General features: G+C 43.3%; 4 protein-coding genes and 1 long non-coding RNA gene across 9 annotated transcripts; 2 read left to right on the forward strand and 3 right to left on the reverse strand.

The window, feature by feature from the left end:
* Nucleotides 1-825: 825 nt before the first annotated feature.
* On the reverse strand, nt 826-136,455 carry PEX14 (peroxisomal biogenesis factor 14). The gene is made up of 9 exons (XM_004425570.3): nt 136,393-136,455; nt 120,287-120,334; nt 85,013-85,097; nt 28,891-29,019; nt 13,060-13,145; nt 9,300-9,402; nt 8,043-8,140; nt 4,134-4,225; nt 826-2,147 (listed from the first exon to the last, which is right to left on the reverse strand). The coding sequence occupies exons 1-9, from the start codon at nt 136,426-136,428 to the stop codon at nt 1,676-1,678; spliced, it is 1,149 nt and encodes a 382-aa protein (XP_004425627.2). The 5' UTR covers nt 136,429-136,455; the 3' UTR covers nt 826-1,675.
* Nucleotides 136,456-138,613: 2,158 nt separating this feature from the next.
* DFFA (DNA fragmentation factor subunit alpha) lies at nt 138,614-149,131 on the forward strand. The gene is made up of 6 exons (XM_087446834.1): nt 138,614-138,774; nt 140,530-140,688; nt 142,245-142,387; nt 145,852-146,041; nt 146,264-146,415; nt 147,207-149,131. Exons 1-6 carry the CDS (start codon nt 138,639-138,641, stop codon nt 147,396-147,398), a joined length of 972 nt encoding a protein of 323 aa, XP_087302960.1. The 5' UTR covers nt 138,614-138,638; the 3' UTR covers nt 147,399-149,131.
* Nucleotides 149,132-154,773: 5,642 nt separating this feature from the next.
* Nucleotides 154,774-171,511, reverse strand: CENPS (centromere protein S). Of its 4 annotated transcripts, none has more exons than XM_087446837.1 (5): nt 171,383-171,511; nt 168,786-168,909; nt 168,072-168,105; nt 163,824-163,890; nt 154,893-155,310 (listed from the first exon to the last, which is right to left on the reverse strand). In XM_087446837.1, the coding sequence occupies exons 1-5, from the start codon at nt 171,431-171,433 to the stop codon at nt 155,092-155,094; spliced, it is 495 nt and encodes a 164-aa protein (XP_087302963.1). In that variant the 5' UTR covers nt 171,434-171,511; the 3' UTR covers nt 154,893-155,091. The 4 variants fall into 4 exon arrangements, with proteins under 4 accessions (XP_004425626.2, XP_087302963.1, XP_087302961.1 ...); XM_087446835.1 differs by lacking the exon at nt 154,893-155,310 and adding an exon at nt 161,611-162,150 and having other exon boundaries at nt 171,383-171,510; XM_087446836.1 differs by lacking the exons at nt 154,893-155,310; nt 171,383-171,511 and adding exons at nt 161,611-162,150; nt 169,933-169,979.
* On the forward strand, nt 171,062-177,958 carry LOC147914151 (uncharacterized). The gene is made up of 3 exons (XR_015555868.1): nt 171,062-171,388; nt 172,332-172,474; nt 176,712-177,958. It is a non-coding gene; the product is annotated as an uncharacterized LOC147914151 (long non-coding RNA).
* A 2,241-nt stretch (nt 177,959-180,199) lies between these two features.
* PGD (phosphogluconate dehydrogenase) lies at nt 180,200-194,951 on the reverse strand. Of its 2 annotated transcripts, none has more exons than XM_004425565.3 (13): nt 194,819-194,951; nt 194,123-194,198; nt 193,226-193,405; nt 191,048-191,113; nt 190,241-190,359; nt 188,459-188,528; nt 186,422-186,556; nt 184,234-184,423; nt 181,968-182,098; nt 181,622-181,755; nt 181,115-181,214; nt 180,842-180,964; nt 180,200-180,744 (listed from the first exon to the last, which is right to left on the reverse strand). In XM_004425565.3, exons 1-13 carry the CDS (start codon nt 194,824-194,826, stop codon nt 180,625-180,627), a joined length of 1,452 nt encoding a protein of 483 aa, XP_004425622.1. In that variant the 5' UTR covers nt 194,827-194,951; the 3' UTR covers nt 180,200-180,624. The 2 variants fall into 2 exon arrangements, with proteins under 2 accessions (XP_004425622.1, XP_087302959.1); XM_087446833.1 differs by lacking the exon at nt 194,819-194,951 and adding an exon at nt 194,405-194,487.
* Between the last annotated feature and the right edge of the window lie 14,906 nt (nt 194,952-209,857).

A 209,857-nucleotide genomic window follows, 5' to 3' on the forward strand; every position in this document is an offset into this window, starting at 1 on the left:
GGACGGGTTTGACGTTGCGGGGCGGAGCGCTGGGCCCAGAGCTCTCAAAAGGGGCCCAAGCAGGAGGTGAAATGTCTTCTGAGACAAAACAGCCCCAGTGCCAAGCCTCTCGGCCTTCGGCTTCCTCCTTCCCCAGGGCCAGCCGGCGGGAGGCGGGCGGAGGCGCGGGGCAGGAAGCCAGCCTGAGGGGTACCTACCTACTGGCTGCAGAGCTGCACCTCCACGGCGGCCGGCCGCTGCTCCCTGCGCTTCGTTTCCAAAGCCTTGTATCTACACAAGGCGCCCGGACAGACGTGACCATGCCATCTGTCCCCACCCCAGGCCACAGCACTGGGGGCTTGATGGAGCCGAGTGCTCCTTGGCAGGAGTGTCGCGCTGTTTTTCTGGGTTTAGCTAAATGCTGTGTGAAGGTTAAAGGGAGACAGGGAGGGTGAGCGGGAGAGGAGACGGGGGAGGAAGCGAGAGCGAGACATACTCTCCTGGGAGCACACTCATCCATTTAAGGAAGGAGAGCTCATCACACTCCACACCAGGTCTATATACAGTAACGTGAGGTCTTCTCCTCCGGGATCAGAATGTCGCCCCTTCGGCACTGAGGATAAAACCCTCCAGCTCTGGGTGAGCAGCTCACGAAACCTGCCTCAGGGAAGGGACTGAACCAGGGAGCCAGGAGCTGCCACCCACCAGGCCCACCTGCAGGGCTGCCCAGGCGTCCCCCCAACGTCCCCTCCCGGCCCTCCCCAGGGCTCACATGGCACAGCCTTAGCCAAGACCCACCTCCCGGGCATGGGGTGCCGTGAGCAAACAGGGGGCCACAGGCAGGAATTAAATAGTGGCAACTTGTATTTATTACAATTATATACAGTCATATCTTATGTTCTGAAACGTATACCTGATCACACAAATGAACATGTGTTTCTGGGTAGGAAGGACAGAAGGGAAGGCCCCGATGCCTGGCTCCTACGTGGGAGCGAGAACCATGTCTCGCCACAGGGGTAGCCGAGCCACGACGCAGCGAGGACGGTCGCAAGTGCAGTGTGATTTCATGTGGGAGGACGACAGGGCACTGTGGGGCGGGGCTGGGACAGGCACACAAGGGCGCCATCAGTCGGGCAGGACCTGGCTCTGGGGCCTTGGGAGGCCCTCGCTGAGAGAGGAGCACAGGGCGGTGGCTTTTGGAAACACAAGACGGCCCCCTTGGCCCCTGGTGAGAGTGAGTGAAGGAGCCGTGGGGCAGGGGAGGGAGGTGGGACAGCAGACACCAGATCAACGCAGCTCTTCCTCCACTGAGGGTCAGGAGTCAGGTAATAAAACCACCTCTTGTCATGCATGGTGTTAGGTTAGCTAAGACGCTCAGCAGAAACACCCTGGACAAGACATCTGTCCAGGGGACAGGGCTGAGGGGGGCTTGAGCCCAGAGAAGTCAGCGCCCTCAGCCTGACATGAGAACAAAGTCAAGACCCATCTGTCTGGGGCTGAGCTGAGGAAGTGGCAGGCCGGGCTGGTGTTCAGGCAAGAGGAGGCAAGTGGACAGAAATGCGACCCCACGCACAGGGCCCAGGCCCCAGAGAAGCTGTGACAGCTCTGCTCCCTACCCAGCTCAAGGCCTCCCTCCCAGAGCCAGAGGAGGAGCCAGGGCCTGGCCACGTCCCAGAGGCTGGACTCCCCATAGGGCCTAGTCCCGCTCGCTCTCATTGCTGGCGCCCTCAGGCCGCCGCAGCTTCTCCACCTGCTCGTTGATCTGCCCGTCCCCACCCCGGCGGTCCTCCCTCTGCACCCCTAGGCAGTCCTCCCTCTGCACCCCCAGGCAGTCCTCTTCGTCCACGTGGCTCACGTCCTCATCTTCCTCGTCCTCCTCGTCCTCCCTCTTCTCCTCCTCGCCCTGCACCTCCATCCTCACCTGGCCCTTGACGTCCACCACCCCCTCGCCCTCCTCCTGGGGGCCCAGCAGGTGGTACGTGGCCGTGGAGCCCTCGGGGCTGTGGCCCTCCTTCACGGGTGAGGATGACGTGGACTCATTGCTGACGGGCGAGATGTCACTGCTGCTGTGGTGGTTCACAGCAGCCGGGCTAGAGGGTGATGGTGACTTGACTGGGATCTGCCAGGAAGGAATCTTTGGGGCCGATGGGGACGGCGGGAACTGTCTCCTGGCAGACAAGGAAGAAGATGGCAGAGTTGGTGACAGCATTCCTGGGGCTCCCATCCTTGGCAGAGCCACACCCTCCCCTGATCCCAAGCACTCAGCAACAGTGAGCAGCTCCCCCGGGGCCACGGAGGAGGGGACAAAACTGAGCTTTGCCACCCATTCCTACTCCCCTCCCTCCCCTGCCTCTCAGGAACTAGGCCTCTTAGCTGGCAGGAGGTTGGAGCCGCTGAGACAGAAGCCAGAGGTGCACTGTGCTGCCCAGAGTGCCCCGCCCCACTCAGAGGGCCTCCCAGGCCCTCCCTGCCCTAGGCCAGGCCCTCCCTCCTTGGCAGGTGCTGGACAGCCAGCCCTGAGAGGGCCTGCCTTGCCCTAGAGCCCACTCCCTCCTGGTCCTTAGCACCGGCCCAGCCTCGAGTCCCTGGAGAGGGAATGGGTGAGGGCAGGGACCCAGAAGGGGAACTGGGACTGAGCCAGAGGGCTGGGGACCCAAGACACCTGAGCCTCAACTCTCACTTGTCTATGGCCTGGGCCAAAGGTGAGGGGGGCCAGGCACTGGCCTTGGGGTCAGAAACATCACAACCAGAAGGGTAACACTGGTACACGTTGCTGGAAAACCTCTGAGCCGAACACTTGAGGAGCTAGCTCTCCACTCCTGTTTCTGCCATGGGCCCTGGGCCAGCAGCCAGCCCAGACCAAAGTCATTCCAAGAGGGACCTGGGAGGTCAGGTCTACTTGGCAATAGCTTGGAAATCAAGCTCTAGGGAAGGCAGGTCCACCTTTGCCTGAGCCACGAGGACAAAGGCCTGCTCCCTCCCGGGCTGTCCCCGCACCGTCCCACCAGCACTGGTCCTGGGACAGCTCTTCCCCCTCAGATCCCACTGCATGGACTGCACACAGCAAAGGCGTCACGGATGCCAACAAGAAATTCAGTTTGCAGTTTTCTTGACTCCAACTCTGTCACCCCGGCCTCAAAGGCCCTTGTCTCCTAAGTTCAGAAACACAAAGGATTTCTCCTACTGACAACTCTCTGGCTGTCCCCCAGCTCGGTCACACTTCTCTTAAGACCACATTCTTTTCTTCAGAGAGGACCTGGAAGTAGGTGGCCTGGAGAACTGGGTCCTCTAGTTGGGGCCACAAGACCCCTTCAGCCCCCTATCCTCGACCCCAAGTGAAGGGCCACTCTGTGCCTTCGTACCGCCTCACCCAGCCCCCACTAAAGCCCCGCCTGCAGAGAAACCAGAGCCCGAGCAAGGCGTCGTGGGGCGCCCTGCAGGTGAGGTGACCCATCGCCCTGGTGTCCCAGGACTGAGCTCTTCCTGGGACACAGGACTTTCAGTTTTAAAATCAGGAGGATCCCGGGCAAGCCAGGACAAGCTGGTCACCCTCCATTCATCAGGGCTGCACTGCTGCCAGCGGCCTCCTCTGCCGGGCTCACAGAAGGTGCTGTCATGGCAGAGGGACAGCAGTGGGAGACCAAAGAAGCTGGGGGTTGGGGGACAGGCACTGCTTCTGCCTCCACCTTGAATTGTAGAACCCTTCCAACAAGTCCCTCTGTGGGGACCTTCTCTGGGAATAAGCTGTGACTGAGAGGTCCAGCGGGGCTCAGGACGGAGGAGATGGCCCTGTCGGGAGCTCTGTTTGAGGATGGGGACATTCTCCTCGGCTCAAGGTCCTATGATTTGGCTCCAGCTGTCCTTGACCAAGGCTTGACAGGGCCAAGGAACTATTTGTACTTCAAAATTCTTGTGGGCACTGCAGACTGTCCTCCTGGAGCGGGGAGAGAGGGAGGGGGCCTACTGGGGAGAGAAAGTAGAAGCTCAAAAGACTCCAAATCAATGCCTGATATCACCAGCTCAATCAGGACTGGACAGACAGGGGCCCCTCAGAGAGACGCACCCCCTCCCACAACGCAGACGGGCCTCAGGGCTCCCAGGCTCCAGTTCCCGGCTGGGAGCAGAACAGAAGCCTGAGCCTTCTCTCCTCCTACCGATTCAAGAGAAGCCCTTTCAAGGAGTTGATTTCCGACTTGAGTTCATTGATATTCTGGGACTCCAGCATCCAGTTGGTAGATGTGGTGGCCTGAAAGTCAAAACACAGGGGAACAAGCATTCAAGTGGTGCCTGCCTCCGCCCCGCGGGCTCAGACAGCCAGGGCGGCAGGAGGGGCTGCGGTCAGGACGCTGGGTACAAGCGGCAGCACCTGGGAGCATTCTGCGTCCTGTGTGCAGCCTGGCGACCCCTTGGGACAGTTCTGCCACTGCCCATTCAGGGGTCTGCCTGCCTGGGTCTCTCTGCTTAAATGATGATACCCTAAAAACAAACATTCTCACAACGCTGACTGTTCGGATATCTGACAATATTAAGGAGTCATGAGGTGTAATAATGGTATTCTGGTGACGTAAAATAAAACAACAACAATAATAAAAGAGCCCTTATCCTTTAGAGATACAAACTGAAGTGTCTGCAGTATGAAACGATATGCTGCCTGGGATGTGCTTCAAAATAACCTGGGGGTAGGGGTGCGGGCAGACAGGAGGCAGTGGTCCCGGTGCGCTGCAGCTGTGTGACGGGAGCATGTGGCCCACTGTGCACCCCCTCCACTTCCGTGTGGTTTGAAATGTTCCATTAAAACAAAACAAGTAAGGGCCGGCCCAGTGGCTTAGCGGTTAAGTGCGTGCACTCCGCTACTGGCAGTCCGGGTTCAGATCCCGGGCGCGCACCGACGCACCGCTTCTCCGGCCATGCTGAAGCCATGTCCCACATACAGCAACTAGAAGGATGTGCAACTATGACATGCAACTATCTACTGGGGCTTTGGGGAAGAAAAAAAAGAAGGAGGAGGATTGGCAATAGATGATAGCTCAGAGCCGGTCTTCCTCAGCAAAAAGAGGAGGATTAGCATGGATGTTAGCTCAGGGCTGATCTCCCTCACAAAAAAAAAAAAAAAAACAAATAAGTAAATTCCATCTCTTCATCAACTCCTCCCTCCACCTAAGGCCCTCTCCCTGCAGAGACAATCATGCCACACACAGAAGTGAACCCTGGGGCTGAGACAGGTAGCCAACTCGACCGACAGGTACCGGAGCCTGGGAGCTGCCTTGGAGGATCAGGCAGACATCTGAGCACCCGCCTAGCCCATTTCCCAGCTTGAATCTCAAGCAGGCCCACAAGACAGGCTTCACCCAGTGTGTACTTTCCCATGCAGCTCTGCTTGGAGACCTGTGGCTCCCAGCTCTGGAAGGTCAGGTCCCGGCCATGCCCCACTGTCTGCAACGCCACGACCTACAGGCCCCGCCACCCGTCCACAGCCATTCTTCTGGGATGACTCTGAAGGCTTAGCACAGAGATGGAAGCTGTCCTAGGACTTCAATTCCTTCCCTGAGGAGGGCCCACGGAGGACACGGCCACAGTACCCCCAAACACCATCCTTCCATGCACACCTTTCCCCTTTGAATTTGACAGTTTTCCAAATAAACTTCAGAGAACCACATCTTTCTTTGGCAACTCTTGTTGAGACAGATGGAGCCGAAGTCCCCCAGAGGGTAGTTGCCAGTGGTCGAGTGGCCTGTGAAGTGTTTATGGGCCAATTTCAGGTGTGATGGCCTCAGGTGTGTGGGCCTGCATCATTCAGGCTGGAGGCCACCTCGAGGTGGCTTCAAGTGCAGATTAATCATGCAAGGCCCCCACTTCCCCGACACCACTACCCCAGCCTGACACAGAAAACCTGAGCCGTAAGTAAACCCGATCCATAAGTTCAGGAGAATGTGGGGAGCCCCAGGCTGGCACAGGGGAGGGGCCCTGCTGCCGGCCTCTGACATGGGATGGGGGCTGCTTGGGGCCCCACCCAGGCGAGACCTCAGCCGGGCACATCTTTGCAGGGAGAAGGTCCTCAGAGGGGGCTGCAGGTCTCAGGAAGGAAAACCTAGGCAGTCTTGGAGCGAGTGCCCACAAATACCCGGCGCCCTCACACACATCCCCTCGGGGTCCCCACTCCAGACCACCAGACAGCGCAGATCCAGGAGCCACTGTTCTGGCTTCTCTGAGACCTTGAAAGCTATAGCAGCCCATTAACAAGGGAGCAATTTCCACTCACCGGCCTACAAAGGACTCAAATTTCCAAACGCATATAGTGCCAGATGCCAGGATTTAGAAATAAAATCTGACATCTGGGGCTTTTTAGCCAGTCTCTTTAAAAAACAGTTGTAGAAAACTCCCAGCCTTCAGTTTTATGTAGGTTTTTTAATTACTTAACGCTCTTCTTTTTAATTTTTTACAGTGCTGCAGTAGGAGTTTGGAAGCCAGATACAAAAACTTACATTACAGCTGAGAAAACACAGCTCTGAGTCTTTGGTTTATGGGGTAACTGAAGTCTTCACACACGTGAGTTTAGATACCAAACCAGCGAGCCCCACTTCAGTGTAGGACAGAATGAGAGAGGTGGGGACTGGTGGGGAGGCATCAGAAAAAAAGCACAAGAAACTCAGAGGTGGCTCTCAACCGCCAAGCGCGATTCTGAGACCCCTCTCCTCAAAACGCAACATGTGGTCTTAATCTTAATGCTTAAGGTCTGAAAACAGTTTTCTAATTTCCGGAATGGCTTCTGGCCATTGGCAGGCCACCACTCCAAAAGATAATAGAGGGGAGTTGGCAGGGCTGTAACCCTGCCTTCCCAGCTGTTTTATGGCCGCCGGGCGGCGGGGAGTGTGCAAGGCCGTGGCTGGAGGTGGCCACTGACAACCACAGCCAACTGAGGAAGTGCAGGCAGCACCTCTGTGTGTGGGGTAACCGAGGAGGGGATTCTCAAGGACTTTCTTCATAGGAGGCACCCCAGATTCCATGGAAATGGAAAGATTCCGATTTTGCTGGGTTCTGCAAATGCAAAAGATTTGAGGGCTGGCTCACATCTCATTGTGCCCTGGGGTAGGGCTTCCCCTGGGAGAGCCACTCAGAGTGAGATCCTTCACAGCACGGGCTACATGGAAGCTGCCACAAAACAGAGCGAGAGAAGGGGATGGAGCGGAGAAGACAGTGGACGTCCTGGAGCCACAGGACCACTGTCTCCTTGGACCACCATCCAAGACAGTGCCTCAAGAATGACCCTGTCACACACCCACAGAACCCAGACCACAGCCCGAAATCCTGGGAGCGACCAGAGCCAGCCACTGTTCTAAGCAAGTAAACAGACGCTGAAGGAGGAACCATTATAGCTCCATTTTACAGACAAGGAAACTAACACTTAGAGAGATTAAGTAACATGCCTGTGGTGACACAGCTAGTGTGTGGCAGAGGAGGATTTTGACCCAGGCAGTCTGATCCCAGGGTCTGATATTGCCAAGAATGCTTCAGACATGGGAAGTGACGCATGGAAATTGCCCCAGTCAATCCCAGTCAGTTCTACACTCCTTTAGGGGTTACATGATCCCTGAGTCCCAGGTTTAGAGAACCTACCATTGCAGCAGAGCCCAGCCCAGTGCCTTGGCACACCTCCCACCCTGTTCCCTGGGATGGTTCTTGGCAATGCTGTGACCTGTCACCTTGCCTGTGACCTGTCACCTAACGTGCAGGTGGAGACCATTCTGTGTCTACACTGAATGCCTCCAGAGCTGGGGTGTGTGCTGTCACAGGAGGGCCACAGGCAGAGAGCTGCTTTTCCTCCCTCCTGCTGGGAGGTGACACAGAGACAAAAAGGACAGCCTCTATCACTGAATGCCATGCCACTCGCACGGTGACTGCCTCCTCTCTCTACAAGGAAAGTGTGGGCCCTGACTGTGCATCAGTGTGAGAAAAGGCAAAGTCAGACCCCACAGAATGCAGCAAACTGGACACAAAGGACGAAAGCAGAGAGCCGTGCAGGGCAGACCCGGACCTGGAGGGACCAGAGGGTTGAGGACAAGTACCTTGGCTGTGGCCAGTTCATGGGCGAGCTCCTGGACCTTCTGCTGTTGCTGAATCAGCAGCTCCTGGACCGAGGCTAAAGTCATCTGTAACTGAGTCACTGGGAAGAAAGAGTAGTCACATCTCGGTTAAATGATACACACAGATGCTTCCTTCTCTCGTCCACACACCTTAAGCTGCTGCATCTAATTTATCTGTAGACAACCCCCACCCCCACAATCCACGTAATTGATCTGCACTCTGGGTAATCCACCTGCACGGCATCTAACCTCTAGTATTTCTACTTTATCTTCCTTTTGTGTCGTTGTCCGTGGTCAACAGTATATCCGTCCAAAACCTCTCCCCTCTAATTATATCTGCTTATGATTTGCTTGGCTCTTCCAACTTCTGTAACGTCTACATCCCTCATCTCACGGGCCTCACTGTGTCTTTGTGGGACTCGTAGAAAGTCTCCCATCCTGGGAGAGACACATCTCGGGTCTCCACAATACCCAGGAGTGGTTAAAAACTGCAAATCTCGTTTCCCCACTGCTCCTTCCTGCCCTCCCCACCCAACCCAAGGTGGCTGGAGCTCCCCAGTGTCATGTGACCTTGCCCGGGCCTTGGGGCCACCACTACCGGAGGGTTTCTGAGGGCTTCGCAAATGCGCCCCAGAGGGACAGACTCCTGCCTGGGACAGCCAGCTCTCTTGCTTGCCTGAGTTTTTAGATTCAGAGCCTCCATCTAGTAAACAAGTTTATAAAGGAGAAAAGCCACCTCTAGTGCGACAGGTCCCAGCTAATCTGGGCCATCGTTGGGGCGCTGGGTAATGAACGCAAGCCCCATGGAGTCGATGACAGAGGAGGTGGCCGGGGTCCCGGGAGCCACAGTAATTACAGCCTCTCTTGACCCTGTGTTGCATTCTTAGAGAGAAGGGGGGAAATCGCTGAAAACCCCCCTGAAAACCTCATAGAAGCAGAAATTAAAAATGAACTTTACAGCCCTTAGAAAGGCTGTCATTTTATTCCCCTTATTAATATTCTGAGGTTGGGAGCCTTTCCGTAAAAACATAATTAATTGAGGCCGCGCCGACAGTAAACAAGCAATTTCAAATTAAACCGAAATGACGGCGGCTTCATTTGCAAATGTGAACAGATTCTCAGAGCAGATAAATGAAGTCACCACATAAAGTGGAGACGGGGTGGAGAGGGGAGGGGGCAGAGAAGGGGCTGCTCGGAGAAGGCTTTGAGGGGTGACTTGATGGAGTCATTAATCTTTACCTGTCTGTGCCACGCTGCCACTCAGCTCCGAGAGACTCGCCTCCATCCTCTCCAGTTGCTTCCTGTCCTCTCGGCCGCCCATGATGAGGGGGAGCAGGTATTTCTACAAGAAGCAGGGTGGGTGTGAGGAATGGGTAGGTACTTGGGGTTATTCTCCAACAATCTCTCAAACTCTGCCGACCAACTTTCTGTCACCCCTGGGTTTTGGAAACCCTACGCAAACAGCCTAAATGAGCAAGATATTCAAAAGTTATGGGACTTCGATTACAACCACTTGAAAATTCTGTCTGAATAAGGGGACAAGGACCAGGGAGTGGGGACGCAAAAAGTCAATATGATCTATTGTGGTGCAGAACTCTTTGGTTCTGTTTTTTTAGTTTTCTTAATGGTGCTATATATAATATTTCTGTAACAAAAAATATTTAAAATTCTATTTTAAAAGTTGTAAGATAAAAATGTAGAAGCTTATATAAGAAAGTGATACCACTGGTGGTCTCCAAGGAGGAATGGGAGGAAAGCTTTGTACTGTACACTTTTTTGAACCTTTAACATTTTGAACCATGTGAATGAATTATCCATTCAGAAGTAAATGAATAAAATTAAATTAAAAAAATTATTCGAGAAATTAGATGAAAATCCACAACAGATTTCTGGGACCTTTGGTTCTTTTACTAGGGGATAATATATGGACATTCTGAGGCTGTCGAAAGAAGTCACTTCAGTCTTTTTCTAAAGTAAGCCTTGAATCCTCAGAACAAGCTTCCTTTGGGTAACAGCCAAATACAATCAAATTCCCCCAGAACTGAGGCACAGGGGCAGAAGGGAGAGGAAGGGGCAGAACTAGAAGAAACTGAGCATAGGGAAAAAGGAAGCTGATGCTGCAGGGCAACCAAACAAGGGGGCCCAGAATGCGAGGAACCCAGACTAGGGTAATCTGAGGGTCTTGGAACATTCAGGAAGAAGGCAGGCGAGGCATGGCTGGTAACTGGTTGCCTGCTTTACGGTATAAAGGGGTGGAAGGTGGGCAGCAGGGTGTCCACGGGGAGAGCGGGATGAAAGAACGCATGCTCTGAACTCCAAAAGCTCAGGACTTTGCACCCTCCCATTTCAGGAGCATGAGACCAGTTGCCAACCTCAGTGGGATGGCACTGGAGGCAGCACAGGCCTGGCAGGTGTGATAACCAGCAGGTGTGACCAAAGGAGAACTTTGGTTCCTACTCCATTTGGGGCCCAGAGAGGAAAAAAGACAGCAACATCTCCATTAAGCTTCCTTATTGGGGAAGGAAGAGGAGGTCTCTCACAGGGGTTTGTGGGAGAGCTCATTTCAAGAGCCACTCTAAGTGAGGATCATTACTTAGCATACGTATAGGAGCATTCTCTATTTTGCAAAGTGCTTTCCAACCACCATGTGAGTTATTACCCACAGCTGAGCCGAAACTCATCAAATGTAGCCGTACTTCCAGGGTGAAAATTTCCTAAGTATAAAAGTCGAAATAAAAATAGTAACAAAATAACGAAGTAACGAAATAAAAATTTCATTTGAGATCAGAAATGCCAAGAAGCACACACACTACCCCAGCCTAAATCTTTACCTATTTATAAAACAAGAGGACAGCTTCTTACCTCTTTTTTTTTTAATTTAAAGAAACTATTAGCAGATAGTTTAGAGATTCTCTTGTCACCATTGTGACTGATCTTCCAACGTCTCTCTTCTTTTTTAAAGCAGAGAGTGACGATCAGAGGTTCGTGGAAACAACTGATGATATCTCTGCTTTGCTCCAAGGGCAGCTACGCTCTCCATTTCTTTTTCTTTTTTTTTGTGAGGAAGATCAGCCCTGAGCTAACATCCATGCTAATCTTCCTCTTTTTGCTGAGGAAGACCGGTTCTGAGCTAACATCTATTGCCACTACTCCTCCTTTTTTTTCCCCCCAAAGCCCCAGTAGATAGTTGTATGTCATAGTTGCACATCCTTCTAGTGGCTGTATGTGGGACGCCACCTCAGCATGGCTGGATAAGCGGTGCGTCAGTGCGCGCCCGGGATCTGAACCTGGGCCTCCAGTAGCGGAGCGCACGCACTTAACCGCTAAGCCACGGGGCCGGCTCGCTCTCCGTTTCTATCAGATCACAGCCCATTGGAGGCTGGCCGTGTGACGATTAGGTACTGCTTAGGAGAGCTGGGACATTAATTTGAGAATTTTGACTTAGCATTTTATTCTTCTTGGTGATTGTATGCAGTTAAGTACTGGAAATAAGCTTTCAGCACACAAGGTAAGGGAATGCATCAGGTCAGAGGGAGAAGTCCCAGGACCCAGAACATGTTGCTTCTAGATTTCTAACATGGAAATTTCCAGCTCTAAGAATAGATGTTAAACTGAAAAAATATTCTGCTACAACTCTGTCATTAGCTTTTGCACTAAGTCAAAAACTAAGAATCCCAGAGTGCAATGTTTAAACATGTTTCACGTACTAAAAGTTACAACAGTGAGTCTGGGTATTCATTCAGCTTCTTTTAAAAAAACCTCCAAATAAGGGGCGGAGCTACAGGCGGCAGCAGAAGGAAGGAGGCTTCTCTCCAGGACCAGAGAGTAAGCCCTCTGGCCACTGTTTCATCTTGCCTCTGGGGACCTACCCGGGCTATGCATCTTCTAGAAAAGACTCATTTGCTTTAGATCAAAGATAGTGTCTGGTGGTTAGTTATCTCGAATCAAGGAAGTAAATGTTCACCTTGTGGTTGCAGTTCTGTTGTAAGCAATGAACTCTGGGATCCTGACAGCTGACTATAAATTCTGGGAAAAATCCTAGATTTATATGGATGCCAACAAAATATACAGGAGACAAAAAGTAGATCCCATAAACATGATTATCCTGGATTCTCAAAGCTAATTTTAAATACTGAGGGAGAACAATAGCATAGACAGTGTTTCCTGTGTGCCAGGCATAGAGCACTTTCCAAAGGAGCAGTGCCTCCTTTCAGCTTCACGACAGCCTCGCGAGGTAGGTACTACAGTCTCCATTTTACAGATGAGACCACTCAGCCTGTGATCACACAGATACTAAGTGGCAGAGCCAGGATGGACTCCAGGCAGCTGGACTCCAGCACTCATGCTCAACCAGCATGTCATTCTGTCTCAAAAATTTACGGTCTGGGGCCGGCCCCGTGGCCGAGTGGTTAAAGCTCTGCATGCTCCGCTTCAGCAGGCTGGGTTTGTGGGTTTGGATCCCAGGTGCAGACCTACTCCACTCATCAGCCATGCTGTGGAGGCATCCCATATATAAAATAGAGGAAGACTGACATGGCATGGATGTTAGCTCAGGGCTAATTTTCCTCAAGCAAAAAAAAAAAAAAAGAGGAAGACTGGCAACAGATGTTAGCTCAGGGTGGACCTTCATCACCCAAAAAAAAAAAAATTTACGGTCTGCTTAGTATGTGCCAGGCACTGTTCTAAGTACTGACATGGCTTGTCCATTGATGGGTCCACAGTCACCCTGTGCAGCAGGGACTTTGAAGAGAGATGCCAAGTCCAGTAGATGAGGCAGGGTCGGAACCTGCCAAGTGCACCCATCTGGGTGGGGGCAGGACCTGGATCTGAGCCAGATGTCCCCCTCTAGAGAGTGCATTCCTCAGTACACCCTGCCCCCCACACACAGCCCCACCCTGCCATCACACTCTGGGCTGAGTGCCTCTACCCAGATAAACCTCAGGATGGGGGAGAACGGGGCTGAAAGGCAAGGGGCAGCCTCGGGGAAGACCAGACTTACCTTGTAGAGTTGGTGAAAGCCGAATGCAATTCCTGCCATGATGATAGCCAAGGCACCGTAATCTCTCCATCGGGAGCCCACAGGGCCTGTGGTTGGGAGAAAAGAAACATCAGGAGAAGAGGACACGTACTCAGTCTCCTCATCTCAAAGGATCAGCAACTGTGAAACAGACCCACAGGAGACAGTGTATAACTGTTAGGAACAGTGGCTTGGCTGCGACCCCCTCCTCTCTCCAGCTCTTGAAGCTGTCTGCCTCAACTGTGGCCGGCTGTGTGGCGGTGTCTGGTGTGAGCTGAGTCCTGGAGTGGGGACTCAGGTGGCAGAGGTGATCTGAAGACCCAGGGCATGGTCTCCACCCTCAGGCAACAACGATCCAGTGAGGCTGACCTAAACACACTTACACGTGCATAAATACACATACACAGGCCCTATTAAAGACAGGGATAAGCTAAGAGCCACTTCAGAACCGGGAGACAGGTGGCAGGGATGACATGACACTGCATCATCTGTCTATTCAAAACTTCACGAAGCACCGACTGTGTGCCCGACAGTGTTGTAGGCCCGGGGTGGGGGTGGGGGGCGCAGTGGTGACGGGATCCTCCTGCCCTATTCTGCTCTGACATTGAGGCTGGTGGAGAGGAGATAGCCTACGAATGACTTAACAGGGTAACTCCAGAGATTGACCAAGAATGCCAAACAGGGGGATGTGAGAGTGGGGGAGGGCAGGAGAGGGCAGCCAGGGGTTGGCAGGGCCTTGGAGGAGGCAGATGCCGAGACCTGTGGGGTCCCAGGGACAGAACACTCCAGGCAGAGGATGAGCAGTGCAAAGGCCAGGGTTGACCTGTGCTCAAAGGAGAGAAGGCGGCCCGTGTGGCCAGGAGAGCACCCGGCCTTACCAAGAGGGGAGACCAGGAAACAGAGAGGGAAAGGCAGGGCCAGGTGGAGAGCGTGCCCAAGGGACCTGAGCATCATTTCACAAGGAGTGGGTCACTGAAGGCTCCGCATAAGGGAGTAGCACAGTCAGCTCTATATTTTGGGAGAAAAATATCAGGTAGCCTCGAGGGCACACTACAGGTGGGAGGTTGCACAGGCAAGAAAGTGGGGAGGAGGGATTGCACAGGGCCACAAAAGGTAAGGGGGACTGGGACTAGGATGGAAACGTCTCTGGAGAACGACATGCCGCTGTTGCGGGGGAACCGGAAACGGGCAGCCAGTCTTCATGCAGGAGCAGCCTCCCGGCCCGGTGCTCTGTAGAACAGCATGTACGAAAGTCCCCCCAACTCCTGAATGAAATTCTACTTCCACAAGAGGAGCGGCGAGTTTTCTACTTCATAATCTTTCCCATGTACTGTTTACAGAGCGCCTTCATGTCCATAATCTTATCTGACGCCCCAGCGACTCTGAGGCACACAGGAAACCATCATCTCCACTTTGAATGTCCATCTGGAGCGGCCATGTCGGGCCACCCAGCGTGGCACTCTGCCACCTCTCAAGGGATCTGCCACTGGGGAGGCATGGGCCACTGTTTCCAGAACTGTTGGCGGTGTGGGACACCGGTCGGTCTGTGGAATCAGACTACAGTGCCCGTGGAAAGTGATCCTGAGGCACGCTGCCGTGACAAGGAACAGGGATCTGGAAGTGAATCTGGGAGACAAGGTGAAGACAGAAGAGCAACAGCATTCCCGAAACTCTTGCAAGGAGCACCCCAACGCAGCTGAGCAAAGCTGAAGTACTGTCAGCCTTCACCTCTCTCCAGGCCTGCAAGCTCTCGAGGAGCCTGTCACGTGCTGGCCTTTCACGACCAAAGGAGAACAGGAGAGGGACAGTTCTTAAAGCTCAGTGGCAGGATGTGGGCATGCGGAGAGGAGGAGCTGCTGGCACACAGCCTGACCAAGGGGATCCAAGGGGCAAAAACCTCCAAGGGGCCGAGGGAGACGCTCCTTCCTCTGAGCCTCTGAATGGGGCTCTCAGGAGGCAGAGGTGACAGTGATGTTGGAGCCTGGGAGAGTCTCCCCTTGGCCACCTTCTTCTCCCTCTCCACCAGCCCCGCCTGTGGATGCCACAAGTTTCCCAACACAGCCCAGCCCCAGAGTCTCCTGCACACGGCCTCTCCCACGGCCCCCAAGTCCCTTTTCTGGATTACAGTTTTTGACTAAGTAATACACACATGTGGTCGAAACATCACATAGTGTACAGCAGTCTACTGCAAACAGGCTCCCTCCACCACCAACAGCCACTGCTAATAGTTTCCTGTGTATCTTGCCAGAGAATTTTCATGCACATATAAGGCAACACAGATATGTATTCTTTTCCTTCTCTTTTCCCTCTATTTCTCAGTCTTCTTTTTCCTATAGCTGCATAATATTCCATTTAACCAATTCCCTATTGATGGACATTTAGAGTATTTCCAATCTTTTACTATTTCACACAATATTCCCATCAGTGACCGTGTACAGATATCATTTCACATACATGTACAACCGTAAACGTGAATTCCTGGGAGGCTGGGTCAGAGGTACATACATTTGCCATTTTCAGAGATACTGCCAAATGCCCTCCCTGGGGGTTGACCCAGTTCATTCCCACCAGCCATGTCCACGACCACCTGTTTGCTCACAGCCACTCCAACATAATGGGTTAATCACATGCGTATATTTCTGCCAATACTAGAGCGGAAAAATAGTACTTCACTCTAGTGCTAATTTGCGTTTATCTTATTACAAGTGAGTACTGAGAGTCTTCTCATCTGTATTTCCTTTTCAGTGTGCTGTGTATGTTTCCTACTTTTCTCCTCAATTTATCGATTTTCTTATCAATTTATAGAAACTTTTATATAGCAGGGAAATTAATTAGCCCTTTGTCTATGATAGAAGTTGCAAAAATCTTTCTCAGTTTATTTTTCTTTTGACTCTGCTTATGGTGTTTTGTGGCATATGGGTTTTTTTTATGTTTATATAAATTTATCAATCTCTTCTTTTACGGGCTCTGGGTTACAGCAAGCCAGGACTTCCTCACTCCCTCCCAAGGTTGTGCTGTGACACCCAGGGTTCACGTCTAAGAAACTGTCTCCGTCTCTGTCAGGGAGCTCTGCTGCTTTGACCCCATCCAATACAACTCTACACAGATAAGCAATCACAACTCACCAAATGGAGCCGGGAGGGCCTGAGGCCCAGGCATGCCTCTCTTCTCTCTCATTCCTAGCCTCCTCTGCTCTGAGTGCCGTGATGCAAAATCCAACATTTAGTGCAAGTTCATTTTCAGGAGGAAGAAGTGAAGCTAGAGTAACCTTGCCACTCTTCTAGACAGTCACTGTTAAGGAGGGCTTTAATCCACACCCAGAACATCCATCTGTTCTGCCAAAATCCTGAGAGCTTCTTCAAAATGGACACACGTCCAGAATATTATATTCACCACTAATTTCTCAAAAACCCACTAAATATCTTACAAGAAAACAGTCGCAACCAGCTAAATACTGGACCAGAACCCAAACTTGCTGCATCCTTCTTTTCTGCAAACATACCGTGCCTTGAGAAGCACAGCCTCTTGTTCTGGGGACTGGAGGTGCCAAGGCTAAACAGATGCCGGCAGTTCAGGGGTCCAAGAACCAGGACCCCTCCTACAGATGTTCCCACCATCCCAGAGCTCTGACCTCCTCAAGCACCAAGAAACACCTGTGGCTCCCTGCCGGCCTCACCCTTCACCCCCACTGCTCCTCGTTCCTGCATGCTTGCGTTAAGAACATTTTATCGCCCCCTGGTTTTCATTATTAATGAAAAGGGACCAGAATGATCTTTCCTAAAGTTCAGAGAGTCTATAAAGACAAGAAGCTGAAATGCCACTTTACTCGTTTTGGAGATGTGTGATACAATTCTGTCTTGTGGCAAAATGAAAAAAGAGAAAAACGAAGATAGAGATAACTCTCATCCACTGCACGGCTTTGAAAGGGTAACAGACCAGGGCTACGGAGAAAGCACTTGGCATGATCCCAAACTGGCTCAAACCCCCAGCCACAACCACCTGGAGTCCTTCCCCTGTCCACCCTGGGGCCAATTTTTCCCAAGCCCAACGCAGACCCCCACGAGGGGACTGAGAGAAGAGCACCTGGGAGCTACGGCCTCTCTTGTCACCATGCTCCCCGAATGTCCAGAATTATACAGTCAAGGGCAGAAACTGGGGCCAGTCACTCTTCTGCTCTAGCTTGAACGAAAGGGAAACAGAATGAACACACTTTTTAAAAGCTTCAGAGCCTCCAGTCTGGAAGCGGATGCCTGCCTGCAGACGAGGCAGACAAGAGGCAAGCAGGCAAGAAGCCTGAGATCTGAGACCTTGGTTCCACATCACCAACCAGATGGTTCCCAAAGACATTCTTCTCTTCTTGTCAGGCACAGACCGCTTGACTGAAGGTGGTGGAGCTTTGCTAGATTGAAAGAACCCAGGAACACATATGCTTTTACTGTCACTCATTCAAATCCTCCACAGCACTTTCCCAACAGGCATGGCTAGCTAACTAGCTGAATGGCACAGTACTTTAACAACATACCACATCACTCGCGTCTCATGAAGGGTGAGGAGACAGTCAACTGTGGTAGCAATTCTCATTCTGTACAACTGAGCATTTGTGGGACTCCCTTTATGCCTTAGGCTGCAACAAGGTCAGAGGATAAATTGTTGTAGGGAGAAGACTGTAGAGCTCTTGGAAACTCAATGCCTTTCTTAACCTTCCAAGGACTCCATCAACTAGCTTGAGCTCCGATAGTCTCCAAAGAAGCGTGTCTGCCCAAAGGCTCATGTTTCAGGTGAGTCTACCGTGTAGGAGGCTATGCCAGGGCAGGAGAGCTGCACCCCCACGGCTCCTTAACCATTCACTGAACACCAACTAAACCAACAGTACTCAATTCCTTTAGTTACATCTCCATCAACCAAGAACTTCTCACCTAGCAGGCGAGAAGAAGCATCAACAAGTAGGAATACATGCATGGAGCTGGGAATCATGCATACAACACAGCAATGTTGAGCTTGAAACCACCAAGTCAGGGACTCACTGACATCACAGAAATCCCACAATCCAGTAAAGATTCATCAATAATAAAGAGCTGAAAGCTGTCACGAAATCATGTTGCTGAGACAATTTGCATCCACTGATGCGCTAGCTGACAAAAGGGAGAAACTATCCAGTCCTTGGGGAGGCTGGCAGCCTGAGCACAGGGCAAGGCAGTGGCAGAAACCGGGCAAGCCTAGCTGTAGTCCCCTCCACATTCATCAAGGCTGGAGCCACGACTTCACACAGCAGTATAGCTAGCTTCTCAAATCACCCCATCAGCTTTGCTTGCAAGTGACCCTGAAAATTAAACGGGAAGACAGGTTCATCCACAGTGAGGTCCTGGAGTCAAGCCAGTCCGCCAGACCAGTGCTTGTTACAGCACAGAGTTGCTGGGCTAAGTGCACGGAGAGATTGGCGACCAGCGAAGAGTACTACAGGTTGAGCTGTGGAGGCTGGCCACAGCACGGGGGGCACGCTGAAGCACACGGCTGTGGACCGCCGGCCATGGTCAGAAAGATAAACCAACCTGGAGCGCAGCAGCTAGAAACAGAACGGCTCTGCTCTGAACAGAAGCACCTGAGCAGCATGTAAGGCAAAGGCCCCACAGCAGCCCAGGGGCAGCCACATCTGAAAATCCAAGGCCTGTCTTCACATGAACATCCTGTGAAAGACGATCTTTTCCACGTCTCATGAGCTGCAATGCTATCAGCAGTGTCATCTTTAGGGAGGAAGGACACTGAGAGGCATATCCATGCCCTCACTCATAGATTAAAAAATATGAGCTCTAATTAAACTGAAAGAATTCAGAAGAGTCCAGAAATAGACCTATGCTTATATGGTCAACCGATTTTTAACAAACAGGCCAAGGCAATTCTATGGGGAAAGGATACTATTTGCAACAATTGTGCTGGGACAATGGGATAGCCACAGGGGAAAAAAATGAACTTTGACCCTCACCTTACACCATACACAAAAAGTAACCCAAAATGGATCACACACCTAAATAAAAAAGTAAAAACTATAAAGCTTTCATAAGAAAACGGAAAACACAAAAGAAAATCTTTGCAAAGGGGTAGGCAAAGATATCTTAAGATGCAAAAAGCATGAACCGTAAAAGGAAAAAAAATTGATAAAATGGACATCATCAAAATTTTAAGCTTCTGCTTTTGAAAAGGCATTGTCAAGGAAACGAAAAGGCAAGTCAGAGGCTGGGAGAAAATATCTGCAAAACATACATCTGATTAAGGACTTGTAACCAGAATATATAAAGAGCTTTTATAACCCAACAATAAAAAGACAAACAAGGTGATTTTAAAAAAAAAGATTGGAAAAGGTACTTCACAAAAGATATACGAATGGCCAATAAGCACATGAAAATATAACCACAAATTAAAAGTACAATGAGATTCTATTACATACACATTATAATGGCTAAACTTAAAAACTGAGAATACCAAGTGTTAACAAGGATGTGGAATAACTGAAATTCTCAGACATTGCTGATGGGAATGTAAAATGTGCAACCATTTTGGAAAATAGTTTTACAATTTCTTATAAAGTTAAACATGCACCTAATGTGTGACTAAGGCATTCCACTCCTAGGTATTGGAGAAAGGAAAGGAAAGGAAAGCATATGTGCACACAAAGACTCATACATGAACGTTCACAGCAGCATTATTCATAACAGTCACAAACTGGAAACAACCCAAACAACTATCAATGGTCAATGGATAAACAAATTGTGGTACATCCATACAAGGGAGTAAGAGGAGTTACACAGTCCGGTTGGCCAAGTCCCATCTCAGGTTCCTTTACTCAGCTGTGAGCTCAGAATAGTTTCTATATTTTTAAAAGACTGTGAGGAGAATGGGAGTGGAGGGTTGGGGGAAGATGTGACAGAAATATATGTAGCTCACCAAGTCTAAAATATTTACGACCTGGTTTTATTCACATCTCTATTCACAAAAGTAATATATATAAAATATATTTTAAAAAATATATTTATTTCAACATGGATCAATCTCAAAAGCATTATGTTAAGGTAAAGAAACCAGACACAAAAGACTACATGCTGTATGATTCCATTTACATGAAACTTTCTAAAAGGCAGAACTTTAGAGTAGACAGAGCAAACAGAGAGTCAATTGCTGGTTGGCAGGAACCAGAAGTGGAGTAGAGAACTGACGTAAGGGGCACAAAGAAACTTTTTGGGGTGATGGAAATTTTCTATATTGTGATTATAGTCTTGGTTACATGAGTTAAATGAGTTACAATTTGTACAACTCATCAAATTGTACACTTAAAATTGATTAATCTTGTGTATAAATTCAACTTCACTGCCACAGGACCTAGCAATTCCACTCCTAGATATCTACCCAACAGGAATGAAAATGTACATCCACGCAAGACTTGCACACAAATGTTCTCAGCAGCATGATTCATGTTAGCCAAACTAGAGACGACCCAAACGTCCATCAACTGGTGAAGTGACAGGCAAAATGTGGTACAGCCACACAATGGAATACTATTCAGCAATAACAAGGAAGGAAGTACTGCTACATACTACAACATGGAAGAACCTCAAAAATATTACGCTAAGTGAAAGACGGCAGACACAGGGATCACATATTGTATGATTCTATTTAACTGAAATGCCCAGAAAAGGTAAATTTATAGTGATGGAAAGTAGATTATTGGTTGCGTGGGGCTAAAGGTGATATTAAGAGTAAACAGGCACAAAGGATTTTATTTGGGGGACAAAAGTGCTCTAAAACTGATTTATGAGTGCATCACTCAGTAAAGTTACTAAAAAATCATTGAATTGTACACTTGAAATGGGTGAGTTTTACAATATGTAAAATATAGTTCAATATCCTTGTTTAAAAAATAATTTTTTAAAAAAAAGAGTCTAGAAACAGATCCATGCATATATAAACAATTGGTTTTTGATAAAAGGGCAAGTAACTCAGTGGCAATACAATAATCTTTCAAATATATGGTGCTGGCATGACTGGATATCCATACAGGGAAAATGAACCTTGACCTTCACATGCACCATACATAAAAGTTAACTGAGAATAAACCACAGATCTCAACATAAAAGCTAACACTATAAAACTTCTAGAAGAAAACATGGGAGAAAATCTTTCCAACTCTGGGGTAAGCAAAGGCTTCATAGGACACAAAAACCATGAATTGTAAAAGAAAAAAAAAAAGGTAAATGGATGTCATCAAATTCAAAATCTTTTGCTTTTCAAAAGGCAATGTAAGTAGAAGGAAAAAGCTAGCCACAGACTGGGAGGAAATACTAACAATAAATATATCTGACAAAGAACTCGAATCTAGAATACATAAAGAACTCTTCCAACTCAATAAGAAGACGACAATTAAAAATGGGCAAAAGATTGGAACAGACACTTCAAAAAAGAAGATATGCAAATGGACAATAAGCACGTAAAAAGATGCTCAACATTATTAGTCATCACAGAAATGTAAACTCAAACCACTATGAGATACCACTAGACACACATTAAAATTGCTAAAATTAAAAAGACTGAGAACACTGTTAGTGAGGATATGTAGCAACTAGAACTCTCATACATTCCTACTGGGAATGTAAAATGATACAACCACTCTGGAAACAGTTTGGTAGTTTCTTATCAAGTTAAACACATACTTAACATATAACCCAGCAATTCCACTCCTCAGCATTTAAGAGAATAAAGACAAGAGAAATAAAACAAAGTCTTGTACACGAATGTGTTCACAAGAGCTTTTTTCGTAACAGCTCAGAACTGGAAACAGCCCAAAGCCCATCAATCAGTGAATGGATAAACAAACCGTGGTGCCTCCATACCATGGAATACCACTCAGTCATAAAAAGGAAGGAACTTCTGATATGCAAAACTTGGATGAATCTCAAAAACATTATGCTGAGCGAAAGAAACCAGACAGGAGAGAGTACATACTGTATGATTCCATTTTTATAAAACTCTAGGAAAGATAAGTCTAACTGGAAGCAACAGAAAGCAGACCAGTGGTTGCCCCAGAGATAGGGTGGGGTGGGACTGGCTGGGAATGGGGCATAGGGAACCTTTTGGGGTATTGGAAATGTTCTACAATGTGGTGATGGCTACATAGGAGTGTGTACACTTGTCAAAACTCAAATCGTACAACTAAAATGGGTGCATTTTATTTTATGTAAATTATACTTCAATAAAGCTGTTTTTTAAAAGTCTACTCAGAATTTAAAAAAAGAAAAAAAAGAGAGCTAAAGGAAGTCAGCAGTGATTGAGAACAACACTCAGCAGGGTGGGCTCTAAGTTCTCTCTCTGCTCTGTTAGCAGCTAAGACCAAGGGAAGAAGCAAGACCTGAGAATTCTAATTCAACTTTTTAAAAATGTACCCTGTAATATTTGATACATACAAAGAATATAACATTTATATAAGTTATGAAGCATAATAATAAAATTAGCAATCCGAAACCCACCTACTTGACCAGCTAAAACTTTCCAAACACCTCTCAAGCTAGCCACTTATTCCTCACCACTCAGAGGTAACCATTATCCTCAATTTTGTGTTTATTCTAACTCAAACTTTCTATGGGATATGAAAAGCTAGGAACACGCCCCACCAGACAGAACAGGAACTGCATTTCTCAGTGCCCCTTGCAGAGAGGTATGGTCGTGTGGTTGAGCCCCAGCCAATGGGGAGAAAGTGGAAGTGATGAGGGCAGTTTCCAGGAAGTGTCCTTGGAAGGTGGCTTGTCCTTTTCCTTCCTTTTCCCCATTCTTACCAGATGGACAGCAGATGGGACAGTAGGAGCTGGAGCAGCCACACTGGAGCACAAGATGATGTCAGGGATGCAGAGCAAGGAGAGGAGCTGGGTCCCTGAAGACCACAGAGCCACCACGGCAGCCTGAACTGCCTACGTTTACACAACAGAGAGAGATTCTTCTATTTGTTTAAGCTACTCTTATTTTGAGTTTTCTGTTATTTGTTACAGAATCTTATAAAACTAACACAACCTGCACTGTCAGCCCAGCCATAATTCTAGCCACCACCAACACCAAAGGCTCTTTCAATGGCCTAAGAAACTTAAGGAAAGGATTTCTTTACTCAGTGCTTTCCTGTAACACAAGCCTTCTCAATATCCACGAATGGTATTTATTTGCCCGCACACGGCACCATGCCAGATGTAACACAAAGCAAACAAAACGGACAGGGTACTGGCCCTTGAAAAGCTGCTATTCTAAACCAAACGGACAAAAGAAGAAAAAACACAATTTCCTCAATTAGAGAAACGTTTTCTTCATATACAAACCAGTAACGTGTATGTAGCAAAAAGTGACATTTGTGTGCTAAACTGGCAGAGAGAAATGGAAGAGAGACTTTCCATTTCACTTCCTGGTGGGAAGGCAGAGGTTGTCCCCACGTGCCTGTCATTTACAGTCACTGCTATACGCACTCAGAGCATCCCCGGCCAAGGCCTTTGCTGTCCCTCTCCACAGTGGTGCTCTCCTTTCTGCCTCAGGTCCGGCCACAGCTTCCTGCCCCTCAAAGCCCAGCTCAAGTCCTGCCTCCTCCACAAGGCCTCACAAAGACTAGCACCCTGGGAGTTTCCTTGTTCATAAATTCTGAAAGCTCTCACCATTCACACCGGACAAGGTGGCATGGTTAGTCTTTGTTGTACTTCCCCAAGCACCAGGCTTCCCTCTAGGTTAAACGGTGGCCTCCTGAAGCAGGCCTGTCCTCGACTTCCGCAGCCTGCACAGCTGAGCACACAGAAGCCCTTACTGATTGGCTCCCCTGGCAGCTCCCCCACATTGACGGTATCACACGACAGCCTTTCAATTCTCAAGCACATTTCCACCACCACTTATTCATTCAACAAGCATTTCTGGAACACCAGCTAAGTCAGAGCCTTGGCTCACAGATTTAAAAAAAAAAAAAAAGCCTTTAGCTCAAGGAACTCCTGGTCTAATAGGGAAGACACAAATAAACATTTAAGGGTACTGTGGTGAGGAGCAGGGGACTGAGCGAGCCCCAGGGAACCTCCATCCTAGTCACAACGCAGGCCCTGGGAAGAGCCCCTGGAGGAGCCGACAGCTGACTCCAACCCGGAAGACCAGCAACAAGCTGGCCAGCCAGAGAAGAGCGGGAGGGCCTTATGGGCAGAGCATCCGGACCACTACCTCACCCACACCCTCCTAGGCTGTCTTCCCTGATTCCCCGTGCAGGATCTGTTCAAATGATATGAATAATTTTAATATTAGTCTAAGAATAATATGGTCAAATAGGTAATACAACCCCCAAAATAATTAGACAATGCAATTCAAAGTAAAAAACCCATGTGCTTTTGACTGTCCTCCACCAGGGTGATGACCTGGCGGCTGCCTCCCTCTCAGGTCGTCTCTTCTGACACTCCCATCCCACGCTCCAGCCGTTTTGAACATCACATGGTTTCACGTCCACGTGCCTTTGCCTTAGCCTGGATGACCAGACCACCTGTCTGGTCACTGAACCAATCATTCCCCAGATCCAGTTCAACAACTCCTTTTGCCTCATTGGTGCCACCGTCCTCACCTGGGCCCACCTCACAGGCACTGCTGTGTTGGCTTAACTGCATTTCCTACTAGAAAGGAAAAACTGGGGACAGCGACAAGGCCTTATGAATCTTTTCATCCCAGGGGTCCAGCACAGTGCCTGGCACACAGCAGGCATTCAGTAATAAGTGCTTGCTTAATTAGTGAATGAAGACAATCAAGGGTAAGTCTATGTTACTAACCAGGGCTATAAAAGGAACAAGCTGAGAAAGAACATGCTCTCAGGATTTCTAATCAAACGTCAAAGCCTTGCACCAACCTCAGACATTTGCATTCTATTTTAAGAAGAGGCAACTGAAGCTATAGGTCAGCCTTTAAAGGCCTAAATTATTTATCAAAGACAGTGGGGGAAAAATATTTAAGCCTAAGAAAAAATTATTATCCTACAAAATTCACACTGGCCCTGCCTATATCTCAAAACTACCTTGCTTCTTGTCTCCCGGGGAGGAGAGAAGAAAAATCAGCTTGGAACGAATCGATCAATCAAGCATTTCCCAGGTCTTTATGTTCAGGACTGTGCTACGCACTGCACATACACATATACTGGTTCCTGATTCAAAGTCAAACAAAAAGAAGCCAAAAGGAGAAACAGAGGATGTCAAATTTCCTCTCGAACCCCAGCCTGACTTTTCTGAGTTCTATCCGACTTTCGTTTAAGCCCTGACAACACTGGTTTATTCCCACATCAGGTGACACCAAGATTCCCCTGGTGTCAACCTTCTACCACTTTCACAAAGCCTTCCTGACTTCTCCAGCCCACATTAATTTTTTCTCTTTTCTGTATTCTTGAGGAATTTCTTGTCTGTATAATTAATTTTGGCATTAAATCACAGTGTCTTATATTATTATTCTTTTCCTAAGAGTTTATCTTATCTCTCTCAGAGAACTTGTAAGATTCTTAAAGATCATGTTTTGAATCCCTCACAATACTGTACTGAGCATACAGTAGGTGCTTAACAAACACTGATGAACTGAACTGGTACCAGAATGGTACCATGTTCTCCATGTTCTTTTTGCTGACACTGGCATTTACTAACATCTCAAGGTCAACCATGTTCACCAAAGAGCAGAGGCATCCAAAGAGGCACCAAGCAGGACATCTGCCACCAAGCAGGAGGGATGGCAAGTCCAGAGGTGATGAGCCAGGAGCACTGGGCTCCCTGGGGTCATCTCGGAGAAGCTACCTTTCCCTAAGATGTGAGTATCTGGGGCTGAGCTCAGAGAATCCCATTTTCTAGGCTTTGGCTCAGAGATGGAATGTCCTTAAAAAGCCAAGCTATGGAAGAGAAGGGCTGCCCAAGCTCCAGATGTAAAATCGGCAGGAACACACATGAATGGAGGCCATAAATCCCTCCCAGGACACAGACAATGCCTCGGTGATAAGCATGCAGATTGCACACCTAGTTCAGAAACTCCCCTGAGTTTGCTTGTAATTAAGGGGGTTAGAAAGGTAAAAAAAATATATACACCCAATTAATCATTTAAATATTTAAAGTCAGATTTTTCCCTCACTCCAGGATTAGTATATTTCATAACGCCAGCAGCAGACAGCCCTGGTTTTTACTGGGGTTCATTTTAGAGCATGTTTAAACTAGTCAGATTGAGTGATGCTTCCAGCAACTAATCGCATGTCAAATAAAAGATATTTTATGTAATAAATTACCGCTACAAGTAATTCAAATGTCATTTATCAGTTTTATTATCAGTCAGGCAAAGTCTTGTTTCTCTATATTAATCAAAATCAAGCTTTTTTTTTTTTTTTTGGAGCAGTTTTGACACCTCTTGGCAAAAGTACAGAAGTGAAGAGGCAGAGTCACCCCCGGGCTGAAAGGAGCAGTGTAATGGTACAAGAATGAAGCTCAAGGGTGACAACTAAAAACTTCAGGTATTTAAAATTACCATTACCGTTGTTTTTTATATTAGCATCAAAGCCGGAAGGAGTCTGTCTCTAAGAAGACATATTTTATTTTTAGGGCTGGGAGACTCTTAAAAATACTCCTACCTAAATACCTAACCATGTAATGCTTTTTCTCAGAGCAATCTGGACAGGAGAATGATTTAAATGACTGAACTGCCCCCCTCCCCATCCCATTCTTTTGCCTCTTTCAGAAAGACTAACAGTTTTAACCCTTTGTGCATACTGAAAGTAGGCAAAGGCATGACGTTTTAGACCAACTCTATGACTAACCAGAACAATTTTTTGTTCTGAGCAAGAAGTTTCCAAGCAGCTGAGAGACCTGTTTGGTATTAAGCCATGGAGAAAACAGCTGGAATAGAACAGATGTGCATCTTAGAAAATTCTGCACCCCAGCTGCCACTGCCCGTTCTCACCAAATCCCATTAAACAGTTGGGCCCAGGGACACAACTAAAGAAAAAGTGTGGAGACTTAGCCATTGGTTAAAAAGAAACACAGAGATTCTGTTTAGTGACCCAAAGCAAACACAATGGATCAGAAAGAATGCCGGCCCGGAAGGAGAAATGAGTCCCAGGCTGACAAGTAGCTGCTACTGACTCAGTAGCCCCAACAGAAGGCTCACCACTGAGCGCTGTTCCTCTGTCTCAGAGGTCACACAATGCCAGTGGTTTGTTAGACAAGGCGACCATGGAGGAGATGAACTTGAGTGCGTGCTACCTGGCCTAATCCATTCAGCCTTACCCAGAAAGCAAAAGATAGGAGACATCTAAATGTGATCTGTGACACATGAAGCGCATTCTAACCCACTGCCCAGCCCCTGTGCTGTCTATACGATGATGATCACACTTCCCCAGCTGGGGCTGAGCCAGTGAGGACGGAGAAGCGAGGGACAGAGGTAGCTCCAGACCACGTGGTGGAGGTCAGAACAAGTCTGGCATTTTAAATTATGCGTTTTAAAATCTGGTATCTAACACTGTTTTCAATCATGTTTTGAAAAAATAAAACTCCTGAGATAGACAAATAAAATGAAGACAATTATAGAAAAGGCATTTTGAAAGACAAATAGATCCAAGGCTGAGTTACGTAAAGACACAAAACTGAACTATTTTTCCACTGCTTTGGAGTCAATTTTAACCTTTTTAGACTTTTTATAAGTGACTTTTTTTTTTTTTTAATTTTATTTATTTTTTCCCCCAAAGCCCCAGTAGATAGTTGTATGTCATAGTTGCACATCCTTCTAGTTGCTGTATGCGGGATGCGGCCTCAGCATGGCCGGAGAAGCGGTATGTTGGTGCGCGCCCGGGATCCGAACCCGGGCCGCCAACAGCGGAGCGCGCGCACTTAACCGCTAAGCCACCGGGCCGGCCCTATAAGTGACTTAAAGAAGGGGTTTTGGCTGTATTTTGGAGGTGTACATTTATTACTAGTCTGAAGAACCTTTATTCCTAAAATAGCTTTCATTTAAAAACAACAAAAACCTCTGATGGGTCAGGTTCTCAGGTAATAATTAAAAGCTATATTCAAAAAGGACCTTTACATTTAATCTGAAATTCTCTAACAGACTGCCACTACATAAATACACATGGTACAGCTAGGACAAGGAAGGAAGAAAAGGGGGAGAAAATCTACTAATATTAACTTTAAAAAATAAAATTAGGAGACAAGTTATTTCAGTGAGCAAATGAGAATGCACTCATGAATCAGATGTTCATGTTCTTATTAGTGAAACAGTAACGTGCAAAACTGATAAAAGAAAATGGAAACGGGCCGGCCAGGTGGCACAAGTGATTAAGTGTGCACACTCCGCTGCAGCGGCCCGGGGTTCTCTGGTTTGGATCCCGGGCACGCACCGAACAAGCTTGGCAAGCCATGCTGTGGCGGCCTCCCATATAAAGTGGAGGAAGATGGGTACGGATGTTAGCCCAGGGCCAGTCTTCCTCAGCAAAAAAAAAAAAAAAAAAAGAAAGAAAGAAAGAAAATGGAAACAGAATCGATCAATAACAGATTCTTGTTTGTAACCAAAATACGTGAAACAACACAATAAACTCATTTATTCTGGTCTCCTATCTCTTAAACCTTTGTCACATACTTAAAAGTTTGTCTAGAAGAGGATTTGGGTGTGTCACATTCTTTTGGAAAAACCTAAGAGCCGTCTACTATTCCCAGTTTCTCTCGGCTTGCTGAGTCTGGGAGAGGTGAAGCACTGTTCCTTGGCCAGAGTCCTGAATCCCAATCAAGGTTAAAGCAGGAGTTTGAGCGGGTAACTTACTGTATGACTGAGAAATGAGGTGAGGGGGCTGGACAGGAACCACCTGTGTGGCTGGGCCCAAGGACGAAGGCTCATCGGCAGCCGTGCCGGACTGCTGGAAAGCCAAATCAATCTCTTCATCCGTCAGCCCTGGGGGAGAAGAGGACATAAGTGCAGGTGAGTACCTTTGCCACTGTCCATGGCTGCAACACAATCTTCATTGAGAAAAGACCCTGAGAGCCACAGAATGCCTAGCGCCCTGGTAAGTTGCCTCCCCGATTTCGGATTCTCCGGAACCTCTCTCAGTTGCAATTTAACCTTAAGCGACAGAATATTAGCCTCAACACTGCTTCCAAATGTGGCTCATTCAATTTCCTTAATTTATCCTTGAGTTTATTGCTGCTTTTGAAGTCGCTCTGTACTGCAATTCTCCATTCTTCCCCCGAAAACAGATACCATCAACTGCAAATGTGGCTCATTTTAATCTGTAATGGTGTTAAAAAAAGAGAGGAAAAAACTAACAATAATGCATGAAAACAGACAGGGAAACAAAAAACTAATTATTGGGTGAGACGACTAATTAGTCTAGATCGTTTCCAAAGACGGGAATAATTTGCTTTATTTTATGACAAATGCAGAAATAAAAAGAAAAATCAGGACTGACTGTGATTAGTATGAATGGGATATAGAATGTAAAGAAGAAAATAAAACAAGAAAACAGATCAAAACAAGGCCAGGCCCAAACTTTCAGATGATTATTACTCGAGCCTATCATAGGCTGCCTATATCGCCTTTGGCTACTTTTTCTTTTTCGCTTTTTTTTAATCCTCCCGACACTCTAAACCACGCTGCACTTGGGACATCAGAAAATAGCAGGGCGCCATCTGCAGTGGCTATACCCTGTGGAGAGGATTTGCCCATGGAGGAGTAAAAGGCAAGTGAAAAACCCATGAAGACCACATTTCCAGTGAGCACACAGCTGGAATATTTTTACCGGGTCTGAGGCAGACTGGGTACATTGGCTTTGTGGGAAGAGGACGAGGGCACCAACCAACCCAAAGAATAGGAACGAAGTGTAACACACAGGTGTGAGAAAAACCTTCCCATAGGGCCAGCTCAGGAAGAAGTAACTCTGTATACAGAAGTGCTCTAGCTGCTGAGAATGGGAAAAACAGGTGGGAGGTCACTGCCAGTCTGCAAAAGACCACTCCGGCCAGCCCACGCTGTTCCGGAAATCCCAATATCCAGTCCGGCCGCAGCACAGAGCTTTTAAACTAGAGCCGAGAGCTTTTTCACATCTGGTAGGCAGCTCTCCATTAGAGGCCCACAGCATGGTATATTTGCCCCTGGGGGTAGATGAAGTACAAGGAGGTTCTGAGGATCAGCATCTTCCAAAGCATGGTGCCTCACGCTCTGCGCCAAGGGGCTAATAGATGGAGCACATTAATGCTCTAAAGCACAGGCTGCCTTGTACCATATTGGCGTGTGAGTTGGCTGCAGCCATCCCTCAAACTTTTCATGCCCTGCCGCAAGCGATCAACGGAGAATGCCTGAACTATTCTAAATGGCCCTGAAGCCTTTTTCTCCTCTCTGCGCCGAGCAGTTGAGGTCTGTCCCCATTTAAAATTGCACTCTTCCCCTCGTCCCCCTCTGCACACAGTGGAGCTAGCCACTGGGAGGCAAGGCCACAGCTCCGTGAAACCTGGGTGCTGCAGGGTTGGCCCTGAGTGCACCATGCTCTCAATAGATTGACAAGGTAGATGAAAAGACTGCCAGGGTGCAAAGAGGATCATTTACAGGTGCTGAGCACCTTCAAATACAAAAGCTAAATCTGAGTATATGGGGCTATACAGGGACATTCCTCCTCCCAAATTCCCCAGCGTGCTGCAGAGGGGTTGCTTTACCCATCATTTCACCTCCCAAGAACAGGAGCAGGACAGAAAGACAAGCCAGGCAAAAACGGAGAACATGTTTCCCCTGAGCATATGCCTCTCGGGCTCCAGCCTGTTAGTGACTGCCAGTCACTCCTTCTAAATAGGAAGGGGAACCCCTTTCAGAGTTCTAATAAGAAAGACACTGTTTTAACCAGTTCATAATCAGCCATTAGAGAAGAAAGTGGCGCATGCGACGTCAGCACAGGCTGACGGTCACTGGTACCCTATGGAATTTTATAAACCTGGTAGTTCGTGTGCCTTGTCAGCCGCTGGCTGCAAATGAGGATGATTTTCCCAAAAGGAGCATTCAGTTGCATTCTCATTTTCCCTTTTGGCTCTTTCAAATATAAACAAGTACGATAATGTTTAACGCTGGGGAAATATACAGTAAGTTACAGGCTGTGCTGTGGCCTTCAGGGCTGGAGCTGGTTAAAGGGACAGGACTCCCTGCCCATTGTTCTGCCCTCTGGCCCTGAGCTTTTAGGAAGACGCTTTTCCTAATAAAACACGTTCCTTGCATTATTGCAGCCAAGCCCACTACTGAGGCTACGGTTTAAAGGGCATCAGCACTTCCTTCCAAGCTCTTGTTTTTCAGAGACCTTATCATCTGATGCTCTGAATTTCCATTGGCTGGAATTCTGATATCCCTAGTTCTCCAGAGTCAGGATTTTGATTTAGTCACAGAAAATTAATCATTTTTCTTCTTTTAAAAAAATAAGCATTTTTAATGCTCTTACTGAATAATATAATTTCAGAGCTGGACCATTATCCTAACCATTGCCTTCATTTAACAGAAAAAAAAACTGAGGCCCAAGGAAGGTGAAAAATATGCCTCAAATCATATTAGTTAGGGCATGGTACTGCCGCATGACTACCAAGGCTCTCCATCTCCAGCATGGTGACTTCCCACTAAAGCACAGAGTTACAAAACATCAAATGGCAGATTCCAAAACTGTCTTAAGTTTTTAATCTTCTTCAAGACATTTAGATAAAGACTAACTTGTCTTTCCCCACCCCCACCCCAGCACGCCATCCATAGGTAAGAGCCAATGAATGGTGTTTTGGGCTATACCAAAACAACACAGGAACTTAACACCTGGATCTCATCTGCAATGACACCTGGACAACTTCTAAACAACACTAGAGTGACAAGGGTAGAGTGACCGCATCTCGCTCTAATATTCTAACCTAAACGACTCCAAAGGCCTCTGATAGACTGGTGTTTATGCTTCACTTTGTGTCCACTTCCTCTGGAGTGTCCCCAGCTTAGGGAGGACCAACCTGGTTCAGGACTGTACTGGACTCGGGTGACTTATCTGGGGCTCACGGAGACGGGGGAAGGGGGCATCACCCTCTCAGAACACAACAGTTATCTCCCCAGCCATCGGTTCCTGGTGTGGGATGACACTGCCTTTAGGAATGAGGTTCTGTCACAGAACCCACACATAAGACATCCAGATTCCCACTCACCTGCACCGAGAGAAACAGTGGAGAGCTGAGATTGAGACCTTGCAGAATCCAAAAGGTTAAAAGAAATAATAAAGGAAACTGCCAATTGTAAGTGAATTATATTTGGCTCTGAAAGCTAAGGCACAGGCTATATTATAAAAGGCATCTCTTTGCGTTGTTTACCATCACCCTGACTAATGCAGACCTTTTTTTTTGTTTGTTTTAAATAATCTCATGCAAATTAGACACACACACTTCCTTCCAGTTGATTGCTATCTGGAAGGAATAATCTAACCGCAGAGGGACTGAGCAAGGGCTGAGTAGAGCAGAGATGGGAGCAAAGGGTGTCCCCGTCCTGTGACAGGCAAACCGCCTCACCTCCTATGTCTGCGTCAAGTCTTCCTTTAGCTGCTGCCTTTGGAAGAATTAGCCAATTTTAATAAAGCCTAAAATTTTCTTTTCATCGAGGTATCAATTTGCATTATCTGATGTCACTAGCCCTTTGCATTTCTGAAAGATGCTCTTTCAGTAACTTCACCTCCGCCACTTGCCGATTCCAAGAGCTACCAGCCCCTCCCCAAGTCTGTGACACTGACAATCAAAATACATATTGATAGAGAGCAAAACTAAGAAAGTCCTGCTCAGTTATTCCATCTACTTGCTAGCTTTAGCCAAGAGGAGGACAAAGGGACGAGGGGACCCGTCCAAGGCAAGCGGGAGCAGCAGGATGCCTGTTCTGAGAGGCAGAGGGTGTCGTTTCACCTCTAAGACCACAGCTGCCTGACCTGCAAAACTGAGCTTTCAATGCAAACGGAACTGTGCAAAAGAACCGAGCGCCCAAACCAGGGCTGACTTGTTCTCTCAGTTCTCTGGAATCAACTCCCAAAACCAGTTCCCTCTACAAAGAGACATCTGCTGCCCCTGTGTAGAAGCCAGGTCAAAAATTTCTTTTCCAACACTTTCTCCAGGGTAGGATTCTTTTAAAAGAACAGAACAAGTGAGCTACATTCTACTGATTAATATAAAAGCCCCAGGTTCCTAGGGCAGCAACTGAAGTGAATGGCCTCGGGGCTGCCACACGGGCTTATTTTATCCCTTAGAAGATAAACAAATTTGTTTTCTTTTTCTTAAGGTTTCTGTTAAAATGCAAACAAAACCAAACCGGTTGACTTTGTGAGCTGCAGCCCGCTGGCTGTGAGTGCAATGCCGGAGGGTCCTTTCCCACGACTCAGACAGAACCAGCACCAGGAATGGCTGACTTTTTCTGTGGGACTGGCTCTGCAAGGACTTCTCAGAACAAGTAACCTTGGGGCCGGCCCCGTGGCTTAGCAGTTAAGTGCACGTGCTCCGCTACTGGGGGCCCGGGTTCGGATCCGGGCGCACACCGACACACCACTTATCAGGCCATGCTGAGGCGGCGTCCCACATACAGCAACTAGAAGGATGTGCAACTATGTCATACAACTATCTACTGGAGCTTTGGGGAGAAAAAGGGAAAAAAAGGAGGAGGATTGGCAATAGATGTTAGCTCAGGGTCGGTCTTCCTCAGCAAAAAGAGGATTGGCATGGATGTTAGCTCAGGGCTGATCTTCCTCACAAAAAAAAAAGAACAAGTAAGCTCAACGCTGTCCCCAGTGACCACTGGGCACTGCCACGGAGCCTGGCCCTATGTAAGTGAAGCAGCAAGACAGATGACAGCAGACAGCAGTGTTCTCTGCATCTTTCAGGTCAAAGAACAACCAGGACAGCAGGGTGAGGAATAGTTTGGAGACAAGCAAGGTAATGAATGCCCGACAACACCTTCCAGCCTGGCCCGAGTTTTATAATAAAAATGTTGAGTCCCACTGGGATTAGGGAACACGGGTCAGAGGGCCAGCGGCAGAGGGCGGCAGTTATGGGCTGGCCACTGGGGCCACCTTCCTGCCCCATCACAGTCCCTCTATTCACAGGACTCAAGTGATTCATCTTGGACTCACGGAGACTGAGCGGGGGTCACCTCTTTCAGAACACAACTAGTTATCTACCCATGCACACTCTGGGAGGAGACGAGGCAGAGAAGACAGCTGGCTAAAAATACTCCCCAAATTAAAAGAAAAATCAACTCTCTCAGAAAAGGTTAGGGGAGGGGAAAGGAAAAAAGTATTTTTATTTTATTTTATTAACATTTTGTTGGAACAGTAGAGTACAATAAGGACTCTCAGAGCCTCTAAAAGTCGTTGGATGACCTGTAGACCCCTATTTCCCAGTGCCTTGTATAAAATTGAATTTTTTAAACATAAATTACACGTAATGACGACACTGTAAAAACTAACAGTAATGGAAAGCTGTGCTGTATTTCATTAGCCTGTATTATTCCGTGCCACCTGATCCAGCCGGGCCTTGTTTATGAGTTAGTGTGTTAGCAGATGCCGATGGAAGCATTTGCTTCGACCTTGCTCTTCTCATTGGGGCATGAAATTACGACGGCAGCACCTTGATATTACAGCCATAAATACAGTAAACTGCAAATTTAAGCCAACGGCTCCTATTGTCTCTGAACATAAAGCTGATCGGTATTTATTTAAAAGGAGAACAAAAAAAATATTATATATCACCTTGTTTATGGGGCCTCCCCCACCCACTTTCTTATCCCCTCCCCCAGCCCCCCAACCTGTCTAATTCACTTGGTTAAAATATTAAGCAAATAAGATGAATGCTTTCTTCTTCACTGATTAACTATTCCCAAGCAGCAGAAACAGTTTTTGAGAAAACTAGTTCCAAATGTCATTAGCCTGAATGAAAAGAGTTTTCATAAAAATTGATCTGATGGTGGGGCTGGTTCCCACCATCCTGATATTGATATGTAAATTCAAGAACAAGACATGCGACTTTCCCCTCTCCTTAAATGAGGAAAGTTCGAACAACAGGAGAAAAAGTTGCTGATGATGCCCTGAAATTGAATGTCCTCTCAGTATCCTTCTAAAAATCGTTAGGTAAAAATGCTATTTCAAAAAGAAGCAAAACACTGCCTCCTGCCACCTAAGGAAAGAAAGAAAGATATCTAACCAAGAATATAATTCTCATCTCAACACAGGGAGCCAGAGACCTCTCATTAAAACTTGCACCAATCCCCTTCTTATCCCAGTGAACCATAAAGACAATATATTCTTTAAATACATTAAATGTGCAAGAAAAATAAACACAAAGACAAAAGGACACTGGGTATCACCCAGCCACGTCTCCAAGTATAAATCACTGAGTAAAAAGCCAATGCAAAATGCACTGCCCTGCTAGCTTAGAGACTGAGGAACCCAGCAGGCTTGTTTCACTCTAAGTCTAAAAGAGAAGGCAGGTCAGGTCTGCTTCCTAATGTCAGTGGAAGAGGATCTCTCTGCCTCTCAGAGAGGCAGAAGAGAGATGTAAAAGCTCAACCAAGTACAAGTTTGGAGGTTTCAAAGGGTTAGTGGTGAAAGCAGCAGAACACCAGGAGGCAAGCTCGGCAGTTACTACCCATGAAGCAGGCAGAAGGACCATATTAGCAGTGAACTAAATGCAAGTTTGGGGAGTGGTTCAATTTCAAATCAGACAGGCTGGGGCCACGGGATCCAATGCCCAGTAGTATTGGTGACACAGCCAAATCAACCAAGATCAAAAGTTTTCATGCATTTACTTCTGATACGTTATTCCACAAGGCAGACATACTCCTTTGGAGCCCTAAATTATTTCAGCCACACCAGTCATTGAGCTTAGCTCCTTCCGCATAAGGAGGAAACTTCCCTATAAAATTTATTGAGCTTCTCTGGGGAGTAGTATAACTGGTGAACAAGACAGAAGTGAGCTGCCCCTCTGTGTAACACAAATTGAGATCTCTCATAAGAAAGACTGGGAGGGTTTCCAATCAGCATCCACGACGTCTATTTTTAGAGCTATCGTCTAAAGGTTTTTTCTCTTTTAATCCCTCTCTGCTTAACTAAAAACAAAAACAAAGAGGAGCTGATTTTGATATTTGATCATCAATTCCAAAGGATTAACAGCACAACAAATACTGTTGCCGGCTGTCACGGACTGCACTGTCTAACCCTGCAGGTCCCTGGCAATAGGCGCCTTCCCACAGTGCACTGAACAAGTCCTAGGGAAGGAACCGTGTCTTTCAAGACCATGGGATATGATACTCAGGAATCACTGCTACTTGAGTGCTAAAGGCCAGGTAAGCCAAAGGTATGTGCCTATGTGGAAAAGCCAATAAACACTTTTAACTGTACGTGAATCTTGCTCCCGTTTTAAAAGAGGCAGTGAAGTTTGTTCAAAAAAAAAAAAACAACTCCTTTGACAACCACACAAAGAAATTCAGATCTGGAAGAAAAGTTGGAGCTCATCTTGTCTATTGCCTGTTCTTTTTTTCTTTTCTTTTCCTTCTGTTTTACAGATCAAAAGAAAAGGACATAGAGGGAGTAGTGACTTACCCACAGCCCATGGCGAGCGCCAGAGGCAAACCAGATTCCCAACCTGGTGCTCTCTTTATTGTACTGGGGGGTCGAGCATGAGCAGTCTGACATACCTGCTCCCCTCTGCTCTCTGACACAGTCGGCACATTTTAAATAAGCAACCTCTTAGAATCCATTGCCTTAAAAAAATAATAAAAAAAAGAATATATAGAGCATGGGGGAAAACGAGGTGAAGGGTACACGTTTCTTCTATGTTAAAAAATATATACATGTATACACACATACAAACACATCTAGTTGTTTGTGAGACGTGCATAAAGATAGACAAGAAATAGGTAACAGTGGTTACAGACGGAAGGGAACTGGTAGCTGGGGACAGAGACTGAAGGCAGACTTTTCACTGCATATCCTTATGAATTGTGTTCCATGTGAATATATTTCTGATGCAAAAGGATAAATTAAATTTATTTTTAAGAACAAAGAAAATATTTGGAGGGGAAAAAAAAAACCTTAAACCTACACAAAATCACTTAGAATGGTTATCCCCATTTTCTGGAAGAGAAAAACTAAGACAGAAAAAGGTAGAGACATGCCCAGGAGCCTGGATTAGGATGACATCATGACATCCACAATTTCTAATTTCTTGCTTAACCCACTGTGGCTGTAACCACAGCAGTCAAGTTCAAGGTGGCTTTTTTTTTTTTTTAATATGTTTTTAAAAGGCAGGCATCTGTTCTATTTTGACACATCCTGGCTGCCCAAATGTTTCTTTCAGCTCTAAATATTTGCTTCACCAATGGAAATGTTTCCATCACTGCAACAAAACAAACATTTGCTTCGGGATGGTAGGGACAGCCATACGCTGCTTCATATGTTACTTGAAACAGCCTGATTTTGGAAACAACTCTACTGTCAGACACAAACCAAGGTGGAGATTTCTGTTCCTTAAAGAAAACCCTGTCACGAGGTAGTGCACTAAGGCACACTCTTCAGTCACTCAGCTGAATGCTTTGAATGTTCAATGTTTGTTTGGGGTTTTCTTTTACATCTTGGATCTTAAATATACAATCAGAAGGTTTATTATTTGGCATTCAACTTACTTCCTAAAGTTTTAAATTACCACGTAGCTATCAGATTTTTTTAGTCCTCATCTTAATCTGATAGTCACACATTAAAACACCTTATATCCTAATACATCAATACATAAATTATTTTGTCACCGCTGATTTGTGTTGCTCAAATGAATCTGGTATTGCTTGCTATAGTCAACATTACTACTGTAGAGATAAATATTTAGTGCTCACTAAATCCATAAATATTTGAGTGCTTATTCTGCTAGGCAATGTGAGAAAGCCAAGACCTCATCTTCCCTACCTGCTAAATGGTAGCATCCCTAAGACCTCTTCCCTCATAAATTTTTTTTTTTAATAATTTTATTTATTTATTTATTTTTCCCCCAAAGCCCCAGTAGATAGCTGTATGTCGTAGTCGCACATCCTTCTAGTTGCTGTATGTGGGACGCGGCCTCAGCACGGCCGGAGAAGCGGTGCGTCAGTGCACGCCCGGGATCCGAACCCAGGCCGCCAGCAGCAGAGTGTGCGCACTTAACCGCTACGCCACGGGGCCGGCCTCCCTCATAAATTTCTTATGTTGGATGAGTATTTTGTCTATCTTCTAACTATAATACACATAATATTATATAATATATAGACACATGATCTATAATATAATATATAGATATGTTATCTGGTCATAAAAATAGCACGTCAACTGTAGAAAACATGGAAAATAAAGAAAAGCATAGAGAAAATTAAAAAATCATTCATATTTCCACTCTCCACCCAGAAATAACAGCTAAAGTTTATTAAACCCAAGCGTGAAAGAACGTTTTAGGAGCTTTTTACATTTTTAACTCTTTGAACCCCAACACTAACCCTGTGCAGGGCTGCCGAGGTGCACGACTCCGGGGCTCCACGTCACTGCACTTGTGGTACCTCGTGGGCCTGTGTGGTGTATGACCCACGCAGCCACAGGTGGCAGCGGGGCTCCACAAAGCTGGTACTTGATTCTCTCAATTTACAAACGAGGAAGCCGAGGCGCATGGACAGTAAGCAGCCTGTCTAAGGTGCCCCGCGCCTGTGGGTGGGGAGCAGGGCACGAATAGTCAGTCAGGCTTCAGAGCCCAGGCGTTTCCTCACGACTCCACACAACACGAGGGGAATATTCCAAATCCTTGTTCAAGTTGAAAGGGAACGCTGACATCCCTCCCCGACTTCTCGCATATCATTCAGATGTGTTGGTCAAGTTATTGAGACTAAACTTTTTCAAATTAAAATGACTTTTTTGCATGAGAAGGATGTTGTGGAAGTGCAAACTGAGAAACTTCTGGAAGATAATTTGGCACTCTATCTCAAGAGTATTTAAAAATGCTCATACTCTTTGACTCAACAATTTTATTTCTAAGAAATAATAAAATAATGTAGTATAAGACTAATGTACAAAGATGCTTTATCACATTTGCTGTTTTTTAATAACAGCAAAAAATTTAAACAACATAAATGCACAAAGAGAAATGATTAGGCAAATTATGACATATTTCAATGATGTAATATTATTCAAATGTTCACATTCATATGAACAATTTCTGATGACATGGGAAAATGCTTTTGATACATTAAGACAAAAATCAGATGTTATATTCATAGCGTGATCTCAATTACATTTTATTTTATTTTTTTTAAAGATTTTATTTATTTATTTTTCCCCCCAAAGCCCCAGTAGATAGTTGTATGTCATAGCTGCACATCCTTCTAGTTGCTGTATGTGGGGCGTGGCCTCAGCATGGCCGGAGAAGTGGTGCGTCAGTGCGCGCCCGGGATCCGAACCCAGGCCGCCAGCAGCGGAGCGTGCGCACCTAACCGCTAAGCCACGGGGCCGGCCCTCAATTACATTTTAAAAAAGAACTAAAGGAAGCAGTAGAGTTGCATCACTTTTAACTTAATCTGAATTCAACTTATACATGTTCAGAAGGAAAGAAAGAAGGGCAATTACACTATAAACAGTGGGGAAGGGCCTACCATTTCACTCAAAGAGTGTTGCGTCTTCCACTGAGCATGAGACAGGAGGCCTGAATTTGCTGTCTGTTCATCATACTCATACACCCTTGCAGTCTGAGCACCCTGCCACAGGGTACTTTTTCCCCCATCCATCTTGGCACCCTTATGCAAAGCCAACCCTGTCACCTGGTGTTAAACCAAAGACCTGTTTCAATGTGAAGGACAATGTAGCTAAACTGGACTTCTTGAGAGGCAAAATACAAGTCTCCTGCATAAAAATCTCTAAGGGATTTTTAACAATTATTTTAAAAATTAATATTTAATAGATATATTCCCATAATACAGTCTGTATTCTAAAGATACCAGAGAGTATATAGTAAAAAGTTAAGTTTCCTTTCCACTCCTGCCACCTGGCCACCCACTTATATCTTCCAGAAGCAACCACTGCCACTAGTTTTTTACATACCTTCTAGAGATAGTCTATCAATATCAAAGAGCTTTTATATATTCATATAATAATATACATTTTATATATTATCTATGTGTATGTATGTATATATATTTTTTATACAAGTAATAGCATGGTATAAACACTATTTAACACCTTGCTATTTTTAATTAATATATCTCAGAGAGCATTCCATATTCGTATCTATAGAGTTCTCTCATCCTATTTAATGGCTGTAAGATACTCCATTATATGATGTACCATGATTTATTTAACTTGTCCCCTATTGAATATTTACTGTTACAAACAAAGCCCCAATACGAGTCCTTGTGTGCCACTTGTCCCTGTAAGTAGGCTCAGATATGTGCAGTTTTAGTTTTGATAAATACTGAAACTGCCCTCCTTAGAGGTTGTTTCCACTTACATTCCTACCAGTGTCCGTGTGTCTGTTTCCCACAACCTTGCCTACATGATGCTATCAAGCTTTTTATCTCTGTCATTCTGAAAGGTAAAATAACGGTCTCACTGTAGTTTTAAGTAAATTTTTCTTGGTGTTCAATATACATACCGAAAAGCACACAAATTTTAAGTGTACAGCTTAATGAACTTTCACACAGTGAAAACATCCATGTAACTACCACCCAGATCAAAAAATAGAATGCAGCCTCCAGCACCCCTCACGTTTCCTCCCAGTCACCACTTAACTTTTCATACCACAGATTAAGTTTGCTTATTTTTGAACTTTATATAAATGGAATAATACAGAAAGCATTCTTTTATAAAGGGCTTCTTTCGCTCAAGATTATGCTTGTGCGATTCATCCACACCTGTTGCACGTAGCCATGGTTCATTCACTCTAACTGCTGTATAGTAGTCTTATATAGGATAAGAACGAACCACAATTTATCTATTTGTTGCCAGTTTTGGACACTATGAATAGCGCTGCTAGCAACATTCTTACACGTATATTTTAGAGGAGAACTGCTGCATCATATGGGGTATGCATGTTACCAGCTTTAACAGGTACTGTCAACGGTTTCCAAAGTGGTTACAGCACGTTATTGGCGGCAGTGCCTACACTCACAGCAGTAGGGTAGGAGAGTTCTCGTTCCACATCTAACACCAAAGCTCTCGGTTCTTCCAGCTTCAGCCATTCTGGTGGGTGTGAAGTGACATCTCATTCTGAGTTTAATTTGCATTTCTCTGATGACTAATGAGGTTGAACATCTTTTCGTATATGTACTATCTTTATGGGTACAGTGTCATATATTTATATATATATATAAAAATATGGTAAGTTTGTTAACTGTGTTGTTAGAATCTTGATTGTTTTGTCTGCATGTATTACCAATTACAGAGAAAGATGTTTTATTTATTTTTTTTTTTGTGAGGAAGATCAGCCCTGAGCTAACATCCATGCTAATCCTCCTCTTTTTGCTGAGGAAGACGGGCTCTGCGATAACACCTATTGCCAATCCTCCTCCTATTTTTTCCCCCAAAGCCCCAGTAGATAGCTGTATGTCATAGTTGCACATCCTTCTAGTTGCTGTATGTGGGACACGGCCTCAGCGTGGCCAGAGAAGCGGTGCGTTGGTGTGCGCCCGGGATCCGAACCCGGGCCACCAGTAGCGGAGCGCACGCACTTAACCGCTAAGCCATGGGGCCGGCCTGAGAAAGATGTTTTAAAACTTTCCATTATGATAGCAGATTTGTCTGTTCTCCTTTCACTTCTGTCCATTTTTGCTTTATGTATACTGAAGCTATGTTATTAGGTATACATACTTAGAAATGTTAAATCTTCCTGGTGATTGACCATTCTGAAATTTCTTTATTTCTCACTCCATTTTTAAGTCCACCTTGTCTGATATTAGTACCAGGTTTCTTTTGGTTAATGGTTGCGTGGTATCTTTTCCCATCATTTTAATCTTGTGCATTTTTTCATTAAAAGTGTGTTTAGGGGTGAGCCCCGTGGCATAGTGGTTAAGTTCAGCACACTCAGATCCTGGGCATGGACCTACACCACTCGTCAGCCATGCTGTGGCAGCGACCTACATATAAAATAGAGGAAGACTGGCAAAGATGTTAGCTCAGGGCGAATCTTCCTCCTCAAGCAAAAAGAGGATTGTTAACAGATGTTAGCCCAGGGCGAATCTTTCCCAACAACAACAGCAACAAAAAAAGTGTTTGATATAAGCACCACTGAATGGGGTTTAGTCTTTCTTTTTAATCTAATCTTGACAAACTTTGCTTTTAATGGAGTAGTCTATTTATATTTAATGTAAATTCTGAAATTTTGGGGTTTCTATCTTTAATCTCACAATTTGTTTTCCTTTGATGTGTTAAATGCCTGCTTTTTCTCTTCCTGCCAACTTTTTGATTCAGTTTTTCCCCCTATTAGCTTATAGTCAAGGTGGTTTTGGTGGTACTAGCTTCCCTTCTGGCATTATGAAACAGCTTGGAGGAGGTACTTTGCTATTTCACTTCAAACTTTCACCCTCTAATTGGAGCACCCATCAGTGGAACCTGTCTGCAACAATAATTACTGTGGTGTTTGCCTAATGGGAGGATCCTCAATTTTCAAGAATGAAAGGGGTCCTTAGACTAAAACGTTTGAGAACCACTGCCCTAGATATCACAATCCATCCCTGACTTACTACAGTTTCATATAAATGAGAAACTTTACTACTCTGCCAACAATCCCAGCACTTAGAACACATCCTTCCACCTTTTGCAATGTCATACATTTCAATCAGACATGTATTTTAAATCCCACAAGAAAGACATTATTATTTCATACAGCCAATACTCATTTCTATATGCCCTTTCCTTTGCTCTTCATTCCTTCCTGCATTTCTGTGTTTTCATGTAGGATCATTTTCCCTCTGCCTGAAAACTCAATTAGTGTTTCTTTCAGTGCAGGTGTGCTGGCAATGAATTCTTTCAGTTTTGTTTATCTGGAAATGTCTGTATTTTCTTTTGCTTTTAAAAAGTGTTCTATTGTTAAATAATTTCAGACTTACAGAAAAGGTGCAAGAATAGTAGAAAGAATTCTCATGTATCTTTCACCCAGATTCTTCAAATGTTATCACCCTTGCTTTATTATTCTCTATCAAATTATCTATATAATTGTTTTCCCTGCACTGTTTGAGACTCAATTACATGATACCCCTTTCTCCCTAAATAGTTCAGGACTCATTTCCTGATTTGGGGAGGGGAGAGTTCATGTTCATACATAACCACAGTATAATTATCAAAATCAAGAAGTTAACATTGTTAAACTTTTATCTGTAGCTCAGACCTCTCCTCTGAATTCAATTCACATTAACCCATCTGCCTACCTGATACCTCTACTTAGACGTCTAATAGAGATCTCAAACTTACTATGTCTAACACTGAGCTCTTATCTCGCCCCACCAAACCGTTCCATTCCTAGTTAACGCCAACTCCATCCTTCTAGTCACAAAGCCAAAAACCTTGGAGTCATCCTTAATTTCTGCTTCTCTTTCAGACTCCAGATCCAACAAATCAGGATATTCTGTTGGATTTACTCTCAAATAATACCCGGGGATCTGAGAGGACTAGTCTCCCAGCTCCCACCCTTGCTCCCCATCTGTCTATTCTTCCCACAGCAGCCAGGGTGATCCTGTCAAAGATTAAGTCAGACTATACCACTCCTCTGCTTAAAACTCTCTGATGGTTTCCCATTTTACTACAAGTGAAACCAGAGTCCTCACATGGATCAATACTGCTCTGTACAACCTCACTTCCTGTCAACGCTGTGGCCTCACCTCTCACTACAATCCACCTTGCCTACACACGGGTCTCCTTTCTGTTCCTAGAATTTGCCAGACATGCTCCCTCTTCAGGCTTTTGTATAGGTGGTTCCCTCTTCCCAGAACTCTTTCTCCAAGAAATCTGCATGGCTTGGTTCCTCATTTTCTTGAAGTTTTTGCTCAAATGTCACCCTAGTGGGGCCTTTCCAGACCATTCCACTTAAAACTGCAACCTTCCAAGAACTCTCTCTCATTCTTTTTCTACTTACATTGTGTTTCTATTTTATTCTACTTACTGCTATCTCCCCTCAACCCCACCATTAGAATGTAAGCTTCATGAAGGCAAGGATTTGGAGTTATTTCATTCAGTACCTAGAAGTGAATGAATATTCCCAGTACCTAGAACAGTGCTTAGGTTGGTTCTATTGGCACTTGGTAGGTGTTCAACAAAACTGCGTAGAAAGAATAAACAAACAGAAACCCAATACGCAAAACAGATAAAAGTAATGCTGCTCAGGTTTTGGGAGCGTCAGTTGGAGCATGGAGAAAACCCAGAGTCTCCCTTCTTGACCTCTCTTTGCCCCTGAAACTTCCCTTCAGAACCTCTAAGGGGCCCCAGGAACAAGTGTACAAACTATTCCCATATATTCACCCTGGACTAAAGCAAACTAGCTTGCTCCTCATCCCTCACACCCTCCAGTCTTCTGCACCTGATGCTCCACCCACCACGGGAACTTTCTCCCAGTCCTACTCAGAGCTTGTCAGTGTTCTGGGTTCTTTCTTCCAACACCAGAACTGTCTCTGATCACCCCAGCCAGGAGCACTTTTCTAGCGTGACTACTATCTATATAATATTCCTCTGGTTGTCAAACATAGATTGCTTTGTACCCTTTCTGTCGTCTTGCATGTCTTTTTAAGGATTCTAATATCGTTGAACTTTTACTGTCTTATTCACTGCTGTATCCGCAAAGCCTAAAACACTGATCAACTTGTAGTGGGCGTTCACTGAACATTTGTCCAACGTGTGAATAAGTGTGAATAAAGCACACTGGTGTTTAATGGACTGCAGTTTTTAATAACTGTAAGACATATTTGTAACACTGGTGACAATCCCTTTCTTCTTTCTTTAAAAAAAGTTATTTATCAGAAAACTCACTACCACGCTCACTATTAACATCTAACATTATTTTTTGAAGCTCCATCCCATGCAATAAGGCAAGATATAAACTTAAAATGTCTAAGAATTGGAAAGAAGGTCACAAAATAATCAATTGTAGACAATATGATTATATACTTAGAAAAGTCAATTTATTATAAGTTTAATGAGATAGCTAGGTATATGATATATATATTTAAAAATTCAGTAGCACCTCTATGCAGCAGCCATAAGTATTTAAAAAATAAAATGAAAACAAATTCCTTTCACAGTAGCCACAAGAAATACAAAATTACTATGAATAATACTGAAGTATATTAGATCTATATAAAGAAAACCTTGCAAAGAGAAATAAAAGGATATTGAAACAAATGGAAAAGCCTTTTGAAATTAATTTGAAAGGTTTGACACAATTCCAATAAAAATCCCAATTATTTTAAATTTTCTCAAAAGTGTCAAAAACTTATCTTGCATAAGCACACATGAATGCACAAGTAAGGATAATAAGGAACATTTGGTAGTTCATTCTGTCTCCTCTACTAGTTATTTAGATATACTTCTTTGTATTCTTTTTAACTGGTTCCTCTAGGGATTACAATATGTATCCTTAGCTTATCAGTCTATTAGGAATTAATATTACACCATTCACACAGTAAGAATCTTAATATGACACATATTATTACATGTGCCATACTGTATTAATACCTTTTATTAAGAATGGATAATTTCATTAAAACTCCCTTCTGCCCTTTGCGCTATTGTCCTAATGTCCATCACATATTCATACGTGTGTGTGTGTGTTATAAACCAACAATGATATCTTGTTATTATTGCTTTAGACAACTGACTTGCACAGAATTTAAGAATAAAAATAGTATTTTATATTTACCCACATACTTAACATTCCCCATGCTCTTTATTCCTTCTGAGGATCCAAATTTCCATCTGATATTATTTTCTCTTCAGTATGTATGAAGATCTTCCATTGCTATTTATTACAATGTATGTCTGCTGGAGACAATTTCTCTCAGCTTTTATCTAAAAATATCTTTATTTCTTCTTCATGTTTGATGGATATTTTCACTGTGTACAGAATCCTATGTTGACAGTTTTTTCTTTCAGCATTTTGAAGATGTCATTCCATTGTCTAGTGGGCTACATGGCTTCTGACTATAAGTCAGCCGTCATTCTGATCACTGTTCCTTTTTCTTTATCTTTAGTATCCAGCAATTTCACCATGATATACCTAGATGTAATTTTCTTTGCATTTATGCTGCTTAGGGTTGGTCATGCTTCCTGGGTTGCTATATGTGTGTGTTTTAAACAAAATTGGAAATGTTTCAGCTAACATTTCTTTGAATATTTTTTTCTGTCTCATTCTTCTCAACTTTTGGGACTGCAATTATCCCTATGTTACTTGATTTGGGGTCACAGGTCATTGAGGCTCTGGTCCTGTTTTCTCCCAACAGTGTACTTTAGTTTTGATGATTTTTTTTTTTTTTTGAGGAAGATCAGCCCTGAGTTAACATCCGTGCTAATCCTCCTCTTTTTGCTGAGGAAGACCGGCTCTGAGCTAACATCTACTGCCAATCCTCCTCCTTTTTTCCCCCAAAGCCCCAGTAGATAGTTGTATATCATAGTTGCACATCCTTCTAGTTGCTGTATGTGGGACGCAGCCTCAGCATGGCCAGAGAAGCGGTGCGTCGGTGCGTGCCTGGATCCGAACCCAGGCCGCCAGTAGCGGAGCACGTGCACTTAACCGCTAAGCCACAGGGCTGGCCCTCCACTTTGTTCTTTTTTACAACTTCCATATCTCAAATAACTCCCCACCTCTTCACTCTTTCATCCACTTTTTCTTAATATACACTTTTCATATACATTCTTTTAACATAATTTTTCATAGTTATTTTAAAGTTCTTCTTTGTCTGTGAGTGTATTTCTATTGATTGAGTTTTAACTTCAGTAAGCATCACAGGTTCCTATTTCTTCCTCTTCTCATGTCTAGTAAGTTTTTATTTTATACTGGACATTGTGGATGGTTGGCTGTAGAGGCCCTGAATTCTGTTTTCTCCTGAAGAATTGAGTTTTGTTCTAGTAGGCAGTTAAATTATTGGCAGATCACCTCAATCTGGGCCACGCCTTTTATGCTTTACTTAGTTCGTTTTTTAATTTTTATTTTATTTTATTTTTTTGTGAGTAAGATCAGCCCTGAGCTAACATCTGATGCCAATCTTCCCTTTTTTTTTTTTTGCTGAGGAAGATTGGCCCTGAGCTAACATCCGTGCCCAGCTTCCTGTACTTTATATGGGACACCGCCACAGCATGGTTTGATAAGCGGTGCATCGGTGCACGCCCGGGATCCAAACCTGCGAACCCCGAGCCGCCGAAGCGGAGCATGGCACTTAACCACTTGCGCCACCGGGCCGGCCCCTACTTATTTCTTTTTTGTGCTTAGTATTAGGGAAAATATCATAGTCCCAGGATGTAGTGTTTGCTCCTAAGGGGTGGTCCCTCTGGGGTTTCAAAGGAAAGCCCAAGGTGTTTGCCAAGACCCTTCTAACTTGATAAAGACTCAAACTCTGAATGCTGCCTTTCCTACAATAGGTAGCTGCTGAAATCTCTGCCAGAATCTGTGGCACCTGCCTTGTGCATGCAAAGTCAGGGTGTTAGCCTAGAATCTGAGGGGTGTTTACATGCCGAGTTTGGGATTACCCCTTCCAAGGTTCTGATGGCAACTTTCTGCATGCGTTCTATTTGCTAGCACCTGATGAACTGGGGAATGCCTCAAGGAAAAAGCCCACAATGGTTTCTTCTCTCAAGAATCAAATCCACTCCAACTTCTGCTTGCTTCTGGTAGCTCTCCTGTGCCCTCAATGTTTTCAAAATACTTCATCCAGAATTTAAATTTTTTATTGGTGGGAATGTTATTCTGATACAAGCTACTCAGTCATTACTGAAAGCCAGAACTCAAATTCAGAATGTTTTTGAAAGAGAAGAATGATGAAGTGAGCCCTGTTCTTTTACATATTAAAATTGATGATAAAGATACAGCAATTAAAACAACTGTGGCACCTGTGTAAGAGTGCATAGATCAATGAAAAAAATAGATATCCCTGAAAGATAACTTATTATATACTAAATTTAATATATAATTTAATATATAATATACACTAAATTTAGCATAACAAATAAATGGGGAAAAATTATTTATTTATTTGAAGGACAGCTTTGGAAAAAGTGATGTTTGAAAGGAGCTTCATATCACTTCATTAATTTCAGGATTAACAGCTAAATATAAAAACATAAACCACAAAAACTAAAACATAATGTGGGTGAATATTTAACTTATTACTGATTTCGTGTTTGTGGACAAACTATTGAACCTCCCTCTCTAGTTCCTTTCTCAAATGTAAGAAGATAATAAAAAATACCTACCTCATAGGGTTTTTGTGATTCAATAAAATAAGGGCACTTAGCTCATTGCCTGACACATAATCAGCCTTCGATAAATGCTAGCTGTTGCTGTTATTGTTACTGTAATTATTGTTTAATAATTATGGGGAAGGAATCTCATAAAAATAAGAGAGGAAATATCAGAAGATTGATAGATTTGATTACGTGAAAATAATCACTTTTATATATTAAAAACATAAAAGGCAAGGAACCATGGGGAAAATGTTTGCAAACATGACAAAGAACTACTATTCTTTTTTTTTTTTTAATTTTTTTTTCCCCTTTTCTCCCCAAAGCCCCACTAGATAGTTGTACATCATAGTTGCACATCCCTCTAGCTGCTGTGTGGGACGCTGCCTCCGCATGGCGGGACAAGCGGTGCGTCGGTGCACGCCCAGGATCTGAACCCAGGCCGCCAGCAGCGGAGCGTGCGCACTTAACCGCTAAGCCACGGGGCCGGCCCTACATAACTTTTTATAAATGTACCATGGGTACTGAAAAATTTAATATTCCCCTATTATATGTGTACAAAATTCTATGTATTTATATATCAATTTTATTAAATTCTATTATCCAATTATTCCATATTCTTATTTTTTCCCCTGTTGATTTATTAAATTCTTAGGTGTGTTAATATCTTCAACTATGTGGTTTTAAATTCTTCTTGTATTTGCCTTATATACTTCGATAGAATATTTTTTTGTTCATTTTACTTTTTAATTTTTTTATTTTTTCAGGTATACGTTATTATTTATCGGTTTCTGTATAGACTGCATCATGCTCACCACCAATAGTCTAATTTTTACCTGTCACCATATATGTGCCCCTTTACCCCTTTCAGCCACTCCCCAATCCCCTTCCCCTCTGGTAACCACTAATCCATTCTCTTTATCCTTGTGTTTGTTTACCTTCCACATATGAGTGAAATCATGCAGTGTTTGTCTTTCTCTGTCTGGCTTATTTCGCTTACCATAATACCCTCAAGGTCCACCAATATTGTTGAAAATGGGACAATTTGGGTTTTTTTTAATGGCTGAATAGTATTCTATTTTATATATATACCATATCTTCTTTATCCATTCATCATTTGATGGGCACTTGGGTTGCTTCCACATCTTGGCTACTGTGAATAACGCTGCAATGAACATAGGGGTGCATAAGTCTCTTTGAATTGTTGATTTCATATTCTTTGGACAAATATACAGTAGTGGGATAGCTGGATCATATGGTATTTCTATTTTTAATTTTTTGAGAAATCTCCATACTGTTTTCCAGAGTGGCTGCACCAGTTTGCATTCCCACCAGCAGTGTATGAGGGATTCCTTTTCTCTACATCCTCTCCAACATTTGTTATTTTTTGTCTTTGTAATTATAGCCATTCTAACAGGTGTAAGGTGATATCTCATTGTAGTTTTCATTTGCATTTCCCTAATGATTAGTGATGCTGAACATCTTTTCACGTGCCTGTTGGCCATCTGTATATCTTGTTTGGAAAAATGTCCGTTCACATCCTCTGCCCATTTTTCGATTGGGTTGTTTCTCTGTTGTTGAGTTGTATGAGTTCTTTATATATTTTAGAGAATAATCCCTTATTGGATACATGATTTGCAAATATTTTCTCCCAGTTGGTACGTTGTCTTTTTGTTTTGCTCACGGTTCCTTCACCTTGCAAAAGCTCTTTGGTTTGATGTAGTCCCATTTGTTTTTCTTTTGTTTCCCATGCCTGAGTAGACATGGTATTTGAAAAGATGCTGCTAAGACTAATGTCAAAGAGTGTACTGCCTATATTTTCTTCTAGGAGTTTTATGGTTTCAGGTATTACATTCATTCAAGTCTTTAATCCATTTTGAGTTAATTTTTGTGTATGGTGTAAGATAATGGTCTACCTTCATTCTTTTGCATGTGGCCGTCCAGTTTTCCCAACACCATTTATTGAAGAGACTTTCCTTTCTCCATTATATGTTCTTGGCTCCACTGTCGAAGATTAGCTATCCATAGATGTGTGGTTTTATTTGGGAGCTTTCAATTCTGTTCCATTGATCTGTGTGTCTGTTTTTGTGCCAGTACCATGCTGATTAGATTACTATAGCTTTGTAGCATACTTTGAAGTCAGGGATTGTGATGCCTCCAGCTTTGTTCTTTTTCCTCAGGATTGCTTTGGCTATTCGGGGTCTTTTGTTGTTCCATATAAATTTTAGGATTCTTTGTTCCATTTCCGTGAAAACTGTCATTGGGAACTTGACTGGGATTGTACTGAATCTGCAAACTGCTTTAGGTAGTATGGACATTTAAACTATGCTTATTCTTCCAATCCTTGTGCGTGGAATATCTTTCTATTTCTTTATGTCATCTTCTATTTCTTTCAATAATGTCTTATAGTTTTCAGTGTACAGGTCTTTTACCCACTTGGTTAAATTTATTCCTAGATATTTTATTCTCTTTGTTGCGATTGTAAACGGGATTCTATTCTTGACTTCTCTTTCTGCTAGTTTATTAGTGTATAGAAATGTAACTGATTTTTGTAAGTTGCTTTTGTACCCTGCAACTTTGCTGTGGTTGTTGATTATTTCTAATAGTTTTCTGGTGGATTCTTTAGGGTTTTCTATATATAAGATCATGTCGGGCCGGCCCGGTGGCTTAGCAGTGAAGTGCGTGCGCTCCGCTGCTGGCGGCCCGGGTTTGGATCCCAGGTGCACACCGATGCACCACTTCTCCGGCCACGCTGAGGCCGCATCCCACATACAGCAACTAGAAGGATGTGCAACTATGACATACAATTATCTACTGGGGCTTTGGGGAAAAAAATAAATAGATAAAAAAAATCTTAAAAAAAAAAAAAAGATCATGTCGGCAGCAAACAGGAGAGTTTCTTTCCAATTTGGATACTTTTTCCTTTTTTTTTTTTTTTTTTGGTGAGGAAGATTAGCCCTGAGATAACATTTGTTGCCAATTCTCCTCTTTTTGCTGAGGAACATAGGCGCTGGGCTAACATCCATGCCCATCTTCCTCCATTTTATATGTGGCATGCCTGCCACAGCATGGCTTGATGAGCAGTGCATATGTCCGCGCCCGGGATCTGAGCCTGCGAACCCTGGGTCGCTGAAGCAGAGCACACAAACTTAACCACTACGGTACCAGGCCAGATCCCCAATTTGGATACCTTTTCTTTCTTCTTCTTGCCTAATTGCTCTGACCAAAACCACCAGTACTATATTGAATAGGAGTGGCAGGAGTGGGCACCCTTATCTTGTTCCTGTTCTAAGAGGGATGGCTTTCAGTTTTTCACCATTGAGTATGATGTTGGCTGTGGGTTTGTCACATATGGCCTTTATCCTGTTGATGTACTTTTCTTCTATACCCATTTTATTGAGGGTTTTTATCATAAATGGATGTTGGATCTTTTCAAATGCTTTCTCTACATCTATTGAGATGATCATGTGATTTTTTTCCTCATTTCGTTAATGTGGTGTATCACACCGATTGATTTGCAGATGCTGAACCATTCCTGCGTCCCTGGTATTAATCCCACTTGATCATGGTGTATGATCCTTTTAATGTACTGCTGTATTCGGTTTGCCAATATTTTGTTGAAGAAGTTTGCATCTATGTTCATCGGCGATACTGGCCTATAATTTTCCTTCTTTGTGTTGTCGTCTGGTTATGGGATCACATCAGGGTGATGGTGCCCTCACAGAATGAATCAGGAAGCGTTCTGTCTTCTTCACTTTTTTGGAATAGTTTGCAAAGGATAGGTATTAAATCTTCTTTGAATGTTGGTAGAATTATCCAGAGAAGCTATCTGGTCCCGGACTTTTGTTTTTGGAGAAGTTCTTGATTACTGTTTCAATCTCTTTACTTGTGATTGGTCTTTTCAAATTCTCTATTTCTTCTTGATTCAGTTTTGGGAGGTTGTATGAGTCTAACAATTTATCCATTTCTTCTAGGTTATCCAATTTGTTGGCATATAGTTTTTCATAGTATTCTCTTATAATCCTTTGTATTTCTGTGGTATTTGTTGTAATTTCTCCTCTTTCATTTCTAATTTCATTTATTTGAGGCTTCTCTCTTTTTTTCTTAGTGGGTCTGGTTACAGGTTTGTCAATTTTATCTTCTCAAAGAACCAGCTCTTAGTTTCACTGATCCTTTCTACTGTTTTTTTGGTCTCTATTTCATTTATTTCTGCTCTCATTTTTATTATTTCCCTCCTTCTGCTGACTTTGGGCTTTGTTTGTTCTCCTTTTTCTAGTTCTGTTAGGTGTAGTTTAAGATTAGTTATATGAGATTGTTCTTTGTTGAGGTGGGACTGTATTGCTATCACTTTTGCTGCATCCCATAAGAACTGGTACGATGTATTTTGATTTTCATTTGTCTCCAGGTATTTTTTGATTTCTCCTTTGATTTATTCATTGATCCAATGATTGTTCAGTAGCATGTTGTATAGTCACATATTTGTGACTTTCTCCACTTTTTTCTCGTAGTTTATTTCTAGTTTCATAGCACCGTGGTTGGAAAAGATGCTTGATATGACTTCAATCTTCTTAAATTCATTTAGGCTTGCCTTGTTTCCCAACATATGGTCTATCTTTGAGAATGTTCCATGTGCACTTGAGAAGAATGTGTATTCTGTGGTTTTTGAATGGTCTATATATATACGGAATGTTCTAAATAGAAAAGTCCATCTGTTCTAGTTTTTCACTTAAGTCCACTATTTCCTTGTTGACTTTCTGTCTGGATGACCTATCTACTGATGTGAGCAGGGTGTTGAGGTCCCCTACTATTATTGTGTTGCTGTTAATTTCTCCCTTTAGGTCTGTTAATAGTTGCTTTATATACTTTGGTGCTTCTGTGTTAGGTGCATATATATTCATAAGTGTTATGTCCTCTTGGTGGAATGTCCCTTTTATCATTATATACTGCTCCTCTTTGTCTCTCACTGCCTTTTTTACCTTGAAGTCTGCTTTGTCTGATGTAAGTATGGCAACACCTGCTTTCTTTTGCTTGCCATGTGCTTGGAGTATTGTCTTCCATCCCTTCACTCTGAGCCTGTGTTTGTCTTTAGAGCTGAGATGTGTTGCCTGGAGGTAGCATATTGTTGGGTCTTGTTTTTTAATCCCTCCAGCCATGCTGTGTCTTTTGATTGGAGAATTCAATCCATTTTACATTTAGAGTGATTATTGATACACAAGGGCTTAATACTGCCATTTTATCTCTTGTTTTCCAGTTGTTCTATATTTCCCTTGTTTCTCTTCCCTTGTATTTCTGACTGCCATTTCAGCTTGGTGGTTATCTGTGATGGTTTCCTCAGTTTTCTCTTTATGATTTGTGTCTCTCCTGTGATTTTTTGTTTAGTGGTTACCAACAGGTTTGTATAAAAGATCTTTTTTTTTTTTTTTTTAAAGATTTTATTTATTTTATTTTCCCCCCCAAAGCCCCAGTGGATAGTTGTGTGTCGTAGCTGCACATCCTTCTAGTTGCTGTATGTGGGACTAGGCCTCAGGATGAACGGAGAAGTGGTGCCTCGATGCGCACCCGGGATCCGAACCCGGGCCACCAGCATTGCAGCGCGCGCACTTAACCACCAAGCCACGGGGCCGGCCCATGTATAAAAGATCTTGTAGATGAGATAGTCCATTTTCTGATAGCCTCTTATCTCCATTAGCCTAAGCAGGTTCCATCCCTTTCTTCTTCCTCATCTAAGTTATCATTGTCACAAATTATTCTGTTTTGTGTTGTGAGCTTGTGATTAAAATGAAGTGTTTATAGTTATTTTTGACGCTTTCCTTCCCTTTGTCTTTTATGTTATAATTAAGTATTTGCTAACCTCTTCTGATGCAGAGCTGCAATTTTCTGATTTTGTCTATTTATCTCCTCGCTCAAGGCTTTCTAAACCTCTGCCTTTTTGTTTTAGGTATGAGGGCATCTTTTTTTTTTTTTTTTGTGAGGAAGATCAGCCCTGAGCTAACATCCATACCAATCTTCCTCTTTTTTTGCTGAGCAAGACTGGCCCTGAGCTACTACCCGTGCCGATCTTCCTCCACTTTTTGTGGGACGCCGCCACAGCATGGCCTGACAAATGGTGCGTCGGTGCGCACCCGGGATCCGAACCCGGGCCGCCAGCAGTGGAGCATGCGCACTTAACCGCTACGCCACAGGGCTGGCCCCCGTGAAGATATTCTGTTGTGTTTTTCTAGAAGCTTTATAGATTTACCTTTCTCGTTTATGTATGTTGTGAGGTAAAGGTCAAAGTTGATTTTTTTCACATGAGTATCTGATTACTCCAGTACCATTTTTTGGAGCAGTGGCACATTCCGTTAATTTATTTATTTATCAACATATAATTATAGAGAGCCTACTCAGTCAGACATTGTGCCAGAGTCAGAGACAAATCAGTGAACAAAAAAGATATCATTCTTGCCCTCAGGCAATCTAGTGAGCAGTTTAAGAAGCTGGGTCTCTCAGTCCTTAATTTCAGAAAATTCTTGATCTTAGGAAACAGCTGCATAAAATCTCTTTAACTTGTGTTCAGTATCTAGCCACCCAATTGCACTAAATTGAAAACTCCATGTTCTGCTTCAATTTTTCCAAATATCCTATAGATTGATGGTGGTTGAGGGAAGTAGCATGAAGAAAACTCACTCCTTTTGATATTTTTCTGATTATGAAAGCAACATTTAAAACTGTTAAAAACAACTGTTTTAATAGAGAAAAGCTGAAAGGAGCCAGACGAGAAAAATCACCTACATGCCCACCCTCCAGAAGCAATTAGTGCTAACATATTTTTTTCTTTTTTTTGAGGAGGAAGATTGGCCCTGAGCTAACATCTGTTGCCTATCTTCCTCTTTTTGCTTAAGGAAGATTGTCACTGAGCTAACATCTGTGCCAGTCTTCTACTATTTTGTATATGGGACGCCACCAGAGCATGGCTTGATGAGCAGTGTGTAGGTCCGCGCCTGGGATCAGAACCTGCGAACCCCGGGCTGCCGAAGTGGAGCTCTTGAACTTAACCACTATGCCACCAGGCTGGCCCCAGTGCTAATATCTTGAACATAAAATGGAATCACATCTTAGCTGGAGATTCTAAAATTATGTACACAGTGAAAATTTTGTAGAGTCAAAATTACTCTTAAAATTCCCTTTTAAGGAACACTTCCAGCTAGACATGGCAGCTTGAACACATAGCTCTGATTGTAATTTTAACTCACCCTACATTTTTTTTTTTTTTGCAAGGAAGATCAGCCCTGAGCTAACATCCATGCCAATCCTCCTCTTTTTGCTGAGGAAGACTGGCCCTAGGCTAACATCTGTGCCCATCTTCCTCCATTTTATATGGGACCCCGCCACAGCACAGCTTGACAAGCGGTGCGTTGGTGCACGCCCAGGATCCGAACTCGGGCCGCCAGCAGCAGAGTGCACACACTTAACTACTACGCCACAGGGCCAGCTAAAACTCACCCTACATTAACATATTAAAAAGGATTCATGTCCAGAGACCTTCCAATCAGTTTTTTGGGGCCTCTCTTTTAAATAATAGACAACCAAGGATCACTAGACCATTTGAGGGCAACCTCGAAAATGAAAATCAGAGCCCTGAAAACATAATAAAAAAGAACTCCAAGGAAACAGAAGTTACCCAAGGAACAAGAGAAAATAATAATATTCTCAGAGACAGGAGAGATGTTGCATTCAAGAAACAAGAACAGAATGTTAGAAAAAAGGAACACTCAGAGAAAAAGAAACCACTATTTATTGTAAATTAAAGATCTGAGCAGAAAAAATTTTCAAGAGAAATATTGGAAGATAAAATTATTAGAAGATAGGGGTCAGCCCAGCGGCATAGCGGTTAAGTTCACACGCTCTGCTTCAGCAGCCTGGAGTTCACCGGTTCAGATCTTGGGCGCGGACCTACACACCGCTCATCAAGCCATGCTGAGGTGGCGTCCCATACAGAAGAGCCACCATAGTTGTAGAGACAACTCTACAACTAGGCTACACAACCATGTACGGGGGCCTTGGGGAAAAAAAGGAAAAAAAAATTATTAGAAGATAAAATATTGAAACGAACAGCTCATGAAGCAGGGCGAAAAAGACAAAAAGATGGAAAAAAAGAAAGAAAAAGTTTTTTAAAATATCTGAGGGTCAATCTAGGATGTCTAACATCCAACTAACAGGAGTTCTAAGAAAACAGAACACAGAACACAAAAGAGAGGACATTATTAAAGAAATAATACAAGAACATTACACAAAATGGAAGAATATGAGTTTTCTAATGAAGGGACCCACCAAGTGCCCAACTCAGCGAATGAAAACAAAGACTCCCTGATGCACATTATTGTGAAATTTCAAAACATGTAGAATAAAGATGAGAAGTAAAGCTTTCAGAGGGAAATAAACAGTTCACATAGAAAGGATCAGGAATCTGAAGGGCATTAGACGTCTCAGCAGCAACACTGGAAGGTTAGAAGACAACAGACTGTGCCCTCAAAATTCTGATAAACATTATTTCCAATCTAGAATTCTCAATGCAGCCAACCTAAAAATGAAATATGAAGGTAGACTTAAGAACATTGTCAGAGATGCTGGATCTAAAAATGTTTATCCCTCATGCACACCTTCTTAGGAAGCTTCTGAAGGATCTGCTCCACCAAACCAAAGAAGCAATCCAAGAAAGAACAACACAAAGAAGCCAGAACAGAAAACTGATCACAGGAAAGAGATAAAGGGACTACCCAGAATAATGGTGAGAGAATGACAGATATATAGCAGGTCTAGGGAGCAAAAAGTTCAGACGGCAGCAGGAGGGCAAATGGCACCAAGAAAAAAAGTAACCTAATGTTTTTGATGGTATTGAGGGGAATTTAACAGCTCTAGTAGAGAGTTTGAGGAATAATTAGTGGTAAGTACATAGAACACTAAGCAATCTGCCTCACCCCTCAAATAGTAACAACTTTTAATGAATATTTCCTTAACATGATTGTGTGTGTGTTTGTGTGTGTGTGTGTGTGAGAGAGAGAGAGAGAGAGAGAGCGAGAGACAGAGCGAGAGACAGAGGGAGAGGGGGAGAGAGAGAGAGATGGGGGGGTACTTGTATATATGTGGGTTATTGTCACTCTCCAAAGCCAGCATAATGTTTAACAGGGAGACATAAAAGCATTTTATTTAGAGCCAAGAACAGGACAAGGATCACATTTATTTGTCGCTTTTCTGGAGGTATTAGCTGAGGTCCTTGTATAAGAAAAGAAGTAAAAGATATAAACACTGGAAAAGAAGAAGTAAGAAATATGAAAGGGTATTATGTAGAAATTAAATTACATTAAAAGTATCATACTGGATTTTGTCTTTATTTATAAACCATAAAAAAAAGAACAGGTAAAAATATTATTTCCTGACAGTACCTGGAAAACTGATAAACCCGGAAAATTAATACAAATTAACTGAAAAAAGGAAAAAAAATACAAACCTATTATAAGCAATATAAACATTTAGCTAGGTGTCTACATATCAAAAATAGTATATAAAAATAACCTTTAAATTTAAAAATTAGATGGAAAATATAATGAAAGAACAGATACTGTTCAAAGTAGCAACAAAAGACAAAATATCAAGACATAAATTTAAATATAAATGAGGAAGATTTATATAAAGATACTGAGCGATACTAAAGAAACATGAGTAACTGAAAAGGATTACTTTATTCCCATATAGGAAATGCCACTATTACAAAGATGCCATCTGTCCAAAATTAATCTATAAACTTAATGTGGTTCTAATTTTTAAAACACCAACAGTCTTTATTTTCCTTTTCTAACCGGGCAAGCTAATTTTGAAAACTATATGGAAAGCAATAAACAAGAACAGTCAAGAAAATTCTGAATAACTGAAAAAACGATGAGGAAAGATTAACTCTAACAGAGAATAAAACATATAATAAGACAGTGTGACACTAGTACACAAAGAGGCAGACCAAACAGAGTAGATTCAAAGGAATCAAATGGAAACTGTATAATAATAAAATGCACTAACTGAAATTAAGAACTCAACAGATAGTTTAACAGCAAACTGGATGTAGCAGAAGAGATGATTAGAAAACCAGAAGATAGGTCAGTACAGAGGAAGAAGAGAAAAAGGATACACAGCACAGAATAGCACATAAAAGATAGATGGAGCACGGAAAAATGTTCTAACAATTATAATTGGAGTCCAGGAAAGAGAAGCGAACAAGAGCAAGACAGAAGCAATATTTAAAAATATAATAGTCAATAATTTTATAAAACTAACAAAAGGCAAATCAAGCCACATATTTAAAGTCTCTATAAAACTCAAGCAGGATAACTATAAAGAAAATCAGCTTAGGAAAACCATAGTAAAACTGCTTTAAAAAAAAAATTGAGGGGGCCAGCCCAGTGGCGTAGGGATTAAGTTCAAGCACTCGCTTCGGTGGCCCAGGGTTCGCAGGTTTGGATCCTGGGTGCAGACCTACGCACCGATTATCAAGCCATACTGCAGGAGGCATCCCACATATAAAGCAGAGGAAGATGGGCACGGATGTTAGCCCAGGGCCAATCTTCCTCAGCAAAAAGAGGAGAGTTGGCAACAGATGTTAGCTCAGGGCTCATCTTCCTCACCAGGAAAAAAAAAATCATTAAAAGCTGATGAAAAATAGGATATTTACATAGTCTCAAAGTATCGCCTTAAAAGATACTTATTAAAGGAAAAATATAACTTTATAGTGGAGAAACCTGAGAGATATCACCTCAATCAACAGACCAAAGTGAAATTACCAACAGTGGAACAAATCAATGTCATATGCTTCCTGATACGATGCACTGAGAAAGACACAATACCACTTGTGTGGTTCTCCTACCAAAAGTGCATGAACTAAATCTAGTCATGAGGAAACTTCAAAGAAATCCAAATTGAGGAACAGGGTACAAAACTGGCCTATATCCTACAAAAATGTCAAGGTCGTAAAAGATAAAGATTGAGGAACACTGTTCCAAGTTAAAAGAGTCTAAAGGGATACGATAATCATAAGCAACTCATGATCATGGATTGGATTGTGGACTAGAAAAATATTTTTTTGCTATAAAGGACATTATTAGGACAACTGACTAAATTTGAACAACGTCTACAGATTAAATAATTGGATTTTATCAAGTTATTTTCCTGATTTTGATAGAAGTTATTTTCCTGATTTGATATGTGTGTGTGTGTGTGTGTGTGTGTGGGAAGAGAGAGAGAGGAAGGGAGGGGAGACAGAAGTGGGGAGAAAGAGAGACTATATGATGAAGTAGATGTTAACATTCCAGGAATCCGAGGGAAAGGTATATGGGAATTCTTTGTACTATTCTTGCAATTTATTTTAAATGTTAAGTATTGAAAGAATCATTTCAAAATTAAAAAGCTTTTTAAAAAGTAAGAGAAATGAAGTAATTTTCAGAGAGACAAAATCAGAGGATTCATCACCAGCAGACCTGGACTAAATGAAATACTAAAGAAGCTCTTCAGAGAGAAGGAAAATGATCCTAGACGGAAGCAGAGAGATGCAGGAGGTATAAGGAGCAAAGGAAAGAACAAATATAAATGAATACTGACTGTATAAGACAATAATAATGTCTTGTAGGGCCTGAAGTCTAAATAGTATTAAACTGCAAAAAATCCTCCCATAACACAAAAGGCAGGAAGAGAAATGGAACTGAAGTGTTCTAAGGTGCTAGTGTTGTTGGGAAGTGGTAAAGAACCTCATTTATATAAGACTACAGTAAGTCAAAGATGCGTAATCTCTAGGGCAGTAGTTCTCAAACATTTTGGATTCTAGACCCCTTTACAGTGTCAGAAAGCATTAAAAATCCTGAACAACTTTTGTTAGTGAGGATCATCTATATTGATACTTATATTAGAAATCAAAACTGAGAAATTTTAAATACTATTTAAAATAACAATAATAAACTTATTACATGTTAATATGAATTAAAATTTTTATAAAAAATAACTCATTTCCAAAACAAAAAATAATTAGTGAGAAGAATAGCACAATTTAACTTTTCTGCAAATCTCTAAAATGTCTGGCTTAATAGAAGACAATTAGATTCTCATATCTGCTTCTGCATTCAATCTGTTGTGATATGTTGGTTTGGTTAAAGCGAATGAAGATAATACAACCTAGCACAAATATACAGTGGAAAAAGAGAGGAGTCTTTTAATGGCTTTCTCAGATAATTGTGGAATATTCTTCTGTGATACTACACCAAAACTTGACAAATGGTAGTTTCTTAAGGACTAGTTGCAATGTTATCTGAAACCACATCAATAAACTTTCATATCCTGTTCCATTAAAATTCATTGGCCTATCTTATACTTTGAATGGATATCTTACTCCTGTGTAATTTTGAAAAATCATGCATTGATCATTTAGGAAATATCGTTTCACTAAGGTATGCAGAGCTTCCAGATGTTGACATACTTCTCACACAATATCAGAAAAGCACGCTCGTTAATATCACCATGATCTCATTGGAATTCCTTAAGTATCGGGAAACTGCCTAGCTTACGGTGGTGAATATACATTTTCCAAAATTCTAATTTCATTTGAAAGCTCAAATTTTATTACTGACAACAAATACTGTCAGTTATGTTTTCCTTGAAATGAAAGGCTCACTTTGTTTTTGAGAAAATGTCTTCTAAATACTAAAGTCTGACTTATCACAGTTTCTCTGTCATTCATTCAAGTTAAAATGATATCGAAGAAAAAAGCAGCTCACTCAGCTCCTAACTCAAAGAATCGCATAAGCACTTCTCGGGACACCACTGGACTTCAGTACGCAGCAGAAGTACTTCACGCATAGCTCCTATTTTGTCACGCAGAATATTACAAAGATGCATACTCACGTGGTGAGATTTAATAAAATTAATCATTTTTATTCTTTCATCAAGGAAAATCTTAAGTGAAATGGGCTTTTTTTTAAACTGCAAGTGCTCAGCAGTAAAATATAAAGCAAGAGCCCAGCAGTTTTAGCTACCATTGCCTGTGCACTATCACTGCAAATGTCAACACAGTGACAAAGGCAAAAAATGTCCGACTACCAGCTGTGAAAATTGTTTTGATCTCACAGACTCCCTGAAAGGGTTTTGGGGAGCCCCCCAGGACCCAGAGACCACATTTTGAGAACTGCTGATCTAATCTAAGGACAAAAAGAATTGCAAAGAAACCTTAAACTTTACTGAGTAAGAGAAATGTTGATAATAACGTTAACTTGTAATTTAAAAACCATTTAATTTATATTATGGGACATAAATGATAAACTATCGAACTTATTAAGAACCCAGTTTTTCACTGTAAGAAATGAGATATAAATGTAAAATAAGAGATGTAATGAAAATCCTGTAATGTTAAATTTGAATTGTGTATATATGTATACACACGTATCATATGAATAAATGTAAACAAAATTATATGTGTTTGTAGTTCTATACACTAAAGAAAACAAGGAAGCAATGACAGCCCAGGAGCAATACACGTAACTAGTGACACTATCCTGGTTTCAAAGTATCATTCCCACTAAAAGAAACCTTGAGAAAATGTATGACCCAGGCTTGGGGCACAGGCAGTACAAGGTGCACCTGAGACATTTGTGACAAAAAGCAAGGGACCCAGGAGCCAACCTGAATAGGCACCCACTCACCAAACTTGCAACAATGTGAGCATTAAAAAGACATATGATAATAATGGATTATAACACTATAAATTAAAGAGTAGATAGTGATACTAAAAAGAAAGTGAGAGCGAGAGAGAGAGACAGTAGAGGGAAGATGAGAAAGCTCTTCTTTACAGAAAAATACTAAATAATAAATGTATAAGAAATAATAAAATTAGAAAATCACGGGCCAGCCCCATGGCTTCGCAGTTAAGTGCATGAGCTCTGCTGCTGGCGGCCCAGGTTCGGATCCCGGGCGCGCACCAACGCACCGCTTCTCCGCCCATGCTGAGGCCGCGTCCCACATACAGCAACTAGAAGGATGTGCAACTATGACATACAACTATCTACTGGGGCTTTGGGGAAAAAAAAAGGAGGAGGATTGGCAATAGATGTTAGCTCAGAGCCGGTCTTCCTCAGCAAAAAGAGGAGGATTAGCATGGATGTTAGCTCAGGGCTGATCTTCCTCACCAAAAAAAAATCACAATCTTAAAAATCCAAAAGAAATAGTTGATTCAAGCAAGGATCTCCAACAGATACTAAAATCACTGAATGAGAGGTTGTTGAGTTACAAGATAACATGATCTCAAAGAAGTACTTCTCAGATTACTTATTAATTACAAGGGAAAATGTACCTTTACAATGGAGAGATCTGGTAGCCACCTCATTAACTAACTGATCAACTTAGCGTCACCAATAGGAAGAATCTGACATTTCTCGCCTTCTGATGTGATGGAATAAAAAGCACACAATATTGCTTATCAAGTGTTCTTGCCAACAATGTTTAATCTCAATCTTATCCAGAGGAAACAATGAGACAAATCCAGAATGTGTGATCTTCTATAAAAGTGACCTGACCTCTTCAAAAAAGTCAATGACAAGTAATACAAGAAAAGGCAAGAGGACAGTTCTTGATAAAGAGAAACAGCAGCAAAAAATGCCCTGCATGAGCCCTGATTACAGGCTACACAAGAAATCTGGTGACAATCAGGAAAATTTAAATAGGGAATATATATTAGATGCTTTTATGGAATGAGTGTTAATTTTCTTAGGTATGATAACATGGTGTGGTTACTCGGGAGATTGTTCTATATGCTGAAGTAATTAGGGTTGAAGTGTCATGACATCTGCAACTTACTTTTAAATGGTCAGAGAAAAAGTGTGTGTGTGTAGAAAGAGAATGAGATAAAGCAAATGTGGCAAAATGTTAACTCAGAAATTGTATTGGATAAAAGCTATCTGAGTGTTCACTGCACCATTTAATTTTTCTGTAAATTTGAAATTGTTCAAAATAAAAAGATGGAGGAAAAAAATCAGATTAAAAAGAGTATAAGCAGACAGGATTTGACCCTATAAGAAGTGAAAAGCCACCCAAAGTTTCTGCACAGGGCAGAGAAAGCTAAAAGCAGAGTTGGAATCTTTTCACCTGACGGCAATGCACAGAGGGGCCCAGATGCGGAGAGACTGGAATCATGAGTGCCCCACGCTGCAGCACTCAGCCTTGAGTTAATAAAATGGCCCCATGTTCCATCCATTACCATAATCTGCCTCTGGGTGAGGGGAATCGCAGCCTGATGACACAGAAGTGGCCGTTAGCACACCTGTCCGTGAGGCAGGAGAGGTCTCTACTTCTGCAGAACAAATAGCCACTTTTGATGTCCCACAGTGTTCATGTTTTATGTAATCTTTCAGCCAAAAACCTGCCCTTTTCTACTCAGATTTTACACTCTAAGAAGGGCTGTAGTAGTGCTGGCAAGTTGTAGCAGCTCTGATTATTAACCACTAGTCCCTCCGCATCCCTCTCCGAGGCAGTGGTTTTGTTTCTCACAGGGCACAATTCTGGGGTCTAGTCACTGACCTATTGGCCAAGTGACTGTGGAAGTCACGTCCACTGTCTTTCAGCTGTTCTGCCTGAAAAAACAGAAATAATGTTGATCTTCTCCTCTAATACAAGGCTGTTATGAACAAGTCAAACAATTTTGGCCAAAGAATCAATATTGGCCAAAGTAAGTGAAAAACGGAGTCCCTTGGAGAGCAAGAGCTTTGACAAGTCCAGGGGTCATTATGATTATTTCTTTCATACTCCTACGCTCTTCACGTCTATATTAATGCTTTGAAGAGAAGGAGGCAGTGAGATCATACCCATTTTACCTCCTTGAGCACTCGTATTTAATTAATCCTGCTCTGGAAGGCCCAGCCAAAACAATAATAAAGTCACATAATACTGGAAAGGGAAAATATTATTTTCACATGATATGCTACTGAGAAAACCTAAGAGAACCAATAAGAACAATTAGGACTATTAAAAAGAATGCAATATAATTTTAAAACACAGAAATCAATAGCTTTCCTAAATACTAGCAAAGATCAATTAGAAAATAAAGATCCTATACCAACAACAATAAGTAAAATATACTTAGAATTAAAGGAAATGTGTATGAACTATGCAAGAACTGTGTAAAATTTCATCAACGAGGAACATATTTTACTTGAAAGATACACCACATTCATGGATGGAAAGGGTGCCTATTGCAAAGATGCCAATTCTTTCCAAAGTAATTTCTATGTTGAATGTAATTATAATCAAAATTCCAAAAAGATTTTCTTTTGATTGGCCATGGGTAGGGGTGAGGTGGGATCAAGAAGAGGAGATGTGATAAAGCGATTCTAAAATGAGTTTAGAAGTAATATAAGGGCTTGAAAAGCCTGGAATATTCTAAAAAAGAACAACAATGAAAGTGTACAACTTACAGCACCAGACAAAACGTGTAACAAATCTATACTAACAAAGACATTGCAGTATTAGAACAACCAATAAGTATATCAAAGAACAAGAACAGAACGTCCTTGCTCACACGTCAGTGTATTTAAGAATTTCGTATATGATAATGGGGAAATGGGTGGGGGAAGAAATAAAGTGTCCAATAAATGGCGGAACAATCAGATTGGTCACTAGGAAAAAACAAAGTTATATCCCCTGTTGCTCTACTAACAACAAAACAAATTCCATAGAAGAAAACTAAAACCATAAAAGAAAAGAAGGAAGCAAATATTTCTATGCTCTTGAGGTCAGGGGGTTTCTATGCTTAACCAAAAGAATAAACTGTGAGAGATGACAGACTTGACAACATGGAGTTTAAACTTGTGCTCAAGAGCACTGATCCACTGGCGTTGAGACTGGAAGCTGGCATAGCCTTTTTAAAGGTCAGGTTAGTAATGCACATTAAAATGAAAACAAGCCCATTTTCCTAACCCAGGGTTCCAACTCTAAGGTTTTTATCCTATAAAAGTAATCACAAAAAGTAAGAAAAAACTATTTCTCAAGGATATTAAAAAAGAATTGTTATAATGGTGAAAAATGAAAATAATCTGGATGTCCATCAAGAGGATTGGTTAAAATAAATTACAGTATATACTCTCAGCAGAATACCAAGCAGTAATTAAAACTGATGATAGAGATCTGTATTTATGGATATGAACCTATGTCCAAGATGCAGCATCAAGTAGGGAAAAAAAAAAAAAGATGTGAGGAAAGGCAAAATTCAGGGCAATTTTCTAAATGACTTTAAGCTAGGACCCAACAGTTCCAACAGAAGCTGAAAGGCAGAGAGCTCTAACCTCAGCTTCCAGATTTGTGCCCCACTCTGGCCCAAGTCACAGATTCTTCCAGGTGCCTCAGTCTCTCAGTCTACAAAATGGGGATTAAAAACACCAGTGCCACTGTCAGCCCCTCCGCTCTCCCCAGGGTGCTCTGAGGATTAATTAGCTGGTATTTGTGAAGTGTGTTGCTGTACTGAGTTATTACCGAAAATTTTCCATCAGGCTCATCAGCTCTTTAAATTTCTTAGGCAAAACTAAAGAAGTTTTGATGAAATGCCCCAAAGACAAGCAAGCCTGATAATGATGAAGCAGGAGAAGAAGTACCCAGGAACCTTCTCCTTTCACCCCCCACATCAGGCGGTGAGCGAAGCCCAGGTTTCATCAGCACTCCCCGACATCCCCAGGATGAGGTCAGCACACACCGACTACCTCTGGCCCTCCAAGGGGACGATTATCAAACTGTAACCAGCGTCCCCAGGGCGCCTTATTAGTATAATAGAAACCCTTCATGCTCTCATAGAGACCAACAGAGACCATGAGCCTAAAAGGAACACACGTGTACCAGCACCCCCAGCCCAAGTCGCTAAAGAGCTCATGCCCTAATGAGGGGTACAGGGACAGATGTGCATGGCTCCCCTTTGCCACGTGTCAGCCTATCCTGTGGAATTCTGATTGCAGCTGCCAAGCTCTGGGAATATCTAGGGAGAAATGGAGCAACTTCCAGAGGGGCAGAGCACTAACAACATCACAAACTCCAGCCAGGGGTACAGAAAGACAAAAGTTACGCCACTAAAGGGACAGACGGGACACAGTGCTAATCCCCGTCATTCACAAAAATCCTAACACTGCATCACGACATAGAAGCAACCCTGCCAACAGCAGTGAACGCTGGCAGAGGATGCCTGTATGGAGAAGGTTGACCCTAAGCTGTCCCTTTTGCCCAGTGCTCTGTGGAATGTCTACCCTGGTTCATGAGTGCCAGCCCAATAAGTTGGAATGCTTTGTCCTGGAGAGTCTGTGCCACGCACATTCTTCAAATTTATTCTGTCTTCCTCCTTCCCCTAATTCCTATGCCTCTCTTTCTCAGTCTTTCTCATCCTGTCTCTCAAATCTATGCCTGTGTGTCCCCGAGGGCCAGAATGAAGCAAGTTCTACTGTTATGATGCAACGCCTGGCCACAGGTGAGGCCTGGACTCTTCTGAAAACCTAATGAACGGGCGACAGCAGCTTGTGTGCTTCTCGACAGCACACAGGTGCTGATAAATATCGACCTCCAGGGTATTCTCGGAAAACACAGACACCATGGCCCCTCACCCCCACGGGTGCGCGCGCGCACACACACACACGCTCACACCTTCCTGGCTCTCCTCTTACACCTCAAAAACAAAGTATTTAACTATCTCTTCCCTGAGGATTAGAGCTCTAATTTCAAACACACAACTCCTTGGCTTGTCTCTCACACATGCAGAACATTCTGATAGGTTAAATGCTGCCATTTAATTACTGTAATGAGAGGTGCTTTTTTGGGGTTTCCTTAAACCTTGATTTCTCCCTCTCTTGTTTTACACTGAAAGTCATTTTTAACATGTTTTTCTCCATAATTTTCCCCATCCTTCCCCTCACTATGTACATAGGGAAGGAGGAAGGAGAAAGGCTCTTTAGGTCAATGTCTTAAAGAGTTACCAGATGTGAATGGATAACAATACCAAACTACCAAATCGTGCATTAAAAATTTATTTTTAATTTAATATTTTAAAATTTTAATTTTAAAAAAAACCAGAAGGAAGAGGAGAAAGCCGCCAAAGTGGACTACTACAGTGACCATCTTGGACAGAAATGGTCCAATGAGAGACAAGGCGGGGGTGGTGTGAGCTGTTGTGGGGGAGGGTCAGTCCTGCAGGTGGTTTTAATGAGGGGAGAGGAGAGTTCCAGAAATATCCAGCATATGCTTTACAGCAGCCCCAAATCAAGCTGCTTTCCATGGAAAGGCTGAACAAAAGCCAATTGAACAAGATGCCTACAGAGAAGAAACCTGCTTTCAGATATACTTTTAAAAAAAAAGCATACAACCTATATGCTTTTCAAAATTGCAGATCGTAATTCCCTGCCAAAACACTTCCGTCCCAGGTACGGGACCTGGAAGGAGCTGCACGGGCCGTGTGGGCTGCCGGCATCAGGGGAAGACCTACTGCAGCGGCAATGCGAAGAGCCCTAAGGTAGACCTGGACCAGCACAAGAGGAGGAGCCTGAAGAAATGCAATGCTCTCCATCCCTCTTACAGGTGACCTGGAAATTAGCATCATGAAGGTCACCCGTCACCCACTGCGCTGTGCTCTGGGATCTCCCAGGAAGTCATTCAGTATACTCACCAGGTCTTTTTCACCTTCACTCTTGTTGGAGCTTCTGACATTAGGCTTTCTGCCTTAGCTCCACACATTTGTTTTACCCCTCTGACCCATCAATTTGTAAGAGTTAAGGTACTGAGAAGGCCATTTGCTACTAGAAAACCAAGGCACATGCGAGGTCAGGTCACTGTAACCATCGTGTCATACAATGTGCAGAGAGGCCCTGAAACCCCTGGAGGCCACATCAGTCAAGCCGACTGACTGTCACAAGAAGAGCAGTGGAAATACATACAAACATGACATAAATGGGGACATTCTCAGGGAAGAGCAAATAAGGAACAGATAACAGAGGGAGAGAGGAGGTTTCTGGAAGATGAGTTTTCAGTGGCAGGTGGGAGTAGCAGCCCACTATGATCATGGTCTGATTCAGTAGACCCCTCTTCTTGGCAGGAGAGGCAGGCTTCACCAGGAAGCAGTCACAGGCTTCTCACTAAGAAGCCATTTCCAGATAAAATAACACTTGCTTCACAAATGCCATCTTCTCTTTCTTCAGAGAGCCTCAAATTTCAGTGAAACCACTTAACAATGTCTGTGTGACGAGAGCAAGCCTAACAGTCACCCTGTGGAAGCAACTTTGGAAAGCCAGGACCTACACTGCACATCCTGATGTCTGACAGCAACACAGCCTGACCGTGGTACGTCCGACTGCATAACCACTAGCCATGTTCAGGGGTCTACAGAGCTTCCCTTCCAGGCCTTCTCTTTCCCTCATGTTGTCTCTGACTCCTGGTCCAGCACTCTTTCCACTCTTTTATGCCTTCTCCTCCATGCCAGCTCCCTAAGACAAAAACCCAGACAGTAAGCCCAGACTCCTCCCTCTTCTTCACTCCTTGCATCCATTCAGCCACCAATTCCTGCAGATTCCACTTCCTCACTCTCCCTAATCCATCCTCTCCAACCCCACAACTGCCCTTGGTCATCCATCAATTCTCACCGGAATTACTGCAGTGAACTCCTAATTGCCCACTATACCTTCAGAGTTTTCTGAAACACAAATATGATACATTACTATTCTACATACAACTCTTCAATGGCTTCCCCATTGTCCACATAATAAAATCCAAACCCTTGAGTTAACATACATAAAGTCTAACCTCTGCCTCTCTCTCCAACTTACCAGCCTGTTTCCTGAATCTCCGGACTACTTCTTGCCTTGGAGACTATGTTCCCATCCCATCCCTTCATGGATTAAAGTCACCACTGCTCCCCAAACCGGAAAGACAACCAATCCTCTTGGGGGACTCCTATAAGGGTAACCTCCTCTACGAAGACACTTTTGTGTGTGTGTGTGTGAGGAAGATCAGCCCTGAGCTAACATCCATGCTAATCCTTCTCTTTTTTTTTTTTTGCTGAGGAAGACCGGCTCTGAGCTAACATCTATTGCCAATCCTCCTCCTTTTTTTTCCCCCAAAGCCCCAACAGATAGTTGTATGTCATAGCTGCACATCCTTCCAGTCGCTGCATGTGGGACGCAGCCTCAGCATGGCCGGAGAAGCGGTGCATCGGTGCGCACCCGGGATCCGAACCCGGGCCGCCAGCAGCGGAGTGCGCGCACTCAACCGCCAAGCCACGGGGCCGGCCCGCAGACACCTTTTTTAACCCTTCCCTGCTAGTCCTCCTCACCCACCACAAAACTGATCACTCCCTCCCCTGAGCCTCTATACATATACCCATCAGAGCACCTATAACATTTTATCACTCATATTACACTTGTTTGTATATTGTGGAATCCCACTAGATCACTAATATTAAATCTTTTTTGTATCTTCAGGGCTTAGCACAAATGTTGGGACATGAAGGAAATGTACAGGCATACCTTGGAGATATTGCAGGTTTGGTTCCAGACCACTGCAATAAAGCAATTCACATAAATTTTTTGGTTTCCCAGTGGATATAAAAGTTATGTTTACACTATGCTGTAGTCTATTAAGTGTGCGATAGCATTATGTCTAAAAAATGTACATATCTTAATTAAAAATATTTTACTGCTAAAAAATGCCAACTATCATCTGAGCCTTCAACAAGTCATACTCTTTTTCCTGGTGGAGGATCTTGTAAAAAAAAAAAAATGCAATATCTGCAAAGCACAATAAAGCAAAGCTCAATAAAATGAGGTATGCCTGTATATTTATTAAATGATTAGCGAACGAATGGATGGATGGGTGATTTTTCCACTGTATCATACTGCTTCTGTGTATACAATTGTCTGGGAATTAGAAATTTATATAAACACATATATAGATATATAGATAACAGACATATGAAAAGGAGAGACAAACTCAGAGCAAATGACTCTCAAAAGCAGATAATTTTAAAACTTTGTTTCATTTTAATACACATTATAACTTCCTGATCGTGTTTTTGTTAGACTAACATTCAAATTAGTTTGCATCCCTGATCCCACACTGGTTGGAAAGGGAGCAGAACTACAGAGAACCAAAGAAAAACTAGTTTAAGATTAAACTTTTGTGATGAATATTCACAAGCGAACAGCTGAGAACTAACTGTACCCGTGTACTCTTGGTTCACCATGAAATCCTTTTAAACAAATACCTACCATTTCCTCAAAACAAACAGAGTAATTATGGGAAGGCCTTGTTAGCGTTCAGCAGGATACACGATATACATCAACTGCCCTAGAACCACCTCGAAATAATCTCAAAGCCAAATCAGTGCCGCTGAAGCAAGGCTTCCTAATGCACCCGACTCCAGTGTTCTGTGTAATGACATCCAAGCTGATGGAGGTGAGCTCTGCTCCATGGAGGTTCGACTCCTGAGAGTGGATCTTAAAGGTGAGGCATAGCAGCTCAGGAGAAAGTCGATTTAATTTGTTTAACATCATAAAAAGGGACATTTCCTCATGGACAGCAAGGACATGAATATCATGTGTGTATGGCAGAATTATAAACGCATTTTTGGCGAAATTCAATAAAGCTGATTCTACTGCATAAGGTCAGCAATTTACTATAAAAAATGATATGATTGCAATTTTTAATATAACCCATGTATTTGCTGCAAGATGCTCTAGAAGATTGTGTAATGTAACCATTCGACCTCTCCACCGTAGCAGAGATCACCTTATTTACCCTTCATTGTCCTGATAAAAGCCTCAGTACAGAACAACAAAGTCAACAGCATTTACTAACAGAGCCATTCTCTTCAAGTCCAAGCCTCCCTCTTCTCAAACATAAGAATGGACTCTCTGGGTTAGAGCCCTCATGGTAGGCAGCAAGAAAATCTCCAGAACTAAATAAAACTGAAATTAAATTCATCTTCTATTCCTGATAATAGAAATATATATGAAAAGGCATGGATGAAATAAATAACCTCTATGGTCATTCTAGATTTCATTTCTAATGATGTGATTCTTCAAGGAGTCCTAGTCCACATGAGCAGACAATGCATTGAAGTTCAGCAACTCAGTGATGACAGAGACCTATTCCTCAAATTCAATGGGCTTCCATAAGTCTCCATGCACATATGCTCATTTTCTGAGGAAATAACTTGGGTTACTATGAAGATTAAATGAGCAAATGTACGTGAGAATGCTTTTAAACTATAAAGCAAAATACATGAGCCAGTGGTTATTATACAGTCTGCATCATATCATCTCAGGTTTGTTTATAAATCAGAGTAACTGTACTACTAGTAGTTTCTACCATCTCACCACCAAATTCTCTGAGGGCATGGACTATTTGTGCCCCACCACACTTAGCATAGTGTTCAGCAGACAGCAGACTAGGCATGCTTGAATAGAGCTGTACTTGGTCACTGATGATAAATAAAACTCTAGATTAGGGGATATGAAACTCCAACAGAACTTTTATTTTCACTGGCATCTCCAGATGGAAGCTGGTAAGATGCACTTTTTTTTCACTCACGACTACACTCCCACCATGGGTTCCTGGATCAAATCAAGCTCCTTTGCTGCCTCGGTGTCTTTGAGCTGGCTGTCCCTCTGCCAAAGCTCTTGTTCTTCATATTCTGGTTTCAGCAATCCTCCAAATGCAACACCCTGCTGTCACCCTGCCCTCCCAATGTTCTCCATCACAGCACCTTTCTTAATTGTGACAATTTTGCACACTTCACATTTCCAGGGGAATCTGTCTCCACCCCAGAACGCTGCTTTATCTACCATTATATTCTCAGTCCTAAGGCCAGCACAATGCCTTGTAAAAAAAATATGCACTCAATAAATACTTGTTGGATGAACGAATGAATGAATGAACAGTAAAAAAAATTTTTTTTTTTTAATTTATTTTTTCCCCCCAAAGCCCCAGTAGATTGTTGTATGTCACAGCTGCACATCCTTCTAGTTGCTGTATGTGGGACGCAGCCTCAGCATGGCCGGAGAAGCGGTGCGTCAGTGCGCGCCCGGGATCTGAACCCGGGCCGCCAGCGGCAGAGTGCACGCACTTAACCACTGAGCCACGGGGCCGGCCCAAGTAAAAATCTTTGAAAATCAGGTATTAAGGTCTTCCAAACAACAGCACTATTTTCTGTTATTTCTATTTTAGTAGTCTCCTCTTTTCAGGACTGCTTAAAGGAGAGCCTTTGATTGGAAAAAAAGCTAAGTAAATATCAGAAATGGACTCCAAAGAGGTCATCATGAAGCTCCGTATTTACTCTCTTTCAATTACATCCTGTACAAATTAGCTCCGTTTGTAAGTTAAACCGATTTTTCTAACTGCCTCTTCTTCAAACTCAACCTGTGTTCTTTTGGCAAAGACCCCAAATTTTGCAATTAGAATAATTTAATTGACAATTCTGTTTGTGACTCACAAAGCAGGAGAGGGTATGGCTTTGTTCTTTAGCTTCATAGGTTTACCACTGTCAGTGGTGAAATATTTTTCTTGTTGGTTAAAGAGTACAGATCCAGCTTGAAGCCAAAAACAGTGGAAGAGAGTCCCATTCCTATGCACTTGAGGTTTCGCTGAAAAGATGACATTTATGTGGTTGTGATATTTAATTTATCACAGAGGGTCATGATTTTTTGCCCCTGAAATGCCATAAGGTATACTTCAACTTTATGAATGAAAGCCTTTGCAATCATTTAACAAACTGAAAATCTACACAAAATTTAAAGACTACCATATTACTAAAGACAATCTACTCAACAATCTAATTACAGAAAGACTACTTTAAAGGGCTTTAAAACCAAAAAGAATAATTAACAGTAAGAGACTATAGCACTCCCAAGTCTTCTGTCTGATGAAAGGGGTAAGATCTGAGAAGACTAGCTCCTATCAGAATGTTTTAGAAACCAAACGCAGGTCTGTTTAAAGTTGGAAGGAAAAAATTAGAGTTGTGCAATTCTCAGCACAATTTAAATATAAGCCTACATGCCCACCATTCTATTTACTGAGCACCTTTAGTGAGTTACCTCTACTTTCCTCAAAACTGGAAAGACAATAAAGCTGCTGACTAACCTAGCAAGCCTACAACGAAAAGTGAATTTAAAACAAAAGCACACTAACTTATGCTTCACAAATACAGATACTCTAATACACACATACACACACACACACACACAGAGGAGCTGATAAATTTATTTATATGAGGCATAGGCTCAAAAATGTTAATATAACAATGGATTGGTAAATGAATGAATATCCAAAGTTACTTTAAAATCTTTCTAATTATAATCCAATCAACATAAAATATTTTTCAGTAGCGATTGCCTTATGTTGTACCTTACATTAAGTTTCAGAAGTCCCTACTTCTAACATCTTCTCACAGTTCCAATAAACCCACATATCATGCAGTCCCTTTGGTAAAAACTCCCTTGCCGACCCTTAGCAGATAAATCTCACTAGAAGAACTCCTATCCCTAAGTGAGGCCAGACAGTAGTGACAAGTATTCTTAAAATCATCTCAGAAAGCCAGTGGTGATACAGAACACATCAATATTTATCTCTTGGACAAACTGGAGATACATCACTACAGCTTTTGTTAACAATTAAAGGCCCAGCTCTTCTCAAAAACAACAAAAATACTTGACTAAAAAAAATCCTTCCCTTATATATACACACAATTTGTTCTGTGTTGAATGAAATTCTTCAGATTTATAAATAAACCACTGCCACCTGCTTACAGACTGAAAACATGAACTCTCTTTTGGTCGACTTTTTTTTTTTATCAGCATGCTTTGGAGCAAAATGGAACACTCTCTTCATTTTGTGGGCTGTTTATCTAAATGGCTTCAAAAATCCCAAGTTAAGCCTTCAATAAGAAAGAGGCTTGTGATGTAAATGCGCTTGTGCCCTGTTTTGGGACAAATATGTTGTATTTGTGAATCTTTTTTCTTCTATGGATTCCTCTGATAGCACTTAGCATCTATTCCCACCTCTTTCTAGTGTGCCTTCCCATATGAGAGAGGCTGGAAGGCCAAAAGATACACTTCCCAGACTCCCTGGCAGCAAGAGTTCTGGATGGGAATTAGATGCACTCACAGCTGATTTGGAAAGTGGAAATGAGGCACAAGACCTGTAGCCGCTGCTTTTGACTGTTGCAAACATCAGCAGATTGGCAAGCAAGATACTGGAAACACTGAGGTTTCCCACTGCGGTGGCCAATCTCTAGCCTCCAGCTTCACGGGGGTCAAGAGGCAATTCTGACAAAGGTAAAAGCCAAGTTCATACTCCAATGTCCTGTCACTATTTTCAAGGATGTCAGGACATACTGCAAGTGGTGGCAGTAGCAACTTCCTAATCTCTGGATCATAGCTACAAAGGCGTGCTCGTGAACTCAAAAGTTCCAGTGGTAGCCTCCTGAGACCCCACTTTCCTGACTGGAACAGAGGGAGCAGCTCCCCTGGCAAGTTAGTCCTTCAATGTTCTGGAAGTCATTCCTGGAGGCCTGGCCTTGAGTCCACTCCTCTGGCCCTTTCAATAAGTGAGTCAGTTTCCAACTACCTGTATTAAATCTCTCTGCTCAAAATTCTTAGAGGTTCCTGTTTCATGAATTTTTACGACACCAACAAGTTTATCAACATAACATTACAGCAAACTGACTACAGCCATTAAGAATATACCTTCTAAGGGGTTGGCCCCATGGCGTAGTGGTTAAGTTCGGCACATTCCGCTTTGGTGGCCCAGGTTCATGGGTTCAGATCCTGGGTGTGGACCCACACTACTCATCAGCCATGCTGTGGTGGCGATCCACATATAAAGAAGAGGTTGTTAGCTCAGGGCTAATCTTCCTCAAGCAAAAAAAAAAAACAAGGAAGATTAGCAACAGATGTTAGCTCAGGGCTAATCTTCCTCAGCAAAAAAAAGAATATCCCTTCTAACAGGATATATACTGTTGATCATTGTCCTCCTCAATTAAGCCTTTATGTTAGTGCCAGGCACTCTGCTAAGCACTTTTCACATTATTTTCATTTAATTCTTAAAAGAACCTTTTGTACTACATATTATCATTAACCCCATCTTACAGATAAAGAAACTATGGCACAGTGAGGTTAAGTATTTTATCCAGGGCCACACAGCTAGAAAGTGGTGAAGCTGGGATTTGAACCCAGGCAGTCTATGCACTATTACCTCCCAAGCTGAAGTATTCCAAACATGACCTATTATGTAGTCACTCTTTTTTTTTTTTTTTTGGTGAGGAAGATCAGCCCTGAGCTAACATCCGTGCTAATCCTCCTCTTTTTTTTTTTTTTTTTGCTGAGGAAGACTGGATCTGAGCTAACGTCTATTGCCAATCCTCCTCCTTTTTTTTTTTTCCCCCCAAAGCCCCAGTAGATAGTTGCATGTCATAGTTGCACGTGCTTCTAGTTGCTGTATGTGGGACGCGGCCTCAGCACGGCCGGAGAAGCGGTGCATCAGTGCGCGCCCGGGATCCGAACCCGGGCCGCCAGCAGTGGAGCGCGCGCACTTAACTGCTAAGCCACGGGGCCGGCCCTGTAGTCACTCTTAAGAACACTTCCAAAGCCGTGTGGTTTTATTATCGGAAACAAATTACAAGTATAACACCTGTATCTTCCTATTTTCCAGGCTCAAAACCCTGGTATACTCATACATGACTGGGGAGAACATAAAATGGTGCAAACACTTTCGAAAACAGTTTGAAGTTTCTTAAAGACCTAAACATACACCTACCATATGATCCAGACATTCCACCCAAAAGGAATTATATGTTCCTACAAAGATTTATACACAAATATTCATAGTAGCTTTATTTTTAGTAGCTAAAAACTGGAGACAACTCAAATGTCCACCAACAGGTGAATGGATAAACAAATTGCATTATATTCCAACAATGGAATACTATTCAGCAATGAAAAGGAATGAACCACTAATACATGTAACAACATGGATGAATCTCAAAATAATTATGCTGAGTGAAAAAGGCCAGACCAAAAAAAGGGTACACCCAGTACGATTCCATTTGTATAAAATTCTAGAAAATGCAAACGAAAGTGAAAGAAAGCAGAGCAGGGCTTTTCTAGGAACCAGGGTATGTAGTGGAGGAGGCTGGAGGAAGGAATTACAAAGGGCACAAGGAAACATTTGGGGGTGATCAGTGTGTTCATTATCTTGATTGCAGTGATGGTTTCACAGCTTTCACATACGTATATCAAACATGTTTAAACTGTACAAATTAAATACGTATAGGTTACTGTGTGTCAATAATTCAATCAAGCTGCATAACGTAACAAAATAACCCTGACAGTCATCTTCAGTCCTGTCTCCTTCACCTCACACATCAAATCTACTACTGAGCATGGCTTACTCTTTTTTCTACAATGTCTGTGGTTCTGACCTTCCTTTCCAGAAAGTATGTGGTATAGTTTAAAGCACTCTAGTCAGAAGATTTGGTTCTAGTCCTGTCGCTGGCTCCTCCCTCACTCACTGCCCATCTCACCAACCTCAATCCCCTTTTTTTTTTTGCAGGCCCCATAGACCAATCCAGCTAACTGCACACACGTCTGCAGGAGCCTGCCTTCACTAACAATGCCCTTCTCACTCTTCTCTGACCATCTACACCCAGTGCCTCCCTCAATATTGACCTAAGTAACTTTGGAAAAGTGTTTTCACTGGATACTATAAAGCTAAAGACAAAAAGACCTGCATATAAACACTGTACTCGAGTTGGTAAAGGCGCATAGGTTAGCAATTCTGAAACTACCTTACACTTCTACTAGAGTTGAACAAATACATCAACTGTAGACTTAAGAAAAACTGAGCTCCTTTTGAAACTTTTCCCAGGAAGTGTCTTCTAATTCCAGCCATCCATCATTTAGTCCCTCATTCATTAGACTCTGACTGAGGATGGCTATGCCAGGTGCTCAGGGTGCTGGCAAGAATGAGGCATGGTCACTGCCCTGAGGAGCTCACAGTCTAGTGAGCTTTATATGTCGTCCCCCTATGTGTATCCATAGGGGATTGGGTCCAGAACCCCCCTCGGACACCAAAATCCATGGATGCTCAAGTCCCTTAGTCAACCCTCCGTATCCGCGGGTGCAGGACCCACAGTTGCAGAGGGCCAATTGTACTCCAGTCTCTCCCCACTCCGATTTTGCTGACTTCTGAGATATTGCTATATTTCATGGGTATACATGGATACACTCGATAAGCACTCAGAATCTATTCCTACTTCCTTCTAATGAGCCTCTTGTATTGTAAAAGACAGTTACTTCATTTTTCTTTCATGAAGTGCCTAATGTAATAATACCCTGCACACAATAGGTACTGAATAAAGGCTCACCACCTAACCAACGGCCTAGGACCCCTAAAACGTCCAATAACAACAAAAGAAAACTAAGCTATATACTTCATTTGAAAACAGATCATAACCTTCAAGTTTCTGAAGCTTTCCATTTATTTGAATGTTTATTTTGAATCAAAAATTAAATTTATGAACTCAGATCCATTAAAAAACAGGCTAAAAAATGATTCTTTTAGAAAGAATGCATTTTTCATGTAACCAATGACCCAGAATGTCCACTCAGAATCCAAATCTGTGCTGTGTTAATAATAATTGGTTACACTGTCTTTTTTTCTCTTATTAATTTCTTTCTACCTACAGTCATGCCTTTATTGGAAAACAGTTTTATATTCTTTTTGGAGGGACACAATCTCCTGAAACTTTAAGAAAAATATACCCTATCCTATTTAACATGCAAAATGCTTTCACTTTAGCATAGTGCCAAACTCACACGTGTCTACCAATGTTTACACAAGAATTTTCACTGCGGCATTGTTTGAAACAGCAAAAGACAGGAATCAACCTAAATGTCCACAAATTTGGGACTGGTTAAAAAAAGTTATGATATATGCATATAATGGAATACTACGCAGCCACTGAAAAGAATGAAGCAAATCTGTACGTACCGATGTGGAATGACTGCCAAGATGTAATGTCAAGTGTAAAGGTAAAGTGCAAAATATGCTAGCACTGTATTTAAAAAGTGCTTGTGTTCCTGTGGGGGGAGTAATAAATATTAATATGCTTTTATATGGATAGATTATCTTTGGAATGATACATAAGAAACTGTGAATAGCTGCATGTGGAGGGGACAGGAACCAGAGATGGGACGAAGACATTTTTCACTGTACATCCTTCTTTATTGTTTAATTTCTGAAGTCGTGTACATCTGAAGTCGTGTACATATCTTACCTTTTCAAAATCTAAAAATAAAAAACAACTTTAAAAATAATACTATCATATTATCACATCAAATACAAGGTCACTTCACTTTTCTTTGTAGTGTTGTTACAGGCACACAAGTTTAAGAAAAGAGGAAGCATTCTTCATTTTCAGGGAAAATCTCAAAGCAACTGGGTAAATCCACCAGAAATTTTTTTTCTTCCCCCTCAGCTCCTCTGTGCCACTGTCCCCGCATTGCAGGGTGAAGCGTAGGAACCTACTTGCTCCCACAAGAAGGCTGAGTCAAGTATCATCAGCTCCCCCTCTGAATGGGGAAGCCATGGCGTCCCTATTTCCAAGGCATTCAGCTAGTCTAGCTGCTGTAGCTCTCATGCTGGATGCTGAGAAAAATCTGTGGAGTTCAAGACAAGTTTGGATAACAAGGGGAGCAGGAAAATTGATGGGGGGAGCACCAGTCAGTGTGATGAATAGGCTAGTCCAGAACAGCAGGTGACAGATATGCAGATGCAAGACTGGCAGGGAAGGAAGATAGTCCGTTCACAACAGATGGATGGAGATGCTCAATCATCCTCAGGAACAAGCACACGGCTGCCACACACAGCCCTGTCTGTGCTCTGGCACCAGCACCTCCTCACTCACCTGCAGGGCATGGCCTCCCTCCTCCAGGGGCTCTATGCACTGCACCACAGCAGGGCAGAGCCAGGGGGAATAAGAGCAGGCAGTGTTTGAGGAAGATGCCACTCGACTGCAAGCTGAACCCCTGGGAGCTGATTGCTAGTGGACTTCTTCCTCTAGTTTCCAAAAGCATACCCACTTTGTCTCTCTTGATAGCTCTCACTCCTGAGTAAGGCTTGTACTGCTAGGGTGACCTGTTCGCCCAGGCCTGAGGGGCTGCGCAGGACATAGGAGCTTCAACGTTAAAAACCAGGACAGTCCTGGGCAGACCGGAACCGATGGTTACCTTACTCACCAGCCACTGTCCTCTCCTTTTCCTCTCCCTCTCCAACTGCCAGTGAGAGAGAACCTAGACCAACCTATTCAGTTCAAGCTCATGATGGAGTAGAACTCCTCGTGGAGGGTACTTGTTTCCTCGTCATCTAAGACGAGAGAGAGCCAAGAACAATCATCCAACCCATGTCTTTTCTCAGACCGAGAACGTCGTCTTAAAATGTCCATGATATACAGGGCTCAATTACTCCAGCAGATACAGGACTGAATCTAAACTGGTGCCACAATCCATGCCTCGTTAACAAAGAATCAGACAGGCCAGACAGCCCCTCACAGAGCCAATACTAAGGCTTCCAGCTCAGCCGCAGAAGTTTCTGAGGATGAGGAAATGGGCCACAATCAAGCATGGGCTGGTAGCTGGCAAGATCTTCATCCCCCTTGCCCCGCTCTGCCCCCACATTACCTGCTGGACCCACGCTCTAGGAAAAACAGTGTTATAAAAAGACTTCTGGCTTCACTAAGACACATTAAAGAATTAATTATAAAGTAAAGTTGAAGGAGAAAATTAATTTTAGAAACACATGAGGTTACAATTTTTTTTCCTGGAGATGGGGGAGGAAACACAGTTATTTTCGTTATCATCCTGGGGGCACAAGCTGGGAGCTGTCCAGTCGATAACCTGGCCATCAGAACAAGGTTTGTAATTAAAAGGTCAGTGACCTGGAAAGCCAGGGCCCCACTCCCAGAGCTTCTCAGTAATGACGGAGCTATTAAATTAAGACTGTTATGAAATCAATGCTAAAAAAGCTTTCATGGTAACGAGATTCCATTCAAGGACATGCAAACTACCTCATGAAATGGACGTAAATGATAAAAAAGAAAAGTAATAAAAGAGAGTCAAATTGAAATCTGTGTAGGAATTTCCTCCCCCTTAAAATACTCCAGCGAGAGAAGCCCTTCACCTCTACCCCACTGCCAAGGTTGAGACCATCAGGTTTCTTCCTCAAGTTCATTTGCAGCAAGGAGGCAGTTTTGCTACTGGAGGTTCCGCTTCCAGGAACAGAAGAAAGATAAGATCTTGTTTCACCTTTTAGAATGAGAAAGTATGGTGGTGTGTTTTATCTGTTTAGTTTTCCTTCCCCTCTGGACTATTTATTAGATGAGGGAGAATACAGCCCTTTACTTATACACCTGAGGAAGGCACAATAAGCAAAAGTCTCAGCCAACACCACCCAGGCCCCATTACGCAGGATTATACAGAAAAGCATATGGTGTTCATCTTTTTTTCTAGAGCCTACTTTGCAACAAATATATTAGAGTAAGCTAAGAGACAACTCTATCTTCCCCCCACCTCATCTACCCCTTTTACCTCCTACAAACAGGCATCACTTTTACCCACCTTATACTCAACCTGCCGAACATGTTTGGAAGCAGACTGCCTCCTACATTTTGTGGTTGAATAGGGTGTCAAATCAGCATAAGCCTATTGACAACAATGTCCAAGCCTCTAACTTTCTAGACTGATTCTACGCTGTTTTTAAGTTACTCTAGTCTCCTGGACTGCAGCCTGCTTAAAGCCTCAGATATGATGCCTGTCCAGCAAGAACTGCTTCTATATGTAGGCCAGTTCCATGAGGCCTTAAACCCCACACACAGTCCAATTACCTTCATGTGTGGCTGACTCTGCTGTTGGTGTGTCATCTGCAGATTCAAGAGGTTGGAAGGAAAACAAAAACATTTATTCTAATACTATGAAGGTGGGCCGGCCCGTGGCTTAGCGGTTAAGTGCGCGCGCTCTGCTGCTGGCAGCCCGGGTTCGGATCCCGGGCGCGCACCAACGCACCGCTTCTCCGGCCATGCTGAGGCCGCATCCCACATACAGCAACTAGAAGGATGTGCAACTATGACATACAACTATCTACTGGGGCTTTGGGGGAAAATAAATAAATAAAATTATTAATACTACGAAGGTGAACAGCTGCTTTTCTTTCATCCAAAAAAATCCCAATAAAAGAAAGAAATGTTGTAAATTACACAAATTGGCAGTACAAACTTCAAAGAAAATGATAAATGATTCTAATAACTTCATGTTTCTCATTAATGACTCCATATTCAGACTTTAAAGCATCCAAAAGAGATCTCAAAAAACAAAAACAAAGAAACACAAACACAAAAGACCTTTGCAAACCAATGCTCTTCCATCCCTATCCCATTCACTCCCCAGTCGCCCTCCCCTGGTGTCCCCAGCCCCCCAAAATCAGAAAGCACAACATTTAACCTGTCAGTAACACAGACAGGATGCAGCCCCTGCTCTGGGCTGTGGTTTCACAATAAAACAAACTCAGCTGATGGGCCTAAAGTAACCCTCATTTTCCACTGAACTGACATGCACTACACGGACCTCAATTTCTATATTAAATATTAAATAATATTAAAAGAAAAACAAAATTGGATTTGCCTTTTCAGGAAAGAGATGTTTATTAAAAAAAAAGAAAGTCAAGATTATAATTCAAGGCAGTGCTCCACTGCAATTCCCTGAAGTGACATTTGCTAGGAAAAGCCAAGACTACAGTAGCTGTGAGCTCACCCAAAGCCAGCGCTCCAAACCCGCCACTGCAATGAGTCCTGCAGGGAGACACCAACATAAGGATGCCAGAACCTTGGTCCCTCCCCACCTCCAAAGACCAGCAAGCCACTCTTTCCTTCCCAACTACTGTTAGGAACAGGGTAGATGCGTGTTCCTTTGCAAAAGCCCCTCCTCCCCCATCCCATCAGAGATGGTGCCAAGCTACGCTGATCGTGTATGCCTGACCCAAGAAACAGCCAGAAATTTAAAAAGTGAAGTTTAAATCCACACAGGGGTTGCTCTTCCCTAGACGCCAATCAAACCTTGGAATTCTCTGCCCAGAAAAGGTCCTGCCAGAACTTACCCTATTGGGATTCAACTCGGAAATAGATAATTACTGACTGAAGGAGCGTTTTAGAGGATAATGGAGATGGGTGATTAAGTCCAGTGATTCCGGGTTTAAGTACGGGGTAAACTCCTGTGGTTCTCTTTAGAGGAGGAAAGGTAGGACGCCTCTCAAGGTTCCTGCTGCCTCAAATTCTAAAAACTGTAACCCACATTAGGGGTCAAGAAGGAATTATGCCCACTCTATACCAACACATACTCATCTCCTTCAGGTCGCAGCTCACATGTCACCCTCTCAGACAGACATGCTTTAATCACCTTGTTTAAAAGTGCAATTTATCCCCACCCCAACACTGGCATTCCTCAACCCCCCGTGCCTGGTTTTATTTTCCTCCATGGCACTTGCCATTCGACATACTACATATTTTATTGTTTCATTTGCTAACCGTTTTTCATTTGTTAACTCTAAATTCTAACCTTCCTCCGTTAGAATTCAAGCTTTGAGAAGGCAGGGATTTTGTCTGTTTTGTTCTCTGCTAAATCTCCAGTCCCTAGAACAGGGCGTGGCATAGGGTAAACACTCTTAGATGAATTAATTAATCATATTTTTTTTAAAAGGAGCAACAAATAATAATTGCACAAAACAGTTTCCTCTCTACAATAATTATTACCCAACTAACTCAAAAGAAGTATTATTTGGTCTAGAGTTTCTCTCTCTCTTTTTTTCTCTCCCTCTCCCAGTTAGGGATTTATTAAAATTAAACAGATTAGACGGAGCTCCTGATACTAAAACTGCTCAGCAAAGCCTGCGGTGGGGAAGTGCCGAGCAAACACCAGAGACATTTGTCTCTAAATTGCTCTAAATACCTTCTGCAAATGAAATTCTAACCCAGCTGCGTTTGAGAGAAAATGAGGAATAACTGGTCATTGTCAGTGGAAGAGAAGATCAGGCAGTTATAATATTGCACAATATACTGGGGCGAAGGATCTCTCGGCAACCATAGATTTTGTCTCAGGTTACCCCGGGTAATCAGCACAGCTTTTAGGCTCAGCTTTCCCTGGCTTCAATGCTTTGATGCGAGAGCTGAAATCCCCAAGCTTTTATGATTAATTACTCCCCATAGGTACACATATTTCAAGGAAAAACTCTTTTGTGGCATGATGGTTGCAAAGTGGAGAGGCTGGCCAACGCACTCCAAATTTTAATAATCTCCTACTGATGAGGGGGCAAGCACGATGCCGCCAGCAAGCACACAGTGCCCCTCATCAACTCAGTCACAGGGACCAGCCTTGAGGCTGCCTCTGAACAGCTGCCCGTGAATGAAATCCATGAGCTTATTCTGCTCAAACCCTGCAAGTGCAAACCTGGGACATGGTCCTACAGAATCACTTCGGTGGCATAGCATTGAGGAGACCTAGGAAATACCACCAAACCACTCCATCTTCTATTCTAGCCACAAATGACTTAAAACTCAAAACCCTGAATTTTTGAGGCTGACATTCTAATTCCTAAAGGAAAAAGAGTTTTATTTGGGGGGAAAGAAAACTCACTTTCCTCCCTCATGGTGTAAAACGGCCGTTAAACAACTTCCTAGCTTTCTAGAAAATTAAATGTTCAAAGAATAAAAAGTCTGATTTCTTTTTCTGTTTGTTTTGGGATTTTTTTCTATTTTACGAAAATGAAAAAATATCCTAAATTTCAACAAAGCCAGAATAGATTCTATCTGCTATGGACAACACTGAATTTGTCAAGATCCATTTAATCCCTGCTTATAGAAATACCATAAAACCAGTAATTTACCACTTCAATCTGTAAATCAGACTGACCCCAAGCTTGACCTTAACCTGACCTTGTTTAGTCATCTCATTTCCCTTGTCCTTCATTTCTTTCTTCCTCATTCTTTACTGAAGCAGCTGACCTCCTAACCTAAAGCCAGCCATTCTGCAGCCAGGGTCATTCTCAGAAGAATGGACCAGAAAGCAGAAGTCCTCCACAGTCTCATCCAGTGGGCCTCTTCTGCTGCTGAACACTGCCTGAGCGAGGATGTCCTGGGCTGAGCTGTCGATCTTACATCTGGTGCTCAATTATCCAAATCCTATCATCTCTCTGCTCCACTGTAAGGAAAGAAGCCTGCATTTCCACGGGGGGGCTCCCCTCACTCCCACCCCTACACTAGTGGAACAGCTATAGAAGATCCTATTATTAGCACTGTGGCTTCTGTTCGCCCCATCCCCAGTCCCTTTCTGCAGGCCACTCAGCATGACCCTGGGGAACTTGTACCTTTCTTCTTAAGGAATGCTCTCCTGGTCGCAAGAGGGCTTTGGCGGACTCGAGAATTCTGTAGAAACTTCACTGCTGTGGCAATCTGGGAGGGGAGATAAAACAGAGAAGAAAAGTAAACTTCAATAGTCTGAATTTCAAGATTAAAAATCCTAGAAGTTTATCCCAGGTCCATAGAAATAAGCACAGTATTGTGGTCAAATTTATAACCAGTTATTTCTCACATTTAATTTTATTTATTTATTTTTTCCCCCTAAGCCCCAGTAGATAGTTGTATGTCATAGCTGCACATCCTTCTAGTTGCCATATGTGGGACGCAGCCTCAGCATGGCCGGAGAAGCGGTGCGTTGGTGCACGCCCGGGATCCAAACCCGGGCCGCCAGCAGCGGAGCGCATGCACTTAACCGCTAAGCCACGGGGCCAGCCCAGTTATTTCTCACATTTAAAATCTACCTAAATAAAAGACTATGTCAGTTCCCTGCTTTCATTGGCTTCCTATATCTTATTCTATGAAATTAATCCCCTCAGCCTAGCTTTCAAGACCTCCAATAATCCTTTCCTGTTCTCTCTGTGCAAGCCAATTCTTCATACTCCTCAGCAGGTAGCCCTCTCCTGGCCATCCTCATTCCATGTCACTACACTTGCGCCCATGCTATGCCCTTTTTCTAGAAGGCCTCCCTTCCCTGCCTCTACCTGTCTAAACATTATGCACACGCACGCACACATCAGCACAGCCCTTTTATAGCTTGTTTTAACTCCTCGAAGCCTTCCCTAAATAAGCAAGCCATCTCCAATCTCCCTATTCTCTTAAATTCTTCAATGCTTGTAGTGTGTACCATATAATTGAAGCCATAATTATACTGTCTTCTAATGTTCAGGCTGCCTCTCCAACTACACTGCAAGCACCTGAAGGGAAGAGACCACGCTGCTTCTACAGAGCCTGGCAAAGTGCTGAGCATACACCAGCTGGGAAGGATTATATAAAAGACAACACACAGCCATTCACACTGGGCCCTCTTATGCAATGGAGCTGAATTCTGAAGAGCCTTCAAAGGACAAAATTTGGGGTTTTGTGGCTAAAACTGACAGATTGACAGATTATCTACCCACCTCTCATAATGATATTATCTAATGAAATCTTCATATCTACGAATAAGTCAAGTAGGGGAAGGAAGGAAAACTGTTGAAGGTATTAACCTTCACATAACTCAGCACACACGAAGGTGTGTCTGTACACCACTTGTCTCCTCTCTATCCCAGATACCTCTCTATCCAACAGGTGGGAAATGCCAACCTGCCCCAGATAGGAAAGGTGCCATTTTAAATGACTGGCATTATTCATCTCATCAAAACCAAAAGAATAATATAGTCTTATGTTATAAGTAAAGTCAACAGGCCCTGCAGTTCACTCAGAAGTTGTTGAAAGAAAAAATTTCTAAGGGGCCAAATATAAGAAAGTTTCCTAAGAGCCTTCAAGCTAAGGGTCACAGTGATACAGAGATTCAAACAGCAAGTACTGTGACTATAAATGAAATACAAGTTACAAATACTCTCTTCATGTTTTATATGAATTCAATCTTAAGACCAGACAGACTTCTCTGGTAACAAAAGATATGAGGATAAATCAGAAAGAAAAATAAAAAGCCGGGGCAATTCTCGTAATTACTTTCCCCATAACCTCTCTATGGGAGGCTTGCCTAAGACATTTTCCCTAAAGGATGAACTCAGGTATCCGACTTTCAGATTTGGGCCTGTCAGCGATAAGACACACGAGTGTTTCTTGAGACTGGTTATAATCTGTCCAACACTGCAAACATATTGACCACCACCATGAACTGCAGTGATAACCAACCAGTTCTGGACTAGAGAAAAATCGATACTGGAGATTCTAGAACCCCAAAACTATGTACCCATCCCCTTAGCCCCTCAACCAGATCTCCTCAAGTTGCACCAAAATCAAGAAAAATCTGACAAACATCCACAAAACAGATCATTTTAATGAAGAGATGGGAGAGGGGAATGAAAGAAGAAAAAAAAAGAAAAGGGAAGGAGCAGAAGGATGGAAAGGCAGCAAAGAAGCAGGCAATCAGATAAGAGGAGGAACAAGAGGAGGATGCAGCAGAAGTGGAGGCGGAAGGAAACAAAAAGGGAGAAGTGGGAAGGGGAAGTGGCGAAGAAGGAAGGAGAAACCAAAGGAAGAGAGGCCCAGCCCTGGAAAGAGAATGGACAGGTCCGCAATTGCTGGCCCCACAGGGTCAATGCCAATCTGCACAGCTCAGATGGCACGGGGATAATTGTTCTTCACCTGGAGAAAAACTACACCTTCCACACACAAGACAACTGCGGCCTTCGTGTCATGCTGCTGCCGTACGTGTACCAGGGGTCCGAGGAAATGTGGATGAGCAGGTCTTAAGCAGTAGATGCTAATAGCACAGCTCCTTTCATTTACCCATAGAAGCATAAACCTTTCCTTCATCCTTCCAAAATTTTCCATGACAGAGAAAGAAAACAGAATCCCACCACTAAAACACACAGGTTTCACCTTGCTTTTTTAATATAGTCCTTGGTATATGCATTTCTGGTCAGAGAGCAAAGTTCTGATGGGTTTAATGGTGCACTCAATGCAGTGCTTGGCGCATTCCATCAATTTTTTTTAAAAATTGCATCTCTTATTTCTTTAAATACATTAATCAGCCTAGTGTAGGCAAAACGGATCCATCGGACAATGCAATAAACATGAATTATCATCTATCCAACACGCATAATGGCTTAAAAATACATAATAGCAGGTGTAGTTTAAATGATTAGTTATTACACCTGCGGTGGGTCTGATTCAATTGGGAAAAATCATCTTTAATAGGTTAAAAGGTTTAGATCACCATGCTTTCCTTAAAGTGGCTGTAGAGAGGGAATGATGGAGTGCTCTGTCATTAGTAATTCATTTAAGAAAAACGTGGGGGATATAGCAAAGAACAGCATAAACGAGCGAATCCAATTTAAACATCAGGTAAAGTAGAAAACACCTTTTAAAAAAGCAAGATAAATGAATTTGGAAAGGAGATGAAATTGACATATTTATTTTAACGGGAATTTGACAAAGTCCCGGCACACTTCAAACTTGGAAAAATATGAACAATTTCTTTTAAAGTTTCCATTCACTAATTTCAAGCCATATAAAATAATACTGCCAAACACCTACATAAAGTATATCTGGGCCTTGTTTATGTTCCTCTTGATCTTTGTCTGAAAATGCAGGCGACAGGCAAATCACATATTTAACAGCATCGATATCACTACGCCAGATGCAAAAACACAAAGCATCCAAACTAATAGCCTCAACATAACATGCTGAATAAGAAAGATACCAAGATAAGCAGCTACATGCAAGTGTGAACATATGAAAACCTCTCTTCTCCTTTCACTAATTATTTCTTCAGCTACTCTTTATCCTTCTCCTCCCTCTGCAAAAGGAACTGGCACTACCATGGGAAGAAAAAGGGCCTGTCCAATCCAAAATTTTATAAGCCCTACGATTCATACATGGATGGTAAAAGACTTCCCGAAAACCTTTACCCATAATGCAAAGATTTTAACACACTAAATAACTGACAGTGCACTTGGTTTGCATCTTTCATTCACTTATTGTTGAACACTTTTCATTAACTTCATGAAGCAATTCAACTTCTTCCTCTGCAGAGGTCCCGCACACAAAACACGCTTTTGTTGGACGAAATGATGGGGTGCCCGCAGCCTGTCCTGTATTATCGTTTGATTTTCTAATTAGGAGATGAATGTGACTATTCATGGGTTATATTTGTGCCCAACTAAATTACATAAATTCAGGCCAAATCTTCCGCCTCAATGTCAAAGATGTAAAACGGAGACAGCAACTTTATTGCACATGTTGTGGGAGCGCAGCAAGCCAGGGAAAATTCTCGTGCAAAGCACCTGATGCCGTTGTTGAAGCCACTTGCTGTCGAGTCCGTGATAAATATGGAATTGGCTTTCCTTTCCCTTCCTCTTGCACTGAGCGAATTGTTAATGAGTGTGCCTTGAATTACTAGTAGTTGGTTTCATAAAAATAAAGATGACGAACTCAGAAGAAAACAGAAGCAAAGTTTCTCACCACTCCTACTCCTGTGACCCTATCTTCTGCCTCCCTCCCCCCAAAAGCAAAATAAAACCCTGCCACCATCAACTCCACAATTTTAGGGAAATGTGATAATTTTCACTGTTTATCACTTAAAGCTAGAGGTAAAACTGAGGTGCAAAGAAAAGGAGTAAATTCTTGCCTTTGCAACCGTTACGCTGGAGTGACTGCCAGCAACCCAGGAAAAAGGGGGGACTTCTGGTTAAAAACACCTTTGGACCCAAGATGATTGGCCAATTGAGAGAGATTTGTATTTGAGAGACCAGGATTTGTAACTGTATAAATCAATGGAATACAGTATACTCAGGGGCTATCTGCGATGAACTATGTGCTGTTAAATGCATTGTGTAGGATAAGTAATCCCTGGTGAGAAGAATCGAGGTTCCTGACAGTCCTCTCTGAAGAGATGCTTCCTATGTGTTTTCCACCCTCCTACAAAAGACCTGCATGCTGTCATCTTCAGAATACACATTTTACTTTCTGCACGAGGGGGACAGGAGAATAGAGCATGCCTAATAACGAACTTGGGGTCTGAGGGAGCCTTAGCACTTTGCACTGACATGTAAACCTGATGCATTGTCTCCAGTGACATTTATTTGGAATGCCACCAATTCCAGCAGCCCTGTGTGCTACATACACATCTATCTCCTAAAATGTGACTAGTCACTAGCCATTTTAAAATATTAAAAATATTCGAAAATTAATGAAACTAACAACCAAAGCCACGTCCTTTTTAACCCAGAGAGATCATAACTAGAGGGCAAAAGAAAATGACTGACACGCGGGCCTGAAACCCCATTCCAATGCTGCACCGCTACAGATGCGCTGCTCCGAAGATTCAACTGCCTGTGAAAGGTTCCTACGCTCGTACTCTCAAGTAGATAGATACCCAGAATCCTGTTAACAAGCGTTAGACCAAAGCCAACTCGAGGTTTAACAAGGACTGACTTTAAAAGCCGGGCATTGCCAAGAATGAGAACCCTCTTCAAACAGAAATGCTGCCTTTTAGTAAGAAATCAGTACTCTGTCAGGAGTTCCCTGACAAATATGGTCATCGGTGGCACAAGGAAATAGTTGCAAAGCAGCTGTTAATCAGAGAAACACATCGTAGAACGCTGATGCTAGCACTCGTGAAAAAATGCAATGGGCTAATTATGAAGCTATATATCTCACTAAAGAGGCCGTGTTCCTTGAGATTCCAGGCAAAGCACTCTCAGATCCAGGGTCCTAGGACAACATAATTCTGGTTTTCTGCATCCAGAGTCTTCTCTAATCTGCGGTTCGCAATCCCAGGCTCTCCGTTCTTTCTCAATTCTACATGCTCTCTTTCTAGCTAGGGAACAGGCTGAGGAGGGTAACCACCCTGGAAGCAGGGGCAACCATGAGCCACATTCCAAGATGTTGCACGAATACAGCCAAAAGGTGTCATATCCTAAACCAGAGTAAAAGAAATTCTATGAGCATGTAAAAGAAGAGAAATGTCGGAATCATCATTCTAAGTGTGGCAATAGAGCAAATGTGTGTGAGCTTCCATCCAGGGGAGCTGCCCCAGCCGCCAAAATGAAGAGACAGACTAAAAAGCAGCAGCAGTAACCAAAAAATAGAGACTATTCGTGTCTGAAATCTCAAAGAGGGAAAGGGAGACTGGCAGAAAGCTGCTTTCCGAGTGTGAAATCAACTCAGGAAAGCCGAGGGTCTAGCAGGCGGGTAAGAGGGGAAAGTTAATATGCAGAGGAAGGCTCGGTCAGCCAAAATTCAATACGATCCTCTGCAAGGACAGGGACGAGTAAGGTTCCCCGAAAACAGACTAGTGGGAGTAGGGGGGAGGGGCGCCACTGAACGCTAGGAGCAAAACCACTGGAATGGCAAGGGGGGAATAACCTTGAGGTGGACACGGCGTTCAGGCAGCCAAAGCGCAGAGCCAAAGTGCCCCCTAGCCGGAGCTGGCAGACGCGCAGGCCAGAGGCGGCCGCTCCGCTAACTTGCACAGCCCAAATGAAGTGTTTTCACTCAGGGAAAATGAAATGTTTTGCAAGATGAAACAGAATGAAAATTGAGGTTTTAAGTAATTACTAGTTGGCATTTACATATCACAGGCTGGTTCAACACCTATTCATTTTCCTCTTTTATTTTCAATTTTTTAAAATTGCTCATTAAAAATGTACAGATGACAGTGACAGGAATTCTTTTTTTTTTTTAATCTTTCTCCTTCTCTGAGGGTTACAAAACCAAGAGGTACTTTTAGCCCGTTTATCCACAATTAACACACACACACAAAGGTATGTTTCATTTACATCAAGGGGGAAAAGGAGAGGAGAAAGTCAACAAAAGCCAGGAAGTTCAAAAATAAAGACAGTGAGTTGTACTTGAGCCAGCCTCCTGCACCTGGGTAAGGAGTGTGCTAGCAAGTGCCTGGCACTCAAGGAGTTAAAGGAAGGAGCCTCTCTTTCAACTTGGAATTTCCTGGTTTTTGTCATTGTGTCCTTCCCATTGTTGATTTGGGTTACAACCCTATACTAATTAAGCTTGCGGGCCCTAATTTCCTTTGTTTTACTTTCCTCTGTCCTTTTGTTTTTTACATTAAAGAAATAAAATATCTCTGGTAGAAGTGCACAAGAGTTGACATGATAGAACATAAGATTTCTAAGGTCTCTTGTGTAAATCTGTATTTAGGGAATTCCAAAGCATGCATTATTGACCCTAGTCTCTCTTAAACCACATTGATATATGTAGTAAAAAGCCTTTATGAAAAGCGGCAATGTCATATACACAAAAACTACCATTCAAAGTGAAATATCTCAGCATTTAAATTTTTCTTCTGGGCCCTAGTTAAAAATATTGCATGAACTGCTTGTCAGAATGTCATTGCTTTGTTATTTTATTAAACTAGTTCTTCTAGAAATGTATGTGGAAATAAAAAGCATCTTAAGCCAACATGCACTATTTAATATCAAGTGACAGAGATTTTAGGGATGCAAGGGTGACTCTGGAAGAGTACTCTAGGTGCCAATCTCCAGCCCAAAGGGATCTGGTGCAGTTGAGGAGCAAAGCTTGAACAGAAGAGCTACTGACACGGAGATCAACTGTCACTACGCCATAGAAAGAGCTGTAGTGCACACACTTGCTGAAGAGGAAATTAAAACCCTTGCTTCTGGGTTGAGAAGATCAAAGTTCCTCTTTAGGAAAGGTTGAGAAGGAAAAGGATTTTCTCCTTCAGGGAGAAAGAAAAGCAAATTTAAATGCCTTGTCCCCATGCATCCCCACCTGAATTTAGATGGCAGCCCCTCTAATTTTTGATGCAACCAACAAAGCAGTTACCCAAAGAGGGGAGAAAAAAAGGATGACATTTGCCTTTTCCTTGGCTTTGAAATCCAACTGGCAGCAAATTGTTTGAAGTCCTGTTTAGAGAAGAAACTGTAATAGCCTCCATACTGAAAAGAGGAGGAAAATGCCATTATACACGGATCACGGTAGCAGTGACCTCAGCAGAGAAGGCAAACGAGCTGGCTGCAAGTCGGAGGTTCAGCTGGCGTGCCAGGAACAGAAATAAAAGGTTTATGTGCCAGAGACATGTGGCAAGAGTTGGGTGCTCAGTCCCAGGAGATACCAAGAAAAGGCAAGGAGTTCAATTTCTTAACACGATGTCTTTCAACAGCTCCTTGACTGCTCCTTCTTCTAGTTTCCCTTGCTTTTATATTTTCTATATTCCTCTAATTTCCCTGCACTGTTAAGGAGGAAGCAGAGAGCAGCCAGGCTCCGTGTTGTAAAATTAATGAAGGTGTCAAGCTGTTGAGGTGAATCACTCCAAAGGAATGTAATGACTCAGTGTCCAAGATGCTCCCTAAGAGAACTGTGAGCTCACTCAGTGACGGTGACTGGTGACTCCAACACTAAAAATATGTACCATACAGTCCCCAAGACCTTCCTAACGCTACCATCGCCTCTACTTTCTAGCCCCTTTCTCTCCATCACAGGTTGAATTTTATGCTTTCTGAAGGTTACTTCTCCTAAACTCCGGTACGTTCAGATGCTCAGCAGATGAAACACTGCTTCAGTGCCCACTTCTTTTGAAGTTGGGGCCAGATGGAGACTGGGAAAACGCTCTCTACTCATGCACTATTGAGATGTGAGATGATTAGGAAGGGGATGAAGAAAGGTTATGTCATGGATAGTGACACCTTCAAGCATTAAGTCATCACTGGGGGTGACCACCAGGTGGTGCAGGGCAAGGTCCCTTCAGGATGGCTTAGCACCTTCTGCTCTGAGGGCAATGAGATGGGCTCCTGGATTCCAAGGAAGATAAGCTCTGGACCCAGAAATTCTGTCTACCATCACCCAACATACAGCACCAAACTAAAATCTTTGTGGCTTATCGGTTAAGTGATCGCACTCCGATGCTGGTGGCCCGGGTTCGGATCCCGGGCGCGCACCGACGCACCACTTCTCCAGCCATGCTGAGGCCACATCCCACATACAGCAACTAGAAGGCTGTGCAACTATGACATACAACTATCTACTGGGGCTTTGGGGGAAAAAATAAATAAAAATTAATTAAAACAAAAAAACTAAAATCTTTGAGAAGTCACTAACACTCCTACCAAACATCCTACAAAAAAACTGGAGAAAGACTAAACATTAAAAAATAGATTTGAATATAAAAAAAAGTAGTCACAGCCTAGAAACAGTTCAAATCCAAAAGACAGCAAGAAAAGAATTTAAAACGACAAACGTGTCATTATTTACAACAGCCAAGATATGGAAACAACCTAAGTGTCCATCGATGGGTGAATGAATAAATAAACTGTGGGGTGTGTATGTGTGTGTGTATATATATATATACATATATGTATATATATATACACACACAATGGAATATTATTCAGCCATATAAAACAAGGAAATCTTGCCATTTGCGACAACATGGATGGACCTCAAGGGCCTTATGCTAAGTGAAGTAAGTCAGACAAAGACAAATACCATATGATCTCTCTTATATGTAGAATCGTAAAAAAAAAAAAAGCTCATAGATACAGAGAACAGATTGATGGTTGCCAGAGGCAGGGGGGTGAGGGGTGGGAGAAATGGATGAGAGGGGTATAAATTTATTTTAAAAAAAAGAATCTGTGTTACAGATGCATGATATAACTTCATTGAAGGGAGTGGGGGAAAAATTTACCTAAGTAAGTTAGGAAATGAGTAGAGACTATACGACTAAGGACTCAAGGAACTATACATAAGCTCTGCACTCTAGTTAATCAAGTTGTTTCCCATGGGAGTAATAGGTTAACAATTCTGATGCCACTATACATGTATACTGGGATTGAGCAAATAGATAATAGATCATAGTAAAAAAGAAGAGATAAAATTTTTTTAAAAAGATAGAAATAAGTATACCTCAAGCCCTTCCCTTGTGCCATGCCCAAGACAACAGAGGAAACAAGGTCTAGCTCTTTCCATACAGTCACATTCTACTATACTTTTTTGCTTTTATACTTATCTTCCCTCTCTGCATGCAGTATTCCCTCAATTTACTGAATTCATTTGTATTCCTTCAAAAAAAAAAAAGGAAAGGAAAGAAAAAAAAGGGGGGGGTGGATTTTCAGGTAGGCCTACCTGGACTCCTTTCCAGCTAACCTGCAATTGCTTTGGCCTCTAGGCTAGATATTGCTTAAGTGGATAGTATGTTATTTAAAATATTTTGCATACAAAAAAAAAAATAAAATGACAAACGTGGGTAGCCTTTAAATCACCTTTAGATCCACTGGAAAGCACAAGAAAGTAAACAATTAAGATCTGCTACTAACAGAAGACCACCAAGTCCTAGTTCCTGTCATTATTTTAGATTCTTCTATGGCCTAAGGGAAAAAAATAAATGTATGAGTTCTAAAAGTATGATTCATAATAGAGTAAGCTAGCAGACTCAAAAATCTTCAAATTTACAGTAAGATGATAAGGAGTAGAAACTGTTTCTATTCAAATGGTCAAATGAAATCAGCTCCTCTCAAGAAAAATCACCCTCCTCAGCGAGCACACAAGCCCCAGAGAGTAGACAGGAATAGGCTATCCACAAGACAGGAAGATCAGTGGAACCAACTATGGCAATAAGTGGGGTGTCAAATGTACCTCAGAAATAAGCTGGTGGCCAGGTTCCATTTTCTAAGAAAGGGGTATCTAACATAGGCCACACCTCTGGAGTCGACTTTAGAAGTAACTTATTCACACCAAGAATATGGCATACAGGAGCAGGACAAGCTATGCCTCTGACACAGACCATGAAAGGGTCATCTTTTTCCTTTTTTTTTTTTTACACATCTTTCAAAAGCACTGAAATAAGGGCTATGGAACTGATTCTCATACCTACTGTCAGATCTGTACCCAGAGTACCAAGGTGTAAATTTAGAAAAGAAACTGAATGAAGAGATATCACTCCAATCACCTTCTCTGATAAACCCCAATGTAGAAATTTTTAGCTCAGCAAGGAAATCCATAGCACACAGAAGAAGCAAATGGTAATCATTATGGCTTTGAACCATCCAGTGACCTTTCACTAAACATCATAAACATTCCTATTATTAACAACTACAGCTACCAATAAACAAACACACTTTTAAAAATAAATGATTCGACAAAGGCCTATTGGACGGCCATCTTGGCAATGAAGCTCTCATTACAGGTCTCCTATCTCTAAGGGGAAGTTAAACAGGAGGGTCTTTATGCCCTGCATCTGACGTTCTTACCAATCTTGGTCATCTAAAATGGGCACATAGGGCCGGCCCTGTGGCTTAGCGGTTAAGTGCGTGCGCTCCGCTGCTGGCAGCCCAGGTTCGGATCCCGGGCACGCACCGACGCACCGCTTCTCTGGCCATGCTGAGGCTGCGTCCCACATACAGCAACTAGAAGGATGTGCAACTATGACATACAACTATCTACTGGGGCTTTGGGGGAAAAAAATAAATAAATAAAATTTAAAAAATAAAATAAAATGGGCACATAATTTACTTACAATTAACACAAAATTTAAACAATTTTCACCATTAAGCAAATCAGTTCCATTGAGCACCCTCCTCTAAATCAATGGTAACTCATCTCTAACTCCTTCCAGCTCTGCCTAGGAAACAGGAAGAAGTTCACTTTTTGTTATCTGAAGAATTATGAATTACCATCTTGCTTTGCAACCTTCTTGATTCTCCACACCCTACTCATAGGGTGCAATACTTTGAAAGTACTTTGAAATTACAAAAATCCCTACATTTCCTCAATTTGGCAAAAGCTTCCTGAGACATCAATCATCGTTTTCTGCTCATTGTCCTTTCTCTCTCTCTTCTTGCCTGTTTAAACACATGGACACAGAGTTATTAACTTTTACAGGAAAACCAAATAAAATAATGTCGAAGCAAAAATGCGGTGATGTCAGGCTACAGCTAGCACCATTCATCTGTGGGAATCTGATTAGCGCTCGAGTGGCAGAGCTACCTGGAAAAGTGCTCACAATCAAATAAAAAAATGATACCAAAACATTAACCTGATGGCTAAAAACTCCACATTTAAACAGTTAAAGTAATAAAGGAGCTTTTATTGAGTATTTTTTATATTTCATTATGCCCCAAATTGACGAGGACTCCCGGATACATTTTCTAGACTTTTGGTTCCTCCAATCAAATGCTCTCTTGGACTTTTTTTTTTTTTTTTTAAACTAAAAGGAAACAGCATTTCTTGTAAATTTGAATGAAAGGATTAAAGCTTCTCCTACAATATCGATATCAACCTTGAGTGCAAACACAGCCAAACGCTGCAACAAACAGAAGCCTTTTTTGGTTTATGTACTTTAATTCTGAACCTGCCCATAGCCATCAGAGAATTTTTCTCCATTATTTTACCTTACACGAAGCGTCTATTTCCTCATTCACACACGTTTTGCTCAAAGTTCGTAGGGAACAGAACCTGCCCGAGTGGCAGGGCAGAAAGTGGTGTGGGTCTCAAGAAACCTGCGCACTGAGTCCAACCCTGCCACTAATGTGTCCTGAAACCCAACCTCTCACATCCCTGCTCTGTGCCTCAGATTCCCTCATTTCTGTCAAATAAGGGCTTAAACAGACGAACTTCTGGACTCTCCAGCCATGCCATTTTATAATTTCTAAGTTGATTCTGTGAGGCAGTCTGTGGTACCTACGCAAGGGATATGGGCTTGGGTCAAGGAAAGACAAGGACAAGACCCAATTGTTCCGGAGCTCAGCTCTCTAGTCTCATCTAATTCAAAAAAAGGAGAAAACCAACAAAGAGAAGGAAGAAGAGAGGGAAAGGGAGAAGAAATCACTGCTGCCAAAAAAGAAATGACAAATTCCATATATTTTACACATAGCAAAGCTCTACTCGCACTATTTACTATTTATTTTATATACAAGCTTAGTTATCTGGTATCTACATCACAGAAGATTAAAAACTGCAAATGAGAAAGGAAAAACAAGCCAGCTAGTAGAGAGATACTTACAGAATAAAGACCAGATAGAAAAAAAGGCCTAGCAACAAATGTCAACAGAGAAACATCTATGAAAAGCAAACAAAAATTCAAAAAGTTTATGAGTTTGGGGTCATTTAGCATAGGTGGAGTCATTTAGAGTAGAGGCAAATATATAACATATCTATATTTCAAGTTTTTGAAAACAGAGCTACACTTACAACACAATATAAACATTTACATCTAAAATGACGATACTGAGTCTTCAGGATTAAATTATATTCCAGATACTCTGCCTAATAAAGCAAGAAAGTATATAACCTATTTTACGTAATTACCAGCCAAAAGTTTTAAAGTATTCTGTTTTGTTTTCATATGGCTCTCAATTGCCATCTAAATATGGCTAAAATGACTCATTCCAGGAGGGTGACAGAGATGGTGGTTTTCCTGAACTGAAGAACAGTTTTTATTCAAGTAGATTAAGAAGCAGGAAGCCAAAGATTAAATAATGAATAGTTACTAAGCATTCATTGAGTCTACACAGTAAACCAGGCACTTAAAAAACCAAGCAGAATGAGCAAAGATGCTGCTTTTGCTGTTAGAATCTCAGACAAGGAAAGAAGCCAAAAGAGATCCTGGCTATCCAGTCCCAAACATGGTCTAGGACTCCCCTCTTCAACAACCTTGATAAATGATTCAGTAAGCCTCCACTTGAATGCTTATAATGAACAGAGAACTCACTCCCTAAGAGATTGTTAAGTCATTTTCAGGACTCTTACTTTAAACTGAGTTGAAATCTACTTTCCTGAACCTTCTATCCATTGGCCCTCATTCTCTGTAGGAGAATAATACTAACTGATCCACTTTTTGAAACAATGTGGGTGAGGAATTAGGATAGGCTTCTGTCACTTGGCTCTCTTTTCTATAAAAGCATTTCCCCTACTCTGCTTATTAACTAAATGTGAACACCGGTTTCACTGTATAACAGTCTCATGAATTCTGCTCTTAAGCTTGGTAAGAGCAGCCTTGCCCTTTCTGGGAGAGCCAAGGCTACACCTGTAATGTCAGAATGCATTAGCAATAATAAAGGCCACAGTAATGCAAGAGACGACTTCATATACACGTCATTCCAGAATGGCTAAATTCAATCAAATATGGCAACGCTTCCTACAAGGCTATGATCACTGGGCCGGCGCGTGTGACGTGCGCCCACTTACTGGAAGCTGCTGGAAACAGAAAGTGAGCGCTCTGCTTTGAGACTGTAATGGACAGGGTTTTTACCAATCCATAAGTGGTTTGGCATCCTTCTTGCCCAGGAATTACCTAGAAATTCATTTAACATCTCAAGACTACAAATGAAACTTCAGAAGGCTAGAAGTACACGAAGAGAAGGGGGAAAAGGATGGCATTCTCTCACCCTCATCTTAAAGAAACATGATTCTTATGGGGAGAAAAGTAAACTCCCAGAAGGTGGTGATCAGGAATCAAAGCCCAAGATGACCTGGTTTTAACTGTAACTCAGTCACCCACACCTTCAGTAACTTTCAGAGAGTTACTTACCTTTCCTGTTTCTGCCTCCTCATCTGTAAAATGGAACTAATACTGCTTAGAGACTCACCAAAGTCTTATAAGGAATCATTAGCATTTATATAATTCTTTTGATCTTCAAAGTAGGATTATTGGACTATAAAGCAGAGTAGATGTAGTTTGAAAAAACTTTTAAAAACTTAAAATAAAGCATGCAAGCAAATTCAGAGAAGCAAAACAGGCTGACATCATCTCCCAACAGTCAGATCCCCCTACCTCCACAGGCACCCACCTTCTGCCCTAATCTCTATTTGCATGTGGAGACAAAGGTATATAAGAACGTTTTATTAGGAAAAATGGGAGGAGGTGGAAAGAAGAGAGACAGGAGAAAGAGAAGGTTAGATGAAAGGCATTGAAGGAAACGCAAAAGGGAGGAGAGGTACGAGAGAAAAATAAGGGGAAAGAAGGGAATAGAAAACAGTAAGAAATAAAGAAAGAAAAGGCAAATCCTATCCCCTAGAAGCACAGCAAAAACAGGAAGAGAGGAAGAAAAAGAGAACTGGAACAGAACACTTCATTAAGGGAACAAATAAAAAGTATGTCCTGTTTTCAAAGAAAAAAGAAGGTTAAAAGTAAAAGAAAAGTTAAAAATTAAAAAAAAAAAAAAAGAGGACAAAGAGCAGAAGATAGAAAAAGAGAGCATAAAGCTTTCAAGAGTATGTCTGGAAACCAGAAAGCTGGAAGAGAAATCATTAGCAAGTCCACAGTGCGTCTACAGTGATACTGCGTGGATCAATTCATTTAACGCTGCCCTGTACATTTACAGAAAAGTACCTCTGATATAATAAAGGCTCATAAACACGCAGAAATTGGGTTAGACCCGTTTCGAATTCCTGCCAAACAATGGTTCAGAAAAATGAAGCTCTATTTTAATTAGCTGGATTCGCGAGTGATTTGATAACAGCAGATGCTGTCTGGATGCTTTCAGCTTGATGGGCTCCACATACATGAACTTAGAGTGGTTTTGATGCAATTAGGTGTTTCTGCTCCAACATGCCAGGCCCAAGGACCTGAGCCTATGTGTAGCCCCTACATGTTGCTATATTTATCCACACGTAAATATTTCAAATCACGAAGATGAGAAAAGTGACCACACAAGATAAGCAGAAAAGTAGTTTTTAAAAGTCACTGGTAGGTAGAAGAGAATACTCTCACAATGAATTTTTCTTTCCACTGGAGAAAGAAAAGTTGGGTAGCTGAGAAAAAGCCACACAGGGCAGCATCTGTACAGAAACATTTAATGCCAAAGCTGAAACACAACAGACTGCATACTTCCAATTTTGCAATTCTAGTCCAGCGTTACAGCAAAGGATTAGCGCGCCTAATGCACAGCCCGACCTGGGACTAAGTGGCCTTCAAAATGTTCTTTGTAATCAGGCATCCTATTATAACCCAAATCACTATTCCCTGAGACAGGCAGTGGTGTTCAGGACCGCAACCCTGCAAGCCCAAGTATTTCCACCAGGTGCTTTCAAGCTGAGCACCTTACTGCCCCCTCTCTCCCTTTTAAGCACTCTCTTCCAAAGAGCATTCTGTTTGCTTTTCCCAAAGCACTCACTGCCCTCTCTGCTAGGACCACTTAGAGCAACATCACCCACATGCACAGAGCTGCGAAAGGAGCTGCATAAAGCAAGAGCAGCTTCCAGCATCGGGATTCACCTAATAGGAGGACCTGATCTGTTAATTATCTGTCAGTTTGTCACGGCTGGGCTGAGAAGGGGAGGATTATGAAAAGGGGGTGTTGGGAGGGAGCTCTCTCTTAGGTGGTGTGCTGCTCTTCCTGAAATTCTGAATTAGGCTTTCAAAATCATTCACCCCCTGTTGGATGACACATAGTACAGAGGGTGGACAAGAGAGACGCAAGAGTTTTGACCCACTCATTCGGACAGAAGAGGGGAGCCACTACCACTACAAGCACACAGGGAGAAACACACACCCCCTCACTCACTCTCCGAGAGGACAAAACGGACATAATGACCTTCACACCATCTCCCCTTCGCCGGTGCTAACAAGCTGAGCACTGTAAATCAAGGATGAAATCCCTGTGCCAGGAAAGCAAAGGAGAAGCATTTCTTCTGTAAAGAGCCCAAAGATGCCGCCTGCTTCTGAATCAGCATTTCGGGGCAAGGGTTTAGAAGGCAGAAAGCTCAATGCCGGCAACTGAAGGAAAAATATGTATTTATTATATATAGTAGGCCCTCTCCAAAAGTTATTTATTTCACAAAACCACTCTGCTAAATAGAGGTTTCAATCTAATTGGAATTGCAATCTGCATATTGTAAATGCACCAAATGACAGTCCACTTGGTAGACTTTTGCTCTCCTCCACAGTTTATGGGTTCACTAGTAGATTTCCCAATATACATACATACAAGAATGTAAGAAAAGAGTACAGAGGATTATCCTTTAAATATATATATTTATATATAATATTATATATATTTTTTCAGCCCCTTGCAATCCCCAAAGGAGGGGCAGAGGTCCAGGCTGTGAAATGGGATAATGCCTGCAATACCCTCAAGGAGACAAAGCCAATAAGTAGAAAGGAGGCTCATGGCAGCATGCGGTATGCATTCAGCCATGTGTTCAGCAGTGTGTCAGTCACACAGGACGTTGGCGAGCCCCCATCCACCACTAGTCTCTTTTTATCTTCTTGAGGGAGGTGAGCAGGGGACCCCTACTCATCTTAACTCTCCCCCCTCCTATCCACATCCCAAATTAGCCAGGGTTAATTAACAGAGATGCAAATAGGAACTGAAATAAAGGTTTTTAACAAGAAGTAAAAAGAGACCTTATAAATCAAATAGAAAAATAAAAAAGAAGAGGGAGAGAGAGAAAGCACCTAAAGCAAAAGGTCAACCTACAAATAACTGAGGAAACGAGAAAAAAAAAGGGACAGGTCAGGACTTCCCATAAAGGTCTGAAATTTTCTGTTTGTACCTCTGGGTTCACATCTAAAAGTGATTTAGGACAGAGGAGAAACACTGTTCTGGGGAAGAGAAGTAGGGACAAGGATCCTAGAGTCCCACATATGCCCAGGATCTTATCTCCCTAGACTGCATTCAAATTAACTTTCTGCTCCCTGTTCCCTTCACTCATTTCAAAAAATAAAAAAAATTATTTAATTTTCCAAACACTGTATCCTTAGGGTCCAAAGATATCCCTTGCTTCCTTAAAAACTAAGCATCTTCTAGTGTTACAACTCCTTTCTGCCCTCCATACTCTGACAATACCAGCCTCTCTATTACACGGTGTAACCTTCATCAAAAAAAAAAAAAAAAAAATCAGAGCTTCAGCTTCCCATTTAAAACAACAAAAAAAAGATAGAATAAATAAGAATTTGAAGGGGAATTCTGCCAAAACCTGAACCTCCCAAATCTGGTTCAGCCACATTCTTGCCCACAGCCTGTACTTCTTGGTGCCTCCCTACGTTTTTCAAAATGCAGCTGCACAGACCTCTTAAAATTCAGATTTCTAGCACCTATAATTATAGGGCGCTCGAGCCAGGCTCCTTTAATTAATGAACCTGACTCCTCTCTCTTCAAAGGAAATCTGCATAAGGGATATATCACAAGGGTGAACTGACCCCCCATCAGTGCTATCTGCTCACTCGGTCTGATGGCAACTAGCACTCTGCACCTCGAACAGGAGAAGCTGCCCCCTGCCCCCCACTTCCCCGCCTCCACTACATATCCCAATCTGGCACAAGCCTATTATGTAGTTAAGGCCATAAAACATTCCTTGGAACTTATGGCAAGAGAAGGAAGCTTTCCTGGGTGTGACCAGCAAAATCCAAAGAGAATTTGATTCTCCCTGGTTCCAGTGCTCCCCTGATTTCATTTTCTTCCCTCTGCAGGGATGAAGCAGGGAATGCAGGCAGGAGAGACAGCCACCGTTCAAGGCTGGACAAACAACAGAGGGAGTGAGCCTGGGCTCTGAAAACTCTGGAAAAGAAATGAAGACAACAGACCTGGGATTGACATTCATCCCAAAGCTGAAACAAAACTGGTAAGAAAGGCCAGGCCTCTTTAAAGCAAAACAGGTGGAGAAGGGGTCATGACAGGAAGACACGGTTCACAAGGTCTGGAGAAGAATTTGAGTACATCTCAAGGACAATCAACTGACCCAAGATCTGTTCCCAGGTGGTCCTCACTCATTCTCGATTCTACTCCTTTCTAAACCAATAACTGATCATCAGTTTTTTAAAAACTAGTTTTCCTTCTGGCTGTTCTCAGCAGCACAGACTAATACTGTTTGTATCTGTTGCACATACCAACACAGCCTATAGCCGCTCTCCTGATAGTCGTTATAAGATGGCCTGTAACCCATGTTCACCGGGAAGCAGGCTGCCTTTGGCTGCAACAAAGACTGGAAATGGTTGCAAACAAAGCCATAGATACCAGAACAGACAGGCCTGGGTCAAATCAAGGCAATCCCAGGTAAAGTTTCAGGTAGGAGATTTGAGATCCAATAAAGGACTCCAATGGATTCGGCAATAATGAAAACAGGTTTTTTTCAGTCACTACCATCTGATAACTCTTTCTCAAGAGTCCCTCAGGCCCACAGCAAACCCAGTGGGGCAACATTTGCATTACTGACCAAATAAACACACCTCTTCTACAGGTAGCGAAAAAGTTCACACTGCAGTTTTCCCAGTTTCTCATTTGTGATTCAGGCTATAAAACCAGGCTGGTGAATTACCAGAGAACAGCACTGGGGTTAATAAATGAAAACTTGAGGCAGACTGTCCTGGCTTCTTAGTTCTTCCCAGGGCACTTTTATAGTGCAGATGTCAAAAACTGAATTCAATCAGTTTGTACTCTGCCAGAAAAGGCAGCTTTAACACTCCAGTGAGTTTCTACTGTCGTGAATACAATTTTGGAAGAAAGTGGAAACACAGTAATATCAGTCTATCCAATGATTAAACTCTCAAATCAAAGCGCAGCATGATTACTGACCACTGAATCCAACTCCACGGCACCTGTCTTGTTTCCTGGCATGGTGACCTGCCATGTTTATGCCCAACACCCAGAGGCTAACAGTACATCCTCTCTGTTCTCCCATTAGATCTGTCTCCAAATCCATAAGTATACTGCAACCTGGATCCACTGACCACGGTGCTGCAGTGCAGTTCCAGGCTGGGAGCATGACTGACTGATTATAAGGAACAACCGCTTCCGGATTTCCAAATCACAAGCAGCCAGTGCCGGGTGAAGGATTTTTTAATTTGGTTTGGTTTTCCAACCAAGACACTCTCAAAGTTCATTGTTCTTTGAAGTGGAAGCATTTAATTTTCTAACAAACAATTAGAAGCACAGGACTAGACAGAACACAGAATTGAGGACGAAGGTCAGGATATGCAAAAATAAGGGGCTGGGAGGTAGCTGAGATCAAGAATGTCCAGGGATTCTTGGCACGGGAGCTCACATCAGCCAGCCAGGCACTCTCTTCTCAGAGTGTCTCAAGGGGAAATCACCCATCGATCCTAGGACACACGTTCTAGGACCAATCCCTTACCTCAGAACAGCCTCTGCCTCAAATTCCTGCTTGTGCTTTAATGTTTAAATTATTAAATGCATTAATGTATTTACATTATTCAAGTCTTATGTGCATTTTTCTAAGATAATTTATGTATAAGAGTTTGAATGTCCATGACTGTTAATGTCTACAACCCTTCCTGTTCATTATTGATTCTGGAAGAAAAAAAAAAGTCAGAGTTTTAATGCCTTATTTTTAATGTATTAAGAGTCTGAATAAGTGCATTCTCTTTTTTCTTTTGTAATTTCATAATTTAAGTAGTGCATTTATTAAACTGACACAGTATGAATTGCGGTGAAGTCTGGCACGGCTCCACGCTGCCGGGGCAGCCAGCTGGAGGAGCGCGCTCACTCCTCTGTGTGCCACCAGGCGGTTGCTCGGTGTTCAGCACCGTTCCCACTTCCACGAGGCCAGGACACGCAGCAGAGGAGCTACAAGGCGCTGGGCAAATTTAGGATGGGCAAGGAGATTTCTCTTCCTCCTTTTTAAAGTTCCTGCCCAAGTTCTCTCTCCCAGTTAAATGCGTTTCCAGAATGCTGTTGAGCTGCCCCTTTCTTTAAGGTGGAACTTTTCTGCTCAGCGGAAGTCCACACTGATGTGCTCCAGGTGATAGCCAAACAGCTCACCATCAGTACACAATTTTCAAGAACAATCAAAACACTAGAGCTTGGCACAGCAAAAACAAGCAAACAAAACAAGTACTTTTAAAAGGGGATCTCAAAATGCAGACAAACATCTCAAACAGGCAACACCTCCAACTTGGGCAAAAAAACTTCTTTCTTTTGAAATTCAGTTACTCCAGCATAAAAGCCCTCTTTCAACTATAGCCAATAGAGCGACAGTGACACCCAATGGCCTATTAGTTCAATCCCAACTGAGCATTCCCCGTGGCCTTCCCCAGAGATGGGTCTCAGGCCCAGAGTTCCTGTGTGAATATGGAAGCTCAAAGGAAAATCAGATATCAGCTACTCATCAAGACGCTGAATCGCTAATGGATAAATTTCCTGCTGCTACACAGAACACATACAAAGACTGTATGTAGCACGTGTGTGTGAAGTGCACAGTAGAGCACACATCAGTATAGTCTCTCTGGCGGGTGACATGAGCAAGTGTGCACGTGTGCACATACACACACACAAAGATGCACAATACGTGGACTCAGCAACACTGTACAAATCAACCTGGAGTGGGAGAAAGGACGCCAGAAGTTGTTCACCGCTGTTTTAGAATCTGACTTTGCCATTTCTAATGTCATATATACACACACACACTTATAATATTATACATTATATGTGTTTTTAATGTATTTCCTCCCTTTTTTGTATTTTTTCCTTCTTTTCTTTCTTCTTTTCTTTTTTGGCTACTCATTACCATCCTTTAACTGTTACAATTTATATCAGCATATAATGTTAAATAATTACAGGGAGCAGAGCTCACTCTAGTGAGGATATAAACGCGCTGTGGGAATCTACAGATTTAAACAAATAACACTCACAGCAGGGGGTGAGCAGATGAATTAGCATTAATATCCTGCCTGGGAGATCCCAGTGCACTGGTACTGCTTAAATACAGATCTTTTCTGTAACAGTCAATATGACAGCTCCCGGCAATAAGGCCCCCTTCCCTCTCCCAGTCAATATAGCAGCCAGTGAAAATAGAAACGTCCCTATAGCAATCAATATAGCAGCCAGCTAAAATAAACCCTTCCCTTTTAAGGGCTATATAATAGTCAGCTAAATGGAAGAATTGGCACCCCTGCTGGATAGCTCAGCAGAGAAGCCAAGGAATGAACAGGCCATGAGCACTAAATGATCCTTCTGCTCCTCAAATAGGCCCTGCCTGTGAAGGAGGAAGACATCCATAGGTAGGCAATCCAGCGGGAGCCTGCGAGGGACACTTGGAAGGCAGCTCCAGGTCCCAAGGAATAAATGCCCAGGTCATAAGCAGGCCACAGGGCACCCCTCACTGAGGTTTAATTAAAATGGCCAGAAACTCCAGAATCCTTCTTCAAACTGTCAGCTGGAACCGGGGTACATCTGTCTCCAGTGGGAAGTGAGACTATCTTGATTCGAACTCCCCTCGCCCCGACCCTGCTCCCACCCTAGCCCCAGAAGGGAAGAGTATTAAGTTAACAGCCTGTGGTTTTCTGTTTTCCAGGAGCAGGGGTAGCGGTTGTATCAGAATCCAACATCCAGCCAAGTGGGTGAAAAACAGCATTCTATGTTGAATGCTGCCCAGCAGATATACAGAACTCATTTTTAAAACTCACAGCCATCAATCTATTAACTATTGTAACAATATCATATTTTCCCCCACTCACAACATGGAAAATATTCTCCTTCCTTGGAGACATAGAGGCACAAAGTTTTATCATAACAGAATTCAGAGGATGGCTCACTCTGAAGGCCAAACTAGACCAAAGGCCTTTAAAAAAGAAGAAAAAGATAAACAACAAGGACCATCTGATTAAGAGAAGTTCCTATGCATTTGAAGTTATTGTTCTTTTTCATTATAACTAGCTACTTCTAAAATTAGTTCAGTTGGATTTATGAATTTGACAATTGTGGAATATAACCCCTGACACCAGTGCCGGTTTGCAACCAACACTCCTGAAGTTAATGCTGGGATTCTGTTATGCTCCAAAGCAGAGGAACATCAGAGACCGGCCCCACCTTCATTAAAATTCCACAATCTGTCTGCCATCCTTTGGGTAAATCCACAGAGGGTCCCTGCTTCCCTGGCCAGGTGTTTAACACCCAACGATGTTCATGTCATCAATCAGGTGACTCAGTCAAGCGCCACAGTGTCAGAAACTGCAGGAGAAAAGATCCTGCAAGTCTTGGTTTGAGAGTTCAAGTCCTTAAAAATTTAGATCTGGACACTCCACCTAAGCCATAAGACTGAGCAGGTGCTCTTTACTTCAGGAATTCCAGTTAAATAACATCTTAGGAGAAAAAAAAGATGAACATGATCATGGCAATCAACATTTTCATGAGGGATACCAGCACTCATTAGTCCTAGAGTCCAACCTAGGAAATCCTAGTGCTCTTAGTCATACTGTCATCATGGTAGCCACTCAAGGAAGGAAATGGACATACGGGGGAGACCAGGGATGCACCCACAATTTTGTAAAAAGGTGTATCACTAAAAGTGAGTAACTGTTATGATTTGACATGGCACTTAGCTTCTAGAGCTGAAGCCAATGAGTACTTACTTTATAAACCTTGACGTGCATGGACGTTTCCATTTCTAAACCACACACAAAAACAGGAGGGTGTAGACACTCACTCAGATGGCAGTAAAGCTGGAGAGAATGCACCATGATGTTAGCAAAAACTACCTCAACTACAGATGCCATGACAGTCATCAAAGGTGGCGGGGGCGGAGGGGAGGAGGAGGCAGGAAGGAAGGGAAAGAGAGAGAAAGAGAAAATAATTATGAAAGGGAAGGAGAAAGAGACATGAAAGAAAAGATTCGAGATAAGAGAAGAGGTAACAAAAAAAAGAAAGACGAAAAACCTCACTTTGGCATTTATAGTTTAAAGCTTTCAGGGCATTTTATGAAATGACAGTTGCAATAAAACAAATAGAATGGTGAGTCATCTGGTTTCCAACTTCTGAGTCAAAAGGGGCTGTTTCTAGACAAACTGCAAAGCAGCTCTGCTGCCTGTACTCTGAACGATGCTATCACAGCTACAGAACAGGATGTGGAGAGAGACTGGGAGTGGGAGTGAGCACTGTCTTTGCTGGTCCCAGTGTCACTGCGAATACTGTCAAGATTTAAACCATAATAATGGAAAGGCTGTAAAGGTCTCAGCTATAATGTTTCCTCGGATGTTCCCTTTCATAAAATGCCTGCTTTATGTTGCCTACGTGGCAACGATACACTAAACAGCCACATATGTGTGCACCAGTGGAAATGCTGCACCCTAAGTTCCCAGCAGGCAGCAACTGTGGGCTCCAGCCCCTTGACTCCTCATCACCCTCTACATAAGTGAGCATATACATACATATAAATACACATACATACACACATTCCACAAAAACATACTGTGCCTATTTCCTGCTGGAAGCTGAGCAATAAGGATATGTGTCCATCCCAAAGAAGGTTTAGCAGATGCCTAGATGCCAAATACCCAGGAAACAAACAAAAATGTATTCTGCTTGGAAATATGGTCATACAACATAGGGACTCGTTTCCTACTTCAGCACCTAACAGCCTTACCCAAGAGCTTGGCAGCCTAACAGTGAGATGCAACTTTTCTCCCTCCTACGCCAGAGCAAAGTAGATAAGCTGGAATATAAATCAGATAATCGCTCAAAAAGGGGGCTAAATTGGGCACCCACAAAGACTTGCCTTTACTTGCCCTCAGCAGACAAAACTGTACAGAAAACCACTAGTTTCAAGAGAATCTTTTATCTGTAGCCTGCTACCTAACCATTCTAGGCACCAATGAACCACAAAGAAAAACAGAAACAAAATCTCTCTACGTTAATACTCTATAGAAGTGACAAAGAGGCAGGAACTAAGAAAAGACAACGTGGACGTGAGAACTACACGAAGGGATAAAATGAGGTTGAAACCTGTAAATCAGGGAGACCATTCGATGCAATTAGGGAAGCCAAGGTACAAAATTAGGAAAGGACCAACTAGTCAAGCCCAACTCGGTGGCAGATACAGAATGATAACTCCAGTTTGCTAGGTGGGCAGCCAGTGCCAACCACAAACCATCACTGGGCTGCCTCCCCTGTTGATCTATAATTGGAGAGTCTGTGATAGAGCTACCAATTATCTTTAGGGCCCCTGTATTTAGTTCACAGACAAAGGGAAGCAGGAGAGACCAGTTAGTAATGAGTAAGTAATGGCCACTAAAATACATTGTATTTTACAGAGCTGCTTCGGCAGGAAAAGCCATTCGGAAAATAAAAAGTGAAAGAATAAAATAAGCTAGAGAAACTCAATTTTCTTCTCCCTTCCTCCCAAAGCCACACTTAGGATAAAATGAGGTTTGTGCAGGTTAATCCTTGTGAGGTAAGAAAAAAAAGATTAAATACATTAAAAAAATCAATTGTACATTAAACCAAATCCAGGAACTGCAAAAACAAACACCACAGCGTTCCTCCAGCCAGTATTAGCTCTGCCAGTCTGGTCAGTAGGGGATACCCCACCTGATGGAGCCCGCTGAGGTAATGGAAGAGAAGCAGAAAGGAAGGGGAGAAAAATGGAGCTGGGGGAGGCAGTGGGGGATTACAGATCTGGATTTCACCAGAATAAAGTTATTTCTAGACATTACAAAGGAAGAAATAAAATGTCTTATAAATGGGGCTCTGGAGACCAGGCTGGATTCTTCAAAAATCCCATAGAAATAACAATAATGATAATGATAATCATTTGATAAACAGAAGTTATAAACCACTTCACTGTCAAATGATTTGCCACTATTTCTAGTTACTTCGTCTGTTCATTAGCAGATGCTATTAACCGCCATTTTTCAGATAGACAACAGAGAGAGAGGCTGGAGAGGTGAGGTTAAGAGGCACGCCTTTGTCTTTGAGGAAAGCCACTCTCAGAGCCAGAATGGAAACTCCTACCCTTCCCCAGTGCTCTGGGATCCTCAGATGAAAGCCCGCAAGAATGCAAAGCCCCAAAAGCGGCATCGGTCACCAGCTCCTCCCACAGTGGAGTCAGGACTGAGAATTCTTAGCTAATCCTAAATAAACCTCACAGGGCTGAACTGTCACCGCCAATTTGCTTCTCTGTGTGTACTGCAACCATCCGGTTGTGCCTGAAACCAACCTTTCTCCTTTTCATCACTTGCTTCAGCCTCACAACTGGACGAAGATCTGAAAGCAGGGCCATGGTGAAATATGTGCTTCTGGGAGCGGGGGAGCTAGTTACTCCCTTCGACAAGGCACAAGTCGGCCATATGTCAGTCTTGGGCCTCAAAGTCTAAAAAAAAATTGGCAAATCCAAAGTTTCCCCTTTAATGTTCTTATGAAATGAGTCATTTTGAATTGTAGAGAAACCTCTGTGAGCCCGGCTTTGTGGGGAGTGGGGAGGAGTTGAGGGAAGTGCTGATAGGAAGAACAGGTAATCAACCATGTGACAGTGGTGTTTCCAACAGAATAAAGACACGTGCCCACAGCGGAAAGTTTCAAAACATCTAAACATTATTAGAGTGGGTTATCAGGGGCAACAAGTAAGACCTGACAAAAAGATTTTCCTCTCTTAAAGACATCTCTATTCTCTTATCTTCAAAGCAAGTAAACTCTGCTGCCTTAACTCTGACAGTGAGGGATTTGCAGACGGTGACAGGGATGCAGATAAAGGATTTCCCTGAGTGGGCAGAGAAAGCAGAAATGGAAGATGCTGGATACTATAGTTTCTTATGTGGATTCAGGTGACCTGCAAGGCACCACTTTAAGAGCTGGAGTCAAAAGCAAATTGCTCAATTGTGGAACCTTCCCTCTGCCAGCAGGGGATGGAATAACAAGCAGTTGCTGCCCCCTAGAAGCTACCAGGGACATAGCACCTTGCTCTACAGACATAAGATGAAAAGATCCTATTATCTCGCCTCGATCTCGTAACCTGTCATTAGTGAGGTACATGGGAGCAGCCGCCTCCTCCAAGCACGAGGAGGCCCACATCACCTGTGATAAATTAATAGGTGCCTTTTCAACAGCTAAGATGCATACAAAAGGCTCCAACCAGGGAGAGCGCACGAAGGCAACAGCTTCAGAGGAAGCACAGAATCACCAGGCAGCACCTGAACGTAAGCCAAAGCCCCCATCCCGCACTGTACGCTCTGGCGAGGTCAGCACACTGCCCCTGCCTGCTCTCCCAGCCTGCTCAACTCGGACAGAGAGAAGAGCTCAGCAGTAGCAACTCTGGGGTTTAAATCCCAGTCCTGCCACTTACCAGCTGTAGGAACCTGACTGCCCTGGGCTTGTTTCCTCTGAGAAAGAAGAGTTTCTTTCTCAGTTAACTGTGAAAAAGAGTAATTCCCACTGGTTTGTTAGAATGAAACACGATAACAAAATAAAGAAACCAGCAAGCATATCATTCAGCAGAAGCCCTCCTGGCCTATGTGATCAGAGCTAGTAATTGGTGAGTTAATTGAAAAATCAGTTAAAGCAGGGAATCATTAAAAATGGAGCCTCCCCTACATACCTTAAACATTTTACATTAACTTAAAACCTATAAATGTACAGTCATTTGCTAATCTTTTGATGTAGAGCCAATGCCTTTTCTTTGAGTGTGGGCCACAGGCTGAAGTTCCCAGACGTCTTTCTTACATAAACCCCACCCATAACAGACTTTTCACAATTTCTAAAGCAAAGCCAGAACCTAAAGACATTCATAAAGCAAATCTAAGTACCAAATACTTCTAAATTTTTATGATCTTGCCCTAGTTTAACTGTCGTTTCACTCACACCTAAAAAGACAGCAATCTTTTTAGCAATTCCCAGTTACGAAAGCATTCAGCTTAGTTTTCACAGAACCCTCTTTTCACATTTGTTTATAAAACACTATATTTGTAGATCCCTCTGTTCACATTTATATTTCACCTATTTACAGCATATTTAATGTGCTCGCTTCGGCAGCACATATACAGCATATTGAATAAAACTGCCTAATCCACTAACCAATACAATTGGCACACAAAGGTGCGGGGTGAGCTGACTACCTCTTGGTCTGCAGATGGGTGTGGGCCTGACTGGCTGAAGGGCTGCCTGTTCAGGGCACCCTGGGCCTCGGCAACTAGATTCCATGGCGCCACAACAGTGAGTTGGTCATTTCAAGGAATGTGTCTAATGCAAGCTCTTGATACTTTTAAAAAAGAGGTATTTATTGATGCTGCCACTTTATTTCACAAGAGATTTGAAATGACTCTCAAAAGTACACACAAGACAAAAGGACAGGGATAAAGGAAAGTATAAGGGGGAAAAAAGATGTTTAACAAATGTTTACTTTTTCTCCTTCTCCACCAAAATCCATTTTCAGTGAGCTGTGCAAAAACTAAACCATTTATACAAATAATTAACTTGCGAGCCTGATTCTGTTAGCAGCTCGTCCTCACCAGGCTGGAAAAAGCAGCCCTGCCCCTAAAGACCCTCTTGTGGCCCCAATGGGCCACAGAGGCTACAGAAAGAGAAAGGCCTCTTGACGGACACTGCTGGGTGAAGGGAGTGATCGCTGACCCAGAGTGCCACCCCACAGACTCAGTACGCAGAAACAGGACAGCTGTGCCACCAGGATCACTGCTAAGGCGAGAGGTCACAGAGGTGGCAGCATGTCTTCTTCTTGACAGGGGCAATTTATGCAATCCACTGGGGGCTATGAGTTAGCTCCTCTCTGACTCTGAGTGTCAGGGAGTGCCCCCGGGTAGATTTACCTCAAGAATCACTCAGTGTCGGCCCCATCTCTAGACTGTTCAGACAAACTCATAATGGCAGAGAGAAGATTTGTGGAGCAACAAGCATAAATCTTGGTTATAACTACAAACCATAAAAGAAAGGAGAGCTGGGAGGGAAGAGGGAAGGGCGGCGAATGCGTCCTTCTCCAAAGCACCACTTTATCTTCCTGCGGCTTCTCACGGCACAGAAGTGGGATTAACTACGAGATCATATTTTTCAAACCCAAATTGGTCTGCATGGTTTGACAAAGGGCTAAAATATTTTAAATTGAAATCATCCTGGAAAACGTAGAGCACACAGCTGTCCTAAGCACCATGACAATCAGCGGTTCTCTAACTGGGGGCTCAAGGGGATCTACTGAGTTTGCCACATGAATACCCATCCTTTGGGTCACACTTAAAAGGACACTTTGAATGAAATTCTATCAAATAAGATAATGATTGCTTTTAAACAAAAGAAAAACCTTTTCAGAACGTCCCTCTGCCTAAATAAGAGCTTTGTACATCCCATCTTCAGTAATGGTTAAGGTAGGGCACCTGCAGGAACTCTGAGACTGTACCTCCAGGAGAAAAGAGAGGAAACAGAACCTCTTCTTCTGAAAGAATGATGCTGGTGACAAGATTAAAGACTAAATTTCCCCAATCACTGTGTGGCCCTGAAAAAAGGCACATGAGTGCTCAGTTCCTCAGTTCCCACATCTCCAAAATAAGGACACTGTTCAGATATCCAAAAGCCAGGGCCTCTGATCACAGGAACTATAGCAAATATCAAGTATTACCATGAAAGCCAGGAACCCAAAGTATAAACAAAGCTGAATAACTATTTCAAATTCCATTTCTTTAATTATTACTCCTAAGAGTTTCAATTCATCTAATAATTATTTGTAAAAGGATACCTGAAAACTGAAAGAAACAACCTCTTCATTTACCTGAAAGAGGAAAGAACTTAAAGGGCACCGCCCAGTCTATTCAATAACCCTTCTCAGTCTGTAATAGGAAGGACGGAATAGGAAGAGGCAGTAATTTCAAAATCAGTAAGTGGCCTAGAGATTACAGAGAAGCCACCCAGAGACAGAATGAGGCTCTTCTCAAGTTCATCCATTTTAGCATTTACTTGTACCCAGTTTTCCTGCCCCAGTCAGCAGGACAGGAGGGAACCTCAAGTACCCTCCCAACAAGAGGTTGTCAGCGTTAAAAGAGCAACGTTTTCTTCACTAAAGGTTCTCCACGGTTGAGGGAGGGGAGTGGAGAAGGAAGAAAGCCAACATGTTTTTCTATCTGAAAGGTGCCCAGGCCTCAGGCCCAGGATCTGGAGTCTGGTCACATGACAACGTCATCAGCAGAAAGATGAACCACGAGCCCCACCTCCCAGTTGTTTACACTTAACTTTGGTCCCAATTTTCTCAGAAGAGCGGTGTCCCCCACCATGAGTTGCTAGTAACAGTTTACGTATCAAAATCTGCAGATGATTCACTTTTTAAAAATAAATAAATAGTGCAGATTTAGGACCATCCCTATAATGTCATCCCCAGTCACCTGCATCCAGACAGACATCCGAGTGGGAATCAGGGGTGGAAATGACAGATTGCTTCAGCAAACCTAACTCTGCTACAGCCCACAGAAATCAACCACTACAGATTTCTAAAATAATAATGCTTAATATTTTAGACTTGCCATATTTATTCATTATTTCCTGGAAAAATGACAATTTCCTGAAATCTCTAAATGGCTAATTTCATTACCCTTGTGCTTGTAAAACATTTTCATAAACACAATATTAAAATCAATTTTATTCCCCCAGCAAGTGCTTTAAATTTTATAAAATATATGTGTGTTATATGTTCTACATATGTATACATACATACATACATATGTACATGAGTATATACAAAGAAATGCATTGAGCATGTGAATGTCATCCTTCAGAAGTATCTCTATGGGGAAAAAACAGGAGAACCACCTATCCACAGTGAGCCTGCCAACTAGTACACTAAAGTACTCTAACCACAAAAGACACAAATATGGAGGGACACAGTGCCAGGAATGCGTGTGAAAGGACTTGAGGAGACAGGCAACTAGTCACAGCTACTCTTAAAGAGAAGTTCACAGACCAGCTCCCTGAATTCACCAAGATATTAATGGCCTTTTGATTACCAGCCTCTGGTTAATTGACTTAAAAACCAAAGAGAAAATCTTAGGTGTCCCAAGTGTAAGGTGGGTGAGCTCCACCAGAAGGACTGAGATCAAATACATGATGTAGAACCCCCGGGGCAAGGTTCCATCTTAGCCTCAGGGAGAAATCTGAGGATAAAGGATACTTCTGTACTTGGAGGGCAAAACTGCTGAGACACAGCCTGGATCTGCAAGTGTAGAGCATCCTTATTTTTAAGAATTCAGCATGCTAAAAACTATTAATCCTAGGGAAGGTGATAAAGTAGAAATTACCATCATCATTTAATTTTTTTTTATTTTATTTATTTTTTCCCCCCAAAGCCCCAGTAGATAGTTGTATGTCATGGCTGCACATCCTTCTAGTTGCTGTATGTGGGACGCGGCCTCGGCATGGCCAGAGAAGCGGTGCGTCGGTGTGCGCCCGGGATCCGAACCCGGGCCGCCAGCAGCGGAGCGCGCGCACTTAACCGCTAAGCCACGGGGCCGGCCCACCATCATCATTTATAAAAATACATTTATTGTAGTTTGGGATTATTTTGGTGGAGGGATGCAAGCAAAGGAGAGAAACAAAAAAACAGACAAAAAACTATACCTACAAATTAGAGGAAGAGAGAATGGGAGAAGACTCACCCATTAGAAAGAACTTAGTGTCAAAGCAAAAAGCTGCAATTCCAGTTTAGTCCAAACCCACAAGCATTGTATAAAGTGGCTGAGCAACAGTATTGCTGAATATTGAGGAATTTGTTGTGTCGAAACAAGTGAGCAGACATGTAAACAAAACCTTATTTACTGCCTACTTCATATAACCTAAAATCATATGACTAAAAAGACTCTCAGAAGATTACTTAACCCCAGTTTCTGTATCCAAGCAAGACAAGAACCAAGTTGCTCCATACAGACAATTGTCCACTCATTCTATTTTTTTTTTTTTTTTGTGAGGAAGATCAGCCCTGAGCTAACATCGGTGCTAATCCTCCTCTTTTTGCTGAGGAAGACCGGCTCTGAGCTAACATCTATTGCCAATCCTCCTCCTTTTTTTACCCCCAAAGCCCCAGTAGATACTTGTATGTCATAGTTGCACATCCTTCTAGTTGCTATATGTGGGACACGGCCTCAGCATGGCCAGAGAAGCAGTGCATCAGTGCGCGCTCAGGATCCAAACCCAGGCCACCAGTAGCGGAGCGTGCGCACTTAACCGCTAAGCCACCGGGCCGGCCCTGTCCACTCATTCTTAAAGACCTATCGACTGGGAGGGACTTGATCCTGCTGGAGTGGTGCAGGTACCCGACCCAGAGCCTCTGTGTGAGCCCGAGCAGGTGCACACACAGGTGAAGAGAAAACACGGGTCTGCCAGAAGTTTACAGAAGGTTTCGAACCTTCTAGGAGTCTAGGAGAAGCTGGAGGTCAGGACTGGAGGGCTGTCAAAACTGCTTGCCCCAAGGGGTGAAGGGGCACATTTATGGGTGACTGACAAATAATAATGTACAACTGGAATCTCACAATGTTATGAACCATTACATCAATTTAAAAAAAAAAAACTGCCCTACGAGGCAAAGCTCAGTGAAGAAAGTATAGGAAGAAAAAGCAATCAACCATTATAACTTTGGCAAAAAGTTTTGTCATTAACAATCAGAGAATTTCAACTGGGGGTTTACAGAATTTATCAAGAACGATCTGTTCACCAATCTGCAGTCCTGAGGACATTACGACATTACAAAGCAACTATCCCACTAATACGGTCAGCATTGCTGGGTTGTTTTTTTGGGAAGAAAAAGGACTGGAGCCAAGAGAAGGTAACGCACAGCATCACTACTGGGGTGGAATCAAGACAGGGAAGGGCTAGAAACACAAATGTGTCATTTAAAGACTACAAGACTGTACTTCTCACTACAAAATCACAAGCCAGTTTTTAAGGTCCAGAGAGGACACAAATAAAAATCAGGCCCTCCTTCCCTTGCAAATAAAACAAAATAATAATGCAGACACCCAAATACATCCACCTCTCAATGTCGCTTGCACTGTACTGACTACTCAATACAGCCTCTTCTGTCGTAACTCACTTTTTTAATAAAGGGAAAAATTATTCCAAAGGGATCTAGTTCTGAAGACAAAGAATAAGATTATTTGTGGTCCTTTTAGTGTAGAGAACAGGCAGCTTCCATTAAGAAATTTTGTGGAAAATACGCACTCAGTTAAAAACAAAAACAACTTAGCAGGGTGTTCCCCCAACAGTGGAATACCCACTCCTTAAGACCTTGCTTCAAGTTTCACAAAAACCATCCCTCAGTACCCCCTCCTCCACTCTCCGCAGAGCTCTTCCTTCTCTGAATAATGAGGGCTCTCATACTCCAGCCAGGCAATTCTGCACCAAATTATATATGATTTTGTACTATTTGCTAAAATTACATACAGTCTTGTGCTGTTTGCTAATTGTCTCATGTGTACAAACACATTTTCTTCCCCAAATAAAATATATAAATTACTTGAGAAGAAGGCTTAGTTTTATTCTTCAATTGTCTGTTCCTCCTGAGCATCCAGGAGATGCTAATATGCATGGCCTGAGAAACTTCCCACTGTGGAAGGGTGACTCAGGCTGAGTGCAGTGGGGTTTTCTGTGGGTGGGGGCTGCCACGCCATTGCTTCTCCAGCACCCTGTGACTCTCATCCAGCCTGGTGCCAGTTCACAGCAGCTTGTCCTGTACCTTTGACCTGCCACACGAGCCCTCACTAGCCCTTGGTGGGCTCCTCTGCCTGGCACCCTCCCACTACCACTCCCAAGAGGCAGAAGTAGCTCACACAAGACCATACAACTCGGCTGGTGCCCTCATTTAATCAGGCTGCTGCAAATGGTTGGCCAAAAGCAATAAGGGCTTGACTGAGAGACTATGGGAGTTTAATATGAAAAAATTAATAAAAAAAAAAAAAAAGAGAGGAAGGAGAAAGGGTCTACCTTTTAATAGGGCCCTAATTACCCAACTCATAGGATCAGCCCAAATGAGATGGGAGTTTATTTCGAGTTTTTTTTTTTTAATTATTGGTTTTTTTATATATATATAAATTGCTGCTATGTGTTTTCTTTCCTCTGAGCAATTATGCAGCAAGTACGTAAAGGGGCGAAAAAATATTAATTAAATATAAGGTAATTGTAGAGTTGGCCTGGAGAGAATGAGTCTGAACTCTGGACAATCGCAGGCTACCAGGGTTTGAAGACTGCTCAGGGCCTCCCAGAAAAGAAAGAAATAAAAATACAACCAACCAACAAGCAGATGCAGAGTACAGCAGGAAAAGAGCAGTGTACAGAAACATTAGCAGAGCAAAGAAGCTGCAGGGCCCAGAAATTAGCGAGGCTGCCAACTGCTTAGGGCTCACTACTGAGGGTTTATTCAATCATGCCCCAAAAGATGGACTGGCCACTCTTCCAGTGATCAAGTTAAATCAGGAGACAAAAATTTACAAAAAGACTGAGGAAGTAAAAGATTGAAGAGGACTACAGTTATAGTGTTCAATTTGGACTTTAGTCCAAAACCAACCACAACTTCAGCTTGAGGGGCACCTAGACAGGCCCCACGGGAAACATTCAAGCTCCCTATCTAAGGAACTGGCAGAGCAAAGCCTCCTCTGGCTTTCACACCACCATCACCTCAAGGAAGAACCCAGGCAATACCAAAAAAGTGAAATGAAGCCACTGTGGAGAGTGGTGGGAAATGAGCCATACTTGGGAACCACAGGTGACATGAATGACAACAGTGTTCCCCTGAAACAGTCCTGGCAGGGCTTGTATCACCCTGGTCTTTCCACAGCTCAGCCAAATCCAACCCACCTTATGCCTTGGAAAGCCTTAGTACAGGCTAGAACCCAGACTTGCTCATACCAGCTAAGGAGCTCACATCACCTCCTCCCACTACTGCCAGAAGGAGAGGAAAGAAAAAGAGGTAAAACTACAGGCCCTGCCGAAATAAAAGCTTGGCGAACATCCCTATGCTTGCTATCACTACTCAAAGAAAGAAAAAGCTCTGAAAAGTTAAACCTAAAGTTGGCCCCTCCACAAAACTTATCTGGTTTGTACACAACAGGTCTTACTACCCAGCCAACAAGATTTGCAGCAGGGCCTGAAATGCAAAATAGCATGAAAATGGGGCGGACAGGCAGGCAGGGACTTGGGCTCAGACCACCAAAGCAAAAGCACTTTGTAAAGAAAATTTCCTTCAGTACTTAGTAGGCCTCTTCCCTATCAATAGTACAGGCAGATACTGTTGGTAACGAGTATCCCAAACCTAATTACTGACCAGACAAAAACAGAACTCCCTCTCTTACCTGTTCTTCAAAGGCCACCTGATGTGCTCTCACCCTGAGGAGCAGAATGGCTACTTCAGACAATCAGGCAGCAACTTGGTCAGGCCCAGCAACCTCACTCCAACTCAACCTCCAAAGGTATCAGCATCTCACTAATTACTACTGATCAGCAACAAACAAAGTGGCGCATCAGGGCCGGCCCCGTGGCTTAGCGGTTAAGTGCGTGCGCTCTGCTGCCGGCAGCCCGGGTTCGGATCCCGGGTGCGCACCGAGGCACCACTCCTCCAGCCATGCTGAGGCCGCGTCCCACATACAGCAACTAGAAGGATGTGCAGCTATGACAGACAACTATGTACTGGGGCTTTGGGGGAAAAATAAATAAATAAAATCTTTAAAAAAAAAAAAAAAAAACAAAGTGGCGCATCACCACCTGGGGTAGATGCTTTTAGTTCCAGAAACGACCAGGCTTTACTAAGGAGAGATCTAATACCTGCACATCAGAAAAGAAGTCAGAGGTCAGAGGTCACTGACGGGGTTAGTCTCCACATAGCACTTACCTTTAAAGGGACACTACTGATGCAAAACCATAGGATCAGAAGGTTTCTTTAAACTCACACCGTATTTTAATTATTAGAAAAGGATACTATATATCTTGGGTACTTACCAGCGGCTCTCGAGGCACCACATTTTCACTTCCTGGAGTAGAGCTTGGCTGCAAAGAAAAATAGAAACAAAAATAAGATCACAGTGCCACCCAATGGACATCAAAAAACCAAAGACATTCTATTCTCAAGCAACACACACAAACACCTATTTCTCATATTTCCCACCGGTTTTTCATACTGTAGAGTGTTCTGTGGTGGACTACCTATAAGAAATAGTCCGAAGAGTCTAAATTTGCCAGCGAACATGAAGAGACTGTTTCTGGGTTCACTGTCACAGCAACTCGAGGAGGCTGGGTTTGGCTTAAGACGGCCCAAGTACAGCAGCTGAGCAGCAGGGGCTGAGGACCATCACAAAACCCATGGAAGCAGCAAAGTCCAGAAGAAAGGCTTTAAGTGGGAGCAAAACTTCCCTTTTGCCATCTCCCCACTGTGTTGATAGGAAGAGCAAAGCCAAAGTGGAGAACCAGATCCAGCCACAGGGGGGCCCCAGCTGCCCACACTCAGGATTTTCTCTGGGCATCCATTTGGAGTCAGGAAGCCAGTAAACTATCCACTGGTTCCTATTCATCACCTGTCACTGAGGACACCAATCCCCAGTAGTAAAGAAAGCAAGACTTAAGTCCTTTTGTAAATAACTTAGGCAGCATGTAGCTGTAGCCTGTTTCCTTTTCTGGATATCTCCTCACCCTCACATTTGCCTTCAACCCTTGGCTGAGCAGGCCAAAATTCAGAGAAAGGGAGAGATGGAGACAGAGACAGACAGACTTGGAAGAAATTTACAAATCTCTAAAAGAATAAAACAAGCAGTATGAGACAGCTATGATTAGTTTACTGTTACTCATGTTCAAGCCAATTTCCAATTATCTACAGATAATATCCAGACAAGTACAGCTAATCTGTGGGTTTCAGGTGCCAGCCTCCAGCCTCCATATTCCTCCCAGCTAATTCAGACAGCAAGTGCCAGGTTTCCTAGGAAAAAGGACAGAAGGTGGGAGAGGAAAGAGTCCAGTCCACAGAGGGTCCTCAAAGATTTCCTCACGCCCAGTTGCCACCACACAGCTAGCACACAGCACAGTAGCAAGGACTCTGCTGGAAGAAGGACTCTATCTCCTCATCCCACGTCCTGTCTCAAGAGCCCCTTCTTGGCCCAGGACAAGGTCAGCCAGCATGAAGCTAACTAGAAAGTGTCAGGGAATCTGAGCATGCTTTCCCTCCCTCCTTGCTTCCTACCTCCTAAGGCTCCAGGCATCCATAAGCTCATGCATTTAGATCTCTAGCCCAGACCCGAGTTCTACATCCAACTGCCTTTCTGTCTCTTGGACTTAACAAATCCTACAGCAGATTCACAATCCTCTCCCTCTGCCACACATGTCCTCTTCCCGAGTTCCCCGTCTGAGTGAATGGTATAACCTTCCACCAAAATATGCAAACTAGAATCCAAAAAGCCATCTTGACTGTTCCTTCTGCCTCACTTGCCAGAGCTAACACATTATCAAGTCCTGCCGATATTCCTCCCTAAATATCCATGGAACCAGTCCATCCACTTCTCTCCATTTCTATTGCCATCACTTATGTCCAAGTTCCAAACTCTCTTGTCTGGACCACCGCAATAGCCTTCTAATCAGTTCACCCACACCAATACTGGCTCTCTTCCAATTCATTTTCCACACTGTAAACAGACTATCATTTCAAAATGATAATCTGATCTCATCCTCCATCCACCCACCCACCCCAGTAAACAACAACAACTCTAATACAGAAGAAACTTCTCAGTGTGGCCTACAAGGCCTTGCATCTACTCTGAATACAGCTCAGGTCTGTGTGGCACCACACTCCCCAGCTCCGCCCACAACAGACACACTGACCTTTGCATATGCTATTCCTCCCCTTCTCTCTGACACTTTAAGTCATCCTTCAGGTCTCAGCTAAGTCACTTCCTCGGGGGAAGCACTGCTTCTCTGACACCCATGACAGGATCAAATTATCATACACTATTATACACTAACACCATATATCTCTCCTTGAAGGACTGAGCAGAACTGCAGTTTTACATGTGTCATTATCTGATTGATGCCTATGTCCCTCACCAGATTATAAACTCCACAAGGGCAGAAACTGTCTGTGTTTGCTTATCACTGTATCCCTAGGGCCTAGGACAGTATCAAGCACAGATGAATGAATGGGCAACAAAGAACAGAACAATGGTTCTAATGTAAGTGAATGGATCATTATCTTCCTGAGATAATGGTATTCCTTCACTCTATTTGGTGAACACCAACACTAATTGCTAACATTTATTTAGCTCTTTCTTCATTTCGTTCTCACAATAAATGTGTGAATTTACAGCTGATGAGGAAACCGTCCATGATGACCCAGATAGTAACTCGTACTAAAGGAGTCTGAACCCTTCTACTTCATCAAAATAACCAGGTTTGTTTAGACCACATTTTATTAAGCAACAGTCTTAACACTACCCCATAAACAATAATGTAGGTTATGAGGCCAGACCAAACAAACTAATGAAAACAGATTTAATATCTAGGAAGCCCCATTCTGACTTAACCCAAAATTTCTTCCTGAGATGCAACGAATCACTATGAATCATTATCACCAAGGAACTTCTCTTAAAATTAGTTCAACTCTTGAATAGCTAACATTTGCCTCAGGGAAACTTGAAACAGCATACAACACCAAGTAAGTCTCCTTCATCATACACCCTTCTGTCCCTTTTTAATTTGTGAGCCATGTTAAGTGTATTCTGCTTAAAAAAATTTTTTTTAATTCTTAAAAATTTTAAAAAGGAAGGTTCCCTTTCATCCCAACACTCAGTCCCCTCTTCCTTGGGGGATCCACCACTGATGCTGGCTCCTCATACATCCCTCATATACAGGGAGATTCAAAGCCTACAACAAGCACATATGTGTGTGCATATCCCCACCAAGGAATCTAAATACCAACACTCTCCAAAGTCCTCAAGTCTTGGCTTCCAGAGCCTCTAAGCTCTCAGCCAGACCTCTAAGCTCAATCTCGGGGCTGCTAAGAGAGGAGCCAGCCTTTCCCCACACCGCATTCTCACTCGCAGTGCTGTCTGAGGTCAGTCAGACCTTGTAAATGAACGCACTGAGGACTTCTTGCCAATCTGGGAATTGCCCGTATAATACTAATTATATGCTAGATGATTCTCCAGTTCATGTTGAAATATCTGCAGTCCAAAATGGACCACCCCCATTTCCTATCTCAGTGTCCTCTAGAAGACTGTGTGATGACCAAAACAGCCTTCATCCTCCAACTACTCTCCATGTTGATTTCCTTGATAATACCATCTGAAATTCTTCACTGGATGACTAGTTTATTATCTATCTCCACTAGATTTTAAGCTCTTTGAAGGTAGGCACTTGACCATCTTATTGAAGGCTGATCTTCAGCACTCAGAATATCACTGGTAACAAATAAATATTTGCTTAATTAAAATTTTAATTTAAAAAATTAAAACAAAGGAACCACCTTGTATATGTAAGCCCAAATGAAGCAAGCAGAGAACCATGGCAGTGTCTTTCACTGGAACATTTCACCTACAACCTAACACAAACCTGGCCTACTCTCAGTGCAACGTTGAGGCCTGATGGTTCTCAATCTCAGGGCAGAATCACCCCCACAGGGCATCTGAAAATATGTGGAGGTGTTTCTGGCTGTCACAATGATCAGGGAGTCTCACTGGCATTTAGAGGGCAGGGGCCTGGGAGACCAAAATGTCCCGCAATGCACGCAATGAAGAATTGTTCCACCCAACATACCAACAGGACCCCTCAGAGAATCCTCACCATTCTGCTTCCTTATGCTGAGGAGGACAGACTCTCATCCTTAACATGCAGCTCTAAATGCTGCTTCAAAGAAAGGCAAAGGTCTGAGCAGCCGATTGCCTGTCAGAAGCTGAATCCCCAAGCTCAGGCAGGTCCATTAGTCTCACCAGTACAGCTTTTATGAAAGCCCAACACTTCTCAACACCTGCCTCAACAGTGATCCCCTTTAAGTGGTCAAGTCTGTTTTCCAGCTTGAGACAAATCCCTACAAATTAAATTCCAACTTGATCCTGGAAATCTTGACAGGGTAGTCTACGATTTTAAAAATAATCATAATAGTAAGGTTTAGAAATCAAAGGTATAAGAAGTAGGCTGTAAGGCAATCCACAGTTAGGATCCTTGGGGGCCAGAATGCACAGAGCAGGAAAGGAAGAAGAGCAAAAGCATAAGACTGCTTTAAAAGACAGAAAAACAAAAAAGGACCACACTGGCAGAGAAACGCTTTCAGTCTGATAGAGACAAGGGTACTCTCACCTGCTTGCCCAGGCATTGACCTTCCCCAGCCAGAAGGCATGCCCACGTGCTGACCCTGCTGCCCAGCAAAGATCAACTGCACACACAGCTCAGGTTTGAGCAACTGGCAGAACAGCCAGGTCTAGAGTACTCACCCTACATCTGCCAGGTGACTGTGTAACTCTGGATATGTCCTAAGCCAGTCTGACGCACAGTTCTTTGCTGGGAAGAGTAAGATCTAACTCAACAAATATTTTTTGAGAGGCACTGGTACAGTGACAAGTGTACAAACTTTGGCATTAATAACTGAGTGACTGTGGGTATACAGTCAACCTCTCTGAACCCCAGTTTCCTCATCTATGGGAATAATGGGAATAACACCACCACCTCACATTCAGGATAAGATGAGATAATAGAAGTTATATCACGTCACTCCTCTGCCCAAAATCAACCAATAGACTTCTGTTTTGTCTATGATGGCGTAATAGGGACCAGATTTACCCTCCCGCTGTAAACAGCTACAAAACTCAACAAAATAAATGACAACACTGTTTGTAGACACTGGACAGCAGGCAGTACAGACACATGATTCCTAACGAACATACCAAATGATATGAGCCCTAAGATCACCCTGGCTTTCTGCTGAAGGCATATTTCAGACCAAAGAGAGGAATGGGGGCTCCCAACAGAGAAGGGCAATCTCACTGAGCTCAGGAAACAGAGATTGGAGTTCAGGGTGGCTAAGGCAGCTGAAAGTTGCAGGAGGAGTTCCAGAGAGGAGGCAACTATGCAGAAAGAGAGCTCCAGAAATCTGCATAGAGGTTCCCTTAAGTCTCTACTGAATATTAAAATTTGTGCACGCATAGAGTGAAACTCCATGAGGTTGAAAAAAAAGAGTGACGAAGAAGCTGAGAGGTAAAGAGTTCCCAGAACCCTCACAGGTCTCAACGAGTCCCAAGCAGCAGAGTGGAGTGTCCTCACTGCACATTCAAGGCATTCAATAGAGACCTGGAAGGGCCACATCTTGGTAGGGGGGTCATATTATCCCTAGGGTAAAGGCCACCCTAGATCCACCCTAACAAAGCTTAAAAACAGGACTTGAAAGAATCAAAAAGAACCAAAAGTAACTTAACTCCCCACCAGACAAAGCTCAACACTCTTTAAAGTAACATGACAAAATTCAGACCCTCAACAATGTAAAATTCACAGCATCCAGCATCTGATCAAAAATCTCAACATATGTCAAGAAGCAGGAAAGTGTGACCTACAATAATAGGAAATATTAGAAGAAATAATTAGCAGACAAAACATTAAGACAGGTGTTATAACTTTATTCAAGAATTTAACTCAATTTAAAAAAATACAAATATGGAATCATTATGTTGTACATCTGAATCTAATATGTCTTTTATGTCAATCAGACCTCAATTTTGGGAAAAAAGGGAATTTAAGGGGCCGGCCCCGTGGTAGAGTGGTTAAGTGCTCATGCTCTGCTGCTGGCAGCCCGGGTTCAGATCCCAGGTGCACACCGATGCACCGCTTGTCAGGCCATGCTGTGGCAGCGTCCCATGTAAAGTGGAGGAAGATGGGCACAGATGTTAGCCCAGGGCCAGTCTTCCTCAGCAAAAAAGAGGAGGACTGGCATGGATGTTAGCTCAGGGCTAATCTTCCTCACAAAAAAATAAATAAATTACAAAAAAAATTACAAATAAATAAATAAAGGAATTTAAAGGAAAACATGATCATAGTAAGGAGAGAAATGTAAGGTATAAAAAGAAAGTAGAACTTCTAGAGATGAAAAATCTATCTGAAATAAAAGTTTCACTGAATGGGAATGAGGGCAGTTTAGGCACTGCAGAAGAAAAGGTAAGTGCACATGAAGACATAGCAACAGAAACTCACCAAAATGAAGGAGGGGGGAAAAAAAAGACCAAAAAAAGAAAAAAAAATATTTAAAGAAATAATGGTTACCAGAGGAGAAGGGGGGAGGGAGGAGGGTGAAAGGGATAATTCGGTACATGTGTGTGGTGATGGGTTGTATTTAGTATTTTGGTGGTGAACATGATGTAATCTATGCAGAAATAGAAGTACAATGATGTATACCTGAAATTTTTACAATGTTATAAACCAATGTTACTGCAATAAACAAAAAATTAAAAAAAAAAAAAGAAAGAATGGCTGAAAAATTTCCAAGTTTGATGAAAACTACAAACTCACAGATCCAAGAAGCTCAACAAACCCCAAGGAAAGCAAACATAGACACATACTAAGGCACATCATAATCGAATTGCTAAAAACCCATGAAAAAGGGAAAATCTTATAAGTAGCAAGAAAAAAAAGAAACATTACCTACAGATATTAATCAAGATTAAGAATGACTTCAGACTTCTGATCAGAAACTAGGCAAGTCAAAAAATACAATGAACAGTATTTTTTAAATTCCCACAGGAAAAAATACTATCAACCTAGACTTCTATATCCAGTGAAAATGTTTTTCAAAAATGAATACAAACTAAAACGTTTTTCAGAAAAAAAAAAAGCTGCAAGAATCTGTCAACAGTATACTTATACCACAAGAAACGTTAAAAGAAATTCTTTAAGTAGAAGGAAAACAATACTGGATGGAAACTTGGTCTACACAAAAGAATGTCAGAAATGGTAAATATGTTGGTAAATACAAAAGATATTTTAAATAAATACATACTTTTATTTTAAAAAGATAATTTAAAATGTATGGTGGGGTTTATGACATACGTATAAGTAAAATCTATCACACTAAAAGTATAATGGATGAGAGGTGGAAATAGAAGTATACTGTTGTTAGGTTCTTAAATAACATGTGAATTGGTAAAATACCATTTGAAAGTAGACTGTGATAAAGTAACATATTGTAAACCTTAGAGCAATCACCAATAAACAAAAAACAAAAGTAGAGGTACAGCTAAACCAAAAGCAGAGATGAAATGAAATCCCAAAAAAATTCAATCCAAAAGACGATAAGAAAACAGGAAAAAAAAGAACAGATTTAAAAAACTGCAAAATGGTAGACTTAAAGTCAACCGTATTTATATTTACCTCAAGTGGAAATGAAACACCCAATGAAAAGGCAGAGATTGTCATACTGGGAGGGGACAAAGCAAGACACTGCTGTATGCTGTCTACGAGAAACACTCTTTAAATGTTTATTTATTTATTTTTTCCCCCAAAGCCCCAGGAGATAGTTGTGTGTCATAGCTGCACATCCTTCTAGCTGCTGTATGTGGGACGCGGCCTCAGCATGGCCGGACAAGCGGTGCACCCGTGCACGCCCGGGATCCGAACCCGGGCCGCCAGCAGCAGAGCGCACGCACCTAACCACTAAGCCACGGGGCCGGCCCCGAGAAACACACTTTAAACAAAAGACACACGTAGGTAAAAAGCAAAAGGATGGAAAATGATACACCATGCAAACACTAATCATAAGAAAGCTGTAGTGGCAATATTAATCTCAGATAACTTCAAAGTAACAGATATTACCAATGATAAACAGGGACATTTCAAAAATAAAGGAGTCAATCAAGAAGACATAATAATCCTCAATAAGTATGCACACAATGAGAGTTTCAAAATACACGAAGTAAATCAGACAGAATTAAAAAGAAAAAGAGACAAATCCACAGTTACAGGTGGAGACTTCAATAATTCTCTCTCCTTAAGCAAAAAGTCAGTAAGGATATAGAAGACCTAAATAACACTATCAACCAACATAGCCTAACTGACGTCTGTAGAACACTCCGCCCAACAACAGAAGAATACACATTATTTTCAAGTTCATAAGGAAAAATCACCAAGACAGACCATAAAACAAATCTCGATTTTAAACCATACAGAGTATGCTCTCTGACCACAACAGGATTAAACTAGAAGTCAATAACAGAAAAAAACCTGGAAAAATCCCAAACGTTTGGAAATTAAACAACAGACTTCTAAATAATCTATGAGTCAAAGAAGAAATCACAGGGGAAAATAGAAAATATTCTGAACTGAATGAAAATACAACATATCTAAATTTATGGAATACGACTAAAGCAGCACTTAAGGAAATTTACCGTTTTAAGTACTAACTTTAGAAAAAAAGTGAGGGCCGGCCCCGTGACTTAGTGGTTAAGTGTGCACGCTCCACTACGATCCCAGGCCCGCACCAATGCTTCGCTTCTCCGGCCATGCTGAGGCCGCGTCCCACATACAGCAACTAGAAGGATGTGCGACTATGACATACAACTATCTACTGGGGCTTTGGGAAAAAAAGGAGGAGGATTGGCAATAGATGTTAGCTCAGAGCCGGTCTTCCTCAGCAAAAAGAGGAGGATTAGCATGGATGTTAACTCAGGGCTGATGTTCCTCACAAAAAAAAAAAAGTGAGAAAAATAAGAGCAAATGAAATCCAAACTAAATAGAAGGAAAGAAATAAAATTAACAATTACAAACAATAAAGAAAAATCAATGAAATAAAAGCTGGGTTTTTGAAGAGTATTAAGATCAATAAACCTCTAGCTATACCAATCAATGAAAAAAGAAAGAAGACACTAATTTGCAATATTAGGAATGAAAAAGGAGAAATAACTGCGCATTCTATAGACATTTAAAAGATAGCAAGGGAACACTATGAAAAACTTTATTTTTTTTATTTATTTTTTTTTGTGAGGAAGATCAGCCTTGAGCTAACATCTGTGCTAATTCTCCTCTTTTTTTTTTGCTGAGGAAGACCAGCTCTGAGCTAACATCTATTGCCAATCCTCCTCCTTTTTTTTTCCTTTTTCCCCCCAAAGCCCCAGTAGATAGCTGTATGTCACAGTTGCACATCCTTCTAGTTGCTGTATGTGGGACGCGGCCTCAGCATGGCCAGAGAAGCGGTGCGTCGGTGTGCACCCGGGATCCGAACCTGGGCTGCCAGTAGCGGAGCTCGTGCATTTAACCACTAAGCCATGGGGCCGGCCCTGAAAAACTTTAAAACAATGAACTTAACAACTGAAATGACAAATTCCTTGAGACACAACATACCAAAACTGACCCTAGAAAAAACAGAAAAGTTTAATAGCCCTATCTATTTTAAAAACATATAATTAAATAATTTAAAACATAATTTCAAAATACTTGACTAAAAAAGAAATTAAGTGTATAATTAAAATTAAAAAAGAAAACACTAGACCCTGGTAGCTTCACTGGTGAATTTTATGAAACATTTAAGGAAAAAAAAAAAGCCCATCTTACACAAACTATTTCAGAAAATAGAAAAAAAGGTAAAAATTCCCAACTCATTCTACGAGGCCAGTATTACCTTGATACTGAAACTAGACAAAGATTTCACACACACACATACACAGACGAGAACTATAAATCAATATCCCTCATAAACATAAATGTAAAAATCCTTAACGAAATATTGACAAACCAAATCGAGCAACATATAAAAAGGATAACACATCATGACCAAGTAAAATTTACCCAACAAATACAAGATTGGTTTAACATTTGAAGAATCAATCAACATAAATCACCATATTAACAGAATAAAGGAAGAAAACAATAAGATCAACTCAACAGATAGTAAAAAGAGCACCTGACAACATTCAAAACACATGAGCGTTAAGCCCTGTGGCTTAGCGGTTAAGCGCACGCGCTCCGCTACTGGCGGCCTGGGTTTGGATCCCTGGCACGCACCATCACACGGCTTCTCCGGCCATGCTGAGGCCGTGTCCCACATACAGCAACTAGAAGGATGTGCAACTATGACATACAACTATCTACTGGGGCTTTGGGGAGAAAAAGGGAAAAAAAGGAGGAGGATTGGCAACAGATGTTAGCTCAGAGCCGGACTTCCTCAGCAAAAAAAGAGGAGGATTGGATGTTGGCTCAGGGCTGATCTTCCTCACAAAAAAAAAAAAAAAAAAGAAGACCTAAATGCAGATATATACCATGTTAATGAATTAGAAGATCAATATTATTAAGATGGCAATTCTCCCTCAAATTTGTCTATAGATTCCATACAATCCCAATAAAAATCCCAGCAAGCTTTTTTGTAAGAATTGATAAACTGATTCTGAAATTTATATAGAGATGCAATGGACCAAAGCTAAAACAATTTTGAAAAAGAATAAAGTCAGAAGATTTTACACTTTCTATTTCAAGATTCACTATAAAGCTACAGCAATCAAGACAGTATTTCATTTGCATTAGGATAGACATCTAGATAAATGGAACAGAATAGAGTCCAGAAACTGACCTATGTATATATAATTTTTTTATTTTTCACAGAGGTGGCAAGATAATTCAATGGAGAAAGGGTAATCTGTTCAACAAATGATGCTGGAACTGATATCCATATGGGAAGAAAATGAACCTCAGCCTTTACCAGTAAGCACAAGAAAAGATGCTTATATTAGGTCATCACAGAAATGCAAATTAAAACCACGATGAAATAACACTACACACTCACTAGAATGGCTAAAATTTAAAAGACAGACAATATCAAGTGTTGGTATGGACGTGGGACAACGGGAATGCTCATACACTGCTGGTGGGAATGAAAAATAGTACAACTTTGCAAAACACTTAGGTAATTTATTATAAAGCTAAACATATACTTTCCACATAGCCCTGCAATTCCACTCACAGGTATTTACCAAGAAAAATGAAAACATATGTCTTCACAAACATTTAAACATAAATATTTATAGGAGCCCCAAACTAGAACCAATAATGTGGGGAACAGACTCTAAGGTGACTCCCACGATCCCTACACCTCCTGGTATTCATGCCCTTGTGTTGTTCCCTTTAGTGTGGGCAGGACTTGTGATGTGCTTCTGGCCAAGAGAGTACGGCAAAAGTGACAGGATGCATGTAATTACATGTATGTGGTTACAATACTAAAAGACTCTCTCCCTTGCTAGCTTTGAGGAAGAGTGTGCCCATATTGGGAAGATCCATGTGGCAAGAAACTGCGGGTAGCCTCTGGCTGACAGCCGGTAACAGGCAGAGGTCCTGAGTCTACAGTCCACAAAGAACTAAATGCTGCCAACAACCACATGAGCTAGGAAGCAGATCCTTCACCAATGGAGACTCAGATGAGATCACAGCCCCAGCAGACACCTTGATTGCTGCCTGTGAGACTCAGCTAAACTGTGTCCTGACTCCTGACCCACAGAAACTGTGAGACAATAAATGCATGCTGTTTTAAGCTGCTAAATTTGTGGAGATGCTGTTATGCAGTAATATAACCCAAATGTCCACAACTGGTGAAGAGATCAACAAATTGTGGTATATATATACAATGGACTACTACACACGAATAAGAAGTAATGAATTACTGATCCACACACCAATATAAATTTCACAAACATTATTCTACGCAAAAGAAATGAGACACAAAAGAAATACATACATTATAAATTCATTCATATGTAATTCTAGGAAAGAAAAATATAATCTACAGTGATAGAAAGCAGTTCAGATCTCCTGAGGCCAAAGGCTAGGATTTACTGGGAAGCAGCAAAAGCGAACATTTAGGAATAATGGAATTGTTTTGATCTTTGATTGTGGTGGTGGTTACACAGGTAAATACATTGCCACAACTCATTCAACTGACCACAACACACCTATTGGAATTCCACAGTAAAGTTTTTGGCCACAAGGACTTTGTCACTCAATAAGCTATTAAATTAATCTACAGATTGTAAATCAGAATAGGGACAGCCTTTGGGAGGTTGGATAAGGATGGGAGGGACATGAGGGGGACTTCTGAGGTCCTGGTAATATTTGATTTCTTGATCTGAATACTGGTTACACAAGTGTGTTCACTCTGAAAATTCACCAAGCTGGACACATAACTTGTATACTTTCTGGGTATATGTTAAACTTCAGTAAAAAGTTAAAAAAAATTCTTAAAGACTAGGGAATCATTCTAGATTAAAACATACTAAAGAGACAAATCAATGCAATCCTTGTTTCTTGACTGGATTCTGATTTTTTTTTTTAATTTGGAAAATCTGAACGTGGACTGTATTATTAAATAATAATATTTTATCTATACTCAATTTCTTGTGTGATACTGGTATTATAGTTACATAGGAGAATAACTTTACTCTTATGAGAGACAAGGTGAGTACTCTAGGGTGAAATAGCATGATGTGCGTAACTTACTAACAAATCTTTCAAAAAAAAAGAATATACAGAGACTGAGATAAAGCAAATTCAGCAGATGTGAACAGTGTATCTTGGTAAAGTTTTTATGGGAGTTTTATAGGAGTTCCCTGTATTATTCTTTCAACTTTTCTGTAGGTTGGAAATTCTACATAGGGGCAAAATTCTACAGGGGCAAAATATCTTGTTCGAACTACTGTTATTCCAGAGTTCAGGAGACTTCCAAAACTACAAGCAGACACTTGGAGAAGGAAACTGACACTCACTGAGCACTTACTGTGCACCAGATGCTCTTCACATCTGTGATTTCATCAACCCTCAGAACAACCCTCTAGGGTAATTATTATTACACCCAATTTACAGAGAAGAAAACTGAGGCTCAGAGAGGTGAAGTGACAAGCCCGATAGTGAATAAGTGCTGAAGTTCAAACCAAAGTCTCTCAGGTTACAAGCCCTGCTCTTCCACTCCATAACGTCTTCACTGTGCTCTTCTCCCTCCCCTGCTTCTGTGTTTTCTCAACCAAAAATTTACTATACCCAGTGAAGCTCAACAGATTTGAAATCTATGTTCTGCAATAATATTCAATATTCAATAACCATTAAACAATCAGATTGAACCATGCCTCTGCTCTTCGCTGAAGACAGCAAAGCTGGTGGGAAAGTACAGAAATAGGGATAGCATTTCCCCTTCCTACGGGCCATAACATGTACAGACGAGAAGGAACTTTGATAAGAGATTAGCCATGCAAAATAGACTAATGCGGCAAAAACACAACAAGGATATGAAGCAATAAGTGTAATTCCAACAGACTGTCTTGAAGATAGACTAAAAACACTATACCATTATTAAAAAGTATGTTACTGAAAACTAAAAGTCACAAAGGACAGCTAGGATAAACACCAGCATTCAGGGTGTTCCTTTAAACTTCAAGGAAATCACTTCAGAACAAACAAAAGAATAACTTTAGAGCCAGCCCTGATGGCCTAGCAGTTAAAGTTCGGCGGGCTCCGCTTCCAGGGCCCGGGTTCAGTTCCCAGGCACAGAACCACACCACTCGTCTGTCAGTAGCCATGCTGTGGCAGTGGCTCACACAGAAGAACCAGAAGAACTTACACTATACACAACTACGTACTGGAGCTTTAGGCGGGGGAGGAAGATTGGCAACAGATGTTAGCTTGGGGTGAATCTTTCCCTGCAAAAAAGGAATAACTTTAGGGGTCTTAGTGGTCAACATATGAAAAATCATACCCCAAAAGACATTATAATAGTGCTTGAGGAAAGGTTTAGATCATTTGTGAGTGAAAATCCAGAGTTTACTGAATGGAATAATAGATAACACACTATGTCAGGCACTGTTCTAAAATAAGTTAACTCATTTAATCCTCAGAGCAACCCTATGAGACAGGCACTAGTATTAGTCCTACTTTACAGATGGAGGAGCTAAGAAGAGAGAAGTTAAGTAACTTGTACAAGATCACATGGCTAGTAACTAGTGAGGCTAGGATTCTAAGCCAGTGGGGATGGCTTCAGAGCCCATACTTTTAACCACTGCTCTACTTGCCTCTCAAGGGAAGAAAGGATTGGTTATTCATCCTTAATCTTTCAAAATGAGAGACTGATGCCACAAAGCCAACTAACAAACTTTCTATAAGAGACAGAATACTGGCCCAGCCCCACAGATCTAATGCAGCTCTTCTCACATAAAAACCAGCTTTGGAGGAATTATCCAAACAGCTCTTTCAACTCCACTCTGCTTTGACTAGAGAAATGGGAAACCAGGCTGATCAAGACTTGAAAATGAAACAACAAGCAAAATGCTCAAGAAAGTTGGTTCACTTAAAGAGTGTGCGTTTGCAGTGACAGAATTTGGCAAGAAGTTTTTCCCCAGGCTGCCAGCATATTCTGATGAAATCCCATCTCTACCAGCTTTGGAAAGGAGGGCAAAGGAGAAGCAGAACCAAAAACCAAACAAGTGCTGGCCAAGCCCCCTTAAAGGACCTTAGATCCTTTCCACATGTACAGAGAAGGCAATTTCCAGAACCAGAGGAATCCCTGGGCACCACAATGGCTCCAAGTGGCAAGATTTTTAGTAACCTTCACAGCACTGGCAAATTAGACGTCCTAGAAAAATGAGAGACTGAAGGCCCCCTTTAATCCTGGCCTGTGGGCATTCTTAACATGAAACAGTTCAGAGAAGCCCCGATTCTGAGAAGTCTCAGCATTTCAGCAAGCTAAGTGGGGTTAGGCAAGAAAGGAGGGCCCCTCCTCCCAGGACACACCCCACACTCCAGAATTTCTGACAATGAGAAGGCCAAAATTAGCCCTAGTTATTTCCCATGTTTTACAATCCAGGCATCTTCTCTCTGAATCATTCGCTCTCCTAATGGAAGCTGGTCTGAGGAACACATAACTCCTCTAAGAGCAATTCCTGTAATAGGCTTATCATGAAGAATACAAGAGTAAGAAACCCTAAGTGGTGTTCTGCCCAGGAAGGAAGCAAAATACCAGTGGGCTGCTGAAAAGTCCACAGGCGTTTGAAACAAGTGAGAGATGAGTGATGAGGTCCAGGTTGAACCCATTTTCTTCTTCCTCTGTCTAATCCTAACTAAATTTAACCGTACATGGCTGACTAGTGGAGTCACACACACTTGGGTTCAATTCCAGGCTCAATCAGGCACATGATTTGGGGCGTATTACAGACCCTTACCATGCACTTCTGCGAAATGGCGGTTAACAGCTTGTACTTCATAAAGGTTGTAATGAGCATTAAATGAGATAATAAACGTAATTTGTCCTCAGCACGATAGCACACACTCAGTAAATGTAAGGTACCGCTTACCCCCATCCTCCTCACCCCACCCCACCCCACCTTGGACTACAAACCCCTTCAGAGGCCTTATCATCCACTGCCTCCCGACAGCAGACGTACAGGCAGGAGCACTGGTCCTCATGGTCCCCTTACTGGAGTGTGATTTGGCTGAACCTGGCTGAAATGCTAGAGTGGCGCCCTTGGCCGAGAAAACCAAACTCTGGGAAGCAAGGACGGATCCTCAACCAAAAGCTTGGTGGCGTCTGTTGTTTACAGTGAGTCCCCTTCCTACCAACGCACTGAGAGAGGGTCTGAGTACATTTCTAAGCATCCAACTTGGCAGGCAGGGGAAGCGCAAAGATGACTTAAAGCCAAAGAGGCTGAGGCTGTGGGGTAGTGGGAACCCTGAAAGAGTGAGGCCCCTCCCGGGAGAGAACAGCCGAGAACGATCGAGCTTCTCACCCCTCTGCTCAAGCAGGGGCCCTCGCAGCTCAGAGCTGGGGGCTTCTTAAGGGTCCCGCCACCGACCGGGCCAAGCTCAAGTGAGACCCGAGGGCCTGGCAGGCGGGAAGCGGGGGCCGCGGGCGCCCCCGAACCCCAGCTCAGGAATGTGGTCAAAGAGGGGTCACCGGGGGAGGGGCCGGCGGCGAGGACCTGGGGAGGGGCGGGGCCCGTGCAGGGGCAAGAGGTCGGAGCACCAGGCTTCCGAGGCTCAGGGTCCCCACCCGGCTCCCAGCCGCACGCCGAGCGCCCCCTCCAGCCGGGGTCCCTGCCACCACGGCGGGGCAGTCCCACTCCCCTTACCTGGCTCGGCTGCTCTGCCTGCTCCGAGGACGCCATCTTTCTGAGGCCTGACTAATCTATCGCCGCTGGGCGAGGCTTCTCCCAAGCGCCCTCGCTCTCGCTCTCCCACCCAGACCAAAGTAGCCGGCACTGAGCCTGTCGATGGTGGGCCCTTGCGGGAGGAGTGGGGAACTGCTGTGTCCGGGTCACCTCGCACCATTTCCACTAGGTCTCTGCTTTCCAGGAAGATCCGAAGTCTGTCCTTTTTGCATTCTTACGTGTATATTATTCTTATTAAATTCAATCTCTGCCCATCCCCACAGTGCCCTAGGCAGATGTAGGGACTCGCTAAGTAATAAATGAATGAAGGTGAAGAAACTTGGAAATTAATTAATTAGTTAATTAATGTTTCTGTTCAGTACCATTTGTTGAGTGCCTACTATTTGCCAGGCACTTTAGTAGGCGCTAGAAATAAAAAGATCCAAGACTCACCCTCTGCTCCCAAGTCCAGGCCAACACACACACACACACACACACACACACACACAATTACAGCTTTTTGGAGATAGGAGTCTGATAACCGTGTGCAGGTCTATTAGGAGAACACGGAAGAGGGGGCTTTTTGGAGAGGAGGGGCTTCTACAAACCGTTATTACTTTATAGAGATCAAGTTGTCTGATTTTAAACTAAATGTGAAATTACACGAAAGGGTTGTATACATTAGAACTACCAGTCAGTTCATATTGTAGTTGTGTTTTGATCCATCATGGAGTATTCAAAAGGGTTGCCTCAATTAACAATTCCTCCTACCAAACACTGTTTTAAATGCCTACCTCTTTTCTTATGAGAATATCTGATTTCCTTTCGTCAACAAAATATAAAAGAGACTGACCCTTAATGAATATGGGCTAACAATTATTTCTTTTTTTTTTTAAGATTTTATTTACTTTATTTTTTGCCCCCAAAGCCCCAGTAGATAGTTGTATGTCATAGCTGCACACCCTTCATAGTTGCTGTATGTGGGACTCGGCCTCAGGATGGACAGAGAAGTGGTGCCTTGATGCGCACCCGGGATCCGAACCCGGGCCGCCAGCATCGCAGCGCACGCACTTAACCACCAAGCCACAGGGCCGGCCCTATTTCTTGTTTCTATAAAATGCCCCCCTTTACAGCGAGGGACCTTTTTGATAATTTTATTATTATTTTAATCTTAAATATTAGTTTTTCAGGGGGGGAAAAAACACAGATTTTTCCGTACGTGGTAGTATTAGAACAAGGACAAAAATATTGTCATGCAGCATCTGGGCAATCTCAAACTGTGATGTGGTTCGCATTTCCCCTCTCCTCTCTGATTTGAGACCATAATGTTTAATCTATTTAAGCATTTCGTTCCAAGGTCCCAACCCAATTTGCACAGCTGAAGCAGGGAATCGAACGGATGGAAAAGTGCGAATATCTTATGCTTCTCTGTTATGTTTTCAAGCAAAACTGAAAACTACACTCATCAATTTTTAAAATTGACTTCCTGGGCCAGCCCGGTGGCTTAGCGGTTAAGCGCGTGCGCTCCGCTACTGGCCGCCTGGGTTCGGATCCCGGGTGCACACTGATGCACCCCTTCTCCGGCCATGCTGAGGCCGCGTCCCACATACAGCAACTAGAAGGATGTGCAACTATGACATACAACTATCTACTGGGGTTTTGGGGGAAAAAAGGAGGAGGATTGGCAATGGATGTTAGCTCAGGGCTGATCTTCCTCACAAAAAAAAAAAGAATTGACTTCCTTCTGATCAGCCTGAAGGTTGGGACATCTTACAGATCTTTTCACGTTGGAAAGGGAAAACAAATTAACACAGTACAATGACAAACTGTTTTAAGTATTAATATTATTCGTCTATATATGCAAATAGGACTGCTCTAACAATTCAAGGGAGTATACATGCATGTCCTTCACAATGCAAAATAAATCCATGTTGACCTCATTTTGAACTCGCTATTGCAAGTCCTAAGGTAGAAAAAAACTCCTCCTGGGCTGAATTGCCCGACCTAACGAAGTTGGCTTTAAACCCAGAGACTACAGCTCCCGGCATGCCCCCGGGGTTAGTAGCAATTAGAACTACATCTCCCGGCGTGCCTTGGTCCCATGCGTGATTTGCTACAGGGAGAACTACATCTCCCGGCATGCCGGGGGGGAGGGGGGGAATGGGGCAGACCGCCCGCGCCCAGCCTCCCCGATTTCGCCGGGTCAGTTAGGTCCCGCCCTGAAGAGGATGGAGGTGGCCGGGGACGTGGGTGCTGCAGAACCCGGCGAGACCCGGCCTCTAAAGCCGTGTCTGCTGCGCCGCAACCACAGCCGCGAACAGCACGGCGTGGCGGCCTCCAGCCTCGAGGAGCTGAGGAGCAAGGGTTGGTGGGGGCCCGGGAGGCGGGGGCCAGGTCCGAGGGGAGCCGGGGCCGGGGCAGGGTTAGGGTGTCGGGCGGGGGCAAGGCGGGGTCAGGAGAGGCGACTTGAGGGTTCTTGTAGCTCGGGTTTTGACTTGGGTCAGAAATGACTCACGTGGGTATAGCGATTTATAAGTTTCAAAGCGTTTACAGGCGCTTTAACTTAATTTCTCTCGTGTGAGACTCGTAGTGGTGGAAAGGTAGACAGGAAGCGATATGCACATTAAGACAGACCTGACTTAGGTGTCTTGCCTAAAATCACTCAGATTTTGGACCAAACCCAGCCCAGTGTATTCCTGCCGCTCGGGGTCTCTAAGGTGGTACCTGCGCCCCAAGCTGAGCCCCTGGCAGGCACCTGTGCGGTAGAGAGGGAGCTGCTACCCCTCATTCTGGAGGTCCGGACAGGGGATGTGTTGTGAGTGACCAAGCTGACAGAAGTTCTGAGCCCCGCTCTGTTGCTAGCCGCTTTATGTCGCACTTAACCATCCCTCCACCCTCAGTTTTCTCATCGGCAAAGTGGGTGTATTTCCAGCCCTGCTTCGCAGGATTGCTGGAATTCTCGAAGGAGGTGATATATTCAAATGATTTATAAGTTCTTAGCCCAGAGTGATAGATTGTTTATCCAAAGAAGTTCTGTGGGTTGAACGTGTGAGCCGTCCCAGGCATGTAGTCAGGGTCTATGTCAGAGTGTTCAGTGCTTCCTCTCAGTCAGCAAGCCCCAAGGATATCAGAAGTCTTTCAGGAACCCAGGAGAGCCAAAGCACCATAAATGCTTTAGTGACATGGCTTTTGCCTATATCTGTTTACATTTTTTTCCTTGGCGTTAGGGTGCTTTAGTGTCCCTTCAGTGCACTGGCTGGATGTGCTTGGCACAGAGGCTTGTGTCAGTGCTTGTGTTTCTGGAGCTCAGCCTCTGCAAGGCTTGCTGTTCTATTTGGGTGGGAGACAACATTGCCTGATGATACTTGCAGTCTCTTGGCTACTTCTCTGCTTACTCTAGTCCCATTAACATTTTAGGCATTGCCATCACTAAATGTGATGGTGCAGACCTGGCCTGGACAAAGCCTCTTGCCCAGTGATTATAAAGATGAAAAGCTACTGATACAAACTTCTGCTTCTCTTATTCTTTCCTATGGGTCAGAAAGGCTGCAAAGATACTACAAAGAACAAAAAGTATTTCCTGTTTTTCTTTTCTAAAATTTTCTTTTTTTTTGTGACATTTGACACATAGGAGAATTTAAGATGACCAATGAGGAAATGAATCAAAGACTGCTTGTTCTCAGGGAATCAAATCAGACTTTGTTGTTCATCCAAGTAAAGACTCAAGTGCCTCCTAAAGTGGGTATAGAGTAGCTGGAGGAAACACATTTTCAAGAGTCAGATTGTGTGAGTTTAAATCCCAGCTCTGCCACTTACTGTGTGAACTTGGAAAAGTTACTCAGCCTCTCTGAACCTTGAGTTTGACATCTGTAAAACGAGAATAACCCTTTTAGGATTGTTATGAGATTAAATATTGTATTTGAAAAGCTCTTAGAACAGTATCAGGCACGTGGTAAGTGTTATGTTAGGGCTAGTAGTAATGGTTGTTATTGTAGTTATTATTACCTACCAGGAATTTTTCTAGTCTCGGGGGGGTGGGGGACACGTATTTAGAGCACAAGAACAGATGTAATTTCCTTATGGATACTTGTCAATTGCCAAATATTTTATTCCTCTCAGCCTATGACATTCTGGCCATTGATAAGTCCCTGGCAGTCACCCTGGTCCTGGCAGAGGATGGCACCATAGTGGATGATGACGATTACTTCCTGTGTCTACCTTCCAATACTAAGTTCGTGGCATTGGCCGGTAATGAGAAGTGGGCATACTGCAATTCAGGTAAGAAATGCTGGCCATATATGAAATGATCCATCATGATTCATTTTACCTCACAGGCCCCTTGTTGCTGTTTGTCTGGCTGTTTAAGCAATTATGCAGCAAACGTTTACTGAGCACCTTCTGTATACTAGAAATGGTGCTGAGTCTGGGGGTTGGGGTGAAGATGAATGAGACATGGGCCCAGTTCTCAAATAACTCACAGACCGACAGCAACTAAAATGCAGTATGACAGAGAAGGCAGTGCCACGGGTGTGTCCAGGCTGCCTGGTCTGTATCCTGGCTCTGCCATTTACTAGCCATATGACCTGGGGCAAATTAACTAAGTTCTCTGCCTTATTGAGATAATTATTATAGTACCCATCTCCTAGGGCAGTTGTAAGGATACTAGAACTTAGTACATATCGAACCAAGATTTCTCAACAATGCTATTGACATTTTGGGCTGGAGAGTTCTTTGTTGTGAGGGAGCTGTCCTGTGCGTTGTAGGATGTGTAGCAGCATCCTTGGCCTCCACCCACTAGATGCCAGTAGCATCTCCTCACCCCAGTTGTGACAACCAAAAATACCTGCAGACATTGTCAAATGTCTCCTGGGGGCAAAATCACTCCCAGTCGAGAACTGATAAAAAGCATTTAGCTCTTACCTGGCACATAGTAAGAACTCAATAAATGTTACCTGTCACCATCATCATCATCATTACTAGAGATACAAACGGAACTAATATTGATGAGCAAGGATCAAAGAGCTAAAGAAGTGTCTTGAGGAAAGTCCCCATGCCACTAAGTTGAGGAAGTCACCCTTCAGCAATGGGTCTACCAGCCACCTTTGTACTCCGGCCCTAGGGACACCAAACGGCTGTTGCAGTTCCTCCAATCAAGGATGAGATCAGGGGGGCCGGCCTGGGGGTGCAAGTGGTTAAGTGTGCTCACTCCGCTGTGGCGGTCCGTGGTTTGCCGGTTCGGATCCCAGGCGTGCACTGACGCACTGCTTGGCAAGCCATGCTGTGGCGGCGTCCCATATAAAGTGGAGGAAGATGGGCACAGATGTTAGCCCAGGGCCAGTCTTCCTCAGCAAAAAAAAAGAGGAGGATTGGCAGATGTTAGCACAGGGCTGATCTCCTCACAAAAACAAACAAACAAAAAAAGGATAAGACCAATCCCCAAGCACAGGAGAAGCGCTGATGAGAATGAATGTTTTTGTATGCAAAAGCAGAACACACTCTGAGACAAAACAACTAACCTAAAGGGCAGTGTGTGCCATCCTGGATGTGCATCACCATGCATTAAGTTTAAGTGGCTTCTTTCCATAAAAGAATACAGAGCAGTTTCACATAGAAATAAATTGAAGAGAGAAGAATAGGGGAAATTAAGGTCCTAGATGGAGATGGGCTTTCCCATGAATCCTTTAGAAAAAGTGCTTCCTGCACCACTGAAATTATTCTAAGTGGTCAGTCAGAAGGATGTGCAGGCCTCCTGAAGGTCTGTGTGTTGGGGGAAGAGGTGAAAACAGCACTTCAAGTTAATCTGACTGTGACTGGCATTTTCTTCCATATATCAGATGGAGGTACATCCTGGATTTCCCAAGAGTCCGTTGAGGTAGATGAACCAGACAGCGGGTCAGAGTTGCAGTGGAAGAATGTCGCCAGGCAGCTAAAAGAAGATCTATCCAGCATCATCCTCCTGTCAGAGCATGATCTCCAGGTGAGCCTCCTCCCCAGCCCGCAGCCACGCTCAGCCGGTTCTGCCGCCCCCAGCAACCTCCTTAGCCTTCTTACTTTCATGTGTCTTGCCATAATAATTTCATTACTTGTTAATTTTTAAATAATTCTTATATGACAAGGAAGATCCTTCATTTCCTAATTCTCTCACCTCAAGTAGGAATTTTTCAGCCCTCACCCTGCATGGAAATCACCTATGGAGCTTTTTAAAGTACAGATGACCAGGCCCACTGTGGGGTAGAGGGTGTACTGCTGAAGCAGGTGGAGTTGGAGTAGCTGGATTAAACCCCAGCGCCATCACTATGACTTTGAGCCAGTAACTTAGCTTCTCTGCTTACATTTCCTCTCCAGTAAAATTGGGATTAAAAACAGTGTGTGTTAATTCAAGAATATATTTATTGAGGCCCTGCCCTGTGCGTGGCATGGTTCTCTGTACTGGGGTACAGTGGTGACCAAGCCAGACACAATCCCTGCTCTAACGGAACTCACATTCTGATGAAGGGAGGCAGAGAAAACCAGGCACACATCAGACAGGGCGTGCTGAGAGTGATGGGGCTGCTCTAGATTGGGACATCAAGGAAAGTCCCTTGAAGGAGGTGACTTTTTGGTTATTTATGAAACTTAGAAATTTATTTTGAATTAATAATATGAATACATTCACATGGTTCAACATCCAAGTGGTATAGAAGGATATACAGTTAGCCAAAAAGTGAAAACAACCCAAATATCCATCAACTGATGAATAGATAAACAAATGTGGTGTATCTAAACAAAGGAATATTATTCAGCCATAAAAAGGAATGGAGTATTAATACATGCTGCAACGTGGATAAACCTTAAAAACATTGTGTTAAGTGAAAGAAGCCAGACGTGAAAGGCCACATATTTTATGGTTGTATTTATATGAAATGGTGAGAATACACAAATACATAGGGATAGAAGACAGATTAGTGGTTGACTAAGGCTGGGGCCGGGGGGAGCTATGAGGAGAAATAGGGAGTAACTGCTAATGGGTATGGGGTTTCTTTTTGGGGTGGTGAAAATGTGCTAAAATTGATGGTGGTGATGATTGTACAACTCTGTGAATATGCTAAAACCCACTAAATTGTACACTTTAGATGGGTGAATTGTATGCTATTTAAATTACATCTCAATAAAGCTGTTTGAAAAAAAAGGATATACAGGAAAAGTCTGACTCCTGTCCCCAGTCACCCAAGTTTCCCTTCCTGGAGACAACCAATCTGTCAGTTTCTCATTCCAGAGGTATTTTATATACAAACAAATGTGTATATATTTTCTACTCTTCCCCTAAATTGCACAAATGGAAGCATATCTACTCTGTTTTTAAAGAAATATTTGGAGAGTATTCCAGATCAGTATATAAAAGACATCCTTGTTCTTTTTTACCACTGCATAGTATTCCACTTCGTGCATGTGCCATGATGTATTTAATGAGCCTCCACCACTGATGGACATTTGGGTTGTCATCAGTCTTGCTCTTCCAGACAGTGCTGCAAAAGTTAGACTGGTGTCATTTTGCGCACATGCTTGTCCATAGAATAAGCTCATAGAAGTACAGTTGATAAACATTGGTAAGTTCCCAAGAGGTGATGATTAAACTGAAAACGGAAGGACAAGATGGATCCTGTCATGGAAAGGTTGAGGCCAGAGTGTTCCAGGCAGAGAGAAGGCAGGAGCAAGCTTGGCTTTTTTCCTTTTTTTTTTTTTTTAAGCAACAGAAGGGGCTCATGAGATCCCTTCCCATCCCGACAGACTAGCATATTATGATATACCCTTGGAATAAGGAGCACGATAGACCTTACCAAAATAGGGACATCAGAATGTGAGTGAGCCCGAGCCCTGACAGCTAGGCACCACAGGGAAGTTAGGGCCTTAAAGGGAACTTGCGGAGGCTGCCACAGCAGAGAAAAGAAAGGCACCCCCCTCTCGGGGACTGGGCAGTGAGAAGAGATGGGAGAGAAGGGAAGAGCACCAGGATCAGTTACAAAGGGTCCTGATTAGAACTGAGACTGACTGTGATTCTTGGGAAATTACTAACCTCTCTTGTCTCATTTTCCTCATCTGTAAAATGGGGGTAATACTAGTACCTACCTCATAAGGTTTGTACCTCTCGAATTTTGAACCTTGTGAATGTATTAATATTATTTGTTCGAAAATTGAAAATAACTTAAAAAGTCACTTCCTCAAAGAGGTCTTGCCTAACCTAAAGTAGCCCTCCCTGTCACTTTCTCTTCTAAGAGTTTTACATCTGTTTTCTCATTGGTACATAGTACGTGCTCAAGAAATGCAAGCTCTTATGGTAGTTTTCATAAAGCTCCATGGTGACTCTAATGTGCAGCTGAGTCCAAGAGTTTCAACAGTTTGATCTTTCTCTTATGAAGACTATTTTTAATCTAGTGCTGTATATGCCGTAAGAGTGAGCCTTCTTAAAAATTATTACCCTTATAGCAGATTTAGTATATAATAAGTGAGGTCTCCCTTATTTCACAGACTGAACATGTTATTAAAAGTTGAGTATAGTTTATATTTTAAAAATAGTCTTTTAAAGCTATAAACATGTATAATAAAAATGTTTAAGATTAAAATCATTAGAAAAACTTTTGCTTAAAACAACCTCATATCCATTATATAAATGATCATATACCTCCTCCTTTATATTCTGTACAATTGGGTTTTTTAATATCAGGATTTTGTTGTTTTTTTTTTTGTGAGGGAGATCAGCCCTGAGCTAACATCCATGCTAATCCTCCTCTTTTTGCTGAGGAAGACCGGCTCTGAGCTAACATCTATTGCCAATCCTCCTCCATTTTTTTTCCCCCAAAGCCCCAGTAGATAGTTGTATGTCATAGTTGCACATCCTTCTAGTTGCTGTATGTGGGACGCGGCCTCAGCACGGCCGGAGAAGCGGTGCGTCGGTGCGCACCCGGGATCCGAACCCAGGGTTGCCAGTAGTGGAGCGCACGCACTTAACGGCTAAGCCACGGGGCCGGGCCCTTATTTTGTTTTTTTATAATTTTTATTTATTTCTTTCTTTTCCCCCAAAGCCCCAGTAGATAGCTGTATGTCACAGCTGCACATCCTTCTAGTTGCTGTATGTGGGACACGGCCTCAGCATGGCCGGAGAAGCGATGCGTCGGTGCGCGCCCGGGATCTGAACCCGGGCTGTCAGCAGCGGAGCGCACGCACTTAACCGCTAAGCCACAGGGCCAGCCCCCTTTGTTTTGTTTTTAATGAGGCACTAAGGCATCATTTTCCTAATTTTTTCACTAGAGGAAAACTGGAAAAATTATATGCCTCTTCTGACTCTTAAGCAACCGTATTAGGTAACTTTAGGAAATAGATGAAGTGAGTCTCTGAAATTGATATGTTTGAGAGAAATAACACCATGTTAGATTAGGTTTCTTAAAGTCCATGTTTGTTTGTTAGGTGCTCATTGATGTTCCGTGTTCAGACCTGGCTCAGGAACTGTGCCAAAGCTGTGTCACGGTCCAGGGGCTCCAGAACACCCTCCAGCAGGTGCTTGACCAGAGGGAGAAAGCCCGTCAGTCCAAGCAGCTCTTGGAGCTTTACCTCCAGGCTTTGGAGAAGGAGGGCAGCATCTTGTCAAAGCAGCAAGGTAGGACTCATTCGCTGGGAGAGTTACACTGAGAACGCAGTGCCTACAGAGCCTTTCCTTGAGAGAGAACCAAATGTTTGTAATATAGTCAAAAACAGTGAAGCCACAGCTGCTGGCATCTTGAGATGTTTCTATCTTGCCCGACTGATCGCTCTGGCTGGTTGTTTATGTGGTTGTGTGTTTGTGCAGTGTGCTGATCTCCATCCCATGTCTGCTTTACAGATTCCAAAGCTGGCTTCAGTGACGAGAGGGATGCAGTTGACACGGGAATTAGCAGAGAGAGCTCCCCTGAAATTACACTTAGGAGCCAGATTCTCACTGCACTGAAGGAGAAGCCTGCTCCGGAGCTGAGTTTGTCTAGTCAGGATTTGGAGGTGGGCAAGAACCAGAGACCCCAAACTGCAGAGAACTGCCCTGAGCTTCCCCTGGAGGTGTAGTGTTGCCCTGCAGAGGCACATATGGGATTTTTTTCACCTCTGCAGACCCTGAATCATAGCTACCAATCATAGCTACTATTATATGCCAAAGCATTTGCAAACGTCTCATTTAATCTCAATCAAAATGGCTTAAACAAAATGGATGCATTCCCTCAGATCATCAAACGTTATTCTCTGGTCCAAAGTGGGTAATGAAATGACTAAACCTGAGAGGGAGGAATAGCAGGTTCCTGAGATGGTTTCTGGTTCTGTCAGTGGTTGAAGGAGATCCATAGTCAGTCGAGGCACATAACACATCACAGGGAAAGGCACACTTGAGGGGATCATCTCTTGCTGGCTCTAAGACCAGGGAACTAGAAGCTTGACGAACAGAACCCATCAGAGTGGGTGCTACTTGTTATTCTTCATCCTTGTTCCTGTCCCAAGTACCTCCCCATTGTATCTAGAACAGAAGGAAACTGTACTGACTTGAGCTTGGCTCAATTTCTTGTAAGTGGAGGACTTTATATTTGCTCCAAGTAAACTTCTTTCCAAAGATCCTTTCCTGCTGATGTTGTAGGGTAAGAAAAGGGCCGTGACAATTTAATATGAAGGAGCCCTGGCATTTCAGTGTGAAGATATAACATGAACTGATATTGCCTAATCTCATTCCCCTAAAGAAAATCATGAGAGCAGCAGGTGAGGAGAGCAGAGACAGTGGTTCTCAATGGTTCTTATTCTTGCCGCAGCTGGTTACCAAGGAAGACCCCAAAGCATTGGCTGTTGCTTTGAACTGGGACATAAAGAAGACGGAAACTGTTCAACAGGCCTGTAATCAGGAACTAAGCCTGCGCCTCCAGCAGATACAGAGCTTGCATTCTCTCAGGAATATTTCAGCCAGGAAGAATTCGCTGCCTGGAGAACTGCAGAATCCTAAATGAGCCAAACAAGACTCCACATAGTATAGCTGGAAATATGCCAGAGAAAACCCTGTGACCTTGTTTTTAGTTATCAGTAAATGCCTTCAGCCTAGTTACTTCAGCTACTTACACACTCCACTCCCTGCCTTGGAGCATGTTCTCCTGGAACAGACTAGAAGACTAGCCTCATGCCCCTCCAGAAAAGCTACTCCAGATTTCAGCATCCGCCCTTCCACCGACTTTGAAGATATAGCTGTACTGACAATATCCCACCTCTTCTAATTACATGTTCTTATGTTCTCTGTTTAAAAGTGGTTGTGTTGGGCCGGCCCCGTGGCTTATCGGTTAAGTGCGCGCGCTCCGCTGCTGGCGGCCCGGGGTTCAGATCCCAGGCGCGCACCGACACACCGCTTCTCTGGCCATGCTGAGGCCGCGTCCCACATACAGCAACTAGAAGGATGTGCAACTGTGACATACAACTATATACCGGGGCTTTGGGGGAAAAATAAATAAATAAAATTATAAAAAAATAAATAAAAGTGGTTGTGAAGGGCAGTGAAAAGAAATTGTCATATTTCAGACTCAGTATTCTTGTTGTAAAGATAGAAATGTAGAGTTTTAAACACAAATGGTAGAGAAGGTGACATAATAGACTGTTGACTATGGCCACGAACTTCTTTCCCAAGTTAATGAATTTTTTTGTTTGTTAAAAGGCACATATTAAGTTTGCAGACCATAGGGACATACTGAGAGTCTAATTCACCATTTCTAATATCTAATTCAGTATTGTGAAATTATATCTGTTACCACTGTGAAACTCTTTTTAGTTTTCTAATATGTTTTATCAGCAGGGGGTATGAAAGGTCATTAAATTGATTTCCATGCGGTATGACTCCAACTCCCTCTGGGTGCAGAGCAGAGCCTTCTGGCTTATATACCTCCTATTTCTCATACAAACTTGTTCTTCAGGTTTTGTAATCTACCATACGGTCTCCTTGCAGGGAAAAGATAATTAGTTATCATTGACTTATTTGACTTTTTTTTAAGCATGCTTAGAGGAAAACATAATGCTATTAAGAATACATTGGCTAATTATTAAAGAAATATAACAATAAGTCCTGGGGTGAGGGTGGAGTGCAAAAAGCAAACAGAACAAAAAGAACTGTTTCCTTCTCCTATGATCCTCTTCAAGGAGGGCTCAGATGTACTCAGCATCCTTTTACTAATGCCTTACACCATTGGTTCTCACTTATTAGCTCCAGTATTTTCTTTTTTAATAGCACATTTTTTTTTTCTGTGAGGAAGATCAGCCCTGAGCTAACATCCATGCTAATCCTCCTCTTTTTGCTGAGGAAGACCAGCTCTGAGCTAACATCTGTTGCCCATCCTCCTCCTTTTTTTCCCTTTTTCTCCCCAAAGCCCCAGTAGATAGTTGTATGTCATAGTTGCACATCCTGCTAGTTGTTGTATGTGGGACACGGCCTCAGCATGGCCGGAGAAGCGGTGCGTCAGTGCGCACCCAGGATCCGAACCCAGGCCGCCAGCAGCGGAGCACACGCACTTAACCACTAAGCCATGGGGCCGGCCCCGAATAGCACATTTTTAATACTTCCTTAATTATCCTAAATGAAAGCCAGAGCTGATAACCTACCTACACACATACTTTCCAAAGCATTGACATAATACCCCAAATGTAATATTTCAGAAGAAACAAAAAGAAAATAATTTCCAATAAAATGGCATGTATCTCAGGATGTCACTGTCTGGACATGACTGTACCAAAGGCACAGTGAAGCTGTCAGGTGATTGTACTCACACATTGAATTACAGTGAATTTGACAGAGGCAGTCAGGCCTGGGTGTGTAACGATTGTCAACTCAAATACCACAAGCAGCATTGCCGTTTGTAATGAGATGTCCTAAATTGGTGAAGTTCTGGACAAAATAACATACCTATCCTTGATTTACAAGGTAGCTGCATTCTTTTTTTTTTTTTTTAATTTATTTTTTCCCCCAAAGCCCCAGTAGATAGCTGTATGTCATAGCTGCACATCCTTCTAGTTGCTGTATGTGGGACGCGGCCTCAGCATGTCCGGAGAAGCGGTGCATCGGTGCGCGCCCGGGATCCAAACCCGGGCCGCCAGCAGCGGAGCGCGCGCACTTAACCGCTAAGCCACGGGGCCGGCCCAGGTAGCTGCATTCTTGAAAAATCTAGGGAACATTCAAACTGGAAAAAAAAATACTTTATGTTAAACAGAATTAGGTCTCAGGCTAAGATAATTTGGAACAGGTTTTCATCCATATGAATATCCAGCATGACATTCAGAAGTCATGCGGAATATGGGATGACTTCTCATTGTGTGGAATTGTCTATGCACTGCAGGAAGACTAGCACCCCACCTCCTACCCCCACCTGCTCAATGCCAGTAGCAACCTCCAGGTATTGAGACAACTAAAAGCATCCCCACACATTTTCAGAATGCCCGCGGAGGGGCAGTAGTGCCAGTTGAGGGTTTTTATGGCAGTTTGCAGTCTGTTTTGTGCTAGCACCTACCACGCTGGAGCCTCACAAAACTGAGCCAGCTGGGCAGGGTGTGGCTTGTCGCCTCTTTTTTTTTTTTTTTTTTTTTTGTGAGGAAGATCAGCCCTGAGCTAACATCCATGCTAATCCTCCTCTTTTTGCTGAGGAAGATCAGCTCTGAGCTAACATCCATTGCCAAGCCTCCCCCTTTTTTTTTTCCCCAAAAGCCCCAGTAGATAGTTGTATGTCATAGTTGCACATCCTTCTAGTTGCTGTATGTGGGACGCTGCCTCAGCATGGCCGGAGAAGTGGTGCGTCGGTGCGCGGCCGGGATCCAAACACGGGCCGCCAGTAGCAGAGCGTGCGCACTTAACCTCGAAGCCACGGGGCTGGCCCTCGCCTCTCTTTTTATACATGAGCGAAGTTGTGCTCAGCGAGCGTCCGTGACTGGTCTCATGCACTAGGCTAATTGGAGGGCCAGGATTCAAAGGCTGGTCTCTGGTTCTAATTCCAGGGCTCTTTCCACTTCTTTGTATTTTCTCTTAGGTCCACACACACTTTTCTACTTTTTTTTTTCTTTTTTGTGAGGAAGATTAGCCCTGAGCTAACATCTGTCGCCAATCCTCCTCTTTTTGCTGAGGAAGACTGGCCCTGAGCTAACATCTGTGCCCATCTTCCTCCACTTTATATGGGACGCCACCATAGCATGGCTTGACAAGCGGTGCATTGGTGTGAGCCCAGGATCCGAACCCCGGGCCACCACAGCAGAGCGCGTGCATTTAACCGCTAAGCCACCAGGCTGGCCCACACACATACTTTTCTATTTTACATCCAGATCACTGGCTTTGTTATACCAATGTAATAAGTTGGAGTCAACACCAACTGGAAAAGGCCTAATATTTCTACAACATAATTGCCAAAAGATTTCTAACTGCAGTCATTGTGCTGGTGATGTGAGAGAAGTAAATCAGCCTCGTGACACTGTACAGTTAGCACAGTAGCAAAGGAAGCTTGGATTCCAGAAATATAGATGGTAGCTCTATTCACCAGTTATATCAACATCTCCATCTTTGCCCTACTGAATTAGATGTTTTCTTAAATTATTTCTATCAAATACACAGTAGAGCTTTAGTTGACTGGCCTGGGTGTTGGTATTGGTATTCTGTGCTTGAAACAAACCCACCAAGCACCCAGCTGCATAAGATAATGGAAAAAGCACTATAGGTTTTGGAGTGAGACAAACCCGCATTGAGTCTAACCTTATGGGACCTTGGTTTCCAAAAATGTAAGGTTAACCTAAGGCCCCCAGGTTGAAAGGGTTAAATGAAGTATGAGGAAGAGCATAGTACCTAGCGCATAGTAGACTATAGAGAGTGGTTGCCTTTCATCTCCCCAGGGGCAGACAGATGGGGGCGGGAGCACAGACAGGGATGTGTCCTTAGGAGGCTCCTTATCTATGGGTCTATAGGGCAAAGACCTTAGTCTGCAAACTCTAGCCCAAATGTGTAGTGAGAGCAGTTGCAAACACATTATATTGCCCCTGGTACCATTTACCTTCCCTACACCACTGTGCCTCCAGGCCTTCTAGAATAGAAACATAGCAGCACAGCAATATGTCTAAAAATAGAGAGAGCAGGGCATGCCTGTTCTTATGGTGGGAGAAAAGAATGTCAAAGAAAACAGCTGGGACTAATGAACTCTACATTAGCCATATTCCATTCTTTCAACCCAAGTCAAATGTCGGTCCCCATTAGGCAATTGGCTTTGACAGGAGCTGTGCTAATTACCACTTACCAACCTTTAATTTCTGGGTAAAAGCAAAAGGAAAAAAACGAATGGATTTTTCATTTTCCAGAGAGAAAGGAATAAAATAATAGTAGTCTGCAAAGAAAAAAAAAAAAAACTACATTAATTACAAGAATTATTAATGTGCCTTTACTAACCAGATTGTTTAGCTGTTTAATTTCCTAATTATCTATTCTTTTTGTTTTTGCCTTCAGGGTTTTCCCCTACTTTATTTTATTTGTAGGGGTTTGCCTTAAATTATTTTGGCTGTGTCTTACATTACTTGAGGTTTTTAAGGACCTTAGAATGATCTAGCCTGAACACCCATCCACTGCCTGATTCCTCTACATAGCTGCCAGTGGGGTCCTCCATCCTGTTTGAAAGCCTCCAGTGAGGGGAACAGACTCACTTCCCAGGAGGTACACTGAATTTTCAGATTTCAGAACCTTAAAGTTGGCTATTGGCTCCAACTAAATCAGATGACACGCAATTACAAGGAAGTGAACCAACAGGTTAATGGATAGGTACTGGATTTTCTTCAATATTTTCCAATAATATATTACAAGAACTATCACCAAAAACATTCTAGCTTCTTCTCCAGCTTATAATTATTTTAATAAGACAAACGTGTATTTTTTGATCATTTAATTATTTAACTATAAATGGAAAGGATAAATCAGTGTTCATTTTTATTAGGGTTATGAGAGGCTAGAAAGAGTGGGTTGCCCAGCTGTCCTTTGCCTCTTCTTTTCTAGTCTAGAAACAGAAAATTTCCTTCTTTTTAACACCTAAACGACTTTTGCTCTTCTGATTTGTTGAAAATGGAACCCCTCTCTCTACTAAGAAGCTACAATTATTAAGATGTGGGTTATCCCTGCAGCAGGTGCTGTTAAATCAAGTTGTTTGAATATCTGCTGTAAGCTTCCTGCTCTGAGTTTCCTCAAGCCTGGAATGGCTTGCTGTCAGCCTGGAAATAGGAATACTATGAAGGGATTTCTGTGGAACGCTCATGTCACACTCAATTCTTCCTCAGCAGTTAAGGATCTATCTGGTGACAATAACTGGAAATAAATAAACTGGAAAGAATGAATTAGAAGTTGTCCAGGTCCTGATGTCCCAGACCTACACATTTGACTATATTGAACTACAGAAAGGTAGACTTCAAGAAAAGTCTACCAAAACCTAATGGTGGGAAATTACCCTAATTTATTATTCATTAGCATATTAATCTAGTCTAACATGCAGTTGATGCCAGTTAACATTTTATTAAGTCCCCTGAACTAAGGTAGGCTTAGACTTGATGGATTTCCTGGCAGTATCATTAGTATAGCCTCATTATCCTTCAGATATTATTTAGTTAAAAGTTAAAATGCCCAGTCTTAAGGACTGTGTATGTATGACCCCAATTGAAACTGAAAAACAATAAGCATGATTTTCTTCTAGAAAAATCTTAAAAGACAAAGTTCTGAAGGTTAGCTGGCCTTTCAGGCAGGCATCTTCCACCAGTGCGCTGACCCAATTACTAGTCTCTTAAAGCTGCTGTGTTTGGAAATGTGGATGCTATTAAGGCTCTTCCATCACATTATACTTTACTCAGCTAGTAATTACGAATATGAGCTCAGCTCTGCGGAAAACAGAACGGAACGGTCAGCAGTCATACTCTGAGTCTGCTCCCCTGGTGTCCAGCAGAGAGAATATTACAATGTCTTTCAGCCAGCCTTTGCTGGTTTTCCCAATATTAGGTCTGACCATCAGAAACTTTCTGTAACTCCAGGTAGGAATCTCTAAGCTTTCAAGTTTAGCATCTAAAAACCTCACTCTGGAAGTTTCCTTTAGAGTCTATGATTCAAGAGTGATAATATGTGTAATCAAGGAGGGATTTCAGTGCTATGGGGGAGAATTAAACTTTGATTAGGGTTTTGAAACTGAGCAACTTGTTTACTCCTAACTTCATTTGAGCAGACCAAAATCCTGGTCCACATGGGACTCGGTAGTTGCTCTGCATTATATCACAGAAAAAGGAACTCCCCCCTCATTTAACCATTATTCACGGTTACTTCTGTGGGAAATTATTGAGGAATAGGGAAATATGACAATTATGCAGAAAATACCTATCAATACATATGCATCTGTCTCTGAACAAGGTCCAGATCCTGTGACTCTGAAGGTCCTTGTGTTAGAAGTTGAGGCAAACAGGCTACAGGCTGGGCAGCTGCACAGCTCACTGTATTTGATTTGAAATAAACCTGAAGCTCTCATCCATGAAAAGAATTGTAACAAATTAGTATTAACTTACTAATTGAAAGTACTATGGGTATTTCATAACAGCAGGTTTTTTTGTTTGTTTGTTTTGTGAGGAAGATCAGCCCTGAGCTAACATCCATGCTAATCCTCCTTTTTTTGGCTGAGGAAGACCGGCTCTGAGCTAACATCTATTGCCAATCCTCCTTCCCCCCTCACCCCAAAGCCCTAGTAGATAGTTGTATGTCATAGTTGCACATCCTTCTAGTTGCTGTATGTGGGACACAGCCTCAGCACAGCCAGAGAAGCGGTGTGTCGGTGCGCGCCCGGGATCCGAACCCAGGCCACCAGTAGCGGAGCGCGCGCACTTAACCGCTAAGCCACGGGGCTGGCCCCATAACAGTAGGTTTGAGTGTAACTTTGATAAGCATGTCGGCATGATGTTGTCTGTTTACTAGCATGACATTTGTTTTTAAATTAATTTTAGCTAAAACATGAGAAATCATCATTTTCCTCTTTTTTTTAATTTTTTTGGTGAGGCAGATTCGCCCTGAGCTAACAGCTGTGCCAATCTTCCTCTGTTTTGTATGTGGGATGCCTCCATAGCATGGCTGATGAGCAGAGCAGGTCCGCACCCCAGAATCTGACCCTGCGAACCCGGGCCATTGAAGTGGAGTGAACAGAACTTGAACCACTCGGTCATGGGGCCAGCCCCCTTCATTTTCCTCTTTGAACACAATGTTAAAAATCTGCTTTTAATATGCGGGAAATATTTTTTAAATTAGACAGTTTATATCAAGATAACTTGAAATAAGATGTTATTCCAAATTCTTAAATATGTAGCCTTATGCTATTTTAAGTCAAAGAAAGGAAGACAAGGACAGAACAACTTCCAAGCACATAAAGAAGGTGGAAGGAAAGCCCAGTGGCTGCATTGAGTACCATACAGCAAAAACCACAAAAATCTTTATCAAAAATATTCACCTTGGGTTCCAAATTACTCAAGACACTCAGTATTGGGCATTATTGGAGTTTAAATAAAAGATACTGTTCAAATTACATGGGAAAAAGAAGACAACTGGGTAAAAAAGAAAGATCATGGCTGCTTAATACATTTTATTCAGATCCATCGCTACGCTTCTTCCCATGAGTAATCACAGGTAGTGTTTTATTTGCAGGAGGAGAAGGTCTTCCAGAAGAAATTCTTGCAGGGCGTTTTATCTTGGGGCGTGGACTGTTGAAGGGGCGGGACTTCCTGCCGTCTGGACACCCCTCTGGCTTCCCCTCCTATAAATGGCACTGCACTGTCCTGGGAGGTCCACTCGTACAACCAAGCAAGGAAAGTCAATAGGCTGTTCTTCTTTATTTCTGCCATTTCCTGTATATGCTTTTAAGAAGAAGCAGAGGACAAAGGAAAGAAAAATCAACCATCTGGCTCAGCCAGCATTAAAGATCCATAATTTCTTCCTTTAAAAAAAAAGGAAAGATGCTCCAGAACAATAAATCACATTTCCAATTAAAGGATGAGAAAGAGAACACCTTAACGAAATTGCTCTAATTAGACAAAAGGAAAAGTTGAGAATTTTCAATCAAGGAAAAAAACTGCTTGTTTTGCCCATAATCTTTGCAAAGGTCCTTAATTAGAAGAGGTCAGGAAATCTATCATTTTCCCCAACCAGTGATCAGCAACTAAGAAGCCCCCGAGGTGGATCAGGCTAATTTAGCTTAGTTTTCCCTTCTCTGGTCCTAACTCCTGGCTGTCCACAAATTGCTCCTCAAGACAAATCAGATTGAGACGTTATATTCTGGTCTTTCAAACTCCTTAGAAAGCTTTCTGATGATAAATGACTTGTCTGAAACTCACCTGGTAATTTCAGAGAAAAATCCATTTTTAATGGTCAACTTTATATACTCTCTCTTGGAACTTTTTCAAAATGGAAAATAGAGAAAAATAAATCACCTCATGAAGTTACAAATTCTCACAATGGAAAATGTAATGATGTCAATTAATCTGAGCCAGGGAGAACATGTGCTGTATATATAAATTAAGAGTCTAGAAGTATATGTGACTAACACTGCAGTGGCGGCTCCGTGATTGCACTGCAATAGACTGGTACAATCACTTAACATTGCAAAGACGAGCAGATGGAGATGGCTAGCATGAAGACACTCCCCTTGAGTTTCAGAGCTTTCTAACAGACGTCCTAGGTTGGGACAACTGAAGGTAAACGAGAATCAATGGACATCACAGTACCACAGGGCAGCCAAGGAGGACACTATGAAGTTCAGCCCTGTATACACACTCGGCCATGGAGATGCTGGGGAATCCAAGATATGCCCAGGAAAGATTCAGCCAGAGATGGACTAGCACATAGCCAAGTCAGAGACTACTCACCCCGCTGTCGTGGCCAGCGAGGCCGCCCACCAGGGGAAGGGCAGCGGTGGCCCTTGAGAGCAGCAGCAGCAGCAGCAGCAGGCAGAGGGGCGGCAGCATTCTGCGGGCTAACTGGCTCTTCTCTTTAGCTCTGCGGCTGCTCATCTTTCTTGGCAGCCCTGAAATCCGTGTTTTGTGGACTTGGGTCTTTTCTCTGGAGACTCGGGGGTATTTTAAACTCAACCTGCAGCTGTTTTTTGCGTATACACATGTCTAAAGCCTGAACCGCTCTTTCCTCACACTCAGGCAGTGACGCACACGCCTGAGCAATCAGTGGCCACAAAAGCGCTTCTGGATCGGGTTTAACCCCTTCATTAAAGCCTCAGAGCTTTTCTTGTGTTTAGAGGGAGTTTGCTCTTACTTTGCAATGCGTGTGCACTTGCTTCTGAAGAAGTTCTCCTTCCTCATAATTATGCCTGTAGCAAGCAGGAAGCCATGAGAACACAACCAAGTGATTTAACATAATATAAAATTGGCCTTGGATAGGAGCTTAACATCTGAAATTTTGCCCGTATAAAAGTAAGACTGGGGCTGGCCCCGTGGCTTAGCAGTTAAGTGCGCGCACTCCGCTGCTGGCCACCCGGGTTCGGATCCCGGGCGCGCACCAACGCACTGCTTCTCCGGCCATGCTGAGGCCGCATCCCACATACAGCAACTAGAAGGATGTGCAGCTATGACATACAACTATCTACTGGGGCTTTGGGGGGAAAAAAATAAAAAAATAAAATCTTAAAAAAAAAAAAAGTAAGACTGAATCTGCAATGGGCAGAAGAGACAAGAAGGCAATGAGGGCTTGGCGAGACGCTCAGAGCACCCACTGCTTTCACCAAATCACAGGCAAGGGCGACCCGAGTGATCCTTCCCCAGCCCAGCAGGCCAGAGACATTGTCCTCCTGCCCAGGCCTTCTGACACTGTGACATGTACCCAAACAGTCTTATTAAAATTAAGATTAAATGCAGATTCTGATAGAGTAGGTACAAGGAGGAGCCGAGATTCCACAATTCTAATGAGCGCCCGGGTGATGCTGACACTGGAGAGCCAGGCTCAAGTCCAGTGTTTTTCAAACGCTGCTGACCACTCACTAGCGGGTCATAAACTAGCACTTTTTTGGAATGAACTAGATTAGAGTGCATCAGGTGGAGTAAGGATAAATATCGTTTTGTGTGTCAGGTGTAGAGCATTTCTCACTGAACGACCTGTACTTGACCAGCTCCTCCTGACGACGCTGCTGTGAAGTCCTCTGTGCCGCCTCTTGACTTCTCCTCACAGGCCCGTTTCAGAATCACACAAATGCACAGACCCTCTTCATCCACCTCAGACAGCTAGTAAAATCTGAAACAGCCACCACAAACCTACTAAAGATGACCCCCAACATCCTAGGCAAGGTTCCAAATGGAAGTAAAGCAACCGCAGAGCTGACAGCTCTTTCCAGTAGTGAACACGGATGTTTTCAGTTTTCCAAAGTCCTGGTTCACACGCCTTCACAAGGGAAATCTTAGTCTTAAATTTCATCACAGGCTTGTTGTTTAAGATCCTAGGTTAAATTGGCATGGCCTGATGACCCAAGGCTCATACACTGCATGTTGCTTAGTCCTTTTTTGCTGTACCAAAATAATTTTTTTACCTAAGATAATTCCCACAAATAGTATTAAAAATTTTCATATATTCTTACAGATGAGAAATTCATGGCAGCTCAGCCAGCTTCTTATATCCTTAGTATATTCTGCAGATTCTACTCAATGGACTCATTAAACATTCTGAGCACCTAGCATGTACAGAGAACTAAAAGGACTCATGCCATCCACCCCGACAGGGCTGTTACAGCCTTGCTAAGGGGCAGGATACACACTCTACAAATGAAAAAAAAAAGTCAATTTTTGGTGCAACACTAGGTGTGCCAAGGAGGGGTGTGTGCTACAGGTTGAGAAAGGCTTCATGTTATCTCATTACTGGCTGTTTTCAAGGAGGTGGCAACTTAGTACTTCAGGGGAGAGCTCTAGACTAAACTCCTGGCTTTGTCATTTAATTAACCTCTTTGTGGCCTTAGTTTCCTCATCTATAAAATGAGGATAAAAATAGTACCTACCGCCTACCTCCTAGAGTAGCTGTGAGGACCAAATAAGATCGTGTAAAGCACCTAACACAAGTGGAACACACAGTAAGCACTCATGGTAGGAACTGTCAATAAGAAGCTATCCTAGGGCCAGCCCCATGGCATAGCGGTTAAGTGCGCGCGCTCCACTGCTGGCGGCCTGGGTTCAGATCCCAGGTGCACCGACACACCGCTTGTCAAGACATGCTATGGCGGTGTCCCATATAAAGTGGAGGAAAATGGGCACAGATGTTAGCCCAGGGCCAGTCTTCTCAGCCAAAAGAGGAGGATTGGCATGGATGTTAGCTCAGGGCTGATCTTCCTCTCAAAAAAAAAAAAAAAATGCTATCCTCAGTCCTCACTCCCTACTCCCCCACAGCATAAAGAAGAGCTCCTCACTACAAAATGCTGGAAACCCCTGGCTAGAGCCATGCAACCTAAGCAAGGGCTCCTCCTCATTCCACCAGAACATCTTGGGCTCCAGGGTACAAGTATCACAGGGTGCCTACCATGTGCTACAGTGCTACACAAGGCACTGAGTGATCACTGTTCACCACCCCAAAGCCTGCCCTCAGGGTGATGATAATCTAATGTTTTATGTAAGAATGGGTGTTTCTGAGAAGATGTACAATGGGAACTTTGGTTAAAAGGAACTCGTACTGAATTATTTTGAAAAACAAAGATTGCTTATTCTAAAAGGCAGAACTAGGACCTAGATGGAAGTTAGACGGTGGAAGACTTTTCTCTATGTACAGAAGAAACTTGTAACAATTAGCGTCCAATAACAGGGCTATCTGTCCCTGGAGGAGTTCAGCAGAGCCTGGGGAACTACACATCAGAAATGCTCTAGAAGGGGTTCCTAGTTGGTGGGGAGATTAGACTAAATGGCCTCTAAGGGTTCTTTATCAATTCCACAGTTCAGTAAAGGGAAGAAGCACGCCCCGATTAACCTTTGTTGGACATCTAGGTTTTAAGGTACCAGCTGTGTACAAGCCAGTGTAGACCTTTTCCAGAGCATTCCAGGTGCTGCCATGTGCAGAAGGGGATGCTTTGAAACTTCCCTGGCTCCAGTTAATTTCAGTAATAAAACAATTAACACAAGATCTTTTTTTTTTTTTTTTTTTTTGTGAGGAGATCAGCCCTGTGCTAACATCCGCCAATCCTCCTCTTTTTTTGCCGAGGAAGACGGCCCTGGGCTAACATCCGTGCCCATCCTCCTCCACTTTATATGGGACGCCGCCACAGCATGGCTTGCCAAAGCAGTGCGTCGGTGCGCGCCCGGGATCCGAACCAGCGAACCCTGGGCCGCCGCAGCGGAGCGCGCGCACCCAACCGCTTGCGCCACCGGGCCGGCCCCAACACAAGATCTTTTATCTCAAGCTTTTTGAGGAATTGGTGTAACAAGGAAGACAAAAAATATTATAAATGTAAGTCGCCCCCAACCACGTTTATTTCAAAGACATCCGCTTCTTTATATGGTTAATCATCTGGTATATGGTTAACAGGTTAAAGTTCAGATAAGCTTCCAGGACTCTGAGGAAGCAAGCCCACGAAAAAGAGCCCTCTAGAACTCCTCTCTGCCATCTGTCACCAAAGACAGAAGAAACATAAAGGATGATTGACATCACTTTGGACATTCCTGAGTAAACTAAACCCTAACTGGAACATGTAGTGGGGAAGAGACAGCTCATGAGAACACGGGAAATGGAGTCAGCTATTCCTTACAAAGTCTGACCACTCTTGTGTTATAATCCCTGAAAAATGTGTTGCAAGACCACTCATAAACAGGTCATACATAAATATGCCAAATAAACCAAAAGATTACATGAACATCAAGTCAATTTCCTCATTTGGCTAGAAAACGTGATGTCAAAATACCCATACCAACTAGAAGGTGCTCTCTACAACCCTCTAATCGGAGACAGGACACCCATGGTGCACACAGGTTTACCATTTCCAATCGTGTATGCCGAGTTTTGAGAGCTACAGAAGTCTATAAAAATAAGATCCACTATAATGGTTCCACCCATTTCCTCTTATTGTCATATACACCTTCTCTGCGAGGTATTTTTAACCCTGTTTCACTGATGAGAACACAAAACTTCAGAAAGTCATACAGCTACTAGAGTTGCAAAACCAGGATGCAAATCTAAGTCTGTTGACGTTTGGAAAGTGCATAGTATCTATATCTAGTGTCTCAACTCTCCTTGATGAGAAGTTTAAAGAGAGCTTATCTGAATCTGTCGACCTCTGGAAAGTCTGTGATATCTAGTCTCTAAACTCTCCTTGAGGAGTTTAAAGAGAGCTTATCCGAAAATGAAACTGCTAACATATGGATCTCTGGCTGGAAGGTACTATAAGGATGGAAGGCTTTATGATTCTCTTTGCTTTCACTGATGTAACACACAGATGTTATAATTACTATCTGAGATCAAATGATTAGTTTTTTGCGGAACTTGAAATTGTGAAGTTTGAATTCAATGCTTTACTATGACTATTGCTTATCATCTCCCTTGAAGAGTCAGACTTTGGGGTGTCTTTTGCTGATCGTATTTGCGCATGATTGGTGTAAGTTCTATCCAAAACGCATGCCCTTTTCTCTCTCGCCCCGTCTATAGTCAGGACCCAGAATGTGAATACCATCTCTACTGGTCAACAGATCCTGGGCACTTGGTTAACCCCTTCGAGCTTCGGTTTGCACATCAGTAAAATGGAGATAACCAGATCTACCCTGATAAAGTTGTGAAGATCCAACGAGGTACTAAATGGAACACCCAGAGCAGTGCCTGGCACACAGAAAGGGCTCTGTAGATGCCAGTCCCTTTTCTTATCCTTACTGTCCCATTAGGGAAAAGGCATGCCCTGGACCTCTAAAAAACCCCAAAGAGAAGACAGCAGAACTGGGGCTCTTGGAAGCATCATCTCTCAGAAACTAAAACAGGAGACACACTGAAATGTTTTGGGGTAGTCCAGGTTTTCCTCTCAAACAAAACTACTGTCCAGTAGAACCATAGTTTAATTACAAAACAGCCAGAGAAAAGTCACATAAATTGTGTTTCTGGAAAAAATTACCTTTAAAAAGTAAAAAGGACCTCTTCCAAACAGCCACCTTTTTACCTTGTTACCCCAAGTTTAAAAATAACATTGGTAATCAAAAGAATTAAATAAATATAGCTTTATTCATCTTTCAGGGACTATCAGCCTAAAAAATTCTGTAAAAGAATAAAGAAATAACTATGATTTTTGCTTGAAAAAGTCAATCATATTTAATTGCTACCAATTTTATTAATTGCAATAGATATAACTTCCAGTATATACCATTCAAACACATGCCTCATTTATGTGTGTATGACACGGGAGTATTTTGCTTAAGAGTTTCCAGTTCTCTTTTCAACTAGCTTTTGCAGTCAATGACTTGGAGAATACAGCACAAAATGCCTCTTAGCATTTTTTTTTTTTTTTTAAATCTCCACTTCTCTCTTCAAAATTCCCTTTGTGGCAGTACACATTTTGGGGGGCTCTACCTGCTGAAGGCTGCTTTTTCCAGTGGTGACAGAGGTTAATTCTCACTTTCCACTACTCCAGCCTCTGCTGGCTCCAATGAATCTTTGTTTTCATCCTCTGACTTCTTTTTCTTCTTTGCTTTTCGTTCTAGGTTAACCTGAGCGATCTCTTCACTTTTCTCAGTGATATATTTTAGCTACAAAAAAAAAATTAAAGAATTATATTTTTATCTGGTTGTAAAAAGCCATTTTATAAGCCTAAGGGGGAAAAAATCTACACCCACTCCCAACGACTCCTGCCCAAAGAATTTGGGTGGAAAAGCCTGGGTGATATTCTTTCGAGTTAAGTAGAGCTTCAAAATATTTTCTGGAAGAAGGAATCAACTACAAAAATCAACTTACTACTACTCACATATCCTACCCAAATAGGTAGGAGTTCCTTGAGGAATCAAAAGAATTAAAACTTGGAGCTTGCAGAAGGCATGCCCATCACAAATATACTCTACAAAGCATGAACGCAGTCAACATCCCCCTAAATTTATCCAACTAAGATTACTGAGCAAGCACTATGTACCAGATATTAGGGATACAAGGTCCCTGCCCTCAGGGAAGATTTAGTCAAATGTATAAATTTAGCTGCAACTCTTCAGTAATAAGCTTTTGTCAGATGAAAGAAATTAAGAGTCCAAAATAAAAATAATATTCTGAAGTAAACAAATATGCAATAAGCATATAACTTCCCAATTAATATTCTAAGATGACTTGCATTGACCACTCCTTTGCAAAAGATAGAAGTTGCTCACTGAAGAAGACTAAGTAACAGTTGTGACACTGCAGAGAATTTATAAAGAGAGAGAAACTCTTTTCCACTGATACACAGCACCACCAGGCACCTTAGCTGTTTTACTTAGGAATCATAGCACCCTTAACCTTGACTTAAACTTTGGAGAAAGGATATTAGAAGAGCAGAAGCAGAAAAGAGACCCAGATTCTGGGTTAGATGGCTAAGGTTCAGCTATCAACGAGAGACCTTCGCATTTAACTTTGTCAAGTTCCTGAACTCCAGGTGCCTCCCCCTATTAAATGGGGCTGATAAGTCGTGTTATTAAAAACCTTCACAGGGTGGTTGTGAGGTTCAAATGATATATGTAAAATCATGTCTATAAAAGCCTCTTAGAAACTGTCAATTGCTATACAAATTCATTCATTCAACAGCTGTTTACTGAACACCTACTGTGCGCCAGGCCCTCTTCTAAGCACAGCAGATGGAGCAGAGAAGAAAAAGACAAATCTCTGTTCTCACGGAGCTCACATTATGGGGAGGAACGTAAAGTATTTTAACTGCTAGGATTAGAATAAGTCAGACATGCCATCGGCCACAGTCACTAGCCTGGGATGACCAGAGCATCACCTGTAAAATGAGGGCTTGGTCAAGATGACTTCTAGACGTCTTTGAAAAGAGAGAAAATGTGCTCAATGTCCCGCACATCCCAGCTATACAGATACTCCTTCCGTACCTGGCCCGTCAGAATCATGGGCAACATCATGAAACTATCCCCACACTCTCTAGCCTGTGACCTGTCTCTGACATCATGCTGTAAATGAAACATGGGGCCAAAGTTTTGAGATATTACAAAAAAGGCAAATTATGAAATCCCAGAGAGTGCTGATTAGAAAATTTCAAATTGGCTTAGCAAGATCCATCATAATGAAAGAAAGACTATAAATTACAGGCAGGTCTGAATGGTTCAACCATCTCTCGTTTTTAATGCAAGGTGCCCTAGGGAATCACTTCATGGCTGCAAGTGATTAATTGGGAATAATGTATTCTGATGGGAAAGGGGAGTGAGGAAAGAAATTCATCTCTCACCAATGAATTACTCCTCCTGGCTAAGAGCTTCACATCTTCAGTGTTAATTGTGCTCCTTTTTGCATGTCTGTAGAAAGGGCAGAAACAATTCACCAAAATGTTTGGTATTAGTTAAAGTTTTGATGAAACACAGAAGTTCATGGTCAGACTTCAAACTAGCAAGGATCTCTAACTAGCCCATCTTTTTAGATTAAGGTCATTAAGCAAGAGTGACACAAAAATGAGTGAAGTGACTAGCCAAGATACTAATTAAATAAAGAGACTGAGAGAAAGCAGAAGCCCATCTTCTACCTCCACCTGAGGGCCAAGGTTGCCTGAAGAATATGAGCAAGCAAAGGAGTCTGAGGTGTTAAACCCTTCCAAAAGTGACTTGCTTGGTCACAATGGTCACAGTGAACACCACAGAAAAAGCAAGCAGGTCAGTGTACACCTTTAGTGAAAAGAGAAAATGGCCGAGTCTCAATGTGAAGACCGCCTCTGCTGAAACAGACATTAAATAGAAAAACAAAGAGAATTTCCACGCAGCCTGGCTCTACTTATACCAAGATCCCGAAGTTCTTCTCTGAAGGCTGAATTACAGGAAAACACTTACGCAGATGTCTCCTAATAGGCCATTTCCCAAAAAGGAGGTAACGCACTCCCTCAACAGCAGCCCAAGTAGAACACAGAATATCCTTTAAACTGGAGTCCGTTTCTTCCTTATGACTTGGACTCCAATTCTCATCCCAGTCCTCTTACCTTTGCTTTAAAAGGTAATTTGAGATAATAAGCTCTATTCAATAATTCATTACTCTATTTACACCTTTCTTGCCATTTCTAACTTCCTCCAAAAATGAGGAACTTTGTAAGTAGGAATCTTTGTATCCTTAATAACCAGCAAAGTGGCCAGCACACAGTAAGTCCTCACTGAATATCTGCTGAGTTAAAGATAAAATCACACAGAAATTATACTGTATAATTTGGCCGAATTAACCTTCCCATCCTGCTAAACATGCAAATATCACGTGTCATCTCATCATGACTGACAATATCTGCCTGTCCTCAGACAATATCCATTTCAGGATAAAACTTCTTTTTTTTTTTAAAGATTTTATTTATTTACTTTTTCCCCCCAAAGCCCCAGTAGATAGCTGTACGTCATAGTTGCACATCCTTCTAGTTGCTGTATGTGGGACGCGGCCTCAGCGCGGCCAGAGAAGCAGTGTCTTGATGCGCGCCGGGATCCGAACCCGGGCCGCCAGCAGCGGAGTGCACGTACTTAACCTCTAAGCCACGGTGCCGGCCCAGGATAAAACTTCTAATTAGCCACCTGCAAGGACCGGGATAGAGGAGAGGAGAAAAGAAGTCATATAGAACGTGATAAGACAGCAGCCACAAAGTACAAAGCCAATCCACAGATGTCCTGAGTGGAGGATGTTAAGTGCCATGGACACAGTATGGCCTCGCTCAATCATACCATCAGGCTGCTCTGTCGATATTTACATTCTTCGTAAAGTGCCGTGAAAGGAATAAGTAAAAGGAAGCAGCGTACTGAACTATTTACAGGGTAAGGTTAGCTTATCTGTTCACAAGGAAACGTTTAGGGAACAACAAAGTCATCCCTCTCTACCACTCAGCTCGTCATCTGATATCTCTGCACCTTGTTCGAATGCTGACACTTTCCTAGATGGAGAGGCAGGTGTGACCTGTGCCAGCCACTGCACATCAGACTCTCCTAAATCAGACCTCTGACTCCAGAAATGACTCCAGGGAAAATAACAAAGCAATTTTTCACATAACACTTTTAGCAACACAGGTTTTAAAGCCTATTCCAAAAATGTTCCTAGAATTTATTTACTGTAGAATATCTATCTTCTTCAAAATGTTTCATCTTTAACTTATCAACAATATTAGGTGACTAGAGATTTCAAAGCTAAATAAAGGAAATTCACAACTTAAATTGGGAAATGATTTTCCAAAGTTTATAGATGAATTGATTATTTAGAATTTAAATGCATTTTTTCACAGAAACAATGTTACAAATAATGGTTAGGTTCCCAGCCAGCCTACAAAGACAATTTAATAAATAGTTGGCCTGAAACAGTACATATTTCAGACTTCTCATAGTAATCATAGTTCTAGGAGTAGAGACTGGGTGGCAGGGAAAACTCAAAGCCATAGGATAAACAAAGCTGACCTTCTGGGAATATCAATTTCATTCAGTGACAAACTTGAAAACAGGATTGTTTATATAAGAGAAAACTGGAATACCACACTTGGACACTGCAGAAGATGAGCCATCTCTTACAGTCAGTAAAGCCTCCGACGGTCTCACTTAGAGAACAGCAGCCGACAGCCTTTACTTAAAAGGTGATGTCCTTCTTGTGGAGCTCACAATCTAAGTGGCACACACACACCACCTCCCCCTCGGTACCCAAAAGAAAATCAACCTCTTAATATAATTATAAAAAACAGAGTACCTGAAAGCTCAATGTATCACAATGCTAAATATTTCTTTTTTTTTTTTTTAAAGATTTTATTTATTTATTTTTTCCCCCCAAAGCCCCAGTAGATAGTTGTGTGTCATAGCTGCATATCCTTCTAGTTGCTGTATGTGGGACGCGGCCTCAGCATGGCCGGAGAAGCAGCGCGCCGGTGGGAGCCCGGGATCCGAACCCGGGTCGCCAGCAGTGGAGCGCGCTCACTTAACCACCAAGCCACGGGGCCGGCCCGCTAAATATTTCTAATTTCATTTTTATTTCTAGTATTTTTACAGAAGAATTTAAAAATGTTGTCTTGGGCCAGCCCCGTGGCTTAGCGGTTAAGTGCGCGCGCTGCACTACTGACGGCCCGGGTTCGGATCCCGGGTGCACACCGACGCACCGCTTCTCCGGCCATGCTGAGGCCGCGTCCCACATACAGCAACTAGAAGGATGTGCAACTGTGATGTACAACTATCTACTGGGGCTTGCGGGGGTGGGGGGAAATGTTGTCTTTTCTCACAGCTAACATAGAAATGGCAAGAAAAGTCACAACTGGGGGCTTACTACTGGCATCTAGCAGGTAAAGGCCAGAGATGCCACTAAACATCCTACAATGCACAGGACAGTCCCCATCACAACAAAGAATTATCTGGTCCAAGATGGCAGTAGTGCTGAGGTAGAGAAACCCTGCTCTACATTGATAAACTTTATGTTCAAATCAAGTAATCATTTGTTTACTTATTTACATTTTTGTGTCTCCCTTTGTAAGAAAAAGGGGTTGTATTTTCAAAAAAAAAAAAAAATGGCAAGTAAAGGTGATAAATGTATTTCACAGGAGACACGGTGTGGGGAGGTAGATAATGGGCCACACGTAAGGGGCCACCACCTAAATTAACAATGAATAAACCATATGACTGATCAGTGTCCCATAATATCACCTTATTCCTTTTGGCCAAGTTGAAGATGCTAAGCGGTTTTTAGGGACTCATATATACAGGAATAGGAAAGATTTAGAGCCTGCCCTCTGAGAACCTACTGCTTTAATTCATTCAAAATATTCACCCGAGAAACAAAGAGCTAATAGGAGCAAGGTGAAAAGTAAGAGGTGTGGGAGAGGCTGGACCACATCAGAAGTCGCAGCAGACTGGAAAGCTTTAGCCCTTTCAGGCCTCAGTCACTCAAATTGCTTCATAAAAGCAATTCGTTGCAATTGTTTTCAATTACCTGAGGTACTAATTGAGGAGACGAGAATAAATCACCTTTAAAAGCTACAGCTTTACCAGCTGAAAGCAAGTCACCCCCTTTTCCGGGAGCATGTCTCACTCGTAACAAACTCGGCAAATGCAAGCCCAATGCTGGTCGCGTGCTATCATTATCTGCACACCTGCGGGCAATCACAGCCGGGAGCACAGCACGGCCCAGCTCAGGGCTCAGGGCCCAGATGCCCCATCCCCTAGCATCACACCACCCTGCAGAGATGATCTTAAAAGCACGCACACCATGCACATTCATAGTCCTGGAGCCATTACTCATATCTTTTTAACCTGGAACTGAATAACTTTGGTTCTTTAACAAAAAATACTTGGAAAACATCAAAAAATGCCAAATCAAGTCTGAATGGATGTGATTAAAGCAGATGTTACATTCTTGCAGAATCATTAGAGACGGCTCCGCAAAACACAAAAAAGAAAAAAATGAATAGCTAAAGCGGAAATACACCACCAGATGGAGAGAATGAATAGAATGTAAACAAACACAGCATCTGACAACCAGGCTCTTTACCCACCTTGCAAACATTTCAAGGTCTTTGGCAAAATTTTCTGAAAGAGAAAAAGAGATGCACTTTAGCCACCCTTACCTTATTTCAGAAGGAAACCTCAATCTCTTGATTGAGTGACTAATACAGTGACTAATAGAACAAACCCTTTTACAGGTAAGAGGAGGCACTTTTGGCAGCCCCATCAGGGGAGAGGAGCCTTTCCATCTTATTCACTATGACCTCCCTGTCCTTCCTGGCACCCTTGACCCTTTATTACATGCCTTCTGGTAATTTCTTTCCTGGAAATCTTTCTTTCCTGGAAACTATCCCTTAACTTTAAATTTTGCTACAAGTTAGGACTTGCAAGGACATTAATTTCCTCTCAAGTCAAGCAAATACCACTGCCACAAGTTCAGCTGTCAAATAAACTATGGGTGATATAAAAATGTTATAAAGCAATGAAATAAAAAATTTAATGTCTAATGTTCCAGGCAGTTTAAAACACAATAAAATAAAGGTGTTAATGCCCCAGTGTTAGTGTGAATAGAAAAAAAAAGTTCTTCCCATAAAATATCCAAATCAGTCTTACAGCCGAGAAAATAAACGTTTCATGAATAGTGCCTGATGATAATGTTCTCTCTTTGATGGAAGGACAAGCCCAGCACCCACCCACACATTTCTCCCTGGCAAAATCAACCTTTGGGATTTCTATACACGTATAGGAAGACCATGGCTTCATACCGCACTGTCGAAAAGTCACCTCCGAAATCGCTGCAATGGTTTGTTTGCTGAACTGCATCTCTTTGTCCGATGCAACTTCCTCGCAAAGACAGCCAACAGTGTAGTGAACTGCTGCCTTTAGCCTCTGAAGCAAAAATCAAAATACTTCGTGGGTAAGGTTGCAAATAAGAGCTTTCACATCTTAGAAAATTAAGACCAAGGAGAAGGTCTGCTCAGCCTAATTCCTTCAGCACTTTCCATAATGGCTGAGTGACTTTTCAAGTGTACTAATAAATTAATGAGGCCCTCTGGAGTGTGACTTGTAGAAACATTACTTCCTAGCTAATGGTTATGATTTAGGTCAAGTAAAGATAAGGAATTACGATGGCAGGTCAGCGGGGAGAGAATTCAGACTGGCACTTGCAAAGTATCTGAGTGACTTTACTCAGTTATTTCACAAATACGTGCCAAGATCCTACTGAGGTGTTTGGGGAACACCATGAAAAACCCTAGGATGGGGGTTAATCAAGTAAATGCAAAAGGATCCCATCCCTCTGCTCCAAGTCCCTGCAGGTGAGAAAGGACAAATGATCAGGACAACACAGGGAAGGGCTCCTTTGATGTGCTGGTTTGCTAGCCCACCTCAGCAGGACCCTCACTGCTCCTCAGAAGCCCTTTTCAGATACCAGAAAACATATCATTTCCCCATGCAGAGGAGTAAAGAAGCAAACCAAGCTAAGCCAAGGTCTTGGTCTCAGGTCAACAGACTTGGGCCTGTGTGTACTCCATTTCTGGGCTGGAGACAGAGCTGACGTGGACATGGTGACAGCTGAACCCAAGATAGCATCAACTCTACCAGCAAGTGTCTACAGTTGAGGCAATCTGAGGAGGGACTGCAAAAACACAAGTCCAGGACTCCAGGTAGACGCCTGGCAGATAAGCAAGGCACCTACCTTCCTTAGTTTCAGATGTCACCAGACTAGGTAAATTGAGGCATTTGGCAGGAGGAGACAAAGGGACCCTCACCCTGGATAAAGGGCCTCCAAGGTCATCTTTTTTAGGTGTGTGTTGGGGGAAGGCTTGGGGTGGGGTATAGGACAGGAACCCTTCTGAATATTCCAGGAAGGTTTTTCTGTCCCTCCTCTTTCTCCTGGAGGAGGCTAAGCACCTTCTTCAATGCTGCAGACATCACCGCACTTAGAGGCTGAATCACTGGACTCTGAACTCCTCCAGGGCAGGACCCTGTCAGCTTTGTTCACCACTGTCCACCTAGTGCCAAGAACAGCTGGCTGCATGAACGGCTCACCACCGCACAGAGAACCAGGTTCAAATTTCTCTGCCCACCTTTGCAGCCTGACTCACTCACTCAGGAGGCATTTATTGCCTGTTGAGAGCCGGGCTCTGGACTAGGGGCTGAGAATACAGGAACGAAAAGGACAGCCCTGCTCTCCAGGTGTCTGTCTCCCACTACACCTTTGCCGTGAACGACTCTTCAAAACCATCAACGTCATGCAAGACAGAGCGTGGAGAACTGGCCCAAGGAAGACCAGAGAGACAGGATTACTGAATGCAATTTATGATCCTTGACCCGATCCTGGGTGAAGGAAAAAGACCACCGGAAAAACATCTTTGGGACAACCGAGGAAATTTGAATATGGGCTGAACATTAGCTAACAGGATTTTATCAATATTAAGCTTCCTGAGTGTGATCATCCAGATTATGTAGGAGAATGCCCTTGTCGTTGGGAGCTGCATACTCAAGTATTCAAATTTAATGGTCAAGTGTCACGATATCTGCAATTCTCAAATAATTCAGGAAAAAAAGGGCAGATACAGCAAAATGTTAACAATTGGTGAATGGAGGTGAGGGGCACATGGGCGTTGAGTGCGCTATTCCTGCACTTTTTTTGAAGGTTTGAACTTGTCAAAATAAAGCGGTGGGTGGGTAGACAGCTTCCGAAACTGAACACTCCGTCGGAAGGAAACTCCCACGCACACGGCTCCTTCGCGCGTCTCTTCAGTCAACCCTCAAAGGCCGCCACCCGGGTTCTCGGTTTGCGCCTCTTCACAGCGCCGTTCTGTTCTGACGCCGCGGCACTGTATTCGTTCCTGCGCTGATCAAAGGACTGAATACCCGCAAGCACCGCGTGATGGTTATTACTCCGGCTTTCCACAGAAGAAAACCGAGTTTGCGCAGAGTCAACACAACCCTCAGGCTGCGGACCCGACATTCGAACCCACACCCCGAGGCTGGGCTCCGGCCCGGCCGGCCCGGGTCCGCGTCTGCAGGAGGGAGAGCGCACGGGTTACAGCGGCCGGCTTTTCGGCGGCGGTCACAGAGCCAGAGGTCGTTCCCGCCGCCGCACGGGCACGCGCCGCGCTGCCCAGGTATCTTCCTCAGCCGCCGCCCGGCTCCGACCCGCGTTACCGTGGAAACCGTCTCCCAGCACCCCCCGCGGCAGCCGAGCCGGCGCAGGCGCAGGAGGCGGCCGGAGCCGGCCAGGGCGCGCCCTCCGCCCCCGGGATGCGGGCACACAGGTGAGGCCGCGGGGCCTTCTTCTCTCCGGAAGCTCGATACCGTCTTCCCCCAGCCCGGCCGGGCCCGTGTTCTCCTGTACCTGCCGGTAAGAGAATCGCTGCTGCTCCTCGGCCGCCTCCTCCTCCTCCATCACAGCGAGCTGACTAGGCAGGCGCACGAGGGCAGAAAGAGGCGGCGGGCGGGAAGGCCCCTCGGATTTTCCCGCCGCGGCCCCGGGCGACGGGACGCGCGGAGGGACAAACCGCGAAGTGCCACTCCGCCTCGCGCGCCCCCTGGCGGCGGCTCTGGGCAGGGTCCTTCGCGGTCCGTCTGCTCCAGCTTCTCTGTTTTAGCCGGCGGGATGGGTGGACCCCGCTCGGGCCGAGCTCCCCGTGGACCCCAGACCCCGCTCGGTGCCGGGCACAGTGCGTAACACCAGCTCTCGGAAGGAAGGTGTGTGCAGGGACAGCGTTGTTCCGCAACACTCTATTGTAAATGCCATGTGGCTGTAACTGCGGTGTGCCTTGCAGCATCCACCGTGAGTTTTTGTAACTCCGTCACCAACAATAGTGTCACAAAGTCACACCACAGATACATGCTCGATGACTATCCCATCCAGCAAATAAGTCGCTCACCTCATTGCCACTGACAAAGGAGTGACACGAAGGTTGGCTCATTTTCCTTTGTTAAGAAGTAAAATGAAACAGTGAAGCCCAACGTTGGGTCTTCACCGCTTCCGAACTTTGTTCGGTTATCTCCCTCCTTCCCGACCTGGCTCTTGGAGCTTCACTCGTACCTCAGTGACGTGAGCAGGGGACGTCTTTGCTGAATCAAACAATCCTGTTCAAGTACTGGAAGAATATTTCCTCAGTCTTGTGTGCTATTCACAACGTAAAGGCTCCAGACAGGACACACGTCCAAGCTTAATCCACATCACTAACGTTTTCCCCATCACTTCCTGAAGTAGACAGTCAGCAACAAATCAAACCCTGAATGGTAGCATTTGCGGCTTTCCGTGGTGTAAATACTCCCATCGTTGGCGATTTCAGGCTACCAGGGTCACTGAGGTCGCTGAACTCAGAATTAGGGAGAGATGCTGCAATAGTACACCCTCCACACAGACACAGAGATGCAAATAATGTCAAGAACATCGACAGTAGAAAAAGGTGCAATGTAGTGACATAATCAAGAGGTGAGTAGTTTTCAATCTAATTTACTGAAGCCTAAGTTCATGTAACTTAATTTTTAGTAACGGCTGTGTTTGTCTCTGGTTTTTAGTATTCCTGATAATGGAGAAATCAGCTCTCTCTGTAGGGACTGGCTCTAGCACGCCACTGGCCTGGCACGTAGTCACTTATTAAATCAAAGTTGACAGGATGCACTGTAATTAGTTCTTAGGTAAAGACAAGAGTGTCCACCTCGCTTAACTGAGTTCCAGTGAGAGCCCCAATGCCTGGCATGTTGTAGGTGCTCACCAGCTGTTTGTGGAAGACCTGAATCTCAATAAGTAGGTGACAAAGCAAAGGCTCCTTAATAATAGGCAGGCTAGGCCCTCAAATCATCAGCAATGTATGGGCCCCAATTTTTTTTTCTTTCTTTCTTTTTTTTTTAGTGAGGAAGATTGGCCCTGAGCTAACATCTCTGTCAATCTTCCTCTATTTTATGTATGTGGGATGCAGCCATAGCATGGCTTGATGAGCAAGCGGTGTGTAGGTCTGTGCCCGGGATCCGAACCTGCAAACCCCAGACCACCAAAGCGGAGTGTGCGAACTTAACCACTACGCCACTGGGCTGGCCCCTGGGCCCCCAATTTTTTGAAAGAAATTTGACTTAGTTATATATTTTCTAAAGACTCACTGCAATAATCGGGGGAAAATAGTATTTTTGGACCTCCTCACACTTCTTTTACAGTTTAGTTTTGTGTTTATTTTGAATTACATCTGGGGGTGAGTGTGGAAAGCTTTTCATGTTGAGAGCTCCTAAAGGCCTTAATCCATCCCAGTTTTCCTATATTCCCAACACCTTGTCACTGCATGTTAAAATCATCTGCCTTTCTTGACAAATGTGAAACTACCTAAGAAAAGAGGGATGCTCAGTGTCTATGTGTATTTGTGCTTAATGGGAAGAATATTCAGGCAACCTCTCCTTTCATTGTCTCTGTGGAGAAAGTCCAGGATAGAGGGAAAAAAGTGAGAAATTGCAGATGAAGAATCACACAAGGGTTTCCTTTTGATGCCTCACCCGGCAGCTGCCCCACGTCTCAGCTGAATCCTACAAGAGGAGGCAGAAATTCAAAATATAAAGTTATTAGGGGTTGGTTATTTGCATAACATAAGGATTTTATTCTTCAAGATAATCTACAGAGAGTTCTTGGAAACACTAAGCTCTAATGCATTTAAATTGCCAGAATGATGTCTTCTGTGACATTAAATGAAAGAAAACAACTTGCAGACCAGTATGTACAAAATAATCTTATTTTCTTAAAAAAAGAGCATATGAGGCCAGCCCTGGTGCTAGTGGTCAAGTTCAGTGCACTCCGCTTCGGCGGCCCAGGTTCTGTTCCCAGGCGCAGACCTACACCAGTCATCTATCAGTGGCTGTGCTGTGACGGTTCACATACAAAACAGAGGAAGACTGGCCATAGATGTTAGCTCGGGGCGAATCTTCCTTAGCAAAAAAAAAAAGCATATGCATCTACTTGGGGGTGTGGAATATTTGAAAGGAACAGAAAAGAGCTGGAGGGATACATGGCGAATACAGTTAACTTCTGAGCAGTAGGTTGAAGAGAAGGCAGATAAGGGCACTCACATTTTTCACTGTATATATTTCTGTATTCTGCATTTTTTGACAAGCATGTAATTCTTTTATAATTAAAGGTAAGCACATAAGCCACTCCTCATTTTCCTCTTCCACGAAGTCCCCTCAAGCCCCACAAGCGTGCAGAGGGCTGAGACGTGGGGATCCTTTTTTTGGAGGAATCAGCCTTCTAATCAGTTTCCACTGCATCTGAGACGACAGGCACTTCTGGCCTCTTTTCCCCACTGCTCCGTGGGGGAACCCCAGGCTCCTGGGATGGTCCTCCATGCCAGGCAGGGCAGGCCTCTGCCGAGATTTCTCTAATCTGCAGCCTCTGCCTTGGCAGGCCGAGTTCTGCCTGCCACCCTGCTCCCTAACCACTGCAGTGCTCTGGTCTCCAGCAGCAAGCAGGGCAGGTGGTCCCAGGCCTGCAGCAGGAAAGAAGGCGATGGGGATGGTAAGCTCCTGCCCTAGGGCCAGAACTTGGGTTCAGAGCCCAGCCCCGTCTCCCAGTTCTGTGACCCTGAGCAAGTCACAGAGCCTCTCCAAGCCTCCGTTCCCTCGTTTCTAAAGTGGGGATCACAGTACCAACCTCACAGGTTGTGAGGTTTAGATTGCCTCACTTAAGTGCTCAAGAAATACCGGCAATTATTTCCTAGGCGGTTTCTATGCTTTGTGCCTTGCATGCTATCTCATTTTAAAGCAGTTGCTTCCCAGAACATTATTCTAGCGACACTTGTGGAATACTCAGGCATTTTAGAGTCTGAAGAGAAAGGGCCAGGGCTGAAGTATTACGTTACAGAACGTGGATATTTGGTTGAAACTATTTTTACTCATGAAGAGCCAGCTATGTGAACTGGCCACTAGATGTCAGCATTGCGCCACGGCGTGAAACAGGCCAGTCCTGCTGCAGGTGACCATTGTCGCTAACCCTGAGTTGTTCTAGGTGTCCACTTTATTTTTTAATTTTTTTAAAGATTTTATTTATTTATTTTTCCCCCAAAGTCCCAGTGTCTGTCATAGCTGCACATTCTTCTAGTTGCTGTATGTGGGACACGGCCTCAGCATGGCCGGAGGAGCGACGCGTCAGTGCGCACCCGGGATCCGAACCCGGGCCGCCGGCAGGGAGCGCGTGCACTTAACCGCTAAGCCACAGGGCCGGCCCTAGGTGCCCACTTTATATCTCAGCGGCCCTCAGAGGTAGGTGCCATTATCCCCATTTTACATGGGAGGAAACAGGGTCACAGAGGTGAAAGCACTTTGCCCGAGGTTAAACTGCTAGGAAGTGGTAGAGCCCGGATTTGATTATGAGCAGCCTGGTTTCTGGGTCCACGCACTCAGCCTCCACTCTCATCCTCGCCCTCATCATTAATAAGACAAGGACATCTGCGTGTTTCCTGAATCCTTTTCAGCTGCATTAAATAGGGTATCATAAATATTTAGTTCAATAGCAGTCATTTGTTTTCCCTAAAATTGCACTGTAAAATGCTGATTCAAAAATCCATCTCTATTAGCTATTATTATATGTATTCTATAAGCTCATGAGGTCAGAACTTTCTACTTCTCTCACCACTGACAAATGGTACTCAGCACAGTGCTTGGCACATAGTAGTTATACAATAAATATGCCAGTGACTGAATGGATGAATAAATTAAATGTACACATTGAGCGATAAGATAATCTAATGATTAGGCGCATGGACTCTGACACCAGATTGCCTGGTTCAAATTCCAGTTCTTCCTCAGAAGCTTTGTGACCTTGGACAAGTCACTCAACACCCACGTGCTCCATCTGTAAGTCGGGGGTAACGATAGTACTTCCTTCAGAGGGTGTTGTATTCAATGAGTTCATTGAGAACAGTGCCTGGCACGCACTCTGTTGACTATTATATTCTTATGCATGCCGTTTATACTGTGTGAGACCCTCAGGAAAACCCCCAATAGGGCCAGAGATCCCGACTTCCCCATGTAACAAATAGGCCTTTTCAAGGGAAGCATATGTGGCAGGTTATATTTTCCAAAAAAAAAATAAAAACCAGTATCTCCTGACCCACATGCTCGTCTAGAACCTTACCACTCCCCCATCAAGAGGCAGAGTCACCCTCCTCTCCTTGAATTTGGGGGCTTATGACTCGTTTCTTACTGAAATAATGCTGTGTGACATCCATGGCTAGGTCTTAAAAGGCACTGTATTGTCGGTTTGTTAGCTAGAACAGTCCTCTTTGGAGCCCTGAGCCTCCATGTAAGAAGTTTGCCTAGGGCCGGCCCCGTGGCTTAGTGGTTAAGTGTGCGTGGCTCCACTACTGGCAGCCCGGGTTCGGATCCCGGGCGCACACCGACGCACCGCTTCTCCGGCCGTGCTGAGGCTGCGTCCCACATCACCCAGAAGGATGTGCAGTTATGACATACAACTATCCACTGGGGCTGTGGGGAAAAAAAGGAGGAAGACTGGCAATAGATGTTAGCTCAGAGCCGGTCTTCCTCAGCAAAAGGAGGAGGATTAGCATAGATGTTAGCTCAGGGCTGATCTTCCTCACAGGAAAAAAAAAAAAAAAGAAGTTTGCCTAACCTGAGGCCGCCATGTGGTGAGGAAGCCAAAGGCCACATGGTGAGGCCAAGTGTACCTCTTCCAGCTGACAACCCCAGCTGAGGTCCCAGCCAGCAGGTGGCATCAGCCACCAGATGGATGAAGAAGACACACACTGCCAAGTGATCCCAGCCGTGGAGTCGCCCCCAGCTCTCATGTCTTCCTAGCTGAGGCCCCAGACGCTGGAATCAGACAAGCTGTCCACCCCATGCCCTTCCACAGAGTTAGGAGGATAATAAAGATGGCGGTTATTTTACAACTCTGAGTTTGGGGTGGTTTGTTATACACCAATCAGTAGTAACTGGAACAGCATATAAGGTTACTAGATGGTGAACGTATATATGTATATACATATATACTAAAAATAGTGTGTTTATGCTCGAGGTCTCTCTACCCCTCCTAAAAAGATGGGCTCCACATCGGCCTCAAAGAGCATGAAACATCTGCAGATCCCCTGCCTAAAGTTTCTGCTGAGAAATCCTGTCTGCTCCCTTGTCTGATCCATATGTCTTTATAACTAACCCCTTTGTGTCCCAAATAAAGCAGAAAGAAGTTGTGGCTGAAGTCATAATAGCCCTGTAAGTTCTGTTGAGGGAGGCCCTTTGCTGGAATAGCCACCAGACTATCCCTGCGGCAGTTAGGCTGGACAGGACCGATTTGGCTCGGGGCAGAACCCCTCTCTGTCCACCTCCATCCACTTCCAGAAGCGTTCAACTACCTCACCTTCAGCAGAAGGTAGGTGATAAATAGTAAACCCTAATGTGGCAGGCACTAATTTAACCCTCAGGATAACTGTGAGATAGGTGTTATCATCCCTTCTTTATAGATGAGAAAGTACACAGGTACAGAGGTGAAGTAACGTGTGAAGTGACATGAATTAGAGATGGAGCTAAGATCTGGGCCCAGGCAGAATGGCTCCAGAGCCCAGGCTCCTAACTAGTTGGCTAGGCGGCTTTTACTAGAGCTAATAGGAGTCTTTTTTTCTTTTTTTGGTGAGGAAGATTGGCCCAGAGCTAACATCCACTGCCAATCTTCCTCTTTTTGCTTGAGGAAGGTTGTCCCTGAGCCAGCGTCTGTGTTAATCTTCCTCCACTTTGTATGTGGGATGCCGCCACAGCATGGCTTGATGAGTGGCGTGTAGGTCTGCACCCAGGATCCGAACCCATGAACCCCAGGCTGTGGAAGCAGAGTGCACAAACTTAACCACTCTGCCAGCCGGCTGCCAAAGGAGTCTTTAACTGATATATATCTCAAATAAGTCATGGGAGGTAAAATTCAAAAGGCAAGAAAGCATAAATGGTAAAAAAAAAAAAAAAAAAAAAAAAAGTCTGCCTGACAAGAACCTAGGCAAAGGACTGCTAATATTCTTTTAATGATAAAAATAGCTTCCATTTATTATGCCCATACTGTGTGGCAGATACTGTGCAGAGTACTTTATATGTATAACCTCATTTATCGCTACAATAACCTAAGGAGCTAGTTATTAACTTCACTTTACAGATGAAAAATGCAAACTCAGAGGACTTAAAACAACTTGCCCAGGGTGACAGTGCCAGTAGACGGCAGAGTTAGGGTTTGAACTCAGGTGTCTTAACTCTAAAATCATCTGCTGTCGCCCATTCCATCCTGCTCCGGCACGTCACTGTGGTAGAATGGCCGGCAGCATGGCGTCAGCTGGGAGCTTGTTAGAAATGCAGACTGTGGAGCCCTACCCAGGCCTGCTGAATCAGAACCTGCCTTGTTCTCAAGATCCCCAGGGGGAAAGGGGCTTTTATACAGTTTGAGAAGCTCCACTGGCCTCCTGTTTGTTAACCTCTCCACCTACCGTGCACACACAGAGCCCCACCAGGAACCTTTTGAGGGCTGGTTTGCAAAGTGAGTTCACGGCTGGGTGCTGATTTAGTTTCTAAGTCTCAGAAATACCACTGCTTCCGGACAGGCACATCCTGAAGTGCTAATGACAATAATTGCCACTTATATAGGTGCTTATCATATGCCAAGTGCTGTTCTCCTTTTACTTGGTGAATTCTCAAAATAGCCTGGAGGAGGCGGGTACTACTACCCCCATTTTACAAATGAGAAAACTGAGACCAGAGATATTCAATAATTTGCCCAAGTGATACAGCTAGTAAGTAGAGGGGCTTGGATTTGAAACCAAAGTGCACCATTCATAGCTTCTTGAATGGTGAGCAGGGCTGAAGTTATGCTTCCACCCAGTCATTAGTATTTCAGTCTTTTGGACAATCAAAAAAGCTTTACTTTTACCTTAGATCCTTTTGACATTTACCCTCCTATTTCTCACTGTTGTTTCTCTTTGAAGGAAACTTCTCCATTCTAGAAGCACCTGTCTGCCTTAGAGCAAGTGGTCAATAGAGCACCCTTTGAGAAAAACTGCGTTTGGTCGTTCACAACCCTTAAAAAAAGTATCCCGAGTCATGAGCAAGTGACTCAGCGCCTCGTAAATTTGCAGGTGGGGGCGGGAGGGGGCAACTGGGCCAAGTCTAAGTACTCACATCCAGGCTCAGAGCTTAAAAAGTTGATCATTTAATGAAAAGAATTGTCTCCCATGTCAGCTTACCGGCCCATGCACTCTTCTGAAAGAGGTCGGAGATCAGATTATAGACACCAGCTGTTAAAATATGGAAGTTGTTTGCTCTATTCTTAGGCCTCCCTTAGGACTTTGTAAAGCATTCCAGAGAAATCTTCCTGGAGTTAAACTGCTGGAATAAAACAATTACGTTGGCCCTGGGCTATATAACAATATCAGTAAGTAAGTACGCTAGCAGGTTCTTTCTTGAGGAAATAACATGACAAAACCTGATTCAAGGAGCAGGCTTAGGTTGCTAAAAATCCCACACCGAATCCATGGGCCTGACTTCGAGATAAACAGGCCTGGGAAAGGGAATGAACCAGACCAAGCTGAGCCCATCATTTAAATGTAATTCCCTAAAGTGTTTATTTTTTTTTTTTTTATAATTTTATTTATTTATTTTTCCCCCAAAGCCCCAGTAGATAGTTGTATGTCATAGTTGCACATCCTTCTAGTTGCTGTATGTGGGACGCAGCCTCAGCATGGCCGGAGAAGCGGTGCGTCGGTGCACGCCTGGGATCCGAACCTGGGCCGCCAGCAGCGGAGCGCGCGCACTTAGCCGCTAAGCCACGGGGCCGGCCCCTAAAGTGTTTATTATGAAATATTTGACATACAAGGAGGCAGAATGTTATAATGAACATCCATATACCTATTGCCCAACTTAAGAAGTAAAACATAACATAACCAATAAATTCAAGCCCCCTGTACACTCTCTCCCTGCCTGCCTCCTTGTCCTTCCTCCAGAGTTAATCATTATCCTAAACTTGGTGTTTCCTGTATTATTCTGGAGTCTTTTCTTCAAAGAAAACAAAGAGGAAAAAATTAACAAAGCTAGCAGGAAACTGATTCAAATGTAATGAAACCAGTTGCAAATCTCTCTGCCTTTGGGGATGATGGCTCAGTGTGGCTGAGATGACAATATTGAAGAGTCTGGAGAAAAAGTATAAATATAATGTCACTTTTATTAAGTAGAGGAAAAAAAAAGGGAATTCAGCTGCATGATACAAAGGTTCCGGTTTGATCAAATTCCACAAAAACCCTTCCCATCTATGTGATAAGAGCTGCTGCCTCTCTCAGGGGAAATCTACACTGCCTCCCTAATCCACAGGGACATGTGGAAAGTGCCTCAAGGAGCTGGGTTGCACAACGCACATGATCAGTTCCTGGTCAGTCCCAAGAGGCCAGGGCAGAGGGCATGACGGTTCCCACAGAACTGCCTTACAAATAAACTCGGGGTGACTGTTTCAGGAGTCTCTTACGACACTTTAAGAGATCTGAGCAGAAAGTAGGGCAAAGGGCCATGTAAGCAGTGTTGTGTGGCAAATGGAATGTCCCGGTGTATGGAATCGTGCTGGGTAACAGAGTCTAATTAGGCGTTGTACGAAGAGGACGACACGCTGCCACCATGGCCTGTCCAATTAGTGTGGATAAACTGTCCCGGTTTGGCTGAGAGTTCATAGGTGTGAGCCCCAAAGTAATCCCGCTGAGCCTAGAACACAAGAAATGAGGTTGGTTAGGATAATCCAGAGGCACACGACCCTCTCGTACCAGCCAGGTTAATGTTTGCCACCTACTCCAAAGCTTACCTGGATTAGGTTGGCTGGTAGCATCGCATGTCTGTATCCATCATAGAAGGAAAGAGCAGTGGTGAAGCAGGGCATGGGAATGCCCATCTGGACACCAGTACTGACTGCCCGCCGCCAGGAGTCCTGAGCAAGCAAAAGCCACAGACTAGTGATTAGCCCTCAGAAAAGATAACTGGTTCTACTCTAAATGACAGATTTCCATACACATCAATGCCCCCAGAGCAAAACCCATTGAGACAGAATTCCCATACCACCCAGCCCTGGGCTACATACCTGGCAGTTTTCCACAGCTGACTTAAAGAAGTCATCTAGTAGTAGATTCTGAAGTTCTGGGTTTCGATCAAATGCATCTTTTATCTTTCCTAGGAATACACTGAAATAACCGAGAGGGAAGAAATCAGTGAATCTTACCTACAGCAGGCTGAATCCCTGGCAGAAAGCAGGGGAGAAAGTTGGAAGCTGATATATACCCTAGAGAGGTACAAAGTTACATTTCTCACCCCTTAAGGATAGGTGTACACTCAGTGAAAATATAGAGCCAAAGAGAGGCAAGGCCAGTGGGCATGACAGTTCTCACAGAACTACCTGAACAGGTGTAATGTAGACAATCTAGAATAACTGACATATAGGAAAAAAGTGCGACGTGACAATCTAAGCCTGTCTTGTCGCCGGTGTCCCAGTGAGAGGACTAACCAGCAGTTACAGGGAAAGTGTTCACGCAAGTGCCCGAAGACCACAGTTCTCTGGCACAGCAGCGTGCTGGTCCTTCCCCTCACTCACCTTCTGATGATGCAGCCCCCCCTCCACATCAGGGCAATGCCGCCATAGTTGAGGGTCCAGCCAAACTCAGCGGCTGCCTGTCTTAGCAGCATAAAGCCTTGAGCATAAGAGATGATCTTGGAAGCATAGAGGGCCTGAAAAAGGACAAGACACGAGAGGTGCAATTAGCAGAGTAACCACCTCACGTCCCCCAGCCACCAGCAGTGCAGACCCCAGAAAGGACAAGGGTCTGGGAAAAGGCTGCAAATCAGTTCACCCGGTGGCCTCAGGATGTTCTCCTTCAACAGCCCCAACCCCGAGGGACCTTCCGAGGGATGTATGACAACTGCCAGGGACTGAGCCCCACCTTTCGAATGTCCTCCAGGAATGATTTCTTATCACCTTCAAACTGGATCTTCTGAGGACCCTTCAGCTTCTTGCTAGCTTGAATCCTCTCGTCCTTCAGAGATGATAAGCATCGAGCAAAGACAGCTTCTCCTACATGGGGGCAAAGAGGGGGGAGATAATATATCCCCAAAGTTCACACACAAAACAGAGGGAAAAGAATATACACAAGCCAGAGAGAACGAGGAAAAATAGAAATGGAGCAGGACTTTCAATTTTACGGAGAACTGAAAGTCTCAACCTCACGCCACAAAATTTAACCTGGATCAGAAAGAACTTTTATAAAAAGCTCTAAACAGTTAATTTGATAACTAAAACTCCAAGTCAATCTTCCAACATAAATACAGGTATTCAATCACAAAGATCAACATGAAATTCAAAGGGGAGTTTGGAGGGAAAAACAAAGAGGTAAAACCACTATTATTCAGAATTATTCAGCATTGGTCCATGAGTAAAATTTCAATTTCAATTGATAGGACTTTAATTTTTCAATGCTCACCAAAGACTCAATTTATTTTCTTTTGAAGCACTAACTACCCAGCAATTTGAAACAACTATTGAGAAATAATACAGACTCACCCCTCACAAAACTCCACCTTCTAATTCTTACAGTTTACAGTGTCTCTGATCACCATTCAAGTTTCACAATTTTACTTCATTTGAATAAAAAACATTTCAATATAGTATTTTAAGACATTTAGTATCTTCAAAAATTATCCCTTATAAAAGATTACTTGCTCAACTGACAATTTATATAATTAGAATAAATTACTCTAACCGTTTTTTTTTCCCCCACAGACAAAATGAAATAAAACCTCTGGGAATTAACAGAGGACTTTCTTTTTGAGGAAAGGGTACCAGCCATAACCTTGAGAACACTACCCAAACTTGAAATACACACCAAAAGCAGGTGTCCTCTCCTTGCCCAGCCCTCTTGGCGCTCCTGCAGCACACACACGATGACTTAGCATTTGTGGGAGGAAGCTTCGTAAGACAACTTGTGCAAGGAGGCAAGTGTGTCGAAACCCTTGAGTGTTACCTAAGGGTTAGCTGGAAGACTTACTTCCCCATTAGTTCACCCATCCAGGGATTAAGCCTAGCCTGCCTTCAATTGTTAAAAAGCGTTCAAAGTCTCTAAAACAAGAGTAGGATTCTTTCTGAGACTGTACTACTATTATATTTGAGTCAGTGACAAATAAACTGCTGCCAGCTATTGTCCTCTCAGTCCTTTGCCAGGGTAGCAATCAGATTAGCTAAAAAGCAGCCAACTTCCTTCTACATAGAGCTGGTCTAATCAACCCACTTCCCTCCTTACTGGGCCTCACAACCACCCAGTTCACTGTAAACAGAGTGAGGCATAATAATCAGGAATCCAAAGGAGGGAGGAGACCGGAAGGAAAGGCAGCCTACATCTGGAGGAGCAAACAGGACAATTTATTATAAGGGGAGCAGTTTTGCCCAGAGCAAAGAGTAGCCTTTCAGGAAACACGGGCACCTTTTTTCACTCTCCTTTTTCAATCTTGCCAGAAATGTATCTACTTTATTTTAAAGAACCAACTTGTGGTTTTGTTAATCTTATTATTTTTTTCTGTTTATTTCTGCTTTTTATTATTTCCTTGTCTCTATATCTTTTTGAGTTTGATGCTTAGCTCATTAATATAAAAAAACGTGAATGGGTAGGATACATACCAATATCAGGATAATGGTTTTCTTCTAAAAGAAGGGAAGGAACTTAGGAAAAGAATATTAAAGGTCTTTAAATGTATACATAATATTTTATTTTTTAAATATCTGGGGGAAAAAAAACCTCAGCAAAATATTAACAATAAATGCTGAATACATAAGCTTATGTCATTCTGTGACCTTTTGTATGAAAAATTCCATTACAGTTATCTTCCCCATTAAAAAATCTTAGGTCATTGACTACAGTTACATCACTAATGCTAAAACTATCTCAAAGGTCAAATTGGTTAAGAAAGACAGTAAGGCCTGAATTTATCTCAAAGCTCATATGACTGAGAGGATTATAAAGAAGAGATTCAAAAGCAGATTCAGCCTCCCTCACACTGTGAATTTTCATACGCAGAGAGACAGCACTCTGCGAGGTGGCCAGGGTTGAACAGATTCTCTCAAGACCCGGTCCTTAGTTGCCCGTCTACCAATATTCCAGAAGGACATCAAGATCGACGCAGTGAGACGAGAGGGTTCAATGAAAAGCTGAACGTTACCAATGAGGGTGACAGGAACACCGTACTCCAGGGCTGAGATGGCAGTCCACTTCCCAGTGCCCTTCTGCCCCGCACTGTCCCTGATCTTTGGCAGCAGGTATTTGCCATCGGTATCTTGAAACTTGAGAATATTGGCTGTGATTTCAATGAGGAATGAGTCTAGCTCTGTCTTATTCCATTCCTCAAATGCCTACGTGCGGGACATGAGAAAACAATGGGAGAGAAAAAGGATTATACCGAAGCTGCCTTCACTGACTCCTTCTTTTCCACGTGGACATTGACCGATGCTCACAAACTGCTCCACACTGAGGCTCACAGGCTCTTCTCTGGTGTGCCCGAACACTCCCGCTCCCACCAGCCGAGTTTTATGCTAACCAAGAGTCAGCTGTGCTTGATTTCCACCTGGTGAGGCTGATGTTCTGATGACCAGAACTGTTCTTTCCTGAGCACATGCTCCTCACCTCACCTGGGTCTCTATACCCCCACCTCCTCAGGGGCCTGCCCCGGTCACCCGATCTAAGTCCTCCTCTCACACCCGGGTCCTCTTCTTTCTAACAGTCACCAGGAACAGTTTAGTATGACACATGTCATCATTATTGCCGGTCTCTCCAGCTCCGTGAGGCAGGGCTTTCTTTGTCCTTTCACTGTTACTCCCCACACTGCCTGGCATGGGGGAAGCACTCACACCTACGTGTTGAATGAATAGTTAACTATTATATAAACCAGTTAAAGATGAACACAGAAAGAAAAGCACCATTTCTATGAAAACTAAGTTAAATTGTTTTGGAAAGAACAATAAAGGCAAACCAGTAAAACAAAATAAATGGGGATGACACAAATTTCAAAATTAGGAGAAAAAAATGTAAAAAATCTGGAAGGATTCTGTACTGTGTATCTTGCAAGTAAGTGTCTTTAAATCACGTTCTACTTGAAACAACTGAAACTAGAAATTCTAGATGATAAGAAAGATGACTATGGGCAGGTGGCATAGCGGTTAAGTTCGCGCATTCTGCTTCAGTGGCCCGGGATTCACCAGTTCGGATCCTGGGCATGGACCTACTCATTGTTCATCAAGTCATGCTGAGGCAGCGTCCCACACAGAAGAACTAGAAGGACCTACAACTAGGATATACAACTATGTACTGGGGCTTTGGGGAGAAAAAAGAAAAAGAGGAAGGTTGGCAACAGATGTTAGCTCAGGGCCAATCTTCCTCAAAATAAATAAATAAAATAAATCCTTTAAAAAAAGAAAGATGAGGGGCTGGCCTGGTGGCGTAGCAGTTAAGTTTGCACAATCCGCTGCGGCGGCCTGGAGTTCGCAGGTTCAGATCCTGGGCGCACACCGACACACCGCTTGTCAAGCCATGCTGTGGCGGCGTCCCATATAAAGTAGAGAAAGATGAGCATGGATGTTAGCCCAGGGCCAATCTTCCTCAGCAAAAAAGAGGGGGATTGGCATCGGAAGTTAGCTCAGGGCTAATCTTCCTCCCAAGAAAAAAAAAAAAAAACAAAGATAACTAGAATGCAAATCAGAACCATACTTAAAGAAAAGGACTTGACTGGTGAATGAATATACCTTCCTATATTTTCAATTAAAATAAATGTTTACCTAGTTAACAATGCTGAAGTATTTAGAGAAAAGAGTACTGATGTCTGCAGTTTACTTTGAAATGTATTAAAATAATGAAACTGATAGAGGGATAGACAGATATTTAACAAAGCAAGTGCAGTAAAATGTTAATGGTAGAATCTAGATAGTGTGTATACATGTGTTGACTGTCAAATTCAACTTTGCTATATGTTGGAATATTTTCATAATAAAATGTTGGGGAAAATGCTTACGTTTTCCCACTTTGACTAACTTTTTTGATTACCTGTCAAAAAGCCAGTCCCAACTTGTTCCGAAAAGAAAGCTTATACTGTGCCTCCCACATGAGATAATAGGAGGATCAGATGAGACAATGTACATAGTGACACAGCGCCTGACACACAGTAAGGGTCACTAAATGGAGGTAATGATTACCACCAAGACTCTCTGGGAACTTCTGGCTTAGTGACCAGCTATCATTCAGGCCACCAGAATGACCAAGGGAAAAAGAATGAGGAAGGATTTATTGTCACTAGCAAACCCCTTCTCATCTGATTGGTGATTACTCACTGCAGCATGGGGACAGGGCCTGGGACTCACCTTTGCCATCTCATTATGCTCCATGCCCAGCACATCTTTCATCAAGTGGTAAGCTTCACAGATCAGCTGCATATCACCGTACTCGATGCCATTGTGCACCATCTTCACAAAGTGTCCTGCTCCCTCGCTTCCCACCTGTTCGAGCGACAAGCACCAAGAGGCCTTCAGAGAGGCAGGTAATACACCAGAAAAGCCCACATCAAGCTCCTTCACCAGGCTCCCACCCCATATAAAAAATAACAAATAAGAAGCAAATATTTATAATATTTTTAAAATAAGAATCACTATATAACAATTTAACACAAGCTTCAATTGAGTCCAATTTATTTCAAACTAACTCTAAATCCATTCCTCTAAAAATGTTTCAAAATTCCCAAATTCACTATAAGTACCTATAGCTCTTTGGCCTACATTTTCCATTCTTTCTCATTGTTATTAAAAGCAACTGCCCGCTCCCCAGCCCCCACCCACAAGTAAAAAAAGTCTTTTCCCCTAGGTTACCACTTTTCTAGCAACTAGAGGTTACAATGAGTAGGCTAATTAAATCACTTGTACTTTTCAAAATATATAATTGTATTATAGTTGTTTCTAGTGGCCACTGAGAGGTAAAATGACCTTAGATCCCAGGTCTGGCCCTCAACCTTGTAAGCCCAGAGATGTGTTCTTGCCAGGGTCTCATAGTTGACAAGATACCAATTTATAATAAAGCTGGCAAGCTGTATAAAATCAGAATGCCAGTTTATGAATTTATGATGAGAAATTTAACTACGGATTTTAGCAGTTAACAAGTGTTAGTCCAATCGACACATTCTGTACCTAGAGACAAGCTACTTGGAAAGCCAAATGATCCGAAAATTGTTTAGTGGGCTAGGAATCAGAACAAAGGGGGTGACGGGATTAAATATTTAATGACATCAGGCTCTGCAGTCATATGCGTCCATCTCCATGGGAGGGGTACGCCTGCCCGGTGGACCAGTTGTCTGGCTGACCTGAGGACCCTCTCTCCTGGCAGTCACTGCTTGGACCATCCATCAACGTTTACATCAGAGACCTCCTATGTCTCTGCTTCCATTGTTGACCTACCCTCTTCTGATTTTGACACCTTCTTTGGCCATGAAGTAACACGGCCAATAACAACTTACTTCACACTCCATCCTTCCTCTAACTTCAAAAGTGAACTAAGGAGTGCCTGCTTTTAGTATCTTTACAAGTTTTTTCAATACCCTGAGACTAAGCCTTGAGGCTATGGAAAGTCCACCCCTGACTTGACGTAAAGGGGACTAGGAGCTAAAGAGATCTTGGAGATCATCTAGTCCAAATCCCATATTTTACAGACAAGAAAACTGAAGCCCATGTAGTTTTCTGACTGACTTGCCTAATGTCACTCAGTCAATGGAGAGCCAGAATTACAACTCAGGTCTCCAGCCTAGTGTTTCTTCCATTCACAGTATGGACTGCGGCTGCAATAAGGGATAAAATTTATTTTAATAGCAACACAAAATACAGGAAGGGGAGCTATGTGTGACTTAGCTCAGGCTGCCTTCACATTCAGTGAGGGCGAAAGGCCACAGCTTACTCTGTTCAAGCACAGAATACCCACATCCCAAGGTGTGGGAAAAGAGATTTTTCCCCATGGCAGGACATGTAACATAGCAACATCCATTCAATCTTTTTACTTCCACTCAGGCAAGAAAACCCCACTTTTGATTTTGACATTTTCTTCACCCATGAATTAACAGGGCTAAAAAAAAATCTTACTTCACCTCATCCTTCCTGTTCCTTTTTAAGGAATTGTCTTTTAGATGAACTGAAGAGGGCTGTTTTAATATCAACCACAAGGCTATGAATATTCAATTAAGATACAAGGATATGTACCATCGGCATGCATTTTAGGCATTAAATGTGCTGCTGACTTAAAGATTGAGAAGCTTATGTCACAAAGCCAACCACTGGGACCAAGGTGGTCCTTGCTCTGTACACTTCACCATATCTATGCCCATTTTGCCAACCAGCTTTAAAGAGTAGCCCAGAACTTGCCCAGTCACAGCAGGGTTCTCCTGTTCCTACTTTTGCAGCGATGCCTTGGAAGATTGTCTTGATGTGAGGCCTGTGGAAAGGAACCATGTAGTTTAGCTACTGAGAAGTGAGGGGCTGAGATCTCAATTAAATACTCAAGGACTGCCCCCCCCAACCCCCATTTGTTTCTTTCTCCCGGGAGGTGGAATTGCCCATGAAAAAGAATATGCTAAGTCCTCAAGGTAAACCAGTCAGAGGCTGCAGACAATCTGATTTGAGATGAGAGACAGAAAGGCTGGGTGGAAGCATCATCAAAGTACCAGAAGAAATTTCTATCCCCCTATTGAAAGAAGCTGTGATTCCAGACAGCAAGCAATTATATGGAAGTTCCTGTAGAGACCCTCTCTTATTGGTTCAGACGTGTGTTCCTGGGTACAGCATGCGTCCGAACAGAAAACCCTGCAGCATTTCCAAGAGCTACGTCCAGTATTATCCAGAGAAGCAGCAGCTGTGCTTCACTCCTTCCACCGCTCCCCAAGGAGAATATATTAACTCCTGAGGCTTTCTCCTTAATGTTCTCCTCACTATTGACCAATAAAGCCTTCTTCCCAAAAAGTTTTTGGTAAAGACAAAATCTGACAGGGCTGCAAAGCTAACATGTAGGATTAGGGGGCTAAAAGAGCTACACCTTAAGCTTTAGAACGTGACTCAACTTTTACTGATCGTTTCAGGTAAAAGTGCGGTTTCTACTTCTGACAGATTAGTGTGAGAAAAGTGAATTACTGAGCAATTGGAGCAACGCCGTATGTCAAATATCTTCATGTATATTGTATTTCTAAAAGCTCACTGGGCTGGTACCCCAAGACAAATATTTTTAAGCTCGTGAGGAGCAGGAAGGCCTCTACTTCTAGATTTCACATACTGAAGAGAATCCCCAGGCTTATTCATCACAGAGGTCATTTCAAGAATAATCTTCCCCAATAAACCCTTCACCTGTGGGGATTAGGCCCGATCACTCTTTCCTTTAGTGCCTAATATAATCTTAGAACATGTGGAAATCAAACTCATTCATAAAAGAATGTTACCTTGCCAAGTCTCCCTCAAAAGGATCCTTCCTTTTCTATTTCTCTCTTCTGCTCCATCTCTCTATCTTCCTCATTCTGGCTTTCTCTTTTTCTGCAGTCTCAGCAGCGGTGTTTCCCCTCAGTCTAAGTTATGTATAATTAACTACTTGTATCTTGTCATTGTGATTCTCGATCCCACTCACCAGCCCCACCCTGCGTCTCATACACCACAAAGCACCTCCCCTTCTACAGCCAACCCTTCCTCTTATATATAGCACAAGAACAGTGTAAAATTTGTTTTTTCCCAAGTCAAAAATTTTCCACCTCATTCCCAGGGACAAAAAAGGCCCCATCAGATTTTTCTATTACTCACAATTACTAAGTAAACAGTTATTTTATGGCCATACATCAGTTAAACAGGCAGATCTTACTCCTAAGTCCAGACAGTACACAGGACATCATCTGAACTGCCTCCTTAAAGCCTCTGAATCCTTTAAGCCTATTTAGAACTTCCATTATCAGTACTGGAGGAAATAACAGAAGAAAAAAGGCAAAAGAGGGATATGCGCATATATTACATCAAAGCAACAAGATGTATAGATAAAAGAAATATTTCTGGCATGTCCTATCTCCAACACACAGACACCACAGAGATCAGGGGGGCAGAACTGCTCACGGCTCACTCATCCTCAAAGTTCGGGCTCCCTTGTGCTGAACGCAGTGGTACCTTGGTACTCACCAAGCTTCTTTGTTCCCTCCTGGCATAAGTGATGGGCCGTACCGGGCCCCCTCCTCTCCACCACTAACTCCGCTCCCCACAAACAAGATTCCTTTAGCCTTGAGGTCTCGACATCGTCTCTACATGAGAGAAAAATAATTTCATTACGCTTCCATAAAATAAGTTTCTCCCAATGAATGAGCGGAGGTATACGACAGGTATGGAGATCCCACATTTGACAGAAAATGACCCAAGGATCCAGGAGTAACCTGATCATTCAAGAAATTTAATCCCCTCAGTTTGGTAGTTAGGAAAAAAAAATCTATGGAAGTTTAAGATAGCTATTCTGTCCCCAAAGGGAGATGATAAAACCAAACAGACATTCTCATTTTACTGGAAGAGACCTTGTACAATAAGACTCAATTAAGAGTTGGTTTAATACAAGTGTGACTTCTGCCACTCGGCACTTCGGATGGTAGAGGGACTTCTTCCAGCACACGAGACCATTAGAGCAGTGCTGCTCAACCCTGTTACACACTGATGCGTCATGGATTGGTGGGAGAGGAAGGGTAGAGTTAAGCATAAACTCTCAGCCTGCTCTATCTAAGCAGCAGTCATTCTTTCGAGTTCCATGTGTCACCAATGAGAACTTCACCCATCAAGTATGTCTTAGCAGAAACAAAGGCTGAGAACTACAGCATCAGTACCAATCCCCAAAAAGTCAGCACCACAGAAGGACAGTCCACTCTTTGGTCATATGTGTGATGCTGATACTTTTTTCTAGAATGTTCTCAGAACCTGGAAGAATCTGGACTGAAGAATACTTACTGTGGTATCCCTGTATTCAGAATTTCCTCCATCAATGATGATGTCACCAGTGGCCAACAATGGTACCTGTAACCAGACACAGGCATTAACGTGGACCAAAGACATGAAAGAGAAAAATAAAACATACCTTGACCAATTAAAACAAACAAGAATTTATCCCAAATAAACCCAGCCTAAAAGTAAATATTATTTAATTTTCAATAATCTTCTCTGTGGCCAGAGCTAGGCCCCTATTTAAAACCCAGTTAGAACTCTCCACAACCAAAATCATTCTTTTTAACTACCCTAAGATTTTACAACAGACAAAATCTACTTGGAAAATTTTGTATTTCTAATGTGTACCACCTGCCTGGTTTATAGTCACCAAACTAGGGATTGGACAAATTCTAAAAGATTATACCACTTCCTCCAAAATCTCTGCCTAGAACACAGTAGGGGTCCAGTTAATAGATATCAAATGGTTTCATGTATGAATTAATGACCTGATCACCACTGTTTGGAGATGGCAGGAAGAGACCAGGCCTTGAACGAGGATCTCTTCCTACGGCACCCCAATCAGGTTGGCTTTATTACTCACCCTCCCCCACAAGGCTCCAGTTAACATTACTTAGTATTTCCCCATGCTGAAGAGTAATCTACCATTTTTCAGTCCATTCTGTCTGTAGCTAATCATGGGCAGCTTGGCAGCTTGCGACACAAAAAGCTTGGTGTCTCCTTTCTTTATCACAGTGTTCTTCCTTTCCAGGTCATTTTTTTTAAATGGTAACATACTGGTTACAAGTTCCTCTCCCTATAGAAACAACCCACTGTTAACACTACTCCTGTAAAAAAGGAATGTTCACCCCTTGCCTCTGTTTACTGTCACTACATTTCTCACAATAATGGCATGATAATGGCATTCTCACATTTCCTCCAAATGGCTAATGCTTTCATTTTTTCAGAGCTGTTACTGTAAAACTGTTTTTGAGTATCTAAATAAATTATTTCTACTGGTTCCCTTTCATCCATATGCTTTTTTTTTTTTTTTTTTTGCAGGACAAGCACCCAGAGGCTGCAGGGTACTGGCAATGAGGTTGTTTGCATTTATCATTGGTGAGGAAAATCCTCCCTAGTTATTACAGTGTGATCTTTTCCCAGAGGTGTTGAGGGAAGGGGCCTAGAGGTGTCCCAGAAACAGCTTATAGCAACAGTGCTTCCCCCAAGTGGTGCTGAGCATATCCCTGGGGAAAAGGCAGTTGCCCCCCTCAGCTCCTCCTCTCCCACAGCCATCCCAGTGGGGAGTGGTCATCAGTCCTTCAGTGGGATCAGGGAGAGAACAGAGAACAGACAAGTGTGAGGAGACAGACTGGCAGCGACCACCAACAGGAATGGGCCCACTAACCCTTGGCCCTGGGGTGGTGGAGGAAAGCCAAAATCAGGGGTCAGACTACAATGTGTTAAAGAACCAAGATTAAGACCTACATGAAGCATGGCCCCCCTCGGCTGATGATCAGGGACCAGAACTGCAACTGAGGTCTGCCTCCCAGAGACCCTCTCTGGGGGCCTCAGCACTAGGGCACCCACCTGCCCCAGCATGGCCATCATTATGCATGTGCATAACTTTTTTCTTCCAGAAAAGATACACTTGCTAAAGCCAACAAATTTTTCAGTACAAAAATAAGTACCGTGTGTAGTTCCTAGGATTCCCTAAGGGGATCTCTTGTCATTTATACTAAATTATACAACAATTTGAGAATTGTTGCTTTATAGGAACACTGAGAAAAGTGAAATCTATTTCTAAATTTGGACACTAAGGTTTATTAGTGAATAGCACTAAACATTCATAATACACAATCAAAACTGTAAGTTTTTTTGAATACCAAAGATCCCACTAAGATTACTATTGTTTCTATTCTGGTTTTTAATGAATTCTTATTAAAATGTCTCTTAGCATCCTCAAAATTGTATATATAAGGAATTATTGCCACTCGAGGATATGTTGTTACTTAATTAGTGCCAACCAAGTTAACCAACACTGAGACATTTAAGCAATTGTTTTGTCAGAACTGAGCAGTTCATATCCAGAAATTTAAGAGGGGGGGTAAAAATCTCTTAAGTAACAAGAAGTAAAATAGCTAAAGGAAGGAATGAGAAAAGTTGTGTCACACGAGTAGCAGCTGAGAGCAAAGCTGGCCTCACCAATTTTTCAATGAAATCATCAACAGCTTGGCCAGCCTTCACAAGCAGTATGACCCGCCGAGGCTTCTTCAGCTTGGAGACCATCTCCTCCAAGGAGTGCGCACCAACCACCTTGGTTCCCTTTGCCTCATTGGCCAAGAAATCATCAACTTTGGAGACCGTCCTATTAAAAGCACAGACCTAGAAGGACATAAAGGCCTGATTAGGAGACCTACGCCATACAAGACCCTCAGACCACGGACCAAGTGACAAGGAAATTTCTATTCAACCCAAGGTTTTGGGGAGGTGAGACCCTGCCTTTGCCTCTTCCCCGCCCAAGTGCTGACTGATCACCGCAAAGGTAACCTGAGTAGGATGAAATGGCAAAGAGCTGAATACTATAAGCAAAGGTCAACTACCCATGGCATATCAGGCTAGAGTCCGTCACTAACCGGTTAGGACCCAGAATCAAATCTAGGAACCAGCTGGTTCTAGACTGCTAACTTCTGTCACTGATAATCCTTGTATCTAAGCCAGTTCAGCTTTTATACATAAATCTTTCACTATCCTCCTATCTCCTTAGGCAACAGAGTTAGAAATCTGCACACCCAGCAGGATTTCTCCTCAAGAGACTGGTAGGTTTATGCAGGCTGCAAACCTTACTGAAATGACAGATACATTTAGCAGGACTCTTCCTCCTCAGAGAATTGCAGGGTTGGCCCTGCCACACCCACATGTAAAGTGCTGCTTCTCCTTCCTTTGCAAAAATGTCATAAGCAGAAATAGAACATATAAAAAGAGAAATATGTTCTAGGTTATATGGGATCTTTGAAATCAGCAGAACGATCACTGATCACAACACCCAGGCTAATGCACCCCAGGAACCCATAAGAGAAGACTGTGTCCCTCGTGACTTACCACAAAGCCGTGGTCATTCATGTTCAAAATTAAGTTCTGACCCATGACAGCCAATCCAATCAGTGCAATATCAGCTCTGAAAAACCGGAAAAAGGAACAAAGAAAAATGTGTCAGTTCCACTTAATCCTCTCCAACGCAGGGATCCAGAGTTTTCTACCTTTGGCTGACTGATAACTTCTCCTCAATCCCCCTGCTCCCTTTTACACTTCAGAACCCAGGCAGGCCGCCCCCACTCGGCCACTTGGAGGGGCCTCAACTTCTGAGGACAACTGGACGCGCACCGAGGAGGGTCTTCCCGGCTCGCAGTCTCTCCCGCGCTCTGGGCTATCTGGCAACCACTCGTTCCAGGCGTCCGTCTCCCACAGCGGGGAGGAGCCCCTGCAGCCCGGGCCGCGGCCGTCCAGCCTCTTCCCCTCCGGATCGGGGTCCTGGCTTCCCTCGGCCATGGCCGCCCCCACCCCCCCGGCCATTTTAGGAACGGGGATCCGCCCGGCCTGCGCCGCCGCGAGGGCAGAGGGCCTGGGTCCGGGGGAGGCGCGGCTGCGGCGCTGGCTCGGGATCCGGGGAGTTCCGGGGCTCCCGGCGCCACGAGGCCTGGCTCAGGCGACCCCCGGGGCCGAGGCGCGTCTGAGGCGGCTGCGCCCTCCGCGCTGGCCCTTGGAAACGTCCCCGGCCGCCCGCAGGCCGTCACTCACTGGGCCATGGTGGCGGCGGAGGCAGACCCGGCAGGAGCCAAGAGAGGCGACGAGTTACAGACCGCAAGGCGCGGGCGACCGGGGACGAGTCCCGCTCGGGTTCGCCCGCTGAGGCCGCTGTCCCGCCCTCCAGCGCCAGCCAATCGAGAGGAAGGGGCGGAGCTGTGCGGCCACACCATTGGTCTGCCCTGGCGCCAGTGAGCCCACCTTAGGCAGACGAACCCGCCCACTCCCAGGGCCGGCTGAGGAGAGCGCCGAGCACATCGATGACATCGACCCGGCGCGGGCAGGGGGCGTGGCGCCGGGACAGGCTGAGGGAGGCTGGGGCGGGCGTGGCCGGGAGGGAGCCCCGGACCGCGGAGGTGGAGTCGGGAGCGCGCCCGGGGGGTGCCCGGGATAAGAGGACGGCGCGCAGACAGGCGGAGGGGCCAGGGCAGAGGATGCGCAGGGTTAAGACTTTGCTCGGCGGCTCCGTGCGGCAGATGGTGGCTCACGTTGGGCCGCGCTTTCCAGTGAACAGGTGCTCGGACGCCTGTTGTCCGAGTGTCCATCACTCCTTCCTCCCATCGCCGTGGTGTACTGTAGGGTTTATGCGTCGTATCGCTCAACTCCAGGCGGGGACTGAGATTTATTCTTCTGGTTTGGGGGCACGTGGAATGGCTGTCAGGAAGTGGTGCTCCTTACCACGACCCTGTGTAGGAGACGTGAAGCCCCTTTTTGCAGGTGAAGAAACAGGCGCAGAGAGCAGGCGGTGAATGTACTTTTGGGGTGTGACAGGGCCAGGCTCAGAGGTCGTGTCACCGAACCCCTTCCCTTACAGCTGCGGAACTAGAGGCGACGTGATGCTGTACGGTCCGTCTAGTGCATTAAATACCATCTCCTACGTGCAGTTCTCAAAAGTCCCCCGGTGGGCCGAGGCACTGACCCCTGCTGCCTCCAACAGCAGATGCTTGTGAACGAGGCTTAGCTCCTCTGGTACAATTTAGGGTTTTTTGTTTTTCTGTGAATGCTTCATATGACCTGACAGTAATAACTTGCACATAGTAAGTGCTCACCATGTTTAATTACAAGAGTCACACAGCTAGTTCATGGTTAGTTAGTGGCCCAGTTGTGACAGATTCAAGGCCAAGGCTATTTCCATCACACCAATTGCACAGGTTACTTTGTAATATAGGTTTTAACAGATACTGTTATAATAACTTCCATGTTAGCAAATGTCTCACTAGAGCGTTTTTTTCCTATTGGAAGTTGTGTGTTAATTAAATCACAGTAACAATATTTTTTTTTCTTTTTTCTCCCTAAAGCCCCGGTACATAGTTGTATATCTTAGTTGTAGGTCCTTCTAGTTCTTCTATGTGGGATGCCAACTCAGCGTGGCTTGAAGAGCGGTGAGCAGGCCCCGGCCCAGGATCCGAACTGGGGAACCCGCGCCACCCAAGCAGAGCATGCGAACTTAACCACTACACCACCGGGCTGGCCCCCGGAACAATATTTTTAATGCAATAAAAGAATCTTACTGTGAAATTTTAAAATGATAGCACAATGTACTTTCTCTTGTATGTAAATATTTTTTTCTGTATTAGGTTTTCTTCACCAGAAGCATTCTTTACATCAATTTGTTCTTTTCCTTGAGTTCCATATTTGCCTATTTTGTACCAGCCAGGTCTTACACTCCCGAAGGTACCATTTTTCTTTTCTTTTTATGCTCCCATTGCCTGGTGTGGTGTTCATGGACTGTGGTGGACACCGATGTCCCTGGGGGCCAAGCTTAAAACATAACTTCCTCCTAAGGGGAAGAGAGGTCCCTGTCCCATGACCCCTTCCCTTCATTCCTTCTTGCTTTTACTGGATGCAGAAATGTATAGCTGTAAGCAAGCCCAGAATTTATTTTAAAGCTATAACAAGGTGCCTGGCTGCCCTCACTGCTTCCCTGAATGGGGAAAGAAGTCAGCAGAAGATGGTGAACTGACTGCCATAGCAAATGCCTGCACTGAGACCTGGGTCTTAATCCCAGCTCTACCAAAACAGGTGACTTCATAGCTTTGGATGAGCCAGGCTGGCAGGAATCTTGGAGCTCTCTCAACCGGGTGTTCCCAAACCCACGTGCGCAAGGAAGCTTGTTAAATGTGAAATTCTGATACCACAGGTCTGGGACAGGCCAGGAAATGTGCATTTTATCAGGACTCCCAGGTAATTCTGATTGGAGGTGGTCTATGGACCACCTTTTGAAACAATTCTCAAAGGGTGGTTCAGGACCTCTGGAAGTCCCTGAGATGCTTTCAGGGGGAAGCAAAAACTATTTCCACAGTACTAGTAGGACATTATTTGCCTTTTTCATTCTCCTTCTTTCACCAGGGTACAGTGAAGTTTTCCAGAGGCTACAGGACATGTGATATGGAAGAGATTAAATGTAGAGGCAGGTATGAGAATCCAGCCATCTTAAACTGCATGAAGCCAGACATGAGAGAGATTCACAACATTGTCAAACCATACCACTGATCTCACTGAATTTCCATTTGAGCAATTGTTATTCAGAAGTTTCTCAGTTTTAATTTGAAAATGGTAAATATTGAGATATAACTCACATAAACAAAAGTTCTTTGGATCCTCAATAATTTTTAAGTGTGTAAAGTGGTCCTGAGACCAACAGGTTTGAGAACCACTGATCTAGCCCAACTCATATTTTAGAGATGAAGAAATGGGGGCTCAGAGGGCCGACACTTGCTGAGTCACATAGTGACAGCCACTAGAGCTGCCTCTCTGGGATGGATTAGATGCTCTCCACGGTCCCTCTCAATAAAAGCTGGGATTCAGAGATGGCCTCAGTGGCAGGACAGCACGCTATCGCAGAAGTCAGATCACATGACTTCTCAAATGATCTGGAATGTCTTTCTTGGAAGCTGCTTGATGGAGAGGGAAAGGAATGGGTTTTGTTGCCACACAGACCTTAGGTTGCTCCAGTTGCATTTCTTTCAAGCTACACAATTTGGGGTAAGTTATCGAATCTTGGAGTTTCCTCATGTGTAAAACAGGAATGACAAAATCTCACAGGGTAGCTCTAGGGTTAAATGAAACAGATGGGAACTTGTGTCTCGTACTTAGTACCCATGTACTAGTTTCTTTTTTTATGAAAAGGACTCAGAAAGAGGAGACATAAACCACTTCCTGCAAAGCTTCTGAGTGGTTCCCATGGTTCAAGCTCAGCTGGTGATAAAATGGTCCATTACTTGAATTGTTTGCTATAGAAAAAATTCCCATTTGCCAATGACATAACCACGAATTTCACAGTATCTATCTTCCTAATCCAAATATACATCATCCCAGGCCTCTTATCCTCTTCCCTATAGTCATGACTCTGTTCTACACCCCTTTAGGGTGCCCTAAATAGGGTGCACCAGCACATCCTATTTAAAATGCCTTTTTTTTCCCTCAGAGCATCCCAATACAATGTCTGGGAACATATACCTCAGTCTGAGTCCACCGGGTTGACCAGTGTGACTTAGCCAGGGTGGTGAAACAGCCCTTTCTCTGCTAGATCTCCAGCCTAGGTGATAACTTGAACTTTGAAAGACAAGCAGTGCAGTGTTTTTTTTCCACAATACAAAACAGTGTACAACAAATACTCACCTCTGTCCTCTTGCCTTAGCCACCCCCACCCACTGTGTTCCAGAGACTCTGACTTACTTTCTGGTTCCAGAACAAGACCTGAGTTGTCACCTCACTACATCCTACCATCTTGCAGTCCTGGCTCACAGGAGGCTTCCCCTATTTTCCTGAGATGACTTAAGACACATCCCCCATGTGCCCGACAAGCCCAGTGCTTGTCACTGCCTGCTTTCATTTCCATCTCCCTCAATGCATCATCAACCAAGAGGGTAGGAACCATGTCTATCTTGTTCCTAAGTGTATTTCTATCACCTTCCCATGCCTTACACATAACAGATGGCCACTAACTGTTGCTGTCGACTGGTTTACACCAGTTTTTATTTTTTTCCCCCCAAAGCCCCAGTAGATAGTTGTATGTCATAGTTGCACATCCTTCTAGTTGCTGTATGTGCGAGGCGGCCTCAGCATGGTCGGAGAAGCGGTGTGTCGGTGCGCGCCCGGGATCCGAACCCGGGCCACCAGTAGCGGAGCGTGCGCACTTAACCGCTAAGCCACGGGGCCAGCCCTACACCAGTTTTTAAAAGGGGGCACTATTCATGCCAGTTGGTCTGAAATAGTCCTAGTCACACCTGTCTTCCTGCATAACTCTCAAAATTATTCTAGTTTGGATGATAAATTATATTGGCACCCAACTTTAAAATGATGTCACTTCTTCATAGCACTGTTCTTTTTTTAAAAGAGAATTATTGAAGTATTATTTATATGCCTAGTAATTCGTATATTATGTGTCCAATGGGATGATTTTTAATTTATACGGTTGTGTGACCATCACCAGAATCCTTTTTAGAACACTTCCATCACCGCAAAAGTTTCCTTTGTTCTTTTTGTAGTCAATCTCTGCTCCCACCCCCAGGAAACCTCTACTTAATGTCTGTATAGTTTTGCCTTTCCTATAAATTTCATATAAATGGAATAATATGTAATGTTTTGTCTGGCTTCTTTCATTTAGCATAATGTTTTTGAGGCTTATTGATGATGTTGCATTTATGAATAGTACATTCCTTTTTATTGCTGAGTGGTATTACATTGTGCATAATTTCTTTATCCATTTATCTGTGGATGGATATTTGGATTGTTCTAGGTTGGGCAGTAAATAAAGAATAAATAATTCTGTTCTGGGGCCGGCCCCGTGGCTTAGTGGTTAAGTGAGCGCGCTCCGCCACTGGCGGCCCGGGTTTGGATCCCGGGTGCGCACCGACGCACTGCTTCTCTGGTCACGCTGAGGCTGCGTCCCACATACGGCAGCTAGAAGGATGTGCAGCTATGACATACAACTATCTACTGGGGCTTTGGGGGGAAAATAAATAAATAAAATTATTTAAAAAAAAATAATTCTGTTTTGAACATTCATATACAAATTGTTGTGTGAGCACGTTTTCATTTCTCTTGGGTAGATACTTGGGAGTGAAATTGCTAGGTCATTTGGTAAGTGTATGGTTTTTTTGGGTTTGTTTAGTGAGGAGGATTGGCCCTGAGCTAACAGCTGTGCCCATCATCCTCTACTTCATACGGGACACCGCCATAGCATGGCTTGATGAGTGGTGTAGGTCTAAGCCTGAACCCGCAAACCCAGGCCGCTGAAGCGGAGTGCACCGACCTTAACCACTACACCACCGGGCCGGCCCCAGTAAGGGTATGTTTAACTTTTTAAGAACCACTAAACTATTCTGGGAGTGGTTGCACCATTTTACAATCTCACGTGCAGTGTAGGAGGCTTCCAGTTTCTCCACATCCTCGTCAACACCTGATTAGCCATCCTAATGGGTGCAAAATGGTATCTCATTGTGGTTTTAATTTGCTTTTCTCTAATGACTTATAATGTTGAGCATATTTTCAAGTGCTTATTAGCTATTCACATACCTTCTTTGGTGAAATGTTCATTCAAATCTTTTGCTCGTTCATTTTAAATAAATTTTAGGATAGATTTATATGTATAGAAAAGTTGCAAAGATAGTTCAGGAAGTTCCCTTACAGCCCTCATCTAGTTTCCCCTATTGTTAACACCTTAGTATTACCATGGTATATTTGTCACAACTAGGAAACCAACATTGGTACAATACTGTTAACTGAACTCTAGACTTTAGTAGAATTCCCAGTTTTCCACTATTGTACTTCTTCTGTTCTAGTCCTATCCAGGATAGCACATTATATTTAGACATCGTGTCTCCTTAGTTTCCTCTGGTCTCCGAGAGTTTCTTGGTCTTTTCTTGTTTTTCACGACCTTAACAGTTTTGAGAAATACTAGTCAGGTATTTTATAGAACATACTTCAATTTGGATTTGCCTGATGTTTTTTCTTAGGGTTATACTGGAGTTACAGATTTTGCAGAAGAATACCACAGTCAAGTGCCCTTCTCGTGAACTCATATCAGAAGAACATGTTATCAACACTGATGATGTTGACCTTGCTCACCTGGCCAAGTTTCTCCACTATCAAGTTGCTTTTTCCACCTTTCCATATGCTATTCTTTGGAAGCCATTCACTAAGTACAGCCTACTTTTGCCCGTTTTATTATTTTTTTTAAATTTTATTATTTTTTTGTGTGTGTGAGGAAGATCAGCCCTGAGCTAACATCTGTTGCCAATCCTCCTCTTTTTGCTGAGGAAGACTGGCCCTGGGCTAACGTCCCTGCCCGTCTTCCTGTACTTTATCTGGGACGCCGCCACAGCATGGCTTGAGAAGCGGTGCGTCGGTGCGTGCCCAGGGTTCCGAACCTGCTAACCCCAGGCCACCAAAGTGGAGTGTGCGCACTTAACCGCTACACCACCGCACCGTTCCCTGTTTTGTTTTGTTTTAAATAGGATTGTTTGTCTTATTATTGAGTTTTAAAAGTTCTGTATGTAGTCTAGGGGCCCGCCCGGTGGTGTAGCGGTCAAGTGCGCACGCTCCACTTCGGCGGCCCAACGGTTTGCAGGTTCAGATCCAGGGCGTGCACCAATGCACCGCTTCTCAGGCCATGCTGTGGCGGCGTCCCATATAAAGTAGAGGAAGATGGGCACAGATGTTAGCCCAGGGCCAGTCTCCCTCAGAGAAAAAGAAGAGGAATGGCATCGGATGTTAGCTCAGAGCTGATCTGCCTCACAAAAAATAAAAAACAAATAAAAAAATAAAAGTTCTTTATGTAGTCTAAATACAAGTTCTTTATCAGATATATGATTTGAAAATATTTTCTCAGTTTGTGGCTTGTCTTCTCATTTTCTCAATGGTATCTTCCAAAGAGTAAAGGTTTAAAAAAATTTTTTTTTTTTTTTGGTGAGGAAGATTGGCCCTGAGCTAACATCTGTGCCCATCTTCCTCTATTTTGTATGTGGGATGCTGTCACAGCATGGCTTGATGAGCGGTGTGTCAATCCACACTCAGGATTTGAACCTGCAACCCCCGGACCACAAAAGCAGAGCGTGCAAACTTAACCACAATGCCAATGGGCTGGCCCCTAATGTTTTTTAATTTTGATGAAGTCCAATTTATTATGTTTTTAGTGATGTATCTAAAAAATCTTTGCCTAATCCAAGGTCACAAAGATTTTCTCCTATGTTTTCTTCCAGAAGTTTTATAGTTTTAGCTCTTACATGTAGATCTATGATCCACTTTGAGTTAGTTTTTGTGTAACATGTAAGGTAAAGGTCTAAGTTCATATTTTTGCATATGGATATCCAATTGGTCAAGCAATGTTTGTTGAAAAGACCCCACTGAATTGCCTTGGCACTTTTGTCAAAAATCAGTTGACCACATGGGCCGGCCCTGTGGCTTAGCGGTTGAGTGCGTGCGCTCTGATGCAGGCGGCCCGGGTTCGGATCCTGGGCGCGCAGAGACGCACTGCTTCTCCGGCCATGCTGAGGCCGCGTCCCACATACAGCAACTTGAAGAATGTGCAACTATGACATACAACTATCGCCTGGGGCTTTAGGGGAAAAAAAAAAAAAAACATCAGTTGACCACAAACATGAATGTTTGTTTCTGGATCTTCTATCTGTTCCATTGATCCTATGCCAGTACCACACTGTCTTGATTACTGTAAGTTTATGGTAAGTTTTAATTAAAATCAGGCAATATAAGTTCTCCAACTTTGTTCTTCTTTTCCAAAATTGTTTTAGCTATTCTAGGTCCTTTGCCATTTCCATATAAATTTCAGGGTCAGTTTGTCAATTTCTACATGAATTCTGGGATTTTATAAGGTGTAGATTATACCTATAGATTATTTGAGGGAGAATTGCCATCTTAATGATACTGAGTCTCCATGAATATGTTATAATGCCTCCTTTTATTTAGATCTCCTTTGCTTCAGCAATGTTCTGTAGTTTCAGTGTACAGGCTTTGCACTTCTTTTCTTAAATGTATTCCAAATACTCCTTTTGGTGTTATTGTGAATGGAATTTCCCTAATTTCACTTTCAGATTGTTCATTATTGGTACTAATTTTTGTATGTTGATCTTCTGTCCTGAGACCTTGTCATCTGCAATCATGTCATCTGTCAATAAACACAATTTTACTTCTTCCCTTCCAATATGAATGCCTTTTATTTTCCTTGCCTATTGCACTGGCTACAACCTCAAGTACTGTGTTGAAGTGGCAAGAGGAGATATACTTGCCTTGTTCCCCATCTTAGGGGGAAAGCATTCTGTTTTTCACTACTAAGTATGATGTTAGTTTTAGGCTTTTCATAGATGCCTGTCATAAGGTTGAGGAATTTCTCTTCTATTCCTAATTTATTGACAGTTTTTATCATGAATTTTCAGTTGTCTCTTTCTCCTTTCATTTCTGTAAGTTTTGCCTCATGTATTTTATTTTATTTATTTTATTTATTTTTTTGTGAGGAAGATTGGCCCTGAGCTAACATCAGGCAATCCTCCTCTTTTTGCTGAGGAAGACTAGCCCTGAGCTAACATCCATGCCCATCTTCCTCCACTTTATATGGGATGCCACCACAGCATAGCCTGACAAGCAGTGCGTCGGTGCGCGTCCAGGATCCGAACCGGTGAACCCTGGGCCACCGCAGCGAGCGCATGCACTTAACCGTTTGTGCCACCGGGCCGGCCCAGCCTCATGTTATTTTAAATCTAATGCTAGATGCATATACATTTATAATAGTTATATCTTCCTGATGTATTGACCCCTTATCATCATGAAATGTTCTTTTTTTCTAATAATATTTCTCATCAGTTTTGTCTGGTGTTAATATACCCAGGACAGCTCTCTTGTGATTAATGATGGCATGGTAAATTTTTCCAACCTTTTACTTTGAAAGTATTCATGTCTTTGAATCTCGTAGACAGCACATAGTTGGATCTTGCTTTCTTAAATCCAGTTTGACAATCTCTACATTTTGATTGGAATGTTTAGTCCATTCATATGTAATATATGTTATTGATATGGTTGGATATATGGACGCCATTTTGCTATTTGTATTCTATATGTCTCATGTCTTTCCTGTTCCTCTGTTCTCCTTTAACTGCTTTTTTTTTTTTTTTTTTTTGGTGAGGAAGATCAGCCCCGAGCTAACATCCATGCCAACCCTCCTCTTTTTTGCTGAGGAAGACTGGCCCTGGGCTAACATCTGTGACTATCTTCCTCCACTTTATAGTGGACACCACCACAGCATGGCCTGACAAGCAGTACATCAGCGTGTGCCCGGGATCCGAACCCAGGCCGCCAGCAGCGGAGCGCGCGCACTTGACCGCTATGCCACAGGGCTGGCCCCTAACTGCTTCTTAATTTTTCTGTGTGTACTATTTTATTTATTTATTATTTTATTTTATTTTATTTTATTTTATATTTCATTTCATTTCATTTCATTTCAATTTTGTGAGGAAGATCAGCCCTGAGCTAACATCCGTGCTAATCCTCCTCTTTTTGCTGAGGAAGACTGGCTCTGAGCTAACATCTATTGCCAATCCTCCTCCTTTTTTTCCCCACAGCCCCAGTAGATAGTTGTATGTCATAGTTGCACATCCTTCTAGTTGCTGTATGTGGGACACAGCCTCAGCATGGCCAGAGAAGCAGTGCATTGGTGCATGCCCGGGATCCAAACCCGGGCCGCCAGTAGCGGAGTGCGTGCACTTAACCGCTAAGCCATGGGGCCAGCCCTGTGTGTACTATTTTAATTCCTAGGTTGATTTTTTAAATAAATCTTTTTGAATTATTTTCTTAGTGGTTGTCTAGGAATTACAATATGCATCTTTAACTTATTACAATGTACCTCAGCTTAGTACTGAAAATTCTACATAGTAGTAAATTTTACCTCAATGTAGCTCCATTTCCTCGCTCTTCCTTTTTGCTATTACTGTCATCTATATTATATCAATATATGTTATAAGGCCAACAATACGTTATAATTACTAGTTTAAACAATCTTATGTTTTTTAAAAAATTAAGAGAAAAAATATAAGGTATTTTATGTTTATGTATGTATTTGTCATTCAAGAACTCTCATTCCTTCTGGTGAATCAAGTTATTGTGTGGTGTCATTTTCCTTTAGCCTTTAGCAGGACTTCCTTTAGTATTTCTTATAGGGCAGGTCTGCTAGCACTATTTCTCTTAATTTGTTTCTTTTTTTTTTTTTAATCTGGGAATGTCTTTTTTTGCCCTTATTTTTGCAGGATGGTTTTGCTGGATATAAAACTGTTGGTTGACAGTTTTCTTTTTCTTTCAGCACTTTGAGTATCTCATTTCAGTGGCTATGACTGTCACTGTTTCTGATGAGTAGTCAACCATTAATCATATTGTCATTTCCCTGTATGTGATGAGTTGTTTTTCTCTTGCTGTTTTTAAAACTGTCGCTTTGAATTGGTTTTCAGCAGTTTAACTATGATGTGTCTAGGTGTGGATCTCTTTGTGGTTATCCTATTGGGGTTCATAGAGGTAGCACTGTAAATTAAAGTCCTTCAACACATTTAGGAAGTTTTCAACCATTAAATCTTTAAATAATGTTTTCTGCCCTTTCTTTCGCTCCTCTCCTTTTAGAACTCCCATTTCACATATGTTGGTACTTTGTTCATTTTATTGTTATGTTTTTAGCTTGGCTTCCTGAAGGTTGCTCTGTGTCTCCTTAACGTAGTGGCCAGTGAATGATTTGGGAAGATGATGTGCTCAGATACCTCAGGCCCATAAGGCATCAACCCTTGGCCATTGTCTGCGTGTGCACTGGGAAGTGCATTCTCAAGTACCTCAGTTCTCAAGTCTCTCTGGGCTTTTACTTTCTGCTGGGCTTTTACTTTCTGCTGGGCTTTCTGGAGTCTCCCCTGTGCATGTGCGTAGTTTCACAGTCAACCAAGGACGTTTTGAGAGCGTATCTAGTCCTTCAACGGCATTCTCATTTCCAGAGATTCCCTGTTAAATTTCTGGCTAGTCTGCTGCTTGCCCAACTGAGACCTCAGGCTAGCAAGCTGTGGATTTTCCCCATTCATTTCTTACAAAATTTGCTACTCTCAGCTGATAAAAAAAGCTAGAGGTCTCCTCCCCTGCAAGCAAATATGATCAAATTAGCAAGGTGATCGGCTGATAAAACTACTTTTCTTACTATAAAGACAGGAGGTAGGGATGAAGAGCAGTGGAGGGGAGCAGTCCTAGGCAAGAAGGATGCAGGTTCCCACTGCTCTTACTTGAAGCTCCATTAATTTTTTCCAAGAATAAGTGCTTCTTGATTTGTCTGCCTTTGGTTGATTTCAAGAACCTTGAAATGTTTTTAATAATTTTTTCCAGTTTTATGCTTTTTTACTTTTTTGCAGAGAGCACTCCTTCTCTCTTAAAGATTTTATTTATTTATTTTTCCTCCAAAGCCCCGGTAGATAGTTGTATGTCGTAGTTGCACATCCATTCTAGTTGCTGTACGTGGGACGCAGCCTCAGCATGGCCGGAGAAGCGGTGCGTCGGTGCTCGCCCGGGATCCGAACCCGGGCCGCCAGCAGCGGAGCGCACGCACTTAACCGCTAAGCCACGGGGCCGGCCCACCTTCTCTCTTAACGCTGCCACAGCCAGCACTCCCTCCACAGCACTGTCCTTTTGTCTGCGGTGAAGGCCTTCATCTGGAGTCCACCAGGGAATGGTCAGGGTCTGGGGTCTTTAAGGCACTGACCAGAGGGCATACTGTTACAGATCCTGTGCTGTGTGCTGCCTCCTCTGGCATTTCTCTTTCACAGGCTGATTTGGCACCTCAGCCTCGAAGCAAGTGAGAGAGATCCAGAATCATAAAATTCAAGGAGAAGCTTCAAAAAGGACAAATGGATTGGAACCTTCCCAAACTCCTGCTGCTCTCTAGGGGCTAACAACAGTCTGCAGGCTCCGTAACTACAGGGTACCACCTCCTGTCTGTCCTGCCTCCTTCCCCACATGAAAATGAGCTAAGGTCTGTGGAATCTCCTTGTAAACTTCAAATTGCTATACAACATTAAAAAGCCATTATTAATATTATCTAATGGGACAAAGAAACTCAGCTCAGGGAAGCTGACTTTCTCAGCTAGTTAGTGGTAGAACTGAACTTCAAACCACATCTACCAGGGCCGAGCCCAGCACTCTTTCCTAATTGGATTAGCAGCCCATAGTCATGAAAACTCACTGAGACATATTTTCCCAGTGAAATTGGGTATATCTGTATGTTAGAGTTGTTTAGTTGACTTTAAATGGAAAGCTAAATTGAAATTAACTTTCAATGACTAGTTTTGGAGAGCAAATAGAACTTGTAGAAATTTTACTGGTAGAAGTTTACACAATGGCTCCCTTCAAGAAGACAGCCTTGGTGCCTCTCACACCTTTCAACTGAGAAATGTTAAACAACACAGAGTCACTTATGTCTAAGGGCTTTAAGATGGAGCCAGGAAGCCATTAAGGAATGGGGTCTTATGCATGTCCTCATGGGGCAGAGCATGACCTTTTGAACTGAGGAACTCTGCAAGAAATCCGCAGCTCCTCACGGTGCGACTTCTGCCTCCCTCTAACTAGCCTTATCAATCATGTTTAACCAAGATTAGCTTTCTGCCACCAACCCCAAGTAACATTCTCCATAATACAAACCTCCCTCTTTTGCCTTTATTTATTTTTTTTTTAAAGATTTTATTTATTTATTTCCCCCCCCCAAAGCCCCAGTAGATAGTTTTATGTCATAGCTGCACATCCTTCCAGTTGCTGCATGTGGGACGCGGCCTCAGCATGGCCGGAGAAGTGGTGCACGCCCGGGATCCAAACCCGGGCCGCCAGCATCGGAGGGCGCGCACTCAACCGCTAAGCCACAGGGCCAGCCCTCTTTTGCCTTTAAAAGCCCCTGCCTCTTACACTTTGGGTTGCTTCCCAAATGTTTGTACCTCGAATTGCAATTCTTTGATCCCAAAATAAACGCCTCTCTGCCTCTCATTTTGGCTCTTTATTTTTAGGTTAACACAACTTCGTTGCAACTGTTTCTTCTTTCTGTGGGGCTGTTGTTACAAGGAAAGCCTAACATCAGATTGTGTTGCAGGAGCAAACTGATTGCTCTAGTCTGAGATTTGGCCACAGAGAAATTATGCTGAGTCAATGTGACTAACCATCTGGACACACCCAAGTTACTACTGAATAGGCATCATTTTAGGCAAATGTTTAGATATCTAATCAAACAACCAATAATTTTTTCCCCTATTACTTACACAGCCTTCCCATTTCTTTGTTAAGTGCTAACAACCAGCAAAAAAATAAAATGCTTCCCAGGATTGTTGGAAAACTACAGCAAACTGGCTTAAGGAGAGCAGGGCTGGGACAAAGGCAAGACTCCTCCAGAGATGAACAGATAAAGCCAGGGCTTGCTAGAGCTGGAGCTAGAGCTTCATACTGACATTTAGTTTTTAGAAAATCCTCAAATGCTTGGCTTGGCTTAAGAAAAAATAGTAAGAATGCTTACTATTCATCTTAACAACATTTTGCCTTATCCTAACTCCCCAAATCCCAAATCAAAGCATGGACAGGAATTCTACAAAAATTGGCCCTTCTATAAAGCAAATCTCCTAGGGCAGAATCCTTTGTTTGACTTATGAAGGGGTTCAGAACAGGCCTCCTTTGGCATGTGGAACAGTCTGAGCTAAAGGCCATGGAGACCCTGCGGGCTCAAGAGAAACTTTTACCTCTCCCTTAAAGAATTTAAATTGGGGACTTTATCCATAATAAGAATTATTACCAGAAATAACTTTTTTTCACCTATCAGTATGGAAGGGCAAACCTCTAATTAGTGAATATCTGCTCTTCTTATTGTCCTGTGAATTACTCTCCTCCCCTCTGAAGCCTCAGGCTCCTATCCCATTCCTTAGCTCAAGATGGCATCTGCACCTCATTTCACCTTTTTGTCTGTGACCCTCTCACATATGTGGGGTTCCCATACATACAAAATTAATTAAATTTGATTTTCTCCTATTAATCTGTCTCTTGTCAATTGAATTCTTGGACCAGCTAGAAAACCTGGAAGGGTAGAGGCAAATTTCTTCCTTCCCCACGCTTACTAAGAGAGTGTGCAAGTAACATAGTAGCTAAGGCAGATTCAAAAATCCCGGCTCTGTCACTCACTTGCTGTATAATTCCTGTAACTAAACTCAAATGGCTTGTTCGCATGCTAGGTAGAAAGAGAAACTTTGAAAAAACCCAGAGACCATATATTCTAAAGCCAGAGTGTACACGTGTGATGTGCTCAGAAAAGCTAAAAGTTTAGGACTGCAAAGACAGAGTTCCCAAGGTAAAGTGGAAAAATCTCATCCAAGCAAAAGTCGAATGACAAGAAAAATCAGACAGAAAAGTAATGCATTAAATGTGCACAGTTCCATGGGACCTCCTGACATTTTGTACTATCAGCTTTGCGAGAGACATGGTGACTCAGAGAGCGATCCTAGTTAGGGACCAATCTTATATGACCCTGGATGAGGTCGAGTTGTAGAGGACAACCAGCTTTATAAAAACTAATTCGGGGGCTGGCCCCGTGGCTTAGCGGTTAAGTGCTCACGCTCTGCTGCTGGCGGCCCCGGTACAATCCCGGCTGCGCACCGACGCACCGCTTGTCAGGCCATGCTGTGGCGGCATCCCGTATAAAGTGGAGGAAGATGGGCACGGATGTTAGCTCAGGGCCAGTCTTCCTCAGCAAAAAGAGGAGGATTGGCCTGGATGTTAGCTCAGGGCTGATCTTCCTCACAAAAAAAAAGAAATAAAAACTAATTCGGTTTAAATGAAAAGTCCAGTGGAGTTGAGGAAGACGTGGCCTGACATAACCCCTAGAGCTGGACCTAACTGTGAAGACCGATGAGTCCCATGGAGAAAACGATGATCAGAAGAGGACTCGGGCATGCTCCTATCACTTAGCTGTCTGCTGGTTGCCCACACATTTTGCATTGCCTTCTGGTACTGTGGACAAACCAGCGGTGCTTCCCGAGG

Source organism: Ceratotherium simum, chromosome 22 (genome assembly GCF_057802395.1).
Source record: "Ceratotherium simum simum isolate JZ-2026a chromosome 22, ASM5780239v1, whole genome shotgun sequence".
Lineage (NCBI taxonomy): Eukaryota > Metazoa > Chordata > Mammalia > Perissodactyla > Rhinocerotidae > Ceratotherium > Ceratotherium simum.

Bases quoted from the DNA above. Each gene is read 5' to 3' on its own strand.
- PEX14 (XM_004425570.3), bottom strand. From the start codon at position 136,428: ATGGCGTCCTCGGAGCAGGCAGAGCAGCCGAGCCAG. The intron at 29,020-85,012 runs GTACAAGTTCCC...CTTCTCCCCCAG, and splicing joins AGCATTCCTTAAGAAGAAAG to GGCTGACGGATGAAGAGATT. The intron at 9,403-13,059 runs GTAAGTCTGGTC...TGCTTCTTGTAG, and splicing joins GCTTTCACCAACTCTACAAG to AAATACCTGCTCCCCCTCAT.
- DFFA (XM_087446834.1), top strand. From the start codon at position 138,639: ATGGAGGTGGCCGGGGACGTGGGTGCTGCAGAACCCGGCGAGACCCGG. The intron at 140,689-142,244 runs GTAAGAAATGCT...TCCATATATCAG, and splicing joins GTGGGCATACTGCAATTCAG to ATGGAGGTACATCCTGGATT. The intron at 142,388-145,851 runs GTGAGCCTCCTC...TTTGTTTGTTAG, and splicing joins TGTCAGAGCATGATCTCCAG to GTGCTCATTGATGTTCCGTG.
- CENPS (XM_087446837.1), bottom strand. From the start codon at position 171,433: ATGGAGGAGGAGGAGGCGGCCGAGGAGCAGCAGCGATTCTCTTACCGG. The intron at 163,891-168,071 runs GTGGGTAAAGAG...CCCTTTCTACAG, and splicing joins GACCTTGAAATGTTTGCAAG to ACATGCAAAAAGGAGCACAA. The intron at 155,311-163,823 runs GTGAGAGATGAA...TCTTCTTAAAAG, and splicing joins CCAGGAGGAGTAATTCATTG to CATATACAGGAAATGGCAGA.
- PGD (XM_004425565.3), bottom strand. The intron at 191,114-193,225 runs GTGAGGCCAGCT...GTCTGGTTACAG, and splicing joins ATGATTTCATTGAAAAATTG to GTACCATTGTTGGCCACTGG. The intron at 190,360-191,047 runs GTAAGTATTCTT...TCTCTCATGTAG, and splicing joins CTGAATACAGGGATACCACA to AGACGATGTCGAGACCTCAA.